At 42.1% G+C, this 242858-nt stretch overlaps 2 protein-coding genes across 2 annotated transcripts; one reads left to right on the top strand and one right to left on the bottom strand.

Annotated features, from left to right (window-relative positions):
* Window positions 1–12578: 12578 nt before the first annotated feature.
* On the bottom strand, window positions 12579–40266 carry LOC119937587 (lysozyme g-like protein 2). Its single transcript, XM_038757139.1, is given in 7 exon segments — window positions 12579–12779; window positions 19047–19333; window positions 21147–21229; window positions 21231–21274; window positions 28444–28640; window positions 31743–31883; window positions 40193–40266. Coding segments are annotated over 7 exon segments (996 nt in total). The 5' UTR covers window positions 40236–40266.
* A 36750-nt stretch (window positions 40267–77016) lies between these two features.
* TUBGCP5 (tubulin gamma complex associated protein 5) lies at window positions 77017–232255 on the top strand. The gene is made up of 23 exons (XM_038757204.1): window positions 77017–77162; window positions 89562–89615; window positions 89709–89817; window positions 90833–90929; window positions 91383–91462; window positions 98969–99104; window positions 102665–102782; window positions 110074–110163; window positions 116566–116659; window positions 138563–138812; window positions 158976–159178; window positions 166244–166359; window positions 174960–175231; window positions 179854–180043; window positions 202692–202880; window positions 210171–210353; window positions 212036–212120; window positions 212222–212342; window positions 214569–214750; window positions 220406–220531; window positions 225609–225697; window positions 225930–226030; window positions 232120–232255. The coding sequence occupies exons 1-23, from the start codon at window positions 77017–77019 to the stop codon at window positions 232164–232166; spliced, it is 3078 nt and encodes a 1025-aa protein (XP_038613132.1). The 3' UTR covers window positions 232167–232255.
* Window positions 232256–242858: the final 10603 nt, after the last annotated feature.

Raw genomic sequence — 242858 nt, 5'->3', positions numbered from 1 at the left:
TCCCCCGCGGGGCTCACGGTCTTCCTCCCCATTTGACAGATGAGGGAACTGAGGCCCGGAGAAGCGAAATGACTCGCCCAAGGTCACCCTGCAGACAGGCGGCGGAGACGGGATAAGAATAATAATAATAAAGATGGTATTAGTTAAGCGCTTACTACGTGCCGAGCACTGTTCTGAGCACTGGGGGAGAGACGAGGTGATGAGGTTGTCCCCCGCGGGGCTCACGGTCTTCCTCCCCATTTGACAGATGAGGGAACTGAGGCCCGGAGAAGCAGAGTGACTCGCCCAAGGTCACCCGGCAGACAGGCGGCGGAGCCGGCATAAGAATAATAATAAGACGGTAGTGGTTAAGCGCTTACTACGTGCCGAGCACTGTTCTAAGCACTGGGGGAGAGACGAGGTCGTCAGGTTGTCCCCCGCGGGGCTCACGGTCTTCCTTCCCATTTGACAGGTGAGGGAACTGAAGCCCGGAGAAGTGAAATGACTCGCCCAAGGTCACCCTGCAGACAGGCGGCGGAGCCGGGATAGGAATAATAACAATACAGACGGTAGTGGTTAAGCGCTTACTACGTGCCGAGCACTGTTCTGAGCGCCGGGGGAGAGACGAGGTCGTCAGGCTGTCCCCCGCGGGGCTCACGGTCTTCCTTCCCATTTGACAGGTGAGGGAACTGAGGCCCGGAGAAGCAGAGTGACTCGCCCAAGGTCACCCGGCAGACAGGCGGCGGAGCCGGGATAAGAATAATAATAATAAAGATGGTATTAAGCGCTTACTACGTGCCGAGCACTGTTCTGAGCACTGGGGGAGAGACGAGGTCGTCAGGCTGTCCCCCGTGGGGCTCACGGTCTTCCTCCCCATTTGACAGATGAGGGAACTGAGGCCTGGAGAAGCGAAATGACTCGCCCAAGGTCACCCTGCAGACTGGCGGTGGAGCCGGGATAAGAATAATAACAATAAAGACGGTATTGGTTAGGCGCTTACTACGTGCCGAGCACTGTTTTGAGCACTGGGGTAGATACAAGGTGATGAGGTTGTCCCCCACGGGGCTCACGGTCTTCCTCCCCATTTGAGAGATGAGGGAACTGAGGCCCATAATAATAATAATAAGACGGCATTCGTTAAGCGCTCACTATGTGCCGAGCACTTGTCTAAGCACCGGGGCACATCACGTTGTCCCCCGTGGGGCTCCCGGTCTTCATCCCCATTTTCCAGATGAGGAAACCGAGGCCCGGAGAAGTGAGCCGACTGGCCCCGAGTCTCACACAGCTGATCGGTGGCGGAGGCAGGATTTGAACCCATGACCGCTGACTCCCGAGCCCGGGCTCTTTCCGCCGAGCCGCGCTGCTTCTCCATAATAAGAATAGTATTTGTTAAGTGCTTACTATGTGCCGAGCACTGTTCTAAGCGCTGGGGTATAATAATAATAATAATAATAATAATAATGAGGGCATTTGTTAAGCGCTTACTATGTGCCAAGCACTGTTCTAAGTGCTGGGGTATAAAAATAACAATAATAATAATAATGAGGGCATTTGTTAAGCGCTTACTATGTGCCAAGCACTGTTCTAAGCGCTGGGGTATAAAAATAATAATAATAATAATAATGAGGGCATTTGTTAAGCGCTTACTATGTGCCAAGCACTGTTCTAAGCGCTGGGGTATAAAAATAATAATAATAATAATGAGGGCATTTGTTAAGCGCTTACTATGTGCCAAGCACTGTTCTAAGCGCTGGGGTATAAGAATAATAATAATAATAATAATAATAATAATGAGGGCATTTGTTAAGCGCTTACTATGTGCCAAGCACTGTTCTAAGCGCTGGGGTATAAAAATAATAATAATAATAATAATGAGGGCATTGGTTAAGCGCTTACTATGTGCCAAGCACTGTTCTAAGCGCTGGGATATAAAAATAATAATAATAACAAGGGCATTTGTTAAGCGCTTACTATGTGCCAAGCACTGTTCTAAGCGCTGGGGTATAAAAATAATAATAATAATAATAATGAGGGCATTTGTTAAGCGCTTACTATGTGCCTAGCACTGTTCTAAGCGCTGGGGTATAAAAATAATAATAATAATAATAATGAGGGCATTTGTTAAGCGCTTACTATGTGCCTAGCACTGTTCTAAGCGCTGGGGTATAAAAATAATAATAATAATAATAATGAGGGCATTTGTTAAGCGCTTACTATGTGCCAAGCACTGTTCTAAGCGCTGGGGTATAAAAATAATAATAATAATAATGAGGGCATTTGTTAAGCGCTTAGTATGTGCCAAGCACTGTTCTAAGCACTGGGGTATAATAATAATAATAATGAGGGCATTTGTTAAGCGCTTACTATGTGCCAAGCACTGTTCTAAGCGCTGGGGTATAAAAATAATAATAATAATAATAATGAGGGCATTTGTTAAGCGCTTACTATGTGCCAAGCACTGTTCTAAGCGCTGGGGTATAAAAATAATAATAATAATAATGAGGGCATTTGTTAAGCGCTTACTATGTGCCAAGCACTGTTCTAAGCGCTGGGGTATAAGAATAATAATAATAATAATAATAATAATAATAATGAGGGCATTTGTTAAGCGCTTACTATGTGCCTAGCACTGTTCTAAGCGCTGGGGTATAAAAATAATAATAATAATAATAATGAGGGCATTTGTTAAGCGCTTACTATGTGCCAAGCACTGTTCTAAGTGCTGGGGTATAAAAATAATAATAATAATAATGAGGGCATTTGTTAAGCGCTTACTATGTGCCAAGCACTGTTCTAAGCGCTGGGGTATAATAATAATAATAATAATAATAATAATGAGGGCATTTGTTAAGCGCTTACTATGTGCCAAGCACTGTTCTAAGCACTGGGGTATAAAAATAATAATAATAATGAGGGCATTTGTTAAGCGCTTACTATGTGCCAAGCACTGTTCTAAGCGCTGGGAAATAATAATAATAATAATAATGAGGGCATTTGTTAAGCGCTTACTATGTGCCAAGCACTGTTCTAAGCTCTGGGGTATAATAATAATAATAATAATAATGAGGGCATTGGTTAAGCGCTTACTATGTGCCAAGCACTGTTCTAAGCGCTGGGGTATAAAAATAATAATAATAATAATAATAATGAGGGCATTTGTTAAGCGCTTACTATGTGCCAAGCACTGTTCTGAGCGCTGGGATATAAAAATAATAATAATAACAAGGGCATTTGTTAAGTGCTTACTATGTGCCAAGCACTGTTCTAAGCGCTGGAGTATAAAAATAATAATAATAATAGTAATGAGGGCATTTGTTAAGCGCTTACTATGTGCCCAGCACTGTTCTAAGCGCTGGGGTATAAAAATAATAATAGTAATAATAATGAGGGCATTTGTTAAGCGCTTACTATGTGCCGAGCACTGTTCTAAGCGCTGGGGTATAAAAATAATAATAGTAATAATAATGAGGGCATTTGTTAAGCGCTTACTATGTGCCCAGCACTGTTCTAAGCGCTGGGGTATAAAAATAATAATAGTAATAATAATGAGGGCATTTGTTAAGCGCTTACTATGTGCCAAGCACTGTTCTAAGCGCTGGGGTATAGAAATAATAATAGTAATAATAATGAGGGCATTTGTAAAGCGCTTACTATGTGCCAAGCACTGTTCTAAGCGCTGGGGTATAAAAATAATAATAATAATAATAATAATGAGGGCATTTGTTAAGCGCTTAGTATGTGCCAAGCATTGTTCTAAGCACTGGGGTATAATAATAATAATAATGAGGGCATTTGTTAAGCGCTTACTATGTGCCAAGCACTGTTCTAAGCGCTGGGATATAAAAATAATAATAATAACAAGGGCATTTGTTAAGCGCTTACTATGTGCCAAGCACTGTTCTAAGCGCTGGGGAGGATACAGGGTGATCAGGTTGTCCCCCGTGGGGCTCACGGTCTTCATCCCCATTTTACAGATGAGGGAACTGAGGCCCAGAGGAGGAGAATAATAATAACGATGGTATTTGCTAAGCGCTTACTATGTGCCAAGCACTGTTCTAAGCGCTGGGGAGGATACAGGGTGATCAGGCTGTCCCCCGTGGGGCTCACGGTCTTCATCCCCATTTTACAGATGAGGGAACTGAGGCCCAGAGGAGGATAATAATAATAATGATGGTATTTGCTAAGCGCTTACTATGTGCCAAGCACTGTTCTAAGCGCTGGGGGAGATACAAGGTGATCAGGTTGTCCCACGGGGGGCTCACGGTCTTCATCCCCATTTTACAGATGAGGGAACTGAGGCCCAGAGGAGGAGAATAATAATAACGATGGTATTTGCTAAGCGCTTACTATGTGCCAAGCGCCGTTCTAAACACTGGGGGGGGATACAAGGTGATCAGGTGGTCCCACGTGGGGCTCACGGTCTTCATCCCCATTTTACAGATGAGGGAACTGAGGCCCAGAGGAGGAGAATAATAATAATGATGGTATTTGCTAAGCGCTTACTATGTGCCAAGCACTGTTCTAAGCGCTGGGGGAGATACAAGGTGATCAGGTTGTCCCACGGGGGGCTCACGGTCTTCATCCCCATTTTACAGATGAGGGAACTGAGGCCCAGAGGAGGAGAATAATAATAACGATGGTATTTGCTAAGCGCTTACTATGTGCCAAGCGCTGTTCTAAACACTGGGGGGGGATACAAGGTGATCAGGTGGTCCCACGTGGGGCTCACGGTCTTCATCCCCATTTTACAGATGAGGGAACTGAGGCCCAGAGGAGGATAATAATAATAATGATGGTATTTGCTAAGCGCTTACTATGTGCCAAGCACTGTTCTAAGCGCTGGGGGAGATACAAGGTGATCAGGTTGTCCCACGGGGGGCTCACGGTCTTCATCCCCATTTTACAGATGAGGGAACTGAGGCCCAGAGGAGGAGAATAATAATAACGATGGTATTTGCTAAGCGCTTACTATGTGCCAAGCGCTGTTCTAAACACTGGGGGGGGATACAAGGTGATCAGGTGGTCCCACGTGGGGCTCACGGTCTTCATCCCCATTTTACAGATGAGGGAACTGAGGCCCAGAGGAGGAGAATAATAATAATGATGGTATTTGCTAAGCGCTTACTATGTGCCAAGCACTGTTCTAGACACTGGGGGGGATACAAGGTGATCAGGTGGTCCCACGTGGGGCTCACAGTCTTCATCCCCATTTTACAGATGAGGGAACTGAGGCCCAGTGAAGTGAATAATAATAATAATGATGGTATTTGCTAAGCGCTTACTATGTGCCGAGCACTGTTCTAAACACTGGGGGGGATACAAGGTGATCAGGTTGTCCCACGTGGGGCTCACGGTCTTCATCCCCATTTTACAGATGAGGGAACTGAGGCCCAGAGGAGGAGAATAATAATAACGATGGTATTTGCTAAGCGCTTATTATGTGCCAAGCACTGTTCTAAGCGCTGGGGAGGATACAGGGTGATCAGGCTGTCCCCCGTGGGGCTCACGGTCTTCATCCCCATTTTACAGATGAGGGAACTGAGGCCCAGAGGAGGATAATAATAATAACGACGGTATTCGCTAAGCGCTTACTATGTGCCGAGCACCGTTCTAAGCGCTGGAGGGAATACGCTCACGGTCCTCATCCCCATTTTACAGATGAGGGAACTGAGGCCCAGAGAAGTGAAGTGACTTGCCCAAAGTCACCCAGCTAAGTGGCGGAGCGGGGATTCGAACCCATGACCTCGGACTCCAAAGCCCGGGCTCTTTCCACCGAGCCACGCTGCTTTTTACAGCCCATTTTACAGATGAGGGAACTGAGGCCCGGAGAAGTGAAGTGACTGGCCCAGGGTCACACAGCTGACGAGGGGAGGAGCGGGATTAGAACCCACAACCCCGGGCTCCTTCCCCGGAGCCACTCTGCTTCTCGGGGTGGCCACCTTACCCAATGGCTGGGAAATGGAAAGGTCTTTTCCTAATAATAAGGATAATAATTAGTATGGTACAGTGCTAAGCGCTCAGTACAGTGCTCTGCACACCGTAAGCGCTCAATAAATACGATTGAATGAATGAATGAATGAATAATAACGGCATGTGTTGAGCGCTCACTCTGTGCTGAGCGCCCTTCTCAACACGGGGGCGATTCTGATCCCGGCGGGGAGAAAAATGGGACCTCAATTGTGCTGTGATGAACAGTAAGCGCTCAATAAGTACGACTGAGTGAATGAGAGAGCGGTGGGCGGAGCGGTGTGACCTTGGGAGAGTCACTTCCCTTCTCTGGGCCTCAGTTTCCTCATCTGGGAAATGGGGGTGAAGACCGGGGGACGGCCCTGTATCTCCCCCAGCGCTTAGAACAGTGCCCGGCACATAGTAAGCGCTTAAAAGATACCGTCGTCGTCATTATTATTATTGGGTGGGACAGGGACTGTGGCCATAGAGAAGCAGCGTGGCTCAGTGGGCTCAGTGAGTCCGAGGTTGTGGGTTCTAATCCCGCCGCTGCCCCTCGATGATGATGATGGCATTTATTAAGCGCTTACTATGTACCAAGCACTGTTTAAGCACTGGGGAGGTTGCAAGGGGATCAGGTTGTCCCACATGGGGCTCCCAGTCTTCATCCCCATTTTCCAGATGAGGGAACTGAGGCCCAGAGAAGTGAAGCGACTGGCCCAAAGTCACCCAGCTGAGTGGCGGAGCCGGGATTCGAACCCACGACCTCGGACTCCAAAGCCCGGCTCTTTCCACCGAGCCCCGCTGCTTCTCTCGTCAGCCGTGTGGCCTTGGACGAGTCACTTCCCTTCTCTGGGCCTCAGTTTCCTCATCTGGGAAATGGGGGTGAAGACCGGGGGACGGCCCTGTATCTCCCCCAGCGCTTAGAACAGTGCCCGGCACATAGTAAGCGCTTAAAAGATACCGTCGTCGTCATTATTATTATTGGGTGGGACAGGGACTGTGGCCATAGAGAAGCAGCGTGGCTCAGTGGGCTCAGTGAGTCCGAGGTTGTGGGTTCTAATCCCGCCGCTGCCCCTCGATGATGATGATGGCATTTATTAAGCGCTTACTATGTACCAAGCACTGTTTAAGCACTGGGGAGGTTGCAAGGGGATCAGGTTGTCCCACATGGGGCTCCCAGTCTTCATCCCCATTTTCCAGATGAGGGAACTGAGGCCCAGAGAAATGAAGTGACTGGCCCAAAGTCACCCAGCTGAGTGGCGGAGCCGGGATTCGAACCCACGACCTCGGACTCCAAAGCCCGGCTCTTTCCACCGAGCCCCGCTGCTTCTCTCGTCAGCCGTGTGGCCTTGGACGAGTCACTTCCCTTCTCTGGGCCTCAGTTTCCTCATCTGGGAAATGGGGGTGAAGACCGGGGGACGGCCCTGTATCTCCCCCAGCGCTTAGAACAGTGCCCGGCACATAGTAAGCGCTTAACAGATACCGTCGTTATTATTATTATTATTGGGTGGGACAGGGACCGTGGCCATAGAGAAGCAGTGTGGCTCAGTGGGCTCAGTGAGTCCGAGGTTGTGGGTTCTAATGCCGCTGCCGCCCCTCGATGATGATGATAATGATGATGATGGCATTTATTAAGCACTTACTATGCACCAAGCACTGTTTAAGCGCTGGGGAGGTTACAAGGTGATGAGGTTGTCCCACGTGGGGCTCCCGGTCTTCGTCCCCATTTTCCAGATGAGGGAACTGAGGCCCAGAGAAGTGAAGCGACTGGCCCAAAGTCACCCAGCTGAGTGGCGGAGGTGGGATTCGAATCCACGACCTCGGACTCCAAAGCCCGGGCTCTTTTCCAGATGAGGGAACTGAGGCCCAGAGAAGTGAAGTGACTTGCCCAAAGTCACCCAGCTGAGTGGCGGAGCCGGGATTCGAACCCACGACCTCGGACTCCAGAGCCCGGGCTCTTTCCACCGAGCCCCGCTGCTTCTCTCGTCAGCTGCGTGACCTTGGGCGAGTCACTTCCCTTCTCTGGGCCTCAGTTTCCCCATCTGGGAAATGGGGGTGAAGACCGGGGGACGGCCCTGTATCTCCCCCAGCGCTTAGAACAGTGCCCGGCACATAGTAGACGCTTAACAGATACCGTCATTTTTATTATTATTATTGGGTGGGACAGGGACCGTGGCCATAGAGAAGCAGTGTGGCTCAGTGGGCTCAGTGAGTCCGAGGTTGTGGGTTCTAATCCCGCCGCCACCCCTCGATGATGGTATTTATTAAGCGCTTACTATGTGCCAAGCACTGTTCTAAGCGCTGGGGAGGTCGCAAGGGGATCGGGTTGTCCCACGGGGGGCTCCCAGTCTTCATCCCCATTTTCCAGATGAGGGAACTGAGGCCCAGAGAAGTGAAGCGACTCGCCCAAAGTCACCCAGCTGAGTGGCGGAGCTGGGATTCGAACCCATGACCTCGGACTCCAAAGCCCGGCTCTTTCCACCGAGCCCCGCTGCCTCTCTCGTCAGCTGCGTGACCTTGGACGAGTCACTTCCCTTCTCTGGGCCTCAGTTTCCTCATCTGGAAAATGGGGGTGAAGACCGGGGGACGGCCCTGTATCTCCCCCAGCGCTTAGAACAGTGCCCGGCACATAGTAGGCGCTTAACAGATACCGTCGTTATTATTATTATTGTTGGGTGGGACGGGGACTGTGGCCATAGAGAAGCAGCGTGGCTCAGTGGAAAGAGCCCGGGCTTGGGAGTCCGAGGTCGTGGGTTCGAATCCCGCCGCCGCCCCTCGATGAGGATATTTATTAAGCGCTTACTATGTGCCAAGCACTGTTCTAAGCTCTGGGGAAGTCGCAAGGGGATCAGGTTGTCCCACGTGGGGCTCCCGGTCTTCATCCCCATTTTCCAGATGAGGGAACTGAGGCCCAGAGAAGTGAAGCGACTTGCCCAAAGTCACCCAGCTGAGTGGCGGAGCCGGGATTCGAACCCACGACCTCGGACTCCAAAGCCCGGGCTCTTTCCACGGAGCCCCGCTGCCTCTCTCGTCAGCTGCGTGACCTTGGACGAGTCACTTCCCTTCTCTGGGCCTCAGTTTCCTCATCTGGGAAATGGGGGTGAAGACCGGGGGACGGCCCTGTATCTCCCCCAGCGCTTAGAACAGTGCCCGGCACATAGTAGGCGCTTAACAGATACCGTCGTTATTATTATTATTGTTGGGTGGGACGGGGACTGTGGCCATAGAGAAGCAGCGTGGCTCAGTGGAAAGAGCCCGGGCTTGGGAGTCCGAGGTCGTGGGTTCGAATCCCGCCGCCGCCCCTCGATGAGGATATTTATTAAGCGCTTACTATGTGCCAAGCACTGTTCTAAGCGCTGGGGAAGTCGCAAGGGGATCAGGTTGTCCCACGTGGGGCTCCCGGTCTTCATCCCCATTTTCCAGATGAGGGAACTGAGGCCCAGAGAAGTGAAGTGACTCGCCCAAAGTCACCCAGCTGAGTGGCGGAGCCGGGATTCGAACCCATGACCTCGGACTCCAAAGCCCGGGCTCTTTCCACCGAGCCCCGCTGCTTCCCTCGTCAGCTGCGTGACCTTGGGCGAGTCACTTCCCTTCTCTGGGCCTCAGTTTCCTCATCTGGAAAATGGGGGTGAAGACCGGGGGACGGCCCTGTATCTCCCCCAGCGCTTAGAACAGTGCCCGGCACATAGTAAGCGCTTAACAGATACCGTCGTTATTATTATTATTATTGGGTGGGACAGGGACCGTGGCCATAGAGAAGCAGTGTGGCTCAGTGGGCTCAGTGAGTCCGAGGTTGTGGGTTCTAATCCCGCCGCCGCCCCTCGATGATGATGATGATGATGATGATGGCATTTATTAAGCGCTTACTATGTACCAAGCACTGTTTAAGCGCTGGGGAGGTTACAAGGTGATGAGGTTGTCCCACGGGGGGCTCCCAGTCTTCATCCCCATTTTCCAGATGAGGGAACTGAGGCCCAGAGAAGTGAAGTGACTTGCCCAAAGTCACCCAGCTGAGTGGCGGAGCCGGGATTCGAACCCATGACCTCGGACTCCAAAGCCCGGGCTCTTTCCACCGAGCCCCGCTGCTTCCCTCGTCAGCTGCGTGACCTTGGACGAGTCACTTCCCTTCTCTGGGCCTCAGTTTCCTCATCTGGGAAATGGGGGTGAAGACCGGGGGACGGCCCTGTATCTCCCCCAGCGCTTAGAACAGTGCCTGGCACATAGTAAGCGCTTAACAGATGCCGTCGTTACTATTATTATTATTGGGTGGGACAGGGACTGTGGCCATAGAGAAGCAGTGTGGCTCACTGGGCTCAGTGAGTTCGAGGTTGTGGGTTCTAATCCCGCCGCTGCCCCTCGATGATGATGATGATGATGATGATGGCATTTATTAAGCGCTGACTATGTACCAAGCACTGTTCTAAGCGCTGGGGAGGTTACAAGGGGATCGGGTTGTCCCACGGGGGGCTCCCGGTCTTCATCCCCATTTTCCAGATGAGGGAACTGAGGCCCAGGGAAGTGAAGTGACTGGCCCAAAGGCACCCAGCTAAGTGGCGGAGCTGGGATTCGAACCCACGACCTCGGACTCCAAAGCCCGGGCTCTTTCCACGGAGCCACGCTGCTTCCCTCGTCAGCTGCGTGACCTTGGACGAGTCACTTCCCTTCTCTGGGTCTCAGTTTCCTCATCTGGAAAATGGGGGTGAAGACCGGGGGACGGCCCTGTATCTCCCCCAGCGCTTAGAACAGTGCCCGGCACATAGTAAGCGCTTAACAGATACCGTTGTCATTATTATTATTATTGGGTGGGACAGGGACCGTGGCCATAGAGAAGCAGCGTGGCTCAGTGGGCTCAGTGAGTCCGAGGTTGTGGGTTCTAATCCCGCCGCTGCCCCTCGATGATGATGATGGCATTTATTAAGCGCTTACTATGTACCAAGCACTGTTTAAGCACTGGGGAGGTTGCAAGGGGATCAGGTTGTCCCACATGGGGCTCCCAGTCTTCATCCCCATTTTCCAGATGAGGGAACTGAGGCCCAGAGAAGTGAAGTGACTCGCCCAAAGTCACCCAGCTGAGTGGCGGAGCCGGGATTCGAACCCATGACCTCGGACTCCAAAGCCCGGGCTCTTTCCACTGAGCCACGCTGCTTCTCTCATCAGCTGCATGACCTTGGACGAGTCACTTCCCTTCTCTGGGCCTCAGTTTCCTCATCTCGGAAATGGGGGTGAAGACCGGGGGACGACCCTGTATCTCCCCCAGCGCTTAGAACAGTGCCCGGCACATAGTGAGCGCTTAACAGATACCACCACTATGACGATTAGTACCATCCTGGTCACCTCGGTGTCGACCCCGGCGCTTAGAACAGTGTCGGGCACGTAGTAAGCGCCTAACGAGGCCCACGCTGATTGTGGATGAAAGGTGATCGGGTTGGACGTGATCCCCTGGGGCTCGCCGCCTTCATCCCCATTTTCCAGACGAGGGAATCGAGGCACGGAGAAGCGAGGTGACTCGCCCAAGGTCACGCAGCAGCCGAGGGGCCGAGGCGGGATTAGAACCCACGACCTTCCGGATCCCAGGCCTGGGCCCCATTTTCCAGACGAGGGAACCGAGGCCCGGAGACGTGAGGTGACTCGCCCAAGGTCACGCAGCGGCCGAGGCAGGATTAGAACCCATGACCTTCTGGATCCCAGGCCTGGGCTCGGGGCCGGTGGTTTCTCGCCTTCCTAGTATTTTTTGCTATTGATGGTATGTGCCGGGCACTGTACTGAGCGCCGGGGTGGATACGAGCCAATCGGGCCGGACGCGGTCCCTGTCCCCATTTTCCAGACGAGGGAACCGAGGCCCAGAGACGTGAATTGACTCGTCCAAGGTCACACAACAGCCAAGGGGCGGAGGGAGGCGGGATTAGAACCCAGGATCACCGGGCCCGGGCTCTTCCCGCTGGGCCACGTTGCTTCTCGGCGGATTTGCTGAGCACCGACTCTGCGCTTGTGATAATAATTATATCACAATAATGACGAATGAATAATTAAGCGCTTAGTACAGTGCTCTGCGCACAGTGAGCGTTCAATAAATACGAATGAATGAATGACTTCCAGCACTTATCAAGCGCTTACTCTGTGCTAAGCGCTGCGGGAGATACAAGGCCAGCAGGTGGTCCCCCGTGGGGCTCGCGGTCTTCACCCCCGTTTTCCGGATGTGGGAAACTGAGGCACAGAGACGGGAAATGGCAGGTCCGTCCAGTCGGTCGTATTTATGGAGCGCCTCCCGCGCGCAGAGCGCTGTACTGAGCGCCGGGGGATGGCCGAGAAACGGCAGCGGCGCGGCTCAGTTGCCAGCTTGTACTTCCCAAGCACTCTGCACACAGTAAGCGCTCAATAAGTACGATTGAATGAGTGAGAGTCCGAGGTCATGGGTTCGAATCCCACCACCGCCTCAGGCGGCGGTTTGACCTTGGGCCAGTCACTTCTCTAGGCCTCGGTTCCCTCGTCTGGTTAATGGGGATGAAGACTGGGAGCCCCACGGGGACCCCGGCGCTTAGAACAGTGCCTGGCACATAGTAGGCGCTTAGCGGATACCTCTGTCATGACTACTTACTAAGCGCTAAAGTAGAAGCGACCTAATCGGGTTGTCCCACTTGGGGCTCGCGGCCTTAACCCCTCGTCCAACTGACGAGGGTGGTGAGGCCCGGGGGCGCCAATGACCCGGCCAAGGTCTCGCGCAGCAGAGGCGGGATTCGAACCCAGACCCCCGGGGCCGCGCGGCCTCTCCGGGATCCTCCTCTTCTTCGGCCGGGGGCTCGAAAAGCGTCCAGCACAGAGCCGGGCGCGCCGAGGCCAAAGCAGAGCTGCTCCTCCGAGGAGCCCCCCGGAGAGGGCGACTGCCCCCAGCCCCTCGGGCCTTTGGTCCTATTTATTGAGCGCTTACCGTGCGCGGGGCACTGTACTAAGCGCCTCCGAGGGCATTCTGGAACAACAGAACGGACACATTCCCCGCTGGAGCCCCTCCGGGCTCAGCTCTGGGATCCCTTCTAGTCTCATTCATTCATGCAATCATTTATTGAGCACTTACTGAGCGCAGGGCACTGTACTAAGCGCCTCAGAGTGTACTAGCACAACAGAACGGACGCATTCCCCGCTGGAGCCCCTCCAGGCTCAGTTCTGGGGCCCCTTCCAGGCCCATTCATTCACGCAATCTTACTTATTGAGCGCTTACCATGCACAGGGCACTATACTAAGCGCCTCAGAGGGTATTCTGGAACAACAGAATGGACACATTCTCTGCTGGAGCCCCTCGGTTCTGGGTTCCCTTCTCATTCATTCATGCGATCTTACTTATTGAGCACTTACCGTGTGCAGGGCACTGTACTAAGCGCCTCATAGGGCATTCTAGAACAACAGAACGGACACATTCCCCGGTGGAGCCCCTCCAGGGTCGGTTCTGGGTTCCCTTCTCATTCATTCATTCATGCAATCTTACTTATTGAGCTCTTACCGTGCGCAGGACACTGTACTAAGCACCTCAGAGGGTATTCTAGAACAACAGAGCGGACACATTCCCTGCTGGAGGCCCTCAAGTCTCAGTTCTGGGGCCCCTTCTAGTCTCATTCATTCATGCAATCTCACTTATTGAGCGCTTACCGTGCACAGGGCACTGTACTAAGCGCCTCAGAGAGTATTCTGGAACAACAGAATGGACACATTCCCCGCTGGAGCCCCTCGGTTCTGGGTTCCCTTCTCATTCATTCATTCATTCATGCAATCTTACTTCTTGAGCGCTTACCGCGTGCAGGGCACTGTACTAAGCGCCTCAGACGGTATTCTAGAACAACAGAATGGACACATTCCCCGCTGGAGCCCCTCGGTTCCGGGTTCCCTTCTCATTCATTCATTCATGCAATCTTACTCATTGAGCTCTTACCACGCGCAGGGCACTGTACTAAGCGCCTCAGAGGGTATTCTAGAACAACAGAATGGACACATTCCCTGCTGGAGGCCCTCAAGTCTCAGTTCTGGGGCCCCTTCTAGTCTCATTCATTCATGCAATCTCACTTATTGAGCGCTTACCGTGCTCAGGGCACTGTACTAAGCGCCTCAGAGGGTATTCTAGGACAACAGAACAGACACATTCTCCGCTGGAGCCCCTCGGTTCTGGGTTCCCTTCTCATTCATTCATTCATTCATGCAATCTTACTTATTGAGCACTTACCGTGTGCAGGGCACTGTACTAAACGCCTCAGAGGGCATTCTAGAACAACAGAACGAACACATTCCCCGCTGGAGCCCCTCCAGGCTCGGTTCTGGGTTCCCATCTCATTCATTCATTCATGCAATCTTACTTATTGAGCGCTTACCGCGGGCAGGGCACTGTACTAAGTGCCTCCGCGGGTCTTCTGGAACAACAGAGCGGACACATTCCCTGCCGGAGGCCCTCCAGGCTCAGTTCTGGGGCCCCTTCTAGTCTCCTTCATGCGATCTCACTTACTGAGCGCTTACCGTGCGCAGGGCACTGTACTAAGCGCCTCAGAGGGTATTCTAGGACAACAGAGCGGACACATTCCCCGCTGGAGCCCCTCCAGGCTCCCTTCTGGGTTCCCTTCACATTCATTCATTCATTCATTCATGCATGCAATCATTTATTGAGCACTTACCACACACAGGGCACTGTACTAAACGCCTCAGAGGGCATTCTGGAACAACAGAATGGACACATTCCCTGCCGGAGGCCCTCCAGGCTCAGTTCTGGGTTCCCTTCTAGTCTCATTCATTCATTCATTCATTCATTCTTACTTACTGAGCGCTTACCATGTGCAGGGCACTGTAGTAAGCGCCTCAGAGTGTATTCTGGAACAAGGGAATGGACACATTCCCCGCTGGAGCCCCTCCAGGCTCAGTTCTGGGATCCCTTCCGGTCTCATTCATTCATGCGATCGTTTATTGAGCACTTACTGAGCGCAGGGCACTGTACTAAGCGCCTCAGAGTGTACTAGCACAACAGAACGGACGCATTCCCCGCTGGAGCCCCTCCAGGCTCAGTTCTGGGGCCCCTTCCAGGCTCATTCATTCACGCAATCTCACTTATTGAGCGCTTACCATGCGCAGGGCACTGTACTAAGCGCCTCAGAGGGTATTCTGGAACAACAGAATGGACACATTCTCCACTGGAGCCCCTCGGTTCCGGGTTCCCTTCTCATTCATTCATTCATGCAATCTCACTTATTGAGCACTTACCGTGTGCAGGGCACTGTGCTAAGCGCCTCAGAGGGTACTCTAGAACAACAGAACGGACACATTCCCCGCTGGAGCCCCTCCAGGCTCCATTCTGGGTTCCCTTCTCATTCATTCATTCATTCATGCAATCTTACTTATTGAGCGCTTACCGCGGGCAGGGCACTGTACTATGCGCCTCAGAGGGTATTCTGGAACAACAGAACAGACACATTCCCTCATTCCCTTGCCGGAGGCCCTCAAGGCCCAGTTCTGGGGCCCCTTCTAGTCTCATTCATTCATGCAATCTCACTTATTGAGCGCTTACCGTGCGCAGGGCACTGTACTAAGCGCCTCAGAGGGTACTCTAGGACAACAGAATGGACACATTCCCTGCTGGAGCCCTTCCAGGCTCAGCTCTGGTTCCCTTCACATTCATTCATTCATTCATGCAATCATTTATTGAGCGCTTACTGCATGCAGGGCACTGTACTAAACACCTCGGTATTCTGGAACAACAGAATGGACACATTCCCTTGCCGGAGGCCCTCCAGGCTCCGTTCCGGGTTCCCTTCTCATTCATTCACGCAATCTTACTTATTGAGCACTCTTACCGTGTGCAGGGCACTGTACTAAGCGCCTCAGAGGGTATTCTGGAACAACAGAACGGACACATTCCCTGGTGGAGCCCCTCCAGGCTCAGTTCTGGAGCCCCTTCTAATCTCATTCATGCATGCAATCTCACTTATTGAGCGCTTACCGTGTGCAGGGCACTGTACTAAGCGCCTCAGAGGGTATTCTGGAACAACAGAACGGACACATTCCCTGGTGGAGCCCCTCCAGGCTCAGTTCTGGAGCCCCTTCCAATCTCATTCATGCATGCAATCTCACTTATTGAGCGCTTACCGTGCGCAGGGCACTGTACTAAGCACCTCAGAGGGTATTCTAGGACAACAGAATGGCCACATTCCCCGCTGGAGCCCCTCCAGGCTCCGTTCTGGGTTTCCTTCCCATTCATTCATTCATTCATTCATTCATTCATTCATGCAATCTTACTTATTGAGCACTTACCGCGTGCAGGGCACTGTACTAAACGCCTCAGCGGGTATTCTGGAACGATAGAGTGGACACATTCCCTTGCCAGAGGCCCTCCAGGCTCCGTTCTGGGTTCCCTTCTCATTCATTCATTCATTCATTCATGCAATCTTACTTATTGAGCGCTTACCACGGGCAGGGCACTGTACTAAGTGCCTCCGCAGGTCTTCTGGAACAACAGAGCGGACACATTCCCTGCTGGAGGCCCTCCAGGCTCAGTTCTGGGGCCCCTTCTAGTCTCCTTCATGCAATCTCACTTACTGAGCGCTTACCAGTGCACAGGGCACTGTACTGAGCGCCTCAGAGCGTATTCTGGAACAACAGAACGGACACATTCCCCGCTGGAGCCCCTCCAGGCTCGGTTCCGGGTTCCCTTCTCATTCACTCATTCATGCAATCTTATTTATTGGGCACTTACCGAGCACAGGGCACTGTACTAAGCGCCCCAGAGGGCATTCTGGAACAACAGAACGGACACGTTCCCCACTGGAGCCCCTCCAGGCTCCCTTCTGGGTTCCCTTCTCATTCATTCATTCATGCAATCTTACTTATTGAGCGCTTACCACGTGCAGGGCACTGTACTAAGCACCTCAGAGGGTATTCTAGAACTATATAGCCAACACACTCCCTGCTGGAGGCCCTCCAGGCTCAGTTCTGGGTTCCCTTCTAGTCTCATTCATTCATTCATTCATTCACACAATCTTACTTACTGAGCGCTTACCGCATGCAGGGCACTGTACTAAGCGCCTCAGAGGGCATTCTGGAACAAGAGAACGGACACAGTCCCTGCTGGAGCCCCTCCAGGCTCCATTCTGGGTTCCCTTCTAATAATTCATTCATTCATGCAATCTTACTTATTGAGCTCTTACTGTGCGCGGGGCACTGTACTAAGCACCCCAGAGCGCATTCTGGAACAACAGAACGGACACATTCCCCTCTGAAGCCCCTCCGGGCTCCGTTCCGGGGCCCCTTCTAGTCTCATTCATTCATGCAATCTTACTTATTGAGCACTTACCGCACGCAGGGCACTGTACTAAGCGCCTCAGAGGGTATTCTGGAGCAATAGAATGGACAAATCCCCTGCTGGAGCCCCTCCAGGCTCGCTTCTGGGGTCCCTTCTCATTCATTCATTCATGCAATCTTATTTATTGAGCACTTGCCACACACGGGGCACTGTACTAAGCGCCTCAGAGAGTACTCTAGAACAATAGAACAGACACATTCCCTGTTGGAACCTCTCCAGGCTCAGATCTGGGTTCCCTTCTAGTCTCATTCATTCATTCCTGCAATCTTACTTATTGAGCATTTACCTTGTGCAGGGCACTGTACTAAGCGCCTCAGAGAGTACTCTAGAACAATAGAACGGACACATTCCCCGCTGGAGTCCCTCCAGGCCCAGTTCTGGGGCCCCTTCTAGTCTCATTCATTCATGCAATCTTGCTTATTGAGCACTTACCGCGTGCAGGGCACTGTACTAAGCGCCTCAGAGGGTATTCTGGAACAATAGAACGGACACATTCCCCGCTGGAGCCCCTCCAGGCTCCGTTCTGAGTTTCCTTCTCATTCATTCATGCACTCTTACTTACTGAGCGCTTACCAGTGCACAGGGCACTGTACTAAGCGCCTCAGAGCATATTCTGGAACAACAGAACGGACACACTGCCAGCTGGAGCCCCTCCAGGCTCGGTTCTGGGTTCCCTTCTCATTCACTCATTCATGCAATCTTATTTATTGGGCGCTTACCGAGCGCAGGGCACTGTACTAAGCGCCTCAGAGGGCATTCTAGAACAACAGAACGGACACATTCCCCGCTGGAGCCCCTCCAGGCTCGGTTCCGGGTTCCCTTCACATTCACTCATTCATGCAATCTTACTTATTGAGCGCTTACCGGGCGCAGGGCACTGTACTAAGCGCCTCAGAGGGTATTCTGGAACAACAGAACGGACACATTCCCCGCTGGAGCCCCTCCAGGCTCGGTTCCGGGTTCCCTTCACATTCACTCATTCATGCAGTCTTACTTATTGAGCGCTTACCAGGCGCAGGGTACTGTACTAAGCGCCTCAGAGGGTATTCTGGAACAACAGAACGGACACATTCCCCACTGGAGCCCCTCCAGGCTCGGTTCCGGGTTCCCTTCTCATTCATTCATTCGTGCAGTCTTACTTATTGAGCGCTTACCAGCGCAGGGCACTGTACTAAGCGCCCCAGAGGGTATTCTGGAACAACAGAACGGACACATTCCCCGCTGGAGCCCCTCCAGGCTCGGTTCCGGGTTCCCTTCACATTCACTCATTCATGCAATCTTACTTATTGAGCGCTTACCAGGCGCAGGGCACTGTACTAAGCGCCTCAGAGGGTATTCTGGAACAACAGAACGGACACATTCCCCGCTGGAGCCCCTCCAGGCTCGGTTCCGGGTTCCCTTCTCATTCATTCATTCGTGCAGTCTTACTTATTGAGCGCTTACCAGCGCAGGGTACTGTACTAAGCGCCTCAGAGGGTATTCTGGAACAACAGAACGGACACATTCCCCGCTGGAGCCCCTCCAGGCTCGGTTCCGGGTTCCCTTCACATTCACTCATTCATGCAATCTTACTTATTGAGCGCTTACCAGGCGCAGGGCACTGTACTAAGCGCCTCAGAGGGTATTCTGGAACAACAGAACGGACACATTCCCCACTGGAGCCCCTCCAGGCCCAGTTCTGGGGCCCCTTCTAGTCTCATCCATTCAAGCAGTCTTACTTATCGAGCGCCTACTGCGTGCAGAGCGCTGTACTGAGCGCCGGGAAAGGCCGACTGGGCAACAGATCCCTATCCACCGACGGCCGGGGGAACAGGGTCCCGGCGGACGGCCTAGACCGGAGTGGACGGACGGCGGGGCCACCGGCGTTGGGTTTTCCGGGGTTCTCCCGGGTTTTTATTGGGAAGATCCGGGCCGGATCGCGGCCTACCCCGGGGCGTCCAGACAGTTGCCCCCACCCCGGCCCCCGGAAGCCGTGCTTCTTGTAAAACTGGGTGCGCGCCAGGATGTCGTTGGGATAGTCGACGTCCACGTCCTTGGGGCTCCCGACGGCGTCGATCCCCGACCGGTAAGCCAGGAGTCCCCCTGGAATGACACTCCGGTTAGAAGTCGGGCCTACTTATTGGGCGCCTACCGGGCGCGGGGCCGCCGTGCCGAGCGCCGGGGAGAGGACCGCATCCACGACGGCTGACGGGCCAGGGGAGCGGCCCGGCTCGGGGGGAAGAGCCCGGGCTTGGGAGTCCGAGGTCGTGGGTTCTAATCCCGCCTCCGCCACCGGTCAGCTGTGTGACCTTGGGCAAGTCACCGAAGCAGCGGGGCTCTCAGTGGAAAGAGCCCGGGCTCTGGAGTCAGAGGTCACGGGTTCGAAGCCCGGCTCCGCCAACTGTCAGCTGGGTGACTTTGGGCGAGTCACTTCACTTCTCTGGGCCTCAGTTCCCTCATCTGTCAAATGGGGATGAAGACGGTGAGCCCCCCGTGGGACAACCTGATCACCTTGTCACCTCCCCAGCGCTTAGAACAGTGCTTGGCACATAGTAAGCGCTTAACAAATATCATTATTATTATTCTGTAGGCCTCAGTGGCCTCATCTGGAAAATGGGGATGAAGACCGTGATCCCCCCGTGGGACAACCCGATCACCTTGTCACCTCCCCAACGCTTAGAACAGCGCTTGGCACATAGTAAGCGCTTAACAAATATCATCATTATTGTTATTCTGTAGGCCTCAGTGGCCTCATCTGGAAAATGGGGATGAAGACCGTGATCCCCCCGTGGGACAACCCGATCACCTTGTCACCTCCCCAACGCTTAGAACAGCGCTTTGCACATAGTAAGCGCTTAACAAATATCATCATTATTGTTATTCTCTAGACCTCAGTGGCCTCATCTGGAAAATGGGGATGAAGACCGTGAGCCCCCCGTGGGACAACCGGATCACCTCGTAACCTCCCCAGCGCTTAGAACAGTGCTTTGCACATAGTAAGCGCTTAATGCATACCATCATTATAATTATTATTCTCTGGGCCTCAGTTCCCTCATCTGTAAAATGGGGATGAAGTCCGTGAGCCCCCCGTGGGACAACCTGATCACCTTGTCACCTCCCCAGCGCTTAGAACAGTGCTTTGCACATAGTAAGCGCTTAACAAATATCATCATTATTGTTATCTGTAGGCCTCAGTGGCCTCATCTGGAAAATGGGGATGAAGACCGTGAGCCCCCCGTGGGACAACCCGATCACCTCGTAACCTCCCCAGCGCTTAGAACAGTGCTTGGCACATAGTAAGCGCTTAACAAATAAAATCATTATTGTTCATCATCATCATCATCAATCGTATTTATTGAGCGCTTACTATGTGCAGAGCACTGTACTAAGCGCTTGGGAAGTACAAACTGGCAACATATAGAGACAGTCCCTACACAACAGTGGGCTCACAGTCTAAAAGACTGTTAGTACAGTGCTCTGCATCATCATCATCATCATCAATCGTATTTGTTGAGCGCTTACTATGTGCAGAGCACTGTACTAAGCGCTTGGGAAGTACAAATTGGCAACATATAGCGACAGTCCCTACCCAACAGTGGGCTCACAGTCTAAAAGGGGGAGACAGGGAACAAAACCAAACATACTAACAAATATGATTATTATGAAATAAATATATCATCATCAATCGTATTTATTGAGCGCTTACTATGTGCAGAGCACTGTACTAAGCGCTTGGGAAGTACAAATTGGCAACATCTAGAGACAGTCCCTTCCCAACAGTGGGCTCACAGTCTAAAAGGGGGAGACAGAGAACAAAACCAAACATACTAACAAAATAAAATAAATAAAATAAAATAAATAGATAAATAAATAGAATAGAATAGAACATATATATAACGTATATATATATAACTACCTTTCAGATGCTGAGCGTCGTTCCAGAGCGGAAATCCTCTCTGAATTTCCTTGATTTTGTCGCTGAGGATCCCGGAGGCCTGGGTCTCCGCTTTCCCAACCGCCCACGGGCTGATAGATTTTATCCAGCTAAGGAAATCCAGACCACAGGGGTTGGTTGGCGAGGAGGAGGAGGATATTAGGAATAATAATTACATCTAAAAATAATCTAGAAACACAGTAAAATATCTCATAATTCGATCCATCAATCAATCAATCAATCGCATTTATTGAGCGCTTCCTGTGCGCGGAGCGCTGGAAGTCCAAGTTGGCAACATCTAGAGCCGGTCATCATCATCAACATCATCAATCGTATTTATGGAGCGCTTACTGTGTGCAGAGCACTGTACTAAGCGCTTGGGAAGTCCAAGTTGGCAACATCTAGAGACGGTCCCCACCCGACAGTGGGCTCAATGGGATTATAGCAATTATGATGATTATATCTAGAATGTATCATTAGATTGAATCGTATTGTATTATATATTATGTCCTATTATTCGTTATAATAATAGTATGTGTTATCATCATCAGTCGTATTTATGGAGCGCTTACTATGTGCAGAGCACTGTACTAAGCGCTTGGGAAGTCCAAGTTGGCAACATCTAGAGACGGTCCCCACCCGACAGTGGGCTCACAGTCTAGCAGATATTGTAATTCTATTAATGGAATTATAACAATTATGATGATTATATCTAGAATGTATCATTAGATTGAATCGTATTGTATTATATATTATGTCCTATTATTCGTTATAATAATAGTATGTGTTATCATCATCAATCGTATTTATTGAGTGCTTACTATGTGCAGAGCACTGTACTAAGCGCTTGGGAAGTACAAATTGGCAACATCTAGAGACGGTCCCCACCCGACAGTGGGCTCACGGTCTAGCAGATATAGTAATTCTATTAATGGGATTATAGCAATTATGATTATTATATCTAGAATGTATCATTAGATTGAATCGTACTGTATTATATATTATGTCCTATTATTCGTTATAATAATAGCATGTGTTATCATCATCAATCGTATTTATTGAGCGCTTACTATGTGCAGAGCACTGTACTAAGCGCTTGGGAAGTCCAAGTTGGCAACATCTAGAGACGGTCCCTACCCGACAGTGGGCTCACGGTCTAGCAGATATAGTAATTCTATTAATGGAATTATAACAATTATGATTATTATATCTAGAATGTATCATTAGACTGAATCGTATTGTATTATATATTATGTCATATTATTCGTTATAATGATAGTATGTGTTATCATCATCAATCGCATTTATTGAGCGCTTGCTGTGTGCAGAGCACTGTACTAAGCGCTTGGGAAGTACAAGTTGGCAACAGCTAGAGACGGTCCCTACCCGACAGTGGGCTCACAGTCTAAAAGGGGGAGACAGAGAACAAAACCAAACATACTAACAAAATATGATTATTATGAAATAAATATATCATCATCAATCGTATTTATTGAGCGCTTACTATGTGCAGAGCACTGTGCTAAGCGCTTGGGAAGTACAAGTTGGCAACATATAGAGACGGTCCCTACCCAACAGTGGGCTCACAGTCTAAAAGGGGGAGACGGAGAACAAAACCAAACATACTAACAAAATATGATTATTATGAAATAAATATATAATAATAATACACAGTATAGGCTATATGATCATTATATATGATACAACAATCGCATTACAATAGTATAATTATATAATAATTCTGATTATATCTATGATATATTATTATACTACAGCATGTTGTATTGTATTATATATCTCATATATTATATATTATTATGATGATATCATATAATTATTATAAAATGATCATATGGTGGTTTATGATATAGTAGAGCATATGATGATAATATATGACCTGATAATTACATTATAATAATGCAATCATAATTAATTATAATTATTATGTATTGTGCTGTATCATGGCATACAATTATTATGCACCGATATTATCATTGTCTTATTATAATGTACTTATCATGTCATATTATTATATATCCTACTATATTATACATCATTATTATTTAATATTAATAATGATATTAATGATTAATAATAATATTTAATAATAATAATGATGATGGTGGTGGTATTTGTTAAGCGCTTACTATGTGCCGAGCACTGTTCTAAGCGCTGGGGGGGATACAAGGTCGTCAGGTTGGCCCCCGGTCTTCATCCCCGCTTTGCAGATGAGGGGACTGAGGCCCAGAGAAGTGAAGCGACTCGCCCAAGGTCACACAGCTGACAAGTGAGCCCATTGTCGGGTAGGGACCGTCTCTCCAGGTTGCCGACTTGTCCTTCCCAAGCGCTCAGTACAGTCCACACGGTCAGCGCTCAATAAATACGACAGAATGAACGAAAGTGGTGGAGTCAGGATTAGAACCCACGACCTCGGACTCCCAAGCCGGGGATCTTGCCGCTGAGCCGCGCTGCTTCTCGGCGTGTTCGTTAAGCGCTTACTATGTGCCAAGCACTGTTCTAAGCACTGGGGGGATACAGGGTGATCAGGTGGGGCTCCCAGTCAATCAGTTGTATTTATTGAGCGCTTCCTGTGTGCAGAGCACTGTACTGAGCGCTTGGGAAGTACAAGTTGGCAACATATAGAGACAGTCCCTACCCAACAGTGGGCTCACACCTCATCCCCATTTTCCAGAGGAGGGAACTGAGGCCCAGAGAAGTCAAGTGACCCACCCAAAGTCACACAGTGAAGCAGCGTGGCTCAGTGGGAAGAGCCCGGGCTTGGGAGTCGGAGGTCGTGGGTTCTAATCCCGACTCTGCCATTTCTCAGCTGGGTGACTTTGGGCAAGTCACTTCACTTCTCTGGGCCTCAGTTCCCTCATCTGTCAAATGGGGATGAAGACTGGGAGCCCCCCGGGGGACAACCTCATCACCTTGCATCTCCCCCGGCGCTTAGAACAGTGCTCGGCACATACTAAGTGCTTCACCAATACCATCATCATTATTATTATTATTCTCCGGGCCTCAGAGACCTCATCTGGAAAATGGGGATGAAGACCTGATGACCTTGTATCTATTCCAGCGCGCTTAGAACAGCGCCTGGCACATAGTAAGCGCTTCACCAATACCATTATTATTATTATTCTCCGGGCCTCAGAGACCTCATCTGGAAAATGGGGATGAAGACCTGATGACCTTGTATCTATTCCAGCGCGCTTAGAACAGCGCCTGGCACATAGTAAGCGCCTCACAAACACCACCATCATTATTCTTCTTCTTCTCTGGGCCTCGGTTCCCTCATCTGTCAAATGGGGATGAAGACCGTGAGCCCCACGGGGGACAACCTGACGACCCTGTATCTCCCCCAGTGTGCTTAGAACAGTGCTCGGCACATAGTAAGCGCTTCACAAATACCATTATTATTATTATTATTATTATTATTATTATTATTATTATTTTCTGGGCCTCAGTGACCTCATCCGGAAAATGGGGATGAAGATGGTGAGTCCATCGTGGGACGACCCTCATATCCATTCCAGCACACTTAGAACAGCACTCGGCACATAGTAAGCGCCTCACCAATACCATTATTATTATTATTATTCTCTGGGCCTCAGTTCCCTCATCTGGAAAATGGGGGTGAAGACGGCGAGTCCATCGTGGGATGACCCTCGTATCTATTCCAGCGCGCTTAGAGCAGTGCTCGGCACATAGTAAGCGCCTCACCAATACCATCATTATTATTATTATTATTCTCTGGGCCTCAGTTCCCTCATCTGGAAAATGGGGATGAAGACGGCGAGTCCATCGTGGGACGACCCTAGTATCTATTCCAGCGCGCTTAGAACAGCGCTCGGCACATAGTAAGCGCCTCACCAATACCATTATTATTATTATTATTCTCTGGGCCTCAGTTCCCTCATCTGGAAAATGGGGGTGAAGACGGCAAGTCCATTGTGGGACAACCCTCGTAACTATTCCGGCGCGCTTAGAACAGCGCTCGGCACATAGTAAGCGCCTCACCAATACCATTATTATTATTATTATTCTCTGGGCCTCAGTTCCCTCATCCAGAAAATGGGGATGAAGATGGTGAGTCCACTGTGGGACGACCCTCGTATCTATTCCAGCGCGCTTAGAACAGCGCTCGGCACATAGTAAGCGCCTCACCAATACCATTATTATTATTATTCTCTGGGCCTCAGTTCCCTCATCTGGAAAATGGGGATGAAGATGGTGAGTCCATCGTGGGACGACCCTAGTATCTATTCCAGCGCGCTTAGAACAGCGCTCGGCACATAGTAAGCGCCTCACCAATACCATTATTATTATTCTCTGGGCCTCAGTTCCCTCATCCGGAAAATGGGGATGAAGACGGCAAGTCCATCGTGGGACGACCCTCGTATCTATTCCAGCGCGCTTAGAACAGCGCTCGGCACATAGTAAGCGCCTCACCAATACCATTATTATTATTATTATTCTCTGGGCCTCAGTTCCCTCATCTGGAAAATGGGGGTGAAGACGGCGAGTCCATCGTGGGATGACCCTCGTATCTATTCCAGCGTGCTTAGAGCAGTGCTCGGCACATAGTAAGCGCCTCACCAATACCATCATTACTATTATTATTATTCTCTGGGCCTCAGTTCCCTCATCTGGAAAATGGGGGTGAAGACGGCAAGTCCTTGTGGGACAACCCTCGTATCTATTCCGGCGCGCTTAGAACAGCGCTCGGCACATAGTAAGCACCTCACCAATACCATTATTATTATTATTCTCTGGGCCTCAGTTCCCTCATCCAGAAAATGGGGATGAAGATGGTGAGTCCATTGTGGGACGACCCTCGTATCTATTCCAGCGCGCTTAGAACAGCGCTCGGCACATAGTAAGCGCCTCACCAATACCATTATTATTATTATTATTATTATTATTATTCTCTGGGCCTCAGTTCCCTCATCCAGAAAATGGGGATGAAGACGGCGAGTCCATCGTGGGATGACTCTCGTATCTATTCCAGCGCGCTTAGAACAGCGCTTGGCACATAGTAAGCGCCTCACCAATACCATTATTATTATTATTATTCTCTGGGCCTCAGTTCCCTCATCCGGAAAATGGGGGTGAAGACGGCGAGTCCATCGTGGGACGACCCTCGTATCTATTCCGGCGCGCTTAGAACAGCGCTCGGCACATAGTAAGCGCCTCACCAATACCATTATTATTATTATTATTATTATTCTCTGGGCCTCAGTTCCCTCATCCGGAAAATGGGGATGAAGACGGCGAGTCCATCGTGGGACGACCCTCGTATCTATTCCGGCGCGCTTAGAACAGCGCTCGGCACATAGTAAGCGCCTCACCAATACCATTATTATTATTATTATTCTCTGGGCCTCAGTTCCCTCATCCGGAAAATGGGGGTGAAGACGGCGAGTCCATCGTGGGACGACCCTCGTATCTATTCCAGTGCGCTTAGAACAGCGCTTGGCACGTAGTAAGCGCCTCACCAATACCATTATTATTATTATTATTCTCTGGGCCTCAGTTCCCTCATCTGGAAAATGGGGATGAAGACGGCAAGTCCATCGTGGGACGACCCTCGTATCTATTCCAGCGCGCTTAGAGCAGTGCTCGGCACATAGTAAATGCTTCACAAATACCATTATTATTATTATTCTCTGGGCCTCAGTTCCCTCATCTGGAAAATGGGGATGAAGACGGCAGCCCCCCGGGGGACAACCCTCGTATCTATTCCAGCGTGCATGGAACAGTGCTCAGCACATAGTAAGCGCTCCACAAATACCATTATTATTATTTTTATTCTCTGGGCCTCAGTTCTCTCATCTGTCAAATGGGGATGGAGACCGTGAGCCCCACGGGGGGACAACCCGACGACCTTGCATCCCCCCCGGTGCTGAGAACAGCGCTCGGCACATAGTGAGCGCCTCAGAAACACCATCGTTACGATGGGGATTGTGGCCGTCGTGGATGGATGGAGGGTTCACCGAAGGAATTACCCGCATCAGGCCAAACCCGAGCTCCCGGTGATCCCAGCCGTTCCTGAGAACGGCCCCGATGTGGATGGATGAAGGGTTCACCGAAGGAATTACCCGCATCAGGCCGAACCCGAGCTCCCGGTGATCCCAGCCGTTCCCGAGAACGGCCCCGACGTGGATGGGTGGAGCTTTCACCGAAAGGAATGACCCACATCAGGCCGAACCTGATCCCAGCCGTTCCTGAGAAAGGCCCCGACGTGGATGGATGAAGGGTTCACCGAAGGAATTACCCGCATCAGGCCAAACCCGAGCTCCTGGTATTCCCAGCCATTCCTGAGAACGGCCCTGACGTGGATGGATGGAGCATTCACTGAAAGGAATTATCCGCATCATGCCAAACCCGAGCGCCCGGTGATCCCAGCCATTCCTGAGAACGGCCCCGATGCGGATGGATGGAGCATTCACCGAAAGGAATTACCCGCATCAGGCCAAACCCAAGCTCCCAGTGTTCCCAGCCATTCCTGAGAACGGCCCCGACGCGGATGGATGAAGGGTTCACCGAAGGAATTACCCGCATCAGGCCGAACCTGAGCTCCCAGTGATCCCAGCCATTCCCGAGAACGGCCCCGACGTGGATGGGTGGAGCATTCACCGAAAGGAATTACCCACATCAGGCCGAACCTGATCCCAGCCGTTCCTGAGAAAGGCCCCGACGTGGATGGATGAAAGGTTCACCAAAGTAATTACCAGCATCAGGCCAAACCTGAGCTCCTGGTGATCCCAGCTGTTCCTGAGAACGGCCCTGATGTGGATGGATGAAGGGTTCACTGAAGGAATTACCCACATCAGGCCAAACCTGAGCTCCCGGTGATCCCAGCCGTACCTGAGAACGGCCCCGATGCGGATGGACGGAGCGTTCACCGAAAGGAACTACCCGCGTCAGGCCGAACCCGAGCTCCCGGTGTTCCCAGCCATTCCTGAGAACGGCCCCGACGTGGATGGATGAAGGGCTCGCCATTACCAGCATCAGGCCAAACCGGAGCTCCCGGTGTTCCCAGCCGTTCCCGAGAACGGCCCCGACGTGGATGGGTGGAGCGTTCACCGAAAGGAATTACCCGCATCAGGCCGAACCTGATCCCAGCCGTTCCTGAGAACGGCCCTAACGTGGATGGACGGAGCGTTCGCCAAAAGGAATTACCCGCAGCAGGCCGAACCCGAGCTCCCGGTGATCCCCGCCGTTCCTGAGAACGGCCCCGAAGTGGACGGATGAAGGGTTCACCGAAAGGAATTACCTGCATGAGGCCGAACCTGAGCTCCCGGTGATCCCAGCCGTTCCTGAGAACGGTCCCGACGTGGGTCTCCCGGGAAATGAGGGCGGCGAGCAGAGCGGGGTCGATGCACTGCCGTCGCCCCACTTCTTCGATCACCGTCCGGTACTTCCTCAGGGGCGGCAAATCCAGCTCCGCAAACATCTCCGAGCCGGGAATCCCTGCGGAGCACAGTCGGATTTCAGTCAGTCGGATTTAAGGAGCGCTTCCGGTCATAATAATAATGGACCGTCCCTATCTGTTGCCGATTTGCCCTTCCCAAGCGCTCAGTACGGTGCTCTGCCCACGGTAAGCGCTCAATAAATACCATTGTGTCTCTAGCTCTCGTTGTATTTAGGGAGGGCTCAGTGGAAAGAGCCCGGGCTTGGGAGTCAGAGGTCATGGGTTCAAATTCCGACTCCGCTCACTGTCCGCTGTGTGACTTTGGGCCAGTCACTTCACTTCTCTGGGCCTCAGTTCCCTCTCTATCAAATGGGGGTGAAGGCCGGGAGCCCCCCGTGGGACAACCTGATCACCTGGTAGTCATTCAAGCCATTCAATCGTATTTATTGAGCGCTTACTGTCTGCAGAGCACTGTTGTAACCTCCCCAGTGCTTAGAACAGTGCTTTGCACATAGTAAGGGCTTAATAAACGCCATTATTATTATTATTAGCAGTGGTTGGCACATAGTAAGCACTTCACAAACACCATCATTCTCATTATCATGATTATTATTCTCCACAAATACCATCATTCTTATTATCATTATTTTAGTAACAGTGCTCAGCACATAGTAAGCGCTTCCCGAACACCATCATCCTCATTATTATGATTATTATTCTCAAGAAGTACCATCATTCTCATTATTATTATTTTAGTAACAGTGCTCGGCACATAGTAAGCACTTCCCAAACACCATCATCCTCATTATCATGATTATTATTCTCCACAAATACCATCATTCTCATTATTATTATTTTTAGTAACAGTGCTCGGCACATAGTAAGCGCTTCCCGAACACCATCATTCTCATTATTAAGATTATTATTCTCCACAAGTACCATCATTCTCATTATTATTATTTTATCAACAGTGCTCGGCACATAGTAAGCACTTCCCAAACACCATCATTCTCATTATTATTACTTTAGTAACCATGCTTGGCACACTAAGCGCTTCCCAAACACCATCATTCTCATTATTAAGATTATTATTCTCCACAAGTACCATCATTCTCATTATTATTATTTTATCAACAGTGCTCGGCACATAGTAAGCGCTTCCCAAACACCATCATTCTCATTATTATTACTTTAGTAACCATGCTTGGCACACTAAGCGCTTCCCAAACACCATCATTCTCATTATTATGATTATTATTCTCCACAAATACCATCATTCTCATTATTATTATTTTATCAACAGTGCTCGGCACATAGTAAGCGCTTCCCAAACACCATCATTCTCATTATTCTGATTATTATTCTCTAATACCATCATTCTGATTATTATTTTTTTATTAACAGTGGTCGGCACATAGTAAGTGCTTCCCAAACACCACCATCCTCATTATTATGATTATTATTCTCCACAAATACCATCATTCTCATTATCATTATTTTAGTAACAGTGCTCGGCACATAGTAAGTGCTTCCCAAACACCCTCATTCTCATTATTATGATTATTATTCTCCACAAATCCCATCATTCTCATTATCATTATTTTAGTAACAGTGCTCGGCACATAGTAAGCGCTTCCCAAACACCTTCATTCTCATTATTATGATTATCATTCTCCACAAATCCCATCATTCTCATTATTATTATTTTAGTAACAGTGCTCGGCACATAGTAAGCGCTTCCCAAACACCTTCATTCTCATTATTATGATTATCATTCTCCACAAATACCATCATTCTCATTATTATTATTTTATCAACAGTGCTCGGCACATAGTAAGCGCTTCCCAAACACCATCATTCTCATTATTCTGATTATTACTCTCTACAAATACCATCATTCTCATTATCATTTTTTTATTAACAGTGCTCGGCACATAGTAAGCGCTTCCCAAACACCATCATCCTCATTATTATGATTGTTATTCTCCACAAATACCATCATTCTCATTATTATTACTTTAGTAACAGTGCTCGGCGCATAGTAAGCGCTTCCCAAACACCATCATTCTCATTATTCTGATTATTATTCTCCACAAATACCATCATTCTCATTATCATTATTTTAGTAACAGTGCTCGACACATAGTAAGTGCTTCACAAATTCCATCATTCTCATTATTATGATTATTATTCTCCACAAATACCATCATTCTTATTATTATTATTTTAGTAACAGTGCTCGGCACATAGTAAGCGCTTCACAAAAACCATCATTCTCATTATTATTACTTTAGTAACCATGCTCAGCACACTAAGCGCTTCCCAAACACCATCATTCTCATTATTATGATTATTATTCTCCACAAATACCATCATTCTCATTATCATTATTTTATCAACAGTTCTCGGCACATAGTAAGCGCTTCCCAAACACCATCATTCTCATTATTCTGATTATTACTCTCTACAAATACCATCATTCTCATTATTATTATTTTAGTAACAGTGCTCGGCACGTAGTAAGCGCTTCCCAAACACCATCATCCTCATTATCATGATTATTATTCTCCACAAATACCATCATTCTCATTATTATTAGTTTAGTAACAGTGCTCGGCACATAGTAAGCGCTTCCCAAACACCACCATTCTCATTATTATGATTATTAATCTCTACAAATACCATCATTCTCATTATTATTTTTTTATTAACAGTGCTCGGCACATAGTAAGTGCTTCATAAACACCACCATCCTCATTATTATGATTATTATTCTCAGCAAATACCATCATTATGATGATTATGATTATTATTATTATGGTTATTATTCTCTCCCCCTTCCATGCCTCTTGGCTGACGAGGGTTCGGAGAGGCGGCCCAGATGGGAATGTCGGGATACCGAGATGGAAAATGGGTGTGGGGTGGGGAATTTCCAACTTGTCCTTCCCAAGCGCTTAGTCCAGTGCTCCGCACACGGTAAGCGCTCAATAAATACGACTGAATGGACGAATGCGGGAATTTCCCAATGGGCGAGCCCCTGAGGCCTGGAAAAAGCGGGAAAAGGAGAGGGAACGGCCACGTGTTCCTCCCATTCCTTCCATGCCTTCCTTCCGGCGGATTTTGGGAGCGCTCCTGATGTGCAGGGCGCTCAGTACACTCACCACAGTTGCTCAAATGTTCCTCCCCACAGGCAATCCCGGAGGTCTGCATGGTCCTGACGTCCCCGAAGCAGCCGTGATACGAGCGAGGGGGCAGGTGGGGGGGTCGGGGCGGGAAATATTGGGGGGTCCCCTCCGACGGGCCTGGAAAGGAAGAGGGAGAGCGCTGTACTGAGCGGCAGGGCTGAAGGTCGTGGGTTCGAATCCAAGGTAATGATAATAATAATCAAAATAATAAGAATAATAATAATGGTATTTGTTAAGCGCTTACTATGGGCCGAGCACTGTTCATTCATTCATTCATTCAATCATATTTATTGAGCACTTACTGTGTGTAGAGCACTGTACTAAGCGCTTGGACTGTACTAAGCGCTGGGGTGATGATAATAATAATAATAATAATAATAATGGTATTTGTTAAGCACTTACTAGGTGCCGAGCACTGTTCTAAGCGCTGGGGGAGATCCAAGGTCATGATAACGATAATTAATAATGATGGTATTTGTTAAGCGCTTACTATGGGCCGAGCACTGTTCATTCATTCATTCAATCGTATTTATTGAGGGCTTACTGTGTGCGGAGCACTGTACTAAGCACTTGGACTGTACTAAGCACTGGGGTGGTGATAATAATAATAATAATAATAATAATAATAGTATTTGTTAAGTGCTTACTAGGTGCCGAGCACTATTCTAAGCGCTGGGGGAGATCCAAGGTCATGATAATGATAATTAATAATGATGGTATTTGTTAAGCGCTTACTATGGGCCGAGCACTGTTCATTCATTCATTCAATCGTATTTATTGAGGGCTTACTGTGTGCGGAGCACTGTACTAAGCACTTGGACTGTACTAAGCGCTGGGGTGATGATAATAATAATAATAATGGTATTTGTTAAGCGCTTACTAGGTGCCGAGCACTGTTCTAAGCGCTGGGGGAGATCCAAGGTAATGATAATGATAATTAATAGTGATGGTATTTGTTAAGCGTTTACTATGGGCCGAGCATTGTTCATTCATTCATTCATTCATTCAATCGTATTTATTGAGCGCTTACTGTGTGCGGAGCACTGTACTAAGCGCTTGGACTGTACTAAGCGCTGGGGTGATGATGATGATGATAATAATAATAATAATAATAATAATAATGGTATTTGTTAAGTGCTTACTAGGTGCCGAGCACTGTTCTAAACGCTGAGGGAGGTCCAAGGTCATGATAACAATAATTAATAATGATGGTATTTGTTAAGCGCTTACTATGGGCCGAGCACTGTTCATTCATTCATTCAATCGTATTTATTGAGGGCTTACTGTGTGCGGAGCACTGTACCAAGCGCTTGGACTGTACTAAGCACTGGGGTGATAATAATAATAATAATAATAATAATAATAATAATAATAATAATAATAATGGTATTTGTTAAGCGCTTACTAGGTGCCGAGCACTGTTCTAAGCGCTGGGGGAGATCCAAGGTCATGATAATGATAATTAATAATGATGGTGTTTGTTAAGCGCTTACTATGGGCCGAGCACTGTTCATTCATTCATTCAATCGTATTTATTGAGGGCTTACTGTGTGCGGAGCACTGTACTAAGCACTTGGACTGTACTAAGCGCTGGGGTGATGATAATAATAATAATAATGGTATTTGTTAAGTGCTTACTAGGTGCCGAGCACTGTTCTAAGCACTGGGGGAGATCCAAGGTAATGATAATGATAATTAATAATGATGGTATTTGTTAAGCGTTTACTATGGGCCGAGCATTGTTCATTCATTCATTCATTCATTCATTCAATCGTATTTATTGAGCGCTTACTGTGTGCGGAGCACTGTACTAAGCGCTTGGACTGTACTAAGCGCTGGGGTGATGATGATGATAATAATAATAATAATAATAATAATAATAATAATAATAATGGTATTTGTTAAGTGCTTACTAGGTGCCGAGCACTGTTCTAAACGCTGAGGGAGGTCCAAGGTAATGATAACAATAATTAATAATGATGGTATTTGTTAAGCGCTTACTATGGGCCGAGCACTGTTCATTCATTCATTCAATCGTATTTATTGAGGGCTTACTGTGTGCGGAGCACTGTACTAAGCGCTTGGACTGTACTAAGCACTGGGGTGATAATAATAATAATAATAATAATAATAATAATAATAATAATAATAATGGTATTTGTTAAGCGCTTACTAGGTGCCGAGCACTGTTCTAAGCGCTGGGGGAGATCCAAGGTCATGATAATGATAATTAATAATGATGGTGTTTGTTAAGCGCTTACTATGGGCCGAGCACTGTTCATTCATTCATTCAATCGTATTTATTGAGGGCTTACTGTGTGCGGAGCACTGTACTAAGCACTTGGACTGTACTAAGCGCTGGGGTGATGATAATAATAATAATAATGGTATTTGTTAAGTGCTTACTAGGTGCCGAGCACTGTTCTAAGCGCTGGGGGAGATCCAAGGTAATGATAATGATAATTAATAATGATGGTATTTGTTAAGCGTTTACTATGGGCCGAGCATTGTTCATTCATTCATTCATTCATTCATTCAATTGTATTTATTGAGCGCTTACTGTGTGCGGAGCACTGTACTAAGCGCTTGGACTGTACTAAGCGCTGGGGTGATGATGATGATAATAATAATAATAATAATAATGATAATGGTATTTGTTAAGTGCTTACTAGGTGCCGAGCACTGTTCTAAGCACTGGGGGAGATCCAAGGTCATGATAACAATAATTAATAATGATGGTATTTGTTAAGCGCTTACTATGGGCCGAGCACTGTTCATTCATTCATTCAATCGTATTTATTGAGGGCTTACTGTGTGCGGAGCACTGTACTAAGCGCTTGGACTGTACTAAGCGCTGGGGTGATGATAATAATAATAATAATTATTATTATTATAATAATAATGGCATTTGTTAAGCGCTTACTAGGTGCCGAGCACTGTTCTAAGCGTTGGGGGAGGTCCAAGGTAATGATAACAATAATTAATAATGATGGTATTTGTTAAGCGCTTATTATGGGCCAAGCACTGTTCATTCATTCATTCAATCAATCGTATTTATTGAGCGCTTACTGTGTGCAGAGCACTGTACTAAATGCTTGGACTGTACTAAGCACCAGGGTGATGATAATAATAACAATAATAATAATAATGGCATTTGTTAAGCACTTACTAGGTGCCGAGCACTGCTCTAAGCGTTGGGGGAGGTCCAAGGTAGTGATAACGACCATTAATAATGATTGTATTTGTTAAGTGCTTATTATGGGCCAAGCACTGTTCATTCATTCATTCAATCAATCGTATTTATTGAGCGCTTACTGTGTGCAGAGCACTGGACTAAGCGCTTGGACTGTACTAAGCGCTGGGGTGGATCCAAGGTAATGATAACAATAATTAATAATGATGGTATTTGTTAAGCGCTTACTATGGGCCGAGCACTGTTCTAAGCGCTGGGGAAGATCCAAGGTGACAATAATAATAATAATTAATAATGATGGTATTTGTAAAGCGCTTACTGTGGTCCGAGCACTGTTCTAAGCGCTGGGATTGATAAGCGCTCAATAAATATGATTGAATGAATGAATGTATAAAATCAAGGTAATAATAATAATAACATAATAGTATTTGTTAAGCACTTACTATGTGCTGAGCACTGTTCTAAACGCTGGGGGAGATCCAAGGTAATAATAATAATAATTAATAATGATGGTATTTGTTAAGCACTTACTAGGTGCCGGGCACTGTTCTAAGCGCTGGGGTTGATCCAAGGTAATGATAATAATCGTAATAATAATGGTATTTGTTAAGCACTTACTAGGTGCCGAGCCCTGTTCTAAGCACTGGGATTGATAAACACTCAATAAATACGATTGAATGAATGAATGAAATCAAGGTAATAATAATGTAATAATAGTATTTGTTAAGCGCTTACTATGTGCCGAGCACTGTTCTAAGCGCTGGGGGAGATCCAAGGTAATGATAATAATAATTAATAATGATGGTATTTGTTAAGCGCTTACTATGGGCCGAGCACTGTTCTAAGCGCTGGGGTTGATCCAAGGTAATGATAATAATAATAATAATAATGGTATTTGTTAAGCGCTTACTAGGTGCCAAGCACTGTTCTAAGCACTAAGGAGTGATAAGCGCTCAATAAATACGATTGAATGAATGAATGAAATCAAGGTAATAATAATGTAATAATAGTATTTGTTAAGCACTTACTATGTGCCGAGCACTGTTCTAAGCGCTGGGGGAGATCCAAGGTAATAATAATAATAATTAATAATGATGGTATTTGTTAAGCGCTTACTATGTGCCGAGTACTGTTCTAAGTGCTGGGGGAGATCCAAGGTAATGATAATAATAATCATAATAATAATGGTATTTGTTAAGCGCTTACTATGTGCCGAGCACTGTTCTAAGCACTGGGATTGATAAGCGCTCAATAAATACGATTGAATGAATGAATGAATGAATGAATGAACCCAAGGTAATAATAATAATAATAATAATAATAATGGTATTTGTTAAGCGCTTACTATGTGCCAAGCACTGTTCTAAGCGCTGAGTGGGATACAAGGTGATCAGGTTGTCCCCCGTGGGGCTCCCAGTCTTCATCCCCATTTTCCAGATGAGGGAACTGAGGCCCAGAGAAGCTAAGCGACTTGCCCAAGGTCACACAGCTGACGATCGGTGGGGGCGGGATTTGAACCCAGGACCTCGGACTCCCAAGCCCGGGCCCTTTCCATCGTCCGCCATGGGACCTTGGATGAGTCATTTCCCTTCTCTGGGCCTCGGTTTCCTCCTCTGGAAAATGGGGAGCCCCACGGGGGACAACCGGTTGACCCTGCATCCCCCCCGGCGCTTAATACAGTGCCCGGCACGTAGTAAGTGCTTAACAGATGCCGTAATTACCGTTCATTCATCCGTTCAATCGTATTTATTGAGCGCTCACTGTGTGCAGAGCACTGTACTAAGCGCTTAATTGTTACTACGAAGAGACGCGGGCGCGGCTCGGTGGGAAGAGCCCGGGCTAGGGAGTCGGAGGTCCTGGGTTCGAATCCCGGCCCCGCCACTTGTCAGCTGTGGGACTTTGGGCGAGTCACTTCACTTCTCTGGGCCTCAGTTGCCTCACCTGGAAAATGGGGATGAAGACCGGGAGCCCCACGGGGGACAACCTCATCACCTTGCACCTCCCCCAGCGCTTAGAACAGTGCTTGGCACATAGTAAGCGCTTAACAAATGCCATTATTATTACCTTGGACCCCCCCCCCCAGCGCTTAGTACAGTGCCCGGCACGTAGTAAGTGCTTAACAGATGCCGTAATTATTGTTCATTCATCCGTTCAATCGTATTATTAACAAATATTATTATCATTAACCAAATACCATTATTATTATTATTATTATTATTATTATTATTATTACCTTGGATCCCCCCAGCGCTTAGAACAGTGCTCGGCACATAGTTAGAGCTTAACAAATACCATTATTATTATTATTATTATTATTATTATCTTGGATCCCCCCAGCGCTTAGAACAGTGCTCGGCACATAGTTAGAGCTTAACAAATACTATTATTATTATTATTATTATTATTATTATCTTGGATCCCCCCCAGCGCTTAGAACCGTGCTCGGCACATAGAGCTTAACAAATACCATTATTATTGTTATTATTATTATTATTATTATTATTATTATTATTATTATTATTATTATCATCTTGGATCCCCCCAGCGCTTAGAACAGTGCTCGGCACATAGTAAGCGCTTAACAAATACTATTATTATCATTATCATTATTATTATTACCTTGGATCCCCCCGCATCGCTTAAAACAGTGCTCGGCACATACTAAGCGCTTAACAAATACTATTATTATTACCTTGGATCTCCCCCAGCGCTTAGAACAGTGCTCGGCACATAGTAAGCGCTTAACAAATATTATTATTATTATTATTATTATTATTATTATTATTATTATTATTACCTTGGATCTCCCCCAGCGCTTAGAACAGTGCTCGGCACATAGTAAGCGCTTAACAAATATTGTTATTATTATTATTATTATTATTATTATTATTATTATTATTATTATTATTATTACCTTGGACCCCCCCCAGCGCTTAGTACAGTGCCCAGCACGTAGTAAGTGCTTAACAGATGCCGTAATTATTGTTCATTCATCCGTTCAATCGTACTATTAACAAATATTATTATCATTATTATTACCTTGGATCCCCCCCAGCGCTTAGAACAGTGCTCGGCATATAGTAAGCGCTTAACCAAATACTATTATTATTATTATTATTATTATTATTATTATTATTATTATTATTATTACCTTGGATCCCCCCAGCGCTTAGAACAGTGCTCGGCACATAGTTAGAGCTTAACAAATACCATCATTATTATTATTATTATTATTATTATTATTATTATTATTATCTTGGATCCCCCCAGCGCTTAGAACAGTGCTCGGCACATAGTTAGAGCTTAACAAATACTATTATTATTATTATTATTATTATTATTATTATTATTATTATTATTATTATTATCTTGGATCCCCCCCAGCGCTTAGAACCGTGCTCGGCACATAGAGCTTAACAAATACCATTATTATTATTATCATTATTATTATTATTATTATTATTATTATTATCTTGGATCCCCCCAGCGCTTAGAACAGTGCTCGGCACATAGAGCTTAACAAATACTATTATTATTATTATTATTATTATTATCATTATCATTATCATTATTATTATTATTATCTTGGATCCCCCCCAGCGCTTAGAACCGTGCTCGGCACATAGAGCTTAACAAATACCATTATTATTATTATTATTATTATTATTATCTTGGATCCCCCCAGCGCTTAGAACAGTGCTCGGCACATAGTAAGCGCTTAACAAATACTATTATTATCATTATGATTATTATTATTACCTTGGATCCCCCCGCATCGCTTAAAACAGTGCTCGGCACATACTAAGCGCTTAACAAATACTATTATTATTACCTTGGATCCCCCCAGCGCTTAGAACAGTGCTCGGCACATAGTAAGCGCTTAACAAATATTATTATTATTATTATTATTATTACCTTGGATCCCCCCCCAGCGCTTAGAACAGTGCTTGGCACACAGTAAGCGCTTAACAAATATTATTATCATTATTATTACCTTGGATTCCCCCCCAGCGCTTAGAACAGTGCTCGGCATATAGTAAGCGCTTAACCAAATACCATTATTATTATTATTATTATTATTATTATTATTATTATTATTATTACCTTGGATCTCCCCCAGCGCTTAGAACAGTGCTCGGCACATAGTAAGCGCGTAACCAATACCATCATTATTATTATTATCATTATTATTTTTATTATTATTACCTTGCATCTCCCCCAGCGCTTAGAACAGTGCTTGGCACATAGTAAGCGCTTAACCAATACCATCATTATTATTATCATCATTATTATTTTATTATTATTACCTTGCATCTCCCCCAGCGCTTAGAACAGTGCTCGGCACATAGTAAGCGCTTAACAAATACCGTTATTATCATTATTATCCTTATTATTATTGTTGTTACTATTATTACCTTGTATCTCCCCCAGCGCTTAGAACAGTGCTCGGCACATAGTAAGCGCTTAATGAATACCATCGTTATTATTATTATTATTATTATCATTATTATTATTATTATTACCTTGCATCTCCCCCAGCGCCTAGAACAGTGCTCAGCACATAGTAAGCGCTTAACAAATACCGTTATTATCCTTATTATCCTTATTATTATTGTTGTTACTGTTATTACCTTGGAGCTCCCCCAGCGCTTAGAACAGTGCTCGGCACATAGTAAGCGCTTAATGAATACCATCGTTATTATTATTATTATTATTATTAATTATTATTATTATTATCGAATAATTGTCTCCCCCTTCTAGACCGTGAGCCCGTCGTTGGGTAGGGATCGTCTCTGTTGCCGAATTGTACTTTCCAAGCGCTTAGTACAGTGCTCTGCACACAGGAAGCGCTCAATAAATACAATGGAATGAATGAATAATACTGTAATTATTATGATGATGATGATTAGTTATTTATCTCAATGTCTCTCTCCCCCCTCTAGACTCTAATTCTTATTATTAGTCATTTATATCGATGTGTCTCTCCCCCCTCTCTAAACTGGCTGGGGGCCGGGAACATGTCCATCACCCCCAAGCGCTCAGTACAGTGTCCCGTAAACGGGAGGCGCTCAGTAAATGGTCGTTGGGCGAGATGAATCGATGGAGGTAAATGGATAAACGGAGGCCGTCCCGAAATTGCCCCCTCCCCCCCGAGGAGAGTGGACGAGACGCCACCGTCTCCCGGAGGCGTCCAATAGATACCGACTGGCGTCCAGTTCATCCCACGACTCACCCAGCAGGGCGCAGAGCCCCAGGAGCGGGAGAAGAAGCCACATCTCGGGACGGGGGGAATCTCCTCTGCGACCCCTGAAACGACTGAAAGAGGAGACATTATTATTATTATTATTATTATTATTATTATTATTATTATTATTATTATTATTATCATCATCATCATCATCATCATCATCATCATCATCATCATTGTCATTATTATTATTGTCATTATTATTATTATTATCATCATCATCATCATTATTGTCATTATTATTATTGTCATTATTATTATTATTATTATTAATTGTTGTTGTTGTGATTATTATCATTATCATGATCACCATCATTATCGTTATTATCATTATTTAGAATTACCTTTATAATTATAGTCACAGTACAGTGATCATTATATCATAATAGATTACACTATATTGCATTATTATTTAGAATTCTCGTTATAATTATCATCACAGTACAATGATCGCTACATTGTTGACACATATTTATTTCTTTTATTTGTACATATGATATTTATTATGTATTATTTGGAACTACCGTTATAATGATCATCACAGTACAATGATCATTATATTATAATAGATTACATATTGCATTATTATTATTATTTAGAATTCTCGTTATAATTATAATCATAGTACAGTGATCGCTATATTATTGATATATATTTATTTCTTTTATTTGTACATATGCTATTTATTATGTATTATTTGGAACTACCGTTATAATGATAATCACAGTACAATGATTATTATAATAGATTACATTATATTGCATTATTATTATTATTTAGAATTATCATTATAATTATAATCTATTATTTAGAATTATCATAATTATAATCATAGTACAATGATCATTATATTATATTTATTACTTATATTTGTTTTATATTTACTTCTTTTATTTGTACATATATTTATCATGTATTATTTAGAATTACCGTTATAATTATCATCACAGTTCAATGATCATTATATTATAATAGATTACATTATATTGCATTATTATTATTATTTAGGATTATCATTATAATTATAATCTATTATTTAGAATTATCATTATAATTATAATCATAGTGCAGTGATCATTATATTATATTTATTATTTATACTTGTATTATATTTACTTCTTTTATTTGTACATATAATATTTATTATGTATTATTTAGAATTACCGTTATAATTATCATCACTGTACAATGATCATTATCTTATAATAGATTACATTATATTGCATTATTATTATTATTTAGAATTCTCGTTATAATTATAATCACAGTACAATGATGGCTATATTATTGATATATATTTATTTCTTTTATTTGTACATATAATATTTATCATGTATTATTTAGAATTACCGTTATAATTATCATCACAGTGCAATGATCATTATACTATAATAGATTATATTGCATTATCATTATTATTTAGAATTCTCGTTATAATTATAATCATAGTACAATGATTGTGATATTATTGATATATATTTATTTCTTTTATTTGTACATATAATATTTATCATGTATTATTTAGAATTACCGTTATAATAATAATAATAATAATAATAATGGCATTTATTAAGCGCTTACTATGTGCAAAGCACCGTTCTAAGCGCTGGGGAGGTTACAAGGTGATCAGGTTGCCCCACGGGGGGCTCACAGTCTTCATCCCCATTTTACAGATGAGGTAACTGAGGCACAGAGAAGTGAAGTGACTTGCCCAAAGTCACACAGCTGACAAGTGGCGGAGGCGGGATTTGAACCCATGACCTCTGACTCCAAAGCCCGGGCTCTTTCCACTGAGCCACGCTGCTTCATCACAGTACAATGATCATTATATTATAATAGATTACATTATATTGCATTATTATTATTATTTAGAATTCTCGTTATGATTATAATCATAGTACAATGATCGCTATATTATTGATATATATTTATTTCTTTTATTTGTACATATAATATTTATTATGTATTATTTAGAATTACCATTAGAATTATCATCACAGTACAATAATCATTATACTATAATAGTTACATTATATTGCATTATTATTATAATTATTTAGAATTTTCGTTATAATTATAATCAGTACAATGATCGTTATATTATCGATATATATTTCTTTATTTGTACATATAACATTTATTATGTATTATTTAGAATTACCGTTATAATTATAATCATGGTACAATGATCACTATATTATAATAGATTACATTATATTGCATTATTATTATTATTTAGAATTCTCGTTATAATTATAATCATAGTACAATGATCGTTATATTATTGATATATATTTATTTCTTTTATTTGTACATATAATATTTATTATGTATTATTTAGAATTACTGTTATAATTATAATCATAGTACAATGATAATTATAATAGATGACATTATATTGCATTATTATTATTTAGAATTCTCGTTATAATTATAATCCTAGTACAATGATCGTTATATTATTGATATATATTTATTCCTTTTATTTGCACATATAATATTTATTATGTATTATTTGGAATTACCGTTATAATTATCACAGTACAATGGTCATTATACTATAATAGATTACATTACATTGCATTATTATTATTATTTGGAATTATCGTTAGAATTATGATCATAGTACAATGATCCTTATATTATTTATATATATTTATTTCTTTCGTTTGTACATATATTATTGATTATGTATTATTTAGAATTACCGTTATAATTATAATCATAGTACAATGATCATTATATTATTTATATATATTTATTTCTTTTATTTGTAAATATTTCTTATTTTATTCATTTTATTTGGTTAATCTGTTTTGTTATGTCTGTCTCCCCCTTCTAGACTGTGAGCCTGTTGTTGGGTAGGGACTGTCGGCAACATGTCCTTCCCAAGCGCTTAGTACAGTGCTCTGCACACAGTAAGCGCTCAATAAATACGACTGAATGAATGAATGAATGAATGAATGAATGAATGATCATAGATCACATCACATTATATTGTAGTATATAGGATATAGTCTATGTATTATATTATTATAATTACTGCTAATATATGCTTCTATCATAGTTGTTATTATTATCATCATTATAGAAAATCACCGTTATAATTATAATCATAGTACAATGATCATTCGATTAGAATAGATCACATTACATTACATTGTATTATATAGGCTATAGTACGTATTATATTATTATAATTACTGCTAATATATGAGTATATCATAGTTATTGTTATTACTATATAGAATTGCCGTTCTAATTATAATCATTACTGCTAATATATGCTTCTATCACAGTTGTTATTATTATCATCATTATAGAAAATCACCGTTATAATTATAATCATAGTACAATGATCATTCGATTAGAATAGATCACATTACATTACATTGTATTATATAGGCTATAGTACGTATTATATTATTATAATTACTGCTAATATATGAGTATATCATAGTTATTGTTATTACTATATAGAATTACCGTTCTAATTATAATCATATTACAATGATCATTATATTCTAATAGATCACATTACATTCTATTGTATTATATAGGATATAGTATATGTATGATATTATTATAATTACTGTTAATATATGATTCTATCCTAGTTCATTCATTCATTCATTCATTCATTCATTCATTCATTCAATCGTATTTATTGAGCGCTTCACACACTGTACTAAGCGCTTGGGAAGTCCATATAGAGACGGTCCCTACTCAACAACGGGCTCATAGTTATTATTATTATTATTATCGTTATTATTATACAGAATTACCATTCTAATTATAATCATCGTACAATAATCATTATATTATAATAGATCACATTACATTGCATTATATCGGCTATAGTACGTATTATATTATTATAATTACTGCTAATATATGATTCTATCATAGTTATTATTATCATTATTATATAGAATTACCGTTCTAATTATAATCATATTACAGTGATCATTATAGTAGATCACATTACATTCTATTGTATTATATAGGATATAGTATATGTATGATATTATTATAATTTCTGTTAATATATGATTCTATCCTAGTTCATTCATTCATTCAATCGTATTTATTGAGCGCTTCCTGTGTGTACAGCACTGTACTAAGCGCTTGGGAAGTCCATATAGAGACAGTCCCTACTCAACAACGGGCTAATAGTTATTATTATTATTATCGTTATTATTATAGAGAATTACCATTCTAATTATAATCATAGTACAATGATCATTATGTTACAATAGATCACATTACATTGCATTATATAAGATACAGTACGTATTATATTATTATAATTACTGCTAATATATGATTCTATCATAGCTATTATTATTATTATATAGAATTACCGTTCTAATTATAGTCAAATTACAATGATCATTATAATAGATCACATTACATTCTATTGTATTAGGTAGGATATAGTATATGTATGATATTATTATAATTACTGTTCATATATGATTCTATCATAGTTCATTCATTCATTCATTCAATCGTATTTATTGAGCGCTTCCTGTGTGCAGAGCACTGTACTAAGCGCTTGAGAAATCCATATAGAGACGGTTCCCTACCCAACAGCGGGCTCATAGTTATTATTATTATTATTATTATTATTAGAGAGAATCACCATTCTAATTATAATCACAGTGCAATGATCATTATATTGTAATAGATCACATTACATTACATTGTAATATATAGGATATAGCACGTATTATACTATTATAATTACTGCTAATATATGATTCTATCCTAGTTATTAATATTATAATATAGAATTACCGTTCTAATTATAATCATATTAGAATGATCATAATATTATAATAGATCACGTTACATTGTATTATATAGGATATAGTATGTATTATATTATTATAATGACTGCTAATATATAATTCTATCCATTATTATTATTATAATATAGAATTACCGTTCTAATTAGAATCACATTACAATGATCATTATATTATAAGAGATCACATTACATTGTATTGTATTATATAGGGTATAGTATAGGTATTATATTATTATAATTACTGTTAGTTTGTGATTCTATCCTAGTTCATTCATTCATTCCATCGTATTTATTGAGCGCTTCCTGTGTGCAGAGCACTGTACTAAGCGGTTGGGAAGTCCATATAGAGACGGTTCCCTACCCAACAGCGGGCTCATAGTTATTATTATTATTATTAGCATTATTATTAGAGAGAATCACCATTCTTATTATAATCATAGCGCAATGATCATTATATTGTAATAGATCACATTACATTACACTGTATTATATAGGATATAGTATGTATTATATTATAATTACTGCTAATATATGATTCTATCCTAGTTATTATTATTATACTATAGAATTACCGTTCTAATTATAATCATATTAAAATGATCATTATATTATAATAGATCTCATTACATTACATTGTATTATATAGGATATAGTACGTATTATATTATTATAATCACTGCTAATATATGATTCTATCATAGTTATTATTATTATAATAGAGAATTACCGTTCTAATTATAATCATATTACAATGATCATTAAATTATAATAGATCACATTACATTACACTGTATTATATAGGATATAGTACGTATTATATTATTATAATTACTGCTAATATATCAATCAATCAATCGTATTTATTGAGCGCTTACTGTGTGCAGAGCACTGTACTAAGCGCTTGGGAAGTAGCAGTTGGCAACATATAGAGACAGTCCCTACCCAACAGTGGGCTCACAGTCTAGAAGGGGGAATATATAATATATGATTCTATCTGTTATTATTATTATTATAAAATAGAATTACCGTTCTAATTAGAATCATATTATATTAGAATCATATTACAATGATCATGATATGATAATATGAGTGTTATATTAAAATATATTATAATAAATCACATTACATTATATTGTAGTATATAGTATAGGTATTATACTATAGGTATTATAGTATATTATTTATAGTATACTATATCTATCTATCTATCTATCTATATATCTATAGCTATATAGACATATCTATATATCTATATCTATATAGATACTATATATACTATAGTATATATTATAGTATATAATATATTATATCTATATATATAGATATCTATATCTATATACTATATATACTATAGTATATATACAGTATACTATAGTATATATTATAGTATATAAGATATAGTACTATAGGTATTATAGTATAGATATAGTATCGGTATTATATTATTATAATTACTGTTAATATATGATTCTATCCTAGTTCATTCATTCATTCATTCAATCGTATTTATTGAGCGCTTCCTGTGTGCAGAGCACTGTACTAAGCGCTTGGGAAGTACAAGTTGGCAACATATAGAGACGGTCCCTACCCAACAGCGGGCTCATAGTTATTATTATTATCATTATTATTATTCTAGAGAATTACCATTCTAATTATAATCATATTACAATGATCATATCATAATAGATCACATTACATTCTACTGCATTATATAGGATATAGTAAATGCATTATATTACTATAATCACTGTTAATATATGATTATATCATAGTTATTATCATTATCATCATTATTATTATAGATAATTACCATTCCAATTATAATCATATTACAATGATCATCATATTATAATAGATCACATTATATTATATTGTAGCATATAGGATATAGTATGTGTATTATATTATTATAATTACTGTTAATATATGATTATATCATAGTTATTATCATTATTATATAGAATTGCCATTGTAATTATAATCATATTACAATGATCATTCTATTACAATAGATAACATTACATTATATTGCATTATATAAGATATAGTATATGTATGATATTATTATAAGTACTGTTGATATGATGATCAGTTATCATTATTATTATCATTATTATTATATAGAATTACCGTTCTAATTATAATCATATTACAATGATCATTATAACAGATCACATTACATTACATTGTATTATATGGGATATAGTAGCTATTATAGTATTATAATTACTGCTAATGTATGATTATATCATAATTATCATATTATATTATGTATAGTACATTATGTATTATATTACAATTACTGTTATGATTGTTATGGATAATTATACATTATTATAATTATTATTGTGCATGCACATGTATTATCATTTATTATTATTGCATGCATACACATATAATACATTCTATATTATATATCAATCTATAATATATTAAAATATACGTATATGTATATGATATATACGGTATTGTAATTATTATTGTACATACACACGTATTATTATTGATTATGATTGCATGCATACACATATATTATAATACATTCTTCTATATTATATATCAATCTATAATATATTAAAATATACGTATATGTATATATTTACATTAGTATAGTTATTATTGTGCACGCACATGTATTATCATTTATTATTATTGCATGCACACACATATAATACATTCTATATTATATATCAATCTACAATATATTAAAATATACGTATATGCATGATATTTACATTATTATTATTATTATTGTGCACGCACATGTATCATTATTTATTATTATTGCATGCATACACATATATTATGATACATTCTTCTATATTATATATTAATCTATAATATATTAAAATATACATATATGCATATGATATTTACATTATTATAGTTATTATTGTGCACTACACATGTATTATCATTTATTATTATTGCATGCATACACATATTATAATACATTCTTCTATATTATATATTAATCTATAATATATTAAAATATGCGTATATGTATATGATATATACATTATTATAATTATTATTGTGCATACACATGTATTATTATTTATTATCATTGCATGCATACACATATATTATAATACATTATTCTATATTATATATTAATCTATAATATATTAAAATATGCGTATATGCATATGATATTTACATTATTATAATTATTATCGTGCATGCACATGTATTATTATTTATTATTATTGCATGCACACACATATTATAATACATTCTTCTATATTATATATTAATCTGTAATATATTAAAATATACGTATATGCATATATTTACATTATTATAGTTATTATTGTGCACTACACATGTATTATCATTTATTATTATTGCATGCACACACATATATTATAATACATTCTTCTATATTATATATTAATCAATAACATATTAAAATATACTTATATGTATATGATATATTATAGTGTGATATATTACAATATATTATGTTCTGTATGATAATGATGGCATTTATTAAGCGCTTGCTCTGCGCCAAGCACTGTTCTAAGCACTGGGGAGGTTACAAGGTGATGAGGTTGTCCCCCGGGGGGGCTCCCGGTCTTCATCCCCATTTTCCAGATGAGGAAACTGAGGCCCAGAGAAGCGAAGTGACTTGCCCAAAGTCACACAGCTGCCAATAATAATACCGGCATTAATTAAGCGCTTACTATGTGCCAAGCACTGTTCTAAGCGCTGGGGAGGTGACAAGGTGATCAGGTGGTCCCCCCCTTGGGGCTCCCAGTCTTCGTCCCCATTTGACAGATGAGGTCACTGAGGCCCAGGGACAGATCATTGGTCTCCCCGACTTGTCGGCTGGGTGACTTTGGGCGAGTCACTTGACTTCTCTGGGCCTCGGTTTCCTCATCTGGAAAATGGGGGTGAAGACTGTGAGCCCCGCGTGGGACAACCTGATCATCTTGTATCTCCCCCGGCGCTTAGAACAGTGCTTGGCACATAGTAAGCGCTTAACAAATACCATCTTTATTATTATTATTATTATTATTATTATTATTATTATTATTAATTATTATCATTATATGATTATCATTACCCCAGTGCTTAGAACGGTGCTTGACACATAGTAAGCGCCTAAGAAATACTGCCATTATTATTTTCATTACCCCAGCAGATAGACAGTGCTTGGCACAGAATAAGCGCTTAACAAATACCATCATCAGTACTATTATTTTCATTATTATTATTATTAATACCCCAGCAGTTAGAACAGTGCTTGGCACAGATTGAGCGCTTAACAAATGCCATCATTATTATTGTTATTATCATAATGATTATTATTGTGCCATCATTATTATCATATGATATGTTATTATTATTATAACAAATGCCATTATTATTATTATCATAATGACTATTATTATTACTCCAGTGCTTAGAACGGTGCTTGACGCATAGTAAGCGCCTAAGAAATACTGTCACTATTATTATCATTACCCCAGCAGATAAACAGTGCTTGGCACAGAGTAAGCGCTTAACAAATACCATCATCAGTACTATTATTATCATTATTATTATTAATACCCCAGCAGTTAGAACAGTGCTTGGCACAGATTGAGTGCTTAACAAATGCCATTATTATTATTATTATCATAATGATTATTATGCCATCATTATTATTACATTATATATTATATTATATATTATATTATATATTATATATTATATTATATTATATGTTATTATTATTATAACAAATGCCATCATCATTATTACTATCATAATGATTATTATTATTACTCCAGTGCTTAGAACAGTGCTTGGCATGGAGTAAGCACTTAACAAATACCATTCTCATTATTATTATTATTATTATTATTATTATTACTATTATTACCCCAGCAGTTAGAACAGTGCTTAGCACAGAGTAAGCACTTAACTAATACCATCCTCAATGTTATTATTATTATTATCATTATTACTATTATTACCCCAGCAGTTAGAACACTGCTTGGCACAGAGTAAGCACTTTACAAATACCATCCTTATTATTATTATTATTATTATTATTATTATTATTATTATCATTACTACTATTATTGCCCCAGCACTTAGGACAGTGCTTGGCACAGAGGAAGTGCTTAACAAATACTATTATTATTATTATCATTATTACCCCAGCAGTTACAACAGTGCTTGGCACAGAGTAAGTGCTTAACAAATACCATCCTTATTACTATTATTATTATTATTCATTATTATCTTACCCCAGCACTTAGAACAGTGCTTGGCACAGAGTAAGTGCTTAACAAATACCATCATCATCATCATTATTATTAGCTCCCCCAGAGCTTAGAATAGTGCTTGGCACAGAGTAAGTGCTGACCAAATACCATTATTATTATTATTATTATTATTATTATTATTATTATTATTATTATTATTATTATTATTATTACCCCAGCGCTTAGAACAGTACTTGGCACCGAGTAAGTGCTTACCAAATACCATCATTATTATTATTATGCCAGCGCTTAGAACAGTGCTTGGCACAGAGTAAGTGCTTAACAAATGCCATTATTATTATTATTATTATCCCAGAGAACAGTGCTTGGCACAGAGTAAGCGCTTACCAAATGCCATTATTATTATTATTATTATTATTAGTAGTAGTAGTAGTATTTTTATTATCCCAGAGAACAGTGCTTGGCACAGAGTAAGCCCTTACCAAATACCATTATTATTATTATTATTATTATTATTATTATTATTGTTATTATTATTACCCCGGAGAACAGGGCTTGGCACAGAGTAAGCACTTACCAAATACCATTATTATTATTATTATTATTATTACCCCAGAGAACAGGGCTTGGCACAGAGTAGGCGCTTAAAAAACACCATCATTATCATTATTATTATTATTACCCCAGAGAACAGGGCTTGGCACAGAGTAAGCGCTTACCAAATATTATTATTATTATTATTATTATTATTATTATTATTATTATTATCATCCCAGAGAACAGTGCTTGGCACAGAGTAATCCCTTACCAAATACCATTATTATTATTATTATTATTATTATTATTATTATTATTATTATCCCGAAGAACAGGGCTTGGCACAGAGTAAGCGCTTACCAAATACCATCATTATTATTATTATTATTATTACCCCAGAGAACAGGGCTTGGCACAGAGTAGGCGCTTAAAAAACACCATCATTATCATTATTATTATTATTACCCCAGAGAACAGGGCTTGGCACAGAGTAAGCACTTACCAAATGCCATTATTATTATTATTATTATTATTATTATCATCCCCGAGAACAGTGCTTGGCACAGAGTAATCCCTTACCAAATACCATTATTATTATTATTATTATTATTATTATTATTATTATTATTATTATTACCCCGAAGAACAGGGCTTGGCACAGAGTAAGCGCTTACCAAATACCATTATTATTATTATTATTACCCCAGAGAACAGGGCTTGGCACAGAGTAGGCGCTTAACAAACACCATCATTATCATTATTATTATTATTACCCCAGAGAACAGGGCTTGGCACAGAGTAAGCGCTTACCAAATGCCATTATTATTATTATTATTATTATTATTATTATTATTATTATCATCCCAGAGAACAGTGCTTGGCACAAAGTAATCCCTTACCAAATACCATTATTATTATTATTATTATTATTATTATTATTACCCCGAAGAACAGGGCTTGGCACAGAGTAAGCGCTTACCAAATACCATTATTATTATTATTATTATTATTACCCCAGAGAACAGGGCTTGGCACAGAGTAGGCGCTTAACAAACACCATCATTATCATTATTATTATTATTACCCCAGAGAACAGGGCTTGGCACAGAGTAAGCACTTACCAAAGGCCATTATTATTATTATTATTATTATTATTATTATTATTATTATTATTATTATTATTATCATTATTATTATTATTATCATCCCAGAGAACAGTGCTTGGCACAGAGTAATCCCTTACCAAATACCATTATTATTATTATTATTATTATTATTATTATTATTATTATTATTATTACCCCGAAGAACAGGGCTTGGCACAGAGTAAGCGCTTACCAAATACCATTATTATTATTATTATTATTACCCCAGAGAACAGGGCTTGGCACAGAGTAGGCGTTTAACAAACACCATCATTATCATTATTATTATTATTACCCTAGAGAACAGGGCTTGGCACAGAATAAGCACTTACCAAATGCCATTATTATTATTATTATTATTATTATTATTATTATTATCATCATCCCAGAGAACAGTGCTTGGCACAGAGTAAGCCCTTACCAAATACCATTATTATTATTATTATTATTATTATTATTATTGTTATTATTATTACCCCGGAGAACAGGGCTTGGCACAGAGTAAGCACTTACCAAATACCATTATTATTATTATTATTACCCCAGAGAACAGGGCTTGGCACAGAGTAGGCGCTTAACAAATACCATCATTATCATTATTATTATTATTACCCCAGAGAACAGGGCTTGGCACAGAGTAGGCGCTTAACAAATACCATCATTATCATTATTATTATTATTACCCCAGAGAACAGGGCTTGGCACAGAGTAAGCACTTACCAAATGCCATAATTATTATTATTATTATTATTATTATTATTATTATTCCAGAGAACAGTGCTTGGCACAGAGTAAGCCCTTACCAAATACCATTATTATTATTATTATTATTATTATTATTATTATTACCCCGAAGAACAGGACTTGGCACAGAGTAAGCGCTTACCAAATACCATCATTATTATTATTATTATTATTATTACCCCAGAGAACAGGGCTTGGCACAGAGTAGGCGCTTAACAAACACCATCATTATCATTATTATTATTATTACCCCAGAGAACAGGGCTTGGCACAGAGTAAGCACTTACCAAAGGCCATTATTATTATTATTATTATTATTATTATTATTATTATTATTATTATCATTATTATTATTATTATCATCCCAGAGAACAGTGCTTGGCACAGAGTAATCCCTTACCAAATACCATTATTATTATTATTATTATTATTATTATTATTACCCCGAAGAACAGGGCTTGGCACAGAGTAAACGCTTACCAAATACCATTATTATTATTATTATTATTACCCCAGAGAACAGGGCTTGGCACAGAGTAGGCGCTTAACAAACACCATCATTATCATTATTATTATTATTACCCTAGAGAACAGGGCTTGGCACAGAGTAAGCACTTACCAAATGCCATTATTATTATTATTATTATTATTATTATTATTATTATTATCATCATCCCAGAGAACAGTGCTTGGCACAGAGTAAGCCCTTACCAAATACCATTATTATTATTATTATTATTATTATTATTATTGTTATTATTATTACCCCGGAGAACAGGGCTTGGCACAGAGTAAGCACTTACCAAATACCATTATTATTATTATTATTACCCCAGAGAACAGGGCTTGGCACAGAGTAGGCGCTTAACAAATACCATCATTATCATTATTATTATTATTACCCCAGAGAACAGGGCTTGGCACAGAGTAGGCGCTTAACAAATACCATCATTATCATTATTATTATTATTACCCCAGAGAACAGGGCTTGGCACAGAGTAAGCACTTACCAAATGCCATAATTATTATTATTATTATTATTATTATTATTATTATTCCAGAGAACAGTGCTTGGCACAGAGTAAGCCCTTACCAAATACCATTATTATTATTATTATTATTATTATTATTATTATTATTATTACCCCGAAGAACAGGGCTTGGCACAGAGTAAGCGCTTACCAAATACCATCATTATTATTATTATTATTATTACCCCAGAGAACAGGGCTTGGCACAGAGTAGGCGCTTAAAAAACACCATCATTATCATTATTATTATTATTACCCCAGAGAACAGGGCTTGGCACAGAGTAAGCACTTACCAAATGCCATTATTATTATTATTATCATTATTATTATTATTATTATTATTATTATTATTATTATTATCATCCCAGAGAACAGTGCTTGGCACAGAGTAATCCCTTACCAAATACCATTATTACTATTATTATTATTATTATTATTATTATTATTATTATTATTATTATTATTACCCCGAAGAACAGGGCTTGGCACAGAGTAAGCGCTTACCAAATACCATTATTATTATTATTATTACCCCAGAGAACAGGGCTTGGCACAGAGTAGGCGCTTAACAAACACCATCATTATCATTATTATTATTATTACCCCAGAGAACAGGGCTTGGCACAGAGTAAGCGCTTACCAAATGCCATTATTATTATTATTATTATTATTATTATCATCATCCCAGAGAACAGTGCTTGGCACAGAGTAATCCCTTACCAAATACCATTATTATTATTATTATTATTATTATTATTACCCCGAAGAACAGGGCTTGGCACAGAGTAAGCGCTTACCAAATACCATTATTATTATTATTATTACCCCAGAGAACAGGGCTTGGCACAGAGTAGGCGCTTAACAAACACCATCATTATCATTATTATTATTATTATTACCCCAGAGAACAGGGCTTGGCACAGAGTAGGCGCTTAACAAATACCATCATTATCATTATTATTATTATTACCCCAGAGAACAGGGCTTGGCACAGAGTAAGCACTTACCAAATGCCATAATTTATTATTATTATTATTATTATTATTATTATTATTATTATTATTATTATTATTCCAGAGAACAGTGCTTGGCACAGAGTAAGCCCTTACCAAATACCATTATTATTATTATTATTATTATTATTATTATTATTATTATTATTATTATTACCCCGAAGAACAGGACTTGGCACAGAGTAAGCGCTCACCAAATACCATTATTATTATTATTATTATCATTATTATTACCCCAGAGAACAGGGCTTGGCACAGAGTAAGCCCTTACCAAACACCATCATCATTATTATTATTATTATTATTACCCCAGAGAACAGGGCTTGGCACAGAGTAAGCACTTACCAAATGCCATTATTATTATTATTATTATTATCATTATTATTACCCCAGAGAACAGGGCTTGGCACAGAGTAAGCCCTTACCAAACACCATCATTATTATTATTATTATTATTATTATTACCCCAGAGAACAGGGCTTGGCACAGAGTAGGCGCTTATCAAATACCATTATTATTATTATTATTATTATCATTATTATTATCATTATTATTACCCCAGAGAACAGGGGTTGGCACAGAGTAAGCGCTTATCAAATACCATCATTATCAATATTATTACTGATAATATTGGGGGGGCACGAGGTGTTCAGGTCGTTCCCCGTGGGGCTCACGGTCTTCATTCCCATTTTACAGATGAGGGAACCGAGGCCCAAAGAAGTGACTTGTCCAAGGTCACGCTGCAGGCAAGTGGTGGAGCCGGAATTAATGCTATTAATAATAATAATAATAATAATAATAATAATAATAGTATTTGTTAGGCGCTTACTATGTGCCAAGCGCTGTTCTAAGCACAAGACGCTAATGATGGTGGCATTTATTGAGCGCTTGCTGTGCGCGGAGCACTGTACTAAGCGCTTGTACAAATATATAATAATGATGATGGCATTTATTGAGCGCTTACTGTGTGCGGAGCACTGTACTAAGCGCTTGTACCAATATATAATAATAATAATGATGATGATGGCATTTATTGAGCGCTTACTGTGCGCAGAGCACTGTACTAAGCGCTTGTACAAATATATAATAATAATAATAACGATGATGGCATTTATTGAGCGCTTACTGTGTGCAGAGCACTGTACTAAGCGCTTGTACAAATATATAATAATAATAATAATAATAATGGCATTTATTGAGCGCTTACTGTGTGCGGAGCACTGTACTAAGCGCTTGTACCAATATATAATAATAATAATGATGATGATGGCATTTATTGAGCGCTTACTGTGCGCAGAGCACTGTACTAAGCGCTTGTACAAATATATAATAATAATGATGATGGCATTTATTGAGCGCTTACTGTGTGCCGAGCACTGTACTAAGCGCTTGTACAAATATATAATAATAATAATAATAATGATGGCATTTATTGAGCAATTACTGTGTGCAGAGCACTGTACTAAGCGCTTGGACAAATATATAATAATAATAATGATGATGATGGCATTTATTGAGCACTTCCTGTGTGCGGAGCACTGTACTAAGCGCTTGTACAAATATATAATAATAATGATGATGGCATTTATTGAGCGCTTACTGTGTGCGGAGCACTGTACTAGGCGCTTGTACAAATATATAATAATAATGATGATGGCATTTATTGAGCGCTTACTGTGTGCGCAGCACTGTACTAAGCCCTTGTACAAATATATAATAATAATAATGATGATGGCATTTATTGAGCGCTTACTGTGTGCAGAGCACTGTACTAAGCGCTTGTACAAATATATAATAATAATAATAATGATGATGCCATTTATTGAGCGCTTACTGTGTGCTTGTACAAATATATAATGATAATAATGATGATGGCATTTATTGAGCGCTTACTGTGTGCCGAGCACTGTACTAAGCGCTTGTACAAATATATAATAATAATGATGATGGCATTTATTAAGTGCTTACTGTGTGCAGAGCACTGTACTAAGCGCTTGTACAAATATATAATAATAATAATAATAATAATGGCATTTATTGAGCACTTACTGTGCGCAGAGCACTGTACTAAGCGCTTGTACAAATATATAATAATAATAATAACGATGATGGCATTTATTGAGCGCTTACTGTGTGCAGAGCACTGTACTAAGCGCTTGTACAAATATATAATAATAATAATAATGATGATGGCATTTATTGAGCGCTTACTGTGTGCAGAGCACTGTACTAAGCGCTTGTACAAATATATAATAATGATAATGATGATGATGGCGTTTATTGAGCGCTTACTGTGCGCAGAGCACTGTACTAAGTGCTTGTACAAATATATAATAATAATAATGATGATGATGGCATTTATTGAGCGCTTACTGTGTGCGGAGCACTGTACTGTACTGTGTGCGGAGCCCGGGCTTTGGAGTCCGAGGTCCTGGGTTCAAATCCCGGCTCCGCCACTTGTCAGCTGGGTGACTTTGGGCGAGTCGCTTCACTTCTCTGGGCCTCAGTTCCCTCATCTGGAAAATGGGGATGAAGACTGGGAGCCCCACGTGGGACAACCTCATGACCTTGTACCTCCCCAGCGCTTAGAACAGTGCTTGGCACAGAGTAAGCGCTTAATAAATGCCATTATTATTATTATTATTATTATTATTACATAGTAAGCGCTTAACAAATGCCGAGCCCGGGCTTTGGAGTCCGAGGTCCTGGGTTCAAATCCCGGCTCCGCCACTTGTCAGCTGGGTGACTTTGGGCGAGTCGCTTCACTTCTCTGGGCCTCAGTTCCCTCATCTGGAAAATGGGGATGAAGACTGGGAGCCCCACGTGGGACAACCTCATGACCTTGTACCTCCCCAGCGCTTAGAACAGTGCTTGGCACAGAGTAAGCGCTTAATAAATGCCATCATTATTATTATTATTATTATTACATAGTAAGCGCTTAACAAATGCCGAGCCCGGGCTTTGGAGTCCGAGGTCCTGGGTTCAAATCCCGGCTCCGCCACTTGTCAACTGGGTGACTTTGGGCGAGTCGCTTCACTTCTCTGGGCCTCAGTTCCCTCATCTGGAAAATGGGGGTGAAGACTGTGAGCCCCACGTGGGACAACCTCATCACCTTGTATCCCCCCCCCCCCAGCGCTTAGAACGGTGCTTTGCACATAGTAAGCGCTTAATAAATGCCATCATTATTATTAGCGCTTAATAAATGCCATCATTATTATTATTATTATTATTACCTAGTAAGCGCTTAACAAATGCCGAGCCCGGGCTTTGGAGTCCGAGGTCGTGGGTTCAAATCCCGGCTCCGCCACTTGTCAGCTGGGTGACTTTGGGCGAGTCGCTTCACTTCTCTGGGCCTCAGTTCCCTCAGCTGGAAAATGGGGGTGAAGACTGTGAGCCCCACGTGGGACAACCTGATCACCTTGTATCCCCCCCAGCGCTTAGAACGGTGCTTTGCACATAGTAAGCGCTTAATAAATGCCATCGTTATTATTATTATTATTACCTAGTAAGCGCTTAACAAATGCCGAGCCCGGGCTTTGGAGTCCGAGGTCCTGGGTTCAAATCCCGGCTCCGCCACTTGTCAGCTGGGTGACTTTGGGCAAGTCACTTCTCTGGGCCTCAGTTCCCTCATCTGTAAAATGGGGGTGAAGACTGTGAGCCCCAGGTGGGACAACCTCATCACCTTGTGACCTCCCCAGCACTTAGAACAGTGCTTTGCACATAGTAAGCGCTTAATAAATGCCATTATTATTATTATTATTATTATTATTATTATTATTACATAGTAAGCGCTTAACAAATGCCGAGCCCGGGCTTTGGAGTCCGAGGTCCTGGGTTCAAATCCCGACTCCGCCATTTGTCAGCTGGGTGACTTTGGGCAAGTCGCTTCACTTCTCTGGGCCTCAGTTCCCTCATCTGTAAAATGGGGGTGAAGACTGTGAGCCCCAGGTGGGACAACCTGATCGCCTTGTACGTCCCCAGCGCTTAGAACAGTGCTTTGCACATAGTAAGCGCTTAATAAATGCCATCATTATTATTATTATTATTATTACCTAGTAAGCGCTTAACAAATGCCGAGCCCGGGCTTTGGAGTCCGAGGTCCTGGGTTCAAATCCCGGCTCCGCCACTTGTCAGCTGGGTGACTTTGGGCGAGTCGCTTCACTTCTCTGGGCCTCAGTTCCCTCAGCTGGAAAATGGGGGTGAAGACTGGGAGCCCCACGGGGGACAACCTCATGACCTTGTATCCCCCCCAGCGCTTCGAACGGTGCTTGGCACGGAGTAAGCGCTTAATAAATGCCATCATTATTATTATTATTACATAGTAAGCGCTTAACAAATCATCATCATCATCAATCGTATTTATTGAGCGCTTACTATGTGCGGAGCACTGGACTAAGCGCTTGGGAAGTACAGATTGGCAACATAGAGAGGCAGTCCCTACTCAACCGTGGGCTCACAGTCTAAAACACAACAAATGCCATCATTATTATTATTATTATTACTATTACTATTATTATTATTAATATCAGCATTCATTCATCGATAGACCCATTGACCCGTCCATGAGGGTCTCCAACTCACCGTCCGCGCGGCCCGGACGTGTCCCCCCGACCGTGGGAGGCTCCGGAAGGCCCGGTCTTCGTCGCCGCCGCCGTCGCCGGCCTTCCCGTCACCTCGGCCGACGGGGAAACTGAGTCTCCCGGGGCCCTCCGGCCTTAAATACCACCAAGGCCTGACCTCGTCTGACCTCGCTGGGGTGGCGCGTAAACAGCTCCTTGACCTTGGGCACTTCCTTTGACGGAGGAGCGTCCGAGTCTTCCCGAAACCCAAATTACGGAGGGTGTTATCCTCTGGGCCTCAGTTCCCTCATCTGTCAAATGGGGATGAAGACTGTGAGCCCCACGGGGACCACTTTGTATCTCCCGCAGCGCTTAGTACAGTGTTTGGCACATAGTAAGCGCTTCACGAATACCATCATTATTATTATTATTATTGTTCTCTGGGCCTCAGTTCCCTCATCTGTCAAATGGGGATGAAGACCATGAGTCCCACGGGGAACAACCTGACGACAGTGTTTGGCACGTAGTAAGCGCTTAACAAATACCATCATTATTATTATTATTATTCTCTAGGCCCCAGTTTCCTCATCTGTCAAATGGGGATGAAGACCGTGAGCCCCACGGGGAACAACCTGACCACCTTGTATCTCCCGCAGCGCTTAGTACAGTGCTTGGCACGTAGTAAGCGCTTAACGAATACCATCATTATTATTATTATTCTCTGGGCCTCAGTTCCCTCATCTGGAAAACGGGGATGAAGACGTGAGCCCCCCGGGGGACAACCCGACGACCTTGTATCTGCCCCAGCGCTTAGTACAGTGCTTGGCACGTAGTAAGCGCTTGACAAATACCATCATTATTATTATTATTCTCTGGGCCTCAGTTCCCTCATCTGGAAAATGGGGATGAAGACGTGAGCCCCACAGGGGACAACCCAACGACCTTGTATCTCCCGCAGTGCTTAGTACAGTGTTTGGCACATAGTAAGTGCTTAACGAATACCATCATTATTATTATTATTATTCTCTAGGCCTCAGTTCCCTCATCTGGAAAACGGGGATGAAGACGTGAGCCCCCCGGGGGACAACCCGACGACCTTGTATCTCCCCCAGCGCTTAGTACAGTGCTTGGCACGTAGTAAGCGCTTGACAAATACCATCATTATTATTATTATTCTCTAGGCCTCAGTTCCCTCATCTGTCAAACGGGGATGAAGACCGTGAGCCCCACGGGGGACAACCCGATCACCTTGTATCTCCCCCGGCGCTTAGTACAGTGCTTGGCACGTAATAAGCGCTTCACAAATACCATAATAATAATAATAATAATAATAATAGACGCATTCCCCGCCCACAGCTAGCTCCCGGCGTAGAGGGAAAGACAGGAGCTACTAGAAATAAATAAATTCCGGAGGAAAGACGGTCAATAAATCACGTCTCTCTTTGGCCGTGGGCCTCACCGCCTACGTGCGGGGCGAGGAACCAGTTATTGTGATTTATTATTATTATTATTATTATTATTATTATTATTATTATTATTATTATCATCGTCCGCTGGGCATCTCATCAGATTAAAGGCAGAGCGGAGGCAGGATTATCCAGTTGGCATTTGCTTCCCAACCTTTCCATCTGTTCCCGGCCCATTCCAGTAGAATGATGGGAATTGCGGTATTTTTTCCAGTAGAATGACTGTGGTGGGTCTTAAGCGCTTACTATGGGCGAGGCACTGTACTGAGCGCCGCGGCCGAGACAGGGAAATCGGGGGGGGAAGCCAAGCCTGTCCCTCTTGGGGGTCCCAGTGGCAGCCCCCATTTTCAGGGGGAGGTGACTGTCCCCCCCCCGCCGACCCGGGGAAACATTCATTCATTCGATCGTATTTATTGAGCGCTTCCTGGGTGCAGAGCACTGGACTAAGCGCTTGGGAAGTCCAAGTTGGCCGCATCTAGAGACGGTCCCCACCCAACGGCGGGCTCACAGACTAGAAGGGGGAAGACAGACAACAAAACAAAATATATTAACAAAATAAAATAAATAGAATAAATATGTACAAATAAAATAAATAGAGTAGTAAATACGTACAAACATATATACATATATACAGGTATATATAGGAAACAGGGCAGAGGGTTAGCGACGCGTCCTTCGCACCCGAGACCGGGAGGAGATTTGAGGCCCGGCCTCTCCCTCGCTTCCCACCCCGGGAGTCCGGCCTGCCGCGGAGCCTGGGGCCCACCCCGTTGCCCTATATTCCCGCCCCAACCCCGGCGCTTAGTACAGTGCCTGGCACAGAGTAGGCACTTAATAAAGGCCGCGGTTCTTCTACGTCTCCTCCTCTTCTTCCTCATTTTCCGCTTTCTTCTCCTCCTTTTTCCTTTTCTTCTTCTTCTTCTTCTCCCTCCTTCTTCCTCTTCCTTTTTCCTCCTTTTCCCCCTCTTCTTCTTCCTCCTCTTCTTCCCCTTCCTCTTCTTTCTTCTTCTTCTTCTCCCCCCTCTTTTCCCACTTTTTCTTCTTCTTCCTCCTTCTTCTTCTCCTTCCTCTTCTTTCTTCTTCTCCCTCCTCTTCTTTTTTCCTCCTCTTTTCCCTTCTTCTTCTTCTTCCTCTTTTCTTCTTCATCTCCCTCCTTTCTTCTTCTCCCTCCTCTTACTCTTCTTCTTCTTCTCCCTCCTCTTCCTCCTCTTCTTCTTCCTCCTCTTCTTCTCCCTCTTCTTTCTTCTTCTCCCTCTTCCTCTTCTTCCTCCTTCTCCCTCTTCTTCTCCCTCCTCTCCCTCTTCTTTTCCCTCCTCTCCCTCTTCTCCCTCCTTTTCTTCTTCTCCTTCCTCTTCTTCCTCTTCTTCCTCCTCTTCTCCCTCCTCTTCTTCTTCCTCCTCTTTTCTTCTCCTTCCTCTTCTTCCCCCTCCTCTTCTTTCTTCTTCTCCCTCCCCTTCTTTTTTCCTCTTTTCCCTTCTTCTTCCCCCTTCTTCCTCTTCCTTCTTCTTCTCCCCGCTTCCTCCTATTCTTCTTCTTCCTCTTTTCTTCTTCGTCTCTCCTCTTCTCCCTCTTCTTTCTTCTCCCTCCTCTTCCTCTTCTTCCTCTTTTCTTCTTCCTCTTTTTCTTCTCCCTCCTCTTCCTCTTCTTCCTCTTTTCTTCTTCCTCTTCTCCCTCTTCTTTCTTCTCCTCCCTCTTCCTCCTCTTCTACCTCTTCTTCTTCTCCCTCCTCTTCCTTCCTTCCTCTTCTTCCTCTCCTCTTCTTCCTCCTCTTCTCCCTCCACTTCCTTTCTTCCTCTTCTTCTTCTTCCTCTTCTTTCTTCTTCTCCCTCTTCTTTCTTCTTCTCCCTCCTCTTTCTTCCTCTTCTTCTTCTTCCTCTTCTTTCTTCTTCTCCCTCTTCTTTCTTCTTCCTTCTTCCTCTTCTTTCTTCTTCTATTCCATTTTCAATAATGCTATTCATTTGTAGGGAGGCCTGATTACTTGCTTTGATGTGTACATACCTAGATCTATAATTTCATTTATTTCTAGCGTCGCCCGGTCTCGTCTTCTTTCTTCTTCTATTCCTCCTCTTCTCCCTCCACTTCCTTCCTTCCTCTTCTTTTTCTTCTTCTTTCTTCTTCTCCCTCTTTCTTCTTCTTCTCCCTTCTCTTCTTTCTTTCTCCTCTTCTTTCTTGTTCCTCTTCTTTCTTCTTCTATTCCATTTTCAATAATGCTATTCATTTATAGGGAGGCCTGATTACTTGCTTTGATGTGTACATACCTAGATCCATAATTCTATTTATTTCTAGCGTCGCCCGATCACTTCTTCTTTCTTCTTCTATTCCTCCTCTTCTCCCTCCACTTCCTTCCTTCCTCTTCTTCTTCTTCCTCTTCTTTCTTCTCCTCCCTCTTCTTTCTTCTTCTTCTCCCTCCTCTTCTTCTTTCTTCCTCTTCTTCTCTTCTTTCTTCCTCTATTCCATTTTCAATTCTATTATTCCTCTAATTCTATTTATTTCTATCGATGCCCACTTACTTGCATTGACATGTACATATCTGTAATTCTATTGATTTAGATTGACGCCCTTTGACCTGTACATATCCATAATCCTATTTATTTAGATTGACGCCCGCTTACTTGCTTTGATGTGTACATATCTGTAATCCTATTTACTTATATTGACGCCCATTTACTTGCTTTGACGTGTACATATCTATAATTCTATTTCTTTATGTTGATGGCTGTTGACTTGTTTTGACGTGTATATATCTCTAATTCTATTTATTTCTATTGATGCCCGCTTTCTTGCTTTGACGTGTACATATCTATAATTCTTTTTATTTATGCTGATGCCCACTTGCTTTGATGTGTACATATCTATAATTCTATTTATTTATGTTGATGCCCGCTTACTTGCTTTGATGTGTACATAGCTGTAATTCTATTTATTTCTATTGATGTCCGCTCACTTGCTTTGATGTGTACGTATCTATAATTCCATTTATTTCTATTGATGCCCGCTTACTTGTTTTGATGTGTCTATAAGTATAATTCTATTTATTTATGTTGATGGCCATTGACTTGTTTTGATGTGCACATATCTCTAATTCTATTTATTTATATTGATGCCCGCTTTCTTGCTTTGATGTGTACATATCTATAATTCGATTTACTTCTATTGATGCCCGCTTTCTTGCTTTGATGTGTCTATATGTACAACTCTATTAATTCTATTTATTTCTATTGATGGCCGTTGACTTGCTTTGATGTGTACAGATCTCTAATTCTATTTATTTATATCGATGCCCACTTTCTTGCTTTGATGTGTACATATCTATAATTCGATTTACTTCTATTGATGCCCGCTTTCTTGCTTTGATGTGTCTATATGTACAACTCTATTAATTCTATTTATTTCTATTGATGGCCGTTGACTTGTTTTGATGTGTATATATGTCTCTAATTCCATTTATTTATGTCGATGCCAGCTTACTTGCTTTGATGTGTACATATCTATAATTCTTTTTATTGATAGAGAAGCAGCGTGGCTCAGCGGAAAGAGCCCAGGCTTTGGGGCCAGAGGTCATGGGTTCAAATCCCGGCTCCGCCAATTGTCAGCTGTGGGACTTTGGGCGAGTCACTTCACTTCTCTGAGCCTCAGTTCCCTCATCTGTAAAATGGGGATGAAGACCGTGAGCCCCCCGTGGGACCACCTGATCACCTTGTAACCTCCCCAGCGCTTAGAACAGTGCTTGGCACATAGTAAGCGCTTAATAAATGCCATTATTATCATTTATATTGATGCCCACTTGTTTTGATGTGTTTCTATCTATAACTCTACTAATTCTATTTATTTCTATTGACGGCTGTTGACCTGTTTTGATGTGTATCTATCTCTATTATTCTATTTATTTATAGTAATGGCTGTTCTATCGTTCTGATGTATACCTATCTAGAATTCTATCAATTTATATTGATTCATTCATTCATTCAATCGTATTTATTGAGCGCTTACTGTGTGCAGAGCACTGTACTAAGCGCTTGGGAAGTACAAGTTGGCGACAGATAGGGACGGTCCCTACCCAACAGCGGGCTCACAGTCTAGAAGGGGGAGACAGATGACAAAACAAAACACATTAACAAAATAAAATAAATAGAATTCATTCAGTCAATCGTATTTATTGAGCGCTTACTGTGTGCAGATGCCCGTTTACCTGTTCTGATGTGTTTCTATTTAGGATTCTATTAATTCAATTTGCTTCTATTGATGGCTGTTGACTTGTTCTGATGTGCATATATCTAGAATTCTATTTTATTGCTACTGATGCCTGCTTACTTGTTTTGATGTGTAGATATCTATAATTCTATTTATTTCTATTGACGCCTGCTTACTAGCTTCGATGTGTCTACGTCTATAACTATTAATTCTATTTATTTCTATTGATGGCTGTTGACTTGTTTTGATGTGCATATATCTCTGATTCTATTTATTTGTAGTGGTGCCTGCTTATTTGTTTTGATGTGCACTTACCTAGAATTCTATTAATTTATATTGATGCCCGTTTACCTGTTTTGATGTGTTTCTATCTAGAATTCTATTAATTCTATTTATTTCTATTGATGCCCACTTACTGGTTTTGATGTGTCTGTACCTATAACTCTATTAATTCGATTTATTTCTACTGATGGCCGTTGGCTTGTTTTGATGTGAATATATCTCTAATTCCATTTATTTCTATTGATGCCCGCTTACTTGTTTTGATGTGTATATATAGAATTCTATTTATTTCTATTGATGCCCGCTGACTTGTTTTGATGTGCATATATCTATAATTCTATTTATTTCTATTGATGCCCACTTACTTGTTTTGATGTATATATATCTAGAATTCTATGAATTCAATTTATTTCTATTGATGCCCGTTTGTTTTGATGAGTCTATATCTAGAATTCTATTAATTCTATTTATTTCTATTGATGCCCGCTTACTTGTTTTGATGTGTATATATCTAGAATTCTATTTATTTCTATTGATGCCCGCTGACTTGTTTTGATGTGCATAGATCTATAATTCTATTTATTTCTATTGATGCCCACTTACTTGTTTTGATGTACATATATCGAGAATTCTGTGAATTCGGTTTCTTTCTATTGATGCCCACTTACTTGTTTTGAGGTGCATAGATCTAGAATTCTATTAATTCTATTTATTTCTATTGATGCCCGCTTACTTGTTTTGATGTGCATATGTCTATGATTCTATTTATTGCTACTGATGCCTGCTTACTTGTTTTGATACGTAGATAGCTATAATTCTATTTATTTCTATTGACGCCTGTTTACTAGCTTCGATGTGTCTACGTCTATAACTCTATCAATTCTATTTATTTCTATTGATGGCTGTTGACTTGTTTTGATGTGCATATATCTCTAATTCTATTTATTTGTAGTGGTGCCTGCTGACTTGTTTTGATGTGCACTTATCTAGAATTCTCTTAATTTATATTGATGCCCGTTTACCTGTTTTGATGTGTTTCTATCTAGAATTCTATTAATTCTATTTATTTATATTGATGTCTGTTGACTTGTTTTAATGTGTATATATCTCTAATGCTATTTATTTCTATTGATGCCAGCTTACTTGTTTTCATGTGTCTATATAATTCTATTAATTTCTACTGATGCCTGCTTGTTTTGATGTCTATAACTCTATTAATTCTATTCATTTCTATTGATGTCTGTTGACTTATTTTGATGTGCACAGATCTCTAATTCTATTTATTTATAGTGATGCCTGCTTACTTGTTCTGATGTGCATATATCCAGAATTCTATTAATTTATATTGATGCCAGTTTACCTGTTTTGATGTGTTTCTATCTAGAATTCTATGAATTCTATTTATTTCTATTGATGCCCGCTTACTGGTTTTGATGTGTCTGTACCTATAACTCTATGAATTCTATTTATTTCTACTGATGGCCGCTGACTTGTTTTGATGTGTATATATCTCTAATTCCATTTATTTCTATTGATGCCCGCTTACTTGTTTTGATGTGCATATATATAGAATTCTATTTATTTCTATTCTAATAAATGCCATTATTATTATTATTATTATAGTAAGCACTTAACAAATGCTATCATTATCATTATTATTATTCTCTGGGCCTCAGTTCCCTCATCTGGAAAATGGGGATGAAGACTGTGAGCCCCCTGGGGGACAACCTGATGACCTTGTAACCCCCCCAGTGCTTAGAACAGTGCTTTGCACAAAGTAAGTGCTTAATAAGTGCTATTATTATTATTATTATGGTAAGCGCCCAACAAATGCTATCATTATCATTATTATTATTCTCTGGGCCTCAGTTCCCTCATCTGGAAAATGGGGATGAAGACCGTGAGCCCCCCGGGGGACAACCTGATCACCTTGTAACCTCCCCAGCGCTTAGAACAGTGCTTTGCATATAGTAAGCACTTAATATATGCCATTATTATTATTATTATTATTATTATTATTATTATTATAGTCAGCGCTTAGAACAGTGCTCAGTGCTTAGGACAGTGCTCAGTGCTTAGAACAGTGCTTTGCACATAGTAAGTGCTTAATAAATGCCATCATTAGTAAGCACCTAACAAATGCTATCATCATTATTATTATTCTCTGGGCCTCAGTTCCCTCATCTGGAAAATGGGAATGAAGACTGTGAGCCCCCCGGGGGACAACCCGATCACCTTGTATCCCCCCCGGCGCTTAGAACAGTGCTTGGCACATAGTACGAACTTAATAAATGCCATTATAATAATAATCATTATTATTACAGTAAGCGCCTAACAAATGCTATCATTATCATCATTATTATTCCCTGGGCCTCAGTTCCCTCATCTGGAAAATGGGGATGAAGACTGTGAGCCCCCCGGGGGACAACCTGATCACCTTGTAACCTCCCCAGTGCTTAGAACAGTGTTTTGCACATAGTAAGCGCTTAATAAATGCCATCATCATTATTATTATTATTATAGTAAGCGCCTAACAAATGCTATCATTATCATTATTATTATTCTCTGGGCCTCAGTTACCTCATCTGGAAAATGGGGATGAAGATCGGGAGCACCATGTGGGACCACCTGATCACCTTGCATCCCTCCCAACGCTTAGAACAGTGCTTGGCACATAGTAAGCGCTTAACAAATGCCATCATTATTATTCTCTGGGCCTCAGTTCCCTCATCTGTCAAATGGGGATGAAGACTGTGAGCACCACGTGGGACAACCTGATCGCCTTGTAACCTCCCCAGCGCTTAGAACAGTGCTTGGCACATAGTAAGCGCTTAATGGAAAAGAGCCCGGGCTTTGGAGTCAGAGGTCATGGGTTCAAATCCCGGCTCTGCCAATTGTCAGCTGTGTGACTTTGGGCAAGTCACTTCACTTCTCTGTGCCTCAGTTACCTCATCTGTAAAATGGGGATGAAGACGGTGAGCCCCATGTGGGACAACCTGATTACCTTGTAACCTCCCCAGCGCTTAGAACAGTGCTTTGCACATAGTAAGTGCTTAATAATGCCATTATTATTATTATTATTATTATTAACAAATCCCGTCATTATTTTTAAGAGAAGCATGGTGGCTTAGAGGAAAGAGCCCGGGCTTGGGAGTCCGAGGTCGCGGGTTCTAATCCCGCCTCCGCCGCTCTTCAGCTGCGTGACCTTGGGCGAGTCACTTCACTTCTCTGGGCCTCGGTTCCCTCATCCGGAAAATGGGGATGAAGAGCGTGAGCCCCACGGGGGACAACCTGATGACCCTGTATCTCCCCCAGCGCTTGACACACAGTAAGCGCTTAACAACTAAGCGCTTCAGCGCTTAGTACAGTGCTCTGCACATAGTAAGCGCTCAATAAATACGATTGAATGAATGAATGAATGAATGAACAACTACCATCGTGTATTGTTCTCCTCGGTGGGAACCCCAGCTAACCTCTATTCGTTCATTCAGTTGACTCTACTGGGCGCTTACTGTGTGCAGAGCACTGTACTGAGCGCTTGGGAAAGTGCGACACGACAACAAAGAGACGCTATCCCTGCCCGCAACGAGCTGACGGTCCAGAGACGGACATTCATGCAAATAAATGAATAAATTCGTGCTTCAATATAGTGCTTAGGACAGCGCTCCGCTCAATCAGACATTAATAGAAATAAATGAATAAATTCGTGCTTCAATAAAGTGCTTAGGACAGCGCTCCGCTCAATCAGACGTTAATAGAAATAAATGAATAAATTCGTGCTTCAATAAAGTGCTTAGGACAGCGCTCTGATCAATCAGACATTAATAGAAATAAATGAATAAATTCGTGCTTCAATAAAGTGCTTAGGACGGTGCTCTGCACACAGTGAGCGCTCAATAAATAGGAGGGTGGGATGGATCACCCCCTCTTAAACACAAATGGACGGGTAGGAAGAGACCCCCCTCCCCACGCTTTTTGCCCGAAACCCCCTATCATTCAATCGTATTTATTCATTCATTCACTCAGCTGTACTTACTGAGCGCCTACTGTGTGCAGAGCACTGTACTAAGCGCTTGGAAAGCGCAATTCGGGCACCAGAAAGAGACGATCCCTACCCGACGACGGGCTCATCCCCTTGGGTTCTCCATCCCGCAGGAGTGCGGCCTAGCGGGTAGAGCTAGGGCCCGGGAGGCCGAAGGTCCTGGGTTCTAATCCCTCCTCCGCCGCTCGGCTGCTGTGTGACCTCGGGCGGGTCGCCTCACTTCTCTGGGCCTCGGTTGCCTCACCTGGAAAATGGGGATGAGAGTGTGAGCCCCACGGGGGACGGGGACCGTGTCCAACCTGATTCGCTTGGATCCACCTCAGTGCTTAGAACAGTGTTTATCACATAGGAAACGCTCAATAAGGACTATTATTCGTATTATCCTTACTTGTAATAATAATAATAATAATAATAATAATGATGGCATTTGTTAAGCGCTTCCTATGTGCGAAGCACTTGGTATTTTATTTATACATACTCTATTTTATTTTGTTTATATGTTTTGTTTTGTTTTCTGTCTCCCCCTTCAAGCCCGCTGTTGGGTAGGGACCGGCTCTAGATGTTGCCAACTTGGACTTCCCAAGCGCTTAGTACAGTGCTCCGCACGCAGTAAGCGCTCAATAAATACGATTGAATGAATGAATGACTCTACCTCAGCGCTCAGAGCTGAGGTATCACACAGTAAACCCTTAACAAGGACTGTTATTAATATTATTATTAGTTCATTCATTCCAGGATTGTTATTAGTATTATTATTAGTTCATGAATGAATGAATGAATCTACCTCGGCGCTCAGAGCTGAGGCATCACACAGTGAACCCCTAACAAGGACTGTTATTAGTATTATTATTAGTTCATTCATTCCAGGACTGTTATTAATATTATTATTAGTTCATTCATTTATGAATGAATGAATCTACCTCGGCGCTCAGAGCTGAGGTATCACACAGTGAACCCCTAACAAGGACTGTTATTAGTATTATTATTAGTTCATTCATTCCAGGACTGTTATTAGTATTATTATTAGTTCATTCATGAATGAATGAATCTACCTCGGCGGTCAGAGCTGAGGTATCACACAGTAAACCCTTAACAAGGACTGTTATTAGTATTATTATTAGTTCATTCATTCCAGGACTGTTATTAGTATTATTATTAGTTCATGAATGAATGAATGAATGAATCCACCTCGGCGCTCAGAGCTGAGGTATCACACAGTGAACCCCTAACAAGGACTGTTATTAGTATTATTATTAGTTCATTCATTCCAGGACTGTTATTAGTATTATTAGTTCATGAATGAATGAATGAATGAATCTACCTCGGCGCTCAGAGCTGAGGTATCACACAGTGAACCCCTAACAAGGACTGTTATTAGTATTATTATTAGTTCATTCATTTATGAATGAATGAATCTACCTCGGCGCTCAGAGCTGAGGTATAACACAGTAAACCCTTAACAAGGACTGTTATTAGTATTATTATTAGTTCATTCATTCCAGGACTGTTATTAGTATTATTATTAGTTCATTCATTTATGAATGAATGAATCTACCTCGGCGGTCAGAGCTGAGGTATCACACAGTGAACCCCTAACAAGGACTGTTATTAGTATTATTATTAGTTCATTCATTCCAGGACTGTTATTAGTATTATTATTAGTTCATGAATGAATGAATGAATCTACCTCGGTGCTCAGAGCTGAGGTATCACACAGTAAACCCCTAACAAGGACTGTTATTAGTATTATTATTAGTTCATTCCAGGACTGTTATTAGTATTATTATTAGTTCATTCATTCATGAATGAATGAATCTACCTCGGCGCTCAGAGCTGAGGTATCACACAGTAAACCCTTAATAAGGACTGTTATTAGCATTATTACTAGTTCATTCATTCCAGGACTGTTATTAGTATTATTATTAGTTCATTCATTCATTCATGAATGAATCTACCTCGACACTCAGAACTGAGGTATCACACAGTGAACCCCTAACAAGGACTGTTATTAGTATTATTATTAGTTCATTCATTCCAGGACTGTTATTAGTATTATTATTAGTTCATGAATGAATGAATGAATCTACCTCGGCGCTCAGAACTGAGGTATCACACAGTGAACCCCTAACAAGGACTGTTATTAGTATTATTATTAGTTCATTCATTCCAGGACTGTTATTAGTATTATTATTAGTTCATGAATGAATGAATGAATCTACCTCGGCGCTCAGAGCTGAGGTATCACACAGTAAACCCTTAACAAGGACTGTTATTAGTATTATTATTAGTTCATTCATTCCAGGACTGTTATTAGTATTATTATTAGTTCATTCATTCATTCATGAATGAATCTACCTCGGCGCTCAGAGCTGAGGTATCACACAGTGAACCCCTAACAAGGACTGTTATTAGTATTATTATTAGTTCATTCATTCCAGGACTGTTATTAGTATTATTATTAGTTCATTCATGAATGAATGAATCTACCTCGGCGGTCAGAGCTGAGGTATCACACAGTAAACCCCTAACAAGGACTGTTATTAATATTATTATTAGTTCATTCATTCCAGGACTGTTATTAGTATTATTATTAGTTCATTCATTCATTCATGAATGAATCTACCTCGGCGCTCAGAGCTGAGGTATCACACAGTAAACCCTTAATAAGGACTGTTATTAGTATTATTATTAGTTCATTCATTCATTCAATCGTATTTATTGAGCGCTTACTGTGTGCAGAGCACTGTACTAAGCGCTAGGGAAATCCAAGTTGGCAACATCTAGAGAAAGTCCCTACCCAACAGCGGGCTCACAGTCTAGAATGGGGAGACAGACAACAAAAGAAAACATTTTAACAAAATAAAATAAATAGAATATGTAAATATGTACAATATGTAAATATTGTACATATTTAAGTATGTACAATAGCTAAATATGTAGACATTAGTTATATCTATATTCCCCCTTTTAGACTGTGAGCCCACTGTTGGGTAGGGACTGTCTCTATATGTTGCCAATTTGTACTTCCCAAGCGCTTAGTATAGTGCTCTGCACATAGTAAGCGCTCAATAAATACGATTGATGATGATGATGATCTACCTCAGCGCTTAGAGCGGTGCTTATCACACAGTAAGCCCTTAATAAGGACTATTATTAGCATTATTATTAGTTGTATCTACCTCAGCGCTTAGAGCGGTGCTTATCACACAGTAAACACGTACCAAGTACTTTTATTACTATTAATTGCATCTACCTCAGCGCTTAGAACAGTGCTTATCACACAGTAAACCCTTCAAAAGGACTATTATTAGCATTATTACTAGTTGTATCTACCTCAGCGCTTAGAGCGGTGCTCATCACATAGTAAACCCTTAACAAGGACTATTATTAGTATTATTATTAGTTGTATCTACCTCAGTGCTTAGAGCGGTGCTTATAACACAGTAAACGCGTACCAAGTACTTTTATCACTATTAATTGCATCTACCTCAGCGCTTAGAGCAGTGCTTATCACACAGTAAACCCTTAACAAGGACTATTATTATCATTATTATTAGTTGTATCTACCTCGGCGTTTACAGCGGTGCTTATCACACAGTAAATGCTTAACAAGGGCTATTATTAGTATTAATATTAGTTGTATCTACCTCAGCGCTTAGAGCGGTGCTTATCACACAGTAAACCCTTAACAAGGACTATTATTAGTGGTATTATTAGGTGTATCTACCTCAGCGCTTAGAGCGGCGCTTATCATCATCATCATCAATCGTATTTATTGAGCGCTTACTATGTGCAGAGCACTGTACTAAGCGCTTGGGAAGTCCAAATTGGCAACATCTAGAGACAGTCCCTACCCAACAGTGGGCTCACAGTCTAAAAGGGGGAGACAGAGAACAAAACCAAACATACTAACAAAATAAAATAAATAGAATAGATATGGACAAATAAATTAATTAAATAAATAAATAGTATCTACCTCAGCGCTTAGAGCGGTGCTTATCACACAGTAAACCCTTAACAAGGACTATTATTAGTATTATTGTTACTTGTGTTGCTTAACAAGGACTATTATTAGTATTATTATTAGTTGTATCTACCTCAGCGCTTGGAGCAGTGCTTATCACACAGTAAACGCTTAACATGGACGATTATTAGTATTATTATTACTTGTGTTCACCTCAGTGCTTAGAAAAGTGCTTGTCACACAGTAAACGCTTAACAAGGCCTATTATTAGCATTATTATTGTATCTACCTCAGCGCTTAGAGCGGTGCTCATCACACAGTAAACCCTTAACAAGGACTATTATTAGTATTATTATTAGTTGTGTTTACCTCAGCGCTTAGAGCGGTGCTCATCACACAGTAAACCCTTAACAAGGACTATTATTAGTATTATTATTATTACTAGTGTTTACCTCAGCGCTTAGAGCAGTGCTTATCACACAGTAAACCCTTAACAAGGACTATTATTATTATTATTATTATTACTTGTGTTTACCTCAGCGCTTACAGCAGTGGTTATCACACAGTAAACGCTTAACAAGGACTATTATTAGTATTATTATTACTTGTGTTTACCTCAGCGCTTACAGCAGTGGTTATCACACAGTAAACGCTTAACAAGGACTATTGTTAGTATTATTATTACTTGTGTTTACCTCAGCGCTTAGAGCGGTGCTTATCACACAGTAAACGCTTAAAATGGACGATTATTAGTATTATTATTATTTGCATTTACCTCAGTGCTTAGAAATGTGCTTGTCACACAGTAAACGCTTAACAAGGCCTATTATTAGTATTATTATTACTTGTGTTCACCTCAGCGCTTAGAGCGGTGCTTATCACACTGTAAACGCTTAACATGGACGATTAATAGTATTATTATTATTTGCATTTACCTCAGTGCTTAGAAATGTGCTTGTCACACAGTAAACGCTTAACAAGGCCTATTATTAGTATTATTATTACTTGTGTTTACCTCAGCGCTTAGAGCGGTGCTTATCACACAGTAAACGCTTAAAATGGACGATTATTAGTATTATTATTATTTGCATTTACCTCAGTGCTTAGAAATGTGCTTGTCACACAGTAAACGCTTAACAAGGCCTATTATTAGTATTATTATTAGTTGTATCTACCTCAGCGCTTACAGCGGTGCTCATCACACAGTAAACCCTTATCAAGGACTATTATTAATCAATCAATCGTATTTATTGAGCGCTTACTGTGTGCAGGGCACTGTACTAAGCGCTTGGGAAGTACAAGTTGGCAACATAACAAGGACTATTATTAGTATTATTACTTGTGTTTACCTCAGCGCTTAGAGCAGTGCTTATCACACATTAAACGCTTACCAAGGACTATTATTAGTACTATTATTACTTGTGTTTACCTCAGCGCTTAGGAAAGTGCTTATCACACATTAAACGCTTAACAAGGACTATTATTAATACTATTATTATTACTTGTGTTTACCTCAGCGCTTAGAGCAGTGCTTATCACACATTAAACGCTTAACAAGGACTATTATTAGTACTATTATTATTCCTTCTGTTTACCTCAGCGCTTAGGAAAGTGCTTATCACACATTAAACGCTTAACAAGGACTATTATTAGTGCTATTATTATTCCTTCTGTTTACCTCAGCGCTTAGGAAAGTGCTTATCACACAAACGCTTAACAAGGACTATTATTTGTACTATTATTATTCCTTCTGTTTACCTCAGCGCTTAGGAAAGTGCTTATCACACATTAAACGCTTAACAAGGACTATTATTAGTACTATTATTATTCCTTCTGTTTACCTCAGCGCTTAGGAAAGTGCTTATCACACAAACGCTTAACAAGGACTATTATTTGTACCATTATTATTCCTTCTGTTTACCTCAGCGCTTAGGAAAGTGCTTATCACACATTAAACGCTTAACAAGGACTATTATTAGTACTATTATTATTCCTTCTGTTTACCTCAGCGCTTAGGAAAGTGTTTATTACACATTAAACGCTTAACAAGGACTATTATTTGTACTATTATTATTCCTTCTGTTTACCTCAGCGCTTAGGAAAGTGCTTATCACACATTAAACGCTTAACAAGGACTATTATTAATACTATTACTATTACTTGTGTTTACCTCAGCGCTTAGAGCAGTGCTTATCACACATTAAATGCTTAACAAGGACTACTATTAATACTATTATTATTACTTGTGTTTACCTCAGCGCTTAGAGCAGTGCTTATCACACATTAAACGCTTAACAAGGACTATTATTAATACTATTATTATTACTTGTGTTTACCTCAGCGCTTAGAGCAGTGCTTATCACACATTAAACGCTTAACAAGGACTATTATGAATACTATTATTATTACTTGTGTTTACCTCAGCGCTTAGAGCAGTGCTTATCACACATTAAACGCTTAACAAGGACTATTATGAATACTATTATTATTACTTGTGTTTACCTCAGCGCTTAGAGCAGTGCTTATCACACATTAAACACTTAACAAGGACTATTATGAGAAGCAGCGTGGGTCAGTGGAAAGAGCGTGGACTTTGGAGCCAGAGGTCATGGGTTCGAATCCTGCCCCCGCCACTTGTCAGCTGTGTGACTTTGGGCAAGTCACTTCACTTCTCTGGGCCTCAGTTACCTCACCTGTAAAATGGGGATGAAGATTGTGAGCCCCATGTGGGACAACCTGATCCCCTTGTATACCCCCAGCGCTTAGAACAGTGCCTTGCACATAGTAAGCGCTTAATAAATGCCATTATTATTATTAATACTATTATTATTACTTGTGTTTACCTCAGCGCTTAGAGCAGCGCTTATCACACATTAAACGCTTAACAAGGACTATTATTCTTATTACTTGCGTCTACCTCAGCGCTTAGAGCAGTGCTTATCACACAGTAAACGCTTAACAAGGACTATTATTAGTATTATTATTAGTTGTGTTTACCTCAGCGCTTAGGAGAGTGCTTATCACACGGTAAACGCTTACCAATACTATTATTATCATTAATTGCATCTACCTCAGCGCTTAGAGCAGCGCTTGTGACACACTAAGAGCTCAACAAATGCCACGATTATTCATTATTAGTGATGGAGAGATGGCGGGAACCTCCTACACAGACCCGCTGTGGTGAACGCGCATGCGCGGGGTCTCCCCACAGGCCCGCTGTGGTGAACGCGCATGCGCGGAATCCCCCCCCCCCGGCCTCTCTACACAGGCCCGCTGTGGTAAACGCGCATGCGCGGAGCCTCCCCCCCACGGCCTCTCTACACAGGCCCGCTGTGGTGAACGCGCATGCGCGGAATCTCTCCCCACGGCTCTTCTACACAGGCCCGCTGTGGTGAACGCGCATGCGCGGAACCTCTCCACACGGCCACTGTACACATGCCCGCTGTGGGGAACGCGCATGCGCGTTACCTCTCCCCACGGCCTCTGTACGCAGGCCCGCTGTGGTGAACGCGCATGCGCGGAATCTCTCCCCACGGCCTCTCTACACAGGCCCGCTGTGGGGAACGCGCATGCGCGGAATCTCTCCCTCAAGGCCTCGCCCCGACAGTTTTGGCGGGGAGGAGAGCTCGCGAGAAGCCCCCCTGACTCCGCCCCGGCCCCCTTCAGATCTCGCGAGACGTCCCCCTGATTCTGCCGCCCGACCGCTTCAGCTCTCGCGAGACGTCCCCCTGACCCCGCCCCCGACCGCTTCAGCTCTCGCGCGAGCGGCGGTGGCGGGAGAGTCTTCCCGTGAGGGAGGTGTCATGGCCGGCGCGTCGCCGCCGTTGAACCGGTCGGAGAAGCAGCGGGACCGGGACGTGCGGGCGCTGATCAGCCGCGTCAGCGGCCTGCGGGACGAGAGCGACGCCAACTTCCAGCTGGCCTTGCGTTTCGCCTGGTCCAACCTGAGGTAAAAGGCAGGCCTTCCGGGGGGGGGCGGGGCCCCGCGCGTTGCCGGGGCAACGGTCGCTTGATGGGCGGGTTGGCGCGCGCGCGGGTCTAGTGCGCATGCGTGAGGCCGTCTGTCACCACAGCCGTTAGTCATTCATTCATTCATCCATCCATTCATTCACTCAGACCTATCTATTAAGCGCCCACTGTGTGGAGAGCACTGTGCTGAGCGCCTGGGAGAGAACAACGCTGCAATAAAGAGCGACGGTCCCTGCCCCCAACCAGCTCACGGCCTAGAGGGGGAGGAGGCAGGCATTCATACAAATAAATGAAATTAGATCTATATTATGATTATTATTACTACTGGGGCTTTTGAGGCGGACATTGATACAGATAAATTAAATTAGAGCTATATTATTGTGGTATTGGAGGCAGACATTGATGCAAATAAATTAGATCTATATTATGGTATTTGAGGCAGACATTGATGCAAATAAATTAGATCTATATTATGGTATATGAGGCAGAGTTTGATACAGATAAATTAGATCTATATTATGGTATTTGAGGCAGACATTGATACAAGTAAATGAAGTGAGATCTATATTTTTATTATTATTGTGGTATTTGAGGCAGCCATTGATGCAAGCAAATTAAATTAGATCTAGGTTATGGTATTTGAGGCAGACATTGATACAAATAAATGAAATGAGATCTATATTATTGTTATGGTATTTGAGGCAGCCATTGATGCAAGTAAATTAAATTAGATCTAGGTTATGGTATTTGAGGCAGACATTGATACAGATAAATTAGATCTATAATATGGTATATGAGGCAGACATTGATACAAGTAAATGAAATGAGATCTATATTTTTATTATTATTGTGTTATTTGAGGCAGCCATTGATGCAAGCAAATTAAATTAGATCTAGATTATGGTATTTGAGGCAGACATTGATGCAAATAAATTAGCTCTATATTATGGTATATGAGGCAGACATTGATACAAGTAAATGAAGTGAGATCTATATTTTTATTATTATTATGATATTTGAGGCAGCCATTGATGCAAGTAAATTAGATCTAGGTTATGGTATTTGAGGCAGACATTGATACAGATAAATTAGATCTATAATATGGTATATAAGGCAGACATTGATACAAGTAAATGAAGTGAGATCTATATTTTTATTATTATTATGGTATTTGAGGCAGCCATTGATGCAAGTAAATTAAATTAGATCTAGGTTATGGTATTTGAGGCAGACATTGATACAGATAAATTAGATCTATAATATGGTATATGAGGCAGACATTGATACAAGTAAATGAAATGAGATCTATATTTTTATTATGGTATTTGAGGCAGCCATTGCAAGTAGATTAAATTAGATCTAGATTATGGTATTTGAGGCAGACATTGATACAAATAAATTAGATCTGTATTATGGTATATGAGGCAGACATCGACACAAGTGAATTAAAGGAGATCTATATTTTTATTATTATTGTGGTATTTGAGGCAGCCATTGATGCAAGTAAATTAAATTAGATCTAGATTATGGTATTTGAGGCAGACATTGATACAAGTAAATTAGCTCTATATTATGGCATATGAGGCAGACATTGATACAAGTAAATGAAAGGAGATCTATATTATTGTTATTATTGTGGTATTTGAGGCAGCCATTGATGCAAGTAAATTAAATTAGATCTAGATTACGGTATTTGAGGCAGACATTGATGCAAATAAATTAGCTCTATATTATGGTATATGAGGCAGACATTGATACAAGTAAATGAAGTGAGATCTATATTTTTATTATTATTATGATATTTGAGGCAGCCATTGATGCAAGTAAATTAGATCTAGGTTATGGTATTTGAGGCAGACATTGATACAGATAAATTAGATCTATAATATGGTATATGAGGCAGACATTGATACAAGTAAATGAAGTGAGATCTATATTTTTATTATTACTATGGTATTTGAGGCAGCCATTGATGCAAGTAAATTAAATTAGATCTAGGTTATGGTATTTGAGGCAGACATTGATACAGATACATTAGATCTATAATATGGTATATGAGGCAGACATTGATACAAGTAAATGAAGTGAGATCTATATTTTTATTATTATTATGGTATTTGAGGCAGCCATTGATGCAAGTAAATTAAATTAGATCTAGGTTATGGTATTTGAGGCAGACATTGATACAGATAAATTAGATCTATAATATGGTATATGAGGCAGACATTGATACAAGTAAATGAAGTGAGATCTATATTTTTATTATTATTATGGTATTTGAGGCAGCCATTGATGCAAGTAAATTAAATTAGATCTAGGTTATGGTATTTGAGGCAGACATTGATACAGATAAATTAGATCTATAATATGGTATATGAGGCAGACATTGATACAAGTAAATGAAGTGAGATCTATATTTTTATTATTATTATGGTATTTGAGGCAGCCATTGATGCAAGTAAATTAAATTAGATCTAGGTTATGGTATTTGAGGCAGACATTGATACAGATAAATTAGATCTATAATATGGTATATGAGGCAGACATTGATACAAGTAAATGAAGTGAGATCTATATTTTTATTATTATTATGGTATTTGAGGCAGCCATTGATACAAGTAAATTAAATTAGATCTAGGTTATGGTATTTGAGGCAGACATTGATACAGATAAATTAGATCTATAATATGGTATATGAGGCAGACATTGATACAAGTAAATGAAATGAGATCTATATTTTTATTATGGTATTTGAGGCAGCCATTGCAAGTAGATTAAATTAGATCTAGATTATGGTATTTGAGGCAGACATTGATACAAATAAATTAGATCTGTATTATGGTATATGAGGCAGACATCGACACAAGTGAATTAAAGGAGATCTATATTTTTATTATTATTGTGGTATTTGAGGCAGCCATTGATGCAAGTAAATTAAATTAGATCTAGATTATGGTATTTGAGGCAGACATTGATACAAGTAAATTTGATCTATATTATGGTATATGAGGCAGACATTGATACAAGTAAATGAAAGGAGATCTATATTATTGTTATTATTGTGGTATTTGAGGCAGCCATTGATGCAAGTAAATTAAATTAGATCTAGATTACGGTATTTGAGGCAGACATTGATGCAAATAAATTAGCTCTGTATTATGGTATATGAGGCAGACATTGATACAAGTAAATGAAGTGAGATCTATATTTTTATTATTATTATGATATTTGAGGCAGCCATTGATGCAAGTAAATTAGATCTAGGTTATGGTATTTGAGGCAGACATTGATACAAATAAATTAGATCTATAATATGGTATATGAGGCAGACATTGATACAAGTAAATGAAGTGAGATCTATATTTTTATTATTATTATGGTATTTGAGGCAGCCATTGATGCAAGTAAATTAAATTAGATCTAGGTTATGGTATTTGAGGCAGACATTGATACAGATAAATTAGATCTATAATATGGTATATGAGGCAGACATTGATACAAGTAAATGAAATGAGATCTATATTTTTATTATGGTATTTGAGGCAGCCATTGCAAGTAGATTAAATTAGATCTAGATTATGGTATTTGAGGCAGACATTGATACAAATAAATTAGATCTCTATTACGGTATATGAAGCAGACATTGATACAAATAAATGAAATGAGATCTATATTATTATTATGGTATTGGAGGCAGCCATTGCAAGTAGATTAAATTAGATCTAGATTATGGTATTTGAGGCAGACATTGATGCAAATAAATTAGATCTAGATTATGGTATATGAGGCAGACATTGATACAAGTAAATGAAGTGAGATCTATTTTTTTTTATTATTGTGGTATTTGAGGCAGCCATTGATGCAAGCAAGTTAAATTAGATCTAGATTATGGTATTTGAGGCAGACATTGATGCAAATAAATTAGATCTATATTGTGGTATATGAGGCAGACATTGATACAAGTAAATTAAAGGAGATCTATGTTATTATTATGGTATTTGAGGCAGCCATTGATGCAAGTAAATTAAATTAGATCTGGATTATGGTATTTGAGGCAGACATTGATACAAATAAATTAGCTCTATATTATGGTATATGAGGCAGACATGGATACAAGTAAATGAAAGGAGATCTATATTATTGTTATTATTGTGGTATTTGAGGCAGCCATTGATGCAAGTAAATTAAATTAGATCTAGATTATGGTATTTGAGGCAGACATTGATACAAATAAATGAAATGAGATCTATATTATTGTTATGGTATTTGAGGCAGCCATTGATGCAAGTAAATTAAATTAGATCTAGGTTATGGTATTTGAGGCAGACATTGATACAGATAAATTAGATCTATAATATGGTATATGAGGCAGACATTGATACAAGTAAATGAAATGAGATCTATATTTTTATTATTATTGTGTTATTTGAGGCAGCCATTGATGCAAGCAAATTAAATTAGATCTAGATTATGGTATTTGAGGCAGACATTGATACAAATAAATTAGCTCTATCTTATGGTATATGAGGCAGACGTTGATACAAGTAAATGAAATGAGATCTGTATTTTTATTATTATTGTGTTATTTGAGGCAGCCATTGATGCAAGTAAATTAAATTAGATCTAGATTATGGTATTTGAGGCAGACATTGATACAAATAAATTAGATCTATAATATGGTATATGAGGCAGACATTGATACAAGTAAATGAAAGGAGATCTATATTATTATTATTATGGTATTTGAGGCAGCCATTGATGCAAGTAAATTAAATTAGATCTAGATTATGGTATTTGAGGCAGACATTGATACAAATAAATTAGATCTATATTATGGTGTATGAGGCAGGCATTGATACAAATAAATGAAATGAGATCTATGTTATTATTATTATTATGGTATTTGAGGCAGCCATTGATGCAAGTAAATTAAATTAAATCTATATTATGGTATTTGAGACGGACATTGATACAAATAAATTAGATCTATATTATGGTATATGAGGCAGACATTGATACAAGTAAATGAAATGAGATCTATATTTTTATTATTATTGTGGTATTTGAGGCAGCCATTGATGCAAGTAAATTAAATTAGATCTAGATTATGGTATATGAGGCAGACATTGATCCAAGTAAATTAAAGGAGATCTATATTATTATTATTATTATTATGGTATTTGAGGCAGCCATTGATGCAAGTAAATTAAATTAGATCTATATTATGGTATTTGAGGCAGACATTGATACAAATAAATTAGATCTATATTATGGTATATGAGGCAGACATTGATACAAGTAAATGAAAGGAGATCTATATTATTGTTATTATTATGGTATTTGAGGCAGCCATTGATGCAAGTAAATTAAATTAGATCTAGATTATGGTATTTGAGGCAGACGTTGATACAAGTAAATTAGATCTATAATATGGTATATGAGGCAGACATTGATACAAGTAAATTAAAGGAGATCGATATTATTATTATGGTATTTGAGGCAGCCATTGATGCAAGTAAATTAAATTAGATCTAGATTATGGTATTTGAGGCAGACGTTGGTACAAATAAATTAGGTCTATATTATGGTATATGAGGCAGACATTGATACAAGTAAATGAAAGGAGATCTATATTATTGTTATTATTATGGTATTTGAGGCAGCCATTGATGCAAGTAAATTAAATTAGATCTAGATTATGGTATTTGAGGCAGACGTTGATACAAGTAAATTAGATCTATAATATGGTATATGAGGCAGACATTGATACAAGTAAATTAAAGGAGATCGATATTATTATTATTATTATGGTATTTGAGGCAGCCATTGATGCAAGTAAATTAAATTAGATCTATATTATGGTATTTGACGCAGACGTTGATACAAATAAATTAGATCTATATTATGGTATATGAGGCAGACATTGATACAAATAAATGAAATGAGAGCTATATTATTATTATTATGGTATATGAGGCAGCCATTGCAAGTAAATGAAATTAAATCTATATTATGGTATTTGAGGCAGACGTTGATACAAATAAATTAGATCTATATTATGGTATATGAGGCAGACATTGATACAAGTAAATGAAATGAGATCTATATTTTTATTATTATTGTGGTATTTGAGGCAGCCATTGATGCAAGTAAATTAAATTAGATCTAGATTATGGTATTTGAGGCAGACATTGATACAAATAAATTAGATCTATATTATGGTATATGAGGCAGACATTGATACAAGTAAATCAATCAATTGTATTTATTGAGCGCTTACTATGTGCAGAGCACTGTACTAAGCGCTTGGGAAGTACAAATTGGCATCACATAGAGACAGTCCCTACCCAACAGTGGGCTCACAGTCTAAAAGTACAAATAAATTAGGTCTATATTATGGTATATGAGGCAGACATTGATACAAGTAAATGAAATGAGATCTATATTTTTATTATTATTGTGGCATTTGAGGCAGCCATTGATGCAAGTAAATTAAATTAGATCTGGATTATGGTATTTGAGGCAGACATTGATACAAATAAATTAGATCTACAATATGGTATATGAGGCAGACTGATACAAGTATATGAAAGGAGATCGATATTATTATTATTATTATGGTATTTGAGGCAGCCATTGATGCAAGTAAATTAAATTATATCTAGATTATGGTATTTGAGGCAGACATTGATACAAATAAATTAGATCTATATTATGGTATATGAGGCAGACATTGATACAAGTAAATGAAATGAGATCTATATTTTTATTATTATTGTGGTATTTGAGGCAGCCACTGACGCAAGCAAATTAAATTAGATCTAGATTATGGTATTTGAGGCAGACATTGATACAAATAAATTAAATTAGCTATGTAATATGGTATCTGCGGCAGACATTGATACAAATAAATAAGATTAGATCTATAATTATGGTATTTGAGGCAGACATTGATAAAATAAATTAAATTAGCTATATAATATGGCATTTGAGGCAGACATTGAGACGAATAAATAAGATTAGATCTATGATTATTATGGTAGTTGAGGCAGACATTGATACAAATAAATTAAATTAGCTATATAATATGGTATTTGAGGCAGACAGTGATACAAATAAATAAGATTAGATCTATATTGTGGTATTTGAGGCGGACATTGATACAAATAAATTAAATTAGCTATATAATATGGTATCCGAGGCAGACGTTGATACAGATAAATAAGATTAGATCTATAATTATTATGGTATTTGAGGCAGACATTGATAAAATAAATTAGCTATATAATATGCCATTTGAGGCAGACATTGAGACGAATAAATAAGATTAGATCTATATTGTGGTATTTGAGGCGGACGTTGATACAAATAAATTAAATTAGCTGTATAATATGGTGTTTGAGGCAGACATTGATACAAATAAATAAGATTAGATCTATATGGTATTTGAGGCAGACATTGATACAAATAAATTGAATTAGCTATAGAATATGGTATCTGAGGCAGACATTGATGCAAATAAATAAGATTAGATCTGTAATTATTGTGGTATTTGAGGCAGACATTGATACAAATAAATTGAATTAGGTATATAATACAGTATTTGAGGTAGACATTGATACAAATAAATAAGATTAGATCTATAATTATTATAGAATTTAAGGCAGACATTGATACAAATAAGATTAGATCTATAATTATTATGGTAATTGAGGCAGACATTGATACAAATAAATTAGATATAATTATGATATATGAGGCAGACATTGATACAAATAAATGAAATTAGATCTATATTATTATTATTATGGTATTTGAGGCAGACTTTGATACAAGTAAATTAAATTAGATCTATATTATGGTATTTGAGGCAGACATTGATACACGTAAGTGAAATTAGATCTATATTATTGTTATGGTATTTGAGGCAGACATTGATACAAGTAAATTAAATTAGATCTGTATTATGGTATTTGAGGCAGACATTGATACAAATAAATGAAATTAGATCTATATTAGTATGGTATATGAGGCAGACATTGATACAAATAAATGAAATTAGAGCTATATTATTATGGTATCTGAGGCAGACATATATGTATATATGTATGTACGTATTTATTACTCTATTTACTTGTACATATTTTTTCTGTTTATTTTATTTTGTTAATATGGTTTTTTTTGTTGTCTGTCTCCCCCTTCTAGACTGTGAGCCCGCTGTTGGGTAGGGACCATCTCTAGATGTTGCTATTATTAGGGCATTTAAGACAGACATTAAGACAAATAGGGGAAAGTACAGATATATAGTACGGACATAGTATTGTTATGGCATTTGTTAAAAAAAAAATTGACACAAATAAACAAAATGACATATATATTACAGACATATTACTATGATGGTTTTCGTTAGGACAGATGTCGATGTAAATAAAATTGCAGATATACATTGCAGCTGCATAAATATGTTATTATGGTACTTAATACAGACATTGATACAAATAAACAAAATGACAGGTATATATTACGGGTATACATATGTATTTACTATGGCATTTAAGACAGGCATCGATACAAGTAATTAAAATTACGTATACATTGCAGGCATATATATTATTGTGGTATTTAGGACAGGCATTGATACAAAATAAATAAAATTACAGATACATATTACAGGTATGTGGTATTTGGTAAGGCACTCATCGATACAAATTAATAAAACTGCAGACATGTCTATATATCTATCTATCTATATATATACATAGGTGTGTATATAGATATATTACAGCTCCATATTATTATTATCTTTAAGACAGACTTTAATACAAATAAAATTACAGATGTGTAAATTGCAGGCATATGTTACTGTTATTATTATTATGGTATTTGTTAAGCGCTTACTATGTGCCAGGCACTGCAGACATATCTACATATCTATATATATCTATCTGTATATCTATATATACACAGATAGATATATATAGATATGTATGTGCATGTATATATATATATATATAGATATATAGGTATATATATATAGATAGAGATATGTAGAGATATACACAGATAGATATATAGGTATATATATGCATAGATATATGTATATACATGTGTATGTACGTGTGTGTATATATATATACAGTTAGAGAGATATACATATATAGGTATATATAGATATATTACAGCTCCATATTATTATGGTCTTTAAGACAGACTTTCATACAAATAAAATTACAGATGAGTAAATTGCAGGCATATATTATTGTTATTATTATTATGGTATTTGTTAAGCGCTTACTATGTGCCAGGCACTGTACTAAGCGCTGGGGTGGATACAAGCCAATCAGCTTGGACCCCGTCCCCCGTGGGGCTCCCAGTCCTCACCCCCATTTTCCAGATGAGGGAACTGAGGCCCAGAGAAGGGAAGTGACTGCCCCAAGGTCACACGGCAGACAGGCGGCGGGGCCGGGACTGGAACCCAGGACCTTCTGACCCCCGGGTCCTGCCCACGGCGCCGTCGCGGAAAACGACGGTCGGGGACACGGGCCGCCTACGGTATTGTCAATCCGCGCTATTTACTGAGCGCTTACTGTGTGCAGAGCACTGTACTGAGCGCCTGGGTGACTACAGTCCAAGCCTGTAGACCGTAAGCTTACGTCAGTAAAATCAAATCCTCTTCTAGACTGTGAGCCCGCTGTTGGGTAGGGACCGTCTGTAGATGTTGCTAACTTGTACTTCCCAAGCGCTTAGTACAGTGCTCTGCACACAGTAGGTGCTCAATAAATATGATTGAATGAATGGAATGATCAGGTTCTCTGGCTGAACGTGTTATTCCTTGATCCTCATGGGAGATAATAGCAATAATAGTAATAATTATGATATGTTAATAATAATAATGGCATTTATTAAGCGCTTACTGTGTGCAAAGCACTGTTCTAAGCGCTGGGGAGGTTACAAGGTGATCAGGTTGTCCCACAGAGGGCTCACAGTCTTAATTCCCATTTTCCAGATGAGGTAACTGAGGCCCAGAGAAGTGAAGTGACTTGCCCAGAGTCACACAGCTGACAGTTGGCAGAGCCGGGATTTGAACCCACGACCTCTGACTCCAAAGCCCGGGCTCTTTCCACTGTTGTAAGCGCTGCGAGCGAGCATCCCCTCCTTCCTCCTCAAGGGCAAGGACTGGGTCTAAATGAAAACTGAATAAATAGTATTCGTTAAGCGCTTATCGTGTGCCGGGCGCCGTACTGAGCGCCGGGGTGGAAGCGAAACCCGCTTTTCCCCTGAAACCTTTGAAACGGCATCCCGTCCGGCTTCAGCCGTTCCTCACCTCCGTGAGGAAAGAATTGTCGGAGGGCAAAGTAAAATCAGCTTTTTCTGTAAATTCTTCGAAATTCTTCGCCCCCCTCCATTTGAAGTTGACCCTTCGGGTCTACAGGAGTGAGATTTAAACCGTAATTAAAGCCACCAGAAACGGTGATGTGGGAAAAATGTTGCTTTTGACGCCTCCGAGCTGCTGAGATTTTTCAACAGACGCTAACTACGGGGAACCATTTCTCTCCCCTAACTGGGAAGAAAGCGGAGTAACTAAGTTTCCCAGTGGCTACATCCCGGGCCTGGGAATCGGAAAACCTGGCTTCTAAATCCCGTTCTTTTTCGAAAACAAGTCTGTGTGAGAGCGAATGAGGTACCAGAGCTTTGTAATTAAGTGCAGATTCTTCATTCATTCATTCATTCATTTATTCAATCATTTATTGAGCGCCTACTGTGTGCAGAGCACTGTACTAAGCGCTTGGGAAGTCCAAGTTGGCAACAACCAACCCCCCGCCCCTTCCCCTGGACTGTTTGTTTGCCTTTTTTACACTGGTCTGTACAATTCATAGGGTATTTGTTACTCGTTGACTAGGTAGAGGTTGTCTGTCTACAAGACTTTCTCCAAACAATGAAATTCTCCAAGATTCAGATGCCGGTGGTAGCAGATATTTCTTTCTGCATCAGATATTTCCGAGACATCTGCGGGACTGTGTTGAAAATACAGTTGAGGCTTTTTCCTCTTGGCTGGGCCATCGCAACACTATGTTAGGAACTATTCGGACAGTGTTGACAGCCTTTGGAAAACGTTTAGTACATGTTTACTATTCTTTTTATTTTGTTAATGATGTGCATATAGCTTTAATTCTGCTTGTTCTGACGATTTTGACACCTGTCTACGTGTTTTGTTTGGTGGTCTGTCTCCCCCTTCTAGACTGTGAGCCCGTTGTCGGGTAGGGATCGTCTCCATGTGTTGCCGACTTGGGCTTCCCAAGCGCTTAGCACAGTGCTGTGCACACAATAAGCGCTCAATAAATACGATTGAATGAATGAATCCCTGCCAGCTGCATGCTCTGTGACCCTGGGCAAGTGACTCTTCTTCTCCGTGCCTCATTGACACAGCCCTGGTGTCATCCCCGACTGCCACGCATCCGATCCGTCACCGAAACCTGCCGGTCTCACCTCCGCGACAGCGCCGAGATCCGCCCTTTCCCCTCCATCCCAACCGCTACCTTGCCGGTTCGATCTCCCGTCCTGTCCCGACTGGATTACCGCATCGGCCTCCTCTCCGGTGTCCCATCCTCGTGTCTCTCCCCACTTCAATCCATACTTCACGCCGCTGCCCGGATTGTCTTTTTTCCAGAAACGCTCTGGGCATGTTACTCCCCTCCTCAAAAATCTCCAGTGGCTACCAATCAACCTGCGCATCAGGCAGAAACTCCTCACCCTGGGCTTCCAGGCTGTCCATCCCCTCGCCCCCTCCTCCCTCACCTCCCTTCTCTCCTTCTCCAGCCCAGCCCGCACCCTCCGCTCCTCCGCCGCTAATCTCCTCTCCGGGCCTCGTTCCCGCCCGGCCCGCGTCCTTCCCTCGGCCCGGAATGCCCCCCCTCCGTCCATCCGCCAGATTAGCTCTCTTCCCCCCTTCAAAGCCCTACTGAGAGCTCACCTCCTCCGGGAGGCCTTCCCACACTGAGCCCCCCTTTTCCTCTCCTCCTCTCACCCCCTCCGCCCTACCTCCTTCCCCCTGTAGCACTTGTATACATACGTACATATTTATTATTCTATTAATGCTGCATATAGATCTATAATTCTATCTGTTTGGATGCCATCGATGCCCGTCTACTTGTTTTGCTGCCAGCCTCCCCCTTCTAGACTCGGAGCCCGTCGTTGGGTAGGGATTGTCTCTCTCTGTTGTCAGATCGTCCTTTGCAAGCGCTCAGTACAGTGCCCCGCCCGCAGTAAGCGCCCAAGAAATCCGATTGAATGACTGAATGAGTTCGTCGCTCTCTCCCGGACGGAGCCTACGTCTTTTCAATCCTTTTTCTCCCCCCCTTCGACGTCTTTTTTCGACTAGATTTCATCACTTCCTCGACGTCAGCAGCCACAAAGTTGAGAGGACGATAGAGGGGTAAGTCTCCTCCCGGGGTGGGGGGCAACGAGCGGACTTTTCCGGTGTCGGCCGGGAGGTTCGGAAGTCACCGTGGGCTTCCCGCCGTTGCAGGATCTACGAGAAGCTCGTCATCCATTCCGATCTCAGCAAGGCGGCCAGCTGGAAAAGGTTCACGGAGGCGTTTCTGTCGGCTCCGCTCCCGAGCACGAAGGAGACCAAGGTACCGGGCGGCGCTCGGCTGCGTCGTCATCGCCCGCCCGAGGTTGTCGTTCATTCGGGCGCTCGGTCGTATTTACCGAGCGCTTATTGCGTGCGGAGCGCTGTACTGAGCGCCGTGGGGCGTACAGGGCGACGGGAAACAGTCCCATCCCCTGCCCACCCCGAGCGGACCGTCTAGAGCCGGGGAGGTGGACAGGGCGTGCGGAAAGAGCCCGGGCTTTGGAGAGTCAGAGGTCGTGGGTTCAAATCCCGGCTCCGCCACTTAGCTGTGTGACTTTGGGCGAGTCACTTCACTTCTCTGGGCCTCAGCTCCCTCATCTGTAAAATGGGGATGAAGACGGCGAGCCCCCAGCGGGACAACCTGATCACCTTGTAACCTCCCCAGCGCTTAGAACAGTGCTTGGCACATAGTAAGCGCTTAATAAATGCCATTTATTATTATTATTATTATTATTGTTCATTCATTCAGTCGTATTTATTGAGCGCTTACTGTGTGCAGAGCGCTGTACTAACCGCTTGGGAAGTCCAAGTTGGCAACATATAGAGACGGTCCCTACCCAACAGCGGGCTCACAGTCTAGGAGGGGGGGACAGAGAACAAAACAAAACATATTAACAAAATAAAATAATTAGAATAAATATGTCTGGGCCTCAGTTCTCACGTCCGGAAAATGGGGGTGAAGACCGTGAGCCCCACTTGGGACAACCCGATGACCTTGTTTCTCCCCCGGCACTTAGAACAGTGCTTGGCACGTAGTAAGCGCGTAAGAAATACCATAATAATAAAAATAAGCGCCTGACAAGTACCATTATTATCGTTTTTAATCTAGCGCCGGGGACGGGTACCGTCCGTACGGCATTCCTCAAGTGGGAATTCTCCGGAGATAGGAGAGGCCAAATTGACATCATTGCGTTTTCCAGAAAAAGGAAAAGGGGAAAGGCCCGCGAGAGAATCGTATCAGATCGTTTCGAGGGGGGCCGATTTATTAATTGATGGCGTCTCCTTCCGTTTTCAAGACAGATACCCACTATGTGATACTGTCCCTCCTCCTGGGTTTGTCCGATTCTCCTTCCAACAACAGCTACGCGGAGAGACCCAGGGAAGAGGAAGCCGGTAAGTCCCCGAAACGCGGGTCGGCGGAAAGCGGGAAGAAGTCCCAGAGGGTAATAAATAATCGGCTAATTGGTGATAATAAATAAACGGCTAGAAATAATCCGTTGTGTCGGTGACCGCGTTGCGGATTTGTCGGTTCCCTTTCTGGGGAAACGCCAAATCCCGTCTCGAATCTACAGCCCAACATTTGTGGACGGCACCTCGGTGTTAATAAAGCTCAGAGCCTGGCTTTCGGAGCAAAAGGAAATCTAGCGTGGGTGCCGATTTTGAAACCGGGAAAAAAAACACGATTAGGCTCCGTTTTGACATTCCCTACCGATATCGGTCCGGCGCGAGTTCTCGCCGTTGGTCTCGATTATTTTCGACGCGCCCCCTCCGCCGCCGTTATCCGTTCAGCGCCACGGTAACGTCAGTCGAGGCGTCGCTCATCCCGTCCGTCCGCTACCGTTTCAGAAAAGGAAGAGGAATTTGACTGGGAAAAGTATCTGCTGGACGGGGAGGAGATCGGGCCGGGTCCCGAGGAGGACACCCCCGTGAGTATTCCACGCGCGGCCCGCAAACTTCCCGCGCCGGCGAGCTTGGGGCGGGAGGAATCGTCCTCCCGGGGCCCGGCGTTCCGAACGCTCAGCCGTCGGATCCGGATACGGGACATCGCCACGGACGCCTGCCCGGCTCTTCCCCGGCCCTGACATCAACCCCAGCGCTCAGTACAGTCCCGGCACGTAGTAAGCGCCGAACAAATACCGTAATAAGAACGACTAAAAGAGCCTTAGCGGACGTGTTTAAGCGCCCAGTACAGTGCTTTTTCCCACCCCGGGAGCGCTCGATAAACACGCCCGAGTGGAGCTCTTCCCGTCACGTCGCGGAAAGGCGGTGTCCCGTGGGAAATTTAGGCTTTGGGATTTAAGCCGTAATTAAATTCCACGGAAGTGGAATTTACGGCGTAATTAAAGCCACCCGAGGCAGAAACGCCAGAGAAACGTTGCTTTTTCAGTCCCTGAACTACCCCAGTTTTCATCAAATGCTAGATATGGGGGACCTTTCCTCTCCCCTAAATAAGGAGAAAGCAGAGTAGCAAAGTGACCTAGTGGCTAAATAATAATAATAATAATAATAATAATAATAATAATGGTATTTGTTAAGAGTTTCATATGGGCCAAACTAACCCAATTTTCATCAAATGCTAAATATGGGGAACCATTTCTGTCCCCTGTACGGAGAAAGCAGAGTAGCAAAGTGACCTAGCGGCTAAATAATAATAATAATAATGATGATGATAATGATGGTATTTGATAAGCGCTTCTTAGGGCCAAACTACCCCAATTTTCATCAAACGCTAAATAGGGGGGACCATTTCTCTCCCCTGTACGGAGAAAGCAGAGTAGCAAAGTGACGTAGCGGCTAAATAATAATAATAATGATAACGATGGTATTTGGTAGGCGCTTTTAATGGGCCAAACTATCCCAGTTTTCAAATGCTAAATATGGGGAACCATTTCTGTCCCCTATACGGAGAAAGCAGAGTAGCAAAGTGACCTAGTGGCTAAATAATAATAATAATGATGGTAATGATGGTATTTGTTAAGCGCTTCTTATGGGCCAAACTCATCCAATTTTCATCAGATGCTAAATATGGGGAACTATTTCTGTCCCCTGTATGGAGAAAGCAGAGTAGCAAAGTGAACTAGCAGCTAAATAATAATAATAATGATGGTATTTGTTAAGCGCTTCTTATGGGCCAAACTAACCAATTTTCATCAAATGCTAAATATGGGGAACCATTTCTCTCCCCGTACAGAGAAAGCAGAGTAGCAAATTGACCTAGCGGCTAAATAATAATAATAATGATGATAATGATGGTATTTGATAAGCGCTTCTTATGGGCCAAGCTACCCCAATTTTCATCAAACGCTAAATATGGGCACCATTTCTGTCCCCTATATGGAGAAAGCAGGGTAGCAAAGTGACCTAGTGGCTAAATAATAATAATAATGATGGTAATGATGGTATTTGTTAAGCGCTTCTTATGGGCCAAACTAACCCAATTTTCATCAAATGCTAAATATGGGGGACCATTTCTCTCCCCTATATGGAGAAAGCAGAGTAGCAAGGTAACCTAGCGGCTAAATAATAATAATGATGATGATGGTATTTGGTAAGCGCTTCTTATGGGCCAAACTAATCCAATTTTCATCAAATGCTAAGTATGGGAAACTATTTCTGTCCCCTGTGTGGAGAAAGCAGAGTAACAAAGTGACGTACCGGCTAAATAATAATAATACTACTACTACTAATAATAATGATGGTAATGATGGTATTTGTTAAGCGCTTCTTATGGGCCAAACTAACCCCATTTTCATCAAATGCTAAATATAGGGGACCATTTCTCTCCCCTATATGGAGAAAGCAGAGTAGGAAGGTGATGTAGCGGCTAAATAATAATAATAATGAATAATAATAATAATAATGATAATAATGGTATTTGGTAAGTGCCTCTTATGGGCCAAACCATCCCAATTTTCATCAAATGCTAAATATGGGGAACCATTTCTCTCCTCTGTACGGAGAAAGCAGAGTAGCAAAGTGGCCTAGTGGCTAAATAATAATAATAATAATAATGATGGTATTTGGTAAGTGCCTCTTAGGGCCAAACCATCCCAATTTTCATCAAATGCTAAATATGGGGAACCATTTCTCCTGTATGGAGAAAGCAGAGTAGCAAAGTGACCTAGCGGCTAAATAATAATTATAATGGTAATGATAATAATGGTATTTGGTAAGCGCTTCTTATGGGCCAAACTATCCCAACTTTCATCAAATGCCAAATATGGGGAGCCATTTCTCTCCCCTAAATAGGGAGAAAGCAGAGTAGCAAAGTGACCTAGTGGCTAAATGATAATAATAATGATGATGATGGTAATAATGGTATTTGTTAAGCGCTTCTTATGGGCCAAACTAATCCAATTTTCATCAAATGCTAAATATGGGGGACCATTTCTCTCCCGTATATGGAGAAAGCAGAGTAGCAAAGTGACCTAGTGGCTAAATAATAATGGTGATAATGATGGTATTTGTTAAGCGCTTCTTATGGGCCAAACTAATCCAATTTTCATCACATGCTAAATATGGGAAACTATTTCTGTCCCCTGTATGGAGAAAGCAGAGTAGCAAAGTGACGTAGCGGCTAAATAATGATAATAATAATAAATAATAATAATAATAATGATAATAATGGTATTTGGTAAGTGCCTCTTATGGGCCAAACCATCCCAATTTTCATCAAATGCTAAATATGGGGAACCATTTCTCTCCTCTGTACGGAGAAAGCAGAGTAGCAGAGTGGCCTAGTGGCTAAATAATAATAATAATAATAATGATGGTATTTGGGAAGTGCCTCTTAGGGCCAAACCATCCCAATTTTCATCAAATGCTAAATATGGGGAACCATTTCTCCTGTACGGAGAAAGCAGAGGAGCAAAGTGACCTAGCGGCTAAATAATAATGATAATGATAATAATGGTATTTGGTAAGCGCTTCTTATGGGCCGAACTATCCCAGCTTTCATCAAATGCCAAATGTGGGGAACCATTTCTCTCCCCTAAATAGGGAGAAAGCAGAGTAGCAAAGTGACCTAGCGGCTAAATGATAATAATAATAATGATGATGGTAATAATGGTATTTGTTAAGCGCTTCTTATGGGCCAAACTAATCCAATTTTCATCAAATGCTAAATATGGGGGACCATTTCTCTCCCGTATATGGAGAAAGCAGAGTAGCAAAGTGACCTAGTGGCTAAATAATAACGGTGATAATGATGGTATTTGGTAAGCGCTTCTTATGGGCCAAACTAATCCAATTTTCATCAAATGCTAAATATGGGAAACTATTTCTGTCCCCTGTATGGAGAAAGCAGAGTAGCAAAGTGACCTAGTGGCTAAATAATAACGGTGATAATGATGGTATTTGGTAAGCGCTTCTTATGGGCCAAACTAATCCAATTTTCATCAAATGCTAAATATGGGAAACTATTTCTGTCCCCTGTATGGAGAAAGCAGAGTAGCAAAGTGACGTAGCGGCTAAATAATAATAATAATAAATAATAATGATGATGTTGGTATTTGGTAAGTGCCTCTTATGGGCCAAACCATCCCAATTTTCATCAAATGCTAAATATGGGGAACCATTTTTCTCCTCTGTACGGAGAAAGCAGAGTAGCTGAGTGGCCTAGTGGCTAAATAATAATAATAATAATAATGATGATGGTATTTGGTAAGTGCCTCTTAGGGCCAAACCATCCCAATTTTCATCAAATGCTAAATATGGGGAACCATTTCTCCTGTACGGAGAAAGCAGAGGAGCAAAGTGACCTAGCGGCTAAATAATAATGATAATGATAATAATGGTATTTGGTAAGCGCTTCTTATGGGCCAAACTATCCCAGCTTTCATCAAATGCCAAATATGGGGAACCATTTCTCTCCCCTAAATAGGGAGAAAGCAGAGTAGCAAAGTGACCTAGCGGCTAAATGATAATAATAATGATGATGATGGTAATAATGGTATTTGTTAAGCGCTTCTTATGGGCCAAACTAATCCAATTTTCATCAAATGCTAAATATGGGGGACCATTTCTCTCCCCTATATGGAGAAAGCAGAGTAGCAAAGTGACCTAGTGGCTAAATAATAATGATGATAATGATGGTATTTGGTAAGTGCTTCTTATGGGCCAAACTAATCCAATTTTCATCAAATGCTAAATATGGGAAACTATTTCTGTCCCCTGTGTGGAGAAAGCAGAGCAGCAAAGTGACGTAGCGGCTAAATAATGATAATAATAATAAATAATAATAATTATAGTGGTATTTGGTAAGTGCCTCTTATGGGCCAAACCATCCCAATTTTCATCAAATGCTAAAGATGGGGAACCATTTCTCTCCTCTGTACGGAGAAAGCAGAGTAGCAAAGTGGCCTAGTGGCTAAATAATAATAATAATAATGGTATTTGGTAGGTGCCTCTTAGGGCCAAACCATCCCAATTTTCATCAAATGCTAAATATGGGGAACCATTTCTCCTGTACGGAGAAAGCAGAGGAGCAAAGTGACCTAGCGGCTAAATAATAATTATAATGGTAATGATAATAATGGTATTTGGTAAGCGCTTCTTATGGGCCAAACTGTCCCAACATTCATCAAATGCCAAATATGGGGAGCCATTTCTTTCCCCTAAATAGGGAGAAAGCAGAGTAGCAAAGTGACCTAGCGGCTAAATGATAATAATAATGATGATGATGGTAATAATGGTATTTGTTAAGCGCTTCTTATGGGCCAAACTAATCCAATTTTCATCAAATGCTAAATATGGGGGGACCATTTCTCTCCCGTATATGGAGAAAGCAGAGTAGCAAAGTGACCTAGTGGCTAAATAATAATGATGATAATGATGGTATTTGGTAAGTGCTTCTTATGGGCCAAACTAATCCAATTTTCATCAAATGCTAAATATGGGAAACTATTTCTGTCCCCTGTGTGGAGAAAGCAGAGCAGCAAAGTGACGTAGCGGCTAAATAATGATAATAATAATAAATAATAATAATTATAGTGGTATTTGGTAAGTGCCTCTTATGGGCCAAACCATCCCAATTTTCATCAAATGCTAAAGATGGGGAACCATTTCTCTCCTCTGTACGGAGAAAGCAGAGTGGCCTAGTGGCTAAATAATAATAATAATAATAATGATGGTATTTGGTAAGTGCCTCTTAGGGCCAAACCATCCCAATTTTCACCAAATGCTAAATATGGGGAACCATTTCTCCTGTATGGAGAAAGCAGAGTAGCAAAGTGACCTAGCGGCTAAATAATAATTATAATGGTAATGATAATAATGGTATTTGGTAAGCGCTTCTTATGGGCCAAACTGTCCCAACATTCATCAAATGCCAAATATGGGGAGCCATTTCTTTCCCCTAAATAGGGAGAAAGCAGAGTAGCAAAGTGACCTAGCGGCTAAATGATAATAATAATGATGATGATGGTAATAATGGTATTTGTTAAGCGCTTCTTATGGGCCAAACTAATCCAATTTTCATCAAATGCTAAATATGGGGGACCATTTCTCTCCCGTATATGGAGAAAGCAGAGTAGCAAAGTGACCTAGTGGCTAAATAATAATGATGATAATGATGGTATTTGGTAAGTGCTTCTTATGGGCCAAACTAATCCAATTTTCATCAAATGCTAAATATGGGAAACTATTTCTGTCCCCTGTGTGGAGAAAGCAGAGCAGCAAAGTGACGTAGCGGCTAAATAATGATAATAATAATAAATAATAATAATTATAGTGGTATTTGGTAAGTGCCTCTTATGGGCCAAACCATCCCAATTTTCATCAAATGCTAAAGATGGGGAACCATTTCTCTCCTCTGTACGGAGAAAGCAGAGTAGCAAAGTGGCCTAGTGGCTAAATAATAATAATAATAATGGTATTTGGTAGGTGCCTCTTAGGGCCAAACCATCCCAATTTTCATCAAATGCTAAATATGGGGAACCATTTCTCCTGTACGGAGAAAGCAGAGGAGCAAAGTGACCTAGCGGCTAAATAATAATGATAATGATAATAATGGTATTTGGTAAGCGCTTCTTATGGGCCGAACTATCCCAGCTTTCATCAAATGCCAAATATGGGGAACCATTTCTCTCCCCTAAATAGGGAGAAAGCAGAGTAGCAAAGTGACCTAGCGGCTAAATGATAATAATAATGATGATGATGGTAATAATGGTATTTGTTAAGCGCTTCTTATGGGCCAAACTAATCCAATTTTCATCAAATGCTAAATATGGGGGACCATTTCTCTCCCCTATATGGAGAAAGCAGAGTAGCAAAGTGACCTAGTGGCTAAATAATAATGGTGATAATGATGGTATTTGGTAAGCGCTTCTAATGGGCCAAACTAATCCAATTTTCATCAAATGCTAAATATGGGAAACTATTTCTGTCCCCTGTATGGAGAAAGCAGAGTAACAAAGTGACGTAGCGGCTAAATAATAATAATAATAATAGTGATGGTAATGATGGTATTTGTTAAGCGCTTCTTATGGGCCAAACTAACCCCATTTTCATCAAATGCTAAATATGGGGGACCATTTCTCTCCCCTATATGGAGAAAGCAGAGTAGCAAGGTGATGTAGCGGCTAAATAATAATAATAATAAATAATAATAATAATAATGATAATAATGGTATTTGGTAAGTGCCTCTTATGGGCCAAACCATCCCAATTTTCATCAAATGCTAAATATGGGGAACCATTTCTCTCCTCTTTACGGAGAAAGCAGAGTAGCACAGTGGCCTAGTGGCTAAATAATAATAATAATAATAATGATGGTATTTGGTAAGTGCCTCTTAGGGCCAAACCATCCCAATTTTCATCAAATGCTAAATATGGGGAACCATTTCTCCTGTACGGAGGAAGCAGAGTAGCAAAGTGACCTAGCGGATAAATAATAATTATAGTGGTAATGATAATAATGGTATTTGGTAAGCGCTTCTTATGGGCCAAACTATCCCAACTTTCATCAAATGCCAAATATGGGGAGCCATTTCTCTCCCCTAAATAGGGAGAAAGCAGAGTAGCAAAGTGACCTAGCGGCTAAACAATAATAATAATAATAATAATAATGATGATGATGGTGGTATTTGTTAAGCGCTTCCTGTGGGCCAAGCTGCCCCAACGTTCATCAGATGCTAAATATGGGGAATCGGTTCCCAGCTCGGCCACCTCCCGGCTCCGTGACCTCGGGCAGGTCGCCCCGCTTCGCCGTGCCTCGGTTTCCCCCGCCGGGGCCGGAGCCCTCGCCCCCGGCGACCCGACGAGCCCGTTGGCGCCGCGGCGCTCGCCGCCGCGATTCGTCCCGGCCGCCGTGGCCGTCCCCGGGGCGGGCGGGGAGCGTCGCTTCTTTGTCGGGCCTGCCCGGGCGCTCAGTACAGTGCTCTGCCCGCGGTGAGCGCTCGGCAAGTACCGTTGAATGAATGAATATCGGGCAGGATTGGTCGGACGCGAGCGAGGAAGAGGATGAGCAGCAGCCCCTAAGCCGAGAGGATTCCGGGATCCAGGTGGACCGAACCCCCTTGGAAGAGCCGGGACACGGAAAGCGGCCGGGCTCCCACGCCACCTGGAAAGGTGAGTTCGGACTCTCCGCGAAGCCCTGCGCCGGGACCGGGGCGGAGAAGGGGCCCCGTCACGTCTCCGGGCCTCAGTTTCCCCACCCGGCAAATGGGGACGGCGGCGCGCCCCACGCGGGCCGGGGAACGGGTCGCTGCGAGCCCGCTGTCGGGTAGGGACCGTCTCTAACGTGCTGCCGGCTTGCGCTTAGTACAGCGCTCTGCACGGAGTAAGCGCTCAATAAGTACGGCCGAGTGAATGAACGACCTCCCGTCTAGGGCGGCGCGTGGCAAGCGTGGGAAGCGGCGTGGCTCAGTGGGAAAAGCCCGGGCTTTGGAGTCAGCGGTCATGGGTTCAAATCCCGGCTCCGCCAACTGTCAGCTGCGTGACTCTGGGCGAGTCACTTCTCTGTGCCTCAGTGACCTCATCTGTAAAATGGGGATTAAGACTGTGAGCCCCCAGTGGGACAACCTGATCACCTTGTAACCTCCCCAGCGCTTAGAACAGGGCTTTGCGCATAGTAAGCGCTTAAACATGTCCTTCCCAAGCGCTTAGTACAGTGCTCTGCACATAGTAGGCGCTCAATAAACACGACTGAATGAATGAATAAATGCTATTATTATTATAAGCGCTTGACGAATGGGGTGGTTAGGAGCGCTTAGAACAGTGCTCGGCACATAGTAAGCGCTTAACGCAGACCATCATTATTTTATCCTCCCCAGCGCTTAGAACAGTGCTTTGCGCATAGTAAGCGCTTAAACATGTCCTTCCCAAGCACTTAGTACAGTGCTCTGCACATAGTAAGCGCTCAATAAATACGACTGAATGAATGAATAAATGCTATTATTATTATAAGCGCTTGACGAATGGGGTGGTTAGGAGCGCTTAGAACAGTGCTCGGCACATAGTAAGCGCTTAACGCAGACCATCATTATTTTATCCTCCCCAGCGCTTAGAACAGTGCTTTGCGCATAGTAAGCGCTTAAACATGTCCTTCCCAAGCGCTTAGTACAGTGCCCTGCACATAGTAAGCGCTCAATAAATACGACGGAATGAATGAATAAATGCTATTATTATTATAAGCGCTTGACGAGTGGGGTGGTTAGGAGCGCTTAGAACAGTGCTCGGCACATAGTAAGCGCTTAACGCAGACCATCATTATTATTATCGTTATTGGAAGTATTAACAATTATCTGAAAACGTGGCTCGGTCATTAAGTTTGGCTCCACCCGCTCAGAGTTCGAGAAGCGGCGGGGCGGAGCGGAAAGAGCCCCGGCCGGGGAGCGGGAGGTCGTGGGTTCGAATCCCGGCCCCGCCGCGCGTCAGCTGCGTGACTTGGGGCGAGTGGCTTCACTTCTAGAGAAGCGGCGGGGCTCAGTGGGAAGAGCCCGGGCTTTGGAGTCAGAGGTCGCGGGTTCGAATCCCGGCCCCGCCACTTGTCCGCTGGGCGACTTTGGGCGAGTCGCTTCACTTCTCAGGGCCTCAGTTCCCTCATCTGGAAAAGGGGGATGAAGACCGGGAGCCCCCCGTGGGACAACCTGATCCCCTTGTAACCTCCCCAGCGCTTAAAACAGTGCTTTGCACATAGTAAGCGCTCAACAGATGCCGTCATCATTATTATTATTATTCTCTGAGCCTCAGTGACCTCATCTGTGAAATGGGGATGAAGACCGTCAGTCCCACGTGGGGCAACCCGATTGCCTCGCATCTCCCCCGGCGCTTAGAACAGTGCTTGGCACATAGTAAGCGCTGAACAGATATCATTATTATTATTATTATCCCGGCTCTGCCACTCGTCTGCTGTGTGGCCATGGGCAAACCCCTTAACCTCTCTGTGCCTCAGTTCCCTCACCTGGAAAATGGGGATGAAAGGCGGTGAGCCCCACGGGGGACGACCCGATTGCCTCGCATCTCCCCCGGCGCTTAGAACAGTGCTTGGCACGTAGTAAGCGCTGAACAAATATCATCATTATTATTATTATTATTGCCCTGGCTCTGCCACTTGCCTGCTGTGTGACCTTGGGCCAACCCCTTCACCTCTCTGTGCCTCAGTTCCCTCCCCTGGAAAATGGGGATGGGAGGCGGTGAGCCCCACGGGGGACAACCCGATTGCCTTGCATCTCCCCCGGCGCTTAGAACAGTGCTTGGCACATAGTAAGCGCTGAACAGATATCATCATTATTATTATTATTATCCCGGCTCTGCCACTCGTCTGCTGTGTGACCTTGGGCAAACTCCTTCACCTCTCTGTGCCTCAGTTCCCTCACCTGGAAAATGGGGATGAAAGGCGGTGAGCCCCACGGGGGACGACCCGATTGCCTCGCATCTCCCCCGGCGCTTAGAACAGTGCTTGGCACGTAGTAAGCGCTGAACAAATATCATCATTATTATTATTATTATTGCCCTGGCTCTGCCACTCGCCTGCTGTGTGACCTTGGGCCAACCCCTTCACCTCTCTGTGCCTCAGTTCCCTCACCTGGAAAATGGGGATGAAAGGCGGTGAGCCCCACGGGGGACGACCCGATTGCCTCGCATCTCCCCCGGCGCTTAGAACAGTGCTTGGCACATAGTAAGCGCTGAACAGATATCATCATTATTATTATTATCCCGGCTCTGCCACTCGTCTGCTGTGTGACCTTGGGCAAACCCCTTAACCTCTCTGTGCCTCAGTTCCCTCACCTGGAAAATGGGGATGGGAGGCGGTGAGCCCCACAGGGGACAACCCGATTGCCTCGCATCTCCCCCGGCGCTTAGAACAGTGCTTGGCACATAGTAAGCGCTGAACAGATATCATCATTATTATTATTATTATCCCGGCTCTGCCACTCGTCTGCTGTGTGACCTTGGGCCAACCCCTTCACCTCTCTGTGCCTCAGTTCCCTCCCCTGGAAAATGGGGATGAAAGGCGGTGAGCCCCACGGGGGACAACCTGATTGCCTCGCATCTCCCCCGGCGCTTAGAACAGTGCTTGGCACACAGTAAGCGCTGAACAAATATCATTATTATTATTATTATTACCCCGGCTCTGCCACTTGTCTGCTGTGTGACCTTGGGCCAATGCCTTCACCTCTCTGTGCCTCAGTTCCCTCCCCTGGAAAACGGGGATGGGAGGCGGTGAGCCCCACGGGGGGACCCCTCACATCTCCCCCAGCGCTCAGAACAGCGCTTGGCGCAGTGTAAGCGCTGACCAAACGCCGTCGTCATTATTTGTCGAGCGTTCACTCCATGCAGAGCACTGTAATAGCCGCCCGGAGCGACAGAATCAGCAGACACGTCCGCCCCCGACCGGCCCCGTCCTGGTTTTCCGCGGTCGGAGCTCTCGTATACTATTATTATTGTTGTTGTTGTTGTTCTCATATACCATTATTATTATTATTATTACAGTGCTAAGCGCTTAGTACAGTGCTCTGCACATAGCGCTCAATAAATACGATTAATGATGATTATTATTATTGTTGTTGTCGTCGTATACCATTATTATTATTATTGTTCTCATATACCATTATTATTGTTGTTATTGTTATTGCTATCATAATAATAATAATAATAATAATTATTATTATTATTATTATTTCCAGTGGGCGACCCGGACAGTCGCAGCTGGCTCGAGCTCCACGTCACCCCTCCTTACTGGACCACCAGACCGACCCGTCTATCTAATAGCCAGCACTTGCACTCCAACCTGGCCGCCGTCTGGTAAGGAGCCCCGTGGGGGCAGCCGGCGTGGGAAGGGGATGGAGGGGACCCCGCTCGGCGGCGGGTTCGAATTCCGACTCCATTCCCCCCCACCCCGTCAGCCGCGTGACCTTGGAGAAGTCACTCCTCTGGGCCTCGGTTCCCTCCTCTGGAAAATGGGGGTGAAGACCGTGAGCCCCACGGGGGCACGACCTGATCACCTTGTCTCTCCCCCGGCGCTTAGAACAGTGCTTTGCACATAGTAAGTGCTTAATAAACGCCATCATTATTATTATAATGATATAAGAATCATTATAATTATTATAACGATATAAGAATCATTATAATGATTATAATGATAATGAGAAGCAGCGTGGCTCAGTGGAAAGAGCCCGGGCTTCGGAGTCGGAGGTCATGGGTTCAAATCCCGGCTCCACCACTCGTCAGCTGGGTGGCTTTGGGCGAGTCACTTCCCTTCTCTGCCTCAGTTACCTCAACTGTAAAATGGGGATTAAGACTGTGAGCCCCCCGTGGGACAACCTGATCACCTTGTAATCTCCCCAGCGCTTTGCATATAGTAAGCGCTTAATAAATGCCATTATTATTATTATTATTATTATTATTATTATTCTAGTAAGGGCTGAATAGATGACAGAAAAAAAGTGGGTGGGTTGTGGGAGCTAGGAACTCTGCAGGGAAAATGTGGATAATAATAATAATAATAATAGTATTTGTTAAGCGCTTACTTTGTGCAAAGCACTGTTCTAAGCGCTGTGGGGGGGTACAAGGTAATCAGGTTGTCCCCCGTGGGGCTCACAGTCTCAATCCCCATTTTCCAGATGAGGTCACTGAGGCCCAGAGAAGTGAAGTGACTCGCCCAAAGTCACCCAGCTGATAAGCTCCCTCATCTGTGGAATGGGGATTAAGACCGTGAGCCGCCCGTGGGACAACCTGATCACCTTGTGACCTCCCCAGCGCTTAGAACAGTGCTTTGCACCTAGTAAGCGCTTAATAAATGCCATCATTATTATTATTAAGTGGCAGGATCAGGATTCGAACCCATGACCTCGGCCTCCCAAGCCCGGGCTCTTTCCGCTAAGCCACGCTGCTTCTCCGGCTGCTGCTGTGTCGAACGTGACGTCAATAATGATGGTTGTATTCGTTAAGCGCTTACTATGTGCCGGCCACTGTACTAAGCGCCGGGGGAGATACGAGGAGATCGGATTGGACACGTCCCCGTCCCCCTTGGTGCTCGCCGGCCTATATTATAGGCTCACAGTCCTTCTCGTTCATTCATTCAGTCTGTCAGTCGTTTTTATTGAGCGCTTACTGTGTGCAGACTTTCATTCATTCATTCAGTCGTATGTATTGAGCGCTTACTGTGTGCAGAGCACTGTACTAAGCGCTTGGGAAGTCCAAGTCGGCAACGGAGATGGCCCCTACCCGACAGCGGGCTCCCGGTCTAGAAGGGGGAGACGGACGGCAAAACAAAATAGAATTAAAGCTAGAGATAGAATTATTTCATTTCATCCCAGCGTATTTATTGAGCGTTTACTGGGTGCAGAGCACTGTACTAAGCGCTTGGGAAGTCCAAGTTGGCAACATATAGTGACGGTCCCTACCCGACAGCGGGCTCACGGTCTAGAAGGGGGAGACGGACGACAAAACAAAACACGGAAGACGGGTGTCAAAACCGTCAGAACAAATAGAATTAAAGCTAGAGATAGAATCATTTCATTCCATCGTATTTATTGAGCGCTTACTGTGTGCAGAGCACTGTACTAAGCGCTTGGGAAGTACAAGTTGGCAACATATAGTGACGGTCCCTACCCGACAGCGGGCTCCCAGTCTAGAAGGGGGAGACGGACGACAAAACAAAACACGGAAGACGGGTGTCAAAACCGTCAGAACAAATAGAATTAAAGCTAGAGATAGAATTATTTCATTCCATTGTATTTATTGAGCGCTTACCGTGTGCAGAGCACTGTACTAAGCGCTTGGGAAGTCCAAGTTGGCAACATATAGTGACGGTCCCTACCCGACAGCAGGCTCACAGTCTAGAAGGGGGAGACAGACAACAAAACAAGACATATTAACAAAATAAAATAAATAGAATAGAAATGTACAAATAAAATAAATAGAGTAATAAATACGTACAAACATATATACAGGTGCTGTGGGGAGGGGAAGTAGCTAAGGCGGGAGGAGAATTAAAGCTTTCCTGTATCAGAAACGATGAATATATTGGAAATTCCGACCGCCGACGATGTCTAATTCTCCGTGGCACGTGTTCATTCATTCATTCATTCAGTGGTATTTACTGAGCGGCTACTGGGTGCAGAGCACTGTACTAAGCGCTTGGGAAGCCCAAGTTGGCAACATATAGAGACGGTCCCTACCCAACAGCGGGCTCACTGTCTAGAAGGGGAAGACAGATGACAAAACAAAACATATTAACAAAGTAAAATAAATAGAATGAATATGTACAAATAAAATAGAGTAATAAATACGTACAAACATATATACATTCAATCGTATTTGAATGTATGAATGAACGTGAATGAATCAATCGTGTATATATACATATATACAGGTGCTGTGGGGAGGGGAAGGAGGTAAGGCGGGGGGAGAATTAAAGCTTTCCTGTATTAGAAACGATGAATATATTGGAAATTCCGACTGAAAACAACGTCTAATTCTCCATGGCGCGTGTTCATTCATTCATTCAGTGGTATTTATTGAGCGCCTACTGGGTGCAGAGCACTGTACTAAGCGCTTGAGAAGCCCAAGGTGGCAACATATAGAGACGGTCCCTACCCAACAGCGGGCTCACAGTCTAGAGGGGGAAGACAGAGAACCAAACAAAACATATTAACAAAATAAAATAAATAGAATCAATATGTACAAATAAAATAGAGTAATAAATACGTACAAACATATATACATTCAGTCATTTGAATGTATGAATGAATGTGAATGAATCAATCGTATATATTTACATATATATGGATGCTGTGGGGAGGGGAAGGAGGTAAGGCGGGGGGAGAATTAAAGCTTTCCTGTATTAGAAACGATGAATATATTGGAAATTCCGACCGTTGATGACGTCTAATTCTCCGTGGGGCGTGTTCATTCATTCATTCATTCAGTGGTATTTATTGAGCGCCTTCTGTGTGCAGAGCACTGTACTAAGCGCTTGGGAAGCCCAAGCTGGCAACATATAGAGACAGTCCCTACCCAGCAGCTGGTTCACGGTCTAGAAGGAGGAGACAGACAACAAAACATATTAACAAAGTAAAATAAATAGAATAAATATGTACAAATAAAATAGAGTAATAAATACGTACAAACATATATACATTCAGTCGTATTTGAATGTATGAATGAATGTGAATGAATCAATCGTATATATATACATATATATATAGACTGTACATATATATACAAATATATATAAATAATAAATATAAATATATATAATATATAAATATATAAATAATATATATAAATATATAATGTATTATATTATATATTATATATTATTATATATTATATAAATATATATAGAAAGAGAATAGAGTAATAAATACGTACAAGCATATATACGTTGTCGTATTTGAATGTGTGAATGAATGTGAATGAATCAATCGTGTATCTATATACATATATGCGGGTGCTGTGAGGAGGGGAAAGAGGTAAGGCGGGGGGAGAATTAAAGCTTTCCTGTATCAGAAACGATGAATATATTGGAAATTCCGACCACCGACGACGTCTAATTCTCCGTGGCGCGTGTTCATACATTCAGTCGTATTTGAATGCATGAATGAATGTGAATGAATCAATCGTTTATATATATATACATATATATAGACTGTACATATTTATAAAAATAATATATATAAATATATAATATATTATATATTATATATTATATTATATATATTATATCATATTATATATTTTATGTATTATATAAATATATGTATATAGAAATAAAATAGAGTAATAAATACGTACAAACATATACACATTCAGTCGTATTTGAATGTATGAATGAATGTGAATGAATCAATCGTGTATATATATACATATATACGACTGCTGTGGGGAGGGGAAGGAGGTAAGGCGGGGGGAGAATTAAAGCTTTCCTGTATTAGAAACGATGAATATATTGGAAATTGCGACCGCCGACGATGTCTAATTCTCCGTGGCGCGTGTTCATTCATTCAGTGGTATTTATTGAGCGCCTGCTGGGTGCAGAGCACTGTATTAAGCGCTTGGGAAGCCCAAGTTGGCAACATCTAGAGCCAGTCCCTACCCAACAGCGGGCTCACAGTCTAGAAGGGGAAGACAGACAACAGAACAAAACATATTAACCAAATAAAAGAAATAGAATAAATATGTACAAATAAAATAGAGTAATAAATACGTGCAAACATGTATACATTGTCGTATTTGAATGTATGAATGAATGTGAATGAATCAATCGTATATATATATATGTATATATATATAGACTACATATATATAAATATATATAAATAATATATATAAATATATATATAACATACATTACATAATATAATATATCACATATTATATTATATATTATATATTATATAACTATATATAATATATTATATATTATATTATATATTATATAAATATATATAAATATATATATAGAAATAAAATAGAGTAATAAATACGTACAAACATATATACATTCAGTCGTATTTGAATGTATGAATGAATGTGAATGAATCAATCGTGTATCTATATACATATATACGGGTGCTGTGAGGAGGGGAAGGAGGTAAGGCGGGGGGAGAATTAAAGCTTTCCTGTATCAGAAACGATGAATATATTGGAAATTCCGACCACCGACGACGTCTAATTCTCCGTGGCGCGTGTTCATACATTCAGTCATATTTGAATGCATGAATGAATGTGAATGAATCAATCGTTTATATATATATACATATATATAGACTGTACATATATATATAATATATATAAATATATAATATATTATATTATATTATATATTATATATTATATATATTATATTATATTATATATTTTATATATTATATAAATATATGTATATAGAAATAAAATAGAGTAATAAATACGTGCAAACATATATACATTCAGTCGTATTTGAATGTATGAATGAATGTGAATGAATCAATCGTGTATATATATACATATATACGACTGCTGTGGGGAGGGGAAGGAGGTAAGGCGGGGGGAGAATTAAAGCTTTCCTGTATTAGAAACGATGAATATATTGGAAATTGCGACCGCCGACGATGTCTAATTCTCTGTGGCGCGTGTTCATTCATTCAGTGGTATTTATTGAGCGCCTGCTGGGTGCAGAGCACTGTATTAAGCGCTTGGGAAGCCCAAGTTGGCAACATCTAGAGACTGTCCCTACCCAACAGTGGGCTCACGGTCTAGAAGGGGGAGACAGGCAACAAAACAAATGATAGTAACAAAATAAAATAAATAGAATAAATATGTACAAATAAAATAGAGTAATAAATACGTACAAACATATATACATTCAGTCATATTTGAATGTATGAATGAATGAATGAATCAATCGTATATATATAGACGACATATATATAAATATATATAAATAATATCTATAAATATATATATAACATACATTACATAATATAATATATCATATATATTATATTATATATTATATAATTATATATAATATATTATATATTATATATTATATTATATATTATATAAATATATATATAGAAATAAAATAGAGTAATAAATACGTACAAACATATATACATTCAGTTGTATTTGAATGTATGAATGAATGTGAATGAATCAATCGTGTATATATATACATATATACGGCTGCTGTGGGGAGGGGAAGGAGGTAAGGCGGGGGGAGAATTACAGCTTTCCTGTATTAGAAACGATGAATATATTGGAAATTGCGACCGCCGACGATGTCTAATTCTCCGTGGCGCGTGTTCATTCATTCAGTGGTATTTATTGAGCGCCTGCTGGGTGCAGAGCACTGTACTAAGCGCTTGGGAAGCCCAAGTTGGCAACATCTAGAGCCGGTCCCTACCCAACAGCGGGCTCACAGTCTAGAAGGGGAAGACAGACAACAGAACAAAACATATTAACCAAATAAAAGAAATAGAATAAATATGTACAAATAAAATAGAGTAATAAATACGTGCAAACATGTATACATTGTCGTATTTGAATGTATGAATGAATGTGAATGAATCAATCGTATATATATATATGTATATATATATAGACTACATATATATAAATATATAAATAATATATATAAATATATATATAATATGCATTACATAATATAATATATCATATATCATATTATATATTATATTATATATTATATATTATATATTTATATATAATATAATATAATATATTATATATTATATTATATATTATATAAATATATATAAATATATATTTAGAAATAAAATAGAGTAATAAATACGTACAAACATATATACATTCAGTCGTATTTGAATGTATGAATGAATGTGAATGAATCAATCGTGTATATATATACATATATACGGCTGCTGTGGGGAGGGGAAGGAGGTAAGGCGGGGGGAGAATTAAAGCTTTCCTGTATTAGAAACGATGAATATATTGGAAATTGCGACCGCCGACGACGTCTAATTCTCCGTGGCGTGTGTTCATTCATTCAGTGGTATTTATTGAGCGCCTGCTGGGTGCAGAGCACTGTACTAAGCGCTTGGGAAGCCCAAGTTGGCAACATCTAGAGCCGGTCCCTACCCAACAGCGGGCTCACAGTCTAGAAGGGGGAGACAGACAACAGAACAAAACATATTAACCAAATCAAAGAAATAGAATAAATATGTACAAATAAAATAGAGTAATAAATACGTGCAAACATGTATACATTGTCGTATTTGAATGTATGAATGAATGTGAATGAATCAATCGTATATATATATACATATATATATAGACTACTTATATATATAAATATATATAAATAATATATATAAATATATAATATATATTACATAATATATTATATATTATATTATATATTATACATTATATAAATATATATAATGTATAATATAATATAATATATTATATTATCTATTATATAAATATATATATAGAAATAAAATAGAGTAATAAATACGTACGAACGTATATACATTCAGTCGTATTTGAATGTATGAATGAATGTGAATGAATCAATCGTGTATATATATACATATATACGTCTAATTCTGTTCCGCAGGGCCCGCCACCTGCACAGCCGCGACCCGTTCCGCGTCCCGGAGGACAGGACCTACGTCACGGAGATCCAGGCCGTCCGCGAAACCCTCTGGTGAGGAAGGGCGGCGGGAGGCGTGGAGTCGATCAATCGATCAGTCGTACTTATTGAGCGCTAACTGTGTGCAGAGCACTGGACCAGGCGCTTGGGCAGTCCAAGTCGGCGACGTATAGAGACGGTCCCTGCCCAACAGCGGGCTCACGGTCGAAAAGAGTCGAGATGGACGCGGCCCGGGGCGGTGGACTGAACGCCCGGGCCCCGGGAGCAGCGTTGCACGGTGGAATGAGCGCTCAATAAATGCGATTGAATGAATGAATGAATGAATTGAAAGATCGCGGGCTTGGGAGTCCGAGGTCGTGGGTTCGAATGCCGGCTCCGCCACTGGTCAGCTGGGTGACCTTGGACGAGTCGCTCCTCTGGGCCTCAGTTCCCTCCTCTGGAAAATGGGGATGAGGACTCAGCCTCCCGTGGGACAACCCGATCACCTTGTAAGCTCCCCAGCGCTTAGAACAGTGCTTGGCGCATAGTAAGCGCTTAGCAAATACCAAAATTATTATTATCGTTATCCGGGCGTCATAATAACAATGACGATGGGATCTCCGTGGCTCAGTGGAAAGAGCCCGGGCTCCGGAGTCAGAGGTCGTGGGTTCAAATCCCGGCTCCGCGGCTGTGTGACTTTGGGCAGGTCACTTCTCTGGGCCTCAGTTCCCTCATCTGGAAAATGGGGATGAGGACTGAGCCTCCCGTGGGACAACCCGATCGCCTTGTAACCTCCCCAGCGCTTAGAACAGTGCTTGGCACATAGTAAGCGCGTAACAAATACCAAAATTATTATTATCGTTATCCGGGCGTCATAATAACAATGACGATGGGATCTCCGTGGCTCAGTGGAAAGAGCCCAGGCTCTGAAGTCGAGGTCATGGGTTCAAATCCCGGCTCTGCGGCTGTGCAACTTTGGGCAAGTCACTTCTCTGGGCCTCAGTGACCTCATCTGTAAAATGGGGATGAAGACTGAGCCTCCCGTGGGACAACCCGATCACCTTGTAACCTCCCCAGCGCTTAGAACAGTGCTTGGCACATAGTAAGCGCTTAACAAATACCAAAATTATTATTATCGTTATCCGGGCGTCATAATAACAATGACGATGGGATCTGCGTGGCTCAGTGGAAAGAGCCCGGGCTCCGGAGTCAGGGGTCGTGGGTTCAAATTCCGGCTGTGTGACTTTGGGCAAGTCACTTCTCTGGGCCTCAGTTCCCTCATCTGTAAAATGGGGATGAAGACTGAGCCTCCCGTGGGACAACCCGATCACCTTGTAACCTCCCCAGCGCTTAGAACAGTGCTTGGCACATAGCGCTTAGCAAATACCAAAATTATTATTATCATTATCCGGGCGTCATAATAACAATGACGATGGGATCTGCGTGGCTCAGTGGAAAGAGCCCAGGCTCTGAAGTCGAGGTCATGGGTTCAAATCCCGGCTCTGCGGCTGTGCAACTTTGGGCAAGTCACTTCTCTGGGCCTCAGTGACCTCATCTGTAAAATGGGGATGAAGACTGAGCCTCCCGTGGGACAACCCGATCACCTTGTAACCTCCCCAGCGCTTAGGACAGTGCTTGGCACATAGTAAGCGCTTAGCAAATACCAAAATTATTATTATCATTATCCGGGCGTCATAATAACAATGACGATGGGATCTCCGTGGCTCAGTGGAAAGAGCCCGGGCTCCGGAGTCAGAGGTTGTGGGTTCAAATCCCGGCTGTGTGACTTTGGGCAAGTCACTTCTCTGTGCCTCAGTTCCCTCATCTGTAAAATGGGGATGAAGACTGAGCCTCCTGTGGGACAACCCGATCACCTTGTAAGCTCCCCAGCGCTTAGAACAGTGCTTGGCACATAGTAAGCGCTTAGCAAATACCAAAATAATTATTATCGTTATCCTGGCGTCATAATAACAATGACGATGGGATCTGCATGGCTCAGTGGAAAGAGCCCGGGCTCTGGAGTCGAGGTCATGGGTTCAAATCCCGGCTCCGCAGCTGTGTGACTTTGGGTAAGTCACTTCTCTGGGCCTCAGTTCCCTCATCTGGAAAATGGGGATGAAGACTGTGAGCCCCCCGTGGGACAACCCGATCGCCTTGTAACCTCCCCAGCACTTAGAACAGTGCTTTGCACATAGTAAGCGCTTAATAAATGCCATCGTTATTATTCTTCTTCTAGACTGTGAGCTCACTGTTGGGTAGAGACCGTCTCTGTATGTTGCCAACTTGTACTTCCAAGCGCTTAGTACAGTGCTCTGCACTCAGTAAGCGCTCAATAAATACGATTGAATGATTATCTGTAAAGCGCTTACTATGTGCTAAGCACTGTTCTAAGCGCTGGGGGAGAATCACAGTCATCAGGTGGTCTCCGCGGGGTGGGGGGGCTCACGGTCTTAAGCCCCATTTTCCAGACGAGGGAACTGAGGCCTGGAGAAGCGAGGCGACTCGCCCAAAGTCCCCCAGCTGACGAGTGGCGGAGTCGGGATTCGAACCCAGGACCTCGGACACCCGGGCCCGGGCCCTCCCTGCCGCGTCTCCGAACTGGACGCGTCGGGAGGGTGACCTCCCTGCCCTCCGGGAGCCGAAGCTACCGACCGGTGGTGCTTAGTGAGCGCCCTCCGAGCGCTGTACTGAGCGCCCGGGGGTGGGGGGAGACGGCTGGGAACGTTCCCCGCCGATAACGAGCTTCCGGGCCGGAGAGGGGCGTCCGTTCCAAATCGGATCTAGCGCTGCCGGGCCCGGGAGTCGGAAGGACCCGGGTTCGAATCCCGCCCCCCTCCGCCGCGCGGCCTCGGGCCGGCCGTCGACCTCGAGAAACCCGTTTTACCGGGGAGCTCAGCGAGGCCCAGAGAGGTTAGGCGACTTCCCCGAGCTCACACAGCGGGCGGGAGACGGGGCCGGGATTAGAACTCGGGTCCTCCGCGGAAATCCCGCGGGGAGCGCGTCAGGACTGAGGGATGCCGAGGTGGGAATTGGAAAGTGAAGGACGATGGATCTCTTTTTTTTCTCGCCGGATTCGTCCATTCAATCGTATTTATTGAGCGCCTGCTGTGTGCGGAGCGCTGTACTAAGCGCTCAATCCAGCCCGTCCCGCCTGGGGCTCCGCGGCGAATTTGGAGGCAGAACGGATAATAATAATAATGGTATTTGTTGAGCGCTTTTTCAGCCGAGGAAACGGAGGCCCGGAGAAGCGAAACGACTCGACCGGGGTCGCCCGGCCAGCGCTCGGCAGAGCCGGGATTAGAACCCGGGTCCCGCGGGGCGCTGTACTGAGCGCCCGGTCTGAAAAAAACCCTGTCTGGAGGCGGGGAGACGGACGGCGGTCAAAATAAATAACAGATCCGGGCGAGACAGGCGTCTAGTACAGCCGCCCGCTACATCCGGCGGGTTTCCAAAGCAGCGCGGCTCCGTGGAGAGAGCCCGGGCTTGGGAGTGGGAGGTCCTGGGTTCTAATCCCGGCCCCGCCGCTCGTCGGGTGTGGGATTTGGGGGCGGTCACGTCGCTTCTCCGTGCCTCGGTTCCCTCGTCTGGAAAAGCAGCGTGGCTCGGTGGCTTTGAGCCCGGGCTTTGGAGTCAGAGGTCACGGGTTCAAATCCTGGCTCCGCCACGTATCTGCTGTGTGGCCATGGGCGAGTTGCTTAACTTCTCTGAGCCTCAGTTCCCTCATCTGTAAAATGGGGGTTAAGACTGTGAGCCCCATGTGCGTGATCACCTTGTATCCACCCCCAGCGCTTAGAACAGTGCTCTGCACATAGTAAGCGCTTAACAAATGCTATTATTATTATTATTATTATTATTGTTATTATTATTTCCCGAGCCCCAGAACCAGCCCTCGGCAGAGCCGGGATTCGAACCCGGGTCCCGTGGGGCGCTGTACCGAGCGCCCGGTCCAAAAAAAACCCAACCCTCTCCCTGTCTGGAGGCGGGGAGACGGACGGCGGTCGAAATAAATAACAGATCCGGGCGAGACAGGCGTCTAGTACAGCCGCCCGCTACATCCGGCAGGTTTCCAAAGCAGCGCGGCTCCGGGGAGAGAGCCCGGGCTTGGGAGTCGAGGTCCTGAGTTCTAATCCCGGCCCCGCCACTCGTCGGGTGTGGGATTTGGGGGGGGGGTCACGTCGCTTCTCCGTGCCTCGGTTCCCTCGTCTGGAAAAGCAGCGTGGCTCGGTGGCTTTGAGCCCGGGCTTTGGAGTCGGAGGTCACGGGTTCAAATCCTGGCTCCGCCACGTATCTGCTGTGTGGCCATGGGCGAGTCGCTTAACTTCTCTGAGCCTCAGTTCCCTCATCTGTAAAATGGGGGTTAAGACAGTGAGCCCCATGTGCGTGATCACCTTGTATCCACCCCCAGCGCTTAGAACAGTGCTCTGCACATAGTAAGCGCTTAACAAATGCTATTATTATTATTATTATTATTGTTATTATTATTTCCCGAGCCCCAGAACCAGTGCTCGGCAGAGCCGGGATTAGAACCCGGGTCCCGCGGGGCGCTGTACCGAGCGCCCGGTCCGAAAAAAACCCAACCCTCTCCCTGTCTGGAGGCGGGGAGACGGACGGCGGTCGAAATAAATAACAGATCCGGGCGAGACAGGCGTCTAGTACAGCCTCCCGCTACATCCGGCGGGTGTCCAAAGCAGCGCGGCTCCGTGGAGAGAGCCCGGGCTTGGGAGTGGGAGGTCCTGGGTTCTAATCCCGGCCCCGCCGCTCGTCGGGTGTGGGATTGGGGGGGGCGGTCACGTCGCTTCTCCGTGCCTCGGTTCCCTCGTCTGGAAAAGCAGCGTGGCTCGGTGGCTTTGAGCCCCGGCTTTGGAGTCAGAGGTCACGGGTTCAAATCCTGGCTCCGCCACGTATCTGCTGTGTGGCCATGGGCGAGTCGCTTAACTTCTCTGAGCCTCAGTTCCCTCATCTGTAAAATGGGGGTTAAGACAGTGAGCCCCATGTGCGTGATCACCTTGTATCCACCCCCAGCGCTTAGAACAGTGCTCTGCACATAGTAAGCGCTTAACAAATGCTATTATTATTATTATTATTATTGTTATTATTATTTCCCGAGCCCCAGAACCAGTGCTCGGCAGAGCCGGGATTAGAACCCGGGTCCCGCGGGGCGCTGTACCGAGCGCCCGGTCCGAAAAAAACCCTGTCTGGAGGCGGGGAGACGGACGGCGGTCGAAATAAATAACAGATCCGGGCGAGACAGGCGTCTAGTACAGCCGCCCGCTCCATCCGGCAGGTTTCCAAAGCAGCGCGGCTCCATGGAGAGAGCCCGGGCTCGGGAGTGGGAGGTCCTGGGTTCTAATCCCGGCCCCGCCGCTCGTCGGGTGTGGGATTGGGGCGAGGTCACGTCGCTTCTCCGTGCCTCGGTTCCCTCGTCTGGAAAAGCAGCGTGGCTCGGTGGCTTTGAGCCCCGGCTTTGGAGTCGGAGGTCACGGGTTCAAATCCCGGCTCCGCCACATATCTGCCGTGTGGCCATGGGCGAGTCGCTTAACTTCTCTGAGCCTCAGTTCCCCCATCTGTAAAATGGGGGTTAAGACTGTGAGCCCCATGTGCGTGATCACCTTGTATCCACCCCCAGCGCTTAGAACAGTGCTCTGCACATAGTAAGCGCTTAACAAATGCTATTATTATTATTATTATTATTGTTATTATTATTTCCCGAGCCCCAGAACCAGCGCTCGGCAGAGCCGGGATTCGAACCCGGGTCCCGCGGGGCGCTGTACCGAGCGCCCGGTCCGAAAAAAACCCAACCCTCTCCCTGTCTGGAGGCGGGGAGACGGACGGCGGTCGAAATAAATAACAGATCCGGGCGAGACAGGCGTCTAGTACAGCCTCCCGCTACATCCGGCGGGTGTCCAAAGCAGCGCGGCTCCGTGGAGAGAGCCCGGGCTTGGGAGTGGGAGGTCCTGGGTTCTAATCCCGGCCCCGCCGCTCGTCGGGTGTGGGATTGGGGGGGCGGTCACGTCGCTTCTCCGTGCCTCGGTTCCCTCGTCTGGAAAAGCAGCGTGGCTCGGTGGCTTTGAGCCCGGGCTTTGGAGTCGGAGGTCACGGGTTCAAATCCCGGCTCCGCCACATATCTGCCGTGTGACCATGGGCGAGTCGCTTCACTTCTCTGAGCCTCAGTTCCCTCATCTGTAAAATGGGGGTTAAGACAGTGAGCCCCATGTGCGTGATCACCTTGTATCCACCCCCAGCGCTTAGAACAGTGCTCTGCACATAGTAAGCGCTTAACAAATGCCATTATTATTATTGTTATTATTATTTCCCGAGCCCCGGAACCGCCCCCAGAATCCCCGATGGCGGCCCCCGGAGATCCTGCCTCCCATCGGGATCTCCGAGGCGACGGGAATTCTTCCGGGCGTGAAATCCGGGCCGGTTCCGAACTTCCCCCGCTCCCGACGACTTCCTCGTCTCTCCCTTGTCTCCTAGGTTGCTCTCGGGCGTCAAAAAGCTCTTCATATTTCAGTGCAACGACGGGAAAGTGACTGTAAGAGACGACATCGTCGTCTCCCACCTGACGCAGGTGAGTCGCCCGCGGGGCGGGAAAGCTCCGGGAGACATCCCGGCCCGTCAAAACAGGAAAAATCGCTCGGAAAAACGGGGATTCGCCTATCCGGCCGCCGCTCATCCCGGATTCTCCCGAGCCGAGGCTCTCCGCCGGCGCGGGCGTTTCAAGCGGGATTAGAACCCGGGCCTCAATGGCCAGTACAGAGCGCCCAAGGAGACCCAACAAGCGCTTAGCACAGCGCTCCGCACACAGTAAGCGCTCAGTAAATGCGGTTGAACGAACAGGGAAGAGGAGCGTGGGGAGGCGTCACCCCCCAGCGCCCTGCTTTTACCCAGAATCCAGCCGTGGTATTTACTGGGCGCCCCCCCCGGGTGTCGAAGCGGCGGGGCGGGGGGCGTGGGTTCGAGTCCCGGCTCCGGGCCCGTGGCTTCCCGTCTCTGGACCTCGGCTGGAAAAGCGGGGGATGACCCGGAGCCCCCCGACTGCCTCCTGTCTACCCCGGCGCTCAGAACGGCGCTTGGCACAGAGTGAGCGCTCAGTAGATAGCATATCTATTATTCCCTTAATAATCATAATAATAATAATAATAATGGTATTTGTTCAGCACTTACTCTGTGCCAAGCACTATTCTAAGTGCAGGAGAGGATACAAGGTGATGAGGTTGTCCCACGGGGGGGCTCACAGTCTCCATCCCCATTTTACAGATGAGGAAACTGAGGCCCAGAGAAGAAGAAGAAGAATAATCTATCATTCTATTTACGTATATGTATCTATTATTCCATTTATAGACACGTATCTGTTATTCTATTTATAGACACGTCTCTATTCTCTTTATAGACACGTACCAGTTATTCTATTTATAGACACATATCTATTGTTCTATTTGTATACACTCAACTATTGTTCTATTTATATAAGCGTGTCTATTCTGTTTATATTCCGCGTGTCTATTATTCTATTTATAGACACATACCTATTATTCCCTTTATAATAATAATAATAATAATGACGGTATTTGTTAAGCACTTACTCTGTGCAAAGCACTGTTCTAAGTGCAGCGGAGGATACAAGGTGATGAGGTGGTCCCACGGGGGGCTCACAGTCTCCATCCCCATTTTACAGATGAGGAAAGTGAGGCCCAGAGAATAATAATAATAATAATCTATTATTCTTTTTACGTGTACGTATCTATTCCACTTATAGACATGTATCTATTATTCTATTTATAGACACGTATCTATTCTCTTTATAGACACGTATCAGTTATTCTATTTAGGGACACATATCTATTGTTCTATTTGTATACACTCAACTATTGTTCTATTTATATAAGCATGTCTATTCTGTTTATATTCCGCGTGTCTATTATTCTATTTATAGACACATACCTATTATTCCCTTTATAATAATAATGACGGCATTTGTTAAGCACTTACTCTGTGCAAAGCCCTGTTCTAAGCGCTGGGGAGGTTACAAGGTGATGAGGTGGTCCCACGGGGGGCTCACAGTCTCCATCCCCATTTTACAGATGAGGAAACTGAGGCCCAGAGAATAATAATAATCATCTATTATTCTTTTTACGTATACGTATCTATTATTCCATTTATAGACACGTATCTATTATTCTATTTATAGACACGTATCTATTCTCTTTATAGACACGTATCAGTTCTTCTATTTATAGATACGTATCTACTCTATAGACACGTATCAGTTATTCTATTTATAGATACGTATCTACTCTATAGACACGTATCAGTTATTCTACTTATAGACACATATCTATTCTATTTGTATGCACACAACTATTGTTCTATTTATATAAGCGTGTCTATTCTGTTTATATTCCGTGTGTCTATTATTCTGTTTGTAGACACATATCTATTATTCCCTTTACAATAATAATAATGACGGTATTTGTTAAGCACTTACTCTGTGCAAAGCACTGTTCTAAGCGCTGGGGAGATTACAAGGTGATGAGGTGGTCCCACGGGGGGCTCACAGTCTCCATCCCCATTTTACAGATGAGGAAACTGAGGCCCAGAGAATAATAATAATAATAATAATAATCTATTATTCTTTTTACATATACGTATCTATTATTCTATTTATAGACATGTATCTATTCTCTTTATAGACACGTATCAGTTATTCTATTTATAGATGCATATCTACTCTATAGACACGTATCAGTTATTCTCTTTATAGACACATATCTATTGTTCTATTTGTATACACTCAACTATTGTTCTATTTATATAAGCGTGTCTATTCTGTTTATATTCCGCGTGTCTATTATTCTATTTATAGACACATATCTATTATTCCCTTTACAATAATAATAATGACGGTATTTGTTAAGCACTTACTCTGTGCAAAGCACCGTTCTAAGCGCTGGGGAGGTTACAAGGTGATGAGGTGGTCCCACGGGGGGCTCACAGTCTTTATCCCCATTTTACAGATGAGGAAACTGAGGCCCAGAGAATAATAATAATAATAATAATAATCTATTATTCTTTTTACATATACGTATCTATTATTCTATTTATAGACATGTATCTATTCTCTTTATAGACACGTATCAGTTATTCTATTTATAGATACATATCTACTCTATAGACACGTATCAGTTATTCTCTTTATAGACACATATCTATTGTTCTATTTGTATACACTCAACTATTGTTCTATTTATATAAGCGTGTCTATTCTGTTTATATTCCGCGTGTCTATTATTCTATTTATAGACACATATCTATTATTCCCTTTACAATAATAATAATGACGGTATTTGTTAAGCACTTACTCTGTGCAAAGCACCGTTCTAAGCGCTGGGGAGATTACAAGGTGATGAGGTGGTCCCACGGGGGGCTCACAGTCTCCATCCCCATTTTACAGATGAGGAAACTGAGGCCCAGAGAAGAAGAAGAAGAATAATCTATTATTCTTTTTACGTATACGTATCTATTATACCATTTATAGACACGTATCTATTATTCTATTTATAGACACGTATCTATTCTCCTTATAGACACGTATCAGTTATTCTATTTATAGATACATATCTACTCTCTTTATAGACACGTATCAGTTATTCTCTTTATAGACACATATCTATTGTTCTATTTGTATACACACAACTATTGTTCTATTTATTATAAGTCTGTCTATTCTGTTTATATTCTGCGTGTCTATTATTCTATTTATAGACACATGCCTATTATTCCCTTTATAATAATAATAATAATGACAGTATTTGTTAAATACTTACTCTGTGCAAAGCACTGTTCTAAGCGTTGGGGAGGTTACAGGGTGATGAGGTGGTCCCACGGGGGGCTCACAGTCTTCATCCCCATTTTACAGATGAGGAAACTGAGGCCCAGAGAATAATCATCATCATCATCTATTATTCTTTTTACGTATATGTATCTATTATTCCATTTATAGACACGTATCTATTATTCTATTTATAGACACGCATGTATTCTCTTTATAGACACGTATCAGTTATTCTATTTATAGATATGTATCTACTCTATAGACACGTATCAGTTATTCTATTTATAGACACATATCTATTCTATTTGTATGCACACAACTATTGTTCTATTTATATAAGCGTGTCTATTCTGTTTATATTCCGCATGTCTGTTAGTCTATTTATAGACACATACCTATTATTCCCTTTACAATGATAATAATGACGGTATTTGTTAAACACTTACCGTGTGCAAAGCCCTGTTCTAAGCATTGGGGAGTTTACAAGGTGATGAGGTGGTCCCACGGGGGGCTCACAGTCTTCATCCCCATTTTACAGATGAGGAAACTGAGGCCCAGAGAATAATAATAATAATAATAATCTATTATTCTTTTTACATATACATATCTATTATTCCATTTATAGACACGTATCTATTATTCTATTTATAGACACGTATCTATTCTCTTTATAGACCCGTATCAGTTAGTCTGTTTATAGATACATATCTACTCTATAGACACGTATCAGTTATTCTCTTTATAGACACATATCTATTGTTCTATTTGTGTGCACACAACTATTGTTCTATTTATATAAGCGTGTCTATTCTGTTTATATTCCGCGTATCTGTTATTCTATATATAGACACATATCTATTATTCCCTTTACAATAATAATAATGACGGTATTTGTTAAGCACTTACTCTGTGCAAAGCCCTGTTCTCAGCGCTGGGGAGGTTACAAGGTGATGAGGTGGTCCCACGGGGGGCTCACAGTCTCCATCCCCATTTTACAGATGAGGAAACTGAGGCCCAGAGAATAATAATAATAATCATCTATTATTCTTTTTACGTATACGTATCTATTATTCCATTTGTAGACACGTATCTATTCTCTTTATAGACACGTATCAGTTATTCTATTTATAGATACGTATCTACTCTGTTTATAGACACATATCAGTTATTCTATTTATAGACACATATCTATTGTTCTATTTATATAAGCGTGTCTATTCTGTTTATATTCCGCGTATCTATTATTCTATTTATAGACACATATCTATTATTCCCTTTACAATAATAATAATGACGGTATTTGTTAAGCACTTACTCTGTGCAAAGCACCGTTCTAAGCGCTGGGGAGATTACAAGGTGATGAGGTGGTCCCATGGGGGGCTCACAGTCTCCATCCCCATTTTACAGATGAGGAAACTGAGGCCCAGAGAATAATAATAATAATAATAATCTATTATTCTTTTTACGTATACGTATCTATTATTCCATTTATAGACACGTATCTATTATTCTATTTATAGACACGTATCAGTTATTCTATTTATAGACACCTTTCTATTGTTCTATTTGTATACACACAACTATTGTTCTATTTATATAAGCGTGTCTATTCTGTTTATATTCTGCATGTCTATTATTCTATTTATAGACACGTATCTATTATTCCCTTTACAATAATAATAATGACGGTATTTGTTAAGCACTTACTCTGTGCAAAGCCCTGTTCTAAGCGCTGGGGAGGTTACAAGGTGATGAGGTGGTCCCACGGGGGGCTCACAGTCTCCATCCCCATTTTACAGATGAGGAAACTGAGGCCCAGAGAATAATAATAATAATCATCTATTATTCTTTTTACGTATACGTATCTATTATTCCATTTATAGACACGTATCTATTCTATTTATAGACACGTATCTATTCTCTTTATAGATACGTATCAGTTATTCTATTTATAGATACGTATCTACTCTGTTTATAGACACATATCAGTTATTCTATTTATAGACACATATCTATTGTTCTATTTATATAAGCGTGTCTATTCTGTTTATATTCCGCGTATCTATTATTCTATTTATAGACACATATCTATTATTCCCTTTACAATAATAATAATGACGGTATTTGTTAAGCACTTACTCTGTGCAAAGCACCGTTCTAAGTGCTGGGGAGGTTACAAGATGATGAGGTGGTCCCATGGGGGGCTCACAGTCTCCATCCCCATTTTACAGATGAGGAAACTGAGGCCCAGAGAATAATAATAATAATAATAATCTATTATTCTTTTTACGTATACGTATCTATTATTCCATTTATAGACACGTATCTATTATTCTGTTTATAGACACGTATCTATTCTCTTTATAGACACGTATCTATTCTCTTTATAGACACGTATCTATTCTCTTTGTAGACACATATCAGTTATTCTCTTTATAGACACATATCTATTGTTCTATTTGTATGCACACAACTATTGTTCTATTTATATAAGCGTGTCTATTCTGTTTATATTCCGCGTGTCTATTATTCTGTTTATAGACACATACCTATTATTCCCTTTATAATAATAATAATAATGATGGTATTTGTTAAACACTTACTGTGTGCAAAGCACTGTTCTAAGCGCTGGGGAGGTTGCAAGGTGATGAAGTTGTCCCATGGGGGGCTCACAGTCTTCATCCCCATTTTCCAGATGAGGAAACTGAGGCCCAGAGAATAATAATAATAATAATAATCTATTATTCTATTAATGTATACGTATCTATTATTCTATTAAGAATAGATAGAATTATAATAGTATTATTATTAGATAATAGATGCACTTAGAATAGATAGAATAATAATATTATCTATTAAGCGCTTAGTACAGTGCTCTGCACATAGTAAGCGCTCAATAAATACGATTGATGATTCCATTTATAGACGCGTATCTATTATTCTATTTATAGACACGTATCTATTCTCTTTATAAACACGTATCAGTTATTCTATTTATAGACACATATCTATTGTTCTGTTTGTATACACACAACTATTGTTCTATTTATATAAGCGTGTCTATTTATATTCTGCGTGTCTGTTATTCTATTTATAGACATATATTATTCCCTTTTTAATAATAATAATAATGATGGTATTTGTTAAGCACTTACTCTGTGCAAAGCACTGTTCTAAGTTCAGGGGAGGATGCAAGGTGATGAGGTGGTCCCACGGGGGGCTTACAGTCTCCATCCCCATTTTACAGATGAGGAAACTGAGGCCCAGAGAATAATAATAATCTATTATTCTTTTTACCTATACGTATCTATTATTCCATTTATAGACACGGATCTATTATTCTATTTATAGACACGTATCTATTCTCTTTATAGACACGTATCAGTTATTCTATTTATAGATACGTATCTACTCTATAGACACGGTATCAGTTATTCTATTTATAGACACATATCTATTGTTCTATTTGTATACACTCAACTATTGTTCTGTTTATATAAGCGTGTCTATTCTGATTATATTCCGTGTATCTATTATTCTATTTATAGACACATATCTATTATTCCCTTTACAATAATAATAATGACGGTATTTGTTAAGCACTTACTCTGTGCAAAGCACCGTTCTAAGCGCCGGGGAGGTTGCAAGGTGATGAGGTGGTCCCACGGGGGGCTCAGAGTCTCCATCCCCATTTTACAGATGAGGAAACTGAGGCCCAGAGAATAATAATAATAATAATAATCTATTATTCTTTTTACGTATACGTATCTATTATGCCATTTATAGACTCGTATCTATTATTCTATTTATAGACACGTATCTATTCTCTTTATAGACCCGTATCAGTTAGTCTGTTTATAGATACATACCTACTCTATAGACACGTATCAGTTATTCTCTTTATAGACACATATCTATTGTTCTATTTGTATGCACACAACTATTGTTCTATTTATATAAGCGTGTCTATTCTGTTTATGTTCCGCGTATCTATTATTCTGTTTATAGACACATACCTATTATTCCCTTTACAATAATAATAATGACGGTATTTGTTAAGCACTTACTCTGTGCAAAGCGCCGTTCTAAGCGCCGGGGAGGTTACAAGGTGATGAGGTGGTCCCACGGGGGCCTCACAGTCTCCATCCCCATTTTACAGATGAGGAAACTGAGGCCCAGAGAATAATAAAAATAATAATAATCTATTATTCTTTTTACGTATATGTATCTATTCCACTTATAGACATGTATCTATTATTCTATTTATAGACACGTATCTATTCTCTTTATAGACACGTATCAGTTATTCTATTTAGGGACACATATCTATTGTTCTAATTTGTATACACACAACTATTGTTCTATTTATATAAGCGTGTCTATTCTGTTTATATTCCGCGTGTCTCTTATTCTATTTATAGACACATACCTATTATTCCCTTTATAATAATAATAATAATGATGGTATTTGTTAAACACTTACTGTGTGCAAAGCACTGTTCTAAGTGCTGGGGAGGTTACAAGGTGATGAGGTGGTCCCACGGGGGCTCACAGTCTTCATCCCCATTTTCCAGATGAGGAAAGTGAGGCCCAGAGGATAATAATAATAATAATAATCTATTATTCTATTTATGTATATGTATCTATTATTCTATTTATAGACATGTATCTATTCTCTTTATATATTCTCTATTTATATACACACATCTATTGTTCTATTCATATAAGAGTCTATTCTGTTTATATTCCGCATGTCTATTATTCTATTTATAGACCCATACCTATTATTCCCTTTACAATAATAATAATGACGGTATTTGTTAAGCACTTACTCTGTGCAGAGCACCGTTCTAAGCGCCGGGGAGGTTACAAGGTGGATGAAGTGGTCCCACGGGGGGCTCAGTCTCCATCCCCATTTTCCAGATGAGGAAACTGAGGCCTAGAGAATAATAATAATAATAATAATCTATTATTCTTTTACGTATACCTATCTATTATGCCATTTATAGACTCGTATCTATTATTCTATTTATAGACATGTATCTATTCTCTTTATAGACACGTATCAGTTATTCTATTTATAGATACATATCTACTCTATAGACACGTATCAGTTATTCTCTTTATAGACACATATCTATTGTTCTATTTGTATACACTCAACTATTGTTCTATTTATATAAGCGTGTCTATTCTGTTTATATTCCGCGTGTCTATTATTCTATTTATAGACACATACCTATTATTCCCTTTATAATAATAATAATAATGACGGTATTTGTTAAGCACTTACTCTGTGCAAAGCACCGTTCTAAGCGCCGGGGAGGTTACAAGGTGATGAGGTGGTCCCACAGGGGGCTCACAGTCTCCATCCCCATTTTACAGATGAGGAAACTGAGGCCCAGAGAAGAAGAAGAAGAATAATCTATTATTCTTTTTACGTATACGTATCTATTATACCATTTATAGACACGTATCTATTATTCTATTTATAGACACGTATCTATTCTCCTTATAGACACGTATCAGTTATTCTATTTATAGATACATATCTACTCTCTTTATAGACACGTATCAGTTATTCTCTTTATAGACACATATCTATTGTTCTGTTTGTATACACACAACTATTGTTCTATTTATTATAAGTCTGTCTATTCTGTTTATATTCTGCGTGTCTATTATTCTATTTATAGACACATGCCTATTATTCCCTTTATAATAATAATAATAATGACAGTATTTGTTAAATACTTACTCTGTGCAAAGCACTGTTCTAAGCGTTGGGGAGGTTACAGGGTGATGAGGTGGTCCCACGGGGGGCTCACAGTCTTCATCCCCATTTTACAGATGAGGAAACTGAGGCCCAGAGAATAATCATCATCATCATCTATTATTCTTTTTACGTATATGTATCTATTATTCCATTTATAGACACGTATCTATTATTCTATTTATAGACACGCATGTATTCTCTTTATAGACACGTATCAGTTATTCTATTTATAGATATGTATCTACTCTATAGACACGTATCAGTTATTCTATTTATAGACACATATCTATTCTATTTGTATGCACACAACTATTGTTCTATTTATATAAGCGTGTCTATTCTGTTTATATTCCGCGTATCTGTTAGTCTATTTATAGACACATACCTATTATTCCCTTTACAATGATAATAATGACGGTATTTGTTAAACACTTACCGTGTGCAAAGCCCTGTTCTAAGCATTGGGGAGTTTACAAGGTGATGAGGTGGTCCCACGGGGGGCTCACAGTCTTCATCCCCATTTTACAGATGAGGAAACTGAGGCCCAGAGAATAATAATAATAATAATAATCTATTATTCTTTTTACATATACATATCTATTATTCCATTTATAGACACGTATCTATTATTCTATTTATAGACACGTATCTATTCTCTTTATAGACCCGTATCAGTTAGTCTGTTTATAGATACATATCTACTCTATAGACACGTATCAGTTATTCTCTTTATAGACACATATCTATTGTTCTATTTGTGTGCACACAACTATTGTTCTATTTATATAAGCGTGTCTATTCTGTTTATATTCCGCGTATCTGTTATTCTATATATAGACACATATCTATTATTCCCTTTACAATAATAATAATGACGGTATTTGTTAAGCACTTACTCTGTGCAAAGCCCTGTTCTCAGCGCTGGGGAGGTTACAAGGTGATGAGGTGGTCCCACGGGGGGCTCACAGTCTCCATCCCCATTTTACAGATGAGGAAACTGAGGCCCAGAGAATAATAATAATAATCATCTATTATTCTTTTTACGTATACGTATCTATTATTCCATTTGTAGACACGTATCTATTCTCTTTATAGACACGTATCAGTTATTCTATTTATAGATACGTATCTACTCTGTTTATAGACACATATCAGTTATTCTATTTATAGACACATATCTATTGTTCTATTTATATAAGCGTGTCTATTCTGTTTATATTCCGCGTATCTATTATTCTATTTATAGACACATATCTATTATTCCCTTTACAATAATAATAATGACGGTATTTGTTAAGCACTTACTCTGTGCAAAGCACCGTTCTAAGCGCTGGGGAGATTACAAGGTGATGAGGTGGTCCCATGGGGGGCTCACAGTCTCCATCCCCATTTTACAGATGAGGAAACTGAGGCCCAGAGAATAATAATAATAATAATAATCTATTATTCTTTTTACGTATACGTATCTATTATTCCATTTATAGACACGTATCTATTATTCTATTTATAGACACGTATCAGTTATTCTATTTATAGACACCTTTCTATTGTTCTATTTGTATACACACAACTATTGTTCTATTTATATAAGCGTGTCTATTCTGTTTATATTCTGCATGTCTATTATTCTATTTATAGACACGTATCTATTATTCCCTTTACAATAATAATAATGACGGTATTTGTTAAGCACTTACTCTGTGCAAAGCCCTGTTCTAAGCGCTGGGGAGGTTACAAGGTGATGAGGTGGTCCCACGGGGGGCTCACAGTCTCCATCCCCATTTTACAGATGAGGAAACTGAGGCCCAGAGAATAATAATAATAATCATCTATTATTCTTTTTACGTATACGTATCTATTATTCCATTTATAGACACGTATCTATTCTATTTATAGACACGTATCTATTCTCTTTATAGATACGTATCAGTTATTCTATTTATAGATACGTATCTACTCTGTTTATAGACACATATCAGTTATTCTATTTATAGACACATATCTATTGTTCTATTTATATAAGCGTGTCTATTCTGTTTATATTCCGCGTATCTATTATTCTATTTATAGACACATATCTATTATTCCCTTTACAATAATAATAATGACGGTATTTGTTAAGCACTTACTCTGTGCAAAGCACCGTTCTAAGTGCTGGGGAGGTTACAAGATGATGAGGTGGTCCCATGGGGGGCTCACAGTCTCCATCCCCATTTTACAGATGAGGAAACTGAGGCCCAGAGAATAATAATAATAATAATAATCTATTATTCTTTTTACGTATACGTATCTATTATTCCATTTATAGACACGTATCTATTATTCTGTTTATAGACACGTATCTATTCTCTTTATAGACACGTATCTATTCTCTTTATAGACACGTATCTATTCTCTTTGTAGACACATATCAGTTATTCTCTTTATAGACACATATCTATTGTTCTATTTGTATGCACACAACTATTGTTCTATTTATATAAGCGTGTCTATTCTGTTTATATTCCGCGTGTCTATTATTCTGTTTATAGACACATACCTATTATTCCCTTTATAATAATAATAATAATGATGGTATTTGTTAAACACTTACTGTGTGCAAAGCACTGTTCTAAGCGCTGGGGAGGTTGCAAGGTGATGAAGTTGTCCCATGGGGGGCTCACAGTCTTCATCCCCATTTTCCAGATGAGGAAACTGAGGCCCAGAGAATAATAATAATAATAATAATCTATTATTCTATTAATGTATACGTATCTATTATTCTATTAAGAATAGATAGAATTATAATAGTATTATTATTAGATAATAGATGCACTTAGAATAGATAGAATAATAATATTATCTATTAAGCGCTTAGTACAGTGCTCTGCACATAGTAAGCGCTCAATAAATACGATTGATGATTCCATTTATAGACGCGTATCTATTATTCTATTTATAGACACGTATCTATTCTCTTTATAAACACGTATCAGTTATTCTATTTATAGACACATATCTATTGTTCTGTTTGTATACACACAACTATTGTTCTATTTATATAAGCGTGTCTATTTATATTCTGCGTGTCTGTTATTCTATTTATAGACATATATTATTCCCTTTTTAATAATAATAATAATGATGGTATTTGTTAAGCACTTACTCTGTGCAAAGCACTGTTCTAAGTTCAGGGGAGGATGCAAGGTGATGAGGTGGTCCCACGGGGGGCTTACAGTCTCCATCCCCATTTTACAGATGAGGAAACTGAGGCCCAGAGAATAATAATAATCTATTATTCTTTTTACCTATACGTATCTATTATTCCATTTATAGACACGGATCTATTATTCTATTTATAGACACGTATCTATTCTCTTTATAGACACGTATCAGTTATTCTATTTATAGATACGTATCTACTCTATAGACACGGTATCAGTTATTCTATTTATAGACACATATCTATTGTTCTATTTGTATACACTCAACTATTGTTCTGTTTATATAAGCGTGTCTATTCTGATTATATTCCGTGTATCTATTATTCTATTTATAGACACATATCTATTATTCCCTTTACAATAATAATAATGACGGTATTTGTTAAGCACTTACTCTGTGCAAAGCACCGTTCTAAGCGCCGGGGAGGTTGCAAGGTGATGAGGTGGTCCCACGGGGGGCTCAGAGTCTCCATCCCCATTTTACAGATGAGGAAACTGAGGCCCAGAGAATAATAATAATAATAATAATCTATTATTCTTTTTACGTATACGTATCTATTATGCCATTTATAGACTCGTATCTATTATTCTATTTATAGACACGTATCTATTCTCTTTATAGACCCGTATCAGTTAGTCTGTTTATAGATACATACCTACTCTATAGACACGTATCAGTTATTCTCTTTATAGACACATATCTATTGTTCTATTTGTATGCACACAACTATTGTTCTATTTATATAAGCGTGTCTATTCTGTTTATGTTCCGCGTATCTATTATTCTGTTTATAGACACATACCTATTATTCCCTTTACAATAATAATAATGACGGTATTTGTTAAGCACTTACTCTGTGCAAAGCGCCGTTCTAAGCGCCGGGGAGGTTACAAGGTGATGAGGTGGTCCCACGGGGGCCTCACAGTCTCCATCCCCATTTTACAGATGAGGAAACTGAGGCCCAGAGAATAATAAAAATAATAATAATCTATTATTCTTTTTACGTATATGTATCTATTCCACTTATAGACATGTATCTATTATTCTATTTATAGACACGTATCTATTCTCTTTATAGACACGTATCAGTTATTCTATTTAGGGACACATATCTATTGTTCTAATTTGTATACACACAACTATTGTTCTATTTATATAAGCGTGTCTATTCTGTTTATATTCCGCGTGTCTCTTATTCTATTTATAGACACATACCTATTATTCCCTTTATAATAATAATAATAATGATGGTATTTGTTAAACACTTACTGTGTGCAAAGCACTGTTCTAAGTGCTGGGGAGGTTACAAGGTGATGAGGTGGTCCCACGGGGGCTCACAGTCTTCATCCCCATTTTCCAGATGAGGAAAGTGAGGCCCAGAGGATAATAATAATAATAATAATCTATTATTCTATTTATGTATATGTATCTATTATTCTATTTATAGACATGTATCTATTCTCTTTATATATTCTCTATTTATATACACACATCTATTGTTCTATTCATATAAGAGTCTATTCTGTTTATATTCCGCATGTCTATTATTCTATTTATAGACCCATACCTATTATTCCCTTTACAATAATAATAATGACGGTATTTGTTAAGCACTTACTCTGTGCAGAGCACCGTTCTAAGCGCCGGGGAGGTTACAAGGTGGATGAAGTGGTCCCACGGGGGGCTCAGTCTCCATCCCCATTTTCCAGATGAGGAAACTGAGGCCTAGAGAATAATAATAATAATAATAATCTATTATTCTTTTACGTATACCTATCTATTATGCCATTTATAGACTCGTATCTATTATTCTATTTATAGACATGTATCTATTCTCTTTATAGACACGTATCAGTTATTCTATTTATAGATACATATCTACTCTATAGACACGTATCAGTTATTCTCTTTATAGACACATATCTATTGTTCTATTTGTATACACTCAACTATTGTTCTATTTATATAAGCGTGTCTATTCTGTTTATATTCCGCGTGTCTATTATTCTATTTATAGACACATACCTATTATTCCCTTTATAATAATAATAATAATGACGGTATTTGTTAAGCACTTACTCTGTGCAAAGCACCGTTCTAAGCGCCGGGGAGGTTACAAGGTGATGAGGTGGTCCCACAGGGGGCTCACAGTCTCCATCCCCATTTTACAGATGAGGAAACTGAGGCCCAGAGAAGAAGAAGAAGAATAATCTATTATTCTTTTTACGTATACGTATCTATTATACCATTTATAGACACGTATCTATTATTCTATTTATAGACACGTATCTATTCTCCTTATAGACACGTATCAGTTATTCTATTTATAGATACATATCTACTCTCTTTATAGACACGTATCAGTTATTCTCTTTATAGACACATATCTATTGTTCTGTTTGTATACACACAACTATTGTTCTATTTATTATAAGTCTGTCTATTCTGTTTATATTCTGCGTGTCTATTATTCTATTTATAGACACATGCCTATTATTCCCTTTATAATAATAATAATAATGACAGTATTTGTTAAATACTTACTCTGTGCAAAGCACTGTTCTAAGCGTTGGGGAGGTTACAGGGTGATGAGGTGGTCCCACGGGGGGCTCACAGTCTTCATCCCCATTTTACAGATGAGGAAACTGAGGCCCAGAGAATAATCATCATCATCATCTATTATTCTTTTTACGTATATGTATCTATTATTCCATTTATAGACACGTATCTATTATTCTATTTATAGACACGCATGTATTCTCTTTATAGACACGTATCAGTTATTCTATTTATAGATATGTATCTACTCTATAGACACGTATCAGTTATTCTATTTATAGACACATATCTATTCTATTTGTATGCACACAACTATTGTTCTATTTATATAAGCGTGTCTATTCTGTTTATATTCCGCGTATCTGTTAGTCTATTTATAGACACATACCTATTATTCCCTTTACAATGATAATAATGACGGTATTTGTTAAACACTTACCGTGTGCAAAGCCCTGTTCTAAGCATTGGGGAGTTTACAAGGTGATGAGGTGGTCCCACGGGGGGCTCACAGTCTTCATCCCCATTTTACAGATGAGGAAACTGAGGCCCAGAGAATAATAATAATAATAATAATCTATTATTCTTTTTACATATACATATCTATTATTCCATTTATAGACACGTATCTATTATTCTATTTATAGACACGTATCTATTCTCTTTATAGACCCGTATCAGTTAGTCTGTTTATAGATACATATCTACTCTATAGACACGTATCAGTTATTCTCTTTATAGACACATATCTATTGTTCTATTTGTGTGCACACAACTATTGTTCTATTTATATAAGCGTGTCTATTCTGTTTATATTCCGCGTATCTGTTATTCTATATATAGACACATATCTATTATTCCCTTTACAATAATAATAATGACGGTATTTGTTAAGCACTTACTCTGTGCAAAGCCCTGTTCTCAGCGCTGGGGAGGTTACAAGGTGATGAGGTGGTCCCACGGGGGGCTCACAGTCTCCATCCCCATTTTACAGATGAGGAAACTGAGGCCCAGAGAATAATAATAATAATCATCTATTATTCTTTTTACGTATACGTATCTATTATTCCATTTGTAGACACGTATCTATTCTCTTTATAGACACGTATCAGTTATTCTATTTATAGATACGTATCTACTCTGTTTATAGACACATATCAGTTATTCTATTTATAGACACATATCTATTGTTCTATTTATATAAGCGTGTCTATTCTGTTTATATTCCGCGTATCTATTATTCTATTTATAGACACATATCTATTATTCCCTTTACAATAATAATAATGACGGTATTTGTTAAGCACTTACTCTGTGCAAAGCACCGTTCTAAGCGCTGGGGAGATTACAAGGTGATGAGGTGGTCCCATGGGGGGCTCACAGTCTCCATCCCCATTTTACAGATGAGGAAACTGAGGCCCAGAGAATAATAATAATAATAATAATCTATTATTCTTTTTACGTATACGTATCTATTATTCCATTTATAGACACGTATCTATTATTCTATTTATAGACACGTATCAGTTATTCTATTTATAGACACCTTTCTATTGTTCTATTTGTATACACACAACTATTGTTCTATTTATATAAGCGTGTCTATTCTGTTTATATTCTGCATGTCTATTATTCTATTTATAGACACGTATCTATTATTCCCTTTACAATAATAATAATGACGGTATTTGTTAAGCACTTACTCTGTGCAAAGCCCTGTTCTAAGCGCTGGGGAGGTTACAAGGTGATGAGGTGGTCCCACGGGGGGCTCACAGTCTCCATCCCCATTTTACAGATGAGGAAACTGAGGCCCAGAGAATAATAATAATAATCATCTATTATTCTTTTTACGTATACGTATCTATTATTCCATTTATAGACACGTATCTATTCTATTTATAGACACGTATCTATTCTCTTTATAGATACGTATCAGTTATTCTATTTATAGATACGTATCTACTCTGTTTATAGACACATATCAGTTATTCTATTTATAGACACATATCTATTGTTCTATTTATATAAGCGTGTCTATTCTGTTTATATTCCGCGTATCTATTATTCTATTTATAGACACATATCTATTATTCCCTTTACAATAATAATAATGACGGTATTTGTTAAGCACTTACTCTGTGCAAAGCACCGTTCTAAGTGCTGGGGAGGTTACAAGATGATGAGGTGGTCCCATGGGGGGCTCACAGTCTCCATCCCCATTTTACAGATGAGGAAACTGAGGCCCAGAGAATAATAATAATAATAATAATCTATTATTCTTTTTACGTATACGTATCTATTATTCCATTTATAGACACGTATCTATTATTCTGTTTATAGACACGTATCTATTCTCTTTATAGACACGTATCTATTCTCTTTATAGACACGTATCTATTCTCTTTGTAGACACATATCAGTTATTCTCTTTATAGACACATATCTATTGTTCTATTTGTATGCACACAACTATTGTTCTATTTATATAAGCGTGTCTATTCTGTTTATATTCCGCGTGTCTATTATTCTGTTTATAGACACATACCTATTATTCCCTTTATAATAATAATAATAATGATGGTATTTGTTAAACACTTACTGTGTGCAAAGCACTGTTCTAAGCGCTGGGGAGGTTGCAAGGTGATGAAGTTGTCCCATGGGGGGCTCACAGTCTTCATCCCCATTTTCCAGATGAGGAAACTGAGGCCCAGAGAATAATAATAATAATAATAATCTATTATTCTATTAATGTATACGTATCTATTATTCTATTAAGAATAGATAGAATAATAATAGTATTATTATTAGATAATAGATGCACTTAGAATAGATAGAATAATAATATTATCTATTAAGCGCTTAGTACAGTGCTCTGCACATAGTAAGCACTCAATAAATACGATTGATGATTCCATTTATAGACGCGTATCTATTATTCTATTTATAGACACGTATCTATTCTCTTTATAAACACGTATCAGTTATTCTATTTATAGACACATATCTATTGTTCTGTTTGTATACACACAACTATTGTTCTATTTATATAAGCGTGTCTATTTATATTCTGCGTGTCTGTTATTCTATTTATAGACATATATTATTCCCTTTTTAATAATAATAATGATGGTATTTGTTAAGCACTTACTCTGTGCAAAGCACTGTTCTAAGTTCAGGGGAGGATGCAAGGTGATGAGGTTGTCCCACGGGGGGCTTACAGTCTCCATCCCCATTTTACAGATGAGGAAACTGAGGCCCAGAGAATAATAATAATCTATTATTCTTTTTACCTATACGTATCTATTATTCCATTTATAGACACGGATCTATTATTCTATTTATAGACACGTATCTATTCTCTTTATAGACACGTATCAGTTATTCTATTTATAGATACGTATCTACTCTATAGACACGGTATCAGTTATTCTATTTGTAGACACATATCTATTATTCTATTTGTATACACTCAACTATTGTTCTGTTTATATAAGCGTGTCTATTCTGATTATATTCCGTGTATCTATTATTCTATTTATAGACACATATCTATTATTCCCTTTACAATAATAATAATGACGGTATTTGTTAAGCACTTACTCTGTGCAAAGCACCGTTCTAAGCGCCGGGGAGGTTACAAGGTGATGAGGTGGTCCCACGGGGGGCTCAGAGTCTCCATCCCCATTTTACAGATGAGGAAACTGAGGCCCAGAGAATAATAATAATAATAATAATCTATTATTCTTTTTACGTATGCGCATCTATTATGCCATTTATAGACTCGTATCTATTATTCTATTTATAGACACGTATCTATTCTCTTTATAGACCCGTATCAGTTAGTCTGTTTATAGATACATACCTACTCTATAGACACGTATCAGTTATTCTCTTTATAGACACATATCTATTGTTCTATTTGTATGCACACAACTATTGTTCTATTTATATAAGCGTGTCTATTCTGTTTATGTTCCGCGTATCTATTATTCTGTTTATAGACACATACCTATTATTCCCTTTACAATAATAATAATGACGGTATTTGTTAAGCACTTACTCTGTGCAAAGCGCCGTTCTAAGCGCCGGGGAGGTTACAAGGTGATGAGGTGGTCCCACGGGGGCCTCACAGTCTCCATCCCCATTTTACAGATGAGGAAACTGAGGCCCAGAGAATAATAAAAATAATAATAATCTATTATTCTTTTTACGTATATGTATCTATTCCACTTATAGACATGTATCTATTATTCTATTTATAGACACGTATCTATTCTCTTTATAGACACGTATCAGTTATTCTATTTAGGGACACATATCTATTGTTCTAATTTGTATACACACAACTATTGTTCTATTTATATAAGCGTGTCTATTCTGTTTATATTCCGTGTGTCTCTTATTCTATTTATAGACACATACCTATTATTCCCTTTATAATAATAATAATAATGATGGTATTTGTTAAACACTTACTGGGTGCAAAGCACTGTTCTAAGTGCTGGGGAGGTTACAAGGTGATGAGGTGGTCCCACGGGGGGCTCACAGTCTTCATCCCCATTTTCCAGATGAGGAAAGTGAGGCCCAGAGGATAATAATAATAATAATCTATTATTCTATTTATGTATACGTATCTATTATTCTATTTATAGACATGTATCTATTCTCTTTATTTATATATTCTCTATTTATATGCACACATCTATTGTTCTATTCATATAAGCATCTATTCTGTTTATATTCTGCATGTCTATTATTCTATTTATAGACCCATACCTATTATTCCCTTTACAATAATAATAATGACGGTATTTGTTAAGCACTTACTCTGTGCAGAGCACCGTTCTAAGCGCCGGGGAGGTTACAAGGTGATGAAGTGGTCCCACGGGGGGCTCAGTCTCCATCCCCATTTTCCAGATGAGGAAACTGAGGCCTAGAGAATAATAATAATAATAATAATCTATTATTCTTTTACGTATACGTATCTATTATGCCATTTATAGACTCGTATCTATTATTCTATTTATAGACACGTATCTATTCTCTTTATAGACACGTATCAGTTATTCTATTTATAGATACATATCTACTTTCTATATAGACACATATCAGTTATTCTGTTTATAGACACATATCTATTGTTCTATTTGTATACACTCAACTATTGTTCTATTTATATAAGCGTGTCTATTCTGTTTATGTTCTGCGTGTCTATTATTCTATTTATAGACACATACCTATTATTCCCTTTATAATAATAATAATAATGACGGTATTTGTTAAGCACTTACTCTGTGCAAAGCACCGTTCTAAGCGCCGGGGAGGTTACAAGGTGATGAGGTGGTCCCACGGGGGGCTCACAGTCTCCATCCCCATTTTACAGATGAGGAAACTGAGGCCCAGAGAATAATAATAATAATAATCTATTATTCTGTTTACGTATACGTATCTATTATTCCATTTATAGACACGTATCTATTATTCTATTTATAGATACGTATCTATTCTCTTTATAGACACGTATCAGTTATTCTATTTATAGATACGTATCTACTCTCTTTATAGACACATATTAGTTATTCTATTTATAGACATATCTATTGTTCTATTTGTATACACACATCTATTGTTCTATTTATATAAGCGTGTCTATTCTGTTTATATTCCGCGTGTCTCTTATTCTATTTATAGACACATACCTATTATTCCCTTTATAATAATAATAATAATGACGGTATTTGTTAAGCACTTACTCTGTGCAAAGCACCGTTCTAAGCGCCGGGGAGGTTACAAGGTGATGAGGTGGTCCCACGGGGGGCTCACAGTCTCCATCCCCATTTTCCAGATGAGGAAACTGAGGCCCAGAGAATAATAATAATAATAATCTATTATTCTGTTTACGTATACGTATCTATTATTCCATTTATAGACACGTATCTATTATTCTATTTATAGACACGTATCTATTCTCTTTATAGACACGTATCAGTTATTCTATTTATAGATACGTATCTATTCTCTTTATAGACACGTATCAGTTATTCTATTTATAGATACGTATCTACTCTCTTTATAGACACATATCAGTTATTCTATTTATAGACATATCTATTGTTCTATTTGTATACACACATCTATTGTTCTATTTATATAAGCGTGTCTATTCTGTTTATATTCCGCGTGTCTCTTATTCTATTTATAGACACATACCTATTATTCCCTTTATAATAATAATAATAATGATGGTATTTGTTAAACATTTACTGTGTGCAAAGCACTGTTCTAAGCGCTGGGGAGGTTACAAGGTGATGAAGTTGTCCCATGGGGGGCTCACAGTCTTCATCCCCATTTTCCAGATGAGGAAACTGAGGCCCAGAGGATAATAATAATAATAATAATCTATTATTCTATTTACGTATACGTATCTATTATTCTATTTATAGACACGTATCTATTATTCTATTTATAGACACGTATCTATTCTCTTTATATATTCTCTATTTATATATACACATATCTATTGTTCTATTTATATAAGCGTCTGTTCTGTTTATATTCCGCGTGTCTATTATTCTATTTCTAGACACATACCTATTATTCCCTTTACAATAATAATAATAACGGTATTTGTTAAGCACTTACTCTGTGCAAAGCACCGTTCTAAGCGCCGGGGAGGTTACAAGGTGATGAAGTTGTCCCACGGGGGGCTCACAGTCTCCATCCCCATTTTCCAGATGAGGGAACTGAGGCCTAGAGAAGAATCAATCAATCAGTCAATCAATCGTATTTATTGAGCGCTTACTGTGCGCAGAGCACTTGGGAAGTGCAAGTCGGCGACACGTAGAGACGGTCCCTACCAAAACAGAGGGCTCACAGTCTAAAAGGTAATAATAATAATAATAATAATAATAACGATAGTATCCGTTAAGCGCTTACTCCGTGCGAAGCAGGATACCCGGTGATCAGGTGGGGCCCCCGGCCGTCACCCCCATTTCCCAGACGAGGGAACCGAGGCCCGGAGAACGGAGATCCGAACCTCCGGCCGCCGCGCCGGGGACTCGAACCCAGGGCCGGGGCCCCGGCCGCCGCTCTCGTCCCCGCAGGACTGCCTGCGCTCGGTCCTGGAGCAGATCGCCGCGTACGGCCAAGTGGTCCACGGGCTCCAGCAGTTCATGGACGAGATCATGGGCCGCGGCGAGGGCGGCGTCTCCCCCAGCCCCCTCCTGCCCCCCAAGAAGACGCCCCCCGAGCCCCCGTTCCGCACTTACCAGGCCTTCATGTGGGCGCTGTTCAAGTACTTCACTTCCTTCCGGCGGGAGCTCACGGAAATGGAGCACAGCGTCCTGGATAAAGGTATCCGCCGAGGAAAGTACCGACGACGGCGTTCGTTGAGCGCTTACTATGTGCCGAGCACTGCTCTAAGCGCTGCGGGGGCGGGGGTACAAGGTGATCAGGTGGTCCCACGGGGGGGCCCCGCTCTTCACCCCCCTTTTCCAGATGAGGGAACTGAGGCGCAGAGAAGTTAGGCCGCTTGCCCGAGGTCACTCGGCGGCATTCGAACCCAGGACCTCGGACTCCAGAGCCCGTGCTCTTTCCGCTGAGCCACGCCGCTGCTTTTATCTGATGCGTTAGCTGATAATAATAACAGTAATAATGGTATTTAAGCACTTACTATGTGCTAAGCGCTGGGGGAGATACAAGGTGATCAGGTTGTCCCCCGTGGGGCTGACGGTCTTCGTCCCCATTTGACAGATGAGGGAACTGAGGCCCAGAGAATAATAATAATAATGATGGTATTTCTTAAGCGCTTACTATGTGCCGAGCACTGTTCTAAGCACCGGGGGAGATACAAGGTGATGAGGTTGTCCCCCGTGGGGCTCCCGGTCTTCATCCCCATTTTCCAGATGAGGGAACTGAGGCCCAGAGACTAATAATGATGATGAGATTTTTTAAGCGCTTACTATGTGCCGAGCACTGTTCTAAGCGCCAGGGGAGATACACGGTGATCGGGTTGTCCCCCGTGGGGCTCACGGTCTTCATCCCCATTTTCCAGATGAGGGAACTGAGGCCCAGAGAATAATAATGATGGTGGTATTTGTTAAGCGCTTACTATGTGCCGAGCACTGTTCTAAGCGCCGGGGGAGACACAAGGTAATGATAGTAATAATAATGGTGGCATTCGTTAAGCGCTTACTATGTGCTGAGCACTGTTCTAAGCGCCGGGGGAGATACAAGGTGATCGGGTTGTCCCCCGTGGGGCTCACGGTCTTCATCCCCATTTTCCAGATGAGGGAACTGAGGCCCAGAGACTAATAATGATGATGATATTTGTTAAGCGCTTACTATGTGCCGAGCACTGTTCTAAACACCGGGGGAGATACAAGGTAATGGTAGTAATAATAATGGTGGCATTTGTTAAGCGCTTACTATGTGCCGAGCACTGTTCTAAGCGCTGGGGGAGATACAGGGTGATCAGGTTGTCCCCCGTGGGGCTCATGGTCTTCATCCCCATTTTACAGATGAGGGAACTGAGGCCCAGAGACTAATAATGATGATGATGTTTTTTAAGCGCTTACTATGTGCCGAGCACTGTTCTAAATGCCAGGGGAAATACAAGGTGATCAGGTTGTCCCCCTTGGGGCTGACGCTCTTCATCCCCATTTTACAGATGAGGGAACTGAGGCCCAGAGACTAATAATGATGATGATATTTGTTAAGCGCTTACTATGTGCCGAGCACCGTTCTAAGCGCCGGGGGAGACACAACGTAACAATAGTAATAATAATGGTGGCATTCGTTAAGCGCTTACTATGTGCCGAGCACTGTTCTAAGCGCCAAGGGAGATGCAAGGTGATGAGGTTGTCCCCCGTGGGGCTCCCGGTCTTCATCCCCATTTTACAGATGAGGGAACTGAGGCCCAGAGACTAATAATGATGATGATATTTGTTAAGCGCTTACTATGTGCCGAGCACTGTTCTAAGCGCCGGGGGAGATACAGGGTGATGAGGTTGTCCCCCGTGGGGCTCACGGTCTTCATCCCCATTTTCCAGATGAGGGAACTGAGGCCCAGAGACTAATAATAATGATGGTATTTGTTAAGCGCTCCCTATGTGCCGAGCACTGTTCTAAGCACTGGGGGAGACACAAGGTAATGATAGTAATAATAACGGTGGCATTCGTTAAGCGCTCACTATGTGCTGAGCACTGTTCTAAGCGCCAAGGGAGATGCAAGGTGATGAGGTTGTCCCCCGTGGGGCTCACGGTCTTCATCCCCATTTTACAGATGAGGGAACTGAGGCCCAGAGAATAATAATGATGATGGTATTTGTTAAGCGCTTACTATGTGCTGAGCACTGTTCTAAGCACCGGGGGAGATACAGGGTGATGAGGTTGTCCCCCGTGGGGCTCACGGTCTTCATCCCCATTTTACAGATGAGGGAACTGAGGCCCAGAGACTAATAATAATGATGGTATTTGTTAAGCGCTCACTATGTGCCGAGCACTGTTCTAAGCGCCGGGGGAGACACAAGGTAATGATAGTAATAATAATGGTGGCATTTGTTAAGTGCTTACTATGTGCCAAGCACTGTTCTAAGCGCCGGGGGCGATACAAGGTGATCAGGTTGTCCCTCGTAGGGCTGACGGTCTTCACCCCCATTTTCCAGATGAGGGAACCGAGGCCCAGAGGCTAATAATAGTGATGGCATTTGTTAAGCGCTCACTATGTGCCGAGCACCGTTCTGAGCACCGGGGGAGATACAAGGTGATCAGGCGGTCCCCCGTGGGGCTGACGGGCTTCATCCCCATTTGACAGATGAGGGAACTGAGGCTCAGAGAAGTTGGGTGACTTGCCCAAGGTCACACAGCAGGCATGTGGCAGTGCTGGGATTCGAACCCACGACCCCTGACTCCAAAGCCCATGCTCTTTCCACTGAGCCACGCTGCTTCTTTTCTCTGATAATTCTCTGATAATCTATTATCTGATAATAATAACAATCAATCAATCGTATTTATTGAGCACTTACTATGTGCAGAGCACTGTACTAAGCGCTTGGGAAGTACAAATTGGCAACATATAGAGACAGGCCCTACCCAACAGTGGGCTCACAATAATAATGGTATTTAAGCGCTTACTATGTGCTAAGCACCGGGGCAGATACAAGGTGATCAGGTTATCCCCCGTGGGGCTCGTGGTCTTCGCCCCCATTTTACAGATGAATAACTGAGGCCCAATGAATAATAACGATAATGATGGCATTTGTTAAGCGCTCACTCTGTGCCGAGCACTGTTCTAAGCGCTGGGGGAGATACGAGGTGATCAGGTTGTCCCCCGTGGGGCTCACAGACTTCATACCCGTTTTCCAGATGAGGAAACTGAGGCCCCGAGGAGGAGGATAATAATAATAGTGATGGTATTTGTTAAGCGCTCACTCTGTGCCGAGCACTGTTCTAAGCGCTGCGGGAGATACGAGGTGATCAGGTTGTCCCCCGTGGGACTCACAGACTTCATCCCCATTTTCCAGATGAGGGAACTGAGGCCCCGAGGAGGAGGATGATAATAATAGTGATGGTATTTGTTAAGCGCTTACTATGTGCCGAGCACTGTTCTAAGCGCTGCGGGAGATACGAGGTGATCAGGTTGTCCCCCGTGGGGCTCACAGACTTCATACCCGTTTTCCAGATGAGGAAACTGAGGCCCCGAGGAAGAGGATAATAATAATAGTGATGGTATTTGTTAAGCGCTCACTCTGTGCCGAGCACTGTTCTAAGCGCTGCGGGAGATACGAGGTGATCAGGTTGTCCCCCGTGGGGCTCACAGACTTCATACCCGTTTTCCAGATGAGGAAACTGAGGCCCCGAGAAGGAGGATAATAATAATAGTGATGGTATTTGTTAAGCGCTTACTATGTGCCGAGCACTGTTCTAAGCGCTGGGGGAGATACAAGGTGATCAGGTTGTCCCCCGCGGGGCTCACAGACTTCATCCCCATTTTCCAGATGAGGAAACTGAGGCCCCGAGGAGGAGGATGATAATAATAGTGATGGTATTTGTTAAGCGCTCACTATGTGCCGAGCACTGTTCTAAGCACTGGGGGAGATACGAGGTGATCAGGTTGTCCCCCGCGGGGCTCACAGACTTCATCCCCATTTTCCAGATGAGGAAACTGAGGCCCCGAGGAGGAGGATAATAATAATAGTGATGGTATTTGTTAAGCGCTTACTATGTGCCGAGCACTGTTCTAAGCGCTGGGGGAGATACAAGGTGATCAGGTTGTCCCCCGCGGGGCTCACAGACTTCATCCCCATTTTCCAGATGAGGAAACTGAGGCCCCGAGGAGGAGGATGATAATAATAGTGATGGTATTTGTTAAGCGCTCACTATGTGCCAAGCACTGTTCTAAGCACTGGGGGAGATACGAGGTGATCAGGTTGTCCCCCGCGGGGCTCACAGACTTTATCCCCATTTTCCAGATGAGGGAACTGAGGCCCCGAGGAGGAGGATAATAATAGTGATGGTATTTGTTAAGCGCTTACTATGTGCCGAGCACTGTTCTAAGCGCCGCGGGAGATACAAGGTGATCAGATGATGGGTCTCAGTTGGTGGCTCATTGGAAAGAGCCCGGGCTTTGGAGTCAGAGGTTATGGGTTCAAATCCTGGCTCCTCCAGTTGTCAGCTGTGTGACTTTGGGCGGGTCACTTCGCTTCTCTGGGCCTCAGTTACCTTCATCCGGAAAATGGGGATTAAGACTGTGAGCCCCAAGTGGGACAACCTGATCACCTTGTATCCTCCGCAGCGCTTAGAACAGCGCTTGGCACATAGTAAGCGCTTAACAAATGCCATCGTTATTATTATTATTAGGTTGTCCCCCGTGGGGCTCACAAGTCTCCACCCCCGTTTGACAGACGAGGAAACTGAGGCCCGGAGAAGGGAAGTGACTCGCCCAAAGTCACCCAGCTGGCAGGCGGTGGGGGCGGGATTCGAACCCACGACCTCGGACTCCCAAGCCCGGGCTCCTTCCGCTGGGACACGCTCGCCCGCTGGCGTTTCCCTGGGCGCGAGGCGCTTAGTACAGTGCTCAAGCGCTTAGTACGGTGCTCTGTACACAGTAGGAGCTCAATAAATACGATTGAATGAACGAAGGAAGCGTGGCTCAGTGTTAAGCCGAGGCCGTTATTATTATTATTATTATTATTAGAACAGTGCTTTGCACATGGTAAGCGCTTAGTACATGCCATCGTTAATATTATTATTACTAGAACAATGCTTTAGACATAGTAAGCACTTAATAAATGCCATCATCATTATTATTGTTAGAACGGTGCTTGGCATTCATTCCATGGTATTTATTGAGCGCTTCCTGTGTGCAGAGCACTGTACTAAGCGCTTGGGAAGTCCAAGCTGGCAACATATAGAGACGGTCCCTACCCGACAACGGGCTCACAGTCTAGTAAGCGCTTAATAAATGCCATCATTATTATTATTATTATTAGAACAGTGCTTTGCACGTAGTAAGCGCTTAATAAATGCCATCATCATTATTATTATCATTATTATTAGAACAGTGCTTGGCACATAATAAGCGCTTAATAAATGCCATCATTATTATTATTATTATTAGAACGGTGCTTGGCACATAGTAAGTGCTTAATACATGCCATCATTACTGTTATTGCTATTATTAGAACAGTGCTTGGCACATAGTAAGCGCTTAATAAATGCCATCATCATTATTATTATTAGAACGGTGCTTGGCACATAGTAAGCGCTTAATAAATGCCATTATTATTATTATGACGGTACTTGGCACATAGCGCTTACTAAATGCCATCATCATTACTATTATTATTAGAACGGTGCTTGGCACATAGTAAGCGCTTAATACATGCCATCAGTAATATTATTATTACTAGAACAATGCTTTAGACATAGTAAGCGCTTAATAAATGCCATCATCATTATTATTGTTAGAACGGTGCTTGGCATTCATTCCATGGTATTTATTGAGCGCTTCCTGTGTGCAGAGCACTGTACTAAGCGCTTGGGAAGTCCAAGTTGGCAACATATAGAGACGGTCCCTACCCAACAGTGGGCTCACAGTCTAGTAAGCGCTTAATAAATGCCATCATTATTAGTATTATTAGAACAGTGCTTTGTACATAGTAAATGCTTAATCATCATTATTATTATCATTACTATTAGAACAGTGCTTGGCACATAATAAGCGCTTAATAAATGCCATCATTATTATTATTATTATTAGAACGGTGCTTGGCACGTAGTAAGTGCTTAATACATGCCATCATTACTGGTATTGCTATTATTACAACGGTGCTTGGCACATAGTAAGCGCTTAATAAATGCCATCATCATTATTATTATTAGAACGGTGCTTGGCATTCATTCCATGGTATTTATTGAGCGCTTCCTGTGTGCAGAGCACTGTACTAAGCGCTTGGGAAGTCCAAGCTGGCAACATATAGAGACGGTCTCTACCCGACAACGGGCTCACAGTCTAGTAAGCGCTTAATAAATGCCATCATTATTAGTATTATTAGAACAGTGCTTTGCACGTAGTAAGCGCTTAATAAATGCCATCATCATTATTATTATCATTATTATTAGAACAGTGCTTGGCACATAATAAGCGCTTAATAAATGCCATCATTATTATTATTATTATTACTAGAACGGTGCTTGGCACATAGTAAGTGCTTAATACATGCCATCATTACTGTTATTGCTATTATTACAACGGTGCTTGGCACATAGTAAGCGCTTAATAAATGCCATCATCATTATTATTATTATTATTAGAACGGTGCTTGGCACATAGTAAGTGCTTAATACATGCCATCATTACTGTTATTGCTATTATTACAATGGTGCTTGGCACATAGTAAGCGCTTAATAAATGCCATCATCATTATTATTATTAGAACGGTGCTTGGCATTCATTCCATGGTATTTATTGAGCACTTCCTGTGTGCAGGGCACTGTACTAAGCGCTTGGGAAGTCCAAGCTGGCAACATATAGAGACGGTCCCTACCCGACAACGGGCTCACAGTCTAGTAAGCGCTTAATAAATGCCATCATTATTAGTATTATTAGAACAGTGCTTTGCACGTAGTAAGCGCTTAATAAATGCCATCATCATTATTATTATCATTATTATTAGAACAGTGCTTGGCACATAATAAGCGCTTAATAAATGCCATTATTATTATTATTATTATTACTAGAACGGTGCTTGGCACATAGTAAGTGCTTAATACATGCCATCATTACTGTTATTGCTATTATTACAACGGTGCTTGGCACATAGTAAGCGCTTAATAAATGCCATCATCATTATTATTATTATTATTAGAACGGTGCTTGGCACATAGTAAGTGCTTAATACATGCCATCATTACTGTTATTGCTATTATTACAATGGTGCTTGGCACATAGTAAGCGCTTAATAAATGCCATCATCATTATTATTATTAGAACGGTGCTTGGCATTCATTCCATGGTATTTATTGAGCGCTTCCTGTGTGCAGAGCACTGTACTAAGCGCTTGGGAAGTCCAAGCTGGCAACATATAGAGACGGTCCCTACCCGACAACGGGCTCACAGTCTAGTAAGCGCTTAATAAATGCCATCATTATTAGTATTATTAGAACAGTGCTTTGCACGTAGTAAGCGCTTAATAAATGCCATCATCATTATTATTATCATTATTATTAGAACAGTGCTTGGCACATAATAAGTGCTTAATAAATGCCATCATTATTATTATTATTAGAACGGTGCTTGGCACATAGTAAGTGCTTAATACATGCCATCATTACTGTTATTGCTATTATTAGAACAGTGCTTTGCACATAGTAAGCGCTTAATAAATGCCATCATCATTATTATTATTAGAACGGTGCTTGGCACATAGTAAGCGCTTAATAAATGCCATTATTATTATTATGACGGTACATGGCACATAGCGCTTACTAAATGCCATCATCATTACTATTATTATTAGAACGGTGCTTGGCACATAGTAAGCGCTTAATAAATGCCATCAGTAATATTATTATTACTAGAACAATGCTTTAGACATAGTAAGCGCTTAATAAATGCCATCATCATTATTATTATTAGAACGGTGCTTGGCATTCATTCCGTGGTATTTATTGAGCGCTTCCTGTGTGCAGAGCACTGTACTAAGCGCTTGGGAAGTCCAAGCTGGCAACATATAGAGACGGTCCCTACCCGACAGCGGGCTCACAGTCTAGTAAGCGCTTAATAAATGCCATCATTATTATTATTATTAGAACAGTGCTTTGCACATAGTGAGTGCTTAATAAATGCCATCATCATTATTATTATCATTATTATTAGAACAGTGCTGGGCACATAATAAGCGCTTAATAAATGCCATCATTATTATTATTATTAGAGCGGTGCTTGGCACATAGTAAGCGCTTAATACATGCCATCATTACTGTTATTGCTATTATTACAACGGTGCTTGGCACATAGTAAGCGCTTAATAAATGCCATCATCATTATTATTATTAGAACGGTGCTTGGCATTCATTCCATGGTATTTATTGAGCGCTTCCTGTGTGCAGAGCACTGTACTAAGCGCTTGGGAAGTCCAAGTTGGCAACATATAGAGACGGTCCCTACCCAACAATGGGCTCACAGTCTAGTAAGCGCTTAATAAATGCCATCATTATTATTATTATTATTATTAGAACAGTGCTTTGTACATAGTAAATGCTTAATCATCATTATTATTATCATTATTATTAGAACAGTGCTTGGCACATAATAAGCGCTTAATAAATGCCATCATTATTATTATTATTATTAGAACGGTGCTTGGCACATAGTAAGTGCTTAATACATGCCATCATTACTGTTATTGTTATTATTAGAACGGTGCTTTGCACATAGTAAGCGCTTAATAAATGCCATCATCATTATTATTATTAGAACGGTGCTTGGCACATAGTAAGCGCTTAATAAATGCCATTATTATTATTATGACGGTACTTGGCACATAGCGCTTACTAAATGCCATCATCATTACTATTATTATTAGAACGGTGCTTGGCACATAGTAAGCGCTTAATACATGCCATCATTAATATTATTATTACTAGAACAATGCTTTAGACATAGTAAGCGCTTAATAAATGCCATCATCATTATTATTGTTAGAACGGTGCTTGGCATTCATTCCATGGTATTTATTGAGCGCTTCCTGTGTGCAGAGCACTGTACTAAGCGCTTGGGAAGTCCAAGCTGGCAACATATAGAGACGGTCCCTAACCGACAATGGGCTCACAGTCTAGTAAGCGCTTAATAAATGCCATCATTATTATTATTATTAGAACAGTGCTTTGCACGTAGTAAGCGCTTAATAAATGCCATCATCATTATTATTATCATTATTATTAGAACAGTGCTTGGCACATAATAAGCGCTTAATGCCATCATTATTATTATTATTATTACTAGAACGGTGCTTGGCACATAGTAAGTGCTTAATACATGCCATCATTACTGTTATTGCTATTATTACAACGGTGCTTGGCACATAGTAAGCGCTTAATAAATGCCATCATCATCATTATTATTATTATTAGAACGGTGCTTGGCACATAGTAAGTGCTTAATACATGCCATCATTACTGTTATTGCTATTATTACAATGGTGCTTGGCACATAGTAAGCGCTTAATAAATGCCATCATCATTATTATTATTAGAACGGTGCTTGGCATTCATTCCATGGTATTTATTGAGCGCTTCCTGTGTGCAGGGCACTGTACTAAGCGCTTGGGAAGTCCAAGTTGGCTACATATAGAGACGGTCCCTACCCGACAACGGGCTCACAGTCTAGTAAGCGCTTAATAAATGCCATCATTATTATTATTATTAGAACAGTGCTTTGTACATAGTAAGTGCTTAATAAATGCCATCATCATCATTATTATTATTATTACTATTAGAACAGTGCTTGGCACAGAATAAGCGCTTAATAAATGCCATCATTATTATTATTATTAGAACGGTGCTTGGCACATAGTAAGTGCTTAATACATGCCATCATTACTGTTATTGCTATTATTACAACGGTGCTTGGCACATAGTAAGCGCTTAATAAATGCCATTATTATTATTATAACGGTACTTTGCACATAGCGCTTAATACATGCCATCATTACTGTTATTGCTATTATTAGAGCGGTGCTTGGCACATAGTAAGCGCTTAATAAATGCCATTATTATTATTATAACGGTACGTGGCACATAGCGCTTACTAAATGCCCTCATCATTACTATTATTATTATTAGAACGGTGCTTGGCACATAGTAAGTGCTTAATACGTGCCATCATTACTGTTATTGTTATTATTAGAATGGTGCTTGGCACATAGTAAGCGCTTGATAAATGCCATCATCATTATTATTATTAGAACAGTGCTTGGCACCTAGTAAGCGCTTAATAAATGCCATTATTATTATTATTATTATTATTAGAACGGTGCTTGGCACATAGTGCTTACTAAATGCCATCATCATTATTATTATTGTTAGAATGGTGCTGGGCACATAGTAAGTGCTCACTAAATGCCATCATCGTCACTATTATTATTATTATTATTAGGATGGTCCTTGGCATATAGTAAGCACTTACTAAATGCCATCATCATTATTATTATTAGAACAGTGCTGGGCACATAGTAAGTGCTTACTAAATGCCGTCATCTAACTATTATTATTAGAACAGTGCTTTGCACATAGTAAGCGCTTAGTACATGCCACCATCATTATTATTATTATTATTATTAGGACGGTACTTGGCACATAGTAAACGCTTAATACATGCCATCATTACTGTTAGTGTTATTATTAGAACGGTGCTTGGCACATAGTAAGCGCTTAATAAATGCCATTATTATTATTATTATTAGAACGGTGCTTGGCACATAGTGCTTACTAAATGCCATCATCATTATTATTATTAGAATGGTGCTGGGCACATAGTAAGTGCTCACTAAATGCCATCATCATCACTATTATTATTATTATTATTAGGATGGTCCTTGGCATATAGTAAGCACTTACTAAATGCCATCATCATTATTATTATTAGAACAGTGCTGGGCACATAGTAAGTGCTTACTAAATGCCGTCATCTAACTATTATTATTAGAACAGTGCTTTGCACATAGTAAGCGCTTAGTACATGCCACCATCATTATTATTATTATTATTATTATTAGGACGGTACTTGGCACATAGTAAACGCTTAATACATGCCATCATTACTGTTAGTGTTATTATTAGAACGGTGCTTGGCACATAGTAAGTGCTTAATAAATGCCATCATCATTATTATTATTAGAATGGTGCTTGGCACATAGTAAGCGCTTAATAAATGCCATTATTAATATTATGACGGTACTTGGCACATAGCGCCTACTAAATGCCATCATCATTACTATTATTATTAGAACGGTGCTTGGCACATAGTAAGCGCTTAATACATGCCATCATTAATATTATTATTACTAGAACAATGCTTTAGACATAGTAAGCGCTTAATAAATGCCATCATCATTATTATTGTTAGAACGGTGCTTGGCATTCATTCCATGGTATTTATTGAGCGCTTCCTGTGTGCAGAGCACTGTACTAAGCGCTTGGGAAGTCCAAGCTGGCAACATATAGAGACGGTCCCTACCCGACAACGGGCTCACAGTCTAGTAAGCGCTTAATAAATGCCATCATTATTATTATTATTAGAACAGTGCTTTGCACGTAGTAAGCGCTTAATAAATGCCATCATCATTATTATTATCATTATTATTAGAACAGTGCTTGGCACATAATAAGTGCTTAATAAATGCCATCATTATTATTATTATTAGAGCGGTGCTTGGCACATAGTAAGTGCTTAATACATGCCATCATTACTGTTATTGCTATTATTAGAACGGTGCTTTGCACATAGTAAGCGCTTAATAAATGCCATCATCATTATTAGTATTAGAACGGTGCTTGGCACATAGTAAGCGCTTAATAAATGCCATTATTATTATTATGACGGTACTTGGCACATAGCGCTTACTAAATGCCATCATCATTACTATTATTATTAGAACGGTGCTTGGCACATAGTAAGCGCTTAATACATGCCATCAGTAACTAGAACAATGCTTTAGACATAGTAAGCGCTTAATAAATGCCATCATCATTATTATTGTTAGAACGGTGCTTGGCATTCATTCCATGGTATTTATTGAGCGCTTCCTGTGTGCAGAGCACTGTACTAAGCGCTTGGGAAGTCCAAGTTGGCAACATATAGAGACGGTCCCTAACCAACAATGGGCTCACAGTCTAGTAAGCGCTTAATAAATGCCATCATTATTATTATTATTAGAACAGTGCTTTGTACATAGTAAGCGCTTAATAAATGGCATCATCATTATTATTATCATTACTATTAGAACAGTGCTTGGCACATAATAAGCGCTTAATAAATGCCATCATTATTATTATTATTAGAACGGTGCTTGGCACATAGTAAGTGCTTAATACATGCCATCATTACTGTTATTGTTATTATTAGAACGGTGCTTTGCACGTAGTAAGCGCTTAATAAATGCCATTATTATTATTATAACGGTACTTTGCACATAGCGCTTAATACATGCCATCATTACTGTTATTGCTATTATTACAACGGTGCTTGGCACATAGTAAGCGCTTAATAAATGCCATTATTATTATTATTATAACGGTACGTGGCACATAGCGCTTACTAAATGCCCTCATCATTACTATTATTATTATTAGAACGGTGCTTGGCACATAGTAAGTGCTTAATACGTGCCATCATTACTGTTATTGTTATTATTAGAATGGTGCTTGGCACATAGTAAGCGCTTGATAAATGCCATCATCATTATTATTATTAGAACAGTGCTTGGCACATAGTAAGCGCTTAATAAATGCCATTATTATTATTATTATTAGAACGGTGCTTGGCACATAGTGCTTACTAAATGCCATCATCATTAGTATTATTAGAATGGTGCTGGGCACATAGTAAGTGCTCACTAAATGCCATCATCGTCACTATTATTATTATTATTATTAGGATGGTCCTTGGCATATAGTAAGCACTTACTAAATGCCATCATCATTATTATTATTAGAACAGTGCTGGGCACATAGTAAGTGCTTACTGAATGCCGTCATCTAACTATTATTATTAGAACAGTGCTTTGCACATAGTAAGCGCTTAGTACATGCCACCATCATTATTATTATTATTATTATTAGGACGGTACTTGGCACATAGTAAACGCTTAATACATGCCATCATTACTGTTAGTGTTATTATTAGAACGGTGCTTGGCACATAGTAAGTGCTTAATAAATGCCATCATCATTATTATTATTAGAATGGTGCTTGGCACATAGTAAGCGCTTAATAAATGCCATTATTAATATTATGACGGTACTTGGCACATAGCGCTTACTAAATGCCATCATCATTACTATTATTATTAGAACGGTGCTTGGCACATAGTAAGCGCTTAATACATGCCATCATTAATATTATTATTACTAGAACAATGCTTTAGACATAGTAAGCGCTTAATAAATGCCATCATCATTATTATTATTAGAACGGTGCTTGGCATTCATTCCATGGTATTTATTGAGCGCTTCCTGTGTGCAGAGCACTGTACTAAGCGCCTGGGAAGTCCAAGCTGGCAACATATAGAGACGGTCCCTACCCGACAACGGGCTCACAGTCTAGTAAGCGCTTAATAAATGCCATCATTATTAGTATTATTAGAACAGTGCTTTGCACGTAGTAAGTGCTTAATAAATGCCATCATCATTATTATTATCATTATTATTAGAACAGTGCTTGGCACATAATAAGCGCTTAATAAATGCCATCATTATTATTATTATTATTATTAGAACGGTGCTTGGCACATAGTAAGTGCTTAATACATGCCATCATTACTGTTATTGCTATTATTACAACAGTGCTTGGCACATAGTAAGCGCTTAATAAATGCCATCATCATTATTATTATTAGAACGGTGCTTGGCATTCATTCCATGGTATTTATTGAGCGCTTCCTGTGTGCAGAGCACTGTACTAAGCGCTTGGGAAGTCCAAGCTGGCAACATATAGAGACGGTCCCTACCCGACAACGGGCTCACAGTCTAGTAAGCGCTTAATAAATGCCATCATTATTAGTATTATTAGAACAGTGCTTTGCACGTAGTAAGCGCTTAATAAATGCCATCATCATTATTATTATCATTATTATTAGAACAGTGCTTGGCACATAATAAGTGCTTAATAAATGCCATCATTATTATTATTATTATTACTAGAACGGTGCTTGGCACATAGTAAGTGCTTAATACATGCCATCATTACTGTTATTGCTATTATTACAACGGTGCTTGGCACATAGTAAGCGCTTAATAAATGCCATCATCATTATTATTATTATTATTATTAGAACGGTGCTTGGCACATAGTAAGCGCTTAATAAATGCCATCATCATTATTATTATTAGAACGGTGCTTGGCATTCATTCCATGGTATTTATTGAGCGCTTCCTGTGTGCAGAGCACTGTACTAAGCGCTTGGGAAGTCCAAGCTGGCAACATATAGAGACGGTCCCTACCCAACAGCGGGCTCACAGTCTAGTAAGCGCTTAATAAATGCCATCATTATTATTATTATTAGAACAGTGCTTTGTACATAGTAAGCGCTTAATAAATGCTATTATCATTATTATTAGAACAGAATAAGGACGATGATGATGATGGCATTTAGTAAGCACTCGCTATGTGCCAAGCACCGTCCTAAGAATAATAATAATAATAATAATAATGGCGGCATGTATTCAGCGCTTACTATGTGCAAAGCACCGTTCTAATAATAATAATAATAATAATAGTAATGACGATGGCATTTAGCGAGCGCTTCCTATGTGCCCGGCACCATTCTGATAATAAGGACGATGATGATGGCATTTAGTAAGCGCTCGCTATGTGCCAAGCCCCGTCCTAACAATAATAATAATAATAATGGCGGCATGTATTGAGCGCTTACTATGTGCAAAGCACCGTTCTAATAATAATAATAATAATAGTGATGATGATGGCATTTAGTGAGCACTTACCAGCACCGTTCTAATAATAATAATGATGAAGGCATTTAGTAAGCGCTTACTATGTGCCAAGCACCATCCTAATAATAATAATAATAATAATGGTGGCATGTATTCAGCGCTTACTATGTGCAAAGCACTGTTCTAACAATAATAATAGTAATGATGATGGCATTTAGTAAGCACTTCCTATGTGCCCAGCACCGTTCTAATAATAATAATGATGATGATGGCATTTAGTAAGCGCTTAGTATATGCCCAGCACCGTCCTAATAATAATAATAATAATCATGGTGGCATGTATTCAGCGCTTACTATGTGCAAAGCACTGTTCTAATAATAATGATAATAATAATAATAATAATAACAATAATAATAGTCATGATGATGGCATTTAGCGAGCGCTTCCTATGTGCCCGGCACCGTTCTGATAATAAGGATGATGATGATGATGGCATTTAGTAAGCGCTCGCTATGTGCCAAGCACCATCCTAATAATAATAATAATAATAATGGTGGCATGTATTCAGCGCTTACTATGTGCAAAGCACTGTTCTAACAATAATAATAGTAATGATGATGGCATTTAGTAAGCACTTCCTATGTGCCCAGCACCGTTCTAATAATAATAATGATGATGATGGCATTTAGTAAGCGCTTAGTATATGCCCAGCACCGTCCTAATAATAATAATAATAATCATGGTGGCATGTATTCAGCGCTTACTATGTGCAAAGCACTGTTCTAATAATAATGATAATAATAATAATAATAATAACAATAATAATAGTCATGATGATGGCATTTAGCGAGCGCTTCCTATGTGCCCGGCACCGTTCTGATAATAAGGACGATGATGATGATGGCATTTAGTAAGCGCTCGCTATGTGCCAAGCACCGTCCTAATAATAATAATAATAATGGCGGCATGTATTGAGCGCTTACTATGTGCAAAGCACTGTTCTAATAATAATAATAATAATAATAATAATAATAATAATAGTCATGATGATGGCATTTAGTGAGCGCTTCCTATGTGCCCGGCACCGTTCTGATAATAAGGACGATGATGATGGCATTTAGTAAGCGCTCGCTATGTGCCAAGCACCGTCCTAATAATAATAATAATAATAATAATAATAATCATGGTGGCATGTATTGAGCGCTTACTATGTGCAAAGCACCGTTCTAATAATAATAATAATAATAATAATAGTCATGATGATGGCATTTAGCGAGCGCTTCCTATGTGCCCGGCACCGTTCTGATAATAAGGACGGTGATGATGATGGCATTTAGTAAGCGCTCGCTATGTGCCAAGCCCCGTCCTAATAATAATAATAATAATAATAATGGCGGCATGTATTCAGCGCTTACTATGTGCAAAGCACCGTTCTAATAATAATAATAATAATAATAATAGTCATGATGATGGCATTTAGCGAGCGCTTCCTATGTGCCCGGCACCGTTCTGATAATAAGGACGATGATGATGGCATTTAGTAAGCGCTCGCTATGTGCCAACCACCGTCCTAATAATAATAATAATAATAATGGCGGCATGTATTCAGCGCTTACTATGTGCAAAGCACCGTTCTAATAATAATAATAATAATAGTGATGATGATGGCATTTAGTGAGCACTTACCAGCACCGTTCTAATAATAATAATGATGAAGGCATTTAGTAAGCGCTATGTGCCAAGCCCCGTCCTAATAATAATAATAATAATAATAATAATAATGGCGGCATGTGTTCAGTGCTTACTATGTGCAAAGCACCGTTCTAATAATAATAATAATAATAATAATAATAGTCATGATGATGGCATTTAGCGAGCGCTTCCTATGTGCCCGGCACCGTTCTGATAATAAGGACGATGATGATGATGGCATTTAGTAAGCGCTCACTATGTGCCAAGCACCGTCCTAATAATAATAATAATAATGGCGGCATGTATTGAGCGCTTACTATGTGCAAAGCACCGTTCTAATAATAATAATAATAATAATAATAATAATAATAATAATAGTCATGATGATGGCATTTAGCGAGCGCTTCCTATGTGCCCGGCACCGTTCTGATAATAAGGACGATGATGATGATGGCATTTAGTAAGCGCTCGCTTTGTGCCAAGCACCGTCCTAATAATAATAATAATAATAATAATAATAATAATGGCGGCATGTATTGAGCACTTACTATGTGCAAAGCACCGTTCTAATAATAATAATAATAATAATAGTCATGATGATGGCATTTAGCGAGCGCTTCCTATGTGCCCGGCACCGTTCTGATAATAAGGACGATGATGATGGCATTTAGTAAGCGCTCGCTATGTGCCAAGCACCGTCCTAACAATAATAATAATAATAATGGCGGCATGTATTGAGCGCTTACTATGTGCAAAGCACCGTTCTAATAATAATAATAATAATAATAGTCATGACGATGGCATTTAGCGAGCGCTTCCTATGTGCCCGGCACCGTTCTGATAATAAGGACGATGATGATGATGGCATTTAGTAAGCGCTCACTATGTGCCAAGCACCGTCCTAACAATAATAATAATAATAATGGCGGCATGTATTGAGCGCTTACTATGTGCAAAGCACCGTCCTAATAATAATAATGATGGTGGCATGTATTCAGCGCTTATTATGTGCAAAGCACTGTTCTAATAATAACGATAATAGCAATGATGATGGCATTTGGTAAGTGCTTAATATGTGCCAGGCACTGCCCTAATAATAATAATAATAATAATAATGATGGCGGCATGTATTGAGCGCTTACTATGTGCAAAGCACCGTTCTAATAATAATAATAATAATAATAGTCATGACGATGGCATTTAGCGAGCGCTTCCTATGTGCCCGGCACCGTTCTGATAATAAGGACGATGATGATGATGGCATTTAGTAAGCGCTCGCTATGTGCCAAGCACCGTCCTAATAATAATAATAATAATAATGGCGGCATGTATTCAGCGCTTACTATGTGCAAAGCACTGTTCTAATAATGATAATAGTAATGATGATGGCATTTAGGAAGCACTTCCTATGTGCCCAGCTCTGTTCTAATAATAATAATGATGATGATGGCATTTAGTAAGCGCTTAGTATATGCCCAGCACCGTCCTAATAATAATAATAATAATCATGGTGGCATGTATTCAGCGCTTACTATGTGCAAAGCACTGTTCTAATAATAATGATAATAATAATAATAATAATAATAGTCATGATGATGGCATTTAGCGAGCGCTTCCTATGTGCCCGGCACCGTTCTGATAATAAGGACGATGATGATGATGGCATTTAGTAAGCGCTCGCTATGTGCCAAGCACCGTCCTAATAATAATAATAATAATAATAATAATGGCGGCATGTATTGAGCGCTTACTATGTGCAAAGCACTGTTCTAATAATAATAATAATAATAATAATAATAATAATAATAATAATAATAATAGTCATGATGATGGCATTTAGTGAGCGCTTCCTATGTGCCCGGCACCGTTCTGATAATAAGGACGATGATGATGGCATTTAGTAAGCGCTCGCTATGTGCCAAGCACCGTCCTAATAATAATAATAATAATAATAATAATAATAATAATGGCGGCATGTATTGAGCGCTTACTATGTGCAAAGCACCGTTCTAATAATAATAATAATAATAATAATAGTCATGACGATGGCATTTAGTGAGCGCTTCCTATGTGCCCGGCACCGTTCTGATAATAAGGACGATGATGATGATGGCATTTAGTAAGCGCTCGCTATGTGCCAAGCACCGTCCTAACAATAATAATAATAATAATGGCGGCATGTATTCAGCGCTTACTATGTGCAAAGCACCGTTCTAATAATAATAATAATAATAGTCATGATGATGGCATTTAGCGAGCGCTTCCTATGTGCCCGGCACCGTTCTGATAATAAGGACGATGATGATGATGGCATTTAGTAAGCGCTCACTATGTGCCAAGCACCGTCCTAATAATAATAATAATAATGGCGGCATGTATTGAGCGCTTACTATGTGCAAAGCACCGTTCTAATAATAATAATAATAATAATAATAGTCATGATGATGGCATTTAGCGAGCGCTTCCTATGTGCCCGGCACTGTTCTGATAATAAGGACGATGATGATGGCATTTAGTAAGCGCTCGCTATGTGCCAACCACCGTCCTAATAATAATAATAATAATAATGGCGGCATGTATTGAGCGCTTACTATGTGCAAAGCACCGTTCTAATAATAATAATAATAATAATAGTCATGATGATGGCATTTAGCGAGCGCTTCCTATGTGCCCGGCACCGTTCTGATAATAAGGACGATGATGATGATGGCATTTAGTAAGCGCTCACTATGTGCCAAGCACCGTCCTAACAATAATAATAATAATAATGGCGGCATGTATTGAGCGCTTACTATGTGCAAAGCACCGTTCTAATAATAATAATAATAATAATAATAGTCATGATGATGGCATTTAGCGAGCGCTTCCTATGTGCCCGGCACTGTTCTAATAATAAGGACGATGATGATGGCATTTAGTAAGCGCTCGCTATGTGCCAACCACCGTCCTAATAATAATAATAATAATAATGGCGGCATGTATTCAGCGCTTACTATGTGCAAAGCACCGTTCTAATAATAATAATAATAATAATAGTCATGATGATGGCATTTAGCGAGCGCTTCCTATGTGCCCGGCACCGTTCTGATAATAAGGACGATGATGATGATGGCATTTAGTAAGCGCTCGCTATGTGCCAACCACCGTCCTAATAATAATAATAATAATAATAATAATGGCGGCATGTATTGAGCGCTTACTATGTGCAAAGCACCGTTCTAATAATAATAATAATAATAGTGATGATGATGGCATTTAGTGAGCACTTACCAGCACCGTTCTAATAATAATAATGATGAAGGCATTTAGTAAGCGCTAACTATGTGCCAAGCACCGTCCTAATAATAATAATAATAATAATAATAATAATAATAATGGCGGCATGTATTCAGCACTTACTATGTGCAAAGCACCGTTCTAATAATAATAATAATAGTCATGATGATGGCATTTAGCGAGCGCTTCCTATGTGCCCGGCACCGTTCTGATAATAAGGACGATGATGATGATGGCATTTAGTAAGCGCTCGCTATGTGCCAAGCGCCGTCCTAATAATAATACTAATAATACTACTAATAATACTAATAATACTGATAATAATAGTACTAATAATGCTAATAACGGCGGCCGGTGTCCCCTTGGGCCCGCAGAGGGGCCGGTCACCCTGGCCACGGTGGTGGGCGGGCTGGGCCCCCGCCTGGCCCAGCTGAAGGTGCTGCACAAGGTGTTTCGCACGGGGGTGGCGGAGGTGCCCCCCGCCACCCGCAACGTGGTCCGGGCCTCCCACCTGCTCAACACGCTCTACAAAGCCATCCTGGAGTACGACGCCCTCGGGGAGGCCTCCGAGCGCACGGTAAGCCGCGGGGCTACTTGCTGAGCGCCCGCCGGGCCACCTTGGGCCGCGTCGGGAGGAATGGGGGGGGGGAAACCGCCGCCGAGCCCCCCACGGGCCACGACCCCATCGCCTTGGGTCACCAAGCGCGCTGCTCGGCGCCGAGGAGGCGCTCAATAAATACCTGCGTCTATCCCGGCGCTTAGCACAGTGCTCGGCGCCTAGGAAGCGCTCAGTAAATACCTGCGTGTATCCCGGCACTTAGAACAGTGCTCATCACATAGTAAGTGCTCAACAGATACCTGTATCTCCCCCAGCGCTTAAGACAGTGCTTGGCGCGTAGTAAGCGCTCAACAGATACCGGTATCTATTTGGGCGCCTAGGAAGCGCTCATCAAATACCTGCGTCTATCCCAGCGCTTAGCACAGTGCTCGGCGCCTAGGAAGCGCTCAACAAATACCTGTATCCCCCCAGCGCTTAGAACAGTGATAGTCACATAGTAAGTGCTCAGCAAATGCCTGTATCTATCCCAGCGCTTAGCACAGTGCTTGGCGCCTAGGAAGCGCTCAACAAATACCGGTATCTCCCCCAGCACTTAGGACAGTGCTTGGCGCGTAGTAAGCGCTCAACAGATACCGGTATCTATCCCAGCGCTTAGAACAGTGCTGGGCACCTAGGAAGCGCTCATCAAATACCTGCGTCTATCCCGGCGCTTAGAACAGTGCTCGGCGCCTAGGAAGCGCTCAACAAATACCGGTATCTCCCCCAGCGCTTAGCACAGTGCTCGGCGCCTAGGAAGCGCTCAACAAGCACCAGTATCTCCCCCAACGCTTAGGACAGTGCTTGGCGCGTAGTAAGTGCTCAACAGATACCGATATCTCCCCCAGCGCTTGGGACAGTGCTCGGCACGTAGTAAGCGCTCAACAAATACCCATATCTCCCCCAGCGCTTAGAGCAGTGCTCGGCGCCTAGTAAGCGCTCAACAAATACCTGTATCCCCCCAGCGCTTAGAACAGTGATAGTCACATAGTAAGTGCTCAGCAAATACCTGTATCTATCCCAGCGCCTAGCACAGTGCTCGGCGCCTAGGAAGCGCTCAACAAATACCGGTATCTCCCCCAGCGCTTAGAACAGTGCTCGGCGCCTAGTAAGCGCTCAACAAATACCGGTATCTCCCCTAGCGCTTAGGGCAGTGCTCGGCGCCTAGGAAGCGCTCAACAGATACCTGTATCTCCCCCAGTGCTTAGAACAGTGCATAGTAAGCACTCGACAAATACCATTATTATTATTATTATTATTATTATTATTATTATTATTAGGTCTCCTTATATGCATATTCATATATATTTACATATAAAATATATAAATAATTTACATAAATATAAATTTATATTATAGATTACAGGTATATAATTAATATAAGTAAATATAATTTAAAACAATTACAATTAATATGATTATATTCACCATTGAATTAATTGAATTTACTTAATTTACTTGAATTTAATTATATTTACCTTTACATATGATTATAAGTAATACGGTTGTATTTATATTATATAAATATAAATCTATATTTAGAGGTATATCATACTTACATATTCTGGATTCTGTCCCCGAGCTGCCTCCAGGAATATATATTCTATATTTATCTTCTAGACCGTGAGCCCGTTGTTGGGGTAGGGATTGTCACTGTTTATTGCCGAATCGTACTTTCCAAGCGCTTAGTACAGTGCTCTGCGCAAGGTAAGCGCTCAGTAAATACAGTCGAATGAGCGAAGGAACGATGCCAAAGTTGGCGCCCTTTTTTCCGAGCCTCCTCTTTCTCCCGGACGTAAAAAGAATAATAATGATGGAACAATACATTCTGGTGCTTATGCCGTCATTATTATTATTATTATTATTATTATTATTATTATTAGTGAATAACCTCTTTCTCCCAAACGTAAGAATAATAATAATGATAATGGAACGATTCATTCTGGCGCTTATGCCGTCATCATCATTATTTTTATTAGTGAATAACCTCCTCTTTCTCCCGGACTTAAAAAGAATAATAATAATGGTACAATACATTCCGGCGCTTATGCCATCATCACCATTATTATCATTATTATTATTATTATTAGTGAATATCCTTCTCTTTCTCCCGGATGCAAAAAGAATAATAATAATGGAACAATACATTCCGGCGCCTGTGCCGTCATCATTATTATTTATTATTATTATTATTATTATTATTATTATTATTAGTGAATAAGCTCTTTCTCCCGGACGTAAAAAGAATAATAATAATGGAACAATTCATTCCGGCGCTTGTGTCGTCATCATCATCATTATTATTATTATCATTAGTGAATAACCTCCTCTTTCTCCCGGACGTAAAAAAAATAATAATAATGGAACAATACATTCCAGCGCTTATACGGTCATCATCATCATCATCATCATTATTATCATTATCATTATTAGCGAATAACCTTCTTTCTTCCAGGCATAAAAAGAATAATAATAATGAACAATACATTCCGGCGCTTATGCCATCATTATTATTATTATTATTATTATTATTATTAGCGAATATCCTCCTCTTTCTCCTGGACGTAAAAATAATAATAATACTGGAACAGTACATTCCGGCGCTTATGCCGTCATCATCATTATTATCATTATTATTACTAGCAAATAACCTCTACTTTCTCCCGGATGTAAAAAGAATAATAATAATGGAACAGTACATTCTGGCGCTTATGCCGTCATCATCATTATTATTATTATTAGTGAATAACCTCTTTCTCCCGAACATAAAAAGAATAATAATAATGGAACCATACCTTCCGGCGCTTATGCCGTCATCATCTTTATTATTATTATTATTATTAGTGAATAACCTCCTCTTTCTCCCGGACGTAAAAAGAATAATAATAATGGAACAATACGTTCCGGCGCTTATGCCATTATTATTATCATTATTATTATTATTATTAAATAACCTCCTCTTTCTCCCGGACATAAAAAGAATAATAATAATGGAACAATACGTTCCGGCGCTTATGCTATTATTATTATTAGTAGTAGTAGTAGTAGTAGTATTATTAGTAGTAGTAGTATTAGTATTATTATTATTGAATAATCTCCTCTTTCTCCCGGACGTAAAAAGAATAATAATAATGGAACAATACATTCCAGCGCTTAAGCCATCATCATTATTATTATTATTATTACTATTATTGTTATTAGTGAATAACCTCCTCTTTCTCTCAGCCATGAAAAGAATAATAATAATGAAATAATACAGAATAATGAAAAATAAAGCAATAAAATAAGACCCCGGCGAAAACCTAGCGTTTAACGGACGCTGCCAATTCCTCCGTTGGCCGGTAATGATAATAATAATAATAATGATGATGATATTTATTAAGCGCTTACTATGCGCAAAGCACTGTTCTAAGCGCTGGGGTGATTCACGGTGATCAGGTTGTCCCATGGGGGGCTCCTGGTCTTCATCCCCATTTTCCAGGTGAGGGAACTGAGGCACAGAGAATAATAATGGTGGTGTTTGTTAGGCGCTTACTATGTGCCAAGCACTGTTCTAAGCGCTGGGGAGGTTACAAGGTGATCCGGTTGTCCCACGGGGGGCTCCCGGTCTTCATCCCCATTTTCCAGGTGAGGGAACTGAGGCCCAGAGTATAATAACGGTGGTATTTGTTAGGCGCTTACTATGTGCCGAACACTGTTCTAAGCGCTGGGGAGGTTACAAGGTGATCCGGTTGTCCCCCGGGGGGCTCCCGGTCTTCATCCCCATTTTACAGGTGAGGGAACTGAGGCACAGAGAGTAATAACGGTGGTATTTGTTAGGCGCTTACTATGTGCCGAACACCGTTCTAAGCGCTGGGGAGGTTACAAGGTGATCAGGTTGTCCCACGGGGGGCTCCCGGTCTTCATCCCCATTTTCCAGGTGAGGGAACTGAGGCACAGAGTGTAATAATGGTGGTATTTGTTAGGCGCTTACTATGTGCCAAGCACCGTTCTAAGCGCTGGGGAGGTTACAAGGTGATCTTTTTGTCCCATGGGGGGCTCCTGGTCTTCATCCCCATTTTCCAGAGGAGGGAACTGAGGCCCAGAGTGTAATAATGGTGGTATTTGTTAGGCGCTTATTATGTGCCGAACACTGTTCTAAGCGCTGGGGAGGTTACAAGGTGATCCGGTTGTCCCCCGGGGGGCTTCTGGTCTTCATCCCCATTTTCCAGGTGAGGGAACTGAGGCACAGAGAATAATAACGGTGGTATTTGTTAGGCGCTTACTATGTGCCAAGCACCGTTCTAAGCGCTGGGGGGGATACAAGGTGATCCGGTTGTCCCACAGGGGGCTCCCGGTCTTCATCCCCATTTTCCAGAGGAGGGAACTGAGGCCCAGAGTGTAATAATGGTGGTATTTGTTAGGCGCTTATTATGTGCTGAACATTGTTCTAAGCGCTGGGGAGGTTACAAGGTGATCCGGTTGGCCCACGGGGGGCTCCCGGTCTTCATCCCCATTTTCCAGAGGAGGGAACTGAGGCACAGAGTGTAATAATGGTGGTATTTGTTAGGCGCTTACTATGTGCCAAGCACCGTTCTAATCGCTGGGGGGGATACAAGGTGATGAGGTTGTCCCGCGGGGGGCTCCCGGTCTTCATCCCCATTTTACAGATGAGGGAACTGAGGCCCAGAGTGTAATAACAGTGGTATTTGTTAGGCGCTTATTATGTGCCGAACACTGTTCTAAGCGCTGGGGAGGTTACAAGGTGATCCGGTTGTCCCCCGGGGGGCTCCCCGTCTTCATCCCCATTTTCCAGAGGAGGAAACTGAGGCCCGGGGAATAATAATGGTGGTATTTGTTAAGCGAAGTGAAGCGACTCGCCCAGAGTCGCCCAGCTGCCAAGTGGCGGGGCGGGGATTCGTCGTCATCGTCGTCATCGTCAATCGTATTTATTGAGCGCTTACTATGTGCAGAGCACTGTACTAAGCGCTTGGGAAGTCCTAATTGGCAACACATAGAGACGGTCCCCACCCGACAGCGGGCTCACAGTCTAAAAGGGGGAGACAGAGAATCAATCAATCAATCAATCAATCGTATTTATTGAGCGCTTACTATGTGCAGAGCACTGTACTAAGCGCTTGGGAAGTCCAAATTGGCAACACATATTGACAGTCCCTACCCAACAGCGGGCTCACAGTCTAAAAGGGGGAGACAGAGAATCAATCAGTCAATCAATCAATCGTATTTATTGAGCGCTTACTATGTGCAGAGCACTGTACTAAGCGCTTGGGAAGTCCAAGTTGGCAACACATAGAGACGGTCCCCACCCGACAGCGGGCTCACAGTCTAAAAGGGGGAGACAGAGAATCAATCAATCAATCAATCAATCGTATTTATTGAGCGCTTACTATGTGCAGAGCACTGTACTAAGCGCTTGGGAAGTCCAAATTGGCAACACATAGAGACAGTCCCCACCCGACAGCGGGCTCACAGTCTAAAAGGGGGAGACAGAGAATCAATCAATCGTATTTATTGAGCGCTTACTATGTGCAGAGCACTGTACTAAGCGCTTGGGAAGTACAAATTGGCAACACATAGAGACCATCCCCACCCAACAGTGGGCTCACAGTCTAAAAGGGGGAGACAGAGAATCAATCAATCAATCAATCAATCGTATTTATTGAGCGCTTACTATGTGCAGAGCACTGTACTAAGTGCTTGGGAAGTCCAAATTGGCAGCACATAGAGACGGTCCCCACCCGACAGCGGGCTCACAGTCTAAAAGGGGGAGACCGAGAATCAGTCAATCAATCAATCAATTGTATTTATTGAGCGCTTACTATGTGCAGAGCCCTGTACTAAGCGCTTGGGAAGTCCAAGTTGGCAACACATAGAGACAGTCCCCACCCAGCAGCGGGCTCACAGTCTAAAAGGGGGAGACAGAGAATCAATCAATCAATCAATTGTATTTATTGAGCACTTACTGTGTGCAGAGCACTGTACTAAGCGCTTGGGAAGTCCAAGTTGGCAACACATAGAGACGGTCCCTACCCGACAGCGGGCTCACAGTCTAAAAGGGGGAGACCGAGAATCAGTCAATCAATCAATCAATCGTATTTATTGAGCGCTTACTATGTGCAGAGCACTGTACTAAGTGCTTGGGAAGTCCAAATTGGCAACACATATTGACAGTCCCTACCCGACAGCGGGCTCACAGTCTAAAAGGGGGAGACAGAGAATCAATCAATCAATCAATCAATCGTATTTATTGAGTGCTTACTATGTGCAGAGCACTGTACTGAGCGCTTGGGAAGTCCAAATTGGCAACACATAGAGACGGTCCCCACCCGACAGCGGGCTCACAGTCTAAAAGGGGGAGACAGAGAATCAATCAATCGTATTTATTGAGCGCTTACTATGTGCAGAGCACTGTACTAAGCGCTTGGGAAGTACAAATTGGCAACACATAGAGACCATCCCCACCCAACAGTGGGCTCACAGTCTAAAAGGGGGAGACAGAGAATCAATCAATCAATCAATCAATCGTATTTATTGAGCGCTTACTATGTGCAGAGCACTGTACTAAGCGCTTGGGAAGTCCAAATTGGCAGCACATAGAGACGGTCCCCACCCGACAGCGGGCTCACAGTCTAAAAGGGGGAGACCGAGAATCAGTCAATCAATCAATCAATTGTATTTATTGAGCGCTTACTATGTGCAGAGCACTGTACTAAGCGCTTGGGAAGTCCAAATTGGCAACACATAGAGACGGTCCCCACCCAACAGCGGGCTCACAGTCTAAAAGGGGGAGACAGAGAATCAATCAATCAATCGTATTTATTGAGCGCTTACTATGTGCAGAGCACTGTACTGAGCGCTTGGGAAGTCCAAATTGGCAACACATAGAGACGGTCCCCACCCGACAGCGGGCTCACAGTCCAAAAGGGGGCGACCGAGAACCGAACCAAACGTACCAACAGAATCAAATAAATAGGAATTCGAGGGATTCGCACCCAGGACCTCGGGCCCTCTGCCCTGAGCGGCGCCCCGAACCCCGGATCGTTGCAGGTGTCCCTCCTCTTCTCCCTCTGGGTGGAGACGGTCAGGCCGTACCTGCAGACGGTGGACGAGTGGATCGTGCACGGAAATCTCTTCGATCCCGCCAAGGAATTCATCATCCAGAGGTGGGAAAACCGCCCCCCCCCCCCCCCCTCCCGGAGACGGGATTCGCCGATTCCCGGGATCGAGCGGCGGGAGCCGCGGGTTCCAATCCCGCCCCCGCCCCTGGGGCGAGTCGCGTCGCTTCTCTGGGCCTCGGTTACCTCGTCTGTCTCTAGATGTTGCCAGCTTGGACTTCCCAAGCGCTCAGCGCAGCGCTCTGCACACGGGAAGCGCTCAATAAATACCGTTGAATGAATGAATGAGCGAGCTTGGACTTCCCAAGCGCTTAGTACAGTGCTCCGCACGCAGTAAGCGCCCCAGAAATATGATTGAATGAATGAACGTGGACTTCCCAAGCGCCTAGTACAGTGCTCTGCACACAGTAAGCGCCCAATAAATACGATTGAATGAATGAATGAATGAACTTGGACTTGCCAAGCGCTTAGTCCAGTGCTCTGCACACAGTAAGCGCTCAGTAAATACGATTGAATGAATGAACTTGGAGTTCCCAAGCGCTTAGTCCAGTGCTCTGCACACGGTAAGCGCTCAATAAATACGATTGAATGAATGAATGAGCGAGCTTGGACTTCCCAAGCGCTTAGTACAGTGCTCTGCATGCAGTAAGCGCCCCAGAAATATGATTGAATGAATGAACGTGGACTTCCCAAGCGCCTAGTACAGTGCTCTGCACACAGTAAGCGCTCAATAAATACGATTGAATGAATGAATGAATGAACTTGGACTTGCCAAGCGCTTAGTCCAGTGCTCTGCACACAGTAAGCGCTCAGTAAATACGATTGAATGAATGAACTTGGAGTTCCCAAGTGCTTAGTCCAGTGCTCTGCACACGGTAAGCGCTCAATAAATACCGTTGAATGAATGAATGAGCGAGCTTGGACTTCCCAAGCGCTTAGTACAGTGCTCCGCACGCAGTAAGCGCCCCAGAAATATGATTGAATGAATGAACGTGGACTTCCCAAGCGCCTAGTACAGTGCTCTGCACACAGTAAGCGCCCAATAAATACGATTGAATGAATGAATGAATGAACTTGGACTTGCCAAGCGCTTAGTCCGGTGCTCTGCACACAGTAAGCGCTCAGTAAATACGATTGAATGAATGAACTTGGAGTTCCCAAGCGCTTAGTCCAGTGCTCTGCACACGGTAAGCGCTCAATAAATACGATTGAATGAATGAATGAGCGAGCTTGGACTTCCCAAGCGCTTAGTACAGTGCTCTGCATGCAGTAAGCGCCCCAGAAATATGATTGAATGAATGAACGTGGACTTCCCAAGCGCCTAGTACAGTGCTCTGCACACAGTAAGCGCTCAATAAATACGATTGAATGAATGAATGAATGAACTTGGACTTGCCAAGCGCTTAGTCCAGTGCTCTGCACACAGTAAGCGCTCAGTAAATACGATTGAATGAATGAACTTGGAGTTCTCAAGCGCTTAGTCCAGGGCTCTGCACACAGTAAGCGCCCAATAAATACAATTGAATGAATGAATGAATGAACTTGGAGTTCCCAAGCGCTTAGTCCAGTGCTCTGCACACAGTAAGCGCTCAATAAATACGATTGAATGAATGAATGAATGAACTTGGCCTTCCCAAGCGCTTAGTCCAGTGCTCTGCACACAGTAAGCGCCCAATAAATACGATTGAATGAATGAATGAATGAACTTGGACTTCCCAAGCGCTTAGTACAGAGCTGTGCACACAGTAAGTGCTCAATAAATACAATTGAATGAATGAACTTGGAGTTCCCAAGCACTTAGTACAGTGCTCTGCACACAGTAAGCACTCAATAAATACGATTGAATGAATGAATGAATGAACTTGGCCTTCCCAAGCGCTTAGTCCAGTGCTCTGCACACAGTAAGCGCTCGATAAATACGATTGAATGAATGAACTTGGAGTTCCCAAGCGCTTAGTCCAGTGCTCTGCACACAGTAAGTGCTCAATAAATACGATTGAATGAATGAATGAGCGAGCTTGGACTTCCCAAGCGCTTAGTCCAGTGCTCTGCACACAGTAAGCGCCCAATAAATACGATTGAATGAATGAATGAGCTTGGACTTCCCAAGCGCTTAGTACAGTGCTCTGCACACAGTAAGTGCCCAATAAATAAGATTGAATGAATGAATGAATGAATGAACTTGGACTTCCCAAGCGCTTAGTACAGTGCTCTACACACGGTAAGCGCTCAATAAATACAATTGAATGAATGAACTTGGAGTTCCCAAGCGCTTAGTCCAGTGCTCTGCACACAGTAAGCGCTCAATAAATACGATTGAATGAATGAACTTGGAGTTCCCAAGCGCTTAGTCCAGTGCTCTGCACACAGTAAGTGCTCAATAAATACGATTGAATGAATGAATGAGCGAGCTTGGACTTCCCAAGCGCTTAGTCCAGTGCTCTGCACACAGTAAGCGCCCAATAAATACGATTGAATGAATGAATGAGCGAGCTTGGACTTCCCAAGCGCTTAGTCCAGTGCTCTGCGCACAGTAAGCGCCCAAGAAATGCGATTGAGTGAATGAATGAGTGAACTTGGACTTCCCAAGCGCTTAGTCCAGTGCTCTGCACACAGTAAGTGCTCAATAAATACAATTGAATGAATGAACTTGTACTTCCCAAGCGCTTAGTCCAGTGCTCTGCACACAGTAAGCGCCCAATAAATGAGATTGATTGAATGAATGAACGAACTTGGACTTCCCAAGCGCTTAGTCCAGTGCTCTACACACGGTAAGCGCTCAATAAATACAATTGAATGAATGAACTTGGAGTTCCCAAGCGCTTAGTCCAGTGCTCTGCACACAGTAAGCGCCCAATAAATACGATTGAATGAATGAATGAGCGAGCTTGGACTTCCTAAGCGCTTAGTCCAGTGCTCTGCACACAGTAAGCGCTCAATAAATACGATTGAATGAATGAACTTGGAGTTCCCAAGTACTTAGTCCAGTGCTCTGCACACAGCAAGTGCTCAATAAATACAATTGAATGAATGAATGAATGAACTTGGACTTCCCAAGCGCTTAGTCCAGTGCTCTGCGCACAGTAAGCGCTCAATAAATACAATTGAATGAATGAATGAATGAACTTGGAGTTCCCAAGCACTTAGTCCAGGGCTCTGCACACAGTAAGCGCTCAATAAATACGATTGAATGAATGAGCGAGCTTGGACTTCCCAAGCGCTTAGTCCAGTGCTCTGCACACAGTAAGCGCCCAATAAATACGATTGAATGAATGAATGAATGAACTTGGACTTCCCAAGCGCTTAGTACAGAGCTGTGCACACAGTAAGTGCTCAATAAATACAATTGAATGAATGAACTTGGACTTCCCAAGCACTTAGTCCAGTGCTCTGCGCACAGTAAGCACTCAATAAATACGATTGAATGAATGAATGAATGAACTTGGCCTTCCCAAGCGCTTAGTCCAGTGCTCTGCACACAGTAAGCGCTCGATAAATACGATTGAATGAATGAACTTGGAGTTCCCAAGCGCTTAGTCCAGTGCTCTGCACACAGTAAGTGCTCAATAAATACGATTGAATGAATGAATGAGCGAGCTTGGACTTCCCAAGCGCTTAGTCCAGTGCTCTGCACACAGTAAGCGCCCAATAAATACGATTGAATGAATGAATGAGCGAGCTTGGACTTCCCAAGCGCTTAGTCCAGTGCTCTGCGCACAGTAAGCGCCCAAGAAATGCGATTGAATGAATGAATGAGTGAACTTGGACTTCCCAAGCGCTTAGTCCAGTGCTCTGCACACAGTAAGTGCTCAATAAATACAATTGAATGAATGAACTTGGAGTTCCCAAGCGCTTAGTCCAGTGCTCTGCACACAGTAAGCGCCCAATAAATGAGATTGATTGAATGAATGAACGAACTTGGACTTCCCAAGCGCTTAGTCCAGTGCTCTACACACGGTAAGCGCTCAATAAATACAATTGAATGAATGAACTTGGAGTTCCCAAGCGCTTAGTCCAGTGCTCTGCACACAGTAAGCGCCCAAAAAATACGATTGAATGAACTTGGACTTCCCAAGCGCTTAGTCCAGTGCTCTGCACACAGTAAGCGCTCAATAAATACGATTGAATGAATGAATGAATGAACTTGGACTTCCCAAGCGCTTAGTCCAGTGCTCTGCACACAGTAAGTGCTCAATAAATGCGATTGAATGAACGAATGAATGAACTTGGACTTCCCAAGCGCTTAGTCCAGTGCTCTGCACACAGTAAGTGCTCAATAAATACAATTGAATGAATGAACTTGGAGTTCCCAAGCGCTTAGTCCAGTGCTCTGCACACAGTAAGCGCTCAATAAATACGATTGAATGAATGAACTTGGACTTCCCAAGCGCTTAGTCCAATGCTCTGCACACAGTAAGTGCTCAATAAATGCGATTCAATGAACGAATGAATGAACTTGGAGTTCCCAAGCGCTTAGTCCAGTGCTCAGCACACAATAAGTGCCCAAGAAATGCGATTGAATGAATGAATGAATGAACTTGGACTTCCCAAGCGCTCAGTACAGTGCTGTGCACACAGTAAGCGCTCAATAAATACAATTGAATGAATGAACTTGGAGTTCCCAAGCGCTTAGTCCAGTGCTCTGCACACAGTAAGCGCCCAATAAATACGATTGAATGAATGAATGAATGAACTTGGACTTCCTAAGCGCTTAGTCCAGTGCTCTGCACACAGTAAGCGCTCAATAAATACGATTGAATGAATGAACTTGGAGTTCCCAAGTACTTAGTCCAGTGCTCTGCACACAGCAAGTGCTCAATAAATACAATTGAATGAATGAATGAATGAACTTGGACTTCCCAAGCGCTTAGTCCAGTGCTCTGCGCACAGTAAGCGCTCAATAAATACAATTGAATGAATGAATGAATGAACTTGGAGTTCCCAAGCACTTAGTCCAGGGCTCTGCGCACAGTAAGCGCTCAATAAATACGATTGAATGAATGAGCGAGCTTGGACTTCCCAAGCGCTTAGTCCAGTGCTCTGCACACAGTAAGCGCCCAATAAATACGATTGAATGAATGAATGAACTTGGACTTCCCAAGCACTTAGCACAGTGCTCTGCACACGGTAAGCGCTCAATAAATACAAATGAATGAATGAATGAGCTTGGACTTCCCAAGCGCTTAGTCCAGTGCTCTGCACACAGTAAGCGCCCAAGAAATACGATTGAATGAATGAATGAATGAACTTGGACTTCCCCAGCGCTTAGTCCAGTGCTCTGCACACAATAAGTGCTCAATAAATACGATTGAATGAATGAACTTGGAGTTCCCAAGCGCTTAGTACAGTGCTCTGCACACAGTAAGCGCTCAATAAATACGATTGAATGAATGAACTTGGAGTTCCCAAGCGCTTAGTCCAGTGCTCTGCACACAGTAAGTGCCCAAGAAATGTGATTGAATGAATGAATGAATGAACTTGGAGTTCCCAAGCGCTTAGTCCAGTGCTGTGCACACAGTAAGCGCTCAGTAAATACAATTGAATGAATGAACTTGGAATTCTCAAGCGCTTAGTCCAGTGCTCTGCACACAGTAAGTGCTCAATAAATGCGATTCAATGAATGAATGAATGAACTTGGAGTTCCCAAGCGCTTAGTCCAGTGCTCTGCACACAGTAAGCGCCCAATAAATACGATTGAATGAATGAATGAGCTTGGACTTCCCAAGCGCTTAGTCCAGTGCTCTGCACACAGTAAGCGCCCAATAAATAAGATTGAATGAATGAATGAATGAACTTGGACTTCCCAAGCGCTTAGTACAGTGCTCTACACACGGTAAGCGCTCAATAAATACAGTTGAATGAATGAACTTGGAGTTCATTGAATGTTCAATGAATGAACTGTGTCAGGCACTGTTCTAAGCGCCGGGGAGGTTACAAGGTGATGGGGTGGTCCCACAGGGGGCTCACAGTTTAATCCCCATTTTAATAATCATAATAATAATGATGGCATTTGTTAAGCGCTTACTATGTGCCAAGCGCTGTTCTAAACGCCGGGGAGGTTCCAAGGTGATCAGGTGGTCCCCCGGGGGGACTCCGGTCTCCATCCCCGTTTTCCAGATGAGGAAACCGAGGCCCGGAGAAGCGAAGTGACTCGCCCAAAGTCACCCAGCTGACAGTTGGCGGAGCCGGGATTCGAACCCACGACCTCTGACTCCAAAGCCCGGGCTCTTTCCACCGAGCCACGCTGCTCGGCCCCTGTACTGAGCGCTCACGTAGTAAACGTCTAACAGACATTCATTCATTCATTCAATCCTATTTATTGAGCGCTTACTGTGTGCAGAGCACTGTACTAAGTGATGAAGCAGCGGCGGCTCAGTGGAAAGAGCCCGGGCTTTGGAGTCAGAGGTCAGGGGTTCGAATCCCGCTCCGCCACATGTCTGCTGTGTGATCTGGGGCAAGTCACTTCACTTCTCTGGGCCTCAGTTCCCTCATCTGTAAAATGGGGATTAAGACTGTGAGCCCCCCATGGGACAACCTGATCAGCCTGTATCCTCCCCAGCGCTTAGAACAGTGCTTGGCACATAGTAAGCGCTTAACAAATACCATCATTATTATCACTAAGCGCTTGGGAAGTAGAGATTCCACTATTACGATTATTATTTTTATCCGGGTAATAACGATGGCATTTATTAAGCGCTTACTACGTGCTAAGCACCAGGGAGGTTCCAAGGTGATCAGGTGGTCCCCCGGGGGGGGGCTCCCGGTCTCCATCCCCGTTTTCCAGATGAGGAAACCGAGGCCCGGAGAAGCGAAGCGACTCGCCCAAAGTCCCCCAGCTGTCAGTTGGCAGAGCCGGGATTTGAACCCACGACCTCTGACTCCAAAGCCCGGGCTCTTTCCACCGAGCCACGCTGCTCGGCCCCTGTACTGAGCGCTCACGTAGTAAACGTCTAACGGACATTCATTCATTCATTCAATCCTATTTATTGAGCGCTTACTGTGTGCAGAGCACTGTACTAAGTGATGAAGTGGCGGCGGCTCAGTGGAAAGAGCCCGGGCTTTGGAGTCAGAGGTCATGGGTTCGAATCCCAACTCCGCCACATGTCTGCTGTGTGATCTGGGGCAAGTCACTTCACTTCTCTGGGCCTCAGTTCCCTCATCTGTAAAATGGGGATTAAGACTGTGAGCCCCCCGTGGGACAACCTGATCAGCCTGTATCCTCCCCAGCGCTTAGAACAGTGCTTGGCACGTAGTAAGCGCTTAATAAATACCATCATTATTATCACTAACCGCTTGGGAAGTAGAGATTCCACTATTACGATTATTATTTTTATCCGGGTAATAACGATGGTATTTATTAAGCGCTTACTATGTGCTAAGCGCCAGGGAGGTTCCAAGGTGATCAGGTGGTCCCCGGGTGGGGGGGCTCCCGGTCTCCATCCCCGTTTTCCAGATGAGGAAACCGAGGCCCGGAGAAGGGAAGTGACTTGCCCAAAGTCCCCCAGCTGACAGTTGGCAGAGCCGGGATTTGAACCCACGACCTCTGACTCCAAAGCCCGGGCTCTTTCCACCGAGCCACGCTGCTCGGCCCCTGTACTGAGCGCTCACGTTGTAAATGTGTAACAGACATTCATTCATTCATTCAATCCTATTTATTGAGCGCTTACTGTGTGCAGAGCACTGTACTAAGTGATGAAGCAGCGGCGGCTCAGTGGAAAGAGCCCGGGCTTTGGAGTCAGAAGTCATGGGTTCGAATCCTGACTCCGCCACATGTCTGCTGTGTGATCTTGGGCAAGTCACTTCTCTGGGCCTCAGTTCCCTCATCTGTAAAATGGGGATTAAGACTGTGAGCCCCCCATGGGACAACCTGATCAGCCTGTATCCTCCCCAGCGCTTAGAACAGTGCTTTGCATGTAGTAAGCGCTTAACAAATACCATCATTATTATCACTAAGCGCTTGGGAAGTAGAGATTCCACTATTACGATTATTATTTTTATCCGGGTAATAACGATGGTATTTATTAAGCGCTTACTATGTGCTAAGCGCCAGGGAGGTTCCAAGGTGATCAGGTGGTCCCCGGGTGGGGGGGCTCCCGGTCTCCATCCCCGTTTTCCAGATGAGGAAACCGAGGCCCGGAGAAGGGAAGCGACTCGCCCAAAGTCACCCAGCTGACAGTTGGCGGAGCCGGGATTCGAACCCACGACCTCTGACTCCAAAGCCCGGGCTCTTTCCACCGAGCCACGCTGCTCGGCCCCTGTACTGAGCGCTCACGTAGTAAACGTCTAAGACATTCATTCAGTCGTATTTATTGAGCGCTTACTGTGTGCAGAGCACTGGACTGAGCGCTTGGAAAGTACAGATTCCACTATTACGATTATTACTTTTATCCGGGTAATAACGATGGCATTGATTAAGCGCTTACTACGTGCTAAGCACCAGGGAGGTTCCAAGGCGATCAGGTGGTCCCCGGGGGGGGGCTCCCGGTCTCCATCCCCGTTTTCCAGATGAGGAAACCGAGGCCCGGAGGAGGGAAGCGACTCGCCCAACGTCACCCGGCCGACCCGGGGCGGAGGCGGGATTCGAACCCCCGACCCCGGGCTCCTCTCTCGCGCCCGGGGAAACTGAGGCCTCTTTCCGCCCCGGGCAGGAACAAGAACGTCCCCGTGAGGCACCGCGACTTCTGGTACGCCACGTACACGCTGTACAGCGTGTCGGAGAGGTCGGAGAAGGAGGAGAAGCCGGGCGGCGGGGGCGGGCCGGACATGGAGTGGACGCCCCCGCCGCCGGCCATCCCGCAGCACACCATGGTGTCCTTCCTCAAGCCCGTCCTCAAGCAGATCATCATGGCCGGCAAATCCATGCAGCTCCTGAAGAACCTGCGGGGCCCCCACGCCTCGCCGCGCCGGGCCGCCGCCAGAGGTGGGATCCGGCCCCCCCGCCCCCCGCCATCCCAACCGTCCCCCGTCATTCCCGAGCCGGGATCCCGGCTCCGGCAGCCGGGCGACCCCGGGCCGGTCACTTCACCTCTCCGGGCCTCGGTTCCCTCGTCCGGAAAATGGGGATGGAGACCGGGAGCCCACCGGGGGACCTCCTTGTATCCTCCGCGGCGCTTAGAACGGTGCTTGGCACATAGTGAGCGCCTACTGAATGCCATCGTTATTATTGTTAATCATCATCATCATCAATCGTATTTATTGAGCGCTTACTGTGTGCGGAGCACTGGACTAAGCGCTTGGGAAGTACGAGTTGGCAGCGTATAGAGACGGTCCCGACCCAACTGTGGGCTCACGGTCTAGAAGAGATGGGGAAGGAGGAGGGAAGGAGATGGGAAAGGAGGAGGGAAGGAGATGGGGAAGGAGGAGGGAAGGAGATGGGGAAGGAGATGGGGAAGGAGATGGGAAAGGAGATGGGAAAGGAGGAGGGAAGGAGATGGGGAAGGAGGAGGGAAGGAGGAGGGAAGGAGATGGGGAAGGAGGAGGGAAGGAGGAGGGAAGGAGGAAGGAAGGAGATGGCGAAGGAGGAGGGAAGGAGATGGGGAAGGAGGAGGGAAGGAGATGGGAAAGAATGAGGGAAGGAGATGGGAAAGGAGGAGGGAAGGAGATGGGGAAGGAGGAGGGGAAGGAGATGGGAAAGGAGGAGGGAAGGAGATGGGGAAGGAGGAGGGAAGGAGATGGGAAAGAATGAGGGAAGGAGATGGGAAGGGAAGGAGATGGGAAAGGAGGAAGGAAGGATAAAGGAATCATAGTAATAACGATCAATCAATCAATCGTATTTATTGAGCGCTTCCTGTGTGCAGAGCACTGTACTGAGCACTTGGGAAGTACGAGTTGGCAACGTATAGAGACGGTCCCTACCCGACCGTGGGCTCACAGTCTAGAAGAGATGGGGAAGGAGGAGGGGAAGGAGATGGGGAAGGAGGAGGGAAGGAGATGGGGAAGGAGATGGGAAAGGAGATGGGAAAGGAGGAGGGAAGGAGATGGGGAAGGAGGAGGGAAGGAGATGGGGAAGGAGGAGGGAAGGAGATGGGGAAGGAGGAGGGAAGGAGATGGGAAAGGAGGAGGGGAAGGAGATGGGGAAGGAGGAGGGAAGGAGATGGGAAAGAATGAGGGAAGGAGATGGGAAAGGAGGAAGGAAGGATAAAGGAATCATAGTAATAATGATCAATCAATCGTGTTTATTGAGCACTTCCTGTGTGCAGAGCACTGGACTGAGCGCTTGGGAAGTCCAAGTTGGCAATGTATAGAGACAGTCCCTACCCAACAGTGGGCTCACAGTCTAGAAGAGATGGGGAAGGAGGAGGGGAAGGAGATGGGGAAGGAGGAGGGAAGGAGATGGGGAAGGAGGAGGGAAGGAGATGGGAAAGGAGGAGGGAAGGAGATGGGGAAGGAGGAGGGAAGGAGATGGGGAAGGAGATGGGAAAGGAGGAAGGAAGGATAAAGTAATCATAGTAATAACGATCAATCAATCAATCGTATTTATTGAACACTTACTGTGTGCAGAGCACTGTACTGAGCGCTTGGGAAGTACGAGTTGGCAACGTATAGAGACGGTCCCTACCCGACCGTGGGCTCACAGTCTAGAAGAGATGGGGAAGGAGGAGGGGAAGGAGATGGGGAAGGAGGAGGGAAGGAGATGGGGAAGGAGGAAGGAAGGATAAAGTAATCATAGTAATAACGATCAATCAATCAATCGTATTTATTGAGCGCTTACTGTGTGCAGAGCACTGTACTAAGCGCTTGGGAAGTACGAGTTGGCAACGTATAGAGACGGTCCCTACCCGACCGTGGGCTCACAGTCTAGAAGAGATGGGGAAGGAGATGGGGAAGGAGGAGGGAAGGAGATGGGGAAGGAGGAGGGAAGGAGATGGGGAAGGAGGAAGGAAGGATAAAGTAATCATAGTAATAACGATCAATCAATCAATCGTATTTATTGAGTGCTTACTGTGTGCAGAGCACTGTACTGAGCGCTTGGGAAGTACGAGTTGGCAACTTATAGAGACGGTCCCTACCCGACCGTGGGCTCACAGTCTAGAAGAGATGGGGAAGGAGGAGGGGAAGGAGATGGGGAAGGAGGAGGGAAGGAGATGGGAAAGGAGGAGGGAAGGAGATGGGGAAGGAGGAGGGAAGGAGGAGGGAAGGAGATGGGGAAGGAGGAGGGAAGGAGATGGGGAAGGAGGAGGGAAGGAGATGGGAAAGGAGGAGGGAAGGAGATGGGGAAGGAGGAGGGGAAGGAGATGGGGAAGGAGGAGGGAAGGAGATGGGGAAGGAGGAGGGGAAGGAGATGGGGAAGGAGGAGGGAAGGAGATGGGAAAGGAGGAGGGAAGGAGATGGGGAAGGAGGAGGGAAGGAGATGGGGAAGGAGGAGGGAAGGAGATGGGGAAGGAGGAGGGAAGGAGATGGGAAAGGAGGAGGGGAAGGAGATGGGGAAGGAGGAGGGAAGGAGATGGGAAAGGAGGAGGGAAGGAGGAGGGGAAGGAGATGGGAAAGGAGGAGGGAAGGAGATGGGAAGGGAAGGAGATGGGAAAGGAGGAAGGAAGGATAAAGTAATCATAGTAATAACGATCAATCAGTCGTATTTATTGAGCGCTTACTGTGTGCAGAGCACTTTACTGAGCGCTTGGGAAGTACAAGTCGGCAACATATAGAGACGGTCCCTACTGGGTGCCAAACACCGTTCTGAGCGCCGGGTGAGATAATGAACTAATAATGACAATTGTTCATTCGTTCATTCATTCATTCATTCATTCAGTCGTATTTATTGAGCGCTTACTGTGTGCAGAGCACTGGACTAAGCGCTTGGGAAGGACGAGTCGGCGACATACGGAGCCGGTCCCTCGCCGACAGTGGGCTGAGCGCTTACTACGAGAAGCAGCGTGGCTCGGTGGAAAGAGCCCGGGCTTTGGAGTCAGAGGTCATGGGTTCGAATCCTGACCCCACCGCATGTCTGCTGTGTGACTTTGGGCAAGTCACTTCACTTCTCTGGGCCTCAGTTCCCTCATCTGTAAAATGGGGATGAAGTCTGTGAGCCCCATGAGGGACCTTACCTGATCACCTTGTATCCCCCCCAGCACTTAGAACAGTGTTTTGCACATAGTAAGCGCTTAACAAATGCCATCATTATTATTATTATTCTCTGAGCCTCAGTTACCTCATCTGTAAAATGGGGATGAAGTCTGTGAGCCCCACGAGGGACAACCTGATCACCTTGTATCCCCCCCAGCGCTTAGAACAGTGTTTTGCACATAGTAAGCGCCTAACAAATGCCATCATTATTATTATTATTATTATTATTATTATTATTATTATTATGTGCGATCCCGGCTCTACCAACTGTCAGCTGTGTGACTTTGGGCGAGTCACTTCACTTCTCCGGGCCTCAGTTCCCTCACCTGGAAAATGGGGATGAAGTGAGCCCAGTGTTGGGTAGGGACTGTCTTGGACTTCCCAAGCGCTTAGTCCAGTGCTGTGCACACAGTAAGCGCTCAATAAATACGCTTGAATGAATGAATGAATGACTGTCAGCCCACCATGGGACAACCTGATCACCTTGTATCCTCCCCAGCGCTTAGAACAGTGCTTTGCACATAGTAAGCGCTTAAAAATGCTGCTATTATTATTATTATTATTATTATTATTATTAATTATTATTAAAGCACCGTTCTAAGCACTGGGGAGGTTACAAGGTGATCAGGTGGTCCCACGGGGGGCTCACAGTCTTCACCCCCATTTGACGGGGAGGCCCAGAGAAGTGAAGTGACTCGCCCGAAGTCACCCAGCTGACAACTGGCGGAGGCGGCATTTGAACCCAGGACCTCGGACTCCAACGCCCGGGCTCTTCCCGCTGAGCCCCGCCGCTTCTCTAATAATGGCATCTGGTGGTCTTGTATCCCCCCCCCGCCGCCATACGATCGAATGAATGAATGAGCCCACTGGCGCGTAATGACCGTCTCTATATGTTGCCAATTTGTCCTTCCCAAGCGCTTAGTACAGTGCTCTGCGCACAGTGAGCGCTCAATAAATACGGTTGACGGTGATGACGATGACTTTTAGTGACGCCGTTGAGGCCCGTTCCCTTATAATAATAATAATAATAATAATGTTGGCATCTGTTAAGCGCTTACTATGTGCAAAGCACTGTTCTAAGCGCTGGGGGGAATACAAAGTGATCAGGTTGTCCCACGTGGGGCTCCCAGTCTTAATCCCCATTTTCCAGATGAGGTAACTGAGGCCCAGAGAAGTGACTTGCCCAAGGTCACACAGCAGACACGTGGCGGAGCCGGGATTCGAACCCATGACCTCTGACTCCAAAGCCCGGGCTCTTTTCCACTGAGCCCCGCTGCTTCTCAATTTCAATTCTCAATTTCCTTATTACGTCTCGCCGTCCGTCTCCCGCTTCTAGACCGCGGGTAGGGGCCGTCTCTCGGCGGGCTTTCCCGAGCGCTCAGTACGGCGCTCAGTAAATCCAATTGAATGAATGAATGACTGGCATGTAGTAAGCGCTCCGCCGCCGCCGCCGCCGTTAACTCTCGCTTCGCCGCCCAGACGCGGAGAGGAAGAGCCTGTACGCCCTGTTCGTGGAATCGGTGCAGAGCCGCCTGCGCCATGGGGAGGACGCCCCCGGGGCCCGGCGCGGGGCCGCCGAGCGGGGCCTCCTGCGCGCCTGCTCCCTGGCCCGCGGGCACCTGCGGCTCGACGACCTTCGCGACCCCTTGCTGGCGATGAACTTTGCCAGGTAAGCGCCGCGCCTCGGAAAGAATAATAATAATCCCGACGACGCTACTTGTTGAGCGCTTATTATTCATTCATTCATTCAGTCGTCTTTAGTGAGCGCCCACCGCGTGCAGAGCTTGGGAAGACCGACTAGCGACGGGCCCTGCCCGACGGCGGGCTCGCGGTCGAGAAGGGGGAGACGGACAACGAAAGCAAACTTATTAACACAGTAAAATAAATAAAATAGGTAGGGACGAGCAAAATAAATCAAGAAATAGAGCGATAAATGCGTACAGACGTACAGACTGTGAGCCCGCTGTTGGGTCGGGACTGTCTCTATATAATAATAATAATAATGTTGGCGTTTGTTAAAACAAAACATATTAACGCAATCAAATCAATAGAATAGATAGGGACGAGTAAAATAAATCAAGAAATAGAGCGATAAATGCGTACAGACATACAGACTGTGAGCCCGCTGTTGGGTCGGGACTGTCTCTATATAATAATAATGTTGGCATTTGTTAAAACAAAACATATTAAAGCAATCGAATAAATAGAATAGATAGGGACGAGTAAAATAAATCAAGAAATAGAGTAATAAATGCGTACAAACATCCAGACTGTGAGCCCGCTGTTGGGTCGGGACTGTCTCTATATAATAATAATGTTGGCATTTGTTAATATGGACAAGTAAAATAAATCAAAAAATAGAGTAATAAATGCGTACAAACGTACAGACTGTGAGCCCGCTGTTCGGTCGGGACTGTCTCTCTATAATAATAATAATAATGTTGGCGTTTGTTAAAACAAAACATATTAACGCAATCAAATCAATAGAATAGGTAGGGACGAGTAAAATAAATCAAGAAATAGAGTAATAAATGCGTACAAACATCCAGACTGTGAGCCCGCTGTTGGGTCGGGACTGTCTCTATATAATAATAATAATAATAATGTTGGCATTTGTTAATATGGACAAGTAAAATAAGGCAAGAAGTAGAGTAATAAATGCGTACAAACGTACAGACTGTGAGCCCACTGTTGCGTCGGGACTGTCTCTGTATAAGAATAATGTTGGCATTTGTTAAAACAAAACATATTAACGCAATCAAATCAATAGAATAGATAGGGACGAGTAAAATAAATCAAGAAATAGAGTAATAAATGCGTACAAACATACAGACTGTGAGCCCACTATTGGGTCGGGACTGTCTCTATATAATAATAATAATAATAATGTTGGCATTTGTTAATATGGACAAGTCAAGAAATAGAGTAATAAATGCGTACAAACGTACAGACTGTGAGCCCGCTGTTGGGTCGGGACTGTCTCTATATAATAATAATGTTGGCATTTGTTAAAACAAAACATATTAATGCAATCGAATAAATAGAATAGATAGGGACGAGTAAAATAAATCAAGAAATAGAGTGATAAATGCGTACAAACATACAGACTGTGAGCCCACTGTTGGGTCGGGACTGTCTCTATATAATAATAATGTTGGCATTTGTTAATATGGACAAGTAAAATAAATCAAAAAATAGAGTAATAAATGCGTACAAACGTACAGACTGTGAGCCCGCTGTTCGGTCGGGACTGTCTCTCTATAATAATAATAATAATGTTGGCGTTTGTTAAAACAAAACATATTAACGCAATCAAATCAATAGAAGAGATAGGGACGAGTAAAATAAATCAAGAAATAGAGTAATAAATGCGTACAAACGTACAGACTGTGAGCCCGCTGTTGGGTCGGGACTGTCTCTATATAATAATAATAATAATAATGTTGGCATTTGTTAAAACAAAACATATTAACGCAATAAAATCAATAGAATAGATAGGGACGAGTAAAATAAATCAAGAAATAGAGTAATAAATGCGTACAAACGTACAGACTGTGAGCCCGCTGTTGGGTCGGGACTGTCTCTCTATAATAATAATAATAATGTTGGCATTTGTTAAAACAAAACATATTAACGCAATCAAATAAATAGAATAGATAGGGACGAGTAAAATAAATCAAGAAATAGAGTAATAAATGCGTACAAACGTACAGACGGTGAGCCCACTGTTGGGTCGGGACTGTCTCTATATAATAATAATGTTGGCATTTGTTAAAACAAAACATATTAATGCAATCGAATAAATAGAATAGATAGGGACGAGTAAAATAAATCAAGAAATAGAGTGATAAATGCGTACAAACATACAGACGGTGAGCCCGCTGTTGGGTCGGGACTGTCTCTATATAATAATAATAATAATAATGTTGGCATTTGTTAAAACAAAACATATTAACGCAATAAAATCAATAGAATAGATAGGGACGAGTAAAATAAATCAAGAAATAGAGTAATAAATGCGTACAAACGTACAGACTGTGAGCCCGCTGTTGGGTCGGGACTGTCTCTATATAATAATAATAATAATAATGTTGGCATTTGTTAAAACAAAACATATTAACGCAATAAAATCAATAGAATAGATAGGGACGAGTAAAATAAATCAAGAAATAGAGTAATAAATGCGTACAAACGTACAGACTGTGAGCCCGCTGTTGGGTCGGGACTGTCTCTCTATAATAATAATAATAATGTTGGCATTTGTTAAAACAAAACATATTAACGCAATCAAATAAATAGAATAGATAGGGACGAGTAAAATAAATCAAGAAATAGAGTAATAAATGCGTACAAACGTACAGACGGTGAGCCCACTGTTGGGTCGGGACTGTCTCTATATAATAATAATGTTGGCATTTGTTAAAACAAAACATATTAATGCAATCGAATAAATAGAATAGATAGGGACGAGTAAAATAAATCAAGAAATAGAGTGATAAATGCGTACAAACATACAGACGGTGAGCCCGCTGTTGGGTCGGGACTGTCTCTATATAATAATAATAATAATAATGTTGGCATTTGTTTAAATAAAACATATCAACGTGATCAAATAAATAGAATAGATAGGGACGAGTAAAATAAATCAAGAAATAGAGTGATAAATGCGGACAAACATACAGACTGTGAGCCCGCTGTTGGGTCGGGACTGTCTCTATATGATAATAATAATAATGTTGGCATTTGTTAAAACAAAACATATTAACGCGATCAAATAAATAGAATAGGTAGGGACAAGTAAAATAAATCAAGAAATAGAGTGATAAATGCATACAAACATACAGACTGTGAGCCCGCTGTTGGGTCGGGACTGTCTCTCTATAATAATAATAATAATGTTGGCATTTGTTAAAACAAAACATATTAACGCAATCAAATAAATAGAATAGATAGGGACGAGTAAAATAAATCAAGAAATAGAGTGATAAATGCGTACAAACATACAGACTGCGAGCCCGCTGTTGGGTCGGGACTGTCTCTCTATAATAATAATAATAATGTTGGCATTTGTTAATATGGACAAGTAAAATAAATCAAGAAATAGAGTACTAAATGCGTACAAACATACAGACTGTGAGCCCGCTGTTGGGTCGGGACTGTCTCTATATAATAATAATAATAATGTTGGCGTTTGTTAAAACAAAACATATCAACGCAATCAAATAAATAGAATAGATAGGGACGAGTAAAATAAATCAAGAAATAGAGTGATAAATGCGGACAAACATACAGACTGTGAGCCCGCTGTTGGGTCGGGACTATCTCTATATGATAATAATAATAATGTTGGCATTTGTTAAAACAAAACATATTAACGCGATCAAATAAATAGAATAGGTAGGGACGAGTAAAATAAATCAAGAAATAGAGTGATAAATGCATACAAACATACAGACTGTGAGCCCGCTGTTGGGTCGGGACTGTCTCTCTATAATAATAATAATAATGTTGGCATTTGTTAAAACAAAACATATTAACGCAATCAAATAAATAGAATAGATAGGGACGAGTAAAATAAATCAAGAAATAGAGCGATAAATGCGTACAAACATACAGACTGTGAGCCCACTGTTGGTAGGGACTGTCTCTATATGATAATAATAATAATGTTGGCATTTGTTAATATGGACAAGTAAAATAAATCAAGAAATAGAGTAATAAATGCGTACAGACGTACAGACTGTGAGCCCGCTGTTGGGTCGGGACTGTCTCTATATAATAATAATGTTGGCATTTGTTAAAACAAAACATATTAACGCAATCAAATAAATAGAATAGATAGGGACGAGTAAAATAAATCAAGAAATAGAGCGATAAATGCGTACAGACATACAGACTGTGAGCCCGCTGTTGGGACTGTGTCTATATAATAATAATAATAATAATGTTGGCATTGTTAAAACCAGACATATTAACGCAATCAAATAAATAGAATAGATAGGGACGAGTAAAATAAATCAAGAAATAGAGTGATAAATGCGTACAAACATACAGACTGCGAGCCCACTGTTGGGTCGGGACTGTCTCTATATAATAATAATGTTGGCATTTGTTAAAACAAAACATATTAACGCAATCAAATAAATAGAATAGATAGGGACGAGTAAAATAAATCAAGAAATAGAGTGATAAATGTGTACAAACATACAGACGGTGAGCCCGCTGTTGGGTCGGGACTGTCTCTATATAATAATAATGTTGGCATTTGTTAAAACAAAACATATTAATGCAATCGAATAAATAGAATAGATAGGGACGAGTAAAATAAATCAAGAAACAGAGTGATAAATGCGTACAAACATACAGACTGTGAGCCCGCTGTTGGGTTGGGACTGTCTCTATATAATAATAATAATAATGTTGGCATTTGTTAATATGGACAAGTAAAATAAATCAAGAGGTAGAGTAATAAATACGTACAAACGTACAGACTGTGAGCCCGCTGTTGGGTCGGGACTGTCTCGCTATAATAATAATAATAATGTTGGCATTTGTTAAAACAAAACATATTAACGCAATCAAATAAATAGAATAGATAGGGACGAGCAAAATAAATCAAGAAATAGAGTGATAAATGCGTACAAACATACAGACTGTGAGCCCACTGTTGGGTCGGGACTGTCTCTCTATAATAATAATGTTGGCATTTGTTAAAACAAAACATATTAACGCAATCAAATAAATAGAATAGATAGGGATGAGTAAAATAAATCAAGAAATAGAGTAATAAATGCGGACAAACATACAGACTGTGAGCCCGCTGTTGGGTCGGGACTGTCTCTATATAATAATAATGTTGGCATTTGTTAAAACAAAACATATCAACGCAATCAAATAAATAGAATAGATAGGGACGAGTAAAATAAATCAAGAAATAGAGTACTAAATGCGTACAAACATACAGACGGTGAGCCCGCTGTTGGGTCGGGACTGTCTCTCTATAATAATAATAATAATAATGTTGGCATTTGTTAAAACAAAACATATCAACGCAATCAAATAAATAGAATAGATAGGGACGAGTAAAATAAATCAAGAAATAGAGTGATAAATGCGTACAAACATACAGACTGTGAGCCCGCTGTTGGGTCGGGACTGTCTCTATATTATAATAATAATAATGTTGGCATTTGTTAATATGGACAAGTAAAATAAATCAAGAAATAGAGTAATAAATGCGTACAAACATACAGACTGTGAGCCCGCTGTTGGGTCGGGACTGTCTCTCTATAATAATAATAATAATGTTGGCATTTGTTAAAACAAAACATATCAACGCAATAAAATAAATAGAATAGATAGGGACGAGTAAAATAAATCAAGAAATAGAGTGATAAATGCGTACAAACATACAGACTGTGAGCCCACTGTTGGGTCGGGACTGTCTCTATATAATAATAATGTTGGCGTTTGTTAAAACAAAACATATTAACGCGATAAAATAAATAGAATAGATAGGGACGAGTAAAATAAATCAAGAAATAGAGTAATAAATGCGTACAAACGTACAGACTGTGAGCCCGCTGTTGGGTCGGGACTGTCTCTATATAATAATAATAATAATAATGTTGGCATTTGTTAAAACAAAACATATTAACGCAATCAAATAAATAGAATAGATAGGGACGAGTAAAATAAATCAAGAAATAGAGTACTAAATGCGTACAAACATACAGACTGTGAGCCCGCTGTTGGGTCGGGACTGTCTCTCTATAATAATAATAATAATAATGTTGGCATTTGTTAAAACAAAACATATCAACGCAATCAAATAAATAGAATAGATAGGGACGAGTAAAATAAATCAAGAAATAGAGTGATAAATGCGTACAAACATACGGACTGTGAGCCCGCTGTTGGGTCGGGACTGTCTCTATATTATAATAATAATAATGTTGGCATTTGTTAATATGGACAAGTAAAATAAATCAAGAAATAGAGTAATAAATGCGTACAAACATACAGACTGTGAGCCCGCTGTTGGGTCGGGACTGTCTCTCTATAATAATAATAATAATAATAATAATGTTGGCATTTGTTAAAACAAAACATATCAACGCAATAAAATAAATAGAATAGATAGGGACGAGTAAAATAAATCAAGAAATAGAGTGATAAATGCGTACAAACATACAGACTGTGAGCCCGCTGTTGGGTCGGGACTGTCTCTATATAATAATAATAATAATAATAATGTTGGCATTTGTTAAAACAAAACATATTAACGCAATAAAATAAATAGAATAGATAGGTGCGAGTAAAATAAATCAAGAAATAGAGTAATAAATGCGTACAAACATACAGACTGTGAGACCGCTGTTGGGTCGGGACTGTCTCTATATAATAATAATAATAATAATAATGTTGGCATTTGTTAAAACAAAACATATTAACGCAATCAAATAAATAGAATAGATAGGGACGAGTAAAATAAATCAAGAAATAGAGTAATAAATGCGAACAAACATACAGACTGTGAGCCCGCTGTTGGGTCGGGACTGTCTCTATATAATAATAATAATAATAATGTTGGCATTTGTTAAAACAAAACATATTAACGCAATAAAATAAATAGAATAGATAGGGACGAGTAAAATAAATCAAGAAATAGAGTAATATCAACGCAATCAAATAAATAGAATAGATAGGGACGAGTAAAATAAATCAAGAAATAGAGTGATAAATGCGTACAAACATACAGACTGTGAGCCCGCTGTTGGGTCGGGACTGTCTCTATATAATAATAATAATAATAATGTTGGCATTTGTTAAAACAAAACATATCAGTGCAATCAAATAAATAGAATAGATAGGGACGAGTAAAATAAATCAAGAAATAGAGTACTAAATGCGTACAAACATACAGACTGTGAGCCCGCTGTTGGGTCGGGACTGTCTCTAAATAATAATATTAATAATGTTGGCATTTGTTAAAACAAAACATATTAACGCAATAAAATAAATAGAATAGATAGGGACGAGTAAAATAAATCAAGAAATAGAGTAATATCAACGCAATCAAATAAATAGAATAGATAGGGACGAGTAAAATAAATCAAGAAATAGAGTGATAAATGCGTACAAACATACAGACTGTGAGCCCGCTGTTGGGTCGGGACTGTCTCTATATAATAATAATAATAATAATGTTGGCATTTGTTAAAACAAAACATATTAACGCAATAAAATAAATACAATAGATAGGTGCGAGTAAAATAAATCAAGAAATAGAGTAATAAATGCGTACAAACATACAGACTGTGAGACCGCTGTTGGGTCGGGACTGTCTCTCTCTATAATAATAATAATAATGTTGGCATTTGTTAAAACAAAACATATTAACGCAATAAAATAAATAGAATAGATAGGGACGAGTAAAATAAATCAAGAAATAGAGTAATATCAACGCAATCAAATAAATAGAATAGATAGGGACGAGTAAAATAAATCAAGAAATAGAGTGATAAATGCGTACAAACATACAGACTGTGAGCCCACTGTTGGGTCGGGACTGTCTCTATATAATAATAATAATAATAATGTTGGCATTTGTTAAAACAAAACATATTAACGCAATAAAATCAATAGAATAGATAGGGACGAGTAAAATAAATCAAGAAATAGAGTACTAAATGCGTACAAACATACAGACTGTGAGCCCGCTGTTGGGTCGGGACTGTCTCTAAATAATAATATTAATAATGTTGGCATTTGTTAAAACAAAACATATTAACGCAATAAAATAAATAGAATAGATAGGGACGAGTAAAATAAATCAAGAAATAGAGTAATATCAACGCAATCAAATAAATAGAATAGATAGGGACGAGTAAAATAAATCAAGAAATAGAGTGATAAATGCGTACAAACATACAGACTGTGAGCCCGCTGTTGGGTCGGGACTGTCTCTATATAATAATAATAATAATAATGTTGGCATTTGTTAAAACAAAACATATTAACGCAATAAAATAAATACAATAGATAGGTGCGAGTAAAATAAATCAAGAAATAGAGTAATAAATGCGTACAAACATACAGACTGTGAGACCGCTGTTGGGTCGGGACTGTCTCTCTCTATAATAATAATAATAATGTTGGCATTTGTTAAAACAAAACATATTAACGCAATAAAATAAATAGAATAGATAGGGACGAGTAAAATAAATCAAGAAATAGAGTAATATCAACGCAATCAAATAAATAGAATAGATATGGACAAGTAAAATAAATCAAGAAATAGAGTAATAAATGCGTACAAACATACAGACTGTGAGCCCGCTGTTGGGTCGGGACTGTCTCTCTATAATAATAATAATAATAATAATAATGTTGGCATTTGTTAAAACAAAACATATCAACGCAATAAAATAAATAGAATAGATAGGGACGAGTAAAATAAATCAAGAAATAGAGTGATAAATGCGTACAAACATACAGACTGTGAGCCCGCTGTTGGGTCGGGACTGTCTCTATATAATAATAATAATAATAATGTTGGCATTTGTTAAAACAAAACATATTAACGCAATAAAATCAATAGAATAGATAGGGACGAGTAAAATAAATCAAGAAATAGAGTAATAAATGCGTACAAACGTACAGACTGTGAGCCCGCTGTTGGGTCGGGACTGTCTCTATATAATAATAATAATAATAATGTTGGCATTTGTTAAAACAAAACATATTAACGCAATAAAATCAATAGAATAGATAGGGACGAGTAAAATAAATCAAGAAATAGAGTAATAAATGCGTACAAACGTACAGACTGTGAGCCCGCTGTTGGGTCGGGACTGTCTCTCTATAATAATAATAATAATGTTGGCATTTGTTAAAACAAAACATATTAACGCAATCAAATAAATAGAATAGATAGGGACGAGTAAAATAAATCAAGAAATAGAGTAATAAATGCGTACAAACGTACAGACGGTGAGCCCACTGTTGGGTCGGGACTGTCTCTATATAATAATAATGTTGGCATTTGTTAAAACAAAACATATTAATGCAATCGAATAAATAGAATAGATAGGGACGAGTAAAATAAATCAAGAAATAGAGTGATAAATGCGTACAAACATACAGACGGTGAGCCCGCTGTTGGGTCGGGACTGTCTCTATATAATAATAATAATAATAATGTTGGCATTTGTTTAAATAAAACATATCAACGTGATCAAATAAATAGAATAGATAGGGACGAGTAAAATAAATCAAGAAATAGAGTGATAAATGCGGACAAACATACAGACTGTGAGCCCGCTGTTGGGTCGGGACTGTCTCTATATGATAATAATAATAATGTTGGCATTTGTTAAAACAAAACATATTAACGCGATCAAATAAATAGAATAGGTAGGGACAAGTAAAATAAATCAAGAAATAGAGTGATAAATGCATACAAACATACAGACTGTGAGCCCGCTGTTGGGTCGGGACTGTCTCTCTATAATAATAATAATAATGTTGGCATTTGTTAAAACAAAACATATTAACGCAATCAAATAAATAGAATAGATAGGGACGAGTAAAATAAATCAAGAAATAGAGTGATAAATGCGTACAAACATACAGACTGCGAGCCCGCTGTTGGGTCGGGACTGTCTCTCTATAATAATAATAATAATGTTGGCATTTGTTAATATGGACAAGTAAAATAAATCAAGAAATAGAGTACTAAATGCGTACAAACATACAGACTGTGAGCCCGCTGTTGGGTCGGGACTGTCTCTATATAATAATAATAATAATGTTGGCGTTTGTTAAAACAAAACATATCAACGCAATCAAATAAATAGAATAGATAGGGACGAGTAAAATAAATCAAGAAATAGAGTGATAAATGCGGACAAACATACAGACTGTGAGCCCGCTGTTGGGTCGGGACTATCTCTATATGATAATAATAATAATGTTGGCATTTGTTAAAACAAAACATATTAACGCGATCAAATAAATAGAATAGGTAGGGACGAGTAAAATAAATCAAGAAATAGAGTGATAAATGCATACAAACATACAGACTGTGAGCCCGCTGTTGGGTCGGGACTGTCTCTCTATAATAATAATAATAATGTTGGCATTTGTTAAAACAAAACATATTAACGCAATCAAATAAATAGAATAGATAGGGACGAGTAAAATAAATCAAGAAATAGAGCGATAAATGCGTACAAACATACAGACTGTGAGCCCACTGTTGGTAGGGACTGTCTCTATATGATAATAATAATAATGTTGGCATTTGTTAATATGGACAAGTAAAATAAATCAAGAAATAGAGTAATAAATGCGTACAGACGTACAGACTGTGAGCCCGCTGTTGGGTCGGGACTGTCTCTATATAATAATAATGTTGGCATTTGTTAAAACAAAACATATTAACGCAATCAAATAAATAGAATAGATAGGGACGAGTAAAATAAATCAAGAAATAGAGCGATAAATGCGTACAGACATACAGACTGTGAGCCCGCTGTTGGGACTGTGTCTATATAATAATAATAATAATAATGTTGGCATTGTTAAAACCAGACATATTAACGCAATCAAATAAATAGAATAGATAGGGACGAGTAAAATAAATCAAGAAATAGAGTGATAAATGCGTACAAACATACAGACTGCGAGCCCACTGTTGGGTCGGGACTGTCTCTATATAATAATAATGTTGGCATTTGTTAAAACAAAACATATTAACGCAATCAAATAAATAGAATAGATAGGGACGAGTAAAATAAATCAAGAAATAGAGTGATAAATGTGTACAAACATACAGACGGTGAGCCCGCTGTTGGGTCGGGACTGTCTCTATATAATAATAATGTTGGCATTTGTTAAAACAAAACATATTAATGCAATCGAATAAATAGAATAGATAGGGACGAGTAAAATAAATCAAGAAACAGAGTGATAAATGCGTACAAACATACAGACTGTGAGCCCGCTGTTGGGTTGGGGACTGTCTCTATATAATAATAATAATAATGTTGGCATTTGTTAATATGGACAAGTAAAATAAATCAAGAGGTAGAGTAATAAATACGTACAAACGTACAGACTGTGAGCCCGCTGTTGGGTCGGGACTGTCTCGCTATAATAATAATAATAATGTTGGCATTTGTTAAAACAAAACATATTAACGCAATCAAATAAATAGAATAGATAGGGACGAGCAAAATAAATCAAGAAATAGAGTGATAAATGCGTACAAACATACAGACTGTGAGCCCACTGTTGGGTCGGGACTGTCTCTCTATAATAATAATGTTGGCATTTGTTAAAACAAAACATATTAACGCAATCAAATAAATAGAATAGATAGGGATGAGTAAAATAAATCAAGAAATAGAGTAATAAATGCGGACAAACATACAGACTGTGAGCCCGCTGTTGGGTCGGGACTGTCTCTATATAATAATAATGTTGGCATTTGTTAAAACAAAACATATCAACGCAATCAAATAAATAGAATAGATAGGGACGAGTAAAATAAATCAAGAAATAGAGTACTAAATGCGTACAAACATACAGACGGTGAGCCCGCTGTTGGGTCGGGACTGTCTCTCTATAATAATAATAATAATAATGTTGGCATTTGTTAAAACAAAACATATCAACGCAATCAAATAAATAGAATAGATAGGGACGAGTAAAATAAATCAAGAAATAGAGTGATAAATGCGTACAAACATACAGACTGTGAGCCCGCTGTTGGGTCGGGACTGTCTCTATATTATAATAATAATAATGTTGGCATTTGTTAATATGGACAAGTAAAATAAATCAAGAAATAGAGTAATAAATGCGTACAAACATACAGACTGTGAGCCCGCTGTTGGGTCGGGACTGTCTCTCTATAATAATAATAATAATGTTGGCATTTGTTAAAACAAAACATATCAACGCAATAAAATAAATAGAATAGATAGGGACGAGTAAAATAAATCAAGAAATAGAGTGATAAATGCGTACAAACATACAGACTGTGAGCCCACTGTTGGGTCGGGACTGTCTCTATATAATAATAATGTTGGCGTTTGTTAAAACAAAACATATTAACGCGATAAAATAAATAGAATAGATAGGGACGAGTAAAATAAATCAAGAAATAGAGTAATAAATGCGTACAAACGTACAGACTGTGAGCCCGCTGTTGGGTCGGGACTGTCTCTATATAATAATAATAATAATAATGTTGGCATTTGTTAAAACAAAACATATTAACGCAATCAAATAAATAGAATAGATAGGGACGAGTAAAATAAATCAAGAAATAGAGTACTAAATGCGTACAAACATACAGACTGTGAGCCCGCTGTTGGGTCGGGACTGTCTCTCTATAATAATAATAATAATAATGTTGGCATTTGTTAAAACAAAACATATCAACGCAATCAAATAAATAGAATAGATAGGGACGAGTAAAATAAATCAAGAAATAGAGTGATAAATGCGTACAAACATACGGACTGTGAGCCCGCTGTTGGGTCGGGACTGTCTCTATATTATAATAATAATAATGTTGGCATTTGTTAATATGGACAAGTAAAATAAATCAAGAAATAGAGTAATAAATGCGTACAAACATACAGACTGTGAGCCCGCTGTTGGGTCGGGACTGTCTCTCTATAATAATAATAATAATAATAATAATGTTGGCATTTGTTAAAACAAAACATATCAACGCAATAAAATAAATAGAATAGATAGGGACGAGTAAAATAAATCAAGAAATAGAGTGATAAATGCGTACAAACATACAGACTGTGAGCCCGCTGTTGGGTCGGGACTGTCTCTATATAATAATAATAATAATAATAATGTTGGCATTTGTTAAAACAAAACATATTAACGCAATAAAATAAATAGAATAGATAGGTGCGAGTAAAATAAATCAAGAAATAGAGTAATAAATGCGTACAAACATACAGACTGTGAGACCGCTGTTGGGTCGGGACTGTCTCTATATAATAATAATAATAATAATAATGTTGGCATTTGTTAAAACAAAACATATTAACGCAATCAAATAAATAGAATAGATAGGGACGAGTAAAATAAATCAAGAAATAGAGTAATAAATGCGAACAAACATACAGACTGTGAGCCCGCTGTTGGGTCGGGACTGTCTCTATATAATAATAATAATAATAATGTTGGCATTTGTTAAAACAAAACATATTAACGCAATAAAATAAATAGAATAGATAGGGACGAGTAAAATAAATCAAGAAATAGAGTAATATCAACGCAATCAAATAAATAGAATAGATAGGGACGAGTAAAATAAATCAAGAAATAGAGTGATAAATGCGTACAAACATACAGACTGTGAGCCCGCTGTTGGGTCGGGACTGTCTCTATATAATAATAATAATAATAATGTTGGCATTTGTTAAAACAAAACATATCAGTGCAATCAAATAAATAGAATAGATAGGGACGAGTAAAATAAATCAAGAAATAGAGTACTAAATGCGTACAAACATACAGACTGTGAGCCCGCTGTTGGGTCGGGACTGTCTCTAAATAATAATATTAATAATGTTGGCATTTGTTAAAACAAAACATATTAACGCAATAAAATAAATAGAATAGATAGGGACGAGTAAAATAAATCAAGAAATAGAGTAATATCAACGCAATCAAATAAATAGAATAGATAGGGACGAGTAAAATAAATCAAGAAATAGAGTGATAAATGCGTACAAACATACAGACTGTGAGCCCGCTGTTGGGTCGGGACTGTCTCTATATAATAATAATAATAATAATGTTGGCATTTGTTAAAACAAAACATATTAACGCAATAAAATAAATACAATAGATAGGTGCGAGTAAAATAAATCAAGAAATAGAGTAATAAATGCGTACAAACATACAGACTGTGAGACCGCTGTTGGGTCGGGACTGTCTCTCTCTATAATAATAATAATAATGTTGGCATTTGTTAAAACAAAACATATTAACGCAATAAAATAAATAGAATAGATAGGGACGAGTAAAATAAATCAAGAAATAGAGTAATATCAACGCAATCAAATAAATAGAATAGATAGGGACGAGTAAAATAAATCAAGAAATAGAGTGATAAATGCGTACAAACATACAGACTGTGAGCCCACTGTTGGGTCGGGACTGTCTCTATATAATAATAATAATAATAATGTTGGCATTTGTTAAAACAAAACATATCAATGCAATCAAATAAATAGAATAGATAGGGACGAGTAAAATAAATCAAGAAATAGAGTACTAAATGCGTACAAACATACAGACTGTGAGCCCGCTGTTGGGTCGGGACTGTCTCTAAATAATAATATTAATAATGTTGGCATTTGTTAAAACAAAACATATTAACGCAATAAAATAAATAGAATAGATAGGGACGAGTAAAATAAATCAAGAAATAGAGTAATATCAACGCAATCAAATAAATAGAATAGATAGGGACGAGTAAAATAAATCAAGAAATAGAGTGATAAATGCGTACAAACATACAGACTGTGAGCCCGCTGTTGGGTCGGGACTGTCTCTATATAATAATAATAATAATAATGTTGGCATTTGTTAAAACAAAACATATTAACGCAATAAAATAAATACAATAGATAGGTGCGAGTAAAATAAATCAAGAAATAGAGTAATAAATGCGTACAAACATACAGACTGTGAGACCGCTGTTGGGTCGGGACTGTCTCTCTCTATAATAATAATAATAATGTTGGCATTTGTTAAAACAAAACATATTAACGCAATAAAATAAATAGAATAGATAGGGACGAGTAAAATAAATCAAGAAATAGAGTAATATCAACGCAATCAAATAAATAGAATAGATAGGGACGAGTAAAATAAATCAAGAAATAGAGTGATAAATGCGTACAAACATACAGACTGTGAGCCCACTGTTGGGTCGGGACTGTCTCTATATAATAATAATAATAATAATGTTGGCATTTGTTAAAACAAAACATATCAATGCAATCAAATAAATAGAATAGATAGGGACGAGTAAAATAAATCAAGAAATAGAGTACTAAATGCGTACAAACATACAGACTGTGAGCCCGCTGTTGGGTCGGGACTGTCTCTAAATAATAATATTAATAATGTTGGCATTTGTTAAAACAAAACATATTAACGCAATAAAATAAATAGAATAGATAGGGACGAGTAAAATAAATCAAGAAATAGAGTAATATCAACGCAATCAAATAAATAGAATAGATAGGGACGAGTAAAATAAATCAAGAAATAGAGTAATAAATGCGTACAAACATACAGACTGTGAGCCCGCTGTTGGGTCGGGACTGTCTCTATATAATAATAATAATAATAATGTTGGCATTTGTTAAAACAAAACATATTAACGCAATAAAATAAATACAATAGATAGGTGCGAGTAAAATAAATCAAGAAATAGAGTAATAAATGCGTACAAACATACAGACTGTGAGACCGCTGTTGGGTCGGGACTGTCTCTCTCTATAATAATAATAATAATGTTGGCATTTGTTAAAACAAAACATATTAACGCAATAAAATAAATAGAATAGATAGGGACGAGTAAAATAAATCAAGAAATAGAGTAATATCAACGCAATCAAATAAATAGAATAGATAGGGACGAGTAAAATAAATCAAGAAATAGAGTGATAAATGCGTACAAACATACAGACTGTGAGCCCACTGTTGGGTCGGGACTGTCTCTATATAATAATAATAATAATAATGTTGGCATTTGTTAAAACAAAACATATCAATGCAATCAAATAAATAGAATAGATAGGGACGAGTAAAATAAATCAAGAAATAGAGTACTAAATGCGTACAAACATACAGACTGTGAGCCCGCTGTTGGGTCGGGACTGTCTCTAAATAATAATATTAATAATGTTGGCATTTGTTAAAACAAAACATATTAACGCAATAAAATAAATAGAATAGATAGGGACGAGTAAAATAAATCAAGAAATAGAGTAATATCAACGCAATCAAATAAATAGAATAGATAGGGACGAGTAAAATAAATCAAGAAATAGAGTGATAAATGCGTACAAACATACAGACTGTGAGCCCGCTGTTGGGTCGGGACTGTCTCTATATAATAATAATAATAATAATGTTGGCATTTGTTAAAACAAAACATATTAACGCAATAAAATAAATAGAATAGATAGGGACGAGTAAAATAAATCAAGAAATAGAGTAATAAATGCGTACAAACATACAGACTGTGAGACCGCTGTTGGGTCGGGACTGTCTCTCTCTATAATAATAATAATAATGTTGGCATTTGTTAAAACAAAACATATTAACGCAATAAAATAAATAGAATAGATAGGGACGAGTAAAATAAATCAAGAAATAGAGTAATATCAACGCAATCAAATAAATAGAATAGATAGGGACGAGTAAAATAAATCAAGAAATAGAGTGATAAATGCGTACAAACATACAGACTGTGAGCCCACTGTTGGGTCGGGACTGTCTCTATATAATAATAATAATAATAATGTTGGCATTTGTTAAAACAAAACATATCAATGCAATCAAATAAATAGAATAGATAGGGACGAATAAAATAAATCAAGAAATAGAGTACTAAATGCGTACAAACATACAGACTGTGAGCCCGCTGTTGGGTCGGGACTGTCTCTAAATAATAATATTAATAATGTTGGCATTTGTTAAAACAAAACATATTAACGCAATCAAATAAATAGAATAGATAGGGACGAGTAAAATAAATCAAGAAATAGAGTAATATCAACGCAATCAAATAAATAGAATAGATAGGGACGAGTAAAATAAATCAAGAAATAGAATAATAAATGCGTACAAACATACAGACTGTGAGCCCACTGTTGGGTCGGGACTGTCTCTATATAATAATAATAATAATAATGTTGGCATTTGTTAAAACAAAACATATCAATGCAATCAAATAAATAGAATAGATAGGGGCGAGTAAAATAAATCAAGAAATAGAGTACTAAATGCGTACAAACATACAGACTGTGAGCCCACTGTTGGGTCGGGACTGTCTCTATATAATAATAATAATAATGTTGGCATTTGTTAAAACAAAACATATTAACGCAATAAAATAAATAGAATAGATAGGGATGAGTAAAATAAATGAAGAAATAGAGTGATAAATGCGTACAAACATATAGACTGTGAGCCCGCTGTTGGGTCGGGACTGTCTCTATATAATAATAATAATAATAATAATGTTGGCATTTGTTAAAACAAAACATATTAACGCAATCAAATAAATAGAATAGATAGGGACGAGTAAAATAAATCAAGAAATAGAGTAATATCAACGCAATCAAATAAATAGAATAGATAGGGACGAGTAAAATAAATCAAGAAATAGAGTAATAAATGCGGACAAAAATACAGACTGTGAGCCCGCTGTTGGGTAGGGACTGTCTCTATATAATAATAATATAATAATGTTGGCATTTGTTAAGCGCTTACTATGTGCAGAGCACTGTTCTGAGCGCTTGGGGGGCTACAAAGTGATCAGGTTGTCCCACGTGGGGCTCACAGTCTTCATCCCCATTTGACAGATGAGGTCACTGAGGCTCAGAGAATAATAATAATAATAATAATAATGGCATTTGTTAAGCGCTTACTATGTGCAAAGCACTGTTCTAAGCGCTGGGGAGGTGCCAGGGTGATCAGGTTGTCCCTCGTGGGGCTCACAGATTTAATCCCCATTTTCCAGATGAGGTAACCGAGGCCCAGAGAAGTGAAGTGACTTGCCCAAAGTCACCCAGCTGACAGTTGGCAGAGCCGGGATTTGAACCCATGACCTCGGACTCCAAAGCCCGGGCTCTTTCCTACTGAGCCACGCTGCTTCTCCAGAGAAGTGAAGTGACCCGCCCGAGGTCACACAGCAGGCAGGTGGCGGAGCCGGGATTCGAACCCGCGACCTCGGACTCCAAAGCCCGGGCTCTTGCCACTGAGCCCCGCTGCTTTCTCCCATGTTGCCTTAGTGCTCTGCACATAGTAAGCGCTCAATAAATGCGATTGATGATGATGTTGCCAATTTGGACTTCCCAAGCGCTTAGTACGGTGCTCCGCACATAGTAAGCGCTCAATAAATACGATTGATGATGATGATGATGATATAGACGTATGTGCCGAGCGCTGTTCTAAGCGCTCAATCAATCAACCAATCAATCAATTTGAGAGTCAGCGTGGCTCCTATAGACATATGTGCCAAGCGCCGTCCTAAGCGCTCAGTCAATCCATCAATTTGAGATTCAGCGGGGCTCGGTGGAAAGAGCCCGGGCTCTGGAGTCCGGGGTCGTGGGTTCGAATCCCGGCTCTGCCACGTGTCCGCCGTGCGACCTTAGGCAAGCCACTTAACGTCTCTGAGCCTCAGTTCCCTCATCTGGAAAATGGGGATTAAGGCCGTGAGCCCCCCGTGGGACAACCTGATCCCCTTGTACCCCCCTCCCCGGCGCTTAGAACAGTGCTTGGCACGTAGTAAGCGCTTAACAAATGCCATTATTATTATTAATCGATCGTATTGATTGAGCGCTTATTGTGTGCAGAGCACTGGACTAAGCGCTTGGGAAGGACAAGGCGATCGGGAGGGTACAAGGCCATCACGTCCAGTCTTCCTGCCCATTTCACAGAGGAGGCAACTGAGGCATTCATTCATTCATTCAGTTCATTCAATCGTATTTATTGAGCGCTTCCTGTGTGCGGAGCACCGGACTAAGAGGCACAGAGAAGTGAAGCGGCTCGCCCAAGGTCACACAGCCGACAAGTGGGGGCGTTCACTTCGGCCCCTCGGCCCGGGCTTTCGAAGGCGCCGATGAAACAAATTAAAATCATCGTAATGATAGCATTTGGTAATAATAATGATAATAATAATAATAATAATAGTGATGGTATTTGTTAAGCGCTTACTATGTGCAAAGCGCTGCGGGGATACAAAGGTGATGAGGTTGTCCCCAGGGGGGCTCCCAGTCTTCATCCCCATTTTCCAGATGAGGGAACTGAGGCCCAGAGAATAATAATAATAATAATAATGATGGCATTTGTTAAGCGCTTACTACATGCCAAGCACTGTTCTAAGCGCTGGGGAGGTTACAAGGTGTTCAGGTGGTCCCACGGGGGGCTCACAGTCTTCATCCCCATTTTCCAGATGAGGGAACTGAGGCCCAGAGAATAATAATAATAATGATGGCATTTGTTAAGCGCTTACTATGTGCAAAGCCCTGTTCTAAGCACCGGGAAGGATACGAGGTGATCAGGTTGTCCCACGGGGGGCTCACAGTCTTCATCCCCATTTTCCAGATGAGGGAACTGAGGCCAAGAGAATAATAATAATAATAACAATAATAATGATGATGACATTTCTTAAGCGCTTACTATGTGCCAAGCACTGTTCTAAGCACTGGGGAGGTTACAAGGTGTTCAGGTTGTGCCACGGGGGGCTCACAGTCTTCATCCCCATTTTCCAGATGAGGGAACTGAGGCCCAGAGAATAATAATAATAATAATGATGGCATTTGTTAAGCGCTTATTATGTGCAAAGCACTGTTCTAAGCGCTGGGGAGGATACGAGGTGATCAGGTTGTCCCACAGGGGGCTCACAGTCTTCACCCCCATTTTACAGCTGAGGTAACTGAGGCCCAGAGAAGTGAAGCGACTTGCCCAAAGTCACCCAGCTGACAAGTGGCGGAGCCGAGATTTGAACCCATGACTTACTATATTATACTTATAGCGCTTACTATAATAAATAATGTTGGTATTTGTTAAGCGCTTACGATGGGCCGAGCACTGTTCTAAGCGGTGGGGTAATGATAATGAGAATAATTGAGGATTTTATTTGTTGACCGCTTACTGTAATAAATAATAAATAATGTTGGTATTTGTTAAGTGCTTACTATGTGCCGAGCACTGCTCTAAGCGCCGGGGTAATAATAATAATAATAATAATGAGGATTTCATGTGTTAAGCGTTTACTGTAATAAATAATGTTGGTGTTTGTTAAGTGCTTACTATGTGCCGAGCACTTTTCTAAGCACTGGGGTAATAATAATTAGAATAATTGAGGATTTCATTCGCTAAGCGCTTACTATAATAAATAATGTTGGTATTTGCGAAGCGCTTACTATGTGCCGAGCCCTGCTGTAAGCGCTGGGGTTGTAATAATTAGAATAATTGCACATTTCATTTGTTAAGTGCTTACTATAATAAATAATGTTGGTATCTGTTATTATTATTATTAATTATTATTACCCCAGCGCTCAGAACAGCGCTCGGCACATAGTAAGCGCTTAACAAATACCAACATTATTATTACATTGTTATTATTATTATTATTGTCTGGGCCTCAGTTCCCTCATCTGAAAAATGGGGATTAAAAACAGTGAGCCCCCCGTGGGACAACCTGATCACCTTGTCACCTCCCCGGCGCTTAGAACAGTGCTTTGCACATAGTAAGCGCTTAGTAAATGCCATCATTATTATTATTATTCTCTGGGCCTCAGTTCCCTCATCTGAAAAATGGGGATTAAAAACAGTGAGGCCCCCGGGGGACAACCTGATCACCTTGTCACCTCCCCAGCACTTAGTACAGTGTTTTGCACATAGTAAGCGCTTAATAAATGCCATCATTATTATTATTATTATCATTATTATTCTCTGGGCCTCAGTTCCCTCATCTGAAAAATGGGGATTAAAAACAGTGAACCCCCCCGTGGGACAACCTGATCACCTCGTCACCTCCCCAGCGCTTACAACAGTGCTTTGCACATAGTAAGCGCTTAATAAATGCCATTGTTATTATTATTATTCTCTGGGCCTCAGTTCCCTCATCTGAAAAATGGGGATTAAAAACAGTGAACCCCCCCGTGGGACAACCTGATCACCTTGTCACCTCCCCGGCGCTTAGAACAGTGCTTTGCACATAGTAAGCGCTTAATAAATGCCATTATTATTATTATTCTCTGGGCCTCAGTTCCCTCATCTGATAAATGGGGATTAAAAACAGTGAGCCCCCCGTGGGACAACCTGATCACCTTGTCACCTCCCCGGCGCTTAGAACAGTGCTTGGCACAGAGTAAGCGCTTAATAAATGCCATCATTATTATTATTATTCTCTGGGCCTCAGTTCCCTCATCTGAAAAATGGGGATTAAAAACAGTGAGCCCCCCATGGTACAACCTGATCACCTTGTCACCTCTCTGGCGCTTAGAACAGTGCTTTGCACATAGTAAGCGCTTAGTAAATGCCATCATTATTATTATTATTCTCTGGGCCTCAGTTCCCTCATCTGATAAATGGGGATTAAAAACAGTGAGCCCCCCGTGGGACAACCTGATCACCTTGTCACCTCCCCGGCGCTTAGAACAGTGCTTTGCACATAGTAATAAATGCCATCATTATTATTATTATTCTCTGGGCCTCAGTTCCCTCATCTGAAAAATGGGGATTAAAAACAGTAAACCCCCCGTGGGACAACCCGATCACCTTATCACCTCCCCGGCACTTACAACAGTGCTTTGCACATAGTAATAAATGCCATTATTATTATTATTATTCTCTGGGCCTCAGTTCCCTCATCTGAAAAATGGGGATTAAAAACAGTAAGCCCCCCGTGGGACAACCCGATCACCTTATCACCTCCCCGGCACTTACAACAGTGCTTTGCACATAGTAAGCGCTTAGTAAATGCCATCATTATTATTATTATTCTCTGGGCCTCAGTTCCCTCACCTGAAAAATGGGGATTAAAAACAGTGAGCCCCCCGGGGGACCACCTGATCACCTTGTCACCTCCCCGGCGCTTACAACAGCGCTTGGCACGTAGTAAGCGCTTCCCAAGTCCTGTCATTATCATTCCCATCACCATCATATATGTATATATGTATATATATATATATATATGTTTGTACATAATTTTTTTTACTCTATTTATTTAATTTATTTCTACATATCTATTCTATTTTATTTTGTTAGTATGTTTGGTTTTATTCTCCATCTCCCCCTTTTAGACCGTGAGCCCACTGTTGGGTAGGGACCGTCTCTAGATGTTGCCAATTCGTACTTCCCAAGCGCTCAGTGCAGTGCTCTGCACACAGTAAGCGCTCAATAAATACGATTGATGATGCTCATCACACAATAAGCGCCCGCTGAGAAGGACCGCCGGAGTCCCTCCGCGGGCCCCGGACGCGCTCCGGAACGCCGGGAACCCGCCCCGTCCCTCCCGGCAGGCTGTACCCGGAGCCGAGCGACTTCCCGGCGGCCTTCCCGGCCGGCGAGGTGCTCCCGGACCGCTCCTCGGAGTCGGTGACGTGCCGGACGTTCGAGCTGACCCTCCGCTGCTGCCTCTACCCGCACATCGAGCGGCGCTACGTGGCCTGCTGCGGCAACCTAATGGGTACACTCAAGAAGGACTACAGGTCAGCCGGGACCCCGCGCCGGGCCCCTCCGCCCTCCCTCCGCCCCGGGGTGGGTGATGATGCAAAGAAGAGGAAGAATTACGGGATTTCTCCAGCGCTTACTACGGGTCCGGCCCCGTATTAAGCCCCCGGGCGGAGAATTCGAATAATTACGGTATTCGTTAAGCGCTTACTATGTGCCAAGCACTGGGCCCCGGGATGGGTGATGATGATGATAATTACGGTATTCGCGAAGCGCTTGCTACGTGCCGAGCACTGGATTGAGCCCCGGGATGGAGAATTCGAATAATTACGGTATTCGTTAAGCGCTTACTATGTGCCAAGCACTGTATTGAGCCCCGGGATGGATGATGATAATTACAGTATTCGTTAAGCGCTTACTATGTGCCGAGCACTGGATTGAGCCGCGGGAGGGATGATGATGATGATTTGTGGTATTTGTCCAGTGCTTACTATAAGTCAGGCCCCTTATTAAGCCCCCGGATGGATAATACTAATAATTACGGTATTTGTTAAGCGCTTACTATGTGCCAAGCACTGGATTGAGCCCCGGGATGGATGATGATGATGATAATTACGGTATTCGTTAAGCGCTTACTATGTGCCAAGCACTGGATTGAGCCGCGGGAGGGATGATGATGATGATTTGTGGTATTTGTCCAGCGCTTAATATGAGTCAGGCCCCGTATTAAGATTCCGGATGGATAATACTGATAATTACGGTATTTGTTAAGCGCTTACTACGTGCCAAGCACTGGATTGAGCCGCGGGAGGGATGATGATGATTATTTGTGGTATTTGTCCAGCGCTTAATACGAGTCAGGCCCCGTATTAAGATTCCGGATGGATAATACTGATAATTACGGTATTTGTTAAGCGCTTACTACGTGCCAAGCACTGGATTGAGCCCCGGGATGGATGATGATAATAATAATTACGGTATTCGTTAAGCACTTACTACGTGCCAAGCACTGGATTGAGCCGCGGGAGGGATGATGATGATAATTTGTGGTATTTGTCCAGCGCTTACTATGAGTCAGGCCCCGTATTAAGCCCCCGGATGGATAATACTGATAATTACGGTATTTGTTAAGCGTTTACTGTGTGCCAAGCACTGTATTGAGCCCCGGGAGGGATGATGATGATGATGGTAATTACGGTATTCGTTAAGCGCTTACTATGTGCCGAGCACTGCATTGAGCCGCGGGAGGGATGATGATAATTTATGGTATTTGTCCAGTGCTTAATATGAGTCAGGCCCCGTATTAAGCCCCCGGATGGATAATACTGATAATTACGGTATTCGTTAAGCGCTTACTATGTGCCAAGCACTGGATTGAGCCGCGGGAGGGATGATGATGAAAATTTGTGGTATTTGTCCAGCGCTTACTATGAGTCAGGCCCCGTATTAAGCTTCCGGATGGATAATACTGATAATTACAGTATTTGTTAAGCGCTTACTATGTGCCAAGCACTGGATTGAGCCCCGGGAGGGATGATGATGATAATAATTACGGTATTCGTTAAGCGCTTACTACGTGCCAAGCACTGGATTGAGCCGCGGGAGGGATGATGATGATGATTTGTGGTATTTGTCCAGTGCTTAATATGAGTCAGGCCCCGTATTAAGCTTCCGGATGGATAATACTGATAATTACGGTATTTGTTAAGCACTTACTATGTGCCAAGCACTGTATTGAGCCCCGGGATGGATGATAATAATAATAACTGGTATTCGTTAAGCATTTACTATGTGCCAAGCCCTGTATTGAGCCCTGGGAGAGATGATAATAATGATAATTGTAATATTTGTCCAGGGCTTACTATGTGTCAGGCCCCGTATTAAGCCCCGGGTTGGATAATACTAATAATTACAGTATTTGTTAAGCGCTTATTGAACCCCGGGATGGATGATGATAATAATTATGGTATTCATTAAGCGCTTATATGTGCCAAGCACTGTATTGAGCTGCGGGAGGGATGATGATGATAATAATTGTGGTATTTGTCCAACGCTTACTATGAGTCAGGCCCCGTATTAAGCCCCGGATGGCTAATACTAATATTTCCGGTATTTGTTAGGCATTTACTATGTGCCAAGCACTGTATTGAGCACCGGGATGGATGATGATAATAATACTTACGGTATTCGTTAAGCGCTTACTATGTGCCAAGCACTGGATTGAGCCCTGGGAGGGATGATAAGAATAATAATTGTGGTATTTGTCCAGCGCTTCCTATGAGTCAGGCCCCGTATTAAGCCGCCGGATGGATAATACTAATAATTACGGTATTTGTTAAGCGCTTATTATGTGCCGAGCACTGTATTAAGCCTCAGGAGGGATGATAATAATAATAATTACTGTATTCGTTAAGCGCTTACTATGTGCCAAGCACTGTATTGAGCCGCGGGAGGGATGATGATGATAATTTGTGGTATTTGTCCAGCGCTTACTATGAGTCAGGCCCCGTATTAAGCCCCCGGATGGATAATACTAATAATTACGGTATTTGTTAAGCGCTTACTATGTACCAAGCCCTGTATTGAGCCCCGGGATGGATGATGATGATAATAATTACGGTATTCGTTAAGCGCTTACTATGTGCCAAGCACTGTATTGAGCCCCAGGAGGGATGATGATAATAATAATTGTGGTATTTGTCCAGCGCTTACTATGAGTCAGGCCCCGTATTAAGCCCCGGATGGATAATACTAATATTTACGGTATTTGTTAAGCGCTTACTATGTGCCAAGCACTGTATTGAGCCCCGGGAGGGATGATGATAATTGTGGTATTTGTTCAGCGCTTACTATGTGTCAGGCCCCGAATTAAGCCCTGGGGTGGATAGTAATTGTGGTTTTTGTTAAGCGCTTACTGTATTAAGCCCCGGAAGGGATAATAGTAATAATAATAATGGTATTTGTTAGGTGCTCACTATGTGTCAGGCCCTGTATTAAGCCCTGGGATGGAGAATAATAATAATAATTATGGTATTTTAGTGCTTACTATGTGCCAAGCACTGTATGGGGCCCTGGGATAGATGATAATAATAATATTTAAAGGACCAAAGCTTCAGTTAGCGCTTACTTTATGAGGCCCTGGGATGGATAATAATAATAATAATATTTAAAAGACCAAAGCTTCAGTTAGCGCTTACTTTATGAGGCCCTGGGATGGATAATAATAATAATAATATTTAAAAGGCCAATCCTTCACTTAGCGCTTACTTAATGAGACCCTGGGATGGATGATAATAATAATAATATTATTTAAAAGACCAAAGCTTTAGTTAGCGCTTTATGAGGCCCTGGGATGGATAATAATAATAATAATATTTAAAAGACCAAATCTTCAGTTAGCGCTTACTTTATGAGGCCCTGGGATGGATAATAATAATAATAATATTTAAAAGGCCAAAGCTTCAGTTAGCGCTTACTTTATGAGGCCCTGGGATGGATAATAATAATAATAATAATATTTAAAAGGCCAAAGCTTCAGTTAGCGCTTACTTTATGAGGCCCTGGGATGGATAATAATAATAATAATATTTAAAAGGCCAATCCTTCACTTAGCGCTTACTTAATGAGACCCTGGGATGGATAATAATAATAATAATAATATTTAAAAGACCAAAGCTTTAGTTAGCGCTTTATGAGGCCCTGGGATGGATAATAATAATAATAATATTTAAAAGACCAAATCTTCAGTTAGCGCTTACTTTATGAGGCCCTGGGATGGATAATAATAATAATAATATTTAAAAGGCCAAAGCTTCAGTTAGCGCTTACTTTATGAGGCCCTGGGATGGATAATAATAATAATAATAATATTTAAAAGGCCAAAGCTTCAGTTAGCGCTTAATTTATGAGGCCCTGGGATGGATAATAATAATAATATTTAAAAGACCAAAGCTTCAGTTAGCGCTTACTTTATGAGGCCCTGGGATGGATAATAATAATAATAACATTTAAAAGACCAAAGCTTCAGTTTGTGCTTACTTAATGAGTCCCTGGGATGGATAATAATAGTAATAATATTTAAAAGACCAAAGCTTCAGTTAGCGCTTACTTAATGAGGCCATGGGATGGATAATAATAATAATAACATTTAAAAGAACAAAGCTTTAGTTAGCGCTTACTTTATGAGGCCCTGGGATGGGTAATAATAATAATAATATTTAAAAGACCAAAGCTTCAGTTAGCGCTTACTTAATGAGGCCCTGGGATGGATAATAATAATAACAACACTTAAAAGACCAAAGCTTCAGTTAGCTCTTACTTTATGAGGCCCTGGGATGGATAATAATAATAATATTTAAAAGACCAAAGCTTCAGTTAGCGCTTACTTAATGAGGCCCTGGGATGGATAATAATAATAATAACATTTAAAAGACCAAAGCTTCAGTTAGCGCTGACTTTATGAGGCCCTGGGATGGATAATAATAATAATAATATTTAAAAGGCCAAAGCTTCAGTTAGCGCTTACTTTATGAGGCCCTGGGATGGATAATAATAATAATAATAATATTTAAAAGACCAAAGCTTCAGTTAGCGCTTACTTTATGAGGCCCTGGGATGGATAATAATAATAATAATAATACTTAAAAGGCCAAAGCTTCAGTTAGCGCTTACTTTATGAGGCCCTGGGATGGATAATAATAATAATAATAATATTTAAAAGACCAAAGCTTCAGTTAGCGCTTACTTAATGAGGCCCTGGGATGGATAATAATAATAATATTTAACAGACCAAAGCTTCAGTTAGCGCTTACTTAATGAGGCCCTGGGATGGATAATAATAATAATAATATTTAAAAGACCAAAGCTTCACTTAGCGCTTACTTAATGAGGCCCTGGGAGGGATAATAATAGTAATAACATTTAAAAGACCAAAGCTTCAGTTAGCACTTACTTAATGAGGCCCTGGGATGGATAATAATAATAATAATATTTAAAAGACCAAAGCTTCAGTTAGCGCTTACTTAATGAGGCCCTGGGATGGATAATAATAATAATAATATTTAAAAGACCAAAGCTTCAGTTAGCGCTTTCTTTATGAGGCCCTGGGATGGATAATAATAATAATAATATTTAAAAGGCCAAAGCTTCAGTTAGCGCTTACTTAATGAGGCCCTGGGATGGATAATAATAATAATAATATTTAAAAGGCCAAAGCTCCAGTTAGCACTTAATGAGGCTCTGGGATGGATAATAATAATAATAATATTTAAAAGACCAAAGCTTCAGTTAGCGCTTACTTTATGAGGCCCTGGGGTGGATAATAATAATAATAATAATACTTAAAAGGCCAAAGCTTCAGTTAGCGCTTACTTTATGAGGCCCTGGGATGGATAATAATATTTAAAAGACCAAAGCCTCAGTTAGCGCTTACTTAATGAGGCCCTGGGATGGATAATAATAATATTTAAAAGACCAAAGCTTCAGTTAGCGCTTACTTAATGAGGCCCTGGGATGGATAATAATAATAATAACATTTAAAAGACCAAAGCTTCAGTTAGCGCTTACTTAATGAGGCCCTGGGATGGATAATAATAATATTTAAAAGACCAAAGCTTCAGTTAGCGCTTTCTTAATGAGGCCCTGGGATGGATAATAATAATAATAATAATATTTAAAAGACCAAAGCTTCAGTTAGCGCTTACTTAATGAGGCCCTGGGATGGATAATAATAATAATAATAACATTTAAAAGACCAAAGCTTCAGTTAGCGCTTACTTAATGAGGCCCTGGGATGGATAATAATAATATTTAAAAGACCAAAGCCTCAGTTAGCGCTTTCTTAATGAGGCCCTGGGATGGATAATAATAATAATAATAATATTTAAAAGACCAAAGCTTCAGTTAGCGCTTACTTTATGAGGCCCTGGGATGGATAATAATAATAATAATAACATTTAAAAGACCAAAGCTTCAGTTAGCGCTTACTTAATGAGGCCCTGGGATGGATAATAATAATATTTAAAAGACCAAAGCTTCAGTTAGCGCTTTCTTAATGAGGCCCTGGGATGGATAATAATAATAATAATAATATTTAAAAGACCAAAGCTTCAGTTAGCGCTTACTTTATGAGGCCCTGGGATGGATAATAATAATAATAATAACATTTAAAAGACCAAAGCTTCAGTTAGCGCTTACTTAATGAGGCCCTGGGATGGATAATAATAATATTTAAAAGACCAAAGCTTCAGTTAGCGCTTTCTTAATGAGGCCCTGGGATGGATAATAATAATAATAATAATATTTAAAAGACCAAAGCTTCAGTTAGCGCTTACTTAATGAGGCCCTGGGATGGATAATAATAATATTTAAAAGACCAAAGCTTCAGTTAGCGCTTTCTTAATGAGGCCCTGGGATGGATAATGATAATAATAATAATATTTAAAAGACCAAAGCCTCAGTTAGCGCTTACTTTATGAGGCCCTGGGATGGATAATAATAATATTTAAAAGACCAAAGCCTCAGTTAGCGCTTTCTTAATGAGGCCCTGGGATGGATAATAATAATAATAATAATATTTAAAAGACCAAAGCTTCAGTTAGCGCTTACTTTATGAGGCCCTGGGATGGATAATAATAATAATAATAACATTTAAAAGACCAAAGCTTCAGTTAGCGCTTACTTAATGAGGCCCTGGGATGGATAATAATAATATTTAAAAGACCAAAGCTTCAGTTAGCGCTTTCTTAATGAGGCCCTGGGATGGATAATAATAATAATAATAATATTTAAAAGACCAAAGCTTCAGTTAGCGCTTACTTTATGAGGCCCTGGGATGGATAATAATAATAATAATAACATTTAAAAGACCAAAGCTTCAGTTAGCGCTTACTTAATGAGGCCCTGGGATGGATAATAATAATATTTAAAAGGCCAAAGCTTCAGGTAGCGCTTACTTTATGAGGCCCTGGGATGGATAATAATAATAACAACATTTAAAAGACCAAAGCTTCAGTTAGCGCTTACTTAATGAGGCCCTGGGATGGATAATAATAATATTTAAAAGACCAAAGCTTCAGTTAGCGCTTACTTTATGAGGCCCTGGGATGGACAATAATAATAATAATAATTATATTTAAAAGACCAAAGCTTCAGACAGCACGGGCGAAAACACCCGTCGACGCCATTCACAGAAAGGGCGAATATGCCGAAGGGAAATCACTCGGAAACCCCATTTTTAATCCGCCGCTGGGTTTCGGATCCCCCGCAGCCGCGGCCGTGTGAAGGCCGGAAAATCGGTAAACCGGCCGGGCGCTTCCTCCCTCCCGCAGGTTGGTGGAATACCTCCAAGCCATGAGGAATTTCTTCCTGATCGAAGCCGGAGACACCATGTACGACTTCTACACGGCCATCTTCGAGAAGATCCGGGAGAAGGAGTCCTGGCGCAACGCGGCCCTCCTCAACGTCCAGCTCCAGGAGGCCGTCGGCCAGCGCTACCCCGAAGACAGCGCCCGGTAAAAACGCCGGGGCCCGGGCGTCGGGATCGCGGAATTCCCGGGCCTCGGTTCCCTCCTCTGGGAAACGGATGGGGATCGAGGACCCGGAAGCCCGGCGCGGGCCGCGGGGATCGTGGTTCTCGCTCCCGGAGTGGGACTCCGTTTCCCGCCGTCGGGGAGGGACCGTCTCCGCGTGTTGCCAAGTTGCCCTTCCCAAGCGCTTAGCACAGCGCTCTGCACACAGTAAGCGCTCCATAAATACGACGGAATGAATCCGGACGTGGGCAGGGAGCGCCTCTCTGTACGGAGAAGCAGCTCGGCGGGAAGAGGTCGGAGGTCACGGGTTCCAGTCCTGGCCCCGCCAGCCGTCGGCTGGGTGACTTTGGGCGAGTCACTTCCCTTCTCTGGGCCTCAGTGACCTCATCTGTCAAATGGGGATGAAGACCGGGGGACAACCCGATCACCTCGTCACCTCCCCAGCGCTTAGAACGGTGCTTTGCACATAGTCTCCCCCTTTTAGACTGTGAGCCCACTGTTGGGTAGGGACTGTCTCTATGTGATGCCAATTTGTACTTCCCAAGCGCTTAGTACAGTGCTCTGCACATAGTAAGCGCTCAATAAATACGATTGATTGATTGATTGATTGATTGATAGTAAGCGCTTAATAACGGCCATTATCATTGCCGTGTCGGGCTTTCCGAGCGCTCCGCCCTCGGAAAGCGCTCAGTAGGTAGGATCGAGCCAACGGCGTCGCTCCGGCACGGGGGATTTCGGAGGAGGGGGTCCCGTTTCCGTGTCGGAACTCGGTGTTGGCGGTTCCAGTTTAGGACCGGGGTGGCGGGTGACAGGGAAGCGGCGCGGCCCGGGTTCGAATCCCGGCTCCCACCGCCGAAATCAATACCCGTTCCGTCGTATTTATTGAGCGCTTACCGTGTGCCGAGCGCTGTACTGTGAGAAGCGGCGTGGCTCCGTGGGAGGAGCCCGGGCTTCGGAGTCCGAGGTCACGGGTTCCAATCCCGGCCCCGCCGGTTGTCGGCTGTGAGACTTGGGGCGAGTCGCTTCCCTTCTCTGGGCCTCAGTGGCCTCATCTGGAAAATGGGGATGAAGACCGGGAGCCCCCCGTGGGACAACCTCATCACCTTGTAACCTCCCCGGCGCTTAGAACGGTGCTTTGCACATAGTAAGCGCTCAGCAAATGCCATCGTCATTATTATTATTATTATTAGTGATGTGCACAGAGCTATAATTCTATTTATTCTGACGACCTTGACGCCCGTCTCCGTGTTGCGTTGCGTTGTCCGTCTCCCCCTTCTAGACCGTGAGCCCGTCGTCGTCATCATCGTCATCATCAATCGTATTTATTGAGCGCTTACTGTGTGCAGAGCACTGTGCTAAGCGCTTGGGAAGTCCAAATTGGCAACATCTAGAGACGGTCCCGACCCAACAGTGGGCTCACGGTCTAAAAGGGGGAGACAAAACCAGACATACTAACAAAATAAAATAAACAGAAGCAATCATATACGACTCAAATGGAGTCGTCGGGTGGGGACCGGCTCTATCTGTTGCCGGCCAAGCGCTCAGCACAGTGCTGTGCACACGCTAAGCGCCCCATAAGTACGATTGAACGAATTAAACGCCGTTTCCCGTGGGAGCTCAAATCAGGTGGTGGATTTAGGGGGGTTGTCTTTTTCTCCCCGCAGGCTTTCCATCTCCTTTGACACCGTGGATCCGGCCAAGAAGGCGGTCCCCATCCACAACCTGGACGGGCTGACGTTGACCTACAAGGTAGCCGGCGGGCCGGGCCGGCCCCGGGCGAGGGCCCGCCCCCGCGGCCCGGGCACGGCGCCCTGCCATCGCGCCCCTTGTCCCGTGCGCTTCGCCCCCAGGTGCCCTGGCCCGTGGACATCGTCATCAGCTCGGAATGCCAGAAAATCTACAATCAGGTCTTCCTCCTCCTGCTCCAGATCAAGCTGGCCAAGTACAACCTGGACGTGTTACGCTTCGACGGTGAGACAGTTCGGGCGCTGGGGAAGCGCGCCCGGAGTTGCTTATGTCCGGCCCGCGCCTCAAGATGAGGTGGCTTCCTTCTCTTCCTCCTCTTCCTCTTCTTCCTCTTCTTCTTCTCCCTCTTCTCTCTCTCCCTCCTCTTCTCCCTCCCCTTCTCTCTCTCCCTCCTTCTTCTCCTTCTCCTCTTCCTTCTCTCTCCTCTCCTCCCTCCCCTTTTCTCTCTCCCTCTCCTTCTTCTGTTCCTGCTCCTCCTCCTTCTCCCTCTCCCTTTCCTTCTTCTTCTCCTTCTCCTTCTCATCCTCCTCCTTCTTCTCCTCCTCCTCCTTCTCCTCCTCCTCCCCCTCCCCCTCCTCCTTCTTCTCCTCCTTCTCCTTTTCCTCCTTCTCTTCCTTCTCCTCCTCCCTCTCCTTCTCCTCCTCCTCCTCCTCCTCCTCCTCCCTCTCCTTCTCCTCCTCCTTCTCCTCCTCCTTCTCCTTCTCCTCCTCCTTCTCCTCCTTCTTCTTCTCCTTCTTCTCCTTCTCCTCCTCCTCCTCCTCCTCCTCCTCCCTCTCCTTCTCCTCCTCCTCCCTCTCCTTCTTCTCCTCCTCCTCCTTCTCCTCCTCCTTCTCCTCCTCCTTCTCCTTCTCCTCCTCCTTCTCCTCCTCCTTCTCCTCCTTCTTCTCCTTCTTCTCCTTCTCCTCCTCCTCCTTCTTTCTCCATCTCCTTCTTTCTCCTTCTCCTCTTCCTCCCCCTCCCCCTTCTCCTGCTTCTCCTTCTTCTCCCCCTCCCCCTTCTCCCCCTTCTCCTCCTCCTCCTTCTCCTTCTCCTTCTCCTCCTCCTTCTCCTTCTCCTTCTCCTCCTCCTCCTCCTCTTCTTCTTCTTGTCCTCCTCCTTCATCCATGTCTCCTTCTCCTCCTCCTCCTCCTCCTTTCCTTCTCCTCCTTCTTCTTCTTCTCCTCCTCCTCCTCCTTCTCCTCCTCCTTCTCCTTGTTCTCCTCATCCTCCTCCTCCTTCCCCTCCTCCCCCTCCTTTTTTCCTCCTTCTTCTCCTCCTCCTTCTTCCCCTTCTCCTCCTCCTCCTCCTCCTACTTCTTCTTCTCCTTGTTCTCCTTCTCCTCCTCCACCTTCTTCCCCTCCTCCTCCTCCTTTTTTTCCTTCTTCTCTTCCTTATTCTCTTTCTTCTTCTTCCCCATCTCCTTCTCCTCCTTCTCCTCCTTCTCCTTCTTCTGCTTCTTCTCCTCCTACTTCTACTTCTTCTCTTTGTTCTCCTCCTCCTCCTTCTTCCCCTTCTCCTCCTCCTTTTTTTCCTTCTTCTTCTCCTCCTTCTTCTTCCCCATCTCCTTCTCCTCCTCCTTCTCCTCCTCCTCCTTCTCCTCCTCCTTCTCCTTCTTCTCCTCCTCCTCCTTCTTCTCCTCCTCCTCCTTCTTTTCCTTCTCCTTCTCCTTCTTCTTCTTCCCCTCCTTTGTCTTCCCTACCTTCTTCTCCTCCTCATCCACCTCGTTCTCCTTCTTCTCCTCCTTCTCCTTCTCCTTTTTTTTCCCCGGTGTCACATAAAACTGTCGAGAAAGTCCGGAACCCTCCCAAGCGCCCCACACGGCGCTCCGCACCCAGTAAGCGCTCAGCAAGTAGGATGGATCGATGGAGTGGCGACACGTTCGCTCCGTCAGCAGACAACCGCATCTGCCGACCGTTCCGGACCGCCCTCTTATGGAGCGCTCACTGTAAGCAAGGCGCTGTGCTTGGTGCTTGGGAGAGTCCGGGATGACGACAGACACATACGGCGCTGCCCACCACGAGGTCACGGTCTAGTGGGGGGGACACAGAACGGCGCTTGGCACATAGTAAGCGCCTCACAGATGCCATCGTTGTTATTATTCGAAATAGAGATGAATTACAGATTCGTACATAGGCCGGCGTCCCGCGCCCAATAAGCGCCCGCACCGTACCACCGACGGGCTGACCGCTTTCCGCCGACGGAAGCGAGACGAGTCGCCAGTCCCGGCTCCGCCACTTACCTGCCGCGTGACCCTGGGCGAGTCACTTCACCTCCCCGGGCCCCGGCGACCTCATCCGTCCGACGGGGATGGAGACGGCGAGCGCGTCCGGCCCCGTCTGCCTGGATCCACCCCGCCGCTCGGCACAGCGGGCGCTTAACGGATCCCAAACAAAAGAGGGGGATGCGGACACCGCTTCTGACGCCGTGACGTCGGCTTTGGAAATTTATCTGTTTATTTTTTCTTTTGGACAGAACTGATCGGGCCGGGCGAGAGGCCGCAACCTAAAGGGGGACCTTCGCTGGCGGAAAATCCGGCGGCCGCTCCGTCGGAGCCCCCCGGGGGACCCCGAAAACAGCAAATTCACCGAATGTTCCTCTTGAGGGTGAAGCTGATGCACTTTGTGAACAGCCTGCACAACTACATCATGACCAGGGTGCGTGTCGGCCTCGTTTCCCTCCTCCTCGCCCCTCCTTACCAAAAATAATAATCGTCGTATTAATAACCGCGGCGTTTAGGCGCTTACCGTCTGCTTGGGGAAAGGGCGTCCTCTTTCACTTTCTAATCATAATGATGGTACGTCTTAAGCGCTCACTCTGTGCCAAGCGCTGACGATTACGGCATTTAAGTGCCAGACACTGTACTAAGCGCCGGGCTGGGCGCGAGCGGATCGGGTCGGACGCGGTCGCCGTCTCCATCCCCGATTTCCGGAGGAGGAGACCGAGGCCCGGAGAACTGGAGCCGCTCGCCCGAGGTCACGGGGCGGGCGGGAATCGGCGCGCCCGGCAAGCGCTTAGTACAGTGCTCCGCCCGCGCGGTTAGCGCTCAGTAGATACGACCGAACGAAGGAATGGAGGTGAAGCCAAGGGATCTCCCAGTCATTCATTCCGTCGTCTTTATGGAGCGCTTACCGTGTCAGATAGAGACAATCCCGACCCGACGACGGGCTCACGGTCTAGAAGGGGGATATATATATAATCACCTGTATATATGTTTGTATGTATTTATTACTGGATTTATTTTATTTGTACATCTTCTATTTATTTCATTTTGTTAATGTGTTTTGTTCTCCGTCTCCCCCTTCCAGACCGTGAGCCCGCTGTTGGGTAGGGACCGTCTCTCTATGTTGCCATCTTGGGCTTCCCAAGCGCTTAGTACAGTGCTCTGCACCCAGTAAGCGCTCAATAAATACGATTGAATGAAAGGGGGAGACAGATAACAAAACCAAACAAGCAGACAGGCGTCATCTCCTCCGGCGCTCAGTACGGCGCCGGGCACGTAGCGGGCGCTTAACGGACACCGTCGAAAAGGGAAAAAAGAAAGGTTTCCGTGCGAGATCCCTCAGAGGAGCCTCGGGGCCGTGACCCTGTGTTTTTCATTCATTCATTCAGTCATTCAGTCGTATTTCTTGAGCGCTTACGGTGTGCAGAGCACTGTACTAAGCGCTTGGGAAGTACAAGGTGGCAACGTCTAGAGCCGGTCCCTACCCAACAGCGGGCTCACAGTCTAGGAGGGGGAGACAGAACAAAACATATTAACAAAGTAAAATAAGTAGAATATGTGCAAGTAAAATAAATAAATAAGTAGAGTAATAAATACGTACAAACATATATACATATATACAGGTACATATATACATATATCCCTGCCATCCATCCATCATCATCAATCGTATTTATTCATTCATTCACTCATTCATTCAATCGTATTTCTTGAGCGCTTACGGAGTGCAGAGCACTGTACTAAGCGCTTGGGAAGTACAAGGTGGCAACGTCTAGAGCCGGTCCCTACCCAAGAGCGGGCTCACAGTCTAGAAGGGGGAGACGGAGAACAAAACATATTAACAAAATAAAATAAGTAGAATATGTACAAGTAAAATAAATAAGTAGAGTAATAAATACGTACAAACATATATATATATATTTATATATATATATATATATATATATATATACACATATATCCCTGCCATCCATCCATCATCATCAATCGTATTTATTCATTCATTCATTCATTCATTCATTCATTCAATTGTATTTCTTGAGCGCTTACGGTGTGCAGAGCACTGTCCTAAGCGCTTGGGAAGTCCAAGGTGGCAACATCTAGAGCCGGTCCCTACCCAACAGTGGGCTCACAGTCGAGAAGGGGGAGACGGAGAACAAAACATATTAACAAAATAAAATAAGTAGAATATGTACAAGTAAAATAAATAAATAAGTAGAGTAATAAATATGTACAACAGACAACAAAACAAAACATATTAACAAAATAAAATAAATAGAATATGTACAAGTAAAATAAATAAATAAATAGAGTAATAAATACGTACAAAGATATATACATATATATACATATATCCCTGCCATCCATCCATCATCATCAATCGTATTCATTCATTCATTCATTCATTCGTTCAATCGTATTTCCTGAGCGCTTACAGTGTGCAGAGCACTGTACTAAGCGCTTGGGAAGTCCATACAGAGACGGTCCCTACCCAACAGCGGGCTCACAGTCTAGAAGGGGGAGACGGCCAACAAAACAAAACATATTAACAAAATAAATAGAATATGTCCAAGTAAAATAAATAAATAAATAGAGTAATAAATACGTACAAAGATATATGCATATATACATATATATACATATATCCCTGCCATCCATCCATCATCATCAGTTGTATTTATTCATTCATTCATTCATTCATTCAATCGTATTTCTTGAGCGCTTATCGTGTGCAGAGCGCTGTACTAAGCGCTTGGGAAGTCCATACAGAGCCGGTCCCTACCCAACAGCGGGCTCACAGTCGAGAAGGGGGAGATGGCCAACAAAACAAAACATATTAGCAAAATAAATAGAATATGTCCAAGTAAAATAAATAAATAAATAGAGCAATAAATACGTACAAAGATATATGCATATATACATATATATACATATATCCCTGCCATCCATCCATCATCATCAGTCGTATTTATTCATTCATTCATTCATTCATTCAATCGTATTTCTTGAGCGCTTACCGTGTGCAGAGCGCTGTACTAAGCGCTTGGGAAGTCCGTACAGAGCCGGTCCCTACCCAACAGCGGGCTCACAGTCGAGAAGGGGGAGACGGCCAACAAAACAAAACATATTAGCAAAATAAATAGAATATGTCCAAGTAAAATAAATAAATAAATAGAGTAATAAATACGTACAAAGACATATGCATATATACATATATATACATATATCCCTGCCATCCATCCATCATCATCAGTCGTATTTATTCATTCATTCATTCATTCATTCAATCGTATTTCTTGAGCGCTTACCGTGTGCAGAGCGCTGTACTAAGCGCTTGGGAAGTCCATACAGAGCCGGTCCCTACCCAACAGCGGGCTCACAGTCGAGAAGGGGGAGACGGCCAACAAAACAAAACATATTAGCAAAATAAATAGAATATGTCCAAGTAAAATAAATAAATAAATAGAGTAATAAATACGTACAAAGACATATGCATATATACATATATATACATATATCCCTGCCATCCATCCATCATCATCAGTCGTATTCATTCATTCATTCATTCATTCAATCATATTTCTTGAGCGCTTACGGTGTGCAGAGCACTGTCCTAAGCGCTTGGGAAGTCCAAGGTGGCAACATCTAGAGCCGGTCCCTACCCAACAGCGGGCTCACCGTCTAGAAGGGGGACACAGAACAAAACATATTAACAAAATAAAATAAATAATAGAATATGTACAAGTAAAATAAATAAGTAGAGTGATAAATACGTACAAAGATATATACATATATACATATATATTCATATATCCCTGCCATCCATCCATCATCATCAATCGTATTCATTCATTCATTCATTCAATCGTATTTCCTGAGCGCTTACCGTGTGCAGAGCGCTGTACTAAGCGCTTGGGAAGTCCATACAGAGACGGTCCCTACCCAACCGCGGGCTCACAGTCGAGAAGGGGGGGACGGACAACAAAACAAAACATATTAACAAAATAAATAGAATATGTCCAAGTAAAATAAATAAATAAATAGAGTAATAAATACGTACAAAGATATATGCATATATACATATATATACATATATCCCTGCCATCCATCCATCATCATCAGTCGTATTTATTCATTCATTCATTCATTCATTCAATCGTATTTCTTGAGCGCTTACCGTGTGCAGAGCGCTGTACTAAGCGCTTGGGAAGTCCGTACAGAGCCGGTCCCTACCCAACAGCGGGCTCACAGTCGAGAAGGGGGAGACGGCCAACAAAACAAAACATATTAGCAAAATAAATAGAATATGTCCAAGTAAAATAAATAAATAAATAGAGTAATAAATACGTACAAAGACATATGCATATATACAGATATATACATATATCCCTGCCATCCATTCATCATCATCAGTCGTATTTATTCATTCATTCATTCGTTCAGTCGTATTTCTTGAGCGCTTACGGTGTGCAGAGCACTGTCCTAAGCGCTTGGGAAGTCCAAGGTGGCAACGTCTAGAGCCGGGCCCTACCCAACAGTGGGCTCACAGTCGAGAAGGGGGAGACCGAACAAAACATATTAACAAAATAAAATAAATAATAGAATATGTATAAAAGTAAAATAAATAAATAAGTAGAGTAATAAATACGTACAAACATATTTACAGGTACATATATGCATATATATATACACATATCCCTGCCATCCATCCATCATCATCAATCGTACGTACAAACATATATACAGGTACATATATACACATATCCCTGCCATCCATCCATCATCATCAATCGTATTCATTCATTCATTCGTTCGTTCAATCGTATTTCCTGAGCGCTTACGGAGTGCAGAGCACTGTACTAAGCGCTTGGGAAGTCCAAGGTGGCAACATCTAGAGCCGGTCCCTACCCAACAGCGGGCTCACCGTCTAGAAGGGGGACACAGAACAAAACATATTAACAAAATAAAATAAGTAGAATATGTACAAGTAAAATAAATAAGTAGAGTAATAAATACGTACAAACATATATATATATATATATATATATATATATATATATATATACACATATATCCCTGCCATCCATCCATCATCATCAATCGTATTTATTCATTCATTCATTCATTCATTCATTCATTCACTTGTATTTCTTGAGCGCTTACGGTGTGCAGAGCACTGTCCTAAGCGCTTGGGAAGTCCAAGGTGGCAACATCTAGAGCCGGTCCCTACCCAACAGCGGGCTCACAGTCTAGAAGGGGGACACAGAACAAAACATATTAACAAAATAAAATAAATAGAATACGTACAAGTAAAATAAATAAATAAGTAGAGTAATAAATACGTACAACAGACAACAAAACAAAACATATTAACAAAATAAAATAAATAGAATATGTACAAGTAAAATAAATAAATAAGTAGAGTAATAAATGCGTACAAACGTATATACAGGTACATATATACATATATCCCTGCCATCCATCCATTATCATCAATCGTATTCATTCATTCATTCAATTGTATTTCTTGAGCGCTTACGGTGTGTAGAGCACTGTACTAAGCACTTGGGAAGTACAAGGTGGCAACATCTAGAGCCGGTCCCTACCCAACAGCGGGCTCACAGTCTAGAAGGGGGAGACGGAGAACAAAACATATTAACAAAATAAAATAAATAGAATACGTACAAGTAAAATAAATAAATAAGTAGAGTAATAAATACGTACAACAGACAACAAAACAAAACATATTAACAAAATAAAATAAATAGAATATGTACAAGTAAAATAAATAGAGTAATAAATACGTACAAAGATATATACATATATATACATATATCCCTGCCATCCATCCATCATCATCAGTCGTATTTATATATACATATATCCCTGCCATCCATCCATCATCATCAATCGTATTCATTCATTCATTCGTTCGTTCAGTCGTATTTCCTGAGCGCTTACGGAGCGCAGAGCACTGTACTAAGCGCTCGGGAAGCCCAAGTTGCCCCAGCAGGGCCGCCGAGCGGCCGTCCCCCCCCCTCGCCCCCGCCGCCCAGCGACGCCAAATCCTTTGTTTCCCCCCCGGCAGATCCTCCACAGCACGGGCCTGGAGTTCCAGCATCAGGTGGAGGAGGCGAAGGACTTGGACCAGCTGATAAAAATCCACTACCGCTATCTGTCCACCATCCACGACCGCTGCCTGCTCAGAGAAAAGGTCCGCAGGGGGCCGGGGGCGCGGGTTCGAATCCCCCCGGCGCTCCGCGGCGCCGGTCCGGGACCGCCGGATCGGCCTCGGTCTCCCCCCGCGCTTAGAACGGTGCTTAATAATAATAATCATGATGGCGCGCGCCCCTTCCTCCCCCCCATCTTACCTCCTTCCCTTCCCCACAGCACCTGCATATATGTTTGTCCATATTTATTACTCTGTTTATTTATTTTATTCTATTTAGTTTATTTCGTTAGTATGTTTGGTTCGGTTCTCCGTCTTAGAACGGTGCTTAATAATAATAATAATAAAAATGATGGCGCGCGCCCCTTCCTCCCCCCCATCTTACCTCCTTCCCTTCCCCACAGCACCTGTATATATGTTTGTCCATATTTATTACTCTATTTATTTATTTTATTCTATTTAGTTTATTTCGTTAGTATGTTTGGTTTGGCTCTCCGTATTTATTTATTTTATTCTATTTAGTTTATTTCCTTAGTATGTTTGGTTTGGTTCTCCATCTTAGAACGGTGCTTAATAATAATAATAATGATGGCGCGCGCCCCTTCCTCCCCCCCATCTTACCTCCTTCCCTTCCCCACAGCACCTGTATATATGTTTGTCCATATTTATTACTATATTTATTTATTTTATTCTATTTAGTTTATTTCGTTAGTATGTTTGGTTTGGCTCTCCGTATTTATTTATTTTATTCTATTTAGTTTATTTCCTTAGTATGTTTGGTTTGGTTCTCCATCTTAGAACGGTGCTTAATAATAATAATCATGATGGCGCGCGCCCCTTCCTCCCCCCCATCTTACCTCCTTCCCTTCCCCACAGCACCTGTATATATGTTTGTCCATATTTATTACTCTATTTTATTCTATTTATTTTATTTCGTTAGTATGTTTGGTTCTGTTCTCCGTCTTAGAACGGTGCTTAATAATAATAATAATAAAAATGATGGCGCGCGCCCCTTCCTCCCCCCCATCTTCCCTCCTTCCCTTCCCCACAGCACCTGTATATATGTTTGTCCATATTTATTACTCTATTTATTCATTTTATTCTATTTAGTTTATTTCGTTAGTATGTTTGGTTTGGTTCTCCGTCTTAGAACGGTGCTTAATAATAATAATAATCATGATGGCGCGCACCCCTTCCTCCCCCCCATCTTACCTCCTTCCCGTCCCCACAGCACCTGTATATATGTTTGTCCATATTTATTACTCTATTTTATTCTATTTATTTTATTTCGTTAGTATGTTTGGTTTGGTTCTCCGTCTTAGAACGGTGCTTAATAATAATAATAATGATGATGGCGCGCGCCCCTTCCTCCCCCCCATCTTACCTCCTTCCCGTCCCCACAGCACCTGTATATATGTTTGTCCATATTTATTACTCTATTTATTTATTTTATTCTATTTAGTTTATTTCGTTAGTATGTTTGGTTTGGTTCTCCGTATTTATTTATTTTATTCTATTTAGTTTATTTCGTTAGTATGTTTGGTTCGGTTCTCCGTCTTAGAACAGTGCTTAATAATAATAATAATAATGATGGCGCGCGCCCCTTCCTCCCCCCCATCTTCCCTCCTTCCCTTCCCCACAGCACCTGTATATATGTTTGTCCATATTTATTACTCTGTTTATTTATTTTATTCTATTTAGTTTATTTCGTTAGTATGTTTGGTTTGGTTCTCCGTCTTAGAACGGTGCTTAATAATAATAATAATAAAAATGATGGCGCGCGCCCCTTCCTCCCCCCCATCTTACCTCCTTCCCGTCCCCACAGCACCTGTATATATGTTTGTCCATATTTATTACTCTATTTTATTCTATTTATTTTATTTCGTTAGTATGTTTGGTTTTGTTCTCCGTCTTAGAACGGTGCTTAATAATAATAATAATGATGGCGCGCGCCCCTTCCTCCCCCCCGTCTTACCTCCTTCCCGTCCCCACAGCACCTGTATATATGTTTGTCCATATTTATTACTCTATTTTATTCTATTTATTTTATTTCGTTAGTATGTTTGGTTTGGTTCTCCGTCTTAGAACGGTGCTTAATAATAATAATAATCATGATGGCGCGCGCCCCTTCCTCCCCCCCATCTTACCTCCTTCCCTACCCCACAGCACCTGTATATATGTTTGTCCATATTTATTACTCTATTTATTTATTTTATTCTATTTAGTTTATTTCGTTAGTATGTTTGGTTTGGTTCTCCGTATTTATTTATTTTATTCTATTTAGTTTATTTCGTTAGTATGTTTGGTTTGGTTCTCCGTCTTAGAACGGTGCTTAATAATAATAATGATGACGGCGCGCGCCCCTTCCTCCCCCCATCTTCCCTCCTTCCCTTCCCCACAGCACCTGTATATATGTTTGTCCATATTTATTACTCTATTTATTTGTTTTATTCTATTTATTTTATTTCGTTAGTATGTTTGGTTTGGTTCCCCATCTCCCCCTTTTTGACCGTGAGCCCGCCGTTGGGTAGGGACGTCTCTATACGTTGCCAATTTGGGCTTCCCAAGCGCTTAGTACAGTGCTCTGCACACAGTAAGCGCTCAATAAATACGATTGATGATGATGATGATTTATTCAGCGCTTACTAGGTGCAAAGCGCCGGGGGAGATACAAGGTGATCAGGTTGTCCCCCGGGGGGCTCACGGACTTTATCCCCATTTTCCAGATGAGGGAACTGAGGCCCAGAGAATCGGTGAAGCAGTCAGCCGTATTTATTGGGCGCTTACTGTGTGCGGAGCACTGTACTGAGCGCTTGGGAAGGACGGATTGGCAACATGTAGAGACGGTCCCTACCCACCAGCGGGCTCACAGGCTAGAAGTGAAGCGACTCGCCCAAAGTCACACAGCCGGCACGTGGCGGAGCCGGGATTTGAACCCGTGACCTCTGACTCCCGAGCCCGGGCTCTTCCCACGGAGCCCCGCTGCTCGGCACGTAGAAGGCGCTTAGCAAATCAATCAATCAATCAATCAATCAATCGTATTTATTGAGCGCTTACTATGTGCAGAGCACTGTACTAAGCGCTTGGGAAGTACAAATTGGCAAATCACATCGTTAGGACGAGAAGCAGCGTGGCCCTGTGGAAAAGAGCCCGGGCTTTGGAGTCCGAGGTCACGGGTTCAAATCCCGGCTCTGCCAACTGTCGGCTGGGTGACTTTGGGTGAGTCGCTTCACTTTTGGGCCTCAGTTATCTCATCTGGAAAATGGGGATGAAGACTGTGAGCCCCCCCGTGGGACAACCTGATCACTTTGCACATAGTATGCGCTTAACAAATACCATCATCATCATTATTATTATTATTATAAATGCCACCATTATTATTACTATTATGATGATTATCCCTGGCACATACAGGCGCTTAACAAATACCATCGTCATTATTGTTATTATTATAAATACCACCATTATTATTACTATTATTGTGATGATGATCACTGGCACGTAGAGGCGCTTAACAAATAGCATCATCATTATTATTATTATAAATATCACCATTATTATTTCTATTATTATGATGATGATCACTGGCACGTAGAGGCGCTTAACAAATACCATCATTATTATTATTATTATTATAAGTGCCACCATTATTATTACTATTATGATGATGATCCCTGGCACGTAGAGGTGCTTAACAAATACCATCATCATCATTATTATTATTATTATAAATGCCACCATTATTATTACTATTATTATGATGATGATCACTGGCACGTAGAGGCGCTTAACAAATACCATCATCGTTATTGTTATTATTATAAATGCCACCATTATTATTACTATTATGATGATGCTGATCACTGGCACGTAGAGGCGCTTAACAAATACCATCATCATTATTGTTGTTATTATAAATACCACCATTATTATTACTATTATTATGATGATGATCCCTGGCACGTAGAGGCGCTTAACAAATACCATCATCGTTATTGTTATTATCGTAAATATCACCATTATTATTACTATTATTATGATGATGATCACTGGCACGTAGAGGCGCTTAACAAATACCATCATCGTTATTGTTATTATTATAAATATCACCGTTATTATTACTATTATGATGATGATGATCACTGGCACGTAGAGGCGCTTAACAAATACCATCATCATTATTATTATTATTATGAATGCCACCATTATCATTACTGTTATTATGATGATCACTGGCACGTAGAGGCGCTTAACAAATACCATCATCGTTATTGTTATTATTATCAATACCACCATTATTATTGCTGTTATTATGATGATGATCCCTGGCACGTAGAGGCGCTTAACAAATACCATCATCATTATTGTTATTATTATAAACACCACCATTATTATTACTGTTATTATGATGATGATCACTGGCACGTAGAGGTGCGTAACAAGTACCATCATCGTTATTGTTATTATTATAAATACCGCCATTATTATTACTATTATTATGATGATGACCACTGGCACGTAGAGGCGCTTAACAAATACCATCATCGTTATTGTTATTATTGGTGGTAAAGGACCCCGGCCAGGCTCAGCAGGCTTGGCAGCGCTTCCAGCTTCGAGATGTTGCCAACTTGCGCTTAGTCCATCATCATCACCAGTCGTATTTATTGAGCGCTCACTATGTGCAGAGCGCTGGACTAAGCGCTCGGGAAGTCCAAATTGGCAACATCTAGAGCGACGGCGGGCTCGCGGTCTAAAAGGGGGAGACGGAGAACGAAACCGAACGTACCGACGGAATAAAATAAATAGGATAGATGGGGACGAGTCCAGTGCTCTGCACACAGTAAGCGCTCAATAAATACGATCGAATGAATGAATGAGTGTCCAAGCGGAGGATTGGCAGAGAGCCACCACCGGCGGGACGCCAAAAAGCCGCTTTTTCCGAGGCCCGCCGCCGCGGCGTAACTTCCCCGCTTCTGTTAGACTGTGAGCCCGCTGTTGGGTAGGGACCGTCTCTGTGTGATGCCAGTTTGTCCTTCCCAAGCGCTTAGTACAGTGCTCTGCACATAGTAAGCGCTCAATCAATACGATTGATTGATTGATTGATTGATTGTCCCCCGGACAGGTGAGTTTCGTGAAGGAAGCCATCATGAAAGTCCTCAACCTGGTGCTGATGTTCGCCGACCGCTGGCAGGCCGGATTCGGGGCCTGGAAGTGAGTGGCCCGTCTCCCGGGAACGCGAATCCGGGGCGGGAGAGGGCCGGGAGCCGGGGCTCCCCTCTTCCGGGAGGCCCCGGGTTCCGATCCCGCCCCTCGGGGGCCTCGGTCCCCTCGCCCGGAAAACGGGGCCGCGCTGTCCCGAGCCGGCGGAGCGGGGACTCCGGCTCCGCCCGCGGCGGGCCCGGCGCTCCGTAAATCCGACCCGACGAACGGCTTCTCCGCGCAGGATGGAGTCCATAGAGAAGATGGAGTCGGATTTCAAGAACTGCCACATGTTCCTCGTCACGGTCCTGAACAAAGCCGTCCGCCGAGGATCGTTCCCGCACCGTGAGTAGCTCGCCTCTCCCCTCCCGGGGCACAAATCGCCCGGCGGGCGATGGGAAGAGGCACGAAATTATAGATAATAATAATAATAATAATGGCGGTATTGGTTGAGCGCTTACTATGCGCCAAGCGCTGTCCTTGGAGGTCATCAGGTCTTCCCACGTGGGGCTCGCGGTCTTAATCCCCATTTTCCAGACGAGGGAACCGAGGCCCAGAGAAGCAAAGTGACTCGCCCAAAGTCACACGGCCGACAGGCGGCGGAGCCGGGATTAGAACCCGTGACCTCCGACTCCCAAGCCCGGGCTCTTTCCACTAAGCCACGTTATATTTATACATATTTATCTTTTTTATTATTATTATTATTATTTTCTGCAAAGTCTCATATACATATAGGACTTTCTTGAGGCGACTCTCCTGAGGGGTTAATTCCCAGTGAATAACAATAATAATAATAATAATAATAATGGCATTTATTAAGCGCTTACTATGTGCCAAGCACTGTCCTAAGAGGTCATCAGGTCTTCCCACGTGGGGCTCACGGCCTTCATCCCCATTTTCCAGACGAGGGAACCGAGCGAGGCCCAGAGAAGCCCGGGCTCTGTCCACTAAGCCGCGTTATATTCATATATATCTTTTTTTATTATTATTATCATTTGCAAAGTCTCATATATATATAGGACTTTCTTGAGGTGACTCTCCTGAGGGGTTAATTCCCAGTGTAGAATAATAATAATAATAATAATAATAATAATGGCATTTATTAAGCGCTTACTATGTGCCAAGCGCTGTCCTAGGAGGTCATCGGGTCTTCCCACGTGGGGCTCACGGCCTTCATCCCCATTTTCCAGACGAGGGAACCGAGGCCCAGAGAAGCCCGGGCTCTTTCCACTAAGCCACGTTATATTTATATATGTTTATCTTTTTTTATTATTATTATTTTTTTTTTTTTGCAAAGTCTCATATGTATAGAGCTTCCTTGAGGCGACTCTCCTGAGAGGTTAATTCCCAGTGAATAATAATAATAATAATAATAATAATGGCATTTATTAAGCGCTTACTATGTGCCAGGCGCTGTCCTAGGAGGTCATCAGGTCTTCCCACGTGGGGCTCACGGCCTTCATCCCCATTTTCCAGACGAGGGAACCGAGGCCCAGAGAAGCAAAGTGACTCGCCCAAAGTCACACAGCCGACAGGCGGCGGAGCCGGGATTAGAACCCGTGACCTCCGACTCCCAAGCCCGGGCTCTGTCCACTAAGCCACGTTATATTTATATATATTTATCTTTTTTTATTATTATTATTATTTGCAAAGTCTCATATATATATAGGACTTTCTTGAGGTGACTCTCCTGAGAGGTTAATTCCCAGTGAATAATAATAATGATAATAATGGCATTTATTAAGCGCTTACTATGTGCCAAGCGCTGTCCTAGGAGGTCATCAGGTCTTCCCCCGTGGGGCTCACGGCCTTCATCCCCATTTTCCAGACGAGGGAACCGAGGCCCAGAGAAGCCCGGGCTCTTTCCACTAAGCCACGTTATATTTATATATATTTATCTTTTTTTATTATTATTGTTATTATTTTTTTTTGCAAAGTCTCATATATATAGAACTTCCTTGAGGCAACTCTCCTGAGAGGTTAATTCCTAGTGAATAATAATAATAATAATAATGGCATTTATTAAGCGCTTACTGTGTGCCAAGCGCTGTTCTAGGAGGTCATCAGGTCTTCCCACGTGGGGCTCACGGCCTTCATCCCCATTTTCCAGACGAGGGAACCGAGGCCCAGAGAAGCCCGGGCTCTTTCTGCTAAGCCACGTTATATTTATATATATTTATCTTTTTTTATTATTATTATTATTTTTTTTTTTTGCAAAGTCTCATATATATAGAACTTCCTTGAGGCGACTCTCCTGAGGGGTTAATTCCCAGTGAATAATAATAATAATAATGGCATTTATTAAGTGCTTACTATGTGCCAAGCGCTGTCCTAAGAGGTCATCAGGTCTTCCCACGTGGGGCTCACGGCCTTCATCCCCATTTTCCAGATGAGGGAACCGAGGCCCAGAGAAGCCCGGGCTCTTTCCACTAAGCCACTTTATATTTATATATATATTTATCTTTTTTTATTATTATTATTATTTTTTTTTTTTGCAAAGTCTCATATATATAGAACTTCCTTGAGGCGACTCTCCTGAGAGGTTAATTCCCAGTGAATAATAATAATAATAACAATAATAATAATAATAATAATGGCATTTATTAAGCGCTTACTATGTGCCAAGCGCTGTCCTAGGAGGTCATCAGGCCTTCCCACGTGGGGCTCACGGCCTTCATCCCCATTTTCCAGACGAGGGAACCGAGGCCCAGAGAAGCAAAGTGACTCGCCCAAAGTCACACGGCTGACAGGCGGCGGAGCCAGGATTAGAACCCGTGACCTCCGACTCCCAAGCCCGGGCTCTTTCCACTAAGCCACGTTATATTTATATATATTTATCTTTTATTATTATTATTTTTTTTTTTTGGCAAAGTCTCATATATAAGGAGGTGACTCTCCTGAGGGGTTAATTCCCAGTGAATAATAATAATAATGATGACATTTATTAAGCGCTTACTATGTGCAAAGCGCTGTTCCAAGCGCTGGGTGATTTATTGGGGTACAGCGGGGCTTAGGGGAAAGAGCCCGGGCTTGGGAGTCGGAGGTCGTGGGTTCAAATCCCGGCCCCGCCAGTTGTCAGCTGGGTGACTTTGGGCCAGTCACTTAACTTCTCTGTGCCTCAGTTCCCCCATCTGGAAAATGGGGATGAAGACTGTGAGCCCCCCGTGGGGCAACCTGATCACCTTGTAACCTCCCCAGCGCTTAGAACAGTGCAGTGCACATAGTAAGCGCTTAATAAATACCATCATCATCATCATCTTAATCATCCCGGCTCCGCCGCTGGTCGGCCGCGTGACCTTGGGCGAGTCATTTCCCTTCCCCGGGCCTCGGTTCCCTCATCTGTCAAACGGGGATGGAGACTTGTGAGCCCCACGGGGGACCACCTGATGACCTCATGTCTCCCCCAGCGCTTAGAGCGGTGCTCAGCACATAGTAAGCGCTTAACAAGTACCCTCCTTATTACTATTATTATTATTCTCTGTGCCTCAGTGACCTCGCCTGGAAAATGGGGACTTGGAGCCTCATTTGGGACAACCTGATGACCTCATATTTGCCTCAGCGCTTAGAACAGTGCTTGGCACATAGTGAGCGCCTACCAAATACCATTATTATTATTATTATTATTATTACCCGGTGAAAACGGAGGTCTCCAGACAGGTGGTGTTCCTGAAGCAGCGTGATCTAGGGGACGGACTCCGAGGACCTGGGTTCTAATCCCGGCCTGCCGTGCGACTTGGGCAAGTGACTCAACTTCTCCGGGCCTCAGTTTCCTCACCTGTAAAACGGGGATTCAATCCCACTCCCTCCTACTCAGGGCGTGCGCCCCACGGGGGGCGGGAATCTGCTCCAACACGTATAATAATAGCAATAATGATGATGATGATGGTATTTGTGAAGCGCTCACTATGTGCCAAGCACTGTTCTAAGCGCTGGGGGCGATCCGAGGTCATCGGGTCGTCCCCCGCGGGGCTCACGGTCTTCATCCCCATTTTCCAGATGAGGAAAGTGAGGCACAGGGAAGAAGAAGAATCGCGGTATTTGCTGAGCGCTTACTCTGGGCCAAGCACTGTTGTAAACTAGAATAATAATAATGGCATTTATTAAGCGCTTATTATGTGCCCAGCACTGTTCTAAGCGCTGGGGGCGATCCGAGGTCATCGGGTCGTCCCAGGCGGGGCTCAGGGTCTTCATCCCCATTTTCCAGATGAGGGAACTGAGGCACAGAGAAGAAGAAGAATCGCGGTATTTGCTGAGCGCTTACTCTGGGCCAAGCATGTTGTAAACTAGAATAATAATAATGGCATTTATTAAGCGCTTATTATGTGCCAAGCACTGTTCTAAGCGCTGGGGACGATCCGAGGTCATCGGGTCGTCCCAGGCGGGGCTCAGGGTCTTCATCCCCATTTTCCAGATGAGGGAACTGAGGCACAGAGAAGACGAAGAATCGCGGTATTTGCTGAGCGCTCACTCTGGGCCAAGCACTGTTGTAAACTAGAATAATAATAATAATGGCATTTATTAAGCGCTTATTATGTGCCAAGCACTGTTCTAAGCGCTGGGGACGATCCGAGGTCATCGGGTCGTCCCAGGCGGGGCTCAGGGTCTTCATCCCCATTTTCCAGATGAGGAAACTGAGGCACAGAGAAGACGAAGAATCGCGGTATTTGCTGAGCGCTTACTCTGGGCCAAGAACTGTTGTAAACTAGAATAATAATAACGGCATTTATTAAGCGCTTATTATGTGCCCAGCACTGTTCTAAGCGTTGGGGACGATCCGAGGTCATCGGGTCGTCCCAGGCGGGGCTCAGGGTCTTCATCCCCATTTTCCAGATGAGGAAACTGAGGCACAGAGAAGAAGAAGAATCACGGTATTTGCTGAGCACTTACTCTGGGCCAAGCACTGTTGTAAACTAGAATAATAATAATGGCATTTATTAAGCGCTTATTATGTGCCAAGCACTGTTCTAAGCGCTGCGGGCGATCCGAGGTCATCGGGTCGTCCCAGGCGGGGCTCAGGGTCTTCATCCCCATTTTCCAGATGAGGGAACTGAGGCACAGAGAAGAAGAAGAATCGCAGTATTTGCTGAGCGCTTACTCTGGGCCAAGCACTGTTGTAAACTAGAATAATAATAATGGCATTTATTAAGCGCTTATTATGTGCCAAGCACTGTTCTAAGCGCTGGGGACGATCCGAGGTCATCGGGTCGTCCCAGGCGGGGCTCAGGGTCTTCATCCCCATTTTCCAGATGAGGAAACTGAGGCACAGAGAAGAAGAAGAATCACGGTATTTGCTGAGCACTTACTCTGGGCCAAGCACTGTTGTAAACTAGAATAATAATAATGGCATTTATTAAGCGCTTATTATGTGCCAAGCACTGTTCTAAGCGCTGTGGGCGATCCGAGGTCATCGGGTTGTCCCACGCGGGACTCACGGTCTTCATCCCCATTTTCCAGATGAGGGAACTGAGGCACAGAGAAGAAGAAGAATCGCGGTATTTGCTGAGCGCTTACTCTGGGCCAAGCACTGTTGTAAACTAGAATAATAATAATAATGGCATTTATTAAGCGCTTATTATGTGCCAAGCACTGTTCTAAGCGCTGGGGACGATCCGAGGTCATTGGGTCGTCCCAGGCGGGGCTCAGGGTCTTCATCCCCATTTTCCAGATGAGGGAACTGAGGCACAGAGAAGACGAAGAATCGCGGTATTTGCTGAGCGCTTACTCTGGGCCAAGAACTGTTGTAAACTAGAATAATAATAACGGCATTTATTAAGCGCTTATTATGTGCCCAGCACTGTTCTAAGCGTTGGGGACGATCCGAGGTCATCGGGTCGTCCCAGGCGGGGCTCAGGGTCTTCATCCCCATTTTCCAGATGAGGGAACTGAGGCACAGAGAAGACGAAGAATCACGGTATTTGCTGAGCGCTTACGCTGGGCCAAGCACTGTTGTAAACTAGAATAATAATAATAATGGCATTTATTAAGCGCTTATTATGTGCAAAGCACTTTCTGAGCGCTGAAGCTTAGGTAGGGACTGTCTCTAGATGTTGCCAATTTGGACTTCCCAAGCGCTTAGTCCAGTACTGTGCACATAGTAAGCGCTCAGTAAATACGATTGATGATGATGATGAAGCGAAGCGACTCGCCCAAGGCCACGTAGCAGACGAGGGGCGGAGCCGGGATGAGAACGCGCCCGGGCGCTGTACTAAGCGCCGGGGTGGATATCAGATAATCGGGTCCCCCCCACGTGGGCCTCGGTCCGAACCCCGCTTTTACAGACGAGGTCCCCGAGGCCCAGAGAAGCCAAGCGACTCTCCCAAGGTCCCACGGCGGCTGAGCGGCGGGATTCGAACCCGGGCCCCGGCGGCCGCCTCCCCCCCGCGACCCGGCCGGCGCGGTTTTCCCGCCACGACTTCCCGCTTTTTCCCCCCCAGTGGAGTCCCTGGCGCTGTCGCTGGTGGCCGGCGTGGAGCAGAGCTGACGCCGGGAGTCGCCTTCCCGACGGGATCCCCCCGGAGCGGAGCGGGAATGGAGGGGATCCGGGAAGAGCTCGGCAGCGCGGGTCCGAAGCGGCCGATCACACGAGCGACGCGCGCGCTCCGACGGCCTGCCGCCGCCTCTTTCCCGCCGTCGAAACCCCCCGGCCGAGGACGAGAAAGGGAAAGACGGTATTTGGGAAGCGCTCACTATGCGCTAAGCGCCGGAATCGCTTTCACCTTCCGTCATTCGCTCAGTACTGAGCGCTCCCTGCGTGCGGACCGCTCGGGAAGTCCAAGTTGGCGGCCTACAGAGGCGGTCCCGACCCGACGGCGGGCTCGCAGGCGGGGATTTGAGGGGAGGCTTCGTTGCGGGGCGGCCCTTAAGTGCCCCCCGGGCCGATTTGGCCACCCGTAAATCTTCCAATCCCGGCTGTGCCGCCCGGCGGGTCGCTTGGCGTCTCTGGGCCCCCGTATCTCCCCCGGCGCTTAACAGATACCGCCGTTATTATCCGCGGCGTGACGGGCTTTTCCTTCGGGCTACGGTGACGTCTTGTCCCGTCCGCGCGCCGGAGGCCACGGTCGTCGCAGGGTCCCATCGCTCCGGCGCGGGGCGACTCCGGGCAACTCACCCTCCCTCTCTGGGCCTCGGTTCCCTCCTCCGTAAAACGGGGGTGAAGGCCGGGAGCCCCACGGGGGACGACCTCGGCTCTCCCCCGGCGCGCGGCACGTAGTAAGCGCTTACCGGACGCCCGGGAGGCGACGGGGCCGTTCCGTCGCTCATCCCCGAAGGAGCGAAGCTTCCGGTCTGACGTTCCCCGGCGGACTCGGGAACGGCGCCCGAGTTTGCCGATGGTTGGAGAATTATTTTTTTTTTCAGTAGGAATCGAACCCGGTTCCCATTTTTTTCGAAGACCTGTGACACCCACGCTAGGCGCTCTGCACACCGTAAGCGCTCAATAAATACGAGTGACGGAATGCTAATGCTAAGGACGATGGTACTTGTTAAGCGCCAGCGTGGATTCGAGCTAATCGGGTTGGACGCCGTCCCCGTCCCCATTTCCCGGATGAGGTAACTGAGGCCCGGGGAAGTGAAATGACCCGGCCAAGGTCACCCAGCAGACGAGCGGCGGAGTCGGGATTCGACCCCGGGGCTCCTTCCGCTCTTTCTCCTTGTTGGCAGAGACTGTTTCCCGACTCCGTTCTGTTTCTTCGTCCTCCCTTCAGTCGCATTTATCGAGCGCTTTCCGTGCGCTGTACTGAGCGCTCGGGAGGGGACGACGCACCAATAAAGAGGCGCATTCCCTGCCCACGATGAGATGACGGTCCGACGAGCGCTTAGTACAGCGTCTGCAGGCAGAAAGCGCTCAATGAATAGGAGGGGCTGTGAGATAGGGCCCTTATTTGGACTCGCTTCGATTTGGAAGCGTCTCAAGAGGCCCGACTTCAGATAATAATAATAATAATAATAATAATAATAATAATGATGGTATTTAAGCGCTTCCTCCGTGCCACGCTATTCTAAGCGCCGAGGTAGATACGGGTTAATCAGGTTGGAAACGGTCCTTCTCCCCCGCCCCCGGGGCTCACCCCCTTCTCCCCATTTTGCAGATGAGGTCACCGAGGCCCAGAACGGCCAAGTGACTCGCCCGAGATCCCACGGCGGGCACGCGGCGGAGCCGGGATGATTCTGGTTCCCATCCCGGGCCCTTTCCCCAGGGCGGGAGAGGTTCTCCGGTGCCACGGGATCGATCCTCGCGCCGCCCCGCGACATCATCATCATCATCATCGATCGTATTTATCGAGCGCTTACTATGTGCAGAGCACTGGACTAAGCGCTTGGGAAGTCCAAGTTGGCGACATCTAGAGACAGTCCCTACCCAACAGTGGGCTCACAGTCTAAAAGGGGGAGACAGAGAACAAAACCAAACGTACTAACAAAATAAAATAAATAGAATAGATATGTACAAATAAATTAAATAAATAGAGTAAAAAAAAATATGTATATACATATATACAGGTGCTGTGGGGAAGGGAGGGGGTTATCCAACCCCGGGGGACACTATCCCGCCCGACGGGACGCCGTTCCCGTTGCTCCGGGGGCCGTCCCGCATCCGGCGGCGGTCAGCCCCCCGCAGAGCCCTCGAGCCCCAGAAGCTGCTTCTATCAATCAATCATATTTATTGAGCGCTTCCTGGGTGCAGGGCACTGTACTAAGCGCTTGGGAAGTGCAAGTCGGCCACATATGGAGACGGTCCCTACCCGACGGCGGCCACCCCGGCTCGCATCGGGCAAACTAGCTCCCTTCCTCCCTTCCCTCTCCCTCCTGAGAGCTCACCTCTTCCGGGAAGCCTTCCCAGACTGAATCCCCCCTTATCCTCTTCTCGCCTTCCCCCTCCCCACAACACCTGGTCTATTCGTACAGACGTATTATTCTATTTGATCGACGACGTGTACGTCACTAGATTTCTATTTATTCGGACGGTATCGCCGCCCGCCTGCTCGTTTTGTCGCCCGTCTCCCCCTTATAGACCTGTGAGCCCGTCGTCGGGTAGGGACCGTCGCTCTACGTCGCCGGTTTGTACTTCCCAGGCGCTCAGTACGGTGCTCGGGACGCTCAATAAGTACGATCGAATGAACGACCGAGTGAAGTTAATTAGGTTAGACGCGGTCCCCGGCCCACGTGGGGGGTCACGTCTGCTAGATGAGGTCACAGAGGGGCAGAAAAGTGAAGTGACTGGCCCAGGGTCACTCAGCAGACACGTGGGGATCAGAACCCAGGTCCGCCCGGGCTCTATCAATCAATCAATCAATCGTATTGATTGATAATCAATAATCAATCCCAGACTGAGCCCCTTCCTTCCTCTCCCCCTCGTCCCCCTCTCCATCCCCCCATCTTCCCTCCTTCCCTTCCCCACAGCACCTGTATATATGGATATATGGTTGTACATATTTATTACTCTATTTATTTTACTTGTACATATCTATCCTATTTATTTTATTTTGTTGGTATGTTTGGTTCTGTTCTCTGTCTCCCCCTTTTAGACTGTGAGCCCACTGTTGGGTAGGGACTGTCTCTATAGGTTGCCAATTTGTACTTCCCAAGCGCTTAGTACAGTGCTCTGCACATAGTAAGCGCTCAATAAATACGATTGATGCTGATGATGCTTTGCATCGTACTTATTGAACGATGATTGATGATGATCGATGATTGAGCGCTTACTGGGTGCAGAGCGCTGTACTAAGCGCTTGGGAAGTCCAAGTTGGCAACATATAGAGACGGTCCCTACCCAACAGCGGGCTCACAGTCTAGAAGGGGGAGACAGAGAACAAAACCAAACATATTAACAAAGTAAAATAAATAGAATAGATATGTACAAGTAAAATAGAGTAATAAATAGAATAGATATGTACAAGTAAAATAGAGTAATAAATATGTACAAACATATACGTATATATCAGTGCTTTGCACATTGTAAGCGCTTAATAAATGCCATCGTGATTATTATTTGGATTTTCAGCTGATAGTCCGGGAGGGGGATTGTCACCTTGCATTCATTCATTCAATCGTATTTATTGAGCGCTTACTGTGTGCAGAGCACTGGACTAAATCCTCCTTTTAAACCCCCAGTGACTAATTTCTTCTCCAAGACCTGATCATCATCATCAATTGTATTTATTGAGCGCTTACTGTGTGCAGAGCACTGTACTAAGCGCTCATGGATATCAACGCTCCGTTGCGTTGGTTTTCCCTTCGGGAAGAGTCAGGGCCCCTTCCCCCTCTTTCTCTCATTCCTACACTTCCAAACCCCACTTTTCACCACGGAAAAATTCCGGGGAGAAAGCCCGCGGACAACGTAGGGGAGGTGGACTGGAGGGTGGGTGAGTCTTAAAAGTCTTTCTCGGAGTTCAGCGGACAACAAAACAAAATAGATTAACGACGGGCAGGGCCCGTCTCTATGTGTTGCCAACTTGTACTTCCCAAGCGCTTAGTACAGTGCTCTGCACACGGTAAGCGCTCAATAAATACGATTGATTGGATGAATGAATGAATGAACTGTCCTTAACCTGAACTTGTGCGGAAAGGTGAATTTTCGACTTTTCAAAATCCGTCAGAAGTCCCCGGGGTCTCATTCCTGCTCTGCCACTCGTCTGCTGTGTGACCTTGGGCTTCTCTGAGCCTCGGTTCCCTCATCTGGAAAATGGACATTAAGAGCGAGTGGGACGGGGGGCCGTGTCCGATCTGATTATCTTGTAATGACCCCAGCCCTTAGTACAGTGCCTGGAGCGTAATAAGTTCCCAAAGGATACCGTTAAAAAGAAAAAAAAGAAGCCTTTAGAAAAGTCGCAAAACCCTCCTGGTTAAATAGAAATACGCTCTTCGTCATTCTTACTACCCAGTTAGCCTGAAAGGGCGACTTCATTCATTCGGTCGTATTTATTGAGCGCTTACTGTGTGCAGGGCGCTGTACTAAGCGCTTGGGAAGTACAACTTCGCAACGTATAGAGACGGTCCCTACCCAACAGCGGGTTCGCGGTCTAGAAGGGGGAGACGGACAACGAAACGGATCAACCAAATAAATAGAATAAACACGTACGAGTAAAATAATAATTGGTATTTGTTAAGCGCTTACTATGTGCAAGGCACTGTTCTAAGCGCTGGGGGAGATACGAGGTAAATAGAGTAATAAATACGTACAAACATATACACAGGCTTGCTAGTAAGGTACGGACTTTTAGAAATAATCCTCCAGACGGCAAAGGGACGGCGAAGGGCCGTTGGTTTTCCTCCCATCCGTCTTCCCCCTCCCTCGGCCGGACACGTAATTCTCTTCCCTAGCGTCCAGCAAGGATTCGGGAATGGAAAGGGCCTTCCGGCCCGGAGTCGTCGTGGGTACTGGGAATGTGTCTCGGATCTCCTCCGGCGCTTAACGTAATGCCTGGCGCCTAGTAAGAGCGTCAGATCGCTGTTATTAGTACTGTCGTTATCGCCGATCGGCCCCCGAGACGACGGTAATAATGACAACGATGGTATCTGTTGAGCCCTCTCGGAAGCGCTGGGGTGAGTCCAGGGTAATCCCCATTTCACAGATGAGGGAACTGAGGCACAGAGAAACGAGGCGACCCGCCCGAGGTCACACGGCGGGCGAGAGGCGGGGCCGGGATTAGAGCCCGGATCCTCCCGTCGCCCGGGCTCCGGCCGCCCCTTCTGTCAATCGATCGTATTTATTGAGCGCTTACGGTGCGCAGAGCACTGTACTGAGCGCTTGGGAAGTCCAAGTTGGCAATAGAAGGGGGAGACGGAGAACAAAACCAAACATACGGGTGACGACTCCCCTTTTAGACTGTGAGCCCACTGTCGGGTAGGGCCCGTCTCTATGTGTTGCCGATTTGTACTTCCCGAGCGCTTAGTACAGTGCTCTGCACACAGTAAGCGCTCAATAAATACGATCGATGATGATGATGATGATGATGATGACTGAACGGTCACCCCTACGAGGCGGCCCGTCGGTTCCGGGTCTTCCCGAGTGGCGCTCGGCCTCGTCTCGCTCGGAGTCTCTCCGTCCCGGGCCGAGCTCTCGCCGCCGTCGACGGGGAGAGTTCGGGGGAGAGCCCACCTCAGGCGACGGGGAATTCTTGGAGATCCGCGGCGGGAACGGGCAGCTCGGAGGCTGGAGTGGGAATTCTTGGAGATTCGCGGCGGGAAGGTGCAGCTCGGAGGCTGGAGTGGCCAATACGGAGGTAAGAGCGAACCCGGTTGCCATTTTTACCCTTTATTCGCGACACTTCTGTCCGCGTCCATCACTTATTTCTATCAGCGCGTCTCCCCCTCTGGAATGTCAACTGCTCGTGGGCGGGGAACGTTTCATCATCATCATCATCATCAATCGTATTTATTGAGCGCTTACTATGTGCAGAGCACTGTACTAAGCGCTTGGGAAGCACAGATTGGCAACATATAGAGACGGTCCCTACCCAACAGTGGGCTCACAGTCTAAAAGGGGGAGACGGAGAACAAAACCAAACACACTAACAAAAGAAAATAAATAGAATAGATATGTACAAGTAAAATAAATAGAGTAATAAATATGTACAAACATATATACAGGTGCTGCGGGGAATGGAAGGAGGTAAGATGGGGGGGGGATCTACCGCCAACCTCTCTTGTCCTCTCCCGAGCGCTTAGTACAGTGCTCCGCATGCCGAAAGCGCTCAATAAATACCACCGATGGACGGACTAGCATCTGTCTCCCCCTCTAGACACCGTAAGCTCCCTGTGGGCCGGAACCGCGTCTCCCAGCTGTGTTCTAGTGGGCGCTCAGTACAGCGCTAGGTGTTCGGTAGGAGAGGAGCCGACTCTGGCTCAGCGGCTCGGTCGGAGCCGTCTCGTCTTTGGTAGCGTCCGAGTAACGCGCGGAGGCTGAGAGAAAAGGCGGAGTTGGGTCCGTGGCTCCGTGGAAAGAGCCCGGGCTCGGGAGTCCGAGGTTGTGGGTTCTAATCCCGGCTCCGCCGCTTGTCAGCTGGGTGACTTGGGGCGAGTCACTGAACTTCTCAACTGGAAAACGGGGGTTAAGCCAGGCCCTTCCGTAGGGCGGGGACTGGGTCCAACTGGATTGTCCCGTATCCACCCCGGGGCCTGGTACTTAGTTAAACACCTACTGATACCGTAAAAATACAGTCGGAATTATCATAGGATTTACGTTGGGCTCAACTCTGCGTCAACCAGTGTGCTCAACTAGCTCATTCGTTCATCGAATCGTATTTATTGAGCGCTTACTGTGTGCAGAGCACTGGACTAAGCGCTTGGGAAGTACAAGTTGGCAACGTATAGAGACGGTCCCTACCCAACAGCGGGCTCACGGTCTAGAAGGGGGAGACGGACGGTGAAACAAAACATAGTAACAAAATAAATAGAATAGTAAATATGTACAAGTAAAATAGAGTAATCAATCAATCAATCAATCAATCGTATTTATTGAGCGCTTACTATGTGCAGAGCACTGTACTAAGCGCTTGGGAAGTACAGATTGGCATCACATAGAGACAGTCCCTACCCAACAGTGGGCTCACAGTCTAAAAGGGGGAGACAGAGAACAAAACCAAACATACCAACAAAATAAAATAAGTAGGATAGAAATGTACAAGTAAAATAAATAAATAAATAAATAAATAGAGTAATAAATATGTACAACCATATATACGTATATACAGGTGCTGTGGGGAAGGGAAGGAGGTAAGATGGGGGGATGGAGAGGGGGACGAGGGGGAGAGGAAAGAAGGGGCTCAGTCTGGGAAGGCCTCCTGGAGGAGGTGAGCTCTCAGCAGGGCCTTGAAGGGAGGAAGAGAGCGAGCTTGGCGGATGGGCGGAGGGATTGGGGGCATTCCAGGCCCGGGGGAGGACGTGGGCCGGGGGTCGATGGCGGGACGGGCGAGAGCGAGGTACGGTGAGGAGATCAGCGGTGGAGGAGCGGAGGGCGCGGGCTGGGCTGGAGAAGGAGAGACGGGAGGTGAGGTAGGAGGGGGCGAGGGGATGGACAGCCTGGAAGCCCAGGGTGAGGAGTTTCTGCCTGATGCGCAGATTGATCGGTAGCCATTGGAGGTTTTTGAGGAGGGGAGTGACGTGCCCAGAGCGTTTCTGGACAAAGATAATCCGGGCAGCAGCATGAAGTATGGATTGAAGTGGAGAGAGACACGAGGATGGGAGATCAGAGAGAAGGCTGGTGCAGTAGTCCAGACGGGATAGGATGAGAGCTTGAATGAGCAGGGTAGCGGTTGGGATGGAGAGGAAAGGGCGGATCTTGGCAATGTTGCGGAGCTGAGACCGGCAGATAATGAGATTGGCCGGAGCCCCCCGTCCCACAGTCCTAAGAGGGAGGGAGAGTGGGGATCTTAGCCCCATTTTGCAGATGAAGAAACCGAAGTACCGGGAGGTGAAATGCCGTGGCCGGGTTCACGGGGCAGGCCGGCGGCAGAGAGATCCCGCTATCAGGCTCTTTCCCCTAGACCGCACTGCCGCCGGGCCTGAGGCCGAACGATCTGCCGCAGTGGGGCCTTTTGACGATGACGAATAAGCACTTAGTACAGTGCTCTTCACACAGTAAGCGCTCAATAAATACGATTGATGATGGATGATGACGACGATAAATGCGGTATAAATAATAATTTTGCTATTTGTTAAGCGCTTACTATGTGCTAAGCACTGGGGGAGCTACAAGGTGATCAGGTTGTCCCACGTGGGGCTCACGGGCTTCATCCCCATTTTCCAGATGAGGTCACTGAGGCCCAGAGAAGTGACTTGCCCGAAGTCACCCAGCTGACGACTGTGGGTAGGGGCTGTCTCTATATGTTGCCAATTTGTACTTCCCAAGCGCTTAGTACAGTGCTCTGCACATAGTAAGCGCTCAATAAATACGATCGGTGATGATGATGATGACTGGCGGAGCCGGGATTTGAACCCACGACCTCGGACTCCCAAGCCAAGACGGCAGACAAGTGATAATGGCGCGACCCAGTAGGGTCTCAGAGGATTGTCCGTGGGTTTTACGATTTCGTCAGGAAACGTCTCTGCCGTCGTAACCGGGCTAGCCGTGGTCCGGCCCCGCGGGAGGAGCTCAGTGGAAAGAGCCCAGGCTTTGGAGTCCGAGGTCATGGGTTCAAATCCCGGCCCCGCCAACTGTGTCAGCTGGGTGACTTGGGGCGGGTCCCTTCACTTCTCTGGGCCTCAGTGACCTCATCTGGAAAATGGGGATTAAGACTGTGAGCCCCCCGTGGGACAACCTGATCACCTTGTAACCTCCCCAGCGCTTAGAACAGTGCTTGGCACATAGTAAGCGCTTAATAAAAGCCATCGTTATTATATTATTATTATTAAAAGCAGCCCCGGGGGAGGTCAAGGGCAGTCCGGCGTGGTCCGGACGGTCCCGGGAAAAGCCCGGGGGCCGGCATCCCGAGATTCGCACGGGGTTCCACCCCAGCCCTCGATGCCATCATCATTCTATTTATTTTATTTTGTTAATATGTTTTTTGTTTTGTTTTCTGTCTCCCCCTTCTAGCCTGTGAGCCCGCTGTTGGGTAGGGACCGTCTCTAGATGCTGCCAACGTGTACTTCCCAAGTGCTTAGTACAGTGTTCTGCATCATCATCATCAATCGTATTTATTGAGCGCTTACTATGTGCAGAGCAGTAAGCGCTCAATAAATACGATTGGATATATAGACTCCTATATATAGACTTCGAGACTGTGAGCCCGCTGTTGGGTAGGGACCATCCCTCTGTGTTAACGACTTGGACTCCCCAAGCGCGTAGTACAGTGCTCTGCACGCAGTAAGCGCTCAATAAATACGACGGAATGAATGAATCGGAGTTGGTAGAGTGCCTCCTCACACCGTCTTCCCACCTTCTCGTGTCTCCTGAGGAGGAGGAGGAGAAGAGCCAGAGAGGAAGCAACAGTGGGGAGGAAGTCGCCGTCTGACTCTTCCCCCATTTGCCCTGAGCTTCTGGGGGGGAGAGGACTGTAGTGAGCACCCCCAGAAAGCGGTAGCGGACACAGCGTTATCAGGCTAAAACCAGCTGTGGACGATGGCGAGGAGGAAGAGCATCCCCCCCCCACCACCCCGCCATAGCTCCTTCCCCTCCCCACAGCACCTGTATGTAAGTTTGTACGTATTTATTCCTCTATTTATTTTACTTGTCCATATTTACTATTCTGTTTATTTTATTTTGTTAATATGTTTTGTTGTCCGTCTCCCCCTTCTAGCCTGTGAGCCCGCTGTCGGGCAGGGACCGTCTCTCCATGTTGCCGACTTGGACTTCCCAAGCGCCTGGTACAGTGCTCTGCACGCAGTAAGCGCTCAATAAATACGACTGAATGAGTGAATGATCTAGTTGAGCGCATTGGTGGACAGGGTCGAGCCCAACGTAAATAGTATAATAATTCTGACTATATTTAAGATCGAAAGAGCAGGCCGGGAACAGGTCAGTGGCAAAGGGTGGTTTGCCCGTGATGGAAGGGGAGGCCCAAGGAACCCAGGAGTCCGAGGCGGGGAAGGGGACCGTCTCGGCCCCGGATTTCTTTCTGACAGCGGGGAAGGCTCGCTCGCATCTTCTGCTTCTACAGAAGGAAGGAGGGAGAGAACGGGTCGCGTCATTTAAACTTGGGCTGCTATTCAGGGGTCCCGGTTTTCCTCCCAAACGGCAGGCTAAGCATTATTCCCATCTCTCCCACCGGACCCCTTTTTACAGCTAGGAAAACGGAGGCGGTAGGATTCTCAGGCTTGGCTCGGTTCGGCGGCGCTCCCCACCTTCTCACATCCCACTCCGCCGGGAGACCTTCCCCGGTTTTCCGCACGTTCCCACGCGGCCCTCCCGGCTGCGGACCCCGTGTTTATTGCGGCACGTCACCGCCCCGAGGCCGACGATGGTGTCTTTTCTATCGATCAATCAATCAATCGTATTTAGTGAGCGCTTACTATGTGCAGAGCACCGTACTAAGCGCTTGGGAAGTACAAATTGGCAACACACAGAGACAGTCCCTACCCAACAGTGGGTTCACAGTCTAAAAGGGGGAGACGGAGAACAGAACCAAACATACCAACAAAATAAAAGAAATAGGATAGAAATGGACAAGTAAAATAAATAAATAGAGTAATAAATATGTACAAACATATATACAGGTGCTGTGGGGAAGGGAAGGAGGTA

Source organism: Tachyglossus aculeatus, chromosome 15 (genome assembly GCF_015852505.1).
Source record: "Tachyglossus aculeatus isolate mTacAcu1 chromosome 15, mTacAcu1.pri, whole genome shotgun sequence".
In the NCBI taxonomy this organism is placed as follows: Eukaryota; Metazoa; Chordata; class Mammalia; order Monotremata; family Tachyglossidae; genus Tachyglossus; species Tachyglossus aculeatus.
This window is presented reverse-complemented; position numbering and strand designations above follow the sequence as displayed.

Coding starts and splice junctions, on each gene's coding strand:
- TUBGCP5 (XM_038757204.1), top strand. CDS start 77,017: ATGGCCGGCGCGTCGCCGCCGTTGAACCGGTCGGAGAAGCAGCGGGAC. Junction 202,881..210,170: donor ACACTCAAGAAGGACTACAG/GTCAGCCGGGAC, acceptor TCCCTCCCGCAG/GTTGGTGGAATACCTCCAAG. Junction 210,354..212,035: donor TACCCCGAAGACAGCGCCCG/GTAAAAACGCCG, acceptor TTCTCCCCGCAG/GCTTTCCATCTCCTTTGACA.